Source organism: Bos indicus, chromosome 10 (genome assembly GCF_029378745.1).
Source record: "Bos indicus isolate NIAB-ARS_2022 breed Sahiwal x Tharparkar chromosome 10, NIAB-ARS_B.indTharparkar_mat_pri_1.0, whole genome shotgun sequence".
NCBI lineage: Eukaryota > Metazoa > Chordata > Mammalia > Artiodactyla > Bovidae > Bos > Bos indicus.
In genome coordinates, this window is record NC_091769.1 from 88,696,416 (window position 1) to 88,984,773 (window position 288,358).

Consider the following 288,358-nt stretch of genomic DNA (forward strand, 5'->3'; position numbering starts at 1 on the left):
AAAATGGAGGCGACATTCCCAAATGGGAACAACAATGTTAAATGAAAGGATTGACGGGTTAAATAAGGGAGTTGACGAGTTGAATAAAAGGGAGATCTTGGGGAGATCTGGGTTCGATCCCTGGGTTGGGAAGATCCCCTGGAGAAGGGAAAGGCTACCCACTGCAGTATTCTGGCCTGGAGAATTCCATGGACTGTATAGTCCATGGGGTCTATACAGTTTGTAGATAAATACAGTCCAGAGAATTCCATGGACAACTGTCTATGGGGTCGCAAAGAGTCAGACACGACTGAGCGATCAGAACACATAGACATGTTTCTTCACTTTGCTTTTTCCACTTGTTAATATATCTTGGAGATCACTCCTTTGCAGCGTATAGAGATTACATTGGAGGTTCCAAGCAGAGAATAAACTTGGTCTGACTTATGTTTTAAGACTTATGTTTTAATACATTATGGCTACTGTATTAAAAATGGATTCCAAGAAGCAAGGAAGGAAATGGGGAGACCAGTGGGTAACTTTTAAGATAATTTGGGGAGAGATGCTGATGGCTTAGGCAGGGAGTTAGCAGTGGATATGATAAGGCGAAGTTGGAATCTGGACCTATTTCAAAGGTATAAACAACAAATTTTGATGATGGAATCGATGTTAGGTATAAAAGAGAGTTCCAAATAGGAAAAGGAGTACGTCAAGGCTGTATATTGTCACCCTGCTTATTTAACTTCTATGCAGAGTACATCATGAGAAATGCTGGGCTGGAAGAAGCACAAGCTGGAATCAACGTTGCCAGGAGAAATATCAATAACCTCAGATATGCAGATGACATCACCCTTATAGAAGAAAGTGAAGAACTAAAAAGCCTCTTGATGAAAGTGAAAGAGGAGAGTGAAAAAGTTGGCTTAAAGCTCAACATTCAGAAAACTAAGATCATGGCATCCAGTCCCATCACTTCATGGGAAATAGATGGGTGGACAGTGGAAACAGTGTCAGACTTTATTTTTCTGGGATCCAAAATCACTGCAGATGGTGACTGCAGCCATGAAATAAAAAGACGCTTACTCCTTGGAAGGAAAGTTATGACCAACCTAGATAGCGTATTCAAAAGCAGAGATATTACTTTGCCAACAAAGGTCTGTCTAGTCAAGGCTATGATTTTTCCAGTGGTCATGTATGGATGTGAGAGTTGGACAGTGAAGAAAGCTGGGTGCCGAAGAATTGATGCTTTTGAACTGTGGTGTTGGAGAAGACTGTTGAGAGTCCCTTGGACTGCAAGGAGATCCAGCCAGTCCATTCTAAAGGTCCTGGGTGTTCATTGGAAGGACTGATGCTGAAGCTGAAACTCCAGTACTTTGGCCACCTCATGTGAAAAGTTGACTCATTGGAAAAGACCCTGATGCTGGGAGGGATTGGGGGCAGGAGGAGAAAGGGATGGCAGAGGATGAAATGGCTGGATAGCATCACTGACTCTATGGACATGAGTTTGGGTAAACTCTGGGAGTTGGTGATGGACAGGGAGGCCTGGCGTGGTGCGATTCATGGGATCGCAAAGAGTCGGACACGACTGAGCGACTGAACTGAACTGACTAATGAAAGAGAGTAATCAGGGATGACTCCAACTAGGACAGAGTTGCCATTTACTGAGATGGGAAAACTGAGAGAGGGCCACGTTTGTGGGGGAAGATCAGAATTGGGCTTTGAACGTGTTACATTTGAAATGTCTCGTTAGATATCCAAACAAAATAGGCAGTTGATATGCAAGTTTTTAGTGTGGAGGTAGTGATCAAGGCTGGAGACCTTTGGAGACAGATAGTATTTACATACATGATACCAGATGAGATTACTTAATAGAGTGAGTGTGGGTACAGAAGAGAAGTGGTCCAAGGACAGACTTCTGGAGTTTAGAAGTTGGGGATACGAGAGGAATCAATAAAGGAAACAGAAATGCTAGAGGTTTGATCAATGGAGTTAGGAGAGAAAGCATGTCTTTCATTTGGATCAGATGTTATACGGGTGTATGCCTGAGTTACCAGTATCTATCTTTCCTGAGGGCTTCCCAGGTAGCTCAGTGGTAAAGAAACCACCTGCCAATGCAGGAGACACAGGTTCCACCCCTGGAGAAGGACCTGGCAATCCACTCCAGTATTCTTGCCTAGGAAAGCCTATGGATAGGGAGGCCTGGCAGGCTGTAGCCCATGGGGTCGTAAAGAGTCGGACACAACTGAGCATGCATGCATGCACAGCATCTTTCCTGGCATAAGCGAGAGCCTATGTCAGGGAAGAATGAAGGTACCATGCAAAATGGAGAGACCAGAGGATAAAGAGAGGGAGAGGAAGAGGTTGATGGAGTTGAGACGTCTGACAACATCATGGCAGTTCTTGGATACAGCAGTGCCTGAAGACCACACCACCTTGAATTTTTTTTAACCAAGTGAGCCAATAAATTATTTTGTTGCTTTCAACTAGTTTAAGTTTATTATCATTTGCAACAAAAAGGAATTTATACAATGGTTGTTTTCTGTGCTCCCATAATTCTTGTTCTTCCCCTAGTCTTAACATTTACCACATTTCATAAATTTCAATGGGTTATGTGACTTCTATGCTATGCTAAGTCACTTCAGTCGTGTCCGACTCTGTGTGACCCCATAGACGGCAGCCACCAAGCTCCCCCATCCCTGGGATTCTCCAGGCAAGAACACTGGAGTGGGTTGCCATTTCCTTCTCCAATGCATGAAAGTGAAAAGTGAAAGCGAAGTCGCTCAGTCGTGTACTCTTAGCGACCCCATGGACTGCAGCCTACCAGGCTCCTCCGTCCATGGGATTTTCCAGGCAAAAGTACCGGGGTGGGGTGCCATTGCCTTCTCCGATGTGCCTTCTAGGGAGATTGAATCTCTCTCACTATTCACTTGTGCCCAAACAATTTTGGGCAAGTCCTCAACCCTCACTGGATTTCAGATTTCTTATCTGTAAAAGGGCAGCATGGGGCTAGGTAATATCAAACATCCCTTCTAGTGTCGACATCTGTTGATTCTCAGTACTTTTCTCTAGGTTTTAAACTTCTAGATAGATTTAAAAATATGCCATTTCAGAGACCTAGTGGTATATACAACAACTTAGACGAATCTCAAAGGCATCAGGATGAGTGAAAGAAGCCAGTCTCAAAAGATTACATATTATGTGATTTAATTTATGACATTCTTTTTTTAAAAAAACTTTTATTTATTAATTTATTATTTTTGGCTGCCCTGCGTGCAGGCTTTCTCCGGCTGCGGCAAGCAGCGCCTACTCTGCGTTGCTGTGTTCGGGCTGCTCACCGTGGTGGCTTCCCTTGCTGCAGAGTGCAGGCTCTGGACGCTTGGGCTTCAGTAGTTGTGGCCATGGGTTTAGTTGCCCCACAGCATGTGGGATGTTTTCAGTCCAGGGATCTAACCCATGTCCTTTGATTGGCAGGCGGACTGTCAACGAGCGGACCACCAGGGAAGTTCCTATTTGTGACATTCTTGAAAAGAGAAAATAATAGTGACAGAATACAGATCAATGGTTGCCAGGGATGAGGGGTAGGGGAAACACGTGACCACTGTAAAGCAACACTGGGGGTGATGAAATTGTTCTATATCCTAATTGTGATGGTGATTATACACAACTATGCGTGTGCTAAAATTCATAGAACTGCACACCAAAAAAAATCAGTTTTACTGTAAGACAATTAAAAAAATAAAAAAAATGCCTGGTCTAGTTCTTAGCGCTGTACTGTGAGAAGGGCCTCTTTAGCCTCATTCAGCATCAGTAACATTTACTTTGTACCTGCTGAGATTCAGAGCACATCTTGGGTTCCTAGGACCATAGAAGTGGTTTCATAAAATAAGTGTTTTTTAAGAAGAGTAAGGGCTCTGTGGTAAAGAACCCGCCTGCCAATGCAGGAGATGTGGGCTTGATCCCTGGGTTGGGAAGATTTCCCTGGAGGGGGAAACGGCAACCTACTCCAGTATTCTTGCCTAGGAAATCCTATGGACAGAGGAGCCTGGCGGCCTCCAGCCCATGGGGGTCACAAAAAAGTCAGACACAACTTAGCAGCTAAATAACAACAAAGGGAATATTAGATGTATTTATTTTCTATTGCCATATACACATTGTCACAAACTTAGTGGCTTGAAACAGCACTACGGTTGAAACAGCACTCTGAGCTCACATCTCTTAGGTCAGAAGGCTGGCAGAGCATGCATGGATTCTCTGCTCTGGGTCTCATAAACCTGAAATCACAATGTTGAGCTGGATCCTCATCAGGCTGAGGTTCTGAAGAAAAATCCATTTCCAAGCTCATTCTAGTTGTTGCAGTTGCTGGACTGAGGTCCCTGTTTCATTGTGTGCCATTGAGGAGGACCATCCTCACTTCCTACAGTCCACCCTCAAGTCCTTCCCATGTGACACCTTGGTCAGTTTATAGAAAGTGAAAGTGAAAGTGAAGTCCTGTCCGACTCTTTTCGACCCCATGGACTGTAGCCTATCAGGTTCCTCCGTCCATGGGATTTTCCATGCAAGAGTGCTGGAGTGGATTGCCACTTCCTTCTCCAGGGGATCTTCCCGACAGGAATCGAACCCAGGTCTCCCACATTGCAGACAGACACTTTACCGTCTGAGCCACCAGGGAAGAGTTGTTTTTATAGGGCTCATAGATTAGGTCAGGCCCACCCAGATAATCTTCTTATTTTAAAATCAACTTGTAACATAACAATCACAGGACTGATGTCTCATTGTATTCACAGCTCCAGGGTTATTGCAGGGTGTGTGCAAGGAGCAGGGCTGGGGAGAGGATCATGGGAGAGATCTTAGAATTTTGTCTGAGGATATAAGCCAAAAGGAAAAAAAAATTTTTGGTAAATTCTGGATCTTTGATCATACTGTATAATGTACCAAGCATGACCTGGAGTCTGAAAATATAAATTCAAGCGATAGCTTCACCAGTAAGCTGTGTTATCATGGTCAAGATACTTAAATTCTTTGGCCCCCAGTTTTACCGAATTTAAAATGCTGATCATGTTACCTGCTTTATGTATCTATCATAGAGTGATTGAGGTAATGTAAGTGAATATGTTTTACTCACATCTAAAGTACTATGTAAATATATTAGTTATTTCAGTTAATATTTTCACTGACAGTGATCTGCTTTAACCTCTGCTCCAGGAATGTATTATTTGTAAAAAGAGAATAAAAGGGGAGCAAATTAAAGTCCTGAAGACAAGATCAAGAACCTTAGATTTAACTCAGCAGATAATTTGGAGCAGAAGGAAGACTTTAGAAACTGTCACTCAAGATGACTCTTAAGGCAGAATGGGTTTCTATGGTGATGAAGGAGGCCACTGAGGAAAAGGTTAAAATAATTACCATGGGAAATCAGTAAGATATAGACCAAGATCTGGGATGTAGGATTGAAAGGAAAGGGTGGAGAAGACCTTTTACCATTATCTCATTTTTTTCACAGGCTTCCCTGGTGGCTCAGCGGTAAAGAATTTGCCTGCAACGCAGGAGACTTGGGTTAGATCCCTGGGCGAGGAAGATTCCCCTGGAGAAGGAAATGACAACCCACAGGAAGATCCCCTGGAAAAGGAAATGACGACCCACTCCAGTATACTTGCCTGGGAAATTCCATGGACAGAGGAGCCTGGCGGGCTACAGTCCATGGGTTCACAAAGAGATAGCCACAACTGACCATGCACTCACTCTCATTTTTCACAGAGGCTATCTTGTGAAGCATTTCTATCATTTGTGGTCTCTTGCTGTCCATGGGGTATAGAGGGAATAGCAACTGACTTTAACACCAATCTTAGTAAAACATAATGAAGAAGGCATATCTACTGCAAAAGTAGTACAATATTATACCCTAAGTGGCTTCCTTGGTAGCTCAGCTGCTGAAGAACTGGCCTGCAATACAGGAGACCCTGGTTTGATTCCTGGGTCGGGAAGATCCCCTGGAGAGGGAACAGTCTGCCCACTCCAGTATTCTTGGGCTTCCCTGGTGGCTCAGACGGTAAAGAATCTGCCCGCAATGCAGGAGACCTGGGTTCGATCCCTGGGTTGGGAAGATCCCATGGAAGAGGGCATGGTAACCCACTCCAGTATTCCTGCCTAGAGAATCCCCATGGACAGAGGAGCCTGGTAGGCTATAGTCCATGGGGTCACAAAAAGTTGGACATGACTGAACAACTAAGCACACACTCTAAAGCCAAGTAGGGGCTTGTGTTCAGCTCTGCTGGATCTTCCTGGTAGCATTCTACCCTCATTAACACGGGTAATTAGTAGCTGCCTGCTCATTAGAGACTGCCCAGTGCAAGCTAGAATTGGTGATGCTCCAGATTACGAGAAACAATCAACTCAGCCCACTCTTGGTATTCCAGATGGAGGGAGGAATTCATCCTCAGAGAACCTTGGGCCTAATTTGATTTCTAACCAGCTGCGGCCCTGTAGCCGCAAGTGACAACTTGGAGGTAGTAGGATGGAGCTGCTAAATGCACAGATTCCTGAGTCAGCTTTCCTGGGTTCCCATCCTAGCATCCTAATGTACCACCTGTAAATTAGGGCAGGTTATTTAAGTTCTAAGTTTCTTGCTGGACTCCCCCCCCCCACCAAAAAAAAAAGAGAAAAAGTTAAGTAAAACCTATTTTCATAAAGCTTTTGGGATAATTAAATAAACTCATCAGTTAATTTAATCATGTAAAGTGCTTAGAACAATGTCCAGCATAGAGTAAGCACTCAGAAAACAATTATTATTTTCTCGACTTAATTTAATTGGCCTTAACAGCACTTATTAAGCTTCTTGAGCTTCAGGCTTTGCATTTGTAAAGTGAGGCAATTAAACTCAATTTTATTTCTAGGGTACCTTCCAACTAACAGTCTATTGTCCTATATGATGAATGTTTTCATTTATTGCAGTACCAGTATTTTATGCTCTTGATGCCATTGTGCTTTAGATACTGCTGCTTTATTTACTGACATTCATTTCCTGGTGAAAAGTAGCAGTGTCCTACTTCACTGTTCTTCCTTATTAGAATCCTTTCATATACCTTCACAATTTTTAAACCAGTTTTTAAAATCAAAGTTCTGATTTGTACTGAACTATAGTTTAAAAGGCTAGAGTCACATATTACTTAGTAACTGCAAAAGAAAAAAATGTACCTTTCTAGAAATCTGGATGGAGGGACAATCTGATGCTAGTTTTTTCTGACAGGATGTTCTCAAATTACCTGATCAAGCCAGACTTAACTTCTGATTCACCAGAAATTCAGGCTCTAGAGGCACTAGTTAAGCAGCATGAGGAAGAAAGCAGAAAAATCCGGAATGTGGAGACATTTTATAGGACAATTGGCCTAGAATCTCCAAAATGTCAATGTCAAAGTTGCACACATTTCCTTCCAAACCCTTCGGCATGCATCAACCAAGAATAAGGAATTTTCTTTGTAACTACATTGTCATTAATAGTTCTAAGAAAATTAGCACAAGTTTTACAATATAGACTGCTGTCAGCCCATAGATATGAACAACAAGAGAAAATATAGATAAATTAGATTTCATGAAAATTAAAAACTTTTGTGCTTCAAAGGGCACCAACAGGAAAGTGAAAAACAACCTACAGAATGAGCGAAAATATTTGCAAATCATATATCTGATAAGGAACTTGTAGTCAGAAGAACTCTTACAAGTTAACAACAAAGAGACATAATCCATTTAAAAGAATGAGCGAAGCATTTAAGTAGATATTTCTTCAAAAAGAATATATGTGAATAGCCATTAATCACATGCAAATTTGTTCACCATCATTAGGGATCAGGGAAATGCCAATCAAAACTAGAGTGAGATACCAATTCATTCTCATTAGAACGAGTAAAATGAAAAAAGAAAGACAGTAACAGGTATTGATGAGGATATAGAGAAATTTGAACCCTCAGACACTGCTGGTAGTATTAGAAAATAGTGTAGGCACCTTGGAACACAGTTTGGCAGTCCCTCAAAAATTGAACATTGAGGTTACCATGTGACCTAGTAATTCTACTCCTAGGTTTATAACTAAGAATTGAAAACACATGTCCATACAAAAACCTGTGCACAAATGTTCATAGCAGCATCATTCATAACAACGAAAAAGTAGAAACAACCCAAATGTCCATCAGCTGATGAGAGGATAAACAAAACGTGATATATCCATAGAATAGCATATTATTTGGCAAAAAAGGACTGTAGTATTGATACATGCTAAAATACGAACAAATCTTGAGTGAGTTTAGCCAACTTCCAAAGTCAGAAGGAGCAGTTTGTAAGAGATTACCTTCACTTCTTAACACCAACAGCAAATTTGGGAGTTCCTAAAGGCACATTCAATTTTGACAATTCATTGTGTGTGTGTTAGTCACTCAGTCGTGTCCAACTATTTGTGACCCCGTGGTCTGTCCATGGAATTCTCTAGGTAAGAATACTGGAGTGGGTTGCCATTCCCTTCTCCAGGGGATCTTCCCAACCCAGGGACTGAACCCAGGTCTTCTGCATTGAGGGCAGATTTTTTTTTACCATCTGAGCCATCAGGGAAGTCCTGACAACAATTTATTAGAAGGACACATAGAACTTACTGAAAGGTGTTCATTTTCTGGTTTATTACAGAAAAAGGATCTAGATGAAAATTAGCCACAGGGGACTTCCCTGGTGGTCTAGTGGTTGGCAATCTGCCTGCCAAGGCAGGGGACACTGGTTCAATCAATCCTGGTCCAGGAATATTCCAGGTGCTGCTCTGCAACCATGCCATGCACCACAACTACTGAACCAGAGCTCTAGGGCCCATGAACAACAACTGCTGAAGTCTGCGCACTCTAGAGCCTGTGCTCTGTGACAAGAGAAGACTCTGCACTGCGAAGCCTGTGCACCACAACTAGAGAGTATGCAACTAGACACAAGCCTGGTTCCAGCAATGAAGACACAGTGCAGCCCAAAATAAATACATTAAAAAAAATCTGCCAAGGAGCACTGTTTACAATAGCTAGGACATGGAAGAAACCTAGATGTCCATCGGCAGATGAATGTATAAGAAAGCTGTGGTATATGTATATATACACACACACACAATGGAATATTACTCAGCTATTAAAAAGAATGCATTTGAATCAGTTCTAATGAGGTGGATGAAACTGGAGTCTATTATATAGAGTGAAGTCAGTCAGAAAGAAAAACACCAATACAGTATATGAACGCATATATGTGGAATTTAGAAAGATGGTAATGATGACTCTATATGCAAGACAGCAAAAGAGACACAGATGTAAAGAACAGACTTTTGGACTCTGGGAGAAGGTGAGGGTGGGATGATTTGAGAGAACAGCATTGAAACACATATATTACCATACGTGAAATAGATCGCCAGTCCAGGTTCGATGCATGAGACAGGGCACTCTGGGCTGGTGCACTGGGATGACCTTGAGGGATGGGGTGGGCAGGGAGGTGGAAAGGGGTTCAGGATGGGGAACACATGTACACCCATGGCTGATTCATGTCAATGTATGGCAAAAACCACTACAATATTGTAAAGTAATTAGCCTCCAATTAAATAAATTAATTTTAAAAAATTGCCAAGGGAAGTTGAATAGGGCAGAGTTCAGGAAGATTCCAAGCATGGGGAATCCAGTTGTCTCCTCCCTGTGTAGACCAAGAGCATTTCTCTCCTGGCATCACTGTGTGTCCATAAGCTGGGAGGCTCACCTGAACCTTGGTGTCCAGAGTTTTTACTGAGCCTCCCTCACATAGGCATGACTGACTGCTTGTGTGGCTGATCTCAGTCTCCAGCCCCTAAGATGTTTACTGATACTGTGACCTAAAGCCCCCATGCTAAATCACATTGTTAGTCTTTCTGGCCAGCCCCCACTATAAGACTATTTGATGTGGTTAGCTTCCACCTAAATCATATTGTTAGACCATCTGGTGACTCAAAAGCTGATCACATGGATCAAAGCCTTGTCTAACTCAATGAAAAACTATAAGCCATGTTGTGTAGGGCCACTCATGATGGACGGGTCTTGGTGGACCCGTTCTAACAAAATGTGGTCCACTGGAGAAGGGAATGGCAAACCACTTCAGTATTCTTGCCTTGAGAACCCCATGAACAGTATGAAAAGGCAAAAAGATATGACACTGAAGAGAGGGAAGCCCTGCATGCTACAGTCCATGGGGTCGCAAAGAGTCAGACATGACTGAGCGACTGAACTGAACTGAATTGATCTGGCCACTCAAAGCTACCAGGAAAACAGAGGCACTCCTATTAGGCATGACCTTTCAAGAGCTTAGAGATTGCTTCCCCAAAGCCAAGGACAAAGGCCAGATTTCTATCTGGGCAAGGTTAAATCCTTTACTGCAGAAACCTTGAAAACATTATGCTAAGTGAAACCAGTCACTAAAGGCCAGATATTGTATAATTCTATTTATATAAAATTTCCAGAACAGACAAATGCGTACAGACAAAAGGTGGATTAGTAGTTACTTGGGACTAACTTGTGTGGAAATGGGGAATGGGAAAGATGAGTGAGAGCTAATGGGTACATGGTTTTTTGGGTTTTTTTTTTAGTATTGAAAAATTATAGAGAATTCCCTGGTTGTCCAATGGTTAGGATTTCATGTTTTCACTGCTAAAGGACCAGACAAAAAAAAAAGAAAAATTACAGAGTGCTGGTGTTGACACAACTCTATGAATATACTAAAAACCACTGATCTGTACACTTTGGAAAGGTAAATTTAATGAAATGTGAAATATATCTCAATAAAGCTGTAAAATCAAAGTCAAGATGTACAATTAATAAAATGTATAAATAAGTGAATAAAAGTATGATATCCCACCATTAATTTTTTTCCAAGTGAAATTTAGAATTATTTTGTTGAGTTCTTTTAAAAACGTCTATAGGAATATTGATTGTCATTGAGTTGACCATAGGTTAACTTTGAGAGCTGGTATCTTTACAATTTTATGTCTCAGGAACACTGTTTTGATGTGTTAAAATCGTCTTTTATCTCTTCAGTAACATTTTGAAGTTTTCTTTGTATAGACTGTACACATCTCTCAGCATATTGATTCTTAGGTATTTCACTTCTTTGTTAGCATGAATACAGTCTCTGTGTTTATATGATTACTAAATATAATTTTTTTTGTTGTTGTTAAGGAAGTCAAAAGTCTTCTGAAATGCATCAATGTATAAATAGAAACAGTCTTTTGACAGTGGATGACTTAAAGCTAAGGTCAACTTGTTTGTGATTAGATAGGCTCCTATATCTTCTTCCTAGGACCGAGTGGTTCTTTGGGTTTTTGTATTGAGTTTTCCTGGATATGCAGGAAAGCAGCTTTGCTGACAGCCATTCCCTCCTCCAGCTCTGAGACTTCCTGTTTGAAAGCACTGTGAGACCTGCTGACCCCATTTCTTTCCAGATTTAATTATTCTTTTTGAAAGTTGGTTCTAACCTTAAAGGGATTTGAAACACAAGGCTCCAGTGGGATGAAGCTTTAGACCCAAGCTAACTATTCCTTTTTTTTATTGAACAGCCTGGCAGAGGAACAGATGGCCCCTTGCCCTGAGCACCGTCATTTATTTTGATCGTTTTCATTCCTATCAAGTGTGCAGGCAGCTCAGAAGGCAATCATTTGATACCTGAAGTGACTGCTTGCCTTACTTCCTGTCTTTTCTCTTGTCTTGTAACAAGATTTCCCACTAAAATATGCCTGCTTGTGTGCTAAGGAGCTGATGTGGGTGTGGATGGCTATGATTAGTAATCCTAAAGGGGGAAATACAGGGGCTATAAGAATAGTTACTGTGGGATCTCCCTGGTTGTTCAGTGGTTTAGAATCTGCCTGCCAATACAGGGGACATGGGTTCGATCCCTGGTCCAGGAAAACACCACATGCCACGGAGCAACTAAGCCCGTGCACCACAGCTACGAAGGCCTCATACCTAGAGCTTGTGCTCCGCAACAAGAGGAGCCCCTGCAATGAGAAGACCATGCAGCACAATGAAAGGAGCCCCCACTTGCAGCAGCTAGAGAGAGCCTGTGTTCAGCGACAAAAGCCCAGTGCAGCCAAGGAAAGAATACTTGCTGTGTGTTGACGAGCTCTTCTGCGTCTGTTTATTTCATTTAACTCTTGCAACAGCCCTATGAGTAGCTAACACTTATTATCCGCATTTTACAGATTGGAAAATGAAGGCTTAGAGATGTCATACAAGTTGCCAAGATGAAAAATGGAAAGTGACAAATTTGGAAAGTGACTTAAACTGCCAAATATGATTTTACCCACTCTTCTTTACTGGCTCCCAAGTGGAAGACTGCCTTTCTAAAAAATCTGGAGTCAGACAGACTTGAGTTTGAGTCCTGCCTCCCTTGCTTCCTAGTTCTATAACCTTTAGCAAGCCTTTGTTGTTTAGTCACTAAGCCATATCTGACCCTTTTGCCATCCCATGGACTGCAGCTTCCCAGGTTCCTCTGTCTTTGGCATTTCCTAGGTAAGAATACTGGAGTGGATAGCCATTTCCTTCTCCAGGGGATCTGTCTGACTCAGGGATTGAACATGTGTCTCCTGCAATGCAGGCAGATTCTGTACCATTGAGCTACCTGGGAAGACCTTAGCAAGCCTACCTACCTCATAAAGCTTTAAAGATGCTATAATATAAATGTAATGTGTAAATGCTTGGTCTGGTGAATAATAAATGAATATCAGGGGGTTTTCTTCAAAAATGTATTAAGTACTTTCTCTGTATGAGACCCTAAGCTAATCTGAAGGGACTTGGGGTTAAATGCTATACAGCCTGAATCCTAAAGGCCAGAGGGATGGTAGATCTGGGGCTGATGGGCTGAATCTGGCCTTGAGAAGTGTTCTGTTTGTCCACACATGCTTTAGCACTTTTGAATTAGTTCGAGACATTTAAAAATTGGGAGATTTTAATAAAAATCTGATTTCCAGCTCTTGAAAACTAGTCGAGGGGGCAATCCTAGGCCTACATTCTCACATGGCAGCAGCATCTAGAAGGGAGTGTGCCAATACGGGCCACAGTCCCCTCCACTCCTTATTATATCTGAGGAAGTCAGTGGCCATCCACTGCTGCAGTTGTGCACTCTTTTCTTTCTTTCTTTTTTTTGGCCACACCAGGCTGCATATGCTCCCCTGGTGGCTCAAGCGGGAAAGAATCTGCCTGCAATGCAGGAGACCAGGTTCAATCCCAGGGTCTGGAAGATCCCCTGGAGAAGGAACTGGCAACCCACTCCAGTATTCTTGCCTGGAGAATTTTATGGACAGAGAAGCCTGGTGGGCTACAGTCTATGGGGTCTCAAAGAGTTGGACATGACTGAGCAACTAACTTTCACTTTCACTTCTTTCATGCAGCATATAGGATCTTAGTTCCCCTATCAGGGATCAAACCCATGCCCCTGTAGTGGGAGTGCAGAGCCTTAATCATGGGACTACCAGGGAAGTTCCTCCACCATTTTCCTGAATAAAAGAAGTGACATGCTTCCTGTATCTATGATGCTCTTGAAAGAAAACAAAAGGTAGATCAAGGAAACTGTGTGATTTAAAATGGACGAATTTTTTGTTTTCCTTTAAAAGCCAGGACTATTAACATGTCTGACCTGCTCCACTTACTTTTGTTACCTTTCATTTATTTATTTGGCTGCACTGGCTCTTAGTCGTGGCATGTGGGATTTAGTTCCCTAACCAAGGGGAATGCAGAGCCCTAGCCACTGGACCACCAGGGAATCCTTATTTTTGTTATCTCTTTGGCCTCTGTAAGCAGTTGAGTTTGCAGCCCCTGGTGTAAAGAGGTAACCTCATCACAGTATGAAGTAAGCGCAAGTGCTGAAGGTGAGCCCAAGTAGCTTTGGAAGTATAGCCAAGCCTGGGAATTGAGAGGATGCTTCCTATAATGTCCAGTTGAGCTATTTCAAATCCTAAAAGATGATGCTGTGAAAGTGCTGCACTCAATATGCCAGCAAATTTGGAAAACTCAGCAGTTGCCACAGGATTGGAAAATGTCAGTTTTCATTCTAATCCCAAAGAAAGGCAATGCCAAAGACTGTTCAAACTACTGCACAATTGCACTCATCTTACATGCTGGCAAAGTAGTGCTTAAAATTCTCCAAGCCAAGCTTCAACAGTACGTGAACCAAGAACTTCCAGATGTTTAAGCTGGATTTAGGAAAGGCAGAGGAACCAGAGATTAAATTGTCAACATCCGTTGGATCATCGAAAAAGCAAGGGTTCCAGAAAGACATCTACTTCTGCTTTATTGACTATGCCAAAGCCTTTGACTGTGTGGATCACAATAAACTATGGAAAATTCTGAAAGAGATGGGAATACCAGACCACCTGACCTGCCTCCTGAGAAATTTGTATGCAGGTCAAGAAGCAACAGTTAGAACTGGACATAGAACAACAGACTGGTTCCAAATCAGGAAAGGAGTATGTCAAGGCTGTATGTTGTCATCCTGCTTATTTCACTTATATGCAGAGTACATCATGAGAAATGCTGGACTGGATGAAGCACAAAATTGGAATCAAGATTGGAATCCTGGAATCAAGATTGCCGGGAGAAATATCAATAACCTCAGATATGCAGATGACACCACACTTAATGACAGAAAGCAAAGAAGAACTAAAGAGCCTTTTGATGAAACTAAAAGAGGAGAGTGAAAAAGTTGGCTTAAAAGTCAACATGCAGAAAACTAAGATCATGGCATCTGGTCCCATCACTTCATGGCAAATAGATGGGGAAACAATGGAAACAGTGACAGACTTTATTTCCTTGGGCTCCAAAATCACTGCAGATGGTGACTGCAGCCATGAAATTAAAAGAATTTTAATCTTGCTCCTTGAAAGAAAAGCTATGACCAACCTAGACAGCATATTAAAAAGCAGAGACATTACTTAGCCAACAAAGGTCCGTCTAGTCAAAGTTATGGTTTTTCCAGTAATCATGTATGGATGTGAGAGTTGGACCATAAAGAAAACTGAGCACCAAAAAATGGATGCTTTTGAACTGTGGTGTTGAAGAAGACTCTTGAAAGTCCCTTGGACTGCAAGGAGATCCAACCAGTCCATCCGAAAGTAAATCAGTCCTGAATATTCATTGGAAGGACTGATGATGAAGCTGAAACTCCAATACTTTGGCCATCTGATGTGAAGGAGTGACTCCTTGGGAAAGACCCTAATGCTGGGAAAGATTGAAAGCAGGAGGAGAAGGGGATAACAGTGGATGAGATGGTTGGATGGCATCTCTGACTCAACGGACATGAGTTTGAGCAAGCTTCAGGAGTTGGTGATGGATGGGGAAGCCTGGAGTGCTGCAGGCCATGGGGTCACAAAGAGTCTGACATGACTGAGTGACTGAACTGAACTGAATTTCCGATAATGTCACCTGACCAAGATCATGTGCCATTAATAGGTGAGACCCTGAAGAACAATTTCAGAGGTTTGGGTGTTGGGTGGAGTGGACGAGCTGTTTAAGCAGGCAGAACAGCTTGGGAAAGGGCTAGGGGTAGCAGCAATAGCCTCTGTCTCTTCTTTGATCTATTGACCTGCCTTTAAGTGTTCCATCCAGACCCCATTCCAGGTGCAAGTGGAGTCTCTGGCTCTGTCATCACTGGCAGAGGAAAGATGACTGAACACAGCTGATGGCTGAGACTTCCTGGCTCCATAGACTAACTGCACGCATATCCCAACGTTCTCCTTGACTAACCAGACACACATGTACCCGTGGGGACCACCTGTGAGAATCCCAACACAGGCTTCTAACAGAAGGAGTCTTTACACCCCTCACTCAGCTATACACCAACAATAATGTAGGGCTCTTGTTTCGGATGAGAAGCTGAGAATATTTTAGTATTTAAAATAATAGATATCAGAGTTTGTTTGGGAGGTAGAATTTATGTCCTCCTACAAAATAACCACCCATAAATGCTTGTTCCTGACAAATGCCAATTAAATTCCTCCAGAGGCAATAAAGAAAAACCGCCAGAGGTGAGGAGAGAGTATTTCTGGAAGAATCCAGAAAAGTAGAGAGATTCTCTACTCTAGGAGAGAATTCTAGCTCCTTGCTAGATTCTAGATCCTTACAACATGAGAATGGAAGCCTGTCTAAATGGTCAGGATCAGTCTCAGCACATAGGAAAAAGAACATTCTTCAAAGTGGGTGAACTCTGAGAACTTTTTGAGGGTATCAGGAGACCATTCTTACCAGAGGTCTGGGAGACTTGGCTAATGCTGGGTGAATGCTGAGGATGGAAGAGACTCTTAAAGGTCAAGTTCAACCTACAGACAAGAAATTTGCTCCAGAGAGTTCCCTGGTTGCCTACGGGTTAGGATTCTGGGCCTTCACCTGGCCAGAGAACTGAAATCCTGCAAGTGATGCAGCATGGCCAAGAAACAAATATATATATATGTATATATATATATATATATAAAAGAAATTTGCTCCAAACCGCAATAAGATACCACTCCATACCCACTAGGATGATTATAATCAAAAAGGCAGACAACAAGAAGTATTAGGAAGTAGAGAAATTGAAACTCCTATATATTGTTGATGGGAAGAAAATGATATGGTTGCTTTGGAATACAGTCTGTCAGTTCCTCAAAATGCTAAACACAGAGTTACCATATGACACAGAAATTTCATTTCTAGGTGTAGACCCAAAAGAAATGAAAACATATATTTATTATGAAACCTGTACACAATATTCATAGCAGCATTATTCGTAATAGCCAAAATATGGAAACACACTAAATGTCCATCAACTGATGAAACAGTAAATGAAATGTTGTCTGTATCTTCACACCATAGAATATTCTTCGGCAATAAGAAGGAATGAAATACCCCTACGTGATAACGACTTATATGAACCTTGAAAACATTATGCTAAGTGAAAGAAGCCAGTCACAAAAGACTAGATATTGTGTGAGTCCATGTATATGAAATGTCTAGGATAGGCCTGTCTGTACAGAATGTAGATTAGCGGTTGCCCGGGGGCTAGGACAGGCTAGAAATAAAGGGAGACTGGAACCAAGAAGTGCCTGCTACTGAGTACACATTTCTTTTTGTAGTCTTAGAAAAAGTCCTAAAATTAGATAGGGCGAAAGTTATAACTCTGTGAATATAATAAAAATCACTGAATTGTACACTCTGAGAGGGTGAACTTTATGGTATGTGGAATTATATCTCAATAAAGCTGATACTAAAAAAAAAAAAAATCTCTGTTCCAACTTTCCGCAGACTCTCTCTGACATAAATGGAAGCCACAAGGGACTTCTGCCTCTTTCCCCTTATTTTGTAAAAAATTCCTGAGCCCCTCTTTGTGTATTAACTCTTTATCTGCCCATCTTTCTTAAGGTTCTGCTTTAGACCCTTTTTTAGTTTAGCTTCCATGAAGGCCGACTCCCAACTTTTCCACTAACTAGTTGTGTGATTGTGAGCAAGTTAGTTAACTTCTTGTCCTCAAGTTCCTCATTTGAAAAGTGAAGATAATAATTGCACTGTTATTGAATCAGGTCTGGCTGCTCTCCACTGGAAAAATCAATACTTAGAGAGAGGCGTATCTTGGTAGAAAGGAAAGGTGCTTTTAATCAGAATACTGGTAATCTGAGGAGATGGTGGACTCAGTGTCCCCCCAAACCACCTCCGAAAATTCTGCTCAGCCATGAAAGTTTTAAAGGAAAGAAGGGAAGTAATCTCAGTTACCCACTGAGAGAGGGGCTCAGAGCCATTGTCATACCCCGCTGTGCACAGACTCATGGACTGCTCGTGATCTTCCTCTAAAGGTTATCTTGTTCACACAGTTTGTTCTTGAGATTATGGAAGGGGAAGCTAGGGAAGAGATCTCGTCATCTGTTAATAACTTATTCTTCTTTTTGACATGCTTTATTTATGGAAAGAACCAACAAGGTAGTGGGTGGTTAAAAGATTTGAAAGATGTGCAAGGGCCAGAGAGGAGAAGAGCATGGGGGTGCCTGGTTTAAGGTTAGTGACAAGACAAACAGGGTTCCTCCTGCAGAGAGCTCTTTCCTGCAAAGAGCCTTGCCCTGCCAAAAGCTGCTTACAGGGTCTCCTTCATAGGTTAAGTATGAAGATAAAATGACTAAATATATGAAGGCTATTTAGAACAGTACCTGGCACATTGTAAATTCTGTATTAGAATTTCTAATGATTGAAAGTGTGTTAGTCAGTCGTGTCCGACTCTTTGTGACCTCGTGGACTATAACCTACCAGGCTCCTTGGTCCATGGGATTCTCCAGGCAAGAATACTGGAGTGGGTTGCCATTTCCTTCTCCAGGGGATCGTCCCAACCTAGGGATTGAACCCAGGTCTCCCACAGGACAGGCAGATTCTTTATCTTCTGAGCCACCAGGGATGCCCATATTAAAACATTAGAACAGTATTTAGCACATGGTGAGTGCCCAGTAAGATTAGCCATAATTTAGCCATACCTCATTAAAAAAAAAAAAAGATTATTGTTCTTGTTTAATTGCTAAGTCACGTCTGACTCTTTTGGGAAACCATGCTCCTCTGTCCATGGGATTTCCCAGGCAAGAATTCTGGAGTGGGTTGTCATTTCCTTCTCCAGAGGATCTTCCCGACCCAGGGATGGAACCCGTGTCTTCTGCATTGGCAGGTGGATTCTTTACCACTGAGCCACCAGAGAAGCCTGGTAAAAAAAGATTAGCTATTGTTAAATTGAAGTGAAGTTGCTTAGTCGTGTCTGACTCCTTGTGACCCCATGGACTGTAGCCTACTAGGCTCCTCGGTCCATGGGATTTTCCAGGCAAGAGTACTGGAGTGGGTTGCCATTTCCTTCTCCAGGGGATCTTCCAGACCCAGGGATCAAACCTGGGTCTCCCGCATTGTAGGCAGAGGCTTTATCATTTAAATTTTATTAGAGAGGGTTATGGCAGATGGCACCCCACTCCAGTACACTTGCCTGGAAAATCCCATGGATGGAGGAGCCTGATAGGCTGCAGTCCATGGGGTCGCTATGAGTCAGACAAGACTGAAGCGACTTAGCAGCAGCAGCAGCATGGAAGATTTAGGGCTTCCCAGAGGGCGCTAGTGGTAAAGAACCTGCTTGACAACACAGGAGACATGAGAGGCAGGTCGATCCCTAGGTCAGAAAGATCTCCTGGAGGAGGAAATGGCAACCCACTTCAGTATTCTTGCCTGGAGAATCCCATGGACAGAGGAGCCTGGCGGGCTATGGTTCATAGGGTTGCAAAGAGTTGGACATGACTGAAGTGACTTAGAACACACAATGGCAAACTTGTCTAAGACTTTGTTCTCCTGTTGATGAACATTTGAGCTGTTTCCAATTTGGTGTTATTAATGAATAATGCGACTTTGAATATTTGCACAGCAGTTACTCTAGGATACACACTTAGGAGTAGATGACTGAGTCATAGGATATGCAGATATTCCTATTTCCAGATAATACCAAACCATTTTTCAAAGCGAGTGATTCAGTTTATAGTCCCACCTCCAACACTTGATATACTCATGTAAAATTTTACATCTGGTATGTAATGACAGCATTGATTTTAATTTGCATTTCCATGATTACTGATGAGGGGAGCAGTTTTGATTTCCTCTTTTGTTAAGATCCTGTTTAAGTCTCTTGTCCATTTTCTTATGGGTTGATAAGTCTTTTTCTTGATTTGTGAGAAATTGTCATTCTGTTTGGAAACCAGTGCTTTGTCTATTGCAAGTACTTTTAAAAAAATTTATTTTATTGAAATATAGTTGATTTACAATGTTGTGTTAATTTCTGCTGTACAGCAAAGTGATTCAGTTATACATATATGCATTCCTTTTGTATTCTTTTCCATTATGGTTTATCACAGGATATTGAATGTAGTTCCCTGTGCTATACAGCCGGACCTTGCTGTTTATCCATTCTATATATAATAGTTTGCATCTGCTAATTCCACACTCCTGATCCACCCCCTACCCATGTTGCCTTGGCAACCACAAGACTGCTCTCTATGTCTGTGAGTCTGTTTCTGGTTTGTTGTATTGCAAGTATTTTCTATTGGTCTACTTTTCTTTGGCTCTAACTATGGTTTCTTTTGGAGAAGGCAATGGCACCCCATTCCAGTACTCTTGCCTGGAAAATCCCATGGATGGAGGAGCCTGGTAGGCTGCAGACCATGGTGTTGTGAAGAGTCAGACACGACTGAGCGACTTCACTTTCACTTTTCCCTTTCATGCATTGGAGAAGGAAATGGCAACCCACTCCAGTGTTCTTGCCTGGAGAATCCCAGGGATGGGGGAGCCTGGTGGGCCGCCATCTATGGGGTCGAACAGAGTCGGACACGACTGAAGAGACTTAACAGTAGCAGCAGCATGGTATCTTTGGATGAATAGAAAATTCTAACTCTTAAGTAAGCAAATTTATGAATCTTTTCTGTAATGGCGTGTTTTTCGTGTCTTGTTTAAGAAATTCTGCCCTGTCTCAGGGTCTTGAATGTGCTTTCCTGAACTATCTTGTAAAAGCTTTCTAGTTTTCCTTTGTATACTTAGGTCAATTCCAGTTGTATATGAGCTGAGATATGAGTGCAATTTCAGGTTTTTTTTTTTTTCCTACACAGATACTCAATTTTATTAGCATCATTTATTTAAAAATATGCTCTTTCCTCACTGCTCTGCAGGCCACCTCTGTCATGTGGCAAGTATCCGTATGTGCAGGTCTGCTTGGGGGCTCTTTATTCTGTTTCTGTTACAGCAAGCCCTCTCACTTTATTCTCCTGATTCAGTAGTGTGTTACAACTTGGCCCTTTACCTTGAGAATGTGCTTATCCAGTTACACACACACACACAAGCTAAAACTTAAATAAAACAAAAACAGTTTTCTTAATCAGTATACATCTCAAGATCTAACTGGGGTTAAAAAGAATGAAATAATGCCATTTGCAGCAACATGCTTGGACCCAGAGAGTGTCAAACTGAATGAAGTAAGTGAGACAGAGAAGGAGAAACATCGTATGACGTCCCTCATACATGGAATCTAAAAAGAAGGGATTACAAATGAACTCACCAAACAGAAAGAGACTCACAGACTTAGACAATGAACTTGTGGTTGCCAGGAGGAAGTGATAGTAAGGGAGTTTGGGATGGTCATGTACACACTGCTTTATTTAAAATGGGTAACCAACAAGGACCTACTGTATAGCACATGGAACTCTGTTCAATGTTATGCGGCAGCCTGGATGGGAGGAGAATTTGGGGGAGAATGGATACATGTATACGTATGGTTAAGCCCCTTTTTTGTTCTTCTGAAACTATCACAACATTGTTAATTGGCTATACCCTAATACAAAATAAAAAGTTAAAAAAAAAAAAAACTAACTGGAGGGTGGGGGCAGGGGCTTTTTCTTTTTCCAGATGGAGGGGAACAAAGAAGCCTGTAGATTTAGTTGTGTCTCTTTGATTTGACAAGCTGTCTTATTCTAGGAACATCATATCATTATGGGGTTGAAAACAACAGTCAGAAATAGGCAGACTGCTGAGGACAGAATCATTGAGGACAGTCAGAGCACATCTCCTGAATCCTTTGTCCTTCTTGATGCTGCAGCTCCATCAGCCTAACTTGGGCTTTTTTTTTTTTTTTGGAGGCAACCAAAAGCACCCTAACGTATCCATAAGCTGTCTTAAATTTGAGGTTTCCCAGGTGGATCAGTGGTAAAGAATTTGCCCGCAATGCAGGAGTTGCAAGTTCGATCCTTGGGTTGGGAAGTTCCCCTTTAGAAGGAAATGGCAACCCACTCCCATGTTCTTGCCTAGGAAATTCTATGGACAAAGGAACCTAGCGAGCTACAGTTCCATGGGGTCGCAAAAGAGTTGGACATGACTGAGTAACTAAACAACAACAGCACTTCTAAAATACAGACTTGAATGCAGGAACAAGTGAAAAAGCCTCTTCATGAAAAGGAAAACAGCAGTTATAAAACTATGAGTTTTACTCCATAGAAAGGTCAGTTCAGTTCAGTTGCTCAGTCGTGTCTGACTTTTTTCGACCTCATAAATTGCAGCACTCCAGGCCTCCCTGTCCATCACCAACTCCCGGAGTTCACCCAAACTCATGTCCATCGAGTCGGTGATGCCATCCAGCCATCTCATTCTCTGTTGTCCCCTTCTCCTCCTGCCCCCAATCCCTCCCAGTGTCAGAGTCTTTTCCAATGAGTCAACTCTTCGCATGAGGTGGCCAAAGTACTGGAGCTACAGCTTTAGCATCATTCCTTCCAAAGAACACCCAGGACTGATCTCCTTTAGAATATGTAATAAAAAAATAATAATAATGATAATGATGATAGTTACCGCTAACATCTGCCAAGCCAGGCACTGTGTTAGGAAATTAACAGAAAATATATCATTACATTTATGACTTTATTCAATGGTTATGACCTCCCAGTGCTAGTCTGTTCCCAGGACAGAGATGTTAACTAATTCTCCCAACATTACACAGCTAATAGTATTCAAAGGTAGGCTTGTCTGGCTCCAACACACTTATCAACTGCTCTTTTGACTTAGAATTTTTTATTAAGTAGGGAATATTAAATGCTTCCAGAAAAGTAAGGTTTCAGGAAAAGGGGAATTCTACTTCACTATAGGTAGAAACATAAGTGGATGACCTTTCTAAAGAGTGATTTGGTAGTTGTATTAAATACCTGAAAATGCTTAGTCTTTTAAGCACTAATTCTACTTTTTAAAAATGAGTGGTACCCCCAAATAAAGATTTTCAAGGATGTTCATAGCAGCAACATTTTTAGCAGTAAAAATGGAGTTTTGATTAAATAAATGTTAGAAACTAAAACACTATTATAGCCATTAAGAACAATGCTTTAGAGTTTTTAAGGACAAGAAAGAATATACTATCTTAAGTGAAAGAAGCAGTACAAAATGATATTCACAGCAGGGTTTCTTTAATATGTATTATTTAAAAGTCAAGAAGGATATACTGTAAAATGATAGTAGTGATTATCTCTGCAGGGTGGGATTATGGATAATTTTTCTTCTTTTACTTTTCTGAAATTTTCAAGTTTCAGCCATGAACTTCCAGAATATTTTATCAATGAAAATTTCAAAGGTCTTAAAAAATAGAACAGGGAAATGCACCTGATGAATTCACCAGTGACTTTAACAATTTTCAATACAGGCCAGTCTTGTACTATGATCCTCTTTCCCACGTCCTCTGTTGGATTATTTTGACGCAAATCTCAAGCATCATATTTCATTTGTAAAACTTTCATTATGTTTCTTTAAAAGACAGACTCCTATTTAAAAACCACAGCCACAGTATCATTGTCATGCCTAAATTAAAAAAAAAAATATCCTTGATATCATCAAATATCCAGTGCTTGAATTTCCCTGATTTTGTTAAAATTAGGTTTCACGTTAAAAAAACACAAAAGTGTTCTTGGGTTTTACTTTACACACACATGCATACTTGCATGCAATTTGTTTGTCTGAATTGAGATCCACTGTGTTAGGTTGATATATCTCATGGAACAGAACAGAATTCTGCAGAGCCCCTCCAAGCACAAAGGCCCCTCCATGTCTCCTGCCTCTTGTCTGTAGAAAAGCTGGTCTCCCAGGCTTCCCAGTGTCACAAAAGTGCTCAGTGTCAAGCAGTTAATGACAATAGAGTCACAGAATCCTTCAGCATGAGTTGTTTTCCAGATTCTGTAACTGTCATCACAGGGAAAAAGCTAACTGCACGATGACCAGACAGCAGCCGTGACATAAGCTGCTCTATCTTCGGCAGTACCGAATCTCTGGCTAGCACAGTCCCAAGAACTGGCCTTAAGAGAATGGGATTAATACTACTGCTCATAATTATCTGTATCTTTTGGGGCATCAAAATAATTATAGCTTGTTCAACCCATATATGTAAGCAGGCAGCTGAAAGTGTCAGCACAGAGAGGCTACAGACCCATGTCAACATCTTGTGCGCTGAGAATATGGTGCCCTATGTTACCCACTCCAGTATTCTTGCCTGGAGAATTCTATGGATAGAGGAGCCTGGCGGGATATGGTCCATGGGAGTGAAAAGAGTCAGACACAACTGAAGCGACTTAGCATGCACACATGCTAGCATGAAGCTGTTGTCGTTCACTCACTAAATCATGTCCGATTCTTTGTGGCCCGCCAGACTCCTCTGCCCATGGAATTTTCCAGGCAAGAATACTGGAGTGGGGTGCCATTGCTTCCTCCTGGTTATCTTTCTGCCCTAGGGATTGAACTTGAGTCTCTTTTGTCTCCTGCATTGCAGGAGGATTCTTATCTTTTTTTTCTTGGCTGTGCTGGGTCTTTGTTGCTGTGTGGGTTTTTCTCTAGTTGCAGACAGCAGGGGCTACGCTCTAGTTGCCGCGCTCAGGGGCTTATTGTAGTGGCTTCTCTTATTACGGAGCATGGGCTCTAGGGCACAAGGGCTTCAGTGGTTGGGGCACATGATCTCAGTAGTTGGGGCTCTGGGGCTCCAGAGCACAGGCTCAATAGTTGTGGCAAGTGGGCTTAGCTGTTCTGTGGCATATGGGCTCTTCCTGCCTCAGTGATCAAACCCATGTCTCCTGCGCTGGCAGGCGAATTCTTGACCACCATTAAGCCACCCTGGTGGCTCAGACAGTAAAGCATCGGCCTGCAATGTGGGAGACCTGGGTTCGATCCCTGGGTTGGGAAGATCCTCTAGAGAAAGAAATGGCAACCCACTCCAGTATTATTTCCTAGAAAATCCCATGGACGGAGGAGCCTGGTAGGCTACAGTCCATGGGGTTGCAAAGAATAGGACACGACTGAGTGACTTCACTTCACTAAGCCACCAGGGAAGCCCTGGCAGGCGGATTCTTTACCACCGGCACCACTGGGAAGCCCCCTCATCCATCATTCCATAGAAATGGAATGATGTTCTGACAAGTGGGATTTATAAGCAGCTTTTTGCAGAGAAGAGCTCTCTGCAGGAGGCCCCTTTTGTCTTGTCACTTTAGCAAAGCTATTGTAACTAACCTTAAACCAGGCATCTCCAGCCCAAGCCACTATTCAAATCTTTTGATCACAAAATATTTTGCCTAAACTGTTAGTTCTTTCCATTCATCAAAGTAAAACTTATTAACAGATATTGTTAACAGAAGTAGAAGTAATTAACAGATGAACAGATCTCTTCCCCAGCTTCCCCTTCAGTAATCTCATGAATAAACTGTGCGAACGAGACAGCATGTAAAGCAGGAGCAGGAGGAGTTGACAGGCCTGCACACAAGCCCACACACAATGGGAGATGGCCATGAGTCCGATCCCCTGTCTTAATGATTAACTGAAATCACTACACCATCTTCCTTTGGAAAACTTTCGTGGCCAAGCAGAATCTTCCGAGTTGGTTTTAGGACACAAGCCTGTCTTCTCCCCAGAGTGCTGGCTTTTTAATTAAAAGTAACATTTACCATTTCAACCAACACTCGCCTCTTGAATACTGATTTTCTGGTGGTGGGCAGTTGGACTTGAGTTCAGTAACATCATATCTCTTTTACTTAAAAGTTCCCCTTCCATCTCGTTTATTATTTTTTTTCCATGCAGTATTTTGTTTGCTTTGTAGAGGTTCCCATAACCCCTATTTTGTATCTTTGTAATGTTCCTCCTCTGTTTCCTATAAGTTCTTCATTAGGTCTAAAGGCCTGTTTAGATTCAGAGTTTTTTTTTTCTTTTCTTCATTTTTGTGGTGGGGTCAGGGGAGGGAATAAAGCAATTTCACAGATAGTACTGTTTACTTCTATTAGGCAGATCCAAAATTTGGTGGTCTTGCTCATGATGTTAGCTGCCGTTTATGATCATTGTTACACCCATAAATCATTAGTTATTGTGAATTCAATTCAGTTCAGTCGCTCAGTCGTGTCCGACTCTTTGCGACCCCATGAATCGCAGCATGCCAGGCCTCCCTGGCCATCACCAACTCCTGGAGTTCACTCAGACTCACGTCCATCGAGTCAGTGATGCCTTCCAGCCATCTCATCCTCTGTCATCCCCTTCTCCTCCTGCCCCCAATCCCTCCCAGCATCAGAGTCTTTTCCAATGAGTCAACTCTTCGCATGAGGTGGCCAAAGTACTGGAGTTTCAGCTTTAGCATCATTCCTTCCAGAGAAATCCCAGGGCTGATCTCCTTCAGAATGGACTGGTTGGATCTCCTTGCAGTCCAAGGGACTCTCAAGAGTCTTCTCCAACACCACAGTTCAAAAGCATCAATTCTTCGGTGCTCAGCCTTCTTCAGAGTCCAACTCTAACATCCATACATGACCACAGGAAAAACCATAGCCTTGACTAGACGAAACTTTGTTGGCAAAGTAATGTCTCTGCTTTTGAATATGCTATCTAGGTTGGTCATAACTTTCCTTCCAAGGAGTAAGCGTCTTTTAATTTCATGGCTGCAGTCACCATCTGCAGTGATTTTGGAGCCCAAAAAAAGAAAGTCTGACACTGTTTCCACTGTTTCCCCATCTATTTCCCATGAAGTGATGGGACCAGATGCCATGATCTTCGTTTTCTGAATGTTGAGCTTTAAGCCAACTTTTTCACTCTCCTCTTTCACCTTCATCAAGAGGCTTTTGAGTTCCTCTTCACTTTCTGCCATAAGGGTGGTATTATTTGCATATCTGAGGTTATTGATATTTCTCCCGGCAATCTTAATTCCAGCTTGTGTTTCTTCCAGTCCAGCGTTTCTCATGATGTACTCTGCACATAAGTTAAATAAGCAGGGTGACAATATACAGCCTTGACATACTCTTTTTCCTATTTGGAACCAGTCTGTTGTTCCATGTCCAGTTCTAACTGTTGCTTCCTGACCTGCATACAAATTTCTCAAGAGGCAGATCAGGTGGTCTGGTATTCCCATCTCTTTCAGAATTTCCCACAGTTTATTGTGATTCACACAGTCAAAGGCTTTGGCATAGTCAATAAAGCAGAAACAGATGTTTTTCTGGAACTCTCTTGCTTTTTCCATGATCCAGCAGATGGTGGCAATTTGATCTCTGGTTCCTCTGCCTTTTCTAAAACCAGCTTGAGCTTCAGGAAGTTCACGGTTCACGTATTGCTGAAGCCTGGCTTGGAGAATTTTGAGCATTACTTTACTAGCATGTGGGATGAGTGCAATTGTGTGGTAGTTTGAGCATTCTTTGGCATTGCCTTTCTTTGGGATTGGAATGAAAACTGACCTTTTCCAGTCCTGTGGCCACTGCTGAGTTTTCCAAATTTGCTGGAATATTGCGTGCAGCACTTTCACAGCATCATCTTTCAGGATTTGGAATAGCTCAACTGGAATTCCTTCACCTCCACTAGCTTTGTTCGTAGTGATGCTTTCTAAGGCCCACTTGGCTTCATATTCCAGGATGTCTGGCTCTAGGTGAGTGATCACACCATCGTGATTATCTGGGTCATGAAGATCTTTTTTGTACAGTTCTGTGTATTCTTGCCACCTCTTCTTAATATCTTCTGCTTCTGTTAGGTCCATACCATTTCTGTCCTTTATCGAGCCCATCTTTGCATGAAATGTTCCCTTGGGATCTCTAATTTTCTTGAAGAAATCTCTAGTCTTTCCCATTCTATTGTTTTCCTCTATTTCTTTGCATTGATCGCTAAGGAAGGCTTTCTTATCTCTTCTTGCTATTCTTTGGAACTCTGCATTCAGATGCTTATATCTTTCCTTTTCTCCTTTGCTTTTCATTTCTTTTCTTTTCACAGCTATTTGTAAGGCCTCTTCAGACAGCCATTTTGCTTTTTTGCATTTCTTTTCCATGGGGATGGTCTTGATCCCTGTCTCCTGTACACTGTCATGAACCTCATTCCATAGTTCATCAGGCACTCTATCAGATCTAGGCCCTTAAATCTATTTCTCACTTCCACTGTATAATCATAAGGGATTTGATTTAGGTCATACCTGAATGGTCTAGTGGTTTTCCCTACTTTCTTCAATTTAAGTCTGAATTTGGCAATAAGGAGTTCATGGTCTGAGCCACAGTCAGCTCCTGGTCTTGTTTTTGCTGACTGTATAGAGCTTCTCCATCTTTGGCTGCAAAGAATATAATCAATCTGATTTCGGTGTTGACCATCTGGTGATGTCCATGTGTAGAGTCTTCTCTTGTGCTGTTGGAAGAGGGTGTTTTTTATGACCAGTGCATTTTCTTGGCAAAACTCTATTAGTCTTTGTCCTGCTTCATTCCGTATTCCAAGGCCAAATTTGCCTGTTACTCCAGGTGTTTCTTGACTTCCTACTTTTGCATTCCAGTCCCCTATAATGAAAAGGACATCTCTTTTGGGTGTTAGTTCTAAAAGGTCTTGTAGGTCTTCATAGAACCGTTCAACTTCAGCTTCTTCAGCGTTACTGGTTGGGGCATAGACTTGGATTACTGTGATATTGAATGGTTTGCCTTGGAAACGAACAGAGATCATTCTGTCGTTTTTGAGATTTCATCCAAGTACTGCATTTCAGACTCTTCTGTTGACCATGATGGCTACTCCATTTCTTCTGAGGGATTCCTGCCCACAATAGTAGATATAATGGTCATCTGAGTTAAATTCACCCATTCCAGTCCATTTTAGTTCGCTCAATTCTTTCTCTTTAATGGCCATCTAATTTATAATAATTAGATGGTTTCCTACTATTCTTTACACGTGATTATTTTTTTGAGCATCATTGTAAACTTTATGGAGTTAAATGTATTTGATGTGTGTCAATCCATTAATCATTTTGGCAGATTGATGATCAACTTGCCCCACTTTTAGCAAATGGGAGACTCTTAATGTTGACTTCTGAATACTTTCAACCCAACTCCCATAGTTTTCGATAACGTTCATGCTCTCTGGAATGATGAGATATTCCAGGATCATCTTCTATATTTCCATCCCCAGATCTGAAATGAGACACAGAAACTACCCTTTGTAGAATGCTGCTAAACAGACAAGCTGATAGAGAAAGTCTGAGGAGGAGGGTATATACTGAGAATATTCCACGGTGGAGCTTACTTCTGAGAATTAAACCCTGATTTCAAAAGGACTTTATTCTCTATGGAAATTTTAAAAATAGAAAAGCGAACAGAAGAAAACAAAACCCACCTGCAATCCCATAATCCAGAGACAATTTCCATAAAGTTGGTATATATCCTTCCAGGCTTGCAAGGGGCATTTCAATTACTCTTTTGTGCCAGCAGACACCATCAGGGACTTGCTTGGGTTCTCTCAGCAAGTAAGCGAGAGAATCTACTCTGGAACTCAGCTGCTGAATCCTGAAGTTCACTGTGCTCCACAGGAAGAAGGAACGGAGGGGCTCTCCCCTCCCCCAGTATTACTTTACACATTGTCTATATAGACTATAAAAATCCCTTTATTGAATTTGTTACAATATTGTTTCTGCTTTATGTTTGATTTTTTGGCCATGAGGCATGTGGGGGTCTTACCAGGGATAGAATCCATAACCTCTGCACTGGAAGACAGCCTTGACCACTGGAAAACTGATTGTACAATTACAAAAAAAAATCTTTTGTCTACTACCAAACTGTGGATTTCTCAGCAGTGCTGGGGCATCATTTTATTTACATCAGTGTTCTCAAAACAAGGTCTGGTGTTTGGGAGTGTCTCAGTACCTGGATCACGGCAGATCTCCGGTAACTGTTCCTTCCAGGCAGGGAGGCGGAGACAACTCCATGGCCTCCCTCGGACCCGCATTGCAGGTGTCCTAGATTTTTCTAGACTGACCTGGTTTTCTCCCAAAGAAACAGTTTGTAGCACCCCAGCATTCGAGAAACAGGATATCTTCTTCAAAGCACGATGTAGGAATCAGAGAGGGTGTAACCTTTCAGACATTCCCTGGTGAGGCAGCCCCCTTCAGCGCATCAGTGTTCCAGAGAAGGGAGCTACTGTGAGCTGTTAGCAGCCAACACTCGTAACAATTGGGTGATGGGCATACTAGCTGGTCAAGGGAACCGGACACCAACAGTGTGTATCACACACCTAAAATAATCTACCACTGGAAGCACTTAGTTTAGAGTGCTGTAGTTTAGAAACTCTGGGTATACAGGATGGAATTTTGAATACAATGTCTTAGGTGGTGTTTTGTGGAATGTTTGGAGGAAGGGGGACTGGATGGAAGTCTAGTCATGGGATGTGTGTGGAGCTTGACAATGCTTGTGGTGATACGCATGGGGAGGAAGAGAAAGATGGGAAAGGTTATAGAAGGACATGTCAAAAGGGACTTCCCTGATGGTCCAGTGGCCAAGACACCACATTCCCAATGCAGGGGGCCCAGGTTTGATCCTTGGTCAAGGAACTAATCCCACATGCTGCAACTATGACCCAGCACAGCCAAATAAATAAGTATTTTTTAAAATAATAAAAAGAAGGAAGTATCAAGAGACTGAGTGAGTAATGAGGGGTTGAGAAGAATGAAGGGAAAAGGATGACTTGGGTTAGAACTTGGGGGCCTGGGAGAACAGAAGTGCCTGGGAAGGCATAGAGATTTTGGGTGAGGAAGCCAGCTTTGTTCTTCTGTCGAGACATAGAGAGCAATTCTCCAGTGTGAATGTTTGTGTAAATATCCTCTCCTTTGCTTTTGTCTGGAGTATCCATTGTTAAAAAGTAAGGATTTGCTGCCCCCCAGATTTTAGCAGGGCCTCCCAGGTCGCAGAACCCGCTTGCCAATGCATAAGATGTAAGAGACGCAGTTTTGATTTCTGGGTTGGGACGATCCCCTGGAGGAGGGCATGGCAACCCACTCCAGTATTTTTGCCTGGAGAGGCCCATGGACAGAAGAACCTGGTGGGGTACAGTCTATAGGTTGCAAAGTGTTGGACACTACTGAAGTGACTTAGCACGCAGCACAGATTTTAACAAAAGAAGCAGACTAGGTGATGGTCAAAACCCATCTGCCATGTCTTCCTACAGAAATGGCAACCCATCCACCTGCCCCCAAATCAGGGTAAGGCCAGGGTGTCAGGAACTCTCAGCAAAGCTGTAAGACTTTCTCCTCTTTCAGGATTGAATTAGTCCTATACAGTGAGTCACATTTCAGTGCCTTTCTGGCTAGAGGGTGCTCACTGCCTCCACTGCCCTCCCTTCCTGGCAAGAGAAGCGTGGTGTGAGATTTAATTTCTTAAGAAAACTAAAAAAGACACAAAGATCCCCAGTCTCCGTCTCACGTGAGCCAAGATCGTCTTCGGGTGAAGAGGGTCAGTGCAGACAAAGGCGTTCTCATCACTTGCGATGCTTCTCTCTCTAATTATAGAAAGTATTTAGCTATTGTTCCCTAATTGCTTGCTGAAGTTGGGTTTCAGCATTGTTTTTTTTTTTTTTTTGACAAAAGCCTAGTTTCTTTTTTTTTTTTTTCCCTGTCTTGGTCCACTGCTGTATCAGCCCCTGGCTATTCCGTTGGAGAACTGAAGGAGGTGGTATGGGATTTCTGGAGAAGCCACTTTAACCCATCTAATTGTTCTGATGGCTTCCTCCCTCTTCCTCCCAGTTGCCTAAGAGAGAAAGACAGTTAACATTTACTGAGCATCTCTTTAGAATGTGCCAGGAACTGCATAGATTGTCATATTCAGTCCTCGAAGCAAAGCTGAGAGGCAGATATTATTTTCCTCAATTTGCCGATGAGGACTCAGACACAGGAAGTTCTTACAGCCTGTAAGTGACTGGGTCAAGGTTCAAACCCAGTGAGTTTGAACTGGAATTCCAACCCAGGTCTGTCTGTCCTACCCATGTCGCCTCTCTCAAAAGAGCCCAAGAGTTTGTTTTTTTTAAAATAGAGTTTGGCTAATAGAATATTGATACTGATGTTGCCACCACTGGAGGAGAATCGGGGAATCTTGCCCACTCCCCTGAAAGTGCCTATTTCTAGGTCTCTGACTCCGTAAGGATGCCTGTGGGACTCTGAAAGGAGGTTTGGCATTCCTATGTCGGTTTATGACATGTGGAGAGACAGTGGCAATGATAAGGAGGAAAGCCATCCCACGCTCAGGGGCTGCAGTAGTCAGGGTCCTGTGGGAAACAGATGGCACATTGGAGGGTTTAAATCCAGAGTGCTGAACGAATGGACTGCTTTGAGGAGGCGTGGATGTTAAGGGGAAGCAGCTGGGTGCTAGTCGAGCAGGAAGCCATCGTCATTCCTAATCATCCCTAAATCTAAAGGGGTGTGGGATGGGAGTGGTGTTCCTGCAGCCCGGTGGGAACTGGGGCCAGGGCAGTAGTGCCCCATGGGAGATGTGTCAGGAGAGGAGCCCAGCTGCTGTCAGAATGGAGACAGGAAGGGCAGGTGCACACGTGGTGTGTCTGTGTGTGTGTCTGTGTGTGCAGACACAGGGTCTCTCTCTCCTTGGCCTCCCTGCCTCCTGCTCACACTTAATACTGGCTGCACTCAACTGGAAGACAGAGGGCAGGTGAGCCCTGGGGATGCAGCCTGTACTGGTCAGCCTCCTGGGCACAGCACAGGGCAGAGAAGGGTGGAGAGAGGACCTTGGGGAGGACACAGAGGCTGTGCAGCACAGGGGCTTACTCATGCCTGCCTTCCCTGTCAGTCTATAGGGATAGGACATTGCTTACAGACTCAAAGAATCACGGAATGTGAGTGTTGGAAGAGCCCTTAGAATTGTGCCCATAGAATCCCTTTACTTTACAAAAGGGGCTTCCCTAGCTGGCTTAGATGGTGAAGAATCTGCCTGCAGTGCAGGAAACCTGAGTTTGATCCCTGGGTCAGGAAGATCCCCTGGACAAGGGAATGGCAACCCATTCTAGTATTCTTGCCTGGAGAATTCCATGGATAAAGGAGCCTGATGGGGTACAGACCATGGGGTGGCAAAAAGTCGGACACAACTGAGGGACTGACACTTTGCTTTACAAAAGAGGATACTGAATCCCAGGGAGGGGGAAATGACAGGTCCAAGGTCAACTGCTAATTAGCATAGGCAAGACTGGAACCCAGCTCCCTAGCTCCCAGTCCACCATGCTTCTTATTGGAGACAGTTGGTAATAAAGGATTACTGCTGAGCCAGCTTGACTTGCTCCTGATAAAACTGCTCAAAGATCTCAGGGCGTATTTTACTTTGACCCCAGACATTTGCCTCAAATGATTCCCTTTCTAAATAGATCTGTGACCATCCTGGGTTGCCCATTCCAGAGAGTGGGCTCTGGAGTCAGACTCATGGGTTGGAAGTCCAGCTCTGCCCTTCCACATGACCTTGGTCAAGTTGCTTAACTTGCTGAATGTTAGTTTGCTCAACTATAAAATGCAGACAATAATGATATCTATGTCATGTATCATGATGATTATATGAGAAAATGTCTATACTTAAAGCACTCGGCAATAATAAGTGCTTTATAAATGATAGCATATGTGTGTGTTTATAGAATATCTATTAGAATATATAAATGTACATGGGAAATATATATATAGTCTAATAAATAGAATTGGAATTCTGCTTAAGAATTTATATGCATTTTCTTTACTGAGATATATCAGCTATTTTTTCACAAGGAATTTTTCTTCTCCCTTATGACAGATAAGAAAAGTGAAGAGTATGTCAATTAGATTTCAATAAAGCTAGAGGAAAAAAACCTGAAGAGCCTGGGTGACGTGCTTTATGTGGGATTTCTCAGCCAGTCAGAGGCAGATAAGAAATCCCTGTTCTCCATATCACTCCAGCCCCTGGGTTGGAAATTAATTCCAGATTACTTATCTTGACTTATTTCCTCCCAGGTATTAAAGAAAATCCCTTTCATCCTTCCAGCAGGTTCAGGCCAGTTTGACCACCTCATGGGGCAGGCCAAGCAGGTTTCTGCCCTTCCACTCTACTACATAAGTTTTTATGGATTGGCTTGCTGATCCTCTGGCAAATGCTAAACTGTCCTCTGGGGTAGCTGGATCCTGACCTTCTGGTTCTGGGTCTGAGTCAACTTCCTTTGTTCTACTGGAACATTCTGTCCTGGGCGGGTGCCAACACAAGCTTCAGGCCAATAGTCCATGCCTCCTTCTGCTGCTGCTTCTGTGGACAGACTCCTGCCGGCATTGCTCCCCTCTGAGATGCTGCTGGGAGCTAACGCAGCTTTTCTGCTTTCTTTACCATGGACCTTAAGCCCCCTTGTTCCTTCCTTTGCAGTGCTCTTTTCTTGTGGCCTTAAGGAAGAACCTTGCACTTTAGTTTCTCTTGCTTTTCCTCTGCTTGGCTATAGGATGCTTTCTCACAGATGGTCCATCTCTGGGATAAGCCACACAGCATCCTGAATGAAAACCTCTCTTGGACGGCATTCAATCAGTAAGTATGCAATGTGCCAACCCAGGTCGTGCTGCCCCAGAAATGCACCTGGGACTCTGGCAGGTTCTGGGAAGAGTTAGTTGCTTCTCTTAATGGTTTTGGTTGCTCAGTGCATTTTCCACTTAGTTTCTCTGTTCATACCTCATGTCAATTTAAAACCCTTCAATGTGGGAATTCCCTGGTGGTCCAGGGCTTAGGGCTCTGTGCTTCCACAGCAGGTGGCATGGGTTTGATCCTTGGTGGGGCATCTAAGATCCTGCATGCTGCATGGTGTGGCCAAAGGAAAAAAAAAAAAAAAAAACAAACCCAAACAAACAACAACCAAACTTTCTACAGCAGAAACCAACACAACATTGTAAAGCAATTATCCTCTAAGAAAAAAAAAAAAACACCCCAAACCCCACAAAGTGAAAAACAAGCAAAAAACAACCTTCAACGGCTTCCTATTGCACTTGGACTAAAACCCAAACTGTCAAGCCCTCCAAAGGCCCCCTGTGGCCCAGCCTCTGCCTGCCTCTCCTACTTCCTCCCACACCAATCTCTCTGTTGAGTTACTCTGGGTACCTTCCTGTTCCTCAAACATGCCAAGCTCTTTTCTACCCCTGGGCTTTTGTACTTATTGTTCCCTTCGCTTGGAACATGCGTCCTCATCTTCCTCATGGTTGACTTCCTCATCTGTTAGGTTGTGATTTCCTCAAAGAGACCTTGTGTGACTACTCTATCCAAAGACACAATACTGATTACATCCAGATACTCTTTACTACACCCCACCTCCCATTGCTTTCTTCCTTCACAGGGTTTATTACATCATGCAACTATCCCGTATGTTCTTTGCTAGTCTATTGTCTGTCTCCTTTTCCATCTCAGCCAAATGATGCTCTGGGATGGCAAGGACCTTGCCTGTTTTCTTCACTATTACATACCCAGCACCTGTTGTGCATCACCCAGTGCCTACTGTGTATCAAGCACTGTGGACCCAAATCCCTGCTCTTATGGAGCTTATATTCTAATGGAGGAGACAGAGAACAGCTGTCTTAAGCAAATAAATGATGTAATTTCAAGTACTGATGAGTACTTCAAAAAATAAAACAGTGTAAAGGGATAGAATGTGCCTGAGGGAATGCAGACGGGTGGTGGTAGTTAGATAAAAGTGATCAGGAGAGGAGGTGTTGAAAGAGGGAACAGATTTCTGTGATAGGGCAGACCTTTGAAATTCTGGGGGGACAGCAAGTGTAAGGGCCTTAAGGCAGCAGCCAGATTGAGGGGTTGAGGAACAAACAGGAAGCTGGTGTGGCTAGAGTGTGATATGAGCTGGGGGAGAAGGCTGGGAAACAGAGGCTGGAGACAGAGGGAGTGGTAAAATAGCCATGCGGAGAAGGAAGGGTTGGGTAAAGAGTTTGCATTTTCTTCTAAGTGTGATGGGCCACATCTGTACAGCAATAGTCAATTTCCAAAGCACTCACACTGTCTCACTTGATCCTCACAAGAACCTCTGAGGTTAAATAGAACAGATGATAGTTAATATCTTTTATTAAGAAGGAAACCACCATTTGATCATTTTATAAAGAAGAAAACAAAGTTCTACCAAATTAGAACACTTGAGTCACACAGTTCAAACAAGGTTCTTTATTTTTTTAAAACAATGTTTATTTATTTGGCTGTGCCAGGTCTTAGTTGTGACATGTGAACTCAACTCTTAAGCTAGTCTTAAGTTGTGGCATGTGAACTCCTAAGTTACAGCATATGGGATCCAGTTCCCTGACCAGGGATTAAACCTGTGCCTCCTGCATTGGGAGCACGGTGCCTTAGCCACTGGACCACCAGAGAGGTCCCTCACACAAGATTCTTTAAATCAGTGGTGTTTAACCTTGGCTGTGCATGGAAATCCTCTGGGGGAGCTCTCTGCAAAATACTTCTATCTGGGTTCTGTTTCCTGAAAATGGATTTAAGAGGTCCAGGAGGATTGTTAAGGCTCTACAGGTGACTCTATGGGGGCTGAAAGCACTGCTTTCAATATACCCACTTTTCACTACATAAACTGCCAGCTTGACAGAGCTTTTCCACTAAGCTGCCCATTTGCTGGGAGCCATCTCCCGGCATATTGCATATTGAGTGCAGCACTTTCACAGCATCATCTTTCAGGATCTGGAATAGCTCAACTGGAAGTCTATCACTGCCAGGAGCCAGTGTGAGGAACTCCGCCCGTGGCACAGGTCATGAGGAAGGAGGCTCGGCATACACAAAGGCGGGATCGGGCCTCAGGAGTCCCCCTGGAAATTCTCAAGCATTTACCCCCCAAACCAGAGTCTGCCTACTTTCTGCTTTGTGCTCTCACCTACACCTCTGACTTTATGGGGGGCTGTCCCCCCACTACCTCTTTTTGAAAAAAGAGTTAACTAACAGCTCCAGTTAATAAAGTTCCTGGGTGTGATAGTGTTTCAACCTACAAACTCCTTTGGAAGTCCTCTAGCCTGCCTGAATAGGTTTTTCCGGCCACATGTGATTGCTCAGAGCCTCCCATCTGTGAGAGGCATGAGATGTTCTAAACTGTCTAAATACAGAGTCCTTTGATAAATTAAAAGATTGATTAGAAATTGTATTGGTGAAGGGTTTTTCACTTGTTGGGCCAATGTTTGCTGCTAAGCCTCCAATCCCTTACCTGCTGTGTCCCTGGCAGTGTATTGATTAATGTAATTGGTGTAAGTAGTAGCTTTAATGTTTGTAACCTTGGACCCTTGAGTTAATTCTTTTTTGTTGTAGCCCACCACACCTTTGCCATATAGGAATGCAACTTTAATGCCTTTGGAGGGTGGCGCCTGCCTAATCACCTTTAGAGAAAAATAAGTTTTCTGAAGAAAGGGTCTTAAAATGTTAACAGGCCTCTGGGCCAGAAGATGATGCAAATCACCTAAACTTTTGCATATGATAAGTTTGCAGGAAGAAAGCCTGGCTTACTGCATGACTCTACCCCTTCCCCCATTATCCTCTATGCATAACTTAAGGTATAAAGACTACTTTGGAAAATAAAGTGCGGGCCTTGTTCACCGAAGCTTGGTCTCCCCATGTCGTTCTTTCTTTCACCTTCTGGCTGAATTATTCAGCCTCTTTTCTTCACTGAATTTCCTCACTGAGCTATCCTCATTCTATTACTCTTTATATCTTTGATGAATATTTAAATAAATAGGTCACCGAAGCCGTCTCTCCTTCGAATACCCTGGATCAGCCGGGGCTGGACCCCGGCACCCATTAAAATCACAGGGGAGTTTTCTAAGAATTACAGAGGCCCAGACCCCAGACTAGACTCTAAAAATCAGAATTTCTGGGGTTCTGGGGACTTCCCTCTAGGCCCAGTGGTTAGGACTCCAAATTTCCTTGCAGGGCTGGGGGGTTGGAGGCAAGGGGTGGGGGGTTGTCTGGGAACTGGGATCCAGCATGCCACCCTAAGAGGCCAAAAGAAAAAAAAAAAGAATTTCTGGGGTTGGGGCTCAAGCACTAGCTTGTTTAAAAGCACTTTATGTCCCTATCTGCTTTGGAGCTACCCACATTTATTTTTTAATTTTTCCTGTCTGTTCTTGTCTCCTTTATTGTTCCTTTTTGGGTTTATGCCTTTTCATTCCTTTCCTGTCATTTTCATGGGCCTTTAGGAAGACATGAATTTAAATGGGTATACCAAACATACCATGTTGAACTGGAAATTCGCTAAATTAAAATAAAATAAAATTTTTTTTTCTGGTCACACTGCACAGCTTGCAGGATCTTAGTTCCCTGACCAGGGAGGGAACTTGGGTCTTTGGCAGTGACAGCATGGAGTGCTAACCACTGGACCACCAGGAGATTCACAAACAACGAAATTTTAATTATAAAGCTTATATGCACACGCAAAACAAAAAATTATCAGCACATTCACTTTAAAAAAATCAAATACTACAAAAGGGTACAGACTACACTGAAAGTACTCCAGTCTCACCTTCCCCATTCCCATTCCTTAGGGTTAGCTGCTAGCCTGCTTGTAACAATTTCATAGTTAAAGTTCAGTTAAAGTAATTGTTTTTAGTACATTTTCTCTCTGTAGTTTAAAAATTTCCATTTTAATTTAAATGTCTTTATGCCTTTTACTGTGTTCTGCATCTTTATGCTTTTTTAAAAAACTATTTTTGTTATTGCTATTTTATTTTTTGACCATCCTGCTCGGCATATGGGATCTTAGTCCCCTTAGACCCCAGAGATCAAACCTGCGCCCTCTGCATTGGAAGTGTGGTCTTAACCACTGGCCCACCAGGTAAGTCCCCATGCTTTTTTCTATGACTTTTCCTGCGCCTCGGCTGCTCCCTAACACCCTTGTCCTGGGGGACCCCTGTTAGCCTATCAGGTCTTAGTTTGCAAAACATTTCAAAATCGCTTGGCCAAAATTAATGTTTTCTCCTTTGTGTTCTTATACTACTTTGTTCATGACTCTATCTTAATGCTTCTGATACCATTTGGAAATTATTCATTTTCTTTTCTTAGCATCTATATATTGGTACTTCCCAGGCAGTCCCGTGGTTAAGATTCTGAACTCCCAATGCAAGGGACAGAGGTTTGATCCCTGGTCAGGGAACTAGATTCCATATTCCAAAAGGTGTGGCCAAAATATTTAAAAAACAAACAAAACAACACCTATACATTGCAAACTTGAGGTGGTGGGGGCTGTATCATGCACCTCTGTGTTACTGCTAGTTCTGTACTGTGGCTTTGTACTGCAAGTGTCTTCTCCCAAGTGGTCTTGTCTTTTTCTTCATGCCTTTTGATGAGGGAGTTCTTAACTTTCATGTCATCCACATTTACCAAAGTTTTCTATACCATTTGTGCCAATGTTATTTAGTAAACCCTTCCCTGAGATAGTAAGTAGGAAATTTTCCTTTATTTTCCTTCAGAAGTTCTGATTTTACTTTTTCCTTTTAAATTCTTTAATCTATTTAGAGTTAGATTTTGTGTTGGGTGTCCAACAGATAAGCAGTTGGTTCAGCTCAGGTACTGACTAATCTATCTTTCCCTATTGTTCTATTAATATAATGCCAGATCTGTCATATATCAAGATTTCACATATGCCTGGATTGTTTCTGAGCTCTCCAGGCTGATTCATTTCCCCCCTCAGCCTATCCCTATACTAATATCCCATGGTCTTAATTTTTATCAGTTCAGTTCAGTTCAGTCGCTCAGTCGTGTCCGACTCTTTGTGACCCCATGAATTGCAGCACACCAGGCCTCCCTGTCCATCACCAACTCCTGGAGTTCACCCAAACTCATGTCCATCAAGTCAGTGATGCCATCCAGCCATCTCATCCTCTGTTGTCCCCTTCTCCTCCTGCCCCCAATCCCTCCCAGCATCAGAGTCTTTTCCAGTGAGTCAGTTCTTTGCATGAGGTGGCCAAAGTACTGGAGTTTCGGCTTTAGCATCATTCCTTCCAAAGAAATCCCAGGGCTGATCTCCTTCAGAAAGGACTGGTTGGATCTCCTTGCAGTCCAAGGGACTCTCAAGAGTCTTCTCCAAAAGCGTCAATTCTTCGGCGCTCAGCCTTCTTCACAGTCCAACTCTCACATCCATACATGACTACTGGAAAAACCATAGCCATGACTAGACAGACCTCTATAGTTTCATACTAAATGTTGATATATAGAAGGATAGGTCCTTGAAACAGGAGCTGAAATAGGTCTCTACTTTTCAAGAGTGTTTAGGTAATGCTTTGTCCTTTGTTTTTCCACATAAATTTTAGCTTAGCTTGTAAACATCCACGGAAAATCCTGTTGGAAATTTATTAGAATTGCTTTGAACTGGTGGCTCAGAGGGTAAAGCCTCTGCCTGCAATGTGGCAGACCCAAGTTCGATCACTGGGTCAGGAAGATCCCCTGGAGAAGGAAATGGCAACCCACTCCAGTATTCTTGCCTGGAGAATCCCATGGATGGAGGAGCCTGGTAGGCTACAGTCCACGGGTCACAAAGAGCTGGACACGACTGAGCAATTTCACTTTCTTTCTTTGAATTGACAGATGAATCTTCCACCCCATCTCTACCCGACATGAAGTATTAATAATAGCTCAAGAGATGTTTGGAGAAGGCAATGGCACCCCACTCCAGTACTCTTGCCTGGAAAATCCCATGGGCGGAGGAGCCTGGTGGGCTGCAGTCCATGGGGTCACGAAGAGTCAGACACAACTGAGCGACTTCACTTTCACTTTTCACTTTCATGCACTGAAGAAGGAAATGGCAACCCACGCCAGTGTTCTTGCCTGGAGAATCCCAGGGACGGGGAGCCTGGTGGGCTGCCGTCTATGGGGTCGCAGAGTTGGACACGACTGAAGCGACTTAGAAGCAGCAGCAGCAGCAAGAGATGTTTGTAGAATGAATGAAGGTCTGATGATCATCTCCAAAGTACACCTTATAAACAAACATTCCATAAATAGAGGTCAATGAATGAATGGATGAGAGACAAAGATGACTAAGATGAATCAGCAACTGTGTAAAAATTTTCCTTGCCTGTTCGAATACCTTATTTTAAATACACAAAGCCACAACTCCATCCTCTTACTGAACATAAATTTATGACCAGTTTGGAAAGACTCTTGGAGATAATTTTTTTCAGGAAGGCTCGTGTCCGCAGCGCAGGCAAAGAAACAGGCTACCTGCTACCCGCAGGTCAAGTGTCTGCGACGCCTCGGCCTCCGGAGGAGGAGCTGTCCAGAGGGAGCGCGGTCTTTCTCCCGCCCCCGTCTCCGCGGCTGAGGGCACCAAAGAACTACAACTCCCGGCAGGCCGCGCAGCGCCCCGGCTTAACCAAGCGCAATCTGGGGGGTGGCGGCAAAGTTGCCCGCGAATCCCCGCCGCCCTGGTTGCGGCTGGAAGCCTAGCGCCGCGTCTTCCTGCTTCCCTACTCGGGTGAGTAGGGGCAGCCCCACTTCGGAGGCCGAAGCCGAGCCCGGGCCGCCAGGGGCCGCGGGAGCGCGGGGAAGCCGCAGTGGACGCGCCTCCGCCGGGGCCGCCGGTCGCGAGGGGACCCCGCGCGAGTGTCCTTGGCACCCGCGGGCCCGGCGCGCGGCCACGTGACTCGGGCGACTAGCAGGGGCCCCGCCTCCTCCGCGGCCACTCCTGCCGGCTCTCCGGTGGGCGGAAACGGGGCGCGGTCCCGTGTGTCCGGTGGAGCCGGCTGGAGGAAGGCAGCCGGTGGCTCACTCAGACCTCCTCGGGCCCTGTGGTCTGTGGCCTCCGAGGCGCAGGCGTCCCGGGGCCTGAGCGCGGTCTGGATCAGAAGCAAGAGCGCGCGGTTATCTCTGCCCTCCGTTGGGGCCCGCGGCGCCCAGCAGCTCTCCTTATCTGTAGCACTGGCTGGGGCTTCCCTGGTGGCTCAGATGGTAAAGAATCTTGTTCAGTTCAGTCGCTCAGTTGTGTCTGAATCCTTGCGACCCCATGGACTGCAGCACCGCCAGGCTCCCGGTCCATCGCCAACTCCCGGAGCTTACTCAAACTTATGTCCACTGAGTCGGTGATGCCATCCAAGCATCTCATTTTCTGTTGTCCCCTTAAGAATCTTATCTGTCTGAAATGCAGGAGTGCCAGGTTCGATCCCTGGGTAAATAAGATGCCCTGGAGAAGGGGGCATGGCAACCCTCTCCAGTACTTTTGCCTGGAGAGTTCCCATGGACAGAGGAGCCTGGTGGGCTACCGTCCATGGGGTCACAAAGAGTCGCACATGACTGAGTGACTTTTTCACTTTGCTGGGCTCTGAGCTTCCAGATTGCAAGGTAAACTTGTGCTGATGACAGCCGGTGTGTGGAGAGCTTCCTCTAGAAGATACCTACTGAGTACAGCTCTCTCCCCAGGATAAGTGACATTTACTTTGTACTGACTAGGAAGTCATTCGATTCAACAGATACTTATTGATCACCTCCGTGATTCTTGGCACTTGGTGTTCAGGAAATATTTGCAGAGTTGAAAGTGAGTTAGACTTTGTCTGTGCCTTCCCACCGGGGAAGGCAATGGCACCCCACTCCAGTACTCTTGCCTGGAAAATCCCATGGACGGAGGAGCCTGGTGGGCTGCAATCCATGGGGTTGCTATGAGTCCGGCTGGACTGAGCGATTTCACTTTCACTTTTCACTTTCATGCACTGAAGAAGGAAATGGCAACCCACTCCAGTGTTCTTGCCTGGAGTATCCCAGGGATGGGGGAGCCTGGTGGGCTGCCGTCTCTGGGGTCGCACAGAGTCGGACACGACTGAAGTGACTCAGCAGCAGCAGCAGCAGTGCCTTCCCACGTTTACATTAAGCAGTAGTTCTCAAACTTCAGCGTGTATCAGAATCACCTGAAGGGCTTGGTACAACACAGAAACCTGGACCACATCCCCAGAGGTTCTGATTCAGTAGGTCTGGGGTTCCCAGATGAAAGCTCAGTGGTAGAAAAAGTCCTCCTGCCAATGCAGGAGATGCAGGTTCAATCCCTGAGACGGAAAGATTCCCTGGAGTGGGAAATGGCAATCCACTCCAGTATTCTTGCCTGGGAAATCCCATGGACAGAGGAGCCTGGAGAGCTACAGTCCATGGGGGTCACAAAGAGTCCGACATGAGTGAGCACTCACACACGCACAGTTCTACGGTGGGGAGCAAGTATTTGCATTTCTAACATTCTGTTCTGGGGATACACTTTTGTGTATCATTGTTCTGTAGGAAAAAAATCCTGTGAACTTAAAGCACCAGCTCTTCACTCCTGGACCTGGGCTTTTCTATGCTGGTGCCTGTTTCACTTTGGTAGTGATAGTGAGCATGTACGTATTACTTTGTTCGCTGTAACTTCCCCCACATTTTATACAGATTTTCATGTATAGGTCTACACGTGTCAGTTTTCCTGAGTTACATCGTATTTTATCTTGCTGTGTCTGCTTGGCCATTTCTCAGCAGCCCTCAGGATGTAAAATTTGACCTCTGCTGGTAGAGTTTACATTTTTTTTTCCTTTCTGATATACACATTTTCTTCTCATACAAGGGACCTGTAAGATAAGAATAGTGCTTGGTTCAGGCATCTACCCCTCCCCCCCACGACTCACTGAATAAACTATTTCAGTTTAGCTATATGCATCAGAGGCGCTCAGCAAGCCCTGTTCTCATCCACCTTGTGTGCTCTTGTTTGGATCAGATAGGCTTGTATTCGAAGTTCTGGCTGCATCACTTAGTAGCTTTCCATCCAGGTTTCTTACTTTTTCTAAAACTCATCTTCCTCTGTAGAATGAGGGTATAATAGGATGCACCCCAGAATGCAGTTGTGTGAGTTACATGAGATGTTTAAGCACACTGTTCTTCCTGAGTCCGCCTCTCTCTGGATGAAATAGTGGTAAATTCTACTCCTTGCCTGGGTGAGATTTATTTTTCCTGTCTGCTCCAGGACTTTGGCATCAGTTGGGGATTCATCAGCATTGATTTGAGACATCAAGTCAATGGATGGTACCATCCCCTTGGTCGCTTTTTGTCTACATCAGTAACTAAACTTCCCTGAAAACCTGATCACTCTTTCCAAAGGTATTGTTGGGTCTTTTCCAGTCCTGGGAGCAGACCAAAAAAAATACTGCTCATCTGTGTAACAGTCTTTCTAGGAAATGGGAGGGGGTGCTGTGGTCACTTTATGGGATTAATGGGATTAGAGCCTTAAATTATTTCCTCTGTGGTCATTCTCACCTGTGCAACCAAATAGGATGCAGTGATTCTAGGCTTATTGTCCTGGAATATGGCTTGGGAAAGAAGCAGCAGATGGATGGTAGTTGAAAAGACCCAGCCCAGTGAACACTAAGTGCTTGGTTCCCTATTTAGTTCGATACAGGGGATGGAATTGCATTTGACCATTAATTTATCAGACTCTGCTCTTGCCTCGTCTCATGACTTGCTGGTATGTTTCCTGTGGTCCAGCAAGATGGATACCATTCTCATCCTTGACTTGACAGTGACATAGCTCTCCTAAACATTTCATAGCCTGGAGTGGTGGCTTATAGTGATTTTTTTTTTTTTGATTGATCTTGTGACATGCTGTTGATTTCTGGGGTGCCAAGTAGCGACGTCCCTGTGCCTAGCTCTGTTTGGGGTTGGTAGAGGGTCAGAAGTCATAGTGACTGATGTAGTTACTTGAGAATGGAGGTGAGAATGATGGTGATTGGAGGTCTGCATCTGGTGATCGGAGTCCCCGATCAGGAAGGTCTGAGGTCACGTACCATAAAGAGAAAGCGCTGAAGGGATTTCCCTTGTGTGTATATGTGTTAGTTGCTCAGGGGTGTCGGGCTCTTGGCGATTCCATGGACTGTAGCCCACCAGGCTCCTCTGTTCTCTGTCTACTCTGCCGTTTACTAGCTGAGCCACCTGGGGGTAAATCCCTCATCCTTTCTGCTCCTTGATGTCCTCATTTATCCCTGGGGGTGGCAGTGGTATTTGTCTCACGTCACTGTGTGCTGAGGGGGATGTGTGGAACAGGTGTCCTCAGCCTCTGAGATCTAATGCCTGATGATCTGAGGTGGAGCTGCTGTAATAATAATAGAAATAAAGTGCACAATAAATGTAATGCATTAGAATCATCCCCAAACCATCCCCACCCCTCACCCTAGTCCATGGAAAAATCGTCTTCCATGAAACCCATCCCTGGTCCCCCAAAGGTTGGGGACTGCTGGTGTGGAATAACTAATGAGATAATGAGTGCAGAGGGCTGTGTGAAGGTCAGTTATTGCCAGTATTATTATCTGATTGTTAGGTTTTGGGGTCCAGTGTCCTCAGGCACTCCCCCTCTCACCCTCAACTGAAAGAAAAGAAGGACGTGATGGTATGAGAGACAACTCAGGTGAAAGTCAAAAAGGCAAGTAAATAGAACAGGGCAGGTGATTCATTAGCAAAAGGTTTAATAATGAAAGGTGTTTCTCATGACAGACATATTTCATGGCTGACAGAGTCTTTTAAAATACCCCGAGGGAAGCAACTCATTTACATGTTAAAGACTCACTGACACGTTTTGAAAAACTCCAGCTCCAGTCTATTTAGACACAGTTGGGCTCCTATATCATCTATTTTATATTTTTCAATTTCCACCTCTTTTATTACTGAGGACATTTGCATGAAAGCTGAGACTTGGGAATTGTGTCTACTTCAGTGCTGATGTCCCATTCAGAGGTGGTCTCAAGGCCAGGGGAGGCCTGTCGCCTGGAGGGCCAGGCCTGGAGGGTGGTGCAACCTCAGGAAGATGGGCTTGGGGAGGGTGGGCTGGGAGCTGGGGCCGGGGATAACTGGGGGAGCATGGCAGCCCTGAGGTTGTGATTCTTACCTGGGGACCTGTGTTGTTACTGACTCAGTACAGGTCTCACAGGGTGTAGTTTATCCATCTCAGAAGGGCTCCAAATATGGGGTGGTTAGTTTTTATGGGCTGCTGCTGCTGCTGCTAAGTCGCTTCAGTCATGTGCGACCCCATAGACGGCAGCCCACCAGGATCCCCCGTCCCGGGAATTCTCAAGGCAAAAACACTGGAGTGGGTTGCCATTTCCTTCTCCTTTTATGGGCTAGGTAATTTCATAGGCTAATAAGTGGGAGGATTCATTCTATTTTGGAGAAGGGGTGGGGACCTCCAGAAATTGGAAATTCCCGCTCCCAACAGTCAGCCTCAGAACTGTCATGGCCCCTGTGGGTGTGTCATTTAACATGTGCTAATATATCACAATGAGCGTATAATGAGGCTCAAGGTCTGCTGGAAGTCAAGTCTTCTGCCATCTTGGGCCTAATTGGTTCTAACTAGTTTATGTCATTTCTTTATGTCAGTTCTAACTAGCTATGCTGTTAGCATAGGGTGTGCCCTGCCCCCTTTGCTCCTGATTCACTTTGAGTGAGGTGGGCGCCACTGGAGAGTTAGAGCACAGGAATGCATAGTTGGACTTGAGTTTCCATGTTGAAGATAGACTGGAATATTTTCACTCTTTCATTCATTCAGTGTGCCGGGGTCCAGCCCTGGTGGATCCAGGGAATTCGAATCGGGGACGGCGTTGGCGAACTGGAAACAATAGTTTTAATTAAATATTAATTAGAGACATAAAGAGTAATAGAATAAGGATAGTTCAGTGAGAAAATTTAGTGGAGAAAAGAGGCTGAATAACTTGGTTTACGTGGAAAGCTAATAAAATTCCAAAATAAGGAATTTGCGTCACCTATGTAGGCCGCAGGCGTCCTCCCGTTCTCCCGAAGCAGAGGAGACACTAAGGCCTCCCTGGTCAGATCTTAGAAGCCCAGGCAAAATTAGTAGGCTTGACGAGCCTCCCACGCCCCAGATGGGAATTCAGCCAGAAGGTGAGAGAAAGAATGACATGGGGAGACCAAGTTTCAGTGAACAAGGCCCGCACTTTATTTTCCAAAGTAGTTTTTATACCTTAAGTTGTGCATAGAGGATAATGGGGGAAGGTCAGCAGTCCTTGATCCTTATCGAAGCCAGGCTTTCAAACTTATCATATGCAAAAGTTTAGGTGATTTACACCATCTTCTGGCCAGGAGGCCTGTCAACATTTTAAGATCCTTTTTTCAAAAAACTTATTTTTCTCTAAAGGTGATTATTCTAAAGTCAGGTGCCACCCTCCGAAAGCATTAGATAAAGTTGCATTCCTATAGGGCAAAGTTGTGGTGTGCTATAACAAGAAAAGAATTAACTCAAGGGTCCAAGGTTACAAACATTAAAGCTACTACTTACATTCCTATACACCAATTATATTAATCAATACACTGCCAGGGACACAGCAGGTAAGGGATATGGAAACTTAGCAGCAAACATTGGCCCAACAAGTGAAAAACCCTTCACCAATACAATTTCTAATCAATCTTTTAACTGCTCAAAGGAATCTGTATTTAGACAGTTTAGAACACCTCATGCCTCTCACAGTTGGGAGGCTCTGAACAATCACATGTGGCCAGAAGAACCTATTCAGGCAGGCTAGAGGACTTCCAAAGGAGTTTGTAGGTTGAAACACTCTTGTCACGCCCAGAAACTTTATTAACTGGAGCTGTAAGTTAACTCTTTTTCATAGAGAGGTGGTGGGGGACAGCCCCCCCTAAAGTCAGAGGTGTAGGTGAGAGCACAAAGCAGTAGAGGAGGCAGACTCTGGTTTGGGGGGTAGATGCTCGAGAATTTCCAGGGGGACTCCTGAGGCTTGATCCCGCCTTTTTGTATGGCCGAGCCTCCTTCCTCATGACCTTTGCCACGGGCAGAGTTCCTCACGCTGGCTCCCAGCACAGTGGGTATTCTTTTTTTTTTTTTTATTAGCAGGGTTACTTATTCATTTATTTATTTATTAGTGAATTCTGCCCTTTGCATCTAGTGGAAAAGGCAGACATTGGACCAGATTATTAGACGTAAAAGCATTGCGCAATAAACCAGAGAGGAAGGAACAAGGAAGGCTGGAAGGTTGACTGACAAAAGGCTTCATAGAAGGTTAGTAGGGGATTGACTGTGGGAGATGAAGCTGCACAGGTGGATGGGGATGAGAATGGGGTGGGTCTTGAATGCCTTACTAGAGAATTTGGACTTTTTGGTAGATAGTAGGGAGGTAAGATAGAATGTGGTCCACTGGAGAAGGGAATGGCAAACCACTTCAGTATTCTTGCCTTGAGAATCCCATGAACAGTATGAAAAGGCAAAATGATAGGGTAGTGAAAGAGGAACTCCCCAGGTCGGTAAGTGCCCAATATGCTACTGGAGATCAGTGGAGAAATAACTCCAGAAAGAATGAAGGGATGGAGCTAAAGCAAAAACAACACCCAGTTGTGGATGTGACTGGTGATAGAAGCAAGGTCCGATGCTGTAAAGAGCAATATTGCATCAGATCAGATCAGATCAGATCAGATTAGTTGCTCAGTCGTGTCTGACTCTTTGCGACCCCATGAATCACAGCACACCAGGCCTCCCTGTCCATCACCAACTCCCGGAGTTCACTCAGACTCACGTCCATCGAGTCAGTGATGCCATCCAGCCATCTCATCCTCTGTCGTCCCCTTCTCCTCTTGCCCCCAATCCCTCCCAGCATCAGAGTCTTTTCCAATGAGTCAACTCTTCAAATGAGGTGGCCAAAATACTGGAGTTTCAGCTTTAGCATCATTCCTTCCAAAGAAATCCCAGGGCTGATCTCCTTCAGAAAGGACTGGTTGGATCTCCTTGCAGTCCAAGGGACTCTCAAGAGTCTTCTCCAAAAGCATCAATTCTTCTGCGCTTAGCCTTCTTCACAGTCCAACTCTCACATCCATACATGACCACTGGAAAAACCATAGCCTTGACTAGATGAACCTTTGTTGGCAAAGTAATGTCTCTGTTTTTCAATATGCTATCTAGGTTGGTCATAACTTTCCTTCCAAGGAGTAAGCGTCTTTTAATTGCATGGCTGCAGTCACCAACTGCAGTGATTCTGGAGCCCAGAAAAATAAAGTCTGACGCTGTTTCCACTGTTTCCCCATCTATTTCCCATGAAGTGATTGGGACCGGATGCCATGATCTTCGTTTTCTGAATGTTGAGCTTTAAGCCAACTTTTTCACTCTCCTCTTTCACTTTCATCAAGAGGCTTTTGAGTTCCTCTTCACTTTCTGCCATAAGGGTGGTGTCATCTGCATATCTGAGGTTATTGATATTTCTCCCGGCAATCTTGATTCCAATTTGTGCTTCTTCCAGCCCAGTGTTTCTCATGATGTACTCTGCATATAAGTTAAATAAGCAGGGTGACAATATACAGCCTTGATGTACTCCTTTTCCTATTTGGAACCAGTCTGTTGTTCCATGTCCAGTTCTAACTGTTGCTTCCTGACCTGCATACAAATTTCTCAAGAGGCAGATCAGGTGGTCTGGTATTCCCATCTCTTTCAGAATTTTCCACAGTTTATTGTGATCCACACAGTCAAAGGCTTTGGCATAGTCAATAAAGCAGAAATAGATGTTTTTCTGGAACTCTTGCTTTTTCCATGATCCAGCGGATGTTGGCAATGTTATCTCTGGTTCCTCTGCCTTTTCTAAAACCAGCTTGAACATCAGGAAGTTCATTGTTCACATATTGCTGAAGCCTGGCTTGGAGAATTTTGAGCATTACTTTACTAGCGTGTGAGATGAGTGCAATTGTGTGGTAGTTTGAGCATTCTTTGGCATTGCCTTTCTTTGGGATTGGAATGACCACTGACCTTTTCCAGTCCTGTGGCCACTGCTGAGTTTTCCAAATTTGCTGGCATATTGAGTGCAGCACTTTCACAGCATCATCTTTCAGGATTTGGAATAGCTCAACTAGAATTCTATCACCTCCACTAGCTTTGTTCATAGTGATGCTTTCTAAGGCCCGCTTGACTTCACATTCCAGGATCTGGCTCTAGGTGAGTGATCACACCATCGTGATTATCTGGGTCATGAAGATCTTTTTTGTACAGTTCTTCTGTGTATTCTTGCCACCTCTTCTTAATATCTTCTGCTTTTGTTAGGTCCATACAATTTCTGTCCTTTATCAATAAAGGACATCTTTTCATGAAATGTTCCCTTGGTATATCTGATTTTCTTGAAGAGATCCCTAGTCTTTCCCATTCTGTTGTTTTCCTCTATTTCTTTGCATTGATCACTGAAGAAGGCTTTCTTATCTCTTCTTGCTATTCTTTGGAACTCTGCATTCAGATGTTTATATCTTTCCTTTTCTCCTTTGCTTTTCACTTCTCTTCTTTTCACAGCTATTTGTAAGGCCTCCCCAGATAGCCATTTTGCTTTTTTGCATTTCTTTTCCATGGGCATGGTCTTGATCCCTGTCTCCTGTACAATGTCATGAACCTCATTCCATAGTTCATCAGGAATTCTATCTATCAGATCTAGGCCCTTAAATCTATTTCTCACTTCCACTGTATAATCATAAGGGATTTGATTTAGTTCATACCTGGATGGTCTAGTGGTTTTCCCTACTTTCTTCAATTTAAGTCTGAATTTGGCAATAAGGAGTTCATGGTCTGAGCCACAGTCAGCTCCTGGTCTTGTTTTTGCTGACTGTATAGAGCTTCTCCATCTTTGGCTGCAAAGAATATAATCAATCTGATTTCGGTGTTGACCATCTGGTGATGTCCATGTATAGAGTCTTCTCTTGTGTTGTTGGAAGAGGGTGTTTGTTATGACCAGTGCATTTTCTTTGCAAAAGTCTATTAGTCTTTGCCCTGCTTCATTCTGTATTCCAAGGCCAAATTTTCCTGTTACTCCAGGTGTTTCTTGACTTCCTACTTTTGCATTCCAGTCCCCTATAATGAGAAGGACATCTTTTTTGGGTGTTAGTTCTAAACGGTCTTGTAGGTCTTCATAGAACCGTTCAACTTCAGCTTCTTCAGCGTTACTGATTGGGGCATAGACTTGGATTACTGTGATATTGAATGGTTTGCCTTGGAAACGAACAGAGATCATTCTGTTGTTTTTGAGATTGCATCCAAGTACTGCATTTTGGACTCTTTTGTTGACCACGATGGCTACTCCATTTCTTCTGAGGGATTCCTGCCCGCAGTAGTAGATATAATGATCATCTGAGTTAAATTCACCCATTCCAGTCCATTTCAGTTCGCTGATTCCTAGAATGTCAACATTCACTCTTGCCGTCTCTTGTTTGACCACTTCCAATTTGCCTTGATTCATGGACCTGACATTCCAGGTTCCTATGCAATATTGCTCTTCATAGCATCGGACCTTGCTTCTATCACCAGTCACATCCACAGCTGGGTATTGTTTTTGCTTTGGCTCCATCCCTTCATTCTTTCTGGAGTTATTTCTCCACTGATCTCCAGTAGCATATTGGGCACCTACTGACCTGGGGAGTTTCTCTTTCAGTATCCTATCATTTTGCCTTTTCATACTGTTTATGGGATTCTCAAGGCAAGAATACTGAAGTGGTTTGCCATTCCCTTCTCCAGTGGACCACATTCTGTCAGATCTCTCCACCATGACCCGCCCGTCTTGGGTTGCCCCATGGGCATGGCTTAGTTTCATTGAGTTAGACAAGGCTGTGGTCCTAGTGTGATTAGATTGAGTAGTTTTCTGTGAGTATGGTTTCAGTGTGTTTGCCCTCTGATGCCCTCTTGCAACACCTACTGTCTTACTTGGGTTTCTCTTTCCTTGGGCGTGGGGTATCTCTTCACGGCTGCTCCAGCAAAGCACAGCCATTGCTCCTTACCTTGGACGAGGGGTATCTCCTCATTGCCACCCTTCCTGACCTTCAACATGGGATAGCTCCTCTAGGCCCTCCTGCACCCGTGCAGCCACGGCTCCTTGGACGTGGGGTTGGTCCTCCCAGCCACCGCCCCTGGCCTCGGGCGTGGGTTGCTCTTTCCGCCTGCTGCCCCTGGCCTCGGGCTTAGGGGCATGGGGTAGCTCCTCCCGGCCACCGCCCCTAACTTCGGACGCGGTGTAACTCCTCTCATTGCTGCCCCTGACCTCGACGCTGGGTATCTCCTCTCAGCCGCCCTCCCTGACCTCGGACGCAGGGTAGCTCCTCTCCGCCGTTCCTGCGCCATCGCAGTCTGGTACTCTCTGCCACTGCCCCTGACCTGGGACGTGGGGTAACTCCTCTTGGCCACCTCCCTTAGGGCATGGGGTCCTCCTGACTTCTTCCCCTGACTTCAGACGTGGGGTGGCTCCTCTCGGCTGCGCTTAGCGCGCCGGTCGCAGCCGCCTGCGCTTAGCGCGCCGGTCGCAGCCGGCAACCTGCATAGGAACCTGGAATGTCAGGTCCATGAATCAAGGCAAATTGAAAGTAGTCAAACAGGAGATGGCGAGAGTGAACATTGACATTCTAGGAATCAGCAAACTAAAATGGACTGGAATGGGTGAATTTAACTCAGATGACCATTATATCTACTACTGTGGGCAGGAATCCCTCAGAAGAAATGGAGTAGCCATCATGGTCAACAAAAGAGTCCAAAATGCAGTACTTGGATGCAATCTCAAAAATGACAGAATGATCTCTGTTCATTTCCAAGGCAAACCATTCAATATCACGGTAATCCAAGCCTATGCCCCAACCAGTAACGCTGAAGAAGCTGAATTTGAATGGTTCTATGAAGACTTACAAGACCTTTTAGAACTAACACCCAAAAAAGATGTCCTTCTCATTATAGGGGACTGGAATGCAAAAGTAGGAAGTCAAGAAACACCTGGAGTAACAGGAAAATTTGGCCTTGAAATATGGAATGAAGCAGGGCAAAGACTAATAGAGTTTTGCCAAGAGAACACACTGGTCATAGCAAACACCCTCTTCCAAAAACACAAGAGAAGACTCTACACATGGACATCACCAGATGGTCAACACCAAAATCAGATTGATTATATTGTTTGCAGCCAAAGATGAAGAAGCTCTATACAGTCAGCAAAAGCAAGACCAGGAGCTGACTGTGGCTCTGATCATGAACTCCTTATTGCCAAATTCAGACTTAAATTGAAGAAAGTAGGGAAAACCACTAGACCATTCGGTATGACCTAAATCAAATCCCTTATAATTATACAGTGGAAGTGAGAAATGGATTTAAGGGCCTAGATCTGATAGATAGAGTGCCTGATGAACTATGGTCTGAGGTTCGTGACATTATACAGGAGACAGGGATCAAGACCATGCCCATGGAAAAGAAATGCAAAAAAGCAAAATGGCTGTTTGGGGAGGCCTTACAAATAGCTGTGAAAAGAAGAGAAGCAAAAAGCAAAGGAGAAAAGGAAAGATATAAACATCTGCATGCAGAGTTCCAAAGAATAGCAAGAAGAGATAAGAAAGCCTTCCTCAATGATCAATGCAAAGAAATAGAGGAAAACAACAGAATGGGAAAGACTAGGGATCTCTTCAAGAAAATCAGAGATACCAAGGGAACATTTCATGAAAAGATGTCCTTTATTGATAAAGGACAGAAATTGTATGGACCTAACAGAAGCAGAAGATATTAAGAAGAGATGGCAAGAATACACAGAAGAACTGTACAAAAAAGATCTTCACGACCAAGATAATCACGATGGTGTGATCACTCACCTAGAGCCAGACATCCTAGAATGTGAATTCAAGTCGGCCTTAGAAAACATCACTATGAACAAAGCTAGTGGAGGTGATGGAATTCCAGTTGAGCTATTCTAAATCCTGAAAGATGATGCTGTGAAAGTGCTGCACTCAATATGCCAGCAAATTGGAAAGCTCAGCAGTGGCCACAAGACTGGGACAGGTCAGTTTTCATTCCAATCCCAAAGAAAGGCAATGCCAAAGAATGTTCAAGCTACTGCACAATTGCACTCATTTCACATGCTAGCAAAGTAATGCTCAAAATTCTCCAAGCCAGGCTTCAACAGTATGTGAACCAAGAGCTTCCAGATGTTCAAGCTGGGTTTAGAAAAGGCAGAGGAACCAAAGATCAAATTGCCAACATCCGTTGGATCATAGAAAAAGCAAGAGAATTCAATAAAAATATCTACTTCTGTTGCATTGACTATGCTAAAGCCTTTGACTGTGGATCACAACAACTGTGAAAAATTCTTCAAGAGATAGGAACACCAGACCACCTTACCTGCCTCCTGAGAAATCTGTGTGCAGGTCAAGAAGCAACAGTTAGAACCAAACATGGAACAGCAGACTGGTTCCAAACTGAGAAAGGAGTACGTCAAGGCTGTATATTGTCACCCTGCTTATATAACTTATATACAGAGTACATCACACTAAATGCCAGGGTAGATGAAGCACAAGCTGGAATCAAGATTGCCAGGAGAAATATCAATAACCTCATATGCAGATGACACCACTATTTCGGCAGAAAGTGAAGAGGAACTAAAGAGACTCTTGATGAAAGTGAAAGAGGAGAGTGAAAAAGCTGACTTAAAACTCAGCATTCAAAAAATGAAATCAGGGCATCTGGTCTCATCACTTCTTGGCAAATAGGTGAGAAAACAATGGAAACAGTGAGAGACTATTTTCTTGGGCTCCAAAATCACTGCGGATGATGACTACAGCCATGAAATTAAAAGATGCTTGCTCCTTGGAAGAAAAGCTGTGACAAACCTAGACAGCATATTAAAAAGCAGAGATACTACTTTGCCCACAAAGGTCTATGTAGTCAAAGCTATTTCCAGCTGAAGTAGCTCAGCTGGAATTCCAATACCTCCACTAGCTTCGTAGTCATGTATAGATGTGATAGTTGGACCATAAAGAAGAACTTATACTTTTGAACTGTGGTGTTGGAGAAGACTCTTGGGAGTCCCTTGTACTGCAAGGAGATCAAACCAGTGAATCCTGAACGAAATCAACCCTGAATATTTATTAGAACGACTGATGCTGAAGCTGAAACTCCAATACTTTGGCCACCTGATTCAAAGAGCTGACTCATTAGAAAAGACCCTGACGGTGGGAAAGATTGAAGGAGGAAAAGGGGATGACAGGGAATGAGATGGTTGGGTGGCATCACTGACTCTATGGACATGAGTTTGAGCAAGCTCCAGGAGATGGTGATGGACAGGGAATTCTGGCTTGCTGCAGCCCATGGGGTCACAAAGAGTCGGACAGGACTGAACAACAACAACAGGGATGGGGTAAAGGGGACACTGCAAGATGGTTTAATTTATTCTTTTTATCTACAAAGCCCTTACTTGCAGAGTTATGAACTGACCCCAGGAGTTGGGCCAGAACATTTGTGTTTAGTGAAAGAAATGAGTTTCTTAAATTATCCCTTTAAAAATAATTGCTTGCAGTCATCCTCCTGGGGTGAATGCAGTCATCTGGGGTGTGAATGGGTAGGATAAACTTGGAAGGCTTGTTTTGGGGTCATGGTTTCACTGATGAATTTGAACACATGAAGCCTCTATTAAAAATGAAATATTAACAAGAATGGGTCTCAAACTTGGCAGAAAAATAGCCCATTATGTTTCCTATTAAAATGCAGATTCCCAAGTCCTACACCCAGTGTTGATTTAGCGGGCCAAAGAGTGGGCTTCAGAAATCTTCATTTTTTTTTTTTTTTTACTGTTACATCATTATCATTATTAATTTTTATTGAAATATAGTTGGTTTACAGTGTTTCAGGTGTATAGCTAAGTGATTTATTTTAAGCATATTTTTGTTTTTCAGATTCTTTTTCCATTATACATTATTATAAGATACTGAATATAGTCCCCTGTGCTATGCAGTAGGTCGTGTTGTTTACTTTATACACAGTAGTGTGTCTCTGTTAATCTCAAATTCCCAATTTAGCCCTTCCCAACCCGTTCCCCTTTTGGTAATCATAAGTTTGTTTTCTGGGTCTGCGAGTCTAGCAGAAATCTGCATTTTTGAAATGGCACCCAGATTGATATTTTTTGCAAGTGTTCTTCTAACCACACTTTAGAAATGTTGGCTAGGAAAAGAAGACTGCAGAGGGAAAAACAATGGGATTATAAAAAGAACTGGGTCCCAAAAAGTCAAGAAAGGAGAGAAAAAGACACAGAACAGGTAGGAAAATAGAAAGCACAGAAGATGGTAAAATTAAGTCAGAATACATAAGTGACTATATTAAATGCAAACAGACAAAACCCACTATATACTATTTAGAGAGATAGTATAGAGTGTAAGTTGAAAGTAAAAGAATGGAAAAAAGCTGTCCCTGTGGATACTTTAAAAAAAATCTGTGACTATATTATAAGGCATGAGTCAAAACTGACTTTAAAGAAAGCAGAGACAGGCTATTTACAGCAATTGTCTCCATATGGAGGGGAATCAGAGGCACAGATCAGGGAGGGGATGGTCATAGACAGTCCAGCGCAGAAACAAACAGGGTGATGACCTAAATTTTCCTGCTGCAAGGAAATTTCCCCCTCCAAGTCTGTGCCGGATTTGTACTTGTGGGTGGCTTGGTGGTGGCACTTCTCCTGGGTGGGTCTTCTTCACTGGCAGCTGCAGCTGTGGTCCAGGATGTTAGATGGAATATTTCTCGGAATTGAAGGGGAAGCTGCCCGTTGGGTGCAGTGGCCTCAAAGACTGTGCAGCCACTTGGTGGACTGAGCAGTACAAGTAGGGTGGGAAAGTATCAGAGAGCTGGTAGCCCACTTGGTTCAGCTGAGCGGAACTGTGAGTTTGGTTAATCGGAGCATATCTGCAAGAGGACCTTGAGCCGTAAAGCAGCCTATGGGATTGGGAGTGGATGAAGTAATAACAGCCATGGTGTTGTCTTTCAAGGAGCTTACAGTCTAGAAAAGGGGCTGTCTATATTCTATCCAAAAGAAATAGTTTGAAAATCGATCTGATGTGGAGGGCTTACCTGGCAGCTTCTGAGCACCTGTCGTTTTGGCTGTGGCCCCTTCCAACCTGGGCCGAGAGGGCTGACAATGCCTGTGCGAGCTTACTGGTATAATAATAGCTTTCAGGTAACAGAAGTTACCATGCTCTCGCTTCTCTTATCAAAAGCAGCATGCTTGACTACATATTCGTCATCCTTTCTCTTATCCACTTTGATTTTCTTTTCAGCACTGATTCCCTGCTGTTCTTCTAGTACATACCTTATGATCTGTCACCCCCTCTAGAGCGTTAAGAACTTTGTTTTCTTTGCTGTCTCCCTAGTGCCTAGTGCAGTGCCTGGTACTGTGAAAGGAAGAAGGGCTTTGAGCATTGACTTGTGCTGGATACTGTGCTCAGCATTTCATACACGTGATCTCATTTTATCCCAACTACTATTATTTTTGAAATTTATTTTTTAGTTTATATTATTTTGGCTGCACTAGGTCTTCGTCACAGCGCATGAGCTTTCTCTCGTTGCGGCGTGTGGGCTCAGTAGTTGGGGCTCTAGATCACAGGCTTGGTGGTTGTGGCACATGGGCTTTAGCTGCTCCTCAGAATGTGGCATCTTCCGGGACTGGGGATCGAACCCTTGTTCCCTGCATTGGCAGGCAGATTCTTAACCACTGGACAACCAGGGAAGTGCTTCCCCAGCAACATTTGAGGTAGGTATCATCACGTTTTGCAAATGAGGCAATGTGGATGCAGTGAGGTTGAGAAAATGACCCCAAAATCATACAGTCTATTAAGTGGCAGAGGCCTGATTTGAATTTGGCTCCGTATGAAACCCTTTAACTGCTCCCCTTGCTCTGCTTTCCCGCTGCAGGGTCTGGGGACATGGCCAGAAGGGCTCTCAAGCTCGCCTCGTGGACCAGCGTGGCTCTCGCTGCCTCTGGCATCTGCCTCTACAGCAACAAGTACTTGGACCCCAACGACTTTGGTGCTGTCAGGGTGGGCCGAGCAGTGGCCACGGTAGGTTCTTCTCCTTTCGGGAGGGGCAGAGGAGCCGCAGCACTGCTTGCAGATGTTCATGCATATAGCCGATGGACTCACCAGTCACACTCATCGGCGATACACGTGTTCCGTGACCTGTGTGAAGCTCCCACTACACAGTTGCACTGTCATGGAGGTGCACTGCCCCCCTCCACCGCCCTGTGCCCCTGTTCACACAACCTCTGCCATCCTGAAGTTAAACATACAGTGGGATTGCCTGGGGTCTCTGTTCTGGAAACGTTACCTTTGCAGAACCTTCCGTATCTTATTTTAGGGACCGACTCATCAGGCGGTCTCCTTAGCAAACACACAGGGAAAGAGGCGTTTGCAGCTTTGATTAAATCCTAGCCGAAAACTTGGTCTGCCTCCAGTGGGCTCCTGGGAACAGTTCATGACGGACGCTGGGCTCACACTCAGAGTATCGGGGCCTGAAAGAACTTTGGGGATGTGCCCCAAGCCCCAGACTAAGAGAAGCTGAGCTGAATATTTGACTGTTAGAGGTTTTCTCCAGTGGCTCAGCGACATGTTCTGGTGTGATGGTGCCCTCTGTACCTCTGTTGAAGGCGGCTCCTCCAGAGAGCGCTGTGTAATTGCTCCGTGGTGGGCAGGTGGCCACATGCTTCACGCCTTCTCTCCTTCTTGGTCTGCTGCAGGATGAGCTCATGCATTCCTCCCCTTGGTGTAGATATATACTCCGAAGCACAATCTGTCTGGTCGTTTCTTTTAATACTCAGCATTGTCCTGTCTTCTCCCCAGCCTGGTTCAGACATGGGGCCTGCTCCTCAAGGTAAACTGGAACTTACCATAGCTCACGATAAGCAAATAGATACATAGACCATGGAATATGCAACGATTCCCATGTGCTTGCTAGGGGCCCTTTCTGAGCCCAGCATTGTCTTATAGGCTTCAGGGGTAGAAACGAACTGTCTTGAAAGAGCTTTTGACTGAGGAGTGTCCACACCTGGATGGGTCAGAAAAACAGTCTAAAGCCCAGGATTGTGTCAAGCTGTGGAGAAGGCAATGGCACCCCACTCCAGTACTCTTGCCTGGAAAATCCGATGGACAGAGGAGCCTGGTAGGCTGCAGTCCATGGGATCGCTAAGAGTCGGACATGACTGAGCGAATTCCCTTTCACTTTTCACTTTCATGCATTGGAGAAGGAAATGGCAACCCACTCCAGTGGTCTTGCCTGGAGAATCCCAGGGACAGAGGAGCCTGGTAGGAGGCTGTCTGTGGGGTCGCACAGAGTTGGACACGACTGAAGCAACTTAGCAATAGCAGTAGCAGTGTCAACCTGCGTGACTCAGGTGACGGCTGCTGTGGGACCTCAGACACAGGAGTGAGTCCTGTGGGCTGGGAGTCAGGATGCGTGTCTTAGGGGCAGCGGGGTTGGATGGAACCTTAGGAATTTGCATAGTTAGAGAGGAGGGATGAAGGTATAAGTCAGTGCTATATAAACCAGCCACTGGGTTGTACATTCTTTTCTTCTTTAAATAAGTGCTTTATTTGGGGGTCATTTTAGGTTTATAGAAAAGTTGGAAAGATAGTACAGAGTGCCCATATGCCCTTCATCCAATTTCCCCTAATATTAAAATCTTACATGACCATGATACATTTATGAAAACTAAGAAAGTAACATTGGTACCTTGCTATTTGCTAAACTCCAGGTTCTATTCGGATTTGATCAGTTTTATTCTGTTTCTGTTTCTGGATCTACTCCAGGATATCACATTGCATTTAGGGCACTTGAGTTTTGTTTTTGTTTGGCTTAGTTTTTTTTTCTTTTGAAATTTTTATTGAGGTTATTGTAGATTCACTGGGCTGTATATTCTTTAAAGATCCAGGCTCTGGTCTTTTTTTTGGGGGGGAGGGGGAGTGATATTTTAAAAATCCTCTTATTGAAATATGGTTGCTGTATGATATTATATAAGTTACAGGTGCACAATATTGTGATTCACAGGTTTTAAAGGCTATGCTTCATTTATAGTTATTTAAAAATGTTGGCTATATTCCTCATGTTGTACAATATATCCTTGTAGCTTATTTTATACCTAATAGTTTGTACCTGTTAATCCCCTTCCCCAATTCTGCCCTTCCCTATTTCCCTCTCCCCACTGCTATTGTTTGGTCACCAAGTTGTGTCCCGCTCTTTGCAGTCCCGTGGACTGCAGGACACCAGGCTTCCCTTTCCTTCACTATCTCCCAGAGTTTGCTCAACCTCATGCCCGTTGAATTGGGGATGCCATCCAACCATCTCATCCTCTATCGTCCCCTTCTCCTCCTGCCCTCAATATTTCCTGCATCAGAGTTTTTTTTCCAATGAATTAGCTCTTTGCATCAGGTGGCCCAAGTGTTGGAGCTTCAGCATCAGTCCTTCCAATGAATATTCAGGACTTGTTTCCTTTAGGATGGACTGGTTGGATCTCCTTGTAGTCCAAGGGACTCTCAAGAGTGTTCTTCAACACTGGTGCTCAGCCTTCTTTGTGGTCCAGTTCTCACCCCTGTCCATGACTACTGGAAAAACCATAGCTTTGACTAGATGGACCTTTGTTGGCAAAGTAATGTATCTCTACCTTTTAATATGTCTAGGTTGGTCATAGCTTTTCTTCCAAGAAGGAAGCGTCTTTTAATTTCATGGCTGCAGTCACCATTTGCAGTGATTTTGGAGCCCCCCAAAAATAAAATCTAGGGCTCCAAAAAAATTGCTTCCATTTTTTCCCTTTCTATTTGCCATGAAGTGAGGGGACCAGATGTCATGATCTTCAATTTTTGAATGTTGAGTTTTAAGCCAACTTTTTCATTCTCCTCTTTGACCCTCATCAAGAGGCTCTTTAGTTCCTCTTCACTTTCTGCCATTAGAGTGGTATCATCTGCATAGCTGAGGTTGTTGATATTTCTCCTTTCAATCTTGTTTCCAGTTTGGGATTCATCTAGCCCAGCATTTCGCATGATGTACTCTGCATAGAAATTAAATTAACAGGGTGACAATATACAGCCTTGACATACTCCTTTCCCAATTTTGAACCGATCCATTGTTCCATGTCTGGTTCTAACTGTTGCTTCTTGACCTGCATAAGGGGTCTCAGGAGACAATAAAGTGGTCTGGTATTCCATCTCTTTAAGAATTTTCCACAGTTTGTTGTGACCCACACAGTCAAAGGCTTTAGCATAGTCAGTGAAACAGAAATAGATGTTTTTCTGAAATTACCTTGCTTTCTCTATGATCCAATGGATGTTGGCAATTTGACCTCTGGTTCTTCTACCTTTTCTAAATCCAGCTTGTATATCTGGAAGTTCTCTGTTCATGTACTGCTAAAGTCTAGCTTGTAGGGTTTTGAGCATTACTGTGAGATCATGTGAAATGAGCACAATTGTATGATAGTTTGAGCATTCTTTGGCATTGCTGTTCTTTGGGATTGAAATGAAAACTTAGCTTTTCCAGTCCTGTGGCCACTGCTGAGTTTTCCAAATTTTCTGGCATATTGAGTGCAGCACTTTGACATCATCTTTTAGTATTTGAAATAGCTCCGTCGGAATTCCATCATCTCCACTAGCTTTGTTCATAGTAATGCTTCTGAAGGCCCACTTGATTTCACACTCCAGTATGTCTGGCTCTAGGTGAGTGACCACACCATCAAGTTTGTTCTCTATATCTGTGAGTCTGCTTCTTTTTTTATATTCTCTAGCTTGTTGTATTTTTTGGATTCCACATTTAAGTGATATCATTCGATTCCACATTTAAGTGATATCATTGACTATTTGTCTTTCTCTGTCTGACTTATTTCACTGAGCATAACGCAGGGCTCTGGTCTTAATTATCCTTGTGGACCACTCAGGCCACGTCTTGCTAGTGGTTGGTATTCAGTAAGTATATATGGAATGGAATGACACTTTGGGAGTATAGACAAAGGAATGGATTTGGGAATATAGACAAAGGACTCTTCTTAATACCAGCCTTGTTAAGCCCCTTAATTTCTAAGGGCCTCAGTTGCTGAATTCTAAAAAGGAAGGTTTGGGCTCAGCAACCCTCAAGGCTCCTCTGTACCTGAGATCCCTGGGAGCCTGTAACTTTCTGATTCATCAAACATAAGGGAACCTCTTCTGGAGTTTTGACCAAGGGACCTAGATTTAAAATTTATGCTGTTAGAGCAAACATAAATATGAAATGGTGTTTATTTGTGATACAGAGAGATGGGATAAGTTTATCCAACAGCATTCATCTAACTAGTATTTGTTGAGCACTCACCTGTGCGCTTGGCACTGTGAAAGATGGCGGGGATACGATGAAGAATAGGAAGGATATGCCTTTGTGCTTATAGAGCTTAATTTCTAGTGAAGTGGAGACTGTCCATATACAAGGAAACCAATGAGCAAGGCAACCTTGGATGGCGGTTTGTCATGATAAATAATTGGGAGTTCCCAGTGGGTGGGGGTCTCTTTAGATTGAGAGTCTGTGCAGGGGTGGTATTTGTGCAGAGCCTTGACTGATAGGGAGAGACCAGCTAGACCAGAATCTGGGGGCAGGGCCTCTACAAGATAGGATTGCTTCTCTGGACATGCCACCTGTGTCAGGGGACTGTAGATGTGGGCCTTGGATAGTGGAGTAATATTTGATGTCTGGTGCTAAGCCTTCCTTTTTCTTGGTTCACAGACGGCTGTGATCAGTTATGACTATCTTACATCCCTGAGGAGTGTCCCCTATGGCTCAGAGGAATACCTGCAGCTTCGATCCAAGGTAAGGACCTGTGGGACCCATCTGAGCCGGGCCAGATAAGTCCAGAGATGACTGCAAAGCCAGCAAGCTTCTGGCGTGCAGCTGGAGGTGGGCAGGTGACGGGGTGGGGATTGAGGCAGGTGGCTTGGGAGGAAGGAGGGGAGCTGTTTTAACGCCCAGGGGGTGGGCTGCCAGGCTGCCATGAGGCTGGGCCCCCTGGTTCTAAGGTTGTAAATCTAAAAGGTGCTCTTGGGGAGGCCGGTGTGTGTTCCCGGGGAACACAAGTGTCTGCGATGACTCAGGAGGGCAGAAGGCAGGCTGTCCCTGATAACTCAGCTGGCTTTCAAACTGCCTCGTCAGGCAAAACTGAGGTTAATTGCTTTCCTGTCCTCTGAAGGCTACCCCTGCTCTAGGCCTCTGAGTGGCGCTGTTGACCACACACTCCGGTCTCATTTGGAAAACGGTAGTTGATTTTGGTGCTCTGCCTACATGTCCCAGAAAGTTAGGGGATTAAGCAAGAGGGCACTTGTGTGGGATGTAAGTTGAGTTTGGGGTCAAGTAGAGATATCTTTGGGCTTCCCAGGAGGCACAGTGGTAAAGAATCCTCCTACCAATGCAGGAGACACAAGAGATGCAGGTTGGATCCCTGGGTCGCAAAGATCCCCTGCAAGAGGAAATGGCAACCCACTCCAGTATTCTTGCCTGGAGAATCCCATGAACAGAGGAGCCTAGTGGATTAGAGTCTAGAGAGTTGCAGAGTCAGATATGACTGAGCGACTGAGCACGATAAATACCTTCGGTTCTTCCAGAGAGAGGTGTGTGATAGACAGAGGGAGGTGTGTGATAGATCTGTGTATCTTGGCTCAGCCTGGAAGGCCCTCTGCCCCTTAGAAAATTCCTCGTTATCCTTTGGGACTCAGCGCAGACACCTTGCCTCTGTGATGCTTTCCTCCTTAGTCATCCTAGCTGGCTGGAATAATTACTTTTAAAATTTTTATTTAAACTTTTCATTATGAAAATTTCAACCATCCACAAGGGTAGAGTAGTATGAACCCCTGTGGAACTGTTAATCCAGCTTCAGGAATTGTCAGCATTTTGCCAGTCTTGTTTTATCTGCTGTCCCCTTTATTAATTCCTTCACTTACTTCATTCGTTACTATTTTTTGCTGAAATACTTAAAAGCAAATCTCCAGCATCACATTATTTGTAAAAACTTCAGTGTCTATCTGTAATAGATAAGGACCTTAAAAAACACCTTAACTATAGGAACATGATGATTCAGTCACTCAGTTGTGTCTGACTCTTTGTGACCCCATGGACTGTAGCATGCCCGGCCTCCCTGTCCATCACCAACTTCTGGAGGCTACTAGAACTCATGTCCATTGAGTTGGTGATTCCATCTAACCATCTCATCCTCGGTCGTCCCCTTCTCCTTCTACCTTCAATCTTTCCCAGCACCAGAATCTTTTCCAGTGAGTCAGCTCTTCACATCAAGTGGCCAAAGTATTGGAGTTTCAGCTTCAGCATCAGTCCTTCCAGTGAATATTCAGGACTGATTTCCTTTAGGATGGACTGGTTGGATCTCCTTGCTGTCCAAGGGACTCTCAAGAGTTTTCTTCAACACCACAGTTCAAAAGCATTAATTCTTTGGTGCTCAGCTTTCATCATACCTAACAAAATTGATGATAATCTTTTAATACCTCTAATAGCTAGTCTATATTCAAATCTGCCTCGTTGTCCCCCCAAATTTTTTTTTTAAGTTGATTAAACCTGTATCCACCCAAAGTGAATATATTACGTTTGATTGATGTTTTCTATATGTTTTCAAGTCCATAATATGTTCCCTCCCTCCTTTTCTGAGAAACTATTTGCTTGTTGAAGAAGCCAGATCATTTATCCTGAGAAATTTCCCACATTCAGTATTTGGCTGATTGCATCCTCAAAGTGTCGTTAAATGGGAAGTAAATTCAGTGGTACACAATTCAAAATATATAATATTTGAACATACAAAATGATCCTCCTCTCCCCGTTTCTCAGGTACCCAGTTTTCCTGCCTGGAGGTGATCATTGCTTCCTGGATATCTTTCCAGAGATATCTTCCTATTTGGATTTAATCACTCTATCTTTGTTTCTGTATACACGATAGGTGGTTATGTGTCTTTCTCTCTCTTTAGACCATAAATTCCTTTAGATCAGGGACTGGGTCTTTCTTTTTTTTTGCAGCTTCTACCTCTATCCGTGAGGCCTGAAACTGAGTTAACATCTGTTTCAACGCCAGGCTGTAACCTGCTAGCTCCCTGCCTTGGGAGACACCCCAGAAAGAGTAAGGTTTGTAGACAGAAGACCTGAGCTTGTGCTTTAAGAAGGTCTTTCAACCTTTTGGAGTGCCATGTTCCTTGTCTGTGGGCTACAGGTGGCTATGCCACTTACGGAGGATTATATGGACAGTGCCTGAGCCAGTTTTTTATAAATATAACTATAAAACAGGTATCAAAAGTCAGTCAGATGTCTACTAGAAGGTACGTTCCATGAGGACAGAGAACATCTGCGGCACCTGTTACAGTACCCAGGACACAGCAGGTCCTAAATAAAGGTTTGTTGAATGGACGAACGAATGAATGAAATATTAGCTTTTATTGGAAGATCTCGAAGTCCTTGTCTCTGAGACTCAACACCACCTGCTTTCCCTTACCCCATTTTCTCCAACTCAGCAGTGCTATGTATGGGCTTTGGAGCCCACCAGAGCCACATTCTACAGAAAATCTAGGCCATGGAAACAGGGGTAAGTCCTTTGCCTTGGGGAATCTGCAGAATGGGCAGGGGAGCAGTTGTCCTGAAGACAGCTGGCCTCCGTGTGTCAGGCATCTGGAAAGCATTGAGGCTGCAGGTCAAGGAGAAGCTGGGGGGATGCAATAAGGGATGCTCAGCCTGGCAATTGACGAAAGATCAGCAGTGGGTGGTGGCTGGCACCGGATAACAGGGTGCAGGCTGGACCCCGGGAGGTGTACCCAGGAAGGGGGAGCTGGGTGGCATGAAAGAGCACAACTAAATACTGCAGGAGTGTTTCCTTCTATCGGAACACTTATCTGTTCTGGTCTGAGAGATGATAGAGAAGTGCGTGAAGGGGAAGACATAATTATCTCACCTGTCAAGCCAGCATCCCTGGGTCCCGGAGTGTGCGGGCGCCAGATGAGCTTGGCTGGCAGTGACTTCGGGAAGCACATACAAGGTTGGTGCTCAGCTGGCGGGCACCGTGGTGACTCAGCTCTGCGTCAGGAGCGGGTGGGAGCCAGGGTGGAGGAGTGTCTTCTAGGGCACAGGGGCACTTTGCTATGCAGTAAGGGCACAGGACGGGACCCAGATACCTTGGAGAACCAGGCTTCTGACGCCCAGAATGCTTATAAACAGAGATGGCGGGTGTGAACTTGCTTGTGCGTAAAGCACAAAGAGGGCTTCTCAGGTGGCTCAGTGGTAGAGAATCCGCCTGCCCATGCAAGTGACGTGGGGTTCAATGCCTGGGTCAGGAAGATCCCCTGGAGAAGGAAATGGCAGCCCACTCCAGGATTCTTACCTGGAAAATCCCATGGATAGAGGAGCCTGGCGGGCTACAGTCCATGGGGTCCCGAAGAGTGGGACAGGACTTAGTGACTAAAACAACAGCAGCAGCAAAGCACAAAGAAGTCACTGCTGGTCCAGACATCCAGACAGTGGGCTGGAGGAGGCAGCACGGACTTGATTCTGCCCGAGGGGTCGGGTGTAGTGGACAGATGTTAATTTTGCAGTGCAGGAGTCATCCTCGTTTTAGGGAGCAGCATCTAAATTTTCCTTTGGGGAACCACCCCTATCTCATATATACGTGCCATGAGGTTTGAGTGGGGTTCCCCCCACTCTCAGGGTGGACATGTGACTTGGGCTGTCGGTGTAGTCCATTCCTCTGATTCCAGGATGAGTATCTAAGCCAGTTCTGGTTAGTGAGCATCAGTCAGCTCTAGAACTTTTGAGGGTGTCCCTCAGGGGACACTGTCTTTTCTGCTGGATTAGTTGAGAGTATCAGATGTTGGCTTAGAGCTGCTGGCAGCCGTCTTGCCACCATGAAGTGAAAGCCCATCTGTGAATGGAATCAATATTGTAGAGAGATATGTCATTTGAATCTAGAGATCTAGCTGAGCCTGATGCTAGATGACCACTGGACTTTTCATTTGTTTATGCCAAGAAATTCTCTTTTTGTTTCAGATGGTTTGAGTTCAGTTTTCTGTTCCTTGTAGCCTAATGAGTCCTGATATATTCTTGGGGAAGCATACTGGATCTGTGTGTGTGTGTGTATTTGGAGTGGGAAGAGCAGGAGAGTGAGAGGGATAGGATATGCCTTTTCCTTCCTTGATCAGAGTCCTAATATCAGGAGGGGACCTTGATTGCTCTTGTGACTGAGAATCTTTTTAGCTGAATTCAATTTCTTGTTACGGAGCCGGTCACTGGGCTCCTGTGGTTTGCTTCCTGGGATACTTCAGGTCCTCGGTGTGTGTGTGTCATATTAATTACTATAGTTGTTAATAAGTATTTGAGCTTAGGAGGTAGTGATGTAAATATTCTTTTCCTCTTGGCCTGAGAAGCAGATCTAAGGAGATGCAGGGCTCTGCCAGGTGGAGAACAGGAATGTCAGCTTTATTACTGATTAATGCGGGGTTGGAGCAGGTGGGCTTCACCTCTGAATTTGATAGACTTACCTGCCCAGGTATAGATGAGGCAGGACAAGCCTCTCAAGTGGGGTCCTGCCTCTTAGGGCAGAGAGGGGCAGGTGGACACAGTTCCAGATCCCAAAAGGGAGGAGAGAGGAAGAGGTGAGCCCAACTCACCAATCCGGTTGATGATTGCTCCTTCCACAGGGAGGGCGAGAGAAGGGAGAGAGAGGAGCTTACACCTCTGGGGAGCTCCCTCCGGGTCCTGAAACTTGAGGACAGGAGCTTCACCTGCGCTCTTACCCTCAAAAGGGGAGGCAGCTGTACATTTGCTGTAAGACCCCTTGCTGCCCGTTGAGCCCTGTTAACCTTCACACCTGACTGTTTAGGGACACAGGCTGCTTCTGGCTGGAATATGGGATGGCAGTTTCCGCATTACTGAATTCTACATTTTAGGGGAAGGAGTCATACTTTGTCAACCTTTAGAACTACGGCGTACGGTGAGGTATTTGGGGGGGAAATGGACTCCACTTCTGACTAGTGGTTATTGGTCAGAGGAGCGGAATAAGTGTCTCAGGTAAGCCGATGGCTGTTTATACTCGATCCATTGAAAGACATCTTTGGCATCAGCCCACTCAAGGCTCCAATGTACAGATGTGGGACTGGAGACTCAGAGGCAGGCTGTGCTTTCTTCAGGACCATGCAGGTGTGTGGCAGATCCTGGACTTGCTCTTGGACATCCAGATCTTGCCGAGTCCCAGGTTCTTTGCCCTCTATACTTGGTTGTCTCCCTTTTTATCCACTTGCAACCTCAGGGAAAGCACCAAGTTGGATAAAAAGTAGAGCCAAAAATGTCTGTGTGGCTTCTCCCCTAGTGGGAGCCCCGAAGCTGTGGTTCTGCCTGGGGTGGGCTTGGGAAACAGAGGAGAGACAAGGGCAATAGAGCTTTCTCCCTGGGATCCCTTTACTTATTTAATCCACCAACCAAAGAGCTGTTAATTCAACAAATATTGGGAGGTTTGCATTCCCCAATGGAGGGGAGTGTAGACCCTCCAGAGGAATCAGTAGATGCTAGTTCTTTTGTTTTGGGAAAGTGTTTCAACTCTTGAGCTGCTGAACAACTGCTGGTTTTGAGGATAACCACATTCTCAGCTTTGGAGAAGGGAACAGCTACCCACTCCAGTATTCTGGCCTGGAGAATTCCATGAGTTGTGGAGTCCATGGGTTCGCAAAGAGCGACTGATTGAGTGACACGATTGAGCGACTTTGACTTCACTTCACATTCTCAGCTTGGTGAGGGTGTGATAATTCAATAAGCATTTTAAAGATCTTCTTGCTGTGCGAGGGGAACTGTGGCAGCATCTAGCTCTTTAGGAATATTCTCTGAAACTTGGGACTGTCCTGGTCAAACCAGTGCATGCCTTCACCATTCTTCCGTCCACCTGTTACTTTAACCGGCATTAACCGAGCCTGCTCTGTGCCAGGCGCTGTGTCAGGCTCAGGCTCAGAGGATCTAAAGGGAAATAAGGCTTAACCTCTGCCCTTCAGTTGCCCACAGCCTGGTTGGGGGAGCAGGCATGAAGTCTCCAGTTGCAGAAGATCAGTGTGTTTTCATTGTAGCTCTGGCCCCGTACAGCAGCTAACTCCTAGCCAAGAGGTTGGGGGCAGGAGCCCTGCCTGGGAGGGGCTGCTAACCCAGCTGGGGCTGGGGGTACCTGCCTGGATTGCCTCCTCCACGGTTGCCTTTTCTAATGGTGCCACTGTTCCATGGCACGTTTGGTATCTGTCAACCTGGCATGGATGCTTTTCAGTGAGTTTTCATGGACTCTGTCCTGCAGACTCCTTTTGCTGCTTTCGTTTGTCATCATGGAATATTTTGCCTCAGAGTGTGCTGCTCAGAGCGGGAGGGAAATTGAATCCTTGCTGCCTTGATGACTGGCTTTCTCAGAGTTTGTGATAATTTCTGCAGGAGCATGAGCTGCATTTAATTTGCTCTGGTTGGGTCATCTGAGGACCAGGTCTGTGGTGTAGGGAGACCAGAGTCTGCTATTGAATCTAGCACCTCCTTTTCAATATACGCAAACCTTTCTGAGTACTGCCTTGCAAACCTCCATGACTTTCTGCAGTGGCCCTGACCCTAGCGTCTTTCTGATTCAGAGAGAATTCCACAGCAGGAGGCTGTTGGGCCTTGGTGTGAGCTGCAGAAAGCCTTTTGGGGGTCCATTCCCATTAGTGGGAGCCCTGGGGGAGAATGTGGCGTGCTTTGTGCTTCCCCTGGAGATTGGGCCCACTGCGTGGCTTTTCTGTAGTTCCCAGGCAGCTCATGCAAATGCCAAGTTGTCTTCTTGGTTGCCCTAAACTTCTCAGTGACTTATGGACCATGGCCAGAAACAGTACCCATTTTGCCATGTCTGCATGCCTCTTATCTTTTTAAAACGAGTGAAATATAGGACCTAAAAGAGATATAAAATAATTTAGTGACCACCCTTACACTCTCTGCTTAATTTCAGAAGTGATACCTTACCCTACAATTGTAGACTCCTAAGTACTTCTTCCCTGATTCCAGCCTCCTTTCTGTATAACCAGCAGCAAGCACTGTCTTGAATTCACTGGTTATCATTCCCACTCACTTTATATCCCACTATTCATGTATTGGTATGACCTTTTGCATTTTATTGACTCTTTTTTCCTTTATTTGGTTTTGTTCTAAGCAAACATATCTGTGAAATCACAGATTTGATAGACTAGCGTTCTTTCTGTGGGTCTAATGCATATGCAAATAAGATTTGTTTTTCTGGTGTTCTGGGTACCACCCCAGATCGCCTCTTGTGCCACTTTTTTGCACACCATCCCTGGTAACCAGGTCACACTTGGGAAAACACAGGCTTCACCACCTGTAGCAGATGCTGGGCCAAACTCTGGCTTGCCCCACCATTGCCTTGGTCTTTCCCCTGCTGGGCTTGGCTGCTCTCTTTCTAGCTTTTCTCTCCCCTCAGCTCACCCGGTCTATCTGTTAGGGCTGCTTCGGGCTGTAAGCTGCCTGATGGGATGGTGTTTGTTCCTGCTGCTCAGAAGCAGTGATCTCTTTCCAAAGGCCACAGCTGAAATGAAACAAAATAAGCCCTTGGCTTTTGGTGACAGGAGGCCATTGCCTGCGCGAGGGCATCTCTCCGCTCTGATCAGCATGATCATCATCATTAGCCAATTCCTCGTGTACAGTGTCTGCAGCATCCTTGCCTACACGGGCTGCCTTGATCCTCGGGGATGCTGCCCCGAGCTGCTCTCCAACTGCCCCTGCCCCCTGGTTCTGTGGGGGAGCTGGTGGAGGGCAGAGGGCCCTGCTCCCCAGAGATGGTGTGCTGATGGGGCAGGAGCCAGAGAAACCCCAGCTTCAGCCCGTCTTTGCTCATATCAGAGTCCCTCTCAGATTAACCACAGCTGGGCTTCTCACTGCTGATGGCTTTTTCCTCAGAAAACCTCCCTGCAGTTTCCTTTTTCACCTTGGATGGGATGCTTTCCCATGACCACACTGAGAACTGGTGCTTTCAAACTGCGGTGCTGGTGAAGACTCTTGAGTCCCTTGGACAACAAGGAGATCAATCAATCCTAAAGGAAATTAACCCTGAATAATCATTGAAGGACTGATGCTGAAGCTGAAGCTCCAGTGCTTTGGCCACTAATACGAAGAGTTGGCTCATTGGAAAAGACCCTGATGCTGGAAAAGATTGAGGGCAGGAGGAGAAGCGGGTGACAGAGGATGAGATGGTGGGATGGCATCACCAACTCAACAATCATGAGTTTGAGCAAACTCCAGGAGATAGTGAAGGATGGGGAAGCCTGGTGTGCTGCAGTCCATGGGGTTGCGAAGAGTTGGACACGACTGAGCGACTGAACAGCAAATGGGGCGGAGCTGGAGAAGCCCCAACTTCAGCCTCTCTTTCTTCCTCTCAGAGTCCATCCCAGACTAACTGTGGCTGGGCTTCTCACTGCTGATTGCTTTTTCCACTGAAAGTCTCCCTGGAGTTTCCTTTCTCACCCTGGACTGGGTGCTTTCGGTCTGACCAAGCTGTTTCTACCTCAACAGGGAAATGGGGTGAAGCTACATGATGGGGAATTTGGCAAAAGCTGGACCTTCTTACTGTGAAGGTGGTTGAGTGCTGGAATGGGTAGTTTAGTACAGCTGTGAAATCAGCATGCAGGACAGCTTCCTGGAAACAGCAGAGACTCCGTTGTGGAGGGGGAATGTGACAGCTCACAGATGGTTCCTAACCTGGCAGATAATCAGAGGTACCCGGGGAGCCTTGAAAGTATAGCCTCTTAGACCCTATAGTCTAGAATTTGTTTTCAGTGATTTTGGAGTGAGGCCTGGAGAACCCATTTTTCAAAATGGGTTCCCCAGGTGGCTTCTGATGCTAAGAGCAAGTGTTCACGTTGACGGAACACCACGGGACAGGCATTGTGCCAAGAGCCCTCTTTGTGTTTTAACTTCACAAGGACCCCGAGGCGGATCCTGTTGTTCTCACCCTTCCTTTACAGATGGACAGACTGAAGCACAGATTGGGTGACTTGTCCCAGGCCCCACAGCTAGGAAGCAGGTGTACTAGTTTCCTGTGGTTGCCATGACAAATGGCCACCACGGAGGTGGCCAACAGAAGTCGTTCTTTGACGGTTCCGGAGGCCGGAACTGTGAGGACAAGGTGCCGTCAGGGCCAGGCCTCCCTGGGGGCCCCTTCCTGCTGCTGCTGCTGGCTCCAGGCCTTCCTGTGGCTGCATCGCTCCAGTCTCTGCCTCCGTCTTCTCTTTTCTTCTGAGGACGCTTGTCATTGGACTTAGGGCCTATCTGGGCAATCCAGGAAGATCTCATTTTAAGATTCTGAACTGAATCACACCTGCAAAGACCCTTTTGTCCACTGAACGTCACAGTCAGAGGTTCTGGGGGTTAGGACGTGGGCATATATTTTGGGTGCCATCATTCAACCCACTAAGAGGGTCTTTTTTTTTTTTTTTTGAAGTTTTTTATTTGTTTTGGCTGCCCCAGGTCTTCACTGTGGCATTCAGGATCTTTCATTGTGGCATGCACATTCCTTAGTTGTGGTGTGCGGGATCTAGCTCCTCAACCAGGAGTCAAACCCGGGCCCCCTGCGTGGGGAGCGCAGACTCTTAGCCCCTGGGCCACCAGGGAAGTCCCCAGGGTAGGGTCTTGAATTTAATCGCCGGCAGTGTGGCTCCCAAGCCTGTGCCTCTAACCACTCGACTCCCCGGCGCTCTCTCCTGTACCGGATGAGCTTCCAGGCTTCCTCTCAGCCAGCAGCCAAGGTGTGGGTGAACTTGCTGTTTCAGGGAGTTTGACAGTCCAGGGTTTTGCCTCTGCCTCGCTCCCATCCTCCAAGTCCTCCATCATTTCTCCTGAAACCCCCTGGGCTGTTCATCTCAGACTCTGAAATTCTCGCCCCTTGATGTGCTTGGGAGGCTTCAGGGGCCGAGGCCACACTCATCTTGGCTTGGGTGAGATGCATTTTTCTTGCCTCAGTGGCCACGTCTCTCCAAAATGGGGATCGCTGGAATGGCAGGGGTAGATGGAAGGCCATAATACAGCTAATAAAGTTGATGGAAGGCGTTCTGCAGCTGTACGGGTGATGGAGGCGCTTGTTAACAACACTAATAATCTAATAGCCTGTTCTTGATTTCCTGCTTCTCACTGTCTTGGCCCCAAGCAGCTATTTTCTACCAAATTAAAATCCACTCAACTCCCTTCCTGTTCCTGAATAAAACTACCCTCAAAGCTCTTGCCTGTTACAGCAAGACTTTTTAATAGACTTTTCCTTGTAGAACCGTGAGACATATGTCCAATTAGTGGAATAACTTCGCTTAAATATACAAATAAACTGTTGACAGATAATGGCGGGACATATGTGAGGCTGATTGAAGGCCACACGCTTCGGGAATGGGGCACTGTCCTTCTCCCACCCCCAGTCTGTCTCCAGGCCTCTCCTTCCCTCCAATTTCTTGCTCTTAGGATGTAACTTTATGCTCCACCCTCTATAGGATGAAGAAGGATGTCTCCATCCTGTGCCCAGTCACAGCCCAAAGTACCTGGGCCACTCATTACTCATACAGTCAGGTGTGCAACAAATGTGTGGGTTTTTTTTTTAGATTTTTAAAATTTGAGATGTGGAACATTTTTAAAAGTCTTTACTGACTTTGTTACAAAATTGCTTCTGCTTTATGTGTTGGTTTTTTGGCCACAAGGGATTTGGGATCTTAGTTTCCCAAGAAAAAGTATGAAAGTGAAAATCTCTTAGTCATGCCCAGCTCTTTGTGACCCCATGGACTGTAACCTGCCAGACTTTTCTGTCCATGGAGTTCTTCAGGCAACCATGCTGGAGTGGTTAGCCACTCCCTTCTCCAGGGGATCTTCCTGACCCAGGGATCGAACCTGGGTCTCCTGCATTGGCAGGCAGATTCTTTACCATCTGAGCCACCAGAGAAGCTCAGCCAGGGATCAAACCTGCAGCCCCTGCATTGGAAGGTGAGGTCTTAACCACTGGACCGCCAGGGACATCCCTGCACAAATGTTTTTGGGCACTTACTATGTGCCAGGCACTGTGTGAGGTGCCAGGTGTACAACAGTCTGCTCTTGAGGGGATAGCAGAGTGTTAGCAATTGATGACACTCACAAAAGTGCGTGGTCCAGGGGGGCAGACACTCAGTCTGTTTCTCTTGCCGCTGTACCCTCAGCACTTAACAACAGTGCCTGGCATAAAACAGGCTTGGTGAATACTTTTTAGTGACTCAAGGAGGTAAGTGAATATAATGTCAGCTCTTGCTGAGTGCCCTGAAAGAGATAAAACATGGTCATGGGATAAAGAGTGACTGAAGCTGGGCTTGGGAAATGCTGTCTGACATGGGGTTTTTTTTTCAGATGAAACTGAGAAGTGCTGAAAGAACCAGCACGTGAAAAGCTGAGAGAATATGGAAGAGACAGGGCGGGTTATGTAATTCACAGGGCCCAGCGCACAGCGACCATGCCGGCCTCTGGCTGGGCGGGGAGTCAGTCTCCCTTTCCCGTAGCCCTGCTGCCCCAGCCCACAGTGGATGGGAAACTCCCAAGAGCTCACAGCCTCTGTGCTGGGAGGTGCTCAGGCCGTGGACGGGGCATGAGTGAGAAGTTTCTGCTGAGTCACCTGCTGAGCTTGTCTTGGTGATGCTGGTCTAGGATGTGGAGGGATACTGCTTGACAGATGTATGACCTTGACCCTTCTTTTTTAAAAAATTTTAATTTGTGTATCTTTTTACACTTCATTCAAGGCATGGTTCTTAAATTCATTCCATAGCTCAAGTTCACTGTGAACATGCAGAAAAACTTATGGGGAGAAAGGGAAATAGATATTTAAATGTTATACTCTCATCTGTTAAACTAAAGGGTAACCAACATAAATCATAGTCCTTTGTAACCTTAAGTCATCCTATCACAAAAAACTCCCTCAAAAAAACAGCAGCTGTATTTTACACTCTGAAAATGACTACTTGAGCATACGTGCAGGAGTGAAGCAACTCATTCCAACTTGCCCCAGTCAGCCAAGCCAGACACCTCCCATTTCATTTTGTGTTTTCACTGATGGGATGAAGAGGAATGTAACTGGGCATGAAGTGACCCTGACCCTTCTTATGTCTATACCAAGGCCCCCAGTGGGCGCAAAGGGCAACGGAAGAAGGTATGCCTCCCCCACCAAAATGACCTGGTTGCCTTGCTGGGAGGAGAGCAGCTGTAACGGTGGGGAGGAGGCAGGGAGGCCAGATGGAGCCAGGGTACTGGGCTTGGGGTGGGGAAAGGGCAGCCAAGAACCCACTGTGGAGATGGGACTGTGTGTGAGCTGCGTGTGAACTTCCATCAACTTTATTAATTGCATTATGGCCTTCCACCTACCCTTGCGTGTGAGCTTGCTCCATCTTCCCATTTGGCTTTATCTGAAAAACCCACATCCAAAGATAAGATTAAGAATTTCAAGACAGCTACGCTGTATTAGTTTCCTAATTGCTGCTGTAACCAATTATTATAAACTTAATGGTAGCCTATCCCTTCTCCAGTGGATCAGGGTCTCCTGCATTGCAGGAGGTCATGCATTGCATGACCAGGGTCTCCTGCATTGCAGGCGGATTCTTTACCAACTGAGCTATCAGGGAAGCCCCTATAACACAGGTTTATTCTTTTACAGTTCTGGAGGTTGGAAATCTAAACTGGTTCTCACTGGACTAAAAGGAGTGTGTCAGCATCAGCAGGGCTATGTTCCTTTTGGGAGCTTGGGGGAGAGTCCACTGCCTTGTCTTTTCTAGCTTTTATCGGCCACCTGCATTCCTTGGCTCAAAGCACTCTTTCTCCATCTTCAAAGCGAGCAGTGTCTGGCTAGGTCCCCATGCTGCCATATCTCTGCTTCTCTTCTTGTGCCCCCCTCTTCCACTTAGAAGAACCGTTGTGATTACACTAGACCCACCTGGATAATCTAAGCTAATCTATCTCAAGGTCAGCTGATCAGGGACCTCAGTTTCTTCTGCAGCCTTAATCCTTCTTTGCTGCTAACATATTCACAGGTTCCAGGGACTAGGTCGTGGACATCTTTGTTGGGGGGTGTTATTCTGTCTTTCATGTTAAACCTCGGTGTGAAGCCCGTTTGAGTGTGGGGTGCAGTCTGACTGTAGCACTGGTCACATGCTCATGAAGTTGGCCCTAGGAAAAGGGGGCTGCAAGCCTAAGAGTCCTGAGATGGGAATGAGCATGGCTGTTCCAGGACCCAAAAGGAGTCTGACATGATGGACTAGGGTGAATGACAGGGCATTTGGCACACAATGAGACAAGAAAGGCTGGCCCAGGTCTAAAACACACAGCCTCCTGGGCTACAGTGAAATGTTAGGAACAGGTAGGGATCTGCCTTAAATCTTAAAACAAAAGCACAGACAAAAACTCTGTATGAAAAATTTCAGATGTATTTAAAAAAAGAATAATATGGTGAACCCTATGCACCTGGATCTAAAATAGTTTGCCATAATTCCTTCATTTATTTATTTTGCTGAAGACTTTTAAATTATAAAAATCAGGGCTTTTCACCCGTAATTTCAGTGGGCATCTCTAACAACTGACATTTTTGTATGTATTCATGTCATTATCACAATGAATGAAATTAGCAAGAATCCTTTAATTTCATTGAATTCATGTGTGTGTTTAGCTGTCCCTCAAATGCCCTGCTGATTGATCTTCACCTTGTACCTGAACTTTGCACCTTTTCCCCTTTCTGAGGTTAAAGTGAGACTTCCTTCCCTGTATCTCTCAGGATTTGGTTTTTTGTTCCTTCGCACTCCTGTTGCACACCCAGGTCCATGGCCTGAACAGGGTTGATGGGGAAGGGAAGCGAAGCAGGCTGGATGGATGTGTTATTCTGCTTGTTACATGACAGTTTTTTGTGTGTGCCTGTAATTGCCATTCCAGAAATGCCCTCACTATTCCAGCCACAGAGCAACTGTTGAGAACAAATTAATTATGCATCTTCTCAGTGTGTGTGATTAAGTGGCAGATGGAGGGAAGGGTTCTCTTCAGTTTTTCTGGCAACTAAGTTCCCAAATGGATGCTTTCCAGGCCAAAGAGTGCGTGTCCTGGGCTCCCATGAGCATCCGAGTTTGTCTCTGTAGTGGCAGGCTTGGTCACTGGCAGGCAGAGTCAGAAGTTGTCAGTAATAATATTATTAATCCCTTAAATTTGCAGCATATTTGCTATTTGCTGAGGGCTTGCACACTCACGTCAGCTCATTTGTTGGGATTTCAGGGGTGCTGGAACAACTTCCTTTGCTTATTCCCTCCCTAAATCATTGCTGATGCTCGTAATTCCACCATTAGAGATTAATTCTTTTGGCCCCAAACTGTTCCCTATTAAAATGCAAGTATCCTTGGCAGCTGTGTAGCATGTTTTATTCATTAAGCTTTCTCAGCCACTCTAGTGGCTCCCCTCCCCAAATGCCCCCTCCCACAACTTTCTTTTTAGGATGACCTTCTCTGAAACAGAACCTGTGTTTGGAATCTATCCCATCCCACAGAACTGGGCTCTCGACTAGTTGCTGAAGCTGGAAAAAGAGGCAGAAACTCACGCTAAGGTGTCAGTGACTGATAATAATTTCCCGTGTTACCGTCTCTAGGGAGTATTTGTATTTTAAGTGGAACTTTCTGGAAACACAATGCTTAGCACAAAGGAACCTGCACCCCTTCATCCTATTATGTCAGCGGCTTTGGCCTTAGATCTCCTTTTTATTGGGCTCCCTTAGAGAGACAGAGGAGAGAGAGGGCCAGCACGTCCAGTTCGTCCATTGCGGGTTGGGGAGACAGTGGAGCAGACCACGTGTAACATAATGTCCATCTTGCAGAAGGAAGATGGAAGTGAAAGGACAAAATCTATTTGGAATGGGGCTAAAGTTTTGTCTTTTCAACCCCAGTAACACAGTTGTAGATTTTTAGAGTCAGAAGACACCTTAGAAACAAGCTTAACTCTGGGAAAGCAAATGCATTTCATCTGTCAATTCCAGTTGATACATAGTAGTTGAGTACAGGGTAGAGAATGAGTGAGTCTTCACCTGGGCTCAGTGTGTTGTGGTTGATTAGTGAGGCTGATGGGTGCCATGGTGATAGAGGGGAGGCATGTATGCCACACGTGTGTTCTTGATTCTCTGCAACCTGTCTTTGTATGTATGGGCCAGCTGAAGTCCTGAAACTTCAGATGATTTGTTCAGGATTACATTAAGTAGGGGCAATAAATTAGGGGCAGAATTGGCCCAAGATCCAGGTACCATGAATCCAGGTTCAAAGCCTTTTCACTTGGAGTATCCAGGTATCCTGAGAAGCTTTTCACTGTGGTTAAAGAGCAGGCAGTCTTGCAACCACACTGCCTGGGCTCAGGTCTTAGCTGAGTGCTCTGGGCCAAGATATTTAACCTTTCTGAGCCATTGCCTCTTCATCTCTGAAACAGAAGATAATAATTGTGCCTACCTTCTAGGGTGGTTGTGGGATTAAATGAGATATAATGCCCATATAAAGCGTTTGGATTAGGGCCGAAACACAGTAAGTATTAATAAGCGTTGGTAATGGGATTAAAGTGTTCATTATATCGTCCTTCTAGATTATTGCTGGATACGGACACAAACCTCCCCATGGTCAGCTCGCTCTGCAGTCTCCCGTGGAGTTGCCCCTCAGACACCTGCTTTTCTTCCTTCCCTATTAAATGCTCTGGGATTTTCTGTGTTTGATGTGCTCCTGGAATTTGTCATTGGTGATGGAAAGTCCCACAGTACTAACAACTGAGTTGTGAGATGGTGCTGGGTCTATAAATGTCCATGTTTGGGGTGTCACACTTCACACTCCACAGGAGTTTGTTTTGGTTTGGAGCAATGACAAACCCCTGGAGGCCGGGTGGGGTTCACTAAGGACCACCTGCCAAAGGGGCCTCAGTGAGACCCAGTTTTGCTGGGTGTCTCCTCTGACCAGAACATCACGGCAGCATCTCCCCAGACCACCCCTGCTCCCCTGAGCCAGTATGTGCCCCCAAAGTGCCAACCTAGTTTGTAGACTGTACATCAGTGCCCAGCTGTGCCAGCCCCCTCCCCCTCAGGCCAGCCTGTCCTGTGGGCTTAGAAAGCAGGGCTCTGGCAGAGTCCAGACCCAGAAATTGCGCTGGGGTCCTCTTTATGTCTTTGTCCAGCCATACGGACCCTTGTCAGTGGTCCCTGTGGGTGACCTTGAGGGGACCCAGGGAGGCCTTGAGAGCCAGGCAGGGTCCGTGATCATCCCAGATGTCCGGCCTGGGGCGACATCCTCTAGGACAATTGTCTGCCCACTGCCTTGTTCAATTTCACCTCTTGGTAGCATGCTCAGTTCCTCGTGGAAGCAGCGCTTGGTGGCTCCTCTTGGAGTGGAAAGCGGGGGGCCGCAGCAGTGGGGTGTCTCTCTGGGTGTTGTGATGGGCACGTGGCTTCTGCTGAGCGAGTCATTGGTGAGTCCAGTCCTTGGCTGTGCAGGAAAAGCTGCTGCCCTGGATGCTCAAATGGAGTCCTTCTTAGGATCTGCCCGTCCGTTCCCTACAGAGGAATGAGGGGATGGGGGCTGTGGGAAGGGGGCCATCCCCACTGGAGGATGGTCACATCATCGTCCATGACATTCGGAAGCTCTGTTGCCCTGGGCCTTTCACCTTGGATCACAGCCAAGCGTGGCTGCAACCTGGCCGAGTCTGTGGCATCTTCCTGCTTTCTGTGGTCTGGCCCCAGAGCAGGTGGTCGTACCCAGAGCTGCAGCCCACTCAGGAGCTCAGTTTTGTTTTTTTTCCAAAGGAGGTTCAGAAAATCAGAGGATGGGGAGGCTCGCTGGAGATGAAGCCCTGGTTGCTGCTGTTGGTTCTGGGCTGGTGGGCAGCAGCTGCATCTGGGAGAGGAGACAGGGAGGACGGGAGCACGGGCTGGGCTGGAGCTAGGAAGACGCGAGGGGACTGAGGCCAGGATCCAGGCTGAAAAGGGTTTTGACAGGTGAGAGAGAGGGGTGGTGAGGTTGTGAAGCTGCCTGTGCAAAGGCTGGGGGCGGGGGCAGGGGGCAGGGGCTGGTGCAGAACTGACCCCTGTGGTTGGGGAGGGGGAGGGAGTGGGAAGGTAAGAGATGACCCGGGGGACACCTGGGTCGCATCGTGATGGGCCTGGTAGGAGTGTGGATTTCCTACCAAGGACAGTGGAGACTTTCGGAGGATTACCGTCTGGTGGCAGACAGTGAAGAATCTGCCTGCAACGTGGGAGACCCGGGTTTGATCCCTGGTTCGGGAAGCTCCCCCGAAGAAGGGAATGGCTACCCACTCCAGTATGCTTGCCTGGAGAATTCCACGAACAGAGGAGCCTGGCGGGCTATATAGTCCGTAGGGTCACAAAGAGTCGGACACGGCTGAGTGACTAGCGCTTTCACTTCTGTTGAAGGCTGTGTCCCTGTTTCCACCAGGGCCAGTGCCCTGCCCCTTTGTGGCCTGCCTCCCGGGGCTGCAAGTCCTGTGGTCTCGTCAAGTGTCTGCAGTGAGACCTGTTATGCCTCCGGGGCCTGCCTTGTGTCCTGCTTCCAGTGGCTCCCTGATTGCGGTTTGTGTGACTGGTGTTTTCCAGGCCCCTGTGTACTCATGGGTTTTTTCCTCATCTTGGTAATAGCTGGCTTACTGGGATGACTCCTGGGGCCCCAGACCTGCCGGGTGTGGGAAATCACTGAGGGTAGGAGTGGGGGTGTTATGAGCATACAGGAGGGCAGCTTTGAGGGCCCATAGCAGGCGCTGGACATCTGGACCTTTTCCTTCTCATTCGTGAAGAATGTTTAACAGTGTGTTTAGAGGGGCAGCAAAGTCGAGCAGAAAGCGATGGGTTTTGGAGTCAGAAGGCCATGACTCAAACCCTGGATCTCCCATTTACTGGCTGAGTAACCCTAGCAAGGCCCTTACCTTCCTTTGAGCAGTGGAAGTTCCCACACCTGTGCAATGTAGAGAATGATGATACCTACCTGAGGCTCTTACCTGGACCAGGTGAGATGATGTGAGTGCTGGAAAGGATTGTGCATTTACTGCCGAGGACCAGCCATTATTACAGAGTGTGTGATGAACAAGGTTTTGTTTCCCAGCAGCTTCTATCCTATGCTGATATAGTGAATCAACAATTGAAATGAAGCTAATGATTATAGAGTATGTGAAAATTATAAATCAGGGACCTATTTGTACTTTCATTGTGCTGACAAGTCGTTTGGCATCTTGTGTGATTCTCATTTTAATATGAAATTATTCATTGAACTTGAGTGTTAGTAAAACATAATAGGAAACTCATACATACTGGGCACTCACAACCTTTATCAGCTATTAATGGGTACTGACAAATTGAATGAAGACAGACTTTTATTTCAAAGACTCAAGATAGATATTTATATAAAGTGTGACTAAAATATAATAAGAGTTTTAAAAATAAAACAATTTATATGTTCTGGAATTAGTGATGATATTAATAGTTACACTACTTAAGTGAATATAGTAAAACCCACAGAACTGTATATTTTAAAATGGTGAAATTTATGCTGTGTGAATTATAGATCAATTAAAAATAGAAAAAATTATTAAAGAAGTGAAAGTGAAAGTGAAGTCGCTCAGTCGTGTCCGACTCTTTGCGACCCCGTGGACTGTAGCCCACCAGAAATGTACAGATTTAAGAAAAAAATGTAATTTCACCAACTCACACTTATTATGATTATGATATGCTTTCTGTCTCTTTCATGTCATTTGCCTGCTCTCTTTAGCATTTTCCATGTTGTTACAATAATCTTCATGATCTTCTGTTAAAATGGCTACTTAATACTGAACTGTGTGACTGTTCTATAATAAACCCTTTTTCTGCTTTTAGGATGCATCTATTTATTATTGTTGTTCAGTTGCCCAGTTGTGTCCAGCTCTTTGTGACCCCATGGATTGCAGCATGCCAGGCAACACCCCCCTCCATCCCTCACCATTTCCTAAAGTTTACCAAGTTCATGTCCATTGCATCGGTGATGCCATCCAGCCATCTCATCCTCTGATACCCTCTTCTCTTTCTGCCCTCAGTCATTCCCAGCATCAGGGACTTTTCCAGTGAGTCAGCTGTTTGCATTAGGTGACCAAAATACTGGAGTTTCAGCGTCAGCATCTATTTACATATATGTTTTTCTAGTATAATTGGCACTGTGCTGAATGTCTCTGTTCATAGGGTTTTTGCCTATGTCCTAGATTATTTACTTAGGAGGAATTCCTGAAATGATATATATGAATCTAAGCATTGCTGAGAGAAATTAGAGAGAAATAGAGAAATACATTGTGTTCATGATATAGGACAGAGAAGCCTGGCATGCTGCAAGTCCAAGGGGTTGCAAGGAGTCAGACACCACTTAGCGACGGAACAACAGCAATCATGTTCATGGGTTGGAAGACTCAGTATTGTTAAGATGTCTATTTTCCCCAAATATATTTCAGTTCAGTTCAGTCGCTCAGTTGTGTGTGACTCTTTGTGACCCCATGGACTGCAGCACACCAGGCTTCCCTGTCCATCACCAACTCCTGGAGCTTAGATTCATAACTATCCCAATCAAAATCCCAGCGGGCTTTTAAAATAGAAATTGACAGGCTGATTCTCAAGTTTATATAAGAATGCAGAGGGTTTTAGAGTCAATTCTAGAAAATAACACTGAAAAAGGAGAACAAAGTTGAGGACTAAAACTATCTGATTTCAACACTTACTATAAATGTATAGTAATCAGAATAGCATGGTATTGGTGTAAACATAGACAAAATAATCTATGGAACAGATTAAACGATCCAGAAATAGACCCACACATAATATGAACAGAGAATTTTTTTCAATGGTGAAAAGGCAATTCAGTGTAGAAAGGTTTGTCTTTTCAACAAACAGTGCTGGAACAGTTAGATATTCATGTGCAAAATTGAACTTTGATCCATATGTCACACCAAGTAGAAAAACGGCTTCCAACTAGATCACACAACCAAATGTAAAACGTGAAAACTGAACACTTTTAGAAGGAAACGGGAAAATAGTTGTAATTTGGGTTATACAAAGATTTCTTGCATAAGGTAAGGAGCAGCTGCTGCACTTTGCTGGAGCAGCCATGAAGAGATACCCCATGTCCAAGGTAAGAGAAACCCGAGTAAGACAGTAGGTGTTGCGAGAGGGCATCAGAGGGCAGACACACTGAAACCATAATCACAGAAAACTAGTCAGTCTAATCACACTAGAACCACAGCCTTGTCTAACTCAATGAAACTAAGCCATGCCCTGTGGGGCCACCCAAGACGGGTGGGTCATGGTGGAGAGATCTGACAGAATGTGGTCCACTGGAGAAGGGAATGGCAAACCGGTATTCTTGCCTTGAGAACCCCATGAACAGTATGAAAAGGCAAAATGATAGGATACTGAAAGAGGAACTCCCCAGGTCAGAGGGTGCCCAATATGCTACTGGAGATCAGTGTAGAAATAACTCCAGAAAGAATGAAGGGATGAAGCCAAAGCAAAGACAATACCCAGTTGTGGATGTGACTGGTGATAGAAACAAGGTCCGATGCTGTAAAGAGCAAAATTGCATAGGAACCTGGAATGTTAGGTCCATGAGTCAAGGCAAATTGGAAGTGGTCAAACAGGAGATGGCAAGAGTGAACGTCGACGTTCTTGGAATCAGCAAACTAAAATGGACTGGAATGGGTGAATTTAACTCAGATGACCATTATTTCGACTACTGTGGGCAGGAATCCCTCAGAAGAAATGGAGTAGCCATCACGGTCAACAAAAGAGTCCGAAATGCAGTACTTGGATGCAATCTCAAAAAGGACAGAATGGTCTTTGTTCGTTTCCAAGGCAAACCATTCAGTATCACAGTAATCCAAGTCTATGCCCCAACCAGTAACGCTGAAGAGGCTGAAGTTGAACGGTTCTATGAAGACCTACAAGACCTTTTAGAACTAACACCCAAAAGAGATGTCCTTCTCATTATAGGGGACTGGAATGCAAAAGTAGGAAGTCAAGAAACACCTGGAGTAACAGGCAAATTTGGCCTTAGAGTACGGAATGAAGCAGGGCAAAGACTAATTGAGTTTTGCCAAGAAAATGCACTGGTCATAACAAACACCCTCTTCCAACAACACAAGAGAAGACTCTATACATGGACATCACCAGATGGTCAACACTGAAATCAGATTGATTATATTCTTTGCAGCCAAAGATGGAGAAGCTCTATACAGTCAGCAAAAACAAGACCAGGAGCTGACTGTGGCTCAGACCATGAACTCCTTATTGCCAAATTCAGACTTAAATTGAAGAAAGTAGGGAAAACCACTAGACCATTCAGGTATGAACTAAATCAAATCCTTTATGATTATACACTGGAAGTGAGAAATAGATTTAAGGGCCTAGATCTGATAGATAGAGTGCCTGATGAACTATGGAATGAGGTTCATGACATTGTACAGGAGACAGGGATCAAGGCCATCCCCATGGAAAAGAAATGCAAAAAAGCAAAATGGCTGTCTGAGGAGGCCTTACAAATAGCTGTGAAAAGAAGAGAAGCGAAAAGCAAAGGAGAAAAGGAAAGATATAAGCATCTGAATGCAGAGTTCCAAAGAATAGCAAGAAGAAATAAGAAAGCCTTCCTTAGCGATCAATGCAAAGAAATAGAGGAAAACAACAGAATGGGAAAGACTAGAGATCTCTTCAAGAAAATTAGAGATCCCAAGGGAACATTTCATGCAAAGATGGGCTCGATAAAGGACAGAAGTTGTATGGACCTAACAGAAGCAGAAGATATTAAGAAGAGGTGGCAAGAATACACAGAAGAACTGTACAAAAAAGATCTTCATGACCCAGATAATCACGATGGTATGGTCACTCACCGAGAGCCAGACATCCTAGAATGTGAAGTCAAGTGGGCCTTAGAAAGCATCACTACGAACAAAGCTAGTGGAGGTGATGGAATTCCAGTTGAGCTATTTCAAATCCTGAAAGATGATGCTGTGAAAGTGCTGCACTCAATATGTCAGCAAATTTGGAAAACTCAGCAGCGGCCACAGGACTGGAAAAGGTCAGTTTTCATTCCAATCCCAAAGAAAGGCAATGCCAAAGAATGCTCAAAGTACCGCACAATTGCACTCATCTCACACGCTAGTAAAGTAATGCTCAAAATTCTCCAAACCAGGCTTCAGCAGTATGTGAACTGTGAACTTCCAGATGTTCAAGCTGGTTTTAGAAAAGGCAGAGGACCAGAGATCAAATTTCCAACATCTGCTGGATCATGGAAAAAGCAAGAGAGTTCCAGAAAAAACATCTATCTCTGCTTTATTGACTATGCCAAAGCCTTTGACTGTGTGGATCACAATCAACTGTGGAAAATTCTGAAAGAGATGGGAATACCAGACCACCTGACCTGCCTCTTGAGAAACCTATATGCAGGTCAGGAAGCAACAGTTAGAACTGGACATGGAACAACAGACTGGTTCCAAATAGGAAAAGGAGTACGTCAAGGCTGTATATTGTCACCCTGCTTATTTAACTTATATGCAGAGTACATCATGAGAAACGCTGGGCTGGAAGAAGCACAAGCTGGAATCAAGATTGCCGGGAGAAATATCAATAACCTCAGATATGCAGATGATGCCACCCTTATGGCAGAAAGTGAAGAGGAACTCAAAAGCCTCTGGATGAAAGTGAAAGAAGAGAGTGAAAAAGTTGGCTTAAAGCTCAACATTCAGAAAACAAAGATCATGGCATCTGGTCCCATCACTTCATGGCAAATAGATGGGGAAACAGTGGAAACAGTGTCAGATTTTATTTTTTTGGGGCTCCAAAATCACTGCAGATGGTGATTGCAGCCATGAAATTAAAAGATGCTTACTCCTTGGAAGGAAAGTTATGACCAACCTAGATAGCATATTCAAAAGCAGAGACATTCCTTTGCCAACAAAGGTCCGTCTAGTCAAGGCTATGGTTTTTCCTGTGGTCATGTATGGATGTGAGAGTTGGACTGTGAAGAAGGCTGAGTGCCGAAGAATTGATGCTTTTGAACTGTGATGCTGGAGAAGACTCTTGAGAGTCCCTTGGACTGCAAGGAGATCCAACCAGTCCATTCTGAAGGAGATCAGCCCTGGGATTTCTCTGGAAGGAATGATACTAAAGCTGAAACTCCAGTGCTTTGGCTACCTCATGCGAAGAGTTGACTCATTGGAAAAGACTCTGATGCTGGGAGGGATTGGGGGCAGGAGGAGAAGGGGACGACAGAGGATGAGATGGCTGGATGGCATCACTGACTCGATGGACGAGTCTGAGTGAACTCCGGGAGTTGATGATGGACAGGGATGCCTGGCGTGCTGCGATTCATGGGGTCGCAAAGAGTTGGACACGGCTGAGCGACTGAACTGAACTGAACTGAAAGATTTCTTAGATACAACACCAAAAGCATGATCCATGAAGGAAAAAGTGGTAAATTTTACTTCATTAAAATAAAAAAATTTCTTTTTGGAAAAATGTTAAAGGAAAGACAAGCCACAGACTGGGAGAAAATATATGCAAATCATTTATTTGATAAAGTACTTGTATATGGAATGTATACAGAATACCTATAACCGAATAATAAGAAAACAAACAATTCATTAAAAATGGACTAAAGATTCACATTTCACCAAAGAAGATACAGAGATGGCAAGTAAACACATGAAAAGATTTTCAACATCATTAGTCTTCAGATCAGATCAGATCAGTCGCTCAGTTGTGTCCGACTCCTTGTGACCCCATGAATCGCAGCATGTGAGGCCTCCCTGTCCATCACCAACTCCGGAGTTCACTCAAACTCACGTCCATCGAGTCAGTGATGCCATCCAGCCATCTCATCCTCTGTCGTCCCCTTCTCCTCCTGCCCCCAATCCCTCCAAGCATCAGTCTTTTCCAGTGAGTCAACTCTTCGCATGAAATGGCCAAAGTACTGGAGTTTCAGCTTTAGCATCATTCCTTCCAGAGAAATCCCAGGGCTGATCTCCTTCAGAATGGACTGGTTGGATCTCCTTGCAGTCCAAGGGACTCTCAAGAGTCTTCTCCAGCATCACAGTTCAAAAGCATCAATTCTTCGGCACTCAGCCTTCTTCACAGTCCAACTCTCACATCCATACATGACCACAGGAAAAACCATAGCCTTGACTAGACGAACCTTTGTTGGCAAAGGAATGTCTCTGCTTTTGAATATGCTATCTAGGTTGGTCATAACTTTCCTTCCAAGGAGTAAGCGTCTTTTAATTTCATGGTTGCAATCACCATCTGCAGTGATTTTGGAGCCCAGAAAAATAACGTCTGACACTGTTTCCACTGTTTCCCCATCTATTTTCATTAGTCTTAGTGAAATACAAATTTAAACCACAATTAAATACAATTGCACATAATGACTAAAATTCAAAGGACATTATGCTGAGCATGGGATAATGTAGAGGAACTCTGATACACTGTTGGTGGAAATGTAACATGGTACAACCACTTTAGAAAACAGTTTAATTTCTTAAAAAATTAAGCATATACTGCCATACAGTTTGAAAATTAAGCATATACTGACATGCAGTTTGAAAATTAAGCATATACTGCCATACAGTTTGAAAATTAAGCATATACTGACATGCAGTTTGAAAATTAAGTATATATTGCCATACAGTTTGAAAATTAAGCATATCCCTGCCATGCAGTTTGACCACTGCGTTCCTAAGTATTTGCCTGTAAGAAATGAAAGCATGTCTGCACAAAGACTTGAACAAGAAAGTTCAGAACAGCTTTATTTGTAGTTCAAAACTGGAAACAACTCAAATGTGTATCAGCTGATGAATAAATAAAGAAATTGTGATATTAATATATTTATGCAATGGAATACTACTCAGTAAGAAAAAAAGAGTAAACTGTTGATACATGTAAGAATATGATGGAGCTCAGAAAAATTGTGTTGAGGGAAAAAGACTAGGTAAAAAAAATGTGATTCCACTTATATAAAACTCTACAAAATTCTAGGCTATACTGATAGGAAGCAGATGAGTGGTTTTCTGGAGATGGGAGGTATGTGGAGGGATGGGACTGGAATTATCAAGGGAAATCAAAGCTTTTGGGGGTCATGGATATGTTTAACTAGCTTGATTGTAGTGATGGATTCATAAGTGTATGCATATGTCAAAATTATCAGGTTGTACATTTTAAATATGTATAGTTTATTGTGTCAAAATATCTCAGTAAGGCTGTGAAACAAACAATGAGAGTAATGGATTATGATCCACTGAAAAAATTTAGAAATCCATGAGCCCATACTGATACAAATAAACAAATGAATAAATTGAAATTTCAGTAAAAAACTGGCTATTTGTACAATTTGAAAGGACTTCCCCATACAATACTTAGTTGTAAAAAGAAAAGAAAAAGTGAGAATGTTAGGCGGATAACCATCAAAATTAATGTTGCCTGTAGGGAGACAAATCAAAATTGTGCACTATATGATAGGTTGTAATGAGAACAGAACCTATTTATAGACTGGGCTCAATTCGCTAACACTTTTTTTTTTTAAAAAAGAATTTTTGCATCTGTGTTCACTGTGAATATTGGTATATAGCCTCTTTCTTCCCTTGTATTTTCTGTCTGGCTTTGATATTGGCATTACATCGGTTTTATAGAATGGATTAGGAGGCATTCCATCTTCATTTTTCTGGAAGAGCAATATTTCTTCCTTAAGTGGTGTCCTTTAGCTGTGACACCATCTTGAGTCAGAGTTTCTTTGTCTGTTACATACATAGTCATTCCAGCTTTATTTTAATGGATATTGGCATGGTATATCCTTTTCCATTCTTTTCATTTAACCTGTTTGTGTCTTAATATTAAGAGGACAGTTTCTTATAGATAACATATACACGAATCTTTCTTTTTTATCCAATTTGACAATCTCTGACTTTTAATTTGGGTGTTTAGACCACTTATATTTGAGGAGATTATTGACATGGTTAGATTTTCATCTTTCACCTTGCTACTTGATTTCTACTTGTCCTATTTATGCTTTATTTTTTTTCTCTCATGCCTTCTTTTGGATTGAGTTTTTTTCATGGTTGCATTTTTGTCTCCTTTGTTGGCTTATGGACTATAATTCTTTTTATTATTTTAGTGATTGCATCAGTTTATGGCATACATCTTTAACTTGTAGTCTACATACAAGTGACATTGTACTGCTTCACAGAGTGATGTGAAGAATCTTACAATGATATACTTTAATTTCTTTCTTCCCAGCCTTTATGCTATTGTAATACATTTTGCTTTTACATATGCTATAAACTTCATGTTATACTATTTATGTACTAAAAAAGAAGTCTTGTGCCTTGACCTATGAAGTTTCTGTTTCTGGTCTCTTTGTTCCTTTGTATTTCTGGTATCATTTTCTTTGTGTCTGAAGGATATCTTTTAAAATTTCTCATTGTGTAGGGAGATGAATTCTATCAGCTTTTATATGTCTTAAAGAGCTTTTAGTTTACCTTTGGTGTTAAGAGATGTTTTTGCCGGGTATAGGAGTCTAGGTTTTCTTTCAGTCCTTTCAGAGATGTTCCTCCACTAACTTCTGCTTATGTTGTTCCCAGCGAGAGATCTGCTGTCATTCTTATCTTTGTTCCTTTCTCTATAATGTGTCTTTTTCCCTCTGGATACTTTCAGGATTTTCTCTTAATCACTGATTTTGAACAAGTTCATTATGCAGTTTTCTTTCTTTCTTATGCTTGGGGCTTACTGAGATTCTTGGATCTATTGGTTTATAATTTTTAAAAAATCAAATTTGAAAAATTTCAGGTATTATTTCTTTAAGTATTTTCCCCCCATTCTCTCCCTGACCTCTCTTTTGGAGATTCCAACATTCCAATGTTTATAAAATTGCTTGAAGTTGTCCCATAGATCACTGCTGCTCTTTTCATTAAAGTTTTTTATTTTTGTTTCATTTTGAATAGTTTCTATTACTAGGACCTTTCTTCTACAATGTCTAATCATCTATTTATCCTACCCAGTGTATTTTTTTGTGGGGGGGATGCGTTGCAAGGCATGTGGGATAGAACCTGCATCCCCCTGCAGTGGAAGTGCAGAGACTTAACCACTGAACCACCAGGGAAGTGTCATCCAGTGTATTTTTCATATCAAAAATTACCATCTCTAGAAGTTTCATTTGGATCTCATTCTTTTTTTAATATTGTCCATGCCTCTGCTTAACATTTTGAACATATGAAATACAGTTATAACAATTGTCCTCTTTTGCTAATATAGGTTTCAATTTTGAGTTGGTTTTGATTGATTGATTTTTTCTTTCTCATAATGTGTTGTATTTTTCTGTTTCTTTGAATACCTGGTAAATATTTTATTAGGTGCTAGACATTGCAATTTTGTCTTTTTGTCTAGATATATTTGTATTTTTATAAATATTATAGAGCTTTGTTCTGGGACAGTTAAGTTACTTGGAGACAGTGTGATTTTTTTCAAGTCTTTTAGTATTTATTGCTTGGGAATGGAATGGTGTTTAGTTTGGGATATTCCCCTCTTCTGGGTATTATAGCAAATGCCTCAAGAATTATGAAATTTTTCTAGTCCAGCTAGTAGAAATAGACCTCTATGAACACACAGGGTACTGTTAACCCTAGGCTTTTGCGGTTGTCATCTTTCTGGCTTATGTAGTTTTCTTGTGTGTACGTGCTGACTGTTACTCAACCAGGTACACGAGGCAGACCCTAGGCAGCTCTTCAGGGTTCCTTCTTCATATGGCTCTCTGCTCTCCAGTACTCTGTCCTGTGAACTCTAGCTGCTGTGGTCTTCCTGGACTCTCAGCTCTGTGTCTTCAGCTCAAAGTCTTCTGGGTGCTGCCTGGCTCCCCTTTCCCTGCACTGTGGCCTGGAAACCCTCAATGCTGTGAATTGGGGCAACCATAGGTTCACTGTGTTTGCTTCGCATCTCTCAGGAATCACTCTCCTTCCTTTCCTGATGTCCAGTTTTTATTACTTCAGACAAGGAAGGTACTTTTATACCCCATTTGGAAAGAGATGTTAAGGATGACATCAAGATTATGGCTTTAGCAATTTCACGTTTAGAGTTGCAGTTTAACCAGGATCTACCCAACAGGTAGTCAGTCAGAGGAGGGACAGAGGACGCTGTTAAGGGGTAGGATTAAATCTGTGGTCAAGCTTCTTCAAAACTTTTATAAACTGCAACTTGTTCCCCACCCCCCCCCCCCAATAAGACATGATGAGTTTTACTTTGCTCATTAAGTAAAAGCTTAAAGCAAAGGGTGACATCCAGAAAAGAGACTTTGGAGACTGTCCTGGCTTGATTTCTTGGGGATGAAGGGGGAGTTGCAATTCCATTTTCATGATGAAAAACACACATGTGGATCATAGCACCCTGCAAAATTGGGGAAACAGTGCTGGATTCTGCACCAAGCTGGTCCAGTCTGTGTGGTAGAGAATTTGGGGCTGGACTTCTATTTCCAGAAGATGTTGAAGAAGAGATTATTTAAAAAAAATTCTCCTCTATTATTGATATGATAAATATTAGTTTTAGGAAATTTTAGAAATACAGAGAGACCTATAAAGAAAAGTACTCTTGTAATCTCACTGACCAGAGATAACACTGGTTGCTTGTCAGTGCATTTCCTTTGGGTGTTGAGTCTTTGACTGGGAGAATCTGTCAAGGGGCTTGTGTGCTTTGGGGTCTGTCTGTGACCTTCTCTTGTACCATCTCTTCCTGTGATGTGTGGGGTTGTATGTGTGTCTGTCTCTTTCATCTGTGTCTCACACTCAAACCCCAAAACCCCATTGGAGATACTGCCCAACTGCCCAATTCTGATGGGGGAGCCCTACTGATTGAGGCTGGCTTTGGTACCTTTCTTCCCTACTCTTTGGGATTTAGGCACAAGTAAAGGATTTCCCTTCTTGGGCCTTTGCTCCATCCCTCCCAATCAATAATTAATCAGTACTGAGTTGATCTTATTAGCTGTTCACTGCCCACTCCCTCCTCCCCCCAAATCCCAACCCAAGCTGGCTAATGACAATGCTTTTAATTAATACGAGGCAGATTAAAGCTCATTACAACAAGGTTATTGGTAATGAGATCATCATAAGGCAAGTTATTGAGCTGGGAGTGAAAACGAAGTTGGAGGAGGGGCAGAGAGATGGTGCCAGCTGTTCCTGCCCTGTTTTGGCAGGAATGGAACCTGGAGTGGGAACTCTGCAATGAGGACATGCTGCAGCGACAAACACCCATCCAGCTCATGAAACCCGGTGCTGGCTCCACAGGCCTCGGGGCCAGTGAGCAAATGGGTGTGCAGTGTTTAGGGCAGTAGTGTGTGTTGAGAAGCCAGCGCTGGTGTATTCAATTAAGAATGTGCAGAGTATGACCTGCTGAGTCGGGGGCACAAGCCACCCACACGGGGTCCGCAGACAGCTCTCTCGGCATCCAAGCTCCCACTGGGGAAGTGAAACTCACTGGGGTGTTTTGATTGAAGGTGCAGTTTAAACACATCCACCCGGAGGAAATAGAATCACAAGATTTATTATTACAGATCCCAGAAGCAAAGATGCTCAGTGAGCAGGAGAAGGGCGGTCCTCCGTCCCAAGTCACCAGCAAGCAGGAGGTGAATGCTCAAAGAGGGACTTTGCACTAAGGCAGCAGTTTCTTGAATTTCTGAATGAGACCTGCCTTCTGATCCTAAGGGACAGTGGAACTGTAGGAGCTGGAGCTGGAAAGGGACCCTGGAGATCAGAATGCCTGCTCTGTTATTCAGCATTTGTGTCTTTTGACCTTCAAAGAGCATTTACATTTTTTTGGTGAGTGGAATATCCCTCATCCCCATATGACTGTGTGTGTTTAAGACGCTGGTTGAAATATGGGTGCCATTTGCAGTAGATGCCGATTCAGTTTCATGGATTATGGTTTTGTGTGTGTGACCCATGGTTGTCATCAATCTACACTTACGGCTCATCATGGCTTGCCCTAGGGTACACAGAGTCTACAGGGGACACACGTGGTCTCTGTTCCCAATGGCTGGTGTGCCAGGGAATGAGTGAGTCAGAGGTAGACCAGCCTTCCTGGGCTTGTGTGACCAGAGAGGGCTCCCTGCATTGCCCAGACAGTGTGAACGTGACCTTTACTTTGTGCCAGGAGACACCCTACCTGGGACTGGCTCAGGGCACAGGAGGGAGGCAACAGAGCCCTGGCTGTGCTCCCTGGTAGGAGGCCTTGTTGGTGTGAGGCTAATGCTTTCTGAGTTCTTCCAGTAGCCGAGAGAAATGCAGATGTGAATCTAGTCTAAAGAAAATGGTGGAGCAGGTCTTATACACACACACACACACACACACACACACACACACGCATGTTGTGTTGTTCTCTTGACCTGAAATGCTCTCCTTTTTAATCCTAATCTATTCACATTCAATTGCAGGGGTTGTATCAGCCAGGGACTAGTCATACCTGTAATTGATTTTATTAAAAAATGCCGGGGACCAGCCCCGGCTGATCCAGGGTATTCGAAGGAGAGACAGCGTAGGCGAAGATCAGGAAACAATTGCTTAATTAAATGTTAATTAAGGATATAAAGAGTAATAGAATGAGGATAGCTCAGTAAAATTCAGTGAAGAAAAGAGGCTGAAATAAGGATAGCTCAGTGAGGAAATTCAGTGGAGAAAAGAGGCTGAATAATTCAGCCAGAAGGTAAGAGAAAGAACGACATGGTGAGACCAAGTTTCGGTGAACAAGGCCCGCAATTTATTTTCCAAAGTAGTTTTTATACCTTAAGTTATGCATAGAGGATAATGGGGGAAGGGGTAGAGTCTTGCAGCAAACCAGGCTTTCTTCCTGCAAACTTATCATATGCAAAAGCTTAGGTGATTTGCATCATCTTCTGGCCCGGAGGCCTGTTAACATTTTAAGACCTTTTCTTCAGAAAACTTATTTTTCTCTAAAGGTGATTGGTCAGGAGCCACCCTCCAAAAGCATTAGATAAAGTTGCATTCCTACAGAGCAAAGGTGTGGTGGGCTATAACAAGAAAAAGAATTAACTCAAGGGTCCCAGGTTACAAACATTAAAGCTACTACTTACACCAATTATATTAATCAATACACTGCCAGGGACACAGCAGGTAAGGGATATGGAAACTTAGCAGCAAACATTGGCTCAACAAGTGAAAATCCCTTCACCAATACAATTTCTAATCAATCTTTTAACTACTCAAAAGAATCTGTGTTTACACAGTTTAGAACATCTCCTGCCTCTCTCAGTTGGGAGGCTCTGAACAATCACATGTGGCCGGAAAAACCTATTCAGGCAGGCTAGAGGATTTCCAAAGGAGTTTGTAGGTTAAACACTGTCACACCCAGGAATTATTAACTGGAGCTGTAAGCTAACTTTTTTCAGAGAGGTAGTGGGGGACAGCCCCCCGTAAAGTCAGAGGTGTAGGTGAAAGCACAAAGCAGAAAGTAGGCAGACTCTGGTTTTGGGGGTAGATTGCTCGAGAATTTCCAGGGAGACTCCTGAGGCTTGATCCCGCCTTTGCGTATGCCAAGCCTCCTTCCTCATGACCTTTGCCAGAGGCGGAGCTCGCTCCCCGCAAAAAAAAATATTTATTTATTTAAAATTTTTATTTAATTATTGGCTGCACCACGTAGCATGTGGGATCTAGACCCCTGACCAGGGACTGAACCTGTGTCCTCTGCATTGGAAGGCAGAATCCCAATCACTGGACCACCCAGGGAAGTCCCAATAATTATGTATTTGGCTGCGCTGGGTCTTAATAGCAGCACGTGAAATCTTTCAGTTGTGGTATATGGGATCTGGTTCCCCAATGAGGGATTGAACCCAGGCTCCTTGCATGGGGATCTTGGAGTCTCAGCCACTGGGCCACCAGAGACGTCCCCATATTTGTAATTTAAATGTAAAAACGTATTAATTAGGAAAAGGTAGTTAACTCCTAAAAGCAGTAGTAGAAGAATCTAAGGGGACAGAGGTAGTAAATGCATAAAGCACCTGCTCCCTCTAGGATCGGGGTGGTGAACAAGAACAGACCTGAAGACTTGGCTGGGGGCCTCCAAGGCTGGGATCCCAGGCTGCCCTGGAGACAAGGAGACATGGGCCATGGTCACAGCGTGCCCTGTGGCAGAGAGATTTGTAGGAGAAGACGACCTAGAACTAGTGTTTGGGAGCTGCCTGCTGGGCGGTCAGAGCACTTGCTGGAGCATATGGGCCTGAGTTGGTCCACAGAAGGGGCCCACTAGGTAGTGAGGGTGGGCTGGTCCATGAGGGCCACCGGCAGGTCCCTAAACCCCTGTCCTGCTGGCTGATGAGCTGGAAGCCGCCCAGTGGGGCCGGTAGGGAGCCTCCTTGTGCTGCTGTGGTCTTGCAATGTCCACCCCCGCCCCCCAAGCCCCGCTGTTGACCAAGCCTAATAGTGACCCATCTGACACAGGAGAAGTGGCACAGGGTCAGTGCAGTATCATAGCATGTGGCAAGGAAGGGTGGATTGGCAGGGCCTAAGGACAGCCTCCGAGTGCCTGGGGTCCGGGGCATCCCTTTGCTATAGACGGAGCGGGTAGGTGGGCTCCCTGGCTGCTGGGACCAGGGTATTTGGGGCTGCAGCATTCTCTTTTTAATTCTTACAGTAACAGTTTTCTGTGTGGTTCACTTGGCAACTAATCATGTAGAATCTTTGAACATTTCTTCCATCTTTGTTGCCTACCGTTATTTAACTCTTCACCTGGTTTCTTGCCTCCAACATGCTCTTAATTATGTGAGCATCCTTCGTAGCACTTGAGAGTGTAAGTCCATCATAAATATTCACTCTCCTGGTTGACTTACAGGAGGAAGAGGGTACCAGGTTCCCACAGAGCCCTGGGCCTCCCTTGTCTTCTGTTTGTGCCCATGGCTCCATCCTGTTCAGGAACTGTAGCTCCAGGAAGGCAGGACCCTCAAAATTCCAAGATCCTCAGCAGAGTTGGGGTGGTGACTGGGGATGTGCAGCCTGGGGGCGGGTGGGGGCCACATCCCACTCCAGAGGGATAGGTGGGCATCAGGAGGGGAGTTAAGGCTGGCCTGTCTTGCACCGCCTGGCCTGCTGCCCACCCTATGTGCCTAATGCCCTGCTGTGACGTTTTCTTCCAGTTAACAGGAGATCCCGGCTAAAGTCTGCTGAGTTAAAGAGCCCTGGGACTGAAGTGCTTTCTAGACCTTGCTTTGACATTTATTAGCTTTTTCTATAATCAAAACATCTGAGTTTCTTGTCCTTAAAGACACCTGTACTTGCTTCCCTAAATTGCTGGAAGAATTAAAAAAATAATGACTTTGGCATCTTTGAAAATTGTAGACCTCCAAACAGACAGTGTCATTAGTATGGCTGAGGGGTGGGTGGCAAATGCGTGAACTTAGCATATCCTTGAATGAATCATAAATGTCTCAGAACTAGTTGAAAACCTTACACATGCTTGTTTCCGTGGGAGTGGGACTCAGACCAGGTAAGTTTTAAAGGAAAGGCGATCAGGAGTGTCAGGCCACGTTGGGCCATGTCTGGAGGCTGGCTGCAGTTGGAGGTTGGAATTGACTGGTCTGGGTACCAGAAGACTGAAGGTGAATGATGGGGTGGTGTCTGTGTGTGTATGTGTACCAAGAGACTGAAGGTGAATGATGGGGTGTGTGTGTGTATGTGTGTGTGTACCAGGAGACTGAAGGTGAATGATGGGGTGTGTGTGTACCAGGAGACTGAAGGTGAATGATGGGGTGTGTGTGTACCAGGAGACTGAAGGTGAATGATGGGGTGTGTGTGTACCAGGAGACTGAAGGTGAATGATGGGGTGTGTGTGTACCAGGAGACTGAAGGTGAATGATGGGGTGTGTGTGTACCAGGAGACTGAAGGTGAATGATGGGGTGTGTGTGTACCAGGAGACTGAAGGTGAATGATGGGGTGTGTGTGTACCAGGAGACTGAAGGTGAATGATGGGGTGTGTGTGTACCAGGAGACTGAAGGTGAATGATGGGGTGTGTGTGTACCAGGAGACTGAAGGTGAATGATGGGGTGTGTGTGTACCAGGAGACTGAAGGTGAATGATGGGGTGTGTGTGTACCAGGAGACTGAAGGTGAATGATGGGGTGTGTGTGTACCAGGAGACTGAAGGTGAATGATGGGGTGTGTGTGTGTGTGTGTGTGTGTGTACCAGGAGACTGAAGGTGAATGATGGGGTGTGTGTGTACCAGGAGACTGAAGGTGAATGATGGGGTGTGTGTGTGTGTGTGTGTGTGTGTACCAGGAGACTGAAGGTGAATGATGGGGTATGTGAGTGTGTGTGTGTACCAGGAGACTGAAGGTGAATGATGGGGTATGTGTGTGTGTGTGTGTGTGTACCAGGAGACTGAAGGTGAATGATGGGGTGTGTGTATGTGTGTGTGTACCAGGAGACTGAAGGTGAATGATGGGGTGTGTGTGTACCAGGAGACTGAAGGTGAATGATGGGGTGTGTGTGTACCAGGAGACTGAAGGTGAATGATGGGGTGTGTGTGTACCAGGAGACTGAAGGTGAATGATGGGGTGTGTGTGTACCAGGAGACTGAAGGTGAATGATGGGGTGTGTGTGTACCAGGAGACTGAAGGTGAATGATGGGGTGTGTGTGTACCAGGAGACTGAAGGTGAATGATGGGGTGTGTGTGTACCAGGAGACTGAAGGTGAATGATGGGGTGTGTGTGTACCAGGAGACTGAAGGTGAATGATGGGGTGTGTGTGTACCAGGAGACTGAAGGTGAATGATGGGGTGTGTGTGTACCAGGAGACTGAAGGTGAATGATGGGGTGTGTGTGTGTGTGTGTGTGTGTACCAGGAGACTGAAGGTGAATGATGGGGTGTGTGTGTACCAGGAGACTGAAGGTGAATGATGGGGTGTGTGTGTGTGTGTGTGTGTGTGTACCAGGAGACTGAAGGTGAATGATGGGGTGTGTGTGTGTGTGTGTGTGTGTACCAGGAGACTGAAGGTGAATGATGGGGTGTGTGTGTGTGTGTGTACCAGGAGACTGAAGGTGAATGATGGGGTGTGTGTATGTGTGTGTGTACCAGGAGACTGAAGGTGAATTGATGGGGTGTGTGTGTGTGTACCAGGAGACTGAAGGTGAATGATGGGGGGTGTGTATGTGTGTATACCAGGAGACGGAAGGTGAATGATGGGGGGGTATGTGTACCAGGAGACTGAAGGTGAATGTTGGGGTGTGTGTGTACCAGGAGACTGAAGGTGAATGATGGGGTGTGTGTGTGTGTGTATGTGTACCAGGAGACTCAAAGTGAATGATGGGGTGTTTGTGTACCAGAAGGCTGAAGGTGAATGTTGGGGTGTGTGTATACCAAGAGACTGAAGGTGAATGATGGGATTGTGTGTGTGTGTGTACCAGGAGGCTGAAGGTGAATGATGGGGTGTGTGTGTGTGTGTGTGTGTACCAGGAGACTGAAGGTGAATGATGGTGTGTGTGTGTGTGTGTGTGTGTGTGTGTACCAGGAGGCTGAAGGTGAATGATGGGATGTGTGTGTGTGTGTGTGTGTGTGTGTGTGTACCAGGAGACTGAAGGTGAATGATGGTGTGTGTGTGTGTGTGTGTGTGTGTGTACCAGGAGACTGAAGGTGAATGATGGGGGGTGTGTGTGTGTGTGTGTGTGTACCAGGAGACTGAGGTGAATGATGGGGTGTGTGTGTGTGTGTGTGTGTACCAGGAGGCTGAAGGTGAATGATGGGATGTGTGTGTGTGTGTACCAGGAGACTGAAGGTGAATGATGGTGTGTGTGTGTGTGTGTGTGTGTGTGTGTGTACCAGGAGACTGAAGGTGAATGATGGGGGTGGTGTCTGTGTGTGTGTGTGTACCAGGAGACTGAAGGTGAATGATGGGGTGTGTGTGTGTACCAGGAGACTGAAGGTGAATGATGGTGTGTGTGTGTGTGTGTGTGTGTGTACCAGGAGACTGAAGGTGAATGATGGTGTGTGTGTGTGTGTGTGTGTGTGTACCAGGAGACTGAAGGTGAATGATGGGGGGTGTGTGTGTGTGTGTGTGTGTGTGTACCAGGAGACTGAAGGTGAATGATGGTGTGTGTGTGTGTGTGTGTGTGTACCAGGAGACTGATGGTGAATGATGGTGTGCGTGTGTGTGTGTGTACCAGGAGACTGAAAGTGAATGATGGGTGTGTGTGTGTGTACCAGGAGACTGAAGGTGAATGATGGTGTGTGTGTGTGTGTGTGTGTGTGTACCAGGAGACTGAAGGTGAATGATGGGGTGTGTGTGCATGTGCAAGTACATGTGCATGTGCACTGGGGGGTGAATCAGGGTATCCACGCAGAGCGGGCAGGAAAAGAGAAGTGCGCCCAGTGGGCAATGGGCACTCACGTCTCTCTGGCCCCGTCTGTCTCCCTGCAGGTGCACCTCCGCTCTGCCAGGCGCCTCTGTGAGCTCTGCTGTGCCAACCGGGGCACGTTCATCAAGGTGGGCCAGCACCTGGGGGCTCTGGACTACCTGCTGCCGGAGGAGTACACCAGCACGCTGAAGGTGCTACACAGCCAGGCCCCGCAGAGCAGCATGAAGGAAGTCCGCCAGGTCATCCGCGAGGACCTGGGCAAAGAGGTACCCGCCTCCGCCGGGAGGGGTGGGTCCCTTCCTGTACAGTGTGTTTCCAGAAAGACCCTGCAGAGTTCTTGGCTTGGCCCCAGGCCCTGGGGATCCAACAGAGGTGGGGAGCACGGAAACTTTCAGTGTGAAATCAGAGAGGTTAGAAGGAACCTGAGTGGCCCTCAGTAAATATATTACTTGGACCATATGAAATAGTTATATGTTTAGACTGTTTTCGACCTGTAACCTAGTACGATTCATACCCTTCAATCTAATAGTTGCTGTCAGTTGTTGAGAGTTTACTGTGTGCTCCAAGCTCTGTTGTTTCCCACACGTTATTTCACTTAGTCCTTATGGCAAACCTACAAGACACACACTATCAATAAGCCTGTTTGGTGGATGAGGGATGGAGGCTTAGAGTGATCAGGTAAAGTGTCCAAGGGGACTGTTAGTACACAGTTCCGGCGCCCTGCTCTATCAGTGAGCTGTCCTAATCATTCAGTGCAGTGGCTTCTGGGACATCGCTGGGCCTCTGCTTGATTGCCTCCAGTGACAGGAAGCTTATTCTCTTATGGGCTGCCTGATGTGGTCTGCTCTATTATCAGTCATCTCTAATTGTAATAAGTGCTTCCTCCTGAGGGCTGATGCCTGCTTCCTCAAACGTCTCTGATCTTCATTCTGACCCTGGAGCCACAGACAAAGGGGCTGAGGGCCATTCTGTATGTGGCCCTGGTCACGCTCCTTTGGACTCACGCCAGTGACCTGCGGGATGTGTGGAACCCAGACTGGGCCCAGTGGTGTGGATCCTTGTTGGCCTGATCCACTCATCGTGATTCTGGGGAGGGGGTGGTTGGAACAGCCATCTGCAAGGATCTACAGAGCAGGCCCAGGCTTACGGACTATGTGCTAGAATTTCATGGTACCTAAGAGAACTCTATTCAGTAAAGCTTTTCTCCCTTCACCTATTACATTTGAAATTCTCCTTTTTTTAAAAAATTATTTTTATTTCTTTTTTCCCTTTTTTAATTAATTTTTTTTTTTTTTGTCTATGAAGCAGAGCATATGGGATCTTAGTTCCCTAACCAGGGATCAAAGCCATACCCTCTGCATTAGAAGTATGGAGTTTTAGCCCCTGGTCCGCCAGGGAAGTCCCTGCAATTCTCCTCTTAGAGAGAGAATCCTTTGGATCTTCTAGGATTTTTCTGAGCAAAATAATCTTAAATGTCAAGCCTAGATCAGCTGACGCCTTTCCTGAAATTATTTTATTACCTCTGATACTTCCCAATTTCCCCAAATAAAATCTTTAGCTGGGCTTTCGAGATCCACCCCACCCACTTTCAGCTTGCCATGGTCTTCGTCTGCTTGGAGTCTCTTTACTCCACCCTCTCCCTGTCAGTCATTCCTTGTGTTCCTAGGCCACTGGCTCATCTGTCTGTCTGTCTACCAAATGCCAGGCACTGTGCTAGATGCTGGGGGTCCTGGCCAAATCCCAGCTCTCCCATGAAGTCTTCTCTGACCATCTGCACACCTTTGCTCCCTCCACTTGTTCTTCTCGTGGGTTGGTTAGTTGTGTCTAGGTAGTTTCACCACAAATTGTGAAGTCTGGGGATGAACACCATGGTGGTCCTTTTATTCCTGTCTGCAGTTCCAGAATAGTACGTGGTGTATCAGGGGTGCCGGTGTTTGTTTAATGAACCAATGATGGATAAGTGACAGTTTCCTTAGGCCACTGAGGGCCAGGCGGAGAGTTGGGGCAGAGGGTCATAAAGCTCAGTTGTTCCGTTTCTGCTGATTTGCGTGCAGCTGGCCCTGACTGTCGGTCCCTTAATGTAGAGCTGGCATCACATGCCTGGCATCCCTCCAGAGAAGTCCCACTCCTCACTGATGGCCTGGCCTGGCTTGGCCTCATTATTGGACTCTCTGGGAGAGGCATGGGCACTGGATCACCCAGGAGGGCTCCTTTCTCCTGGGCCCTGGTGCCCACAAGGTTTTGTTTGTGCCCTCCAAGAGCCTGTCTCCCCAGTCCTGTGTACATTTTGTAATCAAATCCCACTGGCCTCCGAAGTCAAATTCCCTGGGGGTTCTCAGTCCCTTTGGCCAGATCCCCAGGTTGGGAAATCTGCTGTAGGTCCTAGAACTTTCTCAGCAGCACTAGAATTTGTTTGGTATAATGGTTCTGAGCATAGACACCTCTGTGGACTTCCTTCCTATGGAGGAACATCTCCTCCAAGGGGATGGGGCGGGGGTGGAAGATTGAGTGAAGAGTAGACCTGATTTAGGGCTGAGTCAGGAGCAGGCCACAGGCTGGGCAGAGTGGGGTGAGGATGGAGGGGCCGCAGGCCGGGGGGACGGCAGCAGCGTGGCTCAGCCTTCGTGTGCCTGTTTCTTGCCAAGACGGTTGGCCTCCTGCTTCCTACAGCATTGAGATGCACCCCCAAATGAACACTAAATAAGTCACTGTAATAGCAGTGTGAAGTGCACCATTGCTGGGCACTGTGGCAGCTCAGCGGGGGTGGAGGCAGGAAGAGAAGGCAGCAGCTTAACCCTTGGAGCTGGAGGGGGAGGCGAGAGCAGGGCAGCGGCTTTCCTCCAGGCCAGGGTGGAGCGAGACGGGAAGTTCGGGGCATCAGCAGTCATCGTGTGCCTGCCCGCCCAGCTGGCTGCAGGGTGTCTGCAGTTGGGAGACGCTGCCTGCGTCTTCAGGGCCCCTTCTCTTGGCAACCCCCTCGCCCAGCCAAGCCATCCTGAGCCTGGTGGCCTGTGTCTCCTGCCCCACAGCTGGTCATGAGCCTGCTGAGAGAAGGAGACTAATGTCAAGGCCATGGCTTGGAGGGCATGTCCCTCCTGGCTGGGAAGCTCAGAAGCCTCAGGGTTCTTACCCCGGCCCCCACAGACGCACAGTCAAAGTCTTGCCTCACCCCTTCCTCCCCCTCCCTGCCGGGAAGATGGCATTTGTTCCCGGTTCCACACTTTCTTAGCCTGTGGGCGGAGGGAGGGGAAAGGGGGCCGCGTGGGAAGCAGGGTAGGCGGGTGTCGGGGAGTGAGGGCGGGGAAAGTCACTCACTCTACCCTTCCCTCCTCCCCCAGCTCCTCCCGTGACACTTCTTGGGGAGCAGCCTTCCCCGCACCCCCCATCCTCCCAGGAAGACGTTTAAGCTGGCTCCTCTAATCCTGAGCACCACGCCCACCCCGGGACCCTCCATTTCATCCCTGGTTCCAGGAGCGGTTAAAGGAAGCTGAGTCTGCCGTGCATCACTGTCTTCTTCCTAGGTCCGAGTCCTCGGGTGGACCCTGAGGTCACCTGGAGCTCAAAGACTGCACACGTGTTCAGTTGCTCAGTTGCTCTTTGTGGTCCCATAGACTGTAGCCTGCCAAGCTCTTCTGTCCATGGAATTTTCCAGGCAAGACTACTTAAGTGGGTTGCCATTTCCTTTTCCAGGGGGATCTTCCGGACCCAGGGATGGAACCCATGTCTCCTGCATTGGCAGGTGGATTCTTTACCACTGAGCCACCAGAGAAGCCCCAAAGATCGGTCACGTGGCTGCCCCTAAATCTCACACTGAGAGGAGAGGGGTGACCAAAGAGGAGTTAGAGGCTGGTGTGCCCCAGCCTGCCCTGACTGGCTCCGTGTCTGCCTTGTGAGCAGAGCCCTTAGCGCTCTCAGACTGATTCCTGTCCCTGGAGGATAGCACTGGCCCTGAGGGGATGTCCCCAGCCTGGGGCGTGAGGGTGAGGTTGCAGCTCTTCTGGACTCTGTGATGTACGTTTGGTGTTAGATCAGTTCACATCCCTGGACAGCAGGCAGTGCCGTCAGTGTCGAGGTGAGAGCAGGTGAAGTGATCCCATTCCCGGCGTAGGGACTGGCCTCTTTCGGGAGGTGGGGTGCTGCTAGTGGGGGGACCATGTAGCTAAGGGAGCGGCATGTGAGGGGTGGGATGAGACCTCAGATGTTTTGATCTTCTGGCCAGTGCTTTGTCTCCTATGTAGCAGAACTTCTGTTTGGCAGAAACCCTTTAGGAATCACTTTTTTATGTGTCTGTGCCTTAGGAGTTTCTATCCTTACCAAAAAGAAGCTTACTTTTTTCCTTTTATTTTGAATGTTAGGCTTACGTCTTGCACGACAGGTTGAGCAGTCAGCAGTAAGAGCTCTAGGAGGTGGGGTCATTGCTTCTGCCTGGAAGTGACTTGAATCTGGAGTGGGTTGGGGTTGGTCTCAGTCTTGTCTCCTGACCACCCTTGGGGCGGCGGGTCCAGGCGCAGTGCTGATCCTGACCAGCAGATGGCGCCTGAGCTTGAGTGTCCGGGAGGGCTGTTGAAGTCCTTTGCTCCTTACGAAGGGAGCCCTGACGGCTGGATGAGACTCTGGTTCTTTCTACTCCTGGGCATGGTCCCTGCTGTGGAGCGGGGCTGACAGCTCTGTACTCTGAATGGGGCAGACGCAAGCTTAAGTTATGAGACTGTTGACCACCCTGGGTTTCAGGAGCTCTTGGCGCTATGCTGGAGGACCTGGCCGGGTTCTTCGTGCTGACCACCAACCCATCCTTAGAGCTTCTTCATTTGGAGTAGGAGTTCTCTAAGGCCCCTGTAGGCTCTAACAACATTCAGTTCTGTGGTTCAACACCTTTTCCTTGACTATCCTCTCTCTCTCTCTCTCTATATATATATATATTTTTTTTTTTTTCATTCTGTCTGTTGTCTAAGCAGCTGGTATTTAGGGGGAAAGGTACAGAGCTGGAAGTTGTAGCTACAGTCAACATGGGTAAAACCTTCCTTCTGGCCCGTATAGTCTAGGGTCAACAGGAGGTACACCCATTGCTGTAATACCTGGTCCTGTGGGGAGGGGGAGGAGATGGCGAGGGAGAGAGATATTACATTTGGGTGGGTGGAAGCTTTCTGCAGCCCATTGTGTCTCATCTAGGTTCTCAAAGATGGGTGGGGTTGGGGGAGGTGGAGGTTGGAGGAGGGGGTCACCAGTTAATGAAATGGGCCGAAGATGCAGGCTGTGGAAAGCATAAAACACAGGGGAGTGCATGGTGAAGTCTTGCTGACTGGCAGAGGGAGTTCAGCCTGGTGACTCGCGGGGCCGAGGTGTAAAGCTGGGGCTGAGGTTACATTACTAAAGGTCTTTGGATGTTCTTTTCATAAGGTGAGCCTGAAATAGGAGGGCTTGGAGAGGTTCTCAACAAAGAGGAATGGAGTGGAGCTGAATTTCCTTAATAACATGGGAGATGAGGTGGGGGAGGTGAGGCTGGAGGTTTGAGGTGGGTGGAGAGCTTGGGGGCAGGAGTCACAGTGGGACTCAGGAAGAGATAAGAGAATTTTCAGCTGCACTGGTACAGTTATCTTTGGTTGTGCACACACACACACACACATCTCTCCCCCCTCCTGGAACACACATGGACAAGTCCAGTCTCCTTATGATACATTTCAGTGAGAGATCCAGTTTCGTCTGTTGTGCTGGAACATAGCTGTATCAGATGATGTTCTTCCCAACTCTGGAACTCGATGAAAAACGAAAGGAAATTAGGTCAGGGGCCAGAGTTCAGAAACACCTTTGTGAAGGGCTGTGTTTGTGCTGGTGCTGAAGGCTTGGGGTTTGGCTTCTGTCCTCCAAAACACATTTTATCAGTCTTTTCCCTCCTGAGCTTCCATGGGGTGGGGTTTCTAGACTTGACCTGGTTTTGTAACCCCCTTGTGGCACCCAGGGACAAGTGCTCAAATGTTTCTGAGGGACCATCCAACCTGAGTGGCTGTGAGGATGCAGACAAGAACCATTGCAATTCAGTTGGGGAAACGCACCTCTCATTGTTTCACACGCACCTACAGATAATAGGTGCAGGGTGAGTTTCAGGTGTCAGCAAAAGGTCAGAAAGGAGGGAAAGAAGCCCTGCTCCCAAGAACATCATTTGTTTATTGAGTGGTGGGGGTGGCAGAGAGAAGGCCCTGCTGACAAGAGGGGCAGCGGAGGCAAAAGCAGACGGGGGGAGGTGAGGGCAGGGTGCTCTTGGCCCATGTGAGAGGTTCCTGGTGAGTGGAGCCCCAGGTGGGCACAGCGCAGAGACTGGGGCAGAGGCTTGGGTGGGTGGTGGGGGAGGGGCCGGGGGAGGGGACTTGCAGAGGGAGTGGCCAACTTTGGGGTGACCCTTATCATTTCCGCACGTTTGCATTCAGGACCTCATGCTGGCGTGCAGAGAACTTTGTGAGAACGAGGACAAGGTGCCCCAGCTGGGTCTTGCTTTCACGTGGCCGTCAAGCTCCTATATTGAGCCTTTGAGGTGGGCAGGAGCCAGAAGCTGCCTGTTGGCTTTATTGGCCTCATAACCAGGACTTCCCTGGTGGCTCAGATGATAAAGCATCTGCCTACAATGTGGAAGACCTGGGTTCAATCCCTGGGTTGGGAAGATCTCCTGGAGAAGGCAATGGCAACCCATTCCAGCATTCTTGCCTGGAAAATCCCATGGACGGGGGAGCCTGGTAGGCTGCAGTCCATGGGGTCACAAAGAGTCGGACACGAGTGAGCAACTTCGAGACCTCGGACAAGCAACTTATCTTCTCTGTCCCTCAGGTTCCTCTTTAGTACAATGGAGTTAATGATGGTACCTTACCTCCTCAGCTTGCTGCAGGGATGAAATGAATCAATGAATGTGGAGCGTGGAGCCAACGTCTGGCACAGAGCAGGTGGCCAGCAAACATGAGCTACCACTTCTGTGTTGTGCTGGATGCCTTCGGTGTGTGAGGAACCAAGGTCCTGAGGGACTTGAAATGGTGGAGTTGGGTCTTTAACCATGTTTTCTGATATAAGACTATGGTTCTCTGTCCCCGATGCTATTTTTCTAGAAGAATGGGCCTTTCCCTCCCCATCCCCTCCCACTGGTACCCAGTGTTCCATCTAGTGGCCAGCCGCAGCCCTCACTGGTGGAAGCCTCCCTCAGGCTGCCTTGGAGCCTGTCCCCCGGGCTTCTTGAGAGCCTCCTTCCGCCCTGGGAGGCTGCCAGTGGCTCACTGGGCACTTTCCTGAGGCTACTCAGCAGCGCCTGCGGTGTGGTCTTGGACTGACTCCACAGATGGGATAGAGCCATGGGTGTCCAGGGTCAGGGAGCTGGTGGCTGTGTTGTGTCTAGTGACAGCTGACGGTGAACAATGTCGGATTTGCGATATCCAAAGAAGAAGATTTAGCTTCAGGACCAGGGACCAGGCTTGATCACTCCAGAGCTTTTGTGTAGCAGAGTTTTATTAATGAGAAAAAGGGGCAGAGAAAGCTTCTGACACAGACACTGGAAGGGGGGCGGAGCGTGCCCCCCTTGCTAGTGTGAGCAAGGGAGCTATATCCTTTTTTAATTGGTTATTACAATAAATCAAAAGAATTTTACCAGACCCACTCCCACACTTACATTTTAGGATAACAGGGTTAGAACTTAACAATAGAAAGATCCTACCAGACCCACTCCCATAATATACATTCTAAGATATCAGGCTGAGCGCCGAAGAATTGATGCGTTTGAACTGTGGTGTTGGAGAAGACTCTTGAGAGTCCCTTGGACTGCAAGGTGATCCAACCAGTCCATCCTAAAGGAGATCAGTCCTGAGTGTTCATTGGAAGGACTGATGTTGAAGCTGAAACTCCAGTACTTGGGCCACCTGATGTGCAGAGCTGACTCATTTGAAAAGACCCTGATGCTGGGAAAGATTGAGGGCAGGAGGAGAAGGGGACGACAGAGGATGAGATGGTTGGATGGCATCACGGACTCGATGGACATGGTTTTGAGTAAACAACGGGAGTTAGTGATGGACAGGGAGGCCTGGTGTGCTGCAGTCCATGCGGTCACAGAGTCAGACAGGACTGAGCGACTGAACTAAACTGACTGAACATATCAGGATTAGTCAGAAGGTTTTCAGGAAGGAGAAACTGTCCTCAAGCAGGATACATTATTGTTATATAATCCCTAGTACAGAGTTTAAACAGTTGTGTAATCATCAGTTCCAGGCTTAAAGAAGAAAAACTCTTTTATGTGACTCAGACTAAGGAATGTAGAGGAAAAGAAAAACTTTGTCGTTTCCTCGTCCTTGAGACCCCCAGACCTCTCTCTCCTCCTCTGGGACCCCAGACTTCTCATCAACCTGCCTAGGAATTGACTCTCTCACTAGGGCCCCTCGTGCCTGCCTCACCTGAGGGATGGCAGCTGGACTCAACTTCCCTTGTCCTGGAGGAGTTGGGTATGGGGTGGGTGACAAACATGCTCCGGGTTGAACTGGGGCTGGAGAAGAGTGTAGAGGACAGGCTGCAGGGGGATTGCGCCTACCCCGGGGCCTGTGGAAGCTTTCCTCCTCGATGACAGCCGCCTCTGTGGTCCAGTGTTCTCCGCTGCCTTCTTTCCAATGCCGATCCAACTCCTCCCTGTGCTTCTCTGACTTCCCTCATACTTTTGATGGAGCTCTCCTCTGTGTCAGCCCCGGGGTCCCCGCCCTCAGGGTGGGGTGGGGGGGGCTCCTGCCTGGTTTTTATACACCCCGGTAGGGGGCGGGCCAAGGTGGGCTCGGCCTTTATACCACCCCCAGGGCTGCTCTGCTGGCCTGGAGCTGGGCACGAGGGCTGCAGCTGTCTGTAGACCTGCTTCTTTTGGTCTTCAGAAGAGCCTTGGAGTTTATTCTGGGTCTCCCCAGACAGTGCCCCGCCTCCCCCAGGCTTCTGGGAGGGGAGCAGAAGGCGCTGGAGTGCGGGCAGGACCCGGTGTGCCGAGCGGGGAGACGACCCTCTCCGCCGACTTGGGCTCCTCCAGCCTTCCCAGCAGCTCTCAATAAAAAACGCATTTATATTAAAAACACATAATGAAAAATAGAAAAACATTTTTTCCCCCAATAATGCCGAACATCCAAAGGAGATTTTTATCAATTACGGGAGAGAGATTTGGGTTGGTAATTTAACGAGCGGGAGATGGATGGCAGGCAGTGTCCCTGTCAGCGGACGGACGGCGCGCCCTTAGTCCCGGGACTGAGGCGCCGCCTGCTCTCCCCGCCCGCCCCGGGCCCGCGCCCTTCCCCTGGGCGGGGGCGCCCGTCCCGCCTGGTGGACCCGCACAGCCGGGCCGCGGCCCCCTCCCTCCTGGGCACCGAGGCCCCGGGCAGCGGGGCGCCCCCTCGCGCCCCCGTCCTCCGCAGCCTCACACAAGCGCCCTGACCGCTCGGGTGTCTCCCGCCAGCCGGCCTCTGCTCCTCAGGCCCCCCTCTCGTCCCTCCTTGTTCCTCAGGCTTTCTCCTCCTCTAAGCTCCCCCTCTCACCACCACTGCCGCTGCTACTGCGACGACAGCAACACCACACACACACACACACACACATGGAGACACATACACATAGACACACGCACAGATGGACACACACACATAGACACAGATGGACACACACAGACACACACAGATGGACACATGCAAAAAACACACACATACTGACACATACACAGATGGACACATGCACAGACACATACTGACACAGACACACACACATAGACACACACACACGGACACACACAGACATACACACAGATGGACACATGCACAGACACACACACATACTGACACAGACACACACATAGACACAAACACATAGACACACACAGATGGACACACACAGACACACACAGATGGACACATGCAAAAAACACACACATACTGACACATACACAGATGGACACACACACACACACATACTGACACATACACATATGGACACATGCACAGACACATACTGACACAGACACACACACATAGACACACACACACGGACACACACAGACATACACACAGATGGACACATGCATAGACACACACACATACTGACACAGACACACACATAGACACAAACACATAGACACACATATAGATGGACACATACACAGACAGACAGACACACACATACAGACACAGACACACACACACACACACCGTGAATGCCTGTCAGGCGTCAGGCATTACTGTAGAGCTTTCACATGGATCAACTCACTTCTCACTAGAACTCTCTGAGATGGGTACTGGTATTCCTCGCTTTACAGCTGGGAAACTGAGGTGCAGTGTCTGGTGAAGTGGTCCCCCTGGGCCTCCCCAGGTACCCCCCCAGTCAGGATTAATGGCTCTTTTGTGTTTCCCTACTCCAGTGCCACTCTTAGGCAGTTGTCTGTTGTGTTAAGATTGGTTGCCTCCCCATCTTATCCCCAGTGGGGCCTAGTGTGGGCTCTGCACATAGTAGGTGTTGTGATGTGGTTGGGTTGACTTCTGAGCTATTTCAGATGCCCCTGTCCCCTTGAACAGGCTGGCCTTCTCTTTCGGCCTGGTGGTCTGGTTGTCTCAGAGGGCAGTTTATGTTCCTGGGATGGCAGGTCCCTTCCCCCTCGTCTTGGGGTTTCCTCAGGATGCTGTCCATGCCCAGCACACAGAAGGTGCTTAATAATGGGTTATAACATGCGCCAAGACACTCCATCAGAGGCAGGGCATCATGGCTCGGGGTTGCGGGGCCTGGGGTTCTCAGGGAGGCCAGCTCTGCCCTGCCTCGGTCTTGGTCCCACTGTTCCCTGGGATGTTCCTGTACAAGCCTGTAGAGTGCTGTATGAGGGTGTGTCTGGGGCTATTTAAATGATGGGCTGATGGGAGGCCAGGGTTTGGAAGGAGCAAAAGGATCATTTCTGAGGCAGCATGGCATAAAGGTTAATAAAACAGGCTCTGGATTCAGCAGGCTTTGCCCAGACCCTGAATCTATCATATTCTCACTATAGCGTTAGTTCTTTCTTTAAAAAAAAGCTCTATTTATTTCATTCATTTATTTGTCTGCACCTAGTCTTAGTTGCGGCGTGCGGGATCTAGTTCCCTGACCAGGGATGGGACCTGGGCCCCCTGCATTGGGAGCTCAGAGTCTTAGCCCCGGGCCCACCAGGGAAGTCCCTCATTGGTTTTTTTTTTTTTCCCCTGAACTTTAGTTTCCTCATCTGTAAACAGGAATGATAATAGAACCTTTGCATTAACAGGGCTGTGATGAGGATTGAAAGGCTAGACCATCTAAAATGCAGTGCCCAGCTTATCGTGAGTCCCAGCAGCTGTTAGCTGTGGTTGTTGTGTGTGGGGTTGTGAGGAAGAAACAAAGCAGTAAGACAGGATCCTCACTTTATATCCATCCCCTCACCTGGGTGCCCGGATCTTCCTGGGGTTTGACAAATGCTGTATCTTCTCATTGAGCCCTCGCTGACCGGAGGCAGCTGCTTTAGACAGCAGTTATCCCAGAGTGTCACTAACTCATGGGTTATATGGATTTTGAAATCATCTTGTCCAAGCCTGGTTTTGTTTTTTGTTTTTTTTTTTGCAGGTGAGGAAACTGAGGCTCAGAGAGGGGAAGTAACTTGCCCAGAGTGGCACAGTTGCTTGGTGGTAAAGGCAGGAGTGGAACCTGGGTCTCCCAACCCCTAACCCAGGGCTCGTCCTCCCAGACTCTTCTGTTCGGGGCTGGAAGCTTTGTGCCCGGAAGATGGGGGCTGGCACGGGAAACGAGGCCATTCTTGTTCTCAGCGAAACCCAGAGGGCCTCAGGTAGCTTCCACCCTGCTTGGGACCGTGGAGTCCCCTGTGGACTTCGAGGAGGCTGGATGACCCTAAGTTCACCCCCCAAGGGGATGGGATTCTGTTCTTTGTATCCTTCTGTCAGCCCCATCTGTGGTTTGAGGCGATTCTACCCATTTGCTCACCAGTTTGCCCTCAGCCCACAGTCCAGGCTTGGGGTGGTGCCCGTCCCTGGCATCTGGCATGCAGGGATGCCCACATCCTCTGCTGAGCTGCTGTGCCCAGGCTGTTCTGTGAAGAGAGAGCCTCAGCTCATGGTGGCCACATTCACAGACTGATACTTTGCTCGCCCAGAAAATACAGGTTTGTTGAGTGACTGATAGCTCTTACCTCTGTGTCAGGGCTGTGGAGGATACAGAAAGCGTCAAAGCCACGTCCCTCCTTTCCATACCCCCAAAACCAGGCAGACAGAACAGTCCACAGGGGGCATAATTAGAGAAGAATTAAGTGCTCAGCTGTGGGGCTGATGCAGGAGAAATGCAGGGCTCAGGTGGTAAAGAATCCGCCTGCAATGCAGCAGACCCTGGTTTGATTCCTGGGGTCCGGAAGATCTGCTGGAGAAGGGATAGGCTACACACTCCAATATTCTTAGGCTTCCCTTGTGGCTCAGCTGGTTAAGAATCCCCCTGCAATGTGTGAGACCTGGGTTGGGAAGATCTGCTGGAGAAGGGATAGGCTACACACTCCAATATTCTTAGGCTTCCCTTGTGGCTCAGCTGGTAAAGAATCCACCTGTAATGCAGAAGGACCTGGGTTCGGTCCCTGGGTTGGAAAGATCCCCTGGAGAAGGGAAAGGCTACTCACTCCAGTATTCTGGCCTGGAGAATTCCATGGACTGTACAGTCCATGGGGTAACAAAGAGTCGGACACGACAGAGCGACTTTCACTTTCACTTTTCACTTTGTGGGGCAAGTTCAGAAGGGGGTTCTTGGATGAGGTGGGCCATGAACTGGCCCTCACAGGATGAGGAAGATTTAAGGAGGGAGATATAAGAGCATGAGGAGCTGGGTGGTGTGGTGGCTGGGGCTGACCTCAGCTTGTTTCCCACTGAGAGCAGGCCAGGAGGGCTGGAATGACAGGGAACTTGGCTGAGGGTCTGTCAGTTTGCAAAAGCTGTTGTAATGAAGTACAGAGGTCAGGTGGCTTATGCAACAGAAATCTGTTGTTATATAGTTCTGGTGGCTGGAAGTCCAAGATCGCGGTGTCGGCAGGGATGGCTCACCTGTGGGCGTCGGGGAGGCCCTGTTGCGTGCCTCTTCTCTCGCTTCTGGAGGTTTGCAGACAGTCTGTGGATTTCCTTGGCTTATAGAAGCATCACCCTGATTTCTGCCTTCACCCTCACCTGGCGTTCTTCCTCTGTGTGTGTGTATCTGTGTCTGAATTTCCAGTTTTCATAAATGCAGTCCTGTTGGATCAGGGGGCCAGCCTATGCCACCATGATCTCATCTCAACTAATTACATCTGCAAGGACCCTGTTTGCAAGCAAGTTCATGTCCTAAGCGCTGGAGGCTAACACATGGATATTTGGACACAAATCAACTCATTATCGGTGGTGTGTTGGCTGTGAGGATCAGAATCCCAACTTGAACTAGCGGAGGCAAAAAGGCAGATGTCTTGGCCCATGGAACCACATCTTAGCAAGGGTTGGAGTGGAACTGTGCCTTCCGGGAGCTCTTCCCGGACTCTCCTCTCTGTCTCTCAACTTCTTCCTAAGTGACCTTCATGACCTTCGTGAATGAAGGTCAGCTTCACTCGTGGTTCCCTCCATGACCACTGGCCACCAGCCTCTCTTGGCCTCACCTCTTCCCAGCTGTGGCCCCAGGAGAGACTCTGTCCTCTTCTAGTTTCACTTTACAAAATAAAGTGTTCCCCATCGACCCCCACAACTCAGGTCTATCTGGAACCTCAGACTGTGAGATGAGGTTTTGCAGATGTAAGCAGGCAACCTGAGATGAGTTTATACTGGCTTAGGGTGGGCTGCAGTGACTGGTCTGTCCTTTTAAGAAGGCCATGAGACAGTGGGAGCAGAGATCTGAGTGATGTAATGATGATGAACTGAGAGACTCGGAAGATTGCGGGACGCCAGCAGAAGCCAAGAAGATGCAAGAAAGCATTCTCCCTTAGAACCTGCAGAGGGAATGCAGGCCTGCCATCACCTTGATTCCAGGCTTCTAGTTGCCAGAACCGTGAAACAATACATTTGTATTGTTCTAAGACACCCAGTCCAGAGAAGGCAATGGCACCCCACTCCTGTACTCTTGCCTGGAAAATCCCATGGATGGAGGAGCCTGGTAGGCTGCAGTCCATGGGGTCGCTAAGAGTCAGACACGACTGAGCGACTTCCCTTTCACTCTTCACTTTCATGCACTGGAGAAGGAAATGGCAACCCACTCCAGTGTTCTTGCCTGGAGAATCCCAGGGACAGGGGAGCCTGGTGGGCTTCTGTCTATGGGGTCGCACAGAGTCGGACATGACTGAAGCGACTTAGCAGCAGCAGCAGCAGCAGCAGTAAGACACCCAGTCAGTAGTGATTTGGTGTGGTAGCCCTAGGAAGCAAACACGGCATCCATTCCCTACAGACCAGTCACTGTGGTCAGAGGAGGTGGGTCTGTGAGATGTCACTCCCCCCGCCCCCATTCAAACCCCAATACAGTTGGGGTCGGGTGGAAGGGGCAAGGCATACAAAGGCATGAAGAAGAGGGGAAGGCCAACAGAACCAGAGATGTTCATGTCAGTGGATGATAACGGTAGTTTCTGGGTATTTGGTACTTGCGATGTAGTATATCTTGGACGGATGTTTTGTAGGTTTTATTTCTAACCCTTACAGTCATTCTGCAAGGTTTGTAGGTTTTACCATTCCAGTTTTGCATATGAGGCAGCAGAGGCCCTAGAAGGTTAAGAAACATCCAGATCACAAAGCTAAAGGAAGCAGAGGAAGGTTTGGTACTCTGTTGCCTAAGGCCCTGCCCCTCCTGCCTTCTAGCTGCTAGCCCTGAAGAGGAGCTGGTTCCTGGAGGACATTAGAATAGGTGTTAGAATGGGCTTGGGTATGTAAGCTTCAGGGAGTGGCCCCAGGTTCCGGCTCTTAGGAGTAATGTTATATCAAATCAGCTAAGTGTGTGTGTGTGTGTGTGTGTGCACGCGCATGTGTGCATGCAGGCATGTGTATGCACATGTGTTATGCAAGCTCCCATGACTAATGAAAAAAACATTTCAGGCAGAGTCAGTCAACAGTGCAAGATGGATGGAGTGGCCCAAGGCAGGAACCTTGGGATGGGGCAGGGACTCTGTCCGTCATTCATGCCTAACAGAGGTGAACTCTCCTTGATGTTTAATCACTCAGTCGTGTCTGACTCCTTGCGACCCCACGGACTGTAGCCTGCCAGGCTCCTCTGTTCATGGAATCCTCCAGGCAAGAATACTGGAGTGGGTTGCCATTCCCTTCTCCAGGGGATCTTCCTGACCCAGGGATCAAACCTGTGTCTCCTGCATTGGTAGGCGGATTCTTTACTGCTGAGCCACCAGCCTGTTTTAGCTGTCTCCTGGGGCTGAGGCAGGGCCACGTTCTTCCCTCACCATCCCATCCTCCTGCAGCTCCGAGCAAGTGCCCTCAGCTGAACAGTGAGTCAGATGGCTACAGGCCAGAGGATGAGTGCCATAGTCTCTGCCCTTGAAGGAGCTGCCTGGACAGCTGACACCTCATGTCCTCTGGGGCTGCTGGAGGGACTGCAGGGCCCTCATCTTCTCCTTGAATGCAACTGTGGCCTTTTGTCCCCTTCCTGTGGAAAGTGGGTCCCTACTTGCGTCTCTCAGGGCTGGGATTGGTGGCACGGGCAAGGTGGGTGTGATTGCAGTAGTTTCTGTCTCCATGTGAGCCCAACAACTGTCTTTACTGGTGATAGCCAGCGTAGAAGCGATGGTTTGGAGGAGTCCCAGGTTCTGCCCCATCCCATAGAGAATGTAAATGCCAACTTTGGCCCAGTGCTAAGGGAACGAGAGCTGCTCATCCTGGTTGGGGGCTCCCAGAAGATGACTCCAAGAAAAGGGTTCCAGGGCAAGTGGTTTTGTGGAAGCTTAGATGCTTGGGCTTCCCAGGTGGTTTAGTGGTAAAGAATCCACCTGTTAAGAAGGAGATGCAGGTTCAATCCCTGGGTCAGGAAGATCCCCTAGAGAAGGAAATGGCAACCTCACTCCAGTATTCCTGCCTGGAGAATTCCATGGAAAGGCGAGCCTGGTGGGCTATAGTCCATGGGGTCGCAGAAGGGTTGGACACAACTGAGTGACTGAGCAACAGGAACAAACAGCAGGTGCTTCCAAGTAGGGAAGTGGGAGTGTGGCCCAGGGCAGAGAAGGCAGCGGTGGCTGTGTGCTCTAAACCAGCTGCCACGGTGGGTGAATGAAGGTTAACTCTGTGGGGAGGCTGGGAAATGGTGCCAAACAGTCTCCTTAGAATTATCCCACCCAACAGCCAGGGAGAAGGTAGCGTGTTTATGCACCAGCTAACTTCCTGAGTGAGGGCTACTCCTGAGGGCTATTAATGCCCGTGGCTTTGGAGGCAGAGTCCTCAAGCACAGATGCAAATATGGAGAATGGCAGTCAGGCCAGAACCAGAGGAAAGACCAGAGGGAGTGTGTGGGACCCTTGCACAGTTTGCAGACATCACCTCTTACAACCCTCACAGCTGCCCTGGGAGGGGGAAGTGCGGTTATTCCCATTTCACAGAGGAGCAAACCAAGACCAGAGAGGCTGAGCCACATGCCTGGGGTCACACAGAGAGTATCAGGCAGAGTCAGGAGCAAAGCCGGCCTGACTGCAGAATCCAGGCTCCTAACCCCTGAGTTCCCTTGCTCTCTGTAAGGAGCCCCCTGCTTTTCACAAGGTTTCCTATTCCGGCGTTTGGTGGCCTCTCCTAGCACTGCTGAGTGGGAGCTGGGGCAGGCAGATGGGGAACCCTGGCAGGTCAAGGAACTGAGTATTGATGAAGGGCTTGTTTTCTCCTTCCTCGGCACGTGTTGGAGGTTTCCAGATGCCCAAGGTCTCATTTAGTCTTCACAGCAGCTCAGCGGGGCGGGTATCCCTTTCCATGTTTCCCAGGTGTGGACACTGAGGTTCAGAGATGCTCCGTAACTTAACTGAGGGTCACACAGCAGGACAGTGGCTCGACTGGTGACTGAACCTTAGCAGTGTCTGATTCCAGAGACCCACACGCTTCAGTTACACAGCCTGCTTCAAGGAGGAGAGGGGCTGGTTCAAGGCCCTGCTTTCTTTACATCTGTGTCTCTTTTGCTGTCTTGCATATAGGGTCATTGTTACTATCTTTCTAAATTCCATATATATGCATTAATATACTGTATTGGTATTTTTCTTTCTGACTTACTTCACTGCATATAATAGGCTCCAGTTTCATCCACCTCATTAGAACTGATTCAAATGCATTCTTTTTAATAGCTGAGTAATACTCCTTTGTGTATATGTACCACAGCTTTCTTATCCATTCGTCTGCCGACGGACATCTAGGTTGCTTCCATGTCCTAGCTATTGTAAACAGTGCTGCAGTGAACATTGAGGTACACGTGTCTCTTTCAATTCTGGTTTCCTTGGTTGGACTCTGTGGGAGAAGGTGAGGGTGGGATGATTTGAGAGAACAGCATTGAAACATGTATATTATCATGTATGAAATAGATCGCCAGTCCAGGTTTGATGCATGAGACAGGGCACTCAGGGCACTGGGATGACCTTGAGGGATGGGATGGGCAGGGAGGTGGGAGGGGGATTCAGGATGGGGGACACATGTACACCCATGGCTGATTCATGCCAATGTATGGCCAAAACCACTACAATATTGTAAAGTAATTAGCCTCCAAATAAAATAAATAAATAAAAAAGAAAATAAAAGGCTGTGCTGTTGGGCCTCTGAGATGCAGTCTGGTTCCTGGGGGCCAAGCTCCCTCCTGTGACATCATTCCAGTCCTCGCCTTTGCCTTCAGCCCCGGGCTAGCCCCATCAGGTGACGGCTCAGCGGGTGCTCTGAGGAGCCTGGGGACGGGGTTCAGGCACTGTTGGGCTCTCCTTTCCAGCTCCCCTGTGGACAAGGAGCCACCCTTCTGTGTGTGCAGGTGGGGGGCCCTCGTCTCCTTCCACTGGCCCTGCTTGCTGTCTACCTGACACCGCTCCTTGGCAGTAGAGGGGGGCAAGCCCTCCACGTCCACCTGATTTATGTTCCTCGTTGAAACAATAATGTTTAATCTGGAAAGGGCTAATCAATTTTTTATGCTGATTATGAATAGGTCAGCTGTGCCTGCTTCTTTATTCATGGAGCTTTAGGAACAAGCCTGTGTCCCAGACAAGGCACCCTTGGTGATATCTGCCCACAGGGGGCTCTGCTTCAGGGAGGACCCCTTAGGGGCCTTGCCTGTGCCATTTGGGAGTGACTCTGAGTGTGTGTGTGTGTGTGTGTGTGTGTGTGTGTGTGTGTGTGTGTGACCAGAGAGGGTAAGCTGACTCCCGGTGGAGAAGCGGACGTAGTGAGTACATGTGCAGGTGTGTGTGTGTGTAAGAGGCGGCTGGGGGCACAGTTAGGGGCGTGTTGGCTGGAAGGGAAGTGTTCCGGGATCACAGAATTGGGAAGGATATCAAGGATCATGTGCCCTGACACCCTGTTTTATAAGCGAGGAGGCGTTGAGATCCAGAGAAGGTGAAGCAGCTTCCTCAGGTCACACTGCTGGCTGGTGGCAGGGGTGGGATGAGAACCCCGGACTTGGAGGGCGCAACACTTTCCACAGCAGAACGGGCAGGGTGGAGTCAGAGGAGGGTGCCGTGTGGGCTGCTCTCCTCCAGTTATTGACATCACGCAACTGACATCTCAGAGGAGCCTGTGTTTTGGATACAGAGTGAGCTGTAGACGTAACTTAATAAGAGGTTGAGACAGGACGAGAGGAAGTTCTCTGAAGTTTTGGCAAGTTTTCCGGTGTTCTTGGAAGCCGCAAATAGGGATGCAGGGAGGGCTGAGTTAGGGCAGCGTCTGAAGGGGGACAGACGCGGGCAGGACGTCAGTGCTGTAAAAGGAGCGCGCGTGGACAGGCCCAGAGGGTGGGTGGAACAGCCTGAGCAGACGGGCAGAGGCAGGGCTGAGGACCCCGGGGAGACCTCTGAACCTGAGCCGCACCCGGGGGCCGGGGCCTCTGAGGCTGGGGCTGGGTGGCGTGGCTGGCCCACGGGCTGGGGCTCCCGTGTGGACCCTCTGCAGCCTTCCTGCCTCCCAGGACCTCACCCATCTTTGGCTTGTTCATTTATTGGCTCAGCAGATGTTTACCGAGCTCTGTCGTGTGGGCACCGGGGGTCATGTGCGCGAGCACACTGCCGTCACGGGCGCTCGCGATCCAGTTGTGGGGACCGCAGATGCTAAGCAAGCATTCGGGAAAATGAAAAGCCATTGGCACTTGTGATAAAGGCCGCAAGAGAAGAGTAGTGCTCTTCGTGTGGGGGCCTGGGTGGCCTTTCTGAGGAAGTGAGAATGAAGCCAAAGCCAGAGGGACCTTAGGGGAAGGAGAGGCGGGACAGAGAGAATGCAGAGGCGGCAGGCTGGGGCAGAGCGTGGATCTGTCTGGGGGGCAGAAAAGGGGTGTAGTGGCTGGACAGAGAGACACTCCAAAAGGTGAGGCTGGAGAGGCACTGGGCATGTTCAGGAGATCGGAGGTTGGCAGGGGCACTGGCTCCCAGCAGAGAACAGCACAGCCCAGCCTGCAGGCTCACAGGGGATCGGGGTGGAACCGGATGACCAGTTACCAGGCTCTCGAGGTCATCTAGGCAAGAGGTGATGGTGGCTCAGATGAAGGGTGAACAGATGTGCTTTGGAGGCTGAATCCACAGGACTCAGGATGAATCAAACAGGGAGGCGTCAGGGAGAGGGACGCCCAGGGTTCTGACCACAGCGCTGAATGGGGTGGTGGGGGAAGTGAGTTAGCAATTCAGCCTGCAAGCAGCTTGGAGAATGGTCTTCCTACAGGGCTGGGTTTGCACAATGGCCCCCTCTCTCCTTAAAGCTGATGGTCAGAGAAGGCTGGAGAGTCCATGGGAGACTCAGCAATTTGGGGTTCAGCCTGGAGAGGCTTGGATCCAGCACTGGGTTCCTGGTGTCCAGATATTTAAAAAAGTCGTCAGCGCCCCGATCTGATGAGAGCTGTAGGAGTGTGTGTGTGTGTGTGTGTGTGTGTGTAAAACGGGTTTTATAGAAGGAGGGGCTGTTACTTCAACAGCGGGGACAGCTCCTGTGTCATCAGCATGATGATGATGAGGGGTCTCTCAGGGCCCGCGCTGCTCTTCCTGTCTCTGGTGTGTGAGCTGATGACAGGTGCTTCTGTATGAGGTCTGAGGCTCTTTGAGAGGAAGGGGAGAGGCTGATCCAGGTATTAGGGTTTGACCTGAGGGCTGGGAGGGAACGTTGGAGGCAGCTGGGGGAGCAGAGAGCGCCCTGCCCTGGAACGTGGGTGAGGACAGGACTGGTTCTAGGTGTGCGCCCTGGCGCAGCAGAGCCGGAAGTCGTGACGTGCCCTTCCTGGTTTACGTCTCAGGGTTTGCACTTGACCTGGGTTCCCCACACTACCGGTGCATCTCTTTGTCACAGTCTCCAGTGTTCTAGCCCCACCTCTATCCTGGGAAATGCAGGAAAAAGAATAAAAACTGACATACACTGAGAGTGTTACACTAGCTCTATTTCAGGGCCTGTTTTAGATTCCTATTGCTGCTATAACAAATTACCTTGGATTTAGTAGCTTAAAGCAATATACATTTATTATATTACTGTCCTGTGCGTCATGCTAAGTCACTTCAGTCGTGTCCGACTCTGCAACCTTATGGACTATAGCCTGCCAGCTCCTCTGTCCATGGGATTCTCCAGGCAACAGTACTGGAGTGGGTTGCCATGCCCTCCTCCAGGGCATCTTCCCGACTAAGTCAGAAGCCCTAAAATGCAGGTGCTGGCATTCCTTCTGGAGGCTTGAGGGAAGACTCTCTTTCCTTGTCTTCTCCAGCTTATATAGCTGGTCATGTAGGGATGTGAGAGTTGGACTATAAAGAAAGCTGAGTGCCGAAGAATCGATGCTTTTGAACTGTGGTGTTGGAGGAGACTCTTGAGAGTCCCTTGGACTGCAAGGAGATCCAACCAGTCCATCCTAAAGGAGATCAGTCCTGGGTGTTCATTGGAAGGACTGATGTTAAAGCTGAAACTCCAATACTTTGGCCACCTGATGCGAAGAGCTAACTCATTTGAAAAGACCCTGTTGCTGGGGAAGATTGAAGGCAGGAGGAGAAGGGGACGACAGAGGATGAGATGGTTGAATGGCATCACTGACTCGATGGACATGGGTTTGGGTGGACTCCAGGAGGTGGTGATGGACAGGGAGGCCTGGCATGCTGAGGTTCATGGGGTCAGAAAGAGTTGGACACGACTGAGCGACTGAACTGAACTGAACTGAACATTCTTGGCTCGTGGCCCCTTCCTTCATCTTCAAAGCCAGCAGTGAAGCGTCTCTAAGTTTCACTCTCTGTCATGCTTTCACCTCATTCCTTTTCACATCTTTGCTCTAATACTGGCCCTTCTGCTTCCCTTTTATCGACATAAGGACCCTTATATCCATTGCACTGGGTCCACATGGGAATTCAGGACACTGTCCCATCTCAAGAGCCTTAATTTCATCACATCTTTGGAGACTGAGATATGGACATCTTTGTTGTTCAGTCGCCCAGTCGTATGCGACTCCTTGCGACCCCATGAACTGCAGCACGCCAGGCCTTCCTGTCCCTCCCTGTCCGTCTCCAGAAGTTTGCCCATGATCACGAACATTGCATCGGTGAGTCATCTGTCCTTAGAGAGGGGCATTTTTCTGCCTACCACAGGGCCAGATGGTAAACAGCTTAGGTTTTTCAGGCCACATACTTTCTGTGGCAGTGACTGACTCTTCTTCCATTCTAGGATGACAGCGCCTGTAGACAGTAAGGAATGAATGGGCATGCTGGGTCCCAATAAAACTTTATTCATGGGTGTGGAAATTGAGTTTCATGTAACTTGCACATGTCATGAAGTATTATTCTTTTGATCTTCCCCACTTGAAATGTGAAAGAGTATTCTTTGCTTGTGGGCTGCAATAGCAGGCAGTGGCTGGTGTTCCTAACCCCTGCTCCGGTAGCCGGGCTCAGCCAGGACTGTGTGTGGTTTCCCCCAAGTCTGGTTAGGGGCTGCAGATCCTCCTGTCTCTGGCTGTCTCCTGTTGCCATAACGTACTCCCTTTATTCATGGTTTACACAGGCTGCCCCTCTACCTAGAACGCTCCTGCTTCCTTTCTTCAGTTGATTAACTGGTTCCTCATCCTTCAGAGCTCAGCTCTTTGTCACCTCCTCTAAGAAGTTCTCCCAGCCCAGGTTTAACCCTCTGAGCACAGGCTCCTATTTCTTTGTGATTTCATAATTAATTCCTGTCTCCCTACTGGACCTGACATTCCAGTAGTGACTCCAGGGCGGGGTGGCCGTACCCAGTTAGGACTCATTCTCCCCATCGGGTCCCCAGTGACTAGTCCAGGGGCCCTGCACATGGCAGTCATTCAGTGAGCATTTGTTGGATAAACAAATGAGTGACCTTTAGGGGCTATGTTCTCCTGTGTGCAATGGGGGCAGTGATATCTTCTCTACCTAACCTCAAGAGAGGGTAGGGAATTACATAAGAGCAGCAAAGACTATGCAAATACAAGGAATTTCCCATGGTTAAACTTTCAGCCCCCGCGGAGCAAAGATATTGTGACATCCCTTATTCTGGCCAAGCTTGAGTTCCAGGAAGAAGTGGTGAGTCCTCACATGAGCAGGCTTGCAGCGGAGGGCGTAGAGCTCAGCCTGTCCGGGTCTTGGGTCTGAGTTCCTGGCACCCCCTGTGTCTGGGTGCTGTGATGGGATGTGAACACTTGGCACAGCCCTAAACCCCCACCCCCACTCCCCACCCCCGCCCAGACACTTCTCATCTCCACAGACAACTCATCATCTCTGCACTCTGATCATCTAGGGGATACCTGCCCTGGCTGTGGGTTGGTTGGGGGGGGGGTCCTCAACGTCACACTGCATTGCCTGGGACCTCTGGTCTTGCTACCCCAGAGATCTCTATCACAGGCAGAGACATAGACCTGTCACCCTGTGTGGCTGGACAAGTTATTAAGATGGGGAACGTTGAAAGATTAGATTTATGACAGCCCACGGCGGATTATGAAGAATAATTTATCAAATGTCAGCGCCTGCAGCCTACAATTTACAGAAGGTTTGCTTAAACTGAGGAGATCTGATTGGACTGCACCCTCCCCCCCACCGCTAATGAATGACAGATGTAATGGATGGCTTCCCGGGGCTGGCCAGCCACACTGGGTGTTTATCTGCTTTTTATTAATCATTATTATCACAACATTTCCATAGAGTCCCTCCACCCACAGCGCTCAAGGTGCCCAGCCACCTTGAGGGAACCGTAGCCACTTTAGCTGCCCCAGATCAGCTGGAAGGCCTGGAGACCCCTCGCCAGGAAGAGAATGGGGACATTAAAACCTCACCTCCATTCATTCTGCAGTTATGTGCCAGGTGCCTTGATGGCAATGCTGAGCAGGAGCAGAAGTCTCTCATCTGCATGGGAAGAGGGAGATGCAGCAAATATAAACTGAGGCAAAGTGCAACTGTGTGATGGCTACTGAGGAGGGCAGTGAGTTCTGAGATTGTACACGAGGTGACCGTCGAGCTGTGATTTGAAGGATGAGTAGAAATTCCCTCGAGGAGGAATTCCTATTCATTCCTTCTAGGCAGAGAGGATGGCACGTGCAAAGGCCCTGCAGTGGACAGGTGGGGAGTGTGCTGGTCATCAAAAGAGGCCTTCTGTTCAGGGCAGAGAGAGCTGGAGGGGGCCAGAAAGAGGAGAAGGGGCAGGAGAGGTAGGCAAGGTCAGCCCCTGTGGGTCATGCTGAGGATCTTGACCCTGGGAAGCTGCTGATGTGTTGGAAGCAGGGAGACATGGCATGATCAGCTCATGTTTGGAAAAACTCACCTGAGCTGTATGTGGAAGAGGGCTTGGCAGAGAAAGGAACATGAATGGGCAGACCAGTTAGGAGTCTTCAGGTGAAAGAGGATGGTGGCTTTCACTTGCTCGTAGAGCCTACCTGACAGCCTCCTTGTTCCAATGCCCTTTTCATTAGACCATGTGCTCTTTGTGGAGACCTCAGATGGAGTACCCACTACTCTTGCTACCATTACTGGGGGGTCTTCTTCGGCTCTATCCTAGACTCTTTATGTATGATGTTTCATATAATACTATGAGGTAGGTACCAAAATTCCCATTTTACAGATGAGAAAGCTGAGGCACTGAAGGGTTATGTCACTGCCCAAACTGATGCACCTTGGAGCCAGAATTTGAGTCAGGGCAGTTTGACCTTGAGCTTGCATTGAAATCACTATGCCTTGCTGCCTCTTGGATCTGACTGTCCTGGCCGGCAGGTGGGCATTCCTAGGGAACACACCATGGCTTTCCTAGGGTGTGGCTGCCCCTGGCTTCTTGCTTCTCTTTCTGTCAGCTACTTGTCACCATCCTGCAGGAAAAAAGAAGCTTAGTCTGACTTGTGATCCCCTTGGCAAAGCCCGATAGATGATTACCCTGTACCTGGAGGCTCTTCAGCAAATTGGTAAGAGTTGAGTGTTGTGCCAGCCTCCTTGCAAGAATTTCAACAGGAATGATGTTTTGTTATTTCTGGGGGTGACCCTTGTTGAGAAGGGCCTCAAGCTCTGCTGTTGGCCCAGCTTGGCAGTAGCAGTAAGTAACAGCTCTGCAGAACCGACGCTTTGATCTTTTAGAACCCCAGAGAGAACACAACTTCCATGAAAGGATCTAGGTGTCCTTGAGCTGTTATTGTTGATGTGATTTTTGTTATAATAAATTGTTCTGAGTTGGCAGCTGGAGATGGGGGTGCCCCCACCTTGAGGCAGGGCAGCTGTTGAGTGGGGAGACGGAGAGACAGTTGGATGCCCTGTCCTCTCCCCTGGCCCCCCAGGATCTGTATGGTGGTGTTGGAGGTCCCCTCTGCTTACCTTGCCAGAAGGTCCCTTGGGGTTGGGTGAAGCACACTGGGAAGGGGGCACCCTCTCCAGCAGGTCCTGCTAGAATGCAGCTGTGTTTTTCAGAGGCTGTTGCCTTCTTCCAGTAGGACATTCTGCTGGACCAAGGTCTCCTCATGGCTCGGGACTGCCTGTTTTGTTGGCCCATGTTCCTACCGGGGTTTCTGTCATGTACATATTTGTTGACTGATTGGCTTAGGCTTGTTGTTCAGTTGCTCAGTCGTGTCCAGGTCTTTGCGACCCCATGGACTGCTGCTCGCCAGGCTTCCTTGTCCTCTACCATCTCCCAGAGTTTGCTCCACTTCGTATGCATTGAGTCAATGATGCCATCCAACTGTCTCACCCTCTATCTTAGGCTAAGGAATGGCAGATGGTTTCATCTCATATGCTAACTCTGGTCAGTTGGTAGTGGCTGCCTGGAGCTCAGGGTTGAGAGAGATTTTGAGGCATCATCTGGACCCAGCAGGAGTGAAGCTGTGATTGATTAGTGATGTCTGGCAGGGTGTGCTTGGGGTCCATTAATCAGCTACTGCTGCATAACAAATTCCCCATAAACACAGTGCCTTAAAACAACAGGGTTCTGATGTTTTAGGGTCTCTGCGGGTCAGGAACTTGGGGATGACTCGCTGGATGGCTTTGGCTCAGTCTCTTCATGAGGTTCTAGTCAAGATGTTAGCTGGGGTGCAGGCATCGGAAGGCCTGAGTGGGGAGGGAGGAGCTGCCTTCAAGATGGCCCACGGTCAGCAGGAGGCCTCAGTTCCTTACCACGGGGGCCTCTCCACAGATTGCTGGAGGGGCCTCGTGACACGGCAGCTTGCTTTCCCCCACGCAAGCATTCCAGGAGAGAAAGCAAGGAGGACATCACAGTGACAGTTGGAAACTGGACATTGTCCTTTCCTCTACGTGCTCTTTGTTAGGAGTCATGGTCATTAAGTCCAGCCCCTACTCAAGGGGCAGGAATTGCAGCAACTGGGGTAGCAGTTGATGGGGCAACTGTGAGATGTAGGGATTCTGGGGGCAGGCTCCTGGGAAATGCTGCCCAGAGGGGGCAATGGATTTCCTCTCCAAGGCAGGCTTGGACAGTGTTTTGCAGTTCTAGCCAGCTAGGGCTCTGCTGTCTGCCTCAGGCTGGGGTGGGTACCGTTCACTCCTGCCACTTCATTAGCACAGGGACTTGTCCTTCTCCCCATCAGGCGGCAGCCAAAGGCTGCTGGCACCCAGCCAGGTGTGGGGTGGGCCATCTCAAGAGGGCGAGAGCCAGATGTCGTTTGCTGCTGATGCCATGGTAACCTGCTCAGGTGCCCTGGGCAGTCGTCCTGGCTCCTCACTAGGAACTGCCTGGCCCCGGCATCAAGGCCTGGATTTGCTTCTTTCTAGAGCTGGCCTGTTCAGGGTCTGTTCAACTTGTTAGCTTTATCATATGGGGATGTCGTTTCTGAATCCAGAAGGGGTCTGAGGTGAATGAGTGTGGGGGCAACAGGAGAGGGTATTTTCTATTGGACCATCCTCGATAATCTGGGACATTCCCCACCCTGTGACTGATGCACCAGTCCTCACGAGACTGGCAGGCTGTAGGCTTTGGTGGGGCTGGCTGAGAGACCCAAGTGGAACTCTCCCCAGGGATCATTGTCGAGGCTTCTCCAAAGATCCTGACTTCCTGCCTCCTTATTTTAGGCTGAATGAGGGCCTGGCCAGCACTTGGCTACTCGGTGTGGCATTTTGGAAACATTGCCCAGTAACCTGGCTTCGAGGGACTCCTCCTGGCTGATGTTCTTGGGAGTCACTCTGCCCTGGACTGGGGTATCATGTCATGTGGTCTCTCGACTCTTGGACCTCAGCTGAAGCCAGTCTGCTGACATCTTTTTCCTTCCAGTTTTATTGAGATGTAATTGATACTCCTCACTGTATAGTTTAAGGTGTACAGCGTGATGGTTTGACTTACATATATTGTGAAATGATTATGGCAGTAAATTTAGTTAACATCCATCATTTCATATCAGAGAAGGCAAAGGCACCCCACTCCAGTACTCTTGCCTGGAAAATCCCATGGATGGAGGAGCCAGCCTACCAGTAGGCTGCAGTCCATGGGGTTGCTAAGAGTTGGACACGACTGAGCGACTTCACTTTCACTTTTTCACTTTCATGCATTGGAGAAGGAAATGGCAACCCACTCCAGTGTTCTTGCCTGGAGAATCCCAGGGATGGAGAAGCCTGGTGGGCTGCCGTCTATGGGGTCGCACAGAGTCAGACACGACTGAAGCGACTTAGCAGCAGCAGCAGCATCTCATATATTCGTGTTACAAAGTCTTAACCTGAGCCTCTGGTCAGCTAACCCCCTAGGGGTGACATGTTTTTTCTGGCCTTTCTGATGTCCATAAACTCCCCAACACACACACACACACGGACACACACATCATACAAAACTAGAGCAACTTTCTTTCTGATTATTTTTCCTTTTCCAGACAGGGACATCGATGTATTTGAATCATGGGCCGACAGTAATTAAAAAGCACATAACTAGTCATTTTAAAATGTAGTTGTTTTACTTAATTGATTTTGTCGCCAGACCCAGAGGGGAAGAAATGAGAGCACAGGGGAAAGGAAGCCTTAGAAAGGGAGACAGGTTCCTGCGAGTGACTGGAGGCAGCTGAGGGCCCTGCTTGAATCTAATTGCTGCAAATGGTGCAGTTTGTTTCTGCTAATGGTTTTCTGCTGAAAGGGCTGGGGGGATGAGGCCTGATTGGAGGGGGGTGGCGTTTGTTTCAGCTGCATGGGGGGTATAATTCTGCTTTCGGGACAGGGTCTATTTTTCCTTATTCTCTATCAGCATAAAGTACTTTCAGTGAACACTTTGAATCAAGGTTCCATTTAGAGATACTTTATTCATATTTAATTACAGGCTGTAGTACCAATCTTTAATTACCTTTTTTTATAAGCCAGCTAGGAACATTCACTAGCAATCAATTAATGTGTGTGTGTGTGTGTGTGTGTTTAAGCACAGTGGGGTGTGGGTGTGTGATTTGCTTGCTGATAGAGGGGAGAAGGGTGGCTCCAGGGGCCCCAGGAGGCGGTGGGGGGCAGGGGTGGGTGGGGCGGGCCATCTGTCCAGCAGGTTCCCTGCGCCCCATGACTGGTGCACCCTCGCTTCCCTCGCCTCTGCTTCCACTGGTCAAATGGGGGATTTGGGCAAGTCCTCACAGTTCGGCCTCGTTCAGGGTGCCGAATTGGCACCTGGGCTTGGGTGGTCCTGGGATCGCCCCCCATTCCAGCCGGTGGCGGGAGCAGGGGATTGTAGAAGGCCCCCTCCCCATTCCCAGGGGCTGTGGGAGACCTGCCTTCCTCTCACCTGGAGGCTGGGCTCTGCTTGCCCTGGCCGGTTCCCCCCTCCTCCTGCCCCTCCCCGCTCTTGGCAGCTCTTCTGGACACACAGCCCTAGGGATGCCATGTCAGTCTTCAGTTGCAGTGACTCTGCAACGTCCCTGCAATGACACGGATTCGAAGACTGGTTGTCCTTCTCAGAGCATGAGCAAAATGTTCCCAGGGAGCCAGGCAGAGGCTTGGGGTGGGGGTAGGCTCGGATGACCCCCAAGACCTCCTTGTAGTGGGGAGATTGGCCCAGTCTAGCTGCCAGAGGTGAGGGTCTGAGTTCACAGCTTTTTTTTTTTTTTCCAGAAAAGCCTTCTCCTTGGTGCTCCTTCAGGAATTACCAGAGGGCTTCCTGGGAAGTGGTGTGGTTGCCATTATGTAATGGATGGGAGCATTTCTGAAACCCCACCTCCCTTCTGTTTCTGGATTTCAGTCCCAGCAAGAGGGTGGGGAGGGGATGGGACTCACACGTACAGAGCCTCTTGGGGGGCACCGGGCACCATGCCCAGGTTCCTTTCATCTATTCCAGCTGGGGCCTGAGTGCACACTGCGTCAGTCAGGGCCCCTTCAGTTGTGTGTGACAGAAAACAACTCACACTGCCTTCAGCAAAAAAAAAAAAAGATATTATGGGGTGGGCACCGAGGCGTGGCTAGGACCAGTGTGACCGGGACTCACTCTTTCCAGGCTTGGCTCTCCTCTTTGTTTCTACTGTGTGACCCCTGGTAGCTCCAGACTTCAAGTTCAGTTTTTAGCTTCGGGTTGAACAGCAAGAAGGAAAAGCCCTTCTACGGGTCAAACTGAACAGTTGAGTCTGATTGGACCAGCTGGGTCATGTGTCCGCCTCTGATCTAATCAGGATGGCCCGCGGTCCCCGGGGCTCTGACTCAGCAGGCCAGGGTCTCACACCCACCGTGGAGTAACAGGTGGGATGCCCGCAGGTAAATCCTACTCCCGACACATGCTTTTACACGTTTAGCACCGACTAGTTCCTGTCCTGTTCTAAGTGCAAGGAAGTCAGCAGCGAACAAAACAGAAAGAAAATCGCTGCCTGTTTGGAGCTGCTGTTCTAATGCGGAATGGAGGGCGGGTGGTCCCGTCGTTCTTAGTCTACGCCCAGGCCCAGGATAACGGGTTCTTGTGTGGAGAGACCCCAGGTGATTCAGGGTGACGATGTGGGGAGGAACTGGCCCTCAGGGAGCCCAGAACTCAAGAAGGAGGGAAAAAGACAGGTTGCATGGTTGGGGAAGGGGGCGCTAAGGAGAGGAACAAAGTGAGGAAGGAGGGGGACGGGAAGCCAGTCTGGACGCATTGCCCGTGACAGAAGAGGGGAGGCCCCTCCCGCGTTTGCCTGGACCTTTGGCCCCCGCAGGATATTGACAAATGGCATGGAGTCAGTGAAAGCTACAAAAATGATGACAGGACTGGAGGGAGTGATTTATGAGAGGAGATTAGCAGAGTGATGGTGCGGCCTAGCAAACAAAGGGATGGGGTGGGGGAGGCCGTGGGTCCTGTGAACCTCCGAAGTCCAAGGAGAGGCGAGGGGCTGGGGGGCAGCGTGGAGTGGCCACTGCAGAAGGGGGACAAAGCAAGGCAGTGGGGGCCGGGGGCTACATCAACCTTGGCACGAGACCCTGGCGTGAGGAGGAGGGGAGGTGTGTGAGACGTACACACAGGGGTGTGTGTGTGTGTGCGTGTGAATGTCTGGCTTTTCCAGAATTGTGAGGCTATCCAGGGGACTCAAGAAATGGAGGGGACAAAGATTTCTGCCCTGGGGAAATTCTGCAAGAGGCTTTTGGGGCCCTCCTTCCCATCTGGGAGAATATTCCTATCTAGACTGTTTAGCTGATAACCAACCACTCAAGTCAGAAAGACCTTTTCCTTCAGGAGAACTGGGATGGCATTTCTAAGAGGGAAGCAGGGGGAAGGAAGAAGGGAAAGTGAAGTTGCTTAGTCCTGTCTGACTCTTTGCAACCCCATGAACTGTAAGCCTACCAGGCTCCTCCATCCATGGGATCTTCCAGGCAAGAACATTGGAGTGGGTTGCCATTTCCTTCTCCAGGAGATCTTTATGACCTAGGGATTGACCCTGGGTCTCCCACATTGTAGGCAGACGCTTTACCGTCTGAGCCACCAGGGAAGTCCAGGAAGAAGGGAAGAGGAGATGCAAGAACATGGGGTATATGGTCTGATTCGTAGAGCAAGTGAGGCACAGAGGACGGGTATTGCCCAGGACTCCTGGCATGGCATCGCCGGTGAAGACCAAAAGCCCAGCTCTGGTCTGCAGCCTGGGAGCTCTGTCAGGGAGCCAGGTCAGGAGTGAACTTGGGGACCCACGTCGAGGCTCAGGCAGCAACAAGTGGTCATTGCTGGGTTTGGAGCCTGCAGCCCACGTGTCCTTGAGCTTTCCAAGTTGGCGGGGTTGAAACGTCTTCCATCTGATGCCCTGTCTTGAGCTGCCCTAGCCCAGGTTCTGTTAACGTTTGAGTGTATCCATATGTGAGAGCCTTGGAGGCACATGTGGTGCAAGTGTTCATTGCTTAGTCACGTCTGAGTCTTTGCAACCCCATGGACGATAGTCCACCAGGCTCCTCTGTCCATGGGATTCTCCAGGCAAGAATACTGGGATGGCTGGCCATTCCCTTCTCCAGGGGATCTTCCTGACCCAGGGATCGAACCTGGGTCTCATGCCTTTCAGGCAGATTCTTTACTGTTTGAGCCACCAGGGAAGCCCCTGGAGGTCCAATGGTAGGTGATTAAATGGATGGATGATGCATAATCTTGGACATTCTAGATGGCACTTTTTTGGCTTTAAGTGGAGATGCGCTGGGTTTCCAAGCACAGGTAAGTCACGTCCTCCACATGTGTTTTCTGTCTCACTTCCTGAGTAAGGACAGGTGTGTGTGAATATCCATGGCTGCAAAGGACCCAGGCAAAGCAGCTGAGAGAGGAGAAGTCTGTCATGGAGTCATTCGCCACTGCCGGCGGAGGCCCTGGGCCATCCTCCCCCCATCCCTCTAAGTGAGTTGAGTCCTCGTAACTGCCCTGTCCTCTCTTGTCCTCTCTTGACAGATTCATGATTTGTTCCTGAGCTTTGACGACACCCCTCTGGGAGCGGCCTCCCTGGCCCAGGTCCACAAGGCCGTGCTGCGTGATGGGCGGACAGTGGCCGTGAAGGTCCAGCACCCGAAGGTGCAGGCTCAGAGCTCAAAGGATATTCTTCTGATGGAGGTGAGAGCCTTCCTCCTCGCCTCCCTTCATCCTCGTTCTATGTTTCCCTGGGATCTGGGCAGTCCCAGTGAAACTGGTGGAAGGCCTATGGGCTGGAGTGTGGGCCTCTGAATCACAGAGCGGGAGAGGAGAGCTTGAGATCACAAAGATGTCATGACAGCGCTGCGACCCGGGGACCCATGGCTGGGTTGGCCGATTTTTGATTCATTCCTGGGAATTGTTTTGATTCATTCCTGGGAATTGTCTGTGGATGGTCTCAGAACACGTGGGCAACTGCTGGGGCCAAGGAGAACTTGTGGTGGGGGGTGGCATATTATAGAGATGAGGTGACCCAAATAGGTGATTTCCTTGGGGGTAGAAAAGGCTACATCCTAATCTGGTCCATTATAACGAACAGGAGCATGTGGTCAGCCAAGGAGTTTGAACATGACACGGAGATCACATAGAAATGTTTATGCAGAGCGCTCCTTTGCTTCCCTGATATTTGTTCTGCACGAGCAAACGCGCATGCCCTAAAGTGGCCCTGAGACAGCTCTAGTGGATCCTATGCTTCTGGACTTTTCTAGCTCCCTGCCTCGAGCAAGGGGAAAGGGAGAGTGGCCAAGGCTTGGGCCATAGCCAGCAGCCCCAGGGGAGGTCCGCAGTCTGCTAACCCTGCCAGCATGTTCCCCTGCTTCCTTTCCCTTTCCTTGGTTCCCTGTCCTCACTTTGGACACTTAGTTTATTCTTTCAGCTCTCTGACTAAACCTGATAGGTGCATAGGACACGCGAGTGAGCGACCTGCCTCTTCATCCTCGGACAGCCCGCCCCCCCGTTTAGTGGAGACCTGAACACAAACAGTCCTCGACTGTGAGTTCCATCTAAGGGGTGTTGGCAAGGTGCCGTGGAGCCTGGACTGATGGGGGGGCATCAGAGGGGCTTCATCGAGGCACCCACGAGACTGCTGGACAGCGGAAGGGTGACCCAGCTGAAGGTCTCGAGTCTTAGGGGAGCAGGGTGCACGTGGAGAGTGTCAGCTGGTTCAGATGGTTTGAGCTGGGTGTGAGTGCAGGCGAAGCTGGGAAGGTAGGCAGGATGGAACACAGAGGTCCTTGGGTTCCAGGCTCAGGTATAGGGTGGAGCACATAGTAAATATGTATTTACTGGGGAACCGAGCAGATCTGATTTTCTCCTGCAGTCAGTGGGGAACCATTTAAGAATTTTAATCAGGGAAACATCGTGATCAGACATGCCTTAGAAATAAAAGTGTGTTAACAGTCTGGAGGATGTTTGGGGGAGGCAGGAAGACTGCAGCCAGGGAGACCAACTGAGGGGCTGCTGCACCACTCTGAGAGAGCAGTGGTGTGAACCAAGGCAGCGTCATGGGGGCGGAGGAGAGGCGTGGATTCACGGGGTGGGAGCATCAGGACTTTGTGACCAGCTTGGTTTACATGGATTGAGGGAAGCTACCAGTGTGGATCAGAATGAAAACAAATTGTATGTTTCTGGCTTCTGTGATTAAACCTGGGGGCCTTTAACCATGTGTATCAGTCTGGGTTCAGTTGGGAAAAAATAACTTGTTCTAGGCATGTCAGAGGGAGTTTAAAACAGAACATGCGGTTCACCGGGGATGGAATGGTTGAGAAGCCAAATGGGATGGTGAGATGGTCACCCAAGGCAGGAAGCCACTGCCACCCTTATAGAGGAGGGACAAGAAGAGGTGGTTCCCTGGATCCCAGGTGCTGGGGCACCTGAGGGGAGTGGGTCATGGACATAGGGTCCGTCACGTGGTATTGGAGCCACAGATGCTGTTTGAGGTGGTGGGTGTTTCACTTCCTCCTGTCCCCCCGTATGCCACTAAACCTAGCTGGAAGCTGGTTTGCAAGGGAGCCTGGGGAATGTACTTTCTTGTGAGATAAGGGGGTGGCATGGATGTCAGAACAAACGGAGTAGGTGATGGAGCGACCATGTACTATAAGACATTGCTGTCCGGATCTCTCTTGTTGTTTAGTCACTAAAGTCATGTCGGACTGTTTGTGACCCCATGGACTATATAGCCCAAAAGGCTTCTCTGTCCGTGGGATTTCCCAGGCAAGAATCCTGTAGTAGGGGATCTTCCCAACCCAGGAAGTTATTCCCGAGAATCTTTCTGAGCCCGCCATCTCCTGCTTGGCAGGCGAATTCTTTAGCACTGAGCCACCTGGGAAGCCCGTCTATAATTCAGGCTGGGAATACAGGTTTCTGGATTTATCAGCAAGGAGACTCATGGGAGCTGGATCCGGGGGAGTAGTTGAGATTGCTTAGAAAATCTGCCGCTGCTCCTGCTGCTGCTACGTTGCTTCAGTCGTGTCCGACTCTGCGTGACCCCATAGATGGCAGCCCACCAGGCTCCACCGTCATTGGGACTCTCCAGGCAAGAACACTGGAGTGGGTTGCCATTTCCTTCTCCAATGCATGAAAGTGAAAAGTGAAAGTGAAGTCGCCCAGTCATGTCCAACTCTTAGCGACCCCATGGGCTGCAGCCTACCAGGCTCCTCCACCCATGGGATTTTCCAGGCAAGAGTACTGGAGTGGGTTGCCATTGCCTTCTCCATTAGAAAAGCTACATAGACTAAAACAAAAGGGAGAGGGCAGAGACAGAACCGTGAGGAACATCGTCATCTGGGGACTGTGCCCAGGAGGGTGAGTTCCCGAGGGAACTAAAGAGGCATGGTCAGAGGGATTAGAGGAGAACCAGGACTGAGCATCTGCATTCAGCAAAAACAGTGTCAGAAAAGACCTCTGTCCGCTATCTAGCATCCTAACTGATGCAACTGCTAGTTTGCACATTGAACCACCTCAAAAGGGAGTGGCTTAAGACCCCAGTCGAGTACTATGCTCCTGACTGCAGTCTGCGCAGGGCATGATAGACGCATCTCAGTTCTAAGTGGTTACAGGTGGGGAGCTGGAGGACCCACTCACATGGCTGGCAAGTGGGTTCTGGCTGTTGGCTGGGATCCCAGCTGGAGCTGTGGGTTCAGGGCCTCACGTCTTCTCCGTGGAGGCCTTTCCAAGGCCTGTGTGGGCTTCCTCGCAGCCTGGCGGCTGGGTTCTAAGAGTAAGTGTCCCAAGAACATAAGACTGAAAGTTCATCATGGTTTCATGACCTGGGTGTGGCAGTCATGTAGATTACTTCTTCCTTCCTTTATTGGTAAGAGCGAGAGTCACAGTGGTCCCCTAGGCTTTGTTCAGTTCAGTTCAGTCGCTTAGTCGTGTCTGACTCTTTGCAACCCCATGGACTGCAGCATGCCAGGCCTCCCTGTCCCTCACCAACTCCTGGAGTTTACTCAAACTCATGTCCATTGAGTCACTGATGCCATCCAGCCATCTCATCCTCTGTCCCCTTCTCCTCTTGCCCCCAATCTTTCCCAGCATCAGGGTCTTTTCAAACGAGTCAGCTGTTTGCATGAGGTGGCCAAAGTATTGGAGTTTCAGCTTCAGCATCAGTCCTTCCAATGAACACCCAGGACTGATCTCCTTTAGGATGGACTGGTTGGATCTCCTTGCAGTCCAAGGGACTCTCCAGAGTCTTCTCCAACACCACAACATCAACACCACAAAAGCATCAGTTCTTCGGTGCTCAGCTTTCTTTATAGTCCAACTCCCACATCCATACATGACTACTGGAAAAACCATAGCCTTGACTAGATTGACCTTAGGCTTGAGGGGGCAGTGGAATAGACTCTGCCTCATGATGGGGGGATGGCATGGTTCCAGACGAGCACTAGAGGGGGAGACATTGTTGCAGTCGTTTTGGAAAACAGAGTCTGTCAGAATTAATTGATATTGCCAAGTGGAATGTAAATTAGTAAAGCTCTGAAAAGAGTATGTTTGGTTTGGTGACTTAGAGTTTTTGGGGAAGAACAGGAATGATGGGGTGAATGGGGGTGAAAGAGAATTGAGGACTCAGGGAGCGGAGACGGTTAATGGAGACTACCCTTTCCATGTTTGGCCTTGGATGGTGGGGGACAGTGAGGGTAGTGGTTAGATCTAAGCACAGGATTAGGTGGGGGTCTTGCGGAGGCTGTCACTGATGAGGAAGGGGCAGCGGAGTTGGGGGCTTAGAGATTCAGGGGAGAGCAGTAACTGATAGAGCTGGTGCAGGAGATGCCTGGAGGGACTGGGCCCCAAGGACACAGGCGGAAGCGTGAGGCTTTGGCAGACTTTGTTCTGGGGCTAGAGCTTTGTTCTTGAGGCTGGGTCCAGATGAGTGAGTGGGGCAGAGGGGGAAGGCAGGGACAGTGGGCAGCTGAGTTGTACCAGCCTGATAGCGTCTATTTTTCCCTCTGAAGTGGGAGGTAAGACCATCTGCTGAGAAGGAGAGGGTAGGAGGTGGCATGGAGGCTTGAGGGGGATGAAGGTTTGGAATCCTGCCGGGTGCACTGGAGAAGGATGCTGACCGGGACCCAGGAGCGGGGCTGCTGAGTGGCACTGGGCATCCACCTGGAAACCTGGGTTTTCTGACGCATCAGTCTGTGGTATGGAGCAGCCACAGATGGAAGCACACTGCCAGTCTTGGAGGGTCCCTGGGTATTCCTGGAACCCCATGGCCACACCTGAGTTGGGCTGGAAACTGTCTCTGCCTGGTGGTACCAACAGGGCCCACGGGAGCTGGGAGGACAGCTGACATCTCTCCTCTGCCCAGAGCCTCTCCCCTCCCTAAGTAACGGTGGCCGTAAGGTCAACCGCAACAATAGCACTGGTAAAGATTTGGCATCTTCCTCCCTGAGATAAGCATCAGATGCTTTTCTTGAAATTACCAGCCGTGTGGCCGTGTGCTGAATACAGAGTAGCGGCTCCCTTGCAGTGGCTGGGGCTGGGATCTGAAGGCGGACTGGAGACCCGCACTCACCGCCTGCAGGAGAGAAGCTGGAAATGAGGCCTGAGGTCTTCCATGGACCGCCAGCAGCAGCAGCAGCAGCGCAGAGTGGTACTGCCTTCTCATTGCGCTTGGCCTCTGGTGGGAAAAGCCTTAACTTGGTCACCCTTCTCTGGTTTACAACCAAGAAGCGCCAACTGGAAAGCTCATTTTGTTTTATATCTAAAATGAGCATGACTTTTTTTTTTTCAGACCTAAATTAAGCCCAGACCTACATGGTGCCTTGATTTTAGTGATGATATATGTTTGGGTGTGCTTGGTGGGAAAGAATGATTTCTGAGAGGCGTTAGGACTGTCATACCTGCCAGAAACTTGGAGATAGAGGGGAGACAAAGCCGCTTTTCTGTAGAGCCTTCTGGTGCTTCTTTTCTTGCTAATTCCAGGTGTTGTGTGCCCTCGGACTTCTCTCCCACTGCCCACTATTGTCTCTATCTCCTCTTCAGCCCTGTGTTTGGTCCCGGCCTTGTCTTGAGAGGAAGAAAATTTGGGTAAAGTAGTCCCCTTAGTATTAAGGGGAGAGTGGCTCATAGGCTTAACTTCTGGATATTTGCAGTTTACGAAGTGGGCTTGTAAATCCAAACACATATCTGCTGTAAGGATGGAGGTTTACAAGAGTAAAACTTTTGAGAATAAGGAGGTGGGGACTACTGGCTATATCAGTTAGAATGCTTTTAGCTGCGTGTATCAGGAAATCCAACTGACAGTGGTCAATAGTAACCTATATTATCTCACATTTCAAGACATCTACAAGTAGGGTCAGCTGTTTCAGGGTTGACTAATCCAGCACTTCACTGAGGTTTTTAAGGACCTAAGTTCTTTATGTCTTCCACTCTGCCAGCTCAGCTTCCTGGCTTGTCCTTCTAAGGTAGTGCTCCTCGTGGCCCTCAAACAGCTGCAGGGTTCCTGCCATTACCAGTGTCTTTCCTCATATTAAAGAATAGCCATTCAGTAGAATTTCTTTCAGTACTCATTGGCCAGAAGCAGGCCTACTCGCCCAAGCCTGAAGCAGTCTTGGCAAGAGGTTTGGGACCACTGTGACTGCCTCAGACCGATTGTGATTCACCTTCTCAGGCTAAGGTCTGCCTTCCTTGAAGGACATGAAACATGCACAAAATAGAGGTTCTTTTGGCCAGGAAGATGGGGAAATGAATGGCGTGTGGGTTGGCACCCAGGAGCATGTGCCACCCTGGTGTTCTGTGTCTCCTGTGAACCTGGGCCTTCTCCTGGGGAAGGAGACAGTGCTGGGGAGAGCTGCTGACTGGTGCCAGAGAATCAGAGACCGACTCTCAGTAAATGGTGATGAAGCTGATGGTGTCGGTGACTTTGCACAAAAGAGAAAGGCACAGCCAAGGGTGTTTTCAGCTTTGTCATCATCACCTGATATTGTCCCTTTAATAGTTGGGGCAACTCTACTTCTCGATGCACGGCCAGTGACTCTTATTGATTTGAGTGGCTGTCCGGAGCCAGACTAATTGGGCCCAGAGATTGGAACAATGATTCAGCAGCACGGGGTGAACTGACAAGTCAGAGTCTATCTGTCTGCTGGCGGGCTGGCTTTGCAGCAGTCCTTGCTTGCCCACGAGAGCCGGGAGCTTACTTAGCAGGCTGGGAATCACTGCCACTCTCCTGTCTGAGAACAGGGTGGGACTCAGCTGACCTGTGAGGCAGTGTTGAGACCACCATTCCCAGGTTTCCAGAGCACTACCCTGTATCACACCCTGTTACCTCTCAAGCTTCTGAACTTGGTAATGAATGCCCTGTGCTCTATCCTGAAGAATCTAACTCCTGACCAGGCCCTTCGTGTATCACCTGTCCCCAAGGTCTGCAACATTAGGGCGGGATGCTCAGATCTGAGCACCAGAATCCCATCCACCATTGGAAGGCCTCCGGCTCATACCCAGGGTCTCTAAAAATAAAGACCTGTGACAGTTATGTTTTTGATTTTTTTTTGAACAACATTTTCAGTGCATGCTGTCTGTCATCTTGTTTCTTTTCTGAGTGTGTTGATTGAACAGTGGGTGGCTAGGTAATGTTTGTGTTGGCACAGAATCCAACAGCTGATTTTATTTTTTTAAATACATTTTTGAAAGCCCCAGAGATGTAGATCATCCCTTGGAAACTTCTCTTCACCCTGTAATTCTGTTTTCTAAACAGTCTGCACTTTAATAACTTATCTGAACAAAGATAAACCCCATGAACGGTAAGCTATTTACATCACTCTGAATTGATTTTCGATCCTTGTCGAACATCCATTTTTACCAGCTCGGATCCGTGCAGGCGTTCTGTTTAGTGTCCTGTTTTCCCGTGGACCATTATTTCTTTTATAATATATAATAAGTTGATAGCAGTAACTCGAATTTCAGTTGCATTTTACAGTTTACAAAGCCCCTTTTATGCTTTATCTCAGGCTCTCTATTGTATTGTCCTATATTGTATTGCCTGAGAAGGACTGCGTAAAGAAAGAAGTGAAAGGAAGGAAAAAAAAAGTGGGTTCAAGCCCTGCATTTGAAATTGCAAGCTGTGTGACCTTTAGAAATGCTTTAACCTCTTGGATCCAATTTCCTTCTCTGTGAAATGGGCAAGAAGAGGAAGAAATGAGAGCATGCATATCAAGTGCCTCATGGTGCGGTGCTTGTGTCTCAATAATGATAATTCCCATTTTTTTTGCTATCATATATAGCAATCACTAATTTTCAAACTTTTATGTGACTCTCAATTTTTCCATTATGTTTCTGTGTGGTCCATAATTTAGTTTTCTTCCTGGGAGCCAATAGTCCTGTAGGAAAATGATTTCATTATTCTCCCTTGAAGGAGAGAATAATCTATTCAACTATTAATTGTTGAATATACCCTGATTGATTAACAAGGCTTCAAGTGAAGTAGAATATTCTCAGACATTTCAAAACTGTGGTTCCCCCACATTCAGAGGTAATCCCTTCTTCCACCCAAATCTCTGAGGCGTACAGATGTAATCCATCTGCGTAATGCACATGTGAGCAGATAACTATTTCTGGGGAGAAGGCAGGCCTTTTGGAATGTTCATTTATTCACTCATTCATTCACATGAATATTCAGGAAACATCTGCTGAGTGTTGAATACATGCTAGGCACTGGTGAAAACACTGGCAGTTGGAAGAATTTTATGAGAAGATGAATTTGGGAGAAAAATCAAAAAGTCAAATTGTTAACAACACCTGTTTTATTTTAGTTGATTGCATCTGTTGTCAAGAAAGAAAAACATAAAAGAATCTACTTGGGGCAGGCTCTTCAGAAGGGAACTGAGTTAAAACAGAGGATGAAATGGAATTTCGTTTTCTTTTCTCAAGCTCAGAGAAGTCCAAAGTGGCAGCAGCCCAAACTGGTTTGGATTTGGATCAGATGACTCTTTTTTTTTTTTGGACCGGATGCCTCTTAACCTGACCTCAACCCTCCCTTTGAAGTTCAAGGGGTGATAAACCCCTGGATTATGTACAAAATTATGGGAGTATGTGTGTTTTCTGGGCTTCATTGCTGGCATCACATTTTCAAATCGGTGACTTCCTATAAAGGGGATGACGGCCTCTAAAACTACGAACCACTAACTTCCATGCAAACAGACCCTCTCATTTTAGAGTAACCAAGGGAGTGACTTGCCAACCACCACAGAATGGTTTGGAAACCAGTTTTATGAGTCCTGCAAAGTCCCAGGGGTTATGAATTAGTTTACTAACTTACTAGCAATTAATATCAACCAATAAAACCTTTGACTGCTTTTATGGTTAATGATATAAAGTATCAATAATAACCAATAGTATTAGTAAGGACTAATTACATAATTGATTGATAACAGAAAAATCTTTAAGGTGCCTTTCAGGGCTGTTTGGATATTAATGATAATTTAAAATTTCACAAATGACAGTGACCAGACAGTCAGCAATGAGGAGGTAGTGTGTGGCCACAGAAGCCTCATCGCCTGATGTAGACCCCACTTGGCTACATGTGGGTCTCTGTGTGTACCTACGGCTGGTCCAGGGTCATCATCTAGAAGGTAATCAGTAAATACATTTTGGCTGAAAAGATGAGTGAGACTCACTGTGGCTCCTTCCTCGTCCCTCCTGGATGCGAAGGTCTGGAACCTGTGCTGGAGCAAAACACACAAGGGCTTCCCAGACGGTGCTAGTGGTAAAGAACCCACCTGCCCATGCAGGAGACATAAGAGATGCGGGTTCAGTCCCTGGATTGGGAAGATGCCCTGGAGGAGGCCATGGCAACCCACTCCAGTATTCTTGCCTGGACAATCCCATGGACAGAGGAACGTGGCGGGCTACAGTCCATGGGGTTGCAAAGAGTCGGACATGACTGGAGCGACTTAGCATGCAGCATGCAAAGCACACAAGAGGCTTCTTGCTTGTAACTTGGAGCCTAGAGACTGGAGTTCAGGTGCCTCAGATGACAGCTGTGCCCTCGGCATGGGCCGGGCAGGTGCTTCTGTTTGCTGTGTACCAGCTCTGCTTCCCCTCGGGTGGCAGCCAAGGTGAGGGCACGGTGACGAGACGTGGTGCCCAGATCTGAAACAGTCAGGCCCTTGCCGTTGCCACCTCTCCGTTCTTGTTTCATGTGACACCAAAAGAAACAAAACATAAACTAAATCGATTATCATAAGGTCACAGGTCTAGCCCATGAAAGACTAGACAAGCCTTAAGAGAAATTAGACTGCAGCCAAATGTAATTAAAGAGGGTTTGAGAGAAATTGAGTATAATAACCCTGTGTGATGATTCTTACAGAATGGCGTCTGGTACATTGCCTCGGACATAGGATTTAAAAACAAAGCTGTAAATGCCTTGTAGTTAATGGCCCTGCTCTGGATTTATTTCACTGCGCCGTGTGTGCCTAATCCAGTGTTGGAATCATATCAGAGACCAGGGCAAACAAAAGCAGGAGATAAGGCTTGTGACTGGGACCCAGCAAGGCCTTCTGGGTGGAGTGGGTGGTGTTTTGGTCAGCTTTGGCTGCTGCCACAAAATACCATCGATTGGGAGGCTTAAATCACAGACACTTATTTCTCCCAGTTCTGGAGGCTGGGAAGTCCAGGCTCGAGGTGCTGGTTGATTCTGTTCCCAGGGGCAGCCTCTTCCTGGCTGTAGACAGATGGCTGCCTGCTCTCTGTGACCTTGCCTGGCAGGGAAGCGGGGAGCTTTGGTCTCTCTCTTCTTATAAGGACACTAACCTGTCATGTGGGCCTCACCTTCATGGTCTCTTCTAGGCCCAATTACTTTCCAAAGACTGCACCTCTGAACACCGTCTCCCTGAGGTTAGGGCTTGACATATGAATCTGGGGGGCTACATAAGCATTACGTTTCCTTAACAGTGGAGGAAGGTCTCTTGGTAGCAATAGGCCCACGGTTCTTGAGTTCTTGCTCCTTGTCCTTCTGCTCTGACCAGGGCCAGAGATGGGGATTCTCAGAGGACTTGGACCATAATCTATACCAAGAATCACAGATGAGAGTCTGTCAGTGGTTCTCCCCAGGCCTGACTTTGAATACCAACAGGAGGGTTTGTAGGAGAGCAGGAAAGTTGCCTTCTGCCCACCCCAGCCCAATGCTGGAACATTTCCCATGGCCCCAGCCTTACCCTTGCTTTGTCACTGTAGAGCCATTGTTTGTGAACTTGTGAGACTATCTCAGATCCAGAGCTCCGGTGGTGGGGTAGCCTCAGAGCTGAGTCCGTGCCCACAGAGGGGCTGTGCTGTGCCCTGCAGATATCTCTGGGCTCTGGTTCTGTGCCAGTCATGTTTCTTTCACATCATTAAATTGACAGCTGAAATGTCAGATAAGTCTTCTAAAACTCCCTCTTTCATCACATCCTGACTCAAGAATCCACAGTGGGCCCAGATCACTAGAAATCCAAGCTTTTCATCCGAGTGGACAAATCCCTTATCTCTTACTCCTCTTGTCATGTCCACCCTTGGTTTCGTATTCCGATATAATTTTTTATCATGAAATATTTTGGATGTACAAAAATCATAAAAGATATTATAAATGCTCAGGTACCAACCACTCAGCTGAAGAAATAGATAGAATGCAGTTACAGCCGGGCCCCCTCCCAAGGCCCTTTATTGACAGGACCACGAAGCACAAATCTAGGAGCTGCAAAGCCAGTAGTTCAGTGATGTGCTTAAGAGCAAGGGTTTTGGGGCTGAGTAGACCCAGGGGGAATTCTGAATCTGGGCTTCCTTGCTGGGCACATTTAGAAAAAAATCGTATAACCTCTGAGAGCCTCAACTTTTTTCATCTGTAATATGGGGCTGAAGAGTGTATACCTCCTAGAGTTGCTGTGAAGACTAAATGGAGGAATAAGGTGAGTAATAGCACTTACCCAGTGCTGGGCAAGTGGGGAACACCCAGCAAAGGATGGAAGTGGTTTCTGCTGGCGGTTGTTGGGCTTTTATATCTGGGATTTGGATTACAGAGATGGGCCCCAGGGGGCCACTTTCCCACCCATCCTTATTCCAGGGGAGGCCTGGGGACTTGTCAACGCCCTGACCAGGCAGGAGGACAGGGACTAGACTGCCCTTGGTGGGAGTCATGGACTGGCTGATGGGGTGCTTGTGGGTTTCAGGTGCTTGTCCTGGCTGTGAAGCAGCTGTTTCCAGAGTTTGAGTTCATGTGGTTGGTGGATGAAGCCAAGAAGAACCTGCCTTTGGAGTTGGATTTCCTCAATGAGGGAAGGAATGCTGAGAAAGTGGCCCAAATGCTGAAGCACTTTGACTTCTTAAAGGTAAGAAGGCAGGGCCGTGGGGGCCTGGTGGTTGGGCAGAAGAGTACAGGGGAGGACTGGTCCCAGCCCTGAACATCTCCCCTTGCAGGACCCACAGCGGGTGTCTCCTTCTTGGGTGAGGGAGGATGACTGATTTGTCCCTGGTGATGCATGTTCAAGCCCTTGAAGTCTAAGTTACAAATTACCAAAGGGGACTGTTGACCTGTCAAGCAAACTGATGTCTATGGAATGGTCTACAATTGCAAGACCCTGAGCCCTCCTGAGGGCCTGTAAGCCACAGTCTCAGCCTCCATGAATCATGGGTTGATGACACTGAGGATGATGGTAATGGTGATGATAGCTAACGTTACTGTGCTCTGACGTGTTTCCTAAAACTTTATTATATCAGCTCACTGAATACACAGGTCTGTAACACATGTCCTAGAAATCTCCACCGTTTGCAGAATGGCACAGCAGAAACAACAGGGTTTATGGGCAAAAAGGGGGTTAGGCTTACAACACTCAAAAATGTCACCAGTGATCCAGAAAATAAAAGCAGATGGGAACCTAATGAAATGCGAGCATACCTTGGCACACGTTAAATGGCTAAGAAATACAGAAGACCACAGCACACATGGCACTTTACTGGACACGGGCTTGCAGAAATGGGCGTCAGAAGATTTGCTGCTTGGGAGTTACTGTGAAGAGGTGGTAGCGGGGGTCATCTGAAATTGAACAGAAGTTGTGGGGGGCTGTGACCCATCACACACATGGCAATGTTTGTGTGCCTGCTTTGGGTGTTCCTGTTTGGATCAGCCGGATACAAGTTTTCTGCACTTCCGAGTATTTCTCATGGATAGTGCTGCACCATCAACAAATGTAAAATCTGTGTTATGATCAAATTGTTCCCTCATGTATCTATTACATTGGAACAGATTCGTGTTTTCAGGTATTTACTAGAACTGCTGACATGATAGGTGACACTTACCTTGGGAGACAACATCCGATGACGCATAGTCCCAGCTCAGTGAGAGATCCTGCTTTAAGGATTCAGAAGAAAGGGCTTCTGGGTGGAGCAGGGCAGGGAAGGCTCTGCTGAGGAGTCGGCCTTGGAGCTGGTCTTGGAGGACTGTCCTGATGTTCCCCACAGGTCCCATGGAGATTGGAACGAGACAGATCAAGCCCATGGCACTTGCTCTTCCAACACGTTTTGTGGTGGGGTTTGGACCCATTTACCAGGGGTACCCCTTTCGTCACAGCAATGCGGGGGTCAGAAGCCTCTGGTGTCTATGTGGAGAGCTTGGCTTTCAACTCTTGGAAGAGATCCACTCTCTGCTTTTCCGCTGGAGAGGCCTGGAGATTGTGGGAAGATGGGGCGCAGGGCTCCGGGTCCTAGTTCTGGAGCAAATGGTCAAGTGGGGCTCTTCCTGGGCAGGGTGTCTCAGCACGTGAACTGGAAGGTCTCCTGCTTGGGACTGAAGTGTCCAAGTGGCTTCTAAAGACATCCTGAGAAGCCGGAGGCAGTGATTTATACTTACGCTCTCCAGTTTGATTAACAGAGGTGGGGAGGGTGTGTCTACACTAGCTGCCTGAGAATCCTAAATCTTGGTCCATGGGATGAAGACCCACAACTCGGGTGATCGGTGTGGTGTCTTGAGACACTGATTTGGTGGATGGTGTAGCCACTGGCAAAGTTCAGCTCTTTAAGTGAGTCGGGTCTGGCAAGATGCTCCCGGCCTGCTTGACGGGCTGGTCCTTACACAGCCCTACAAGGGAAATGCCACTGTGTGTGCAGACCTTCTTGTGGGTACAAATCCAGATGATCTGGTACCAATTCAATGAAAACTTGGCTTTCTCACACAAGTGATAATATTAACTGATAAGCGTTGTTGTCGGGTCTAAATGACTCTTCCGCTTACCTATTCCTTTTGTTTCATTCCGTTATTCCACATTTATCGAGCACTTCCTGAGCCTGTGGTTGTGCTAGGATCTGGGGGTGTGTAGATTAAGCCAGAGATGGTTGGCTCCTGCCTGAGAAGACTTCGCATTTGGTGGGGGACACACACACAGTGGGTTCTGTAGTTCAGATTGTTGGCACTATGGCAGAGACTGATCTCTGTTTCTGTGGGTGCCCAAGAGGAAGTATCTAATTCTGCCCAGATAAGGAGCTCAGTGGGGGCTTCCAAGAAGTGTTGATTGTGCAAGGGGATAGGCAGAAGTTACTGAATGTTTCTTCTGTGGCTCTGAGTACTAGGCAGACACAGGGACACAAGGTCCTTCCAAAAACCATCATCCCATTTTACAGATGGCAGTCTTAGAGGAGAAGAGCTGGGGTACAAACAGCATTTTCTGACTTCAACTCTGGTGCTCGTCTAAGGACATTGTGTTGCCTCTTACCCAGCAGGGGTGGTCCTCGGCGCCAGTACTGTGAGCCAGACAAACAGAACCATCTCCTCCACTGTTCCCATGGAAACAGCAAAATTGTCCCCTGGCTGGGGCCAACTAGCATCTGTCAGACCAAGACATGTAATAATAACACAAATTTTTGAAACGAGGATGCCAAATGGGTGAATAATTAATGTAACGATTTGACCTGCTGCTTCTCAAGCCTGCACCCCGTTCCTAAGAGAATGGTGGAATTAAGGCTCCCGAGTAATTAATTTTGCCTAAACACATAACAAGTGGGAAGCAAATTTTGCGCCGCGCACCCAGTTCAGCTCTTCAAACAGGAGATAGATTGCTTTGCACACTGGCACCCCATCACAACATCTGTGCGTAATTAAGCCTCAGTGCAGAGTTTACCTCTTGGTGTGTGAGGCCTCTTCCAGTGGGTTTAATAACCTCAGCCCTGTGCTATAAATCGCCGCACCTCAGACGAGCACCGAATGCAAATGCACGTCAGGGAGACTGGGCCAAGGTGAGGGGGCAGCCAGGCCGAACGGTCAAGACCAGGGCGTTTGTGGATCTGGCATCAGAGTGTGTGGGAGGCGACAGGACAGGCAGTGAGGTCTGCGACTGACCTTGGGGACAGCTGGGCCAAGATAGAGGCAGACGCCTTAAAAACACAGGGTTTGGGACTGCAAGGGATGGGAGCGAGTCTGTATACGGGAAGGAGGGGCTTGGTGGGGGGTTGTCTCTGGAGCAGGGGCCCCTCCAGGGTTCTCTAGTGCTGGGTCAGGAACATCTCCTGGAGGAGGAGATGGCAGTCCGCTCCAGTATTCTTGCCTGGGAAGTCCATGGACAGAGGAGCCTGGTGGGTATTGCCAAGTGCATGGGGTTGCAAAGAGTTGAACACCACTGAGCAACTGAGCACACAAGGGGCCTGGGACTCTCTCGAAACTGGGGGCAAACCCTGCCAGGATGAGCATGCTTCTGGTGAAATAACTTTCTAAGGATCTCAAAGATTAAGAGGAACTGATATCTAGTTATTAATACTGTATCCGTTAATTTTTTTTTACATGGCTAGGCTGTGTTAGACATTTTTTAAAGTACTTTATGTCTGTTTACTCGTTGGTTCCCTCTTTTTCGGCCATGGGGTGCAGCACGTGGGATCCTAGTTCCCCAACCAGGGATCGAACCCCTGAGCCCTGCGTTGGAAGTGTGGCATCTTAAGCACTGGACCACCAGGGAAGTCCCTGTATATTTCCTCCTTAATCCTTACACAACCCCACAAGAGAAATGCCATTATTAACTCCATGTCAGCCTCGGGGAAGATGAGGCCCAGAGAGATGAAGTCACTCGTCCAAAGTCATACAGCTTCCTGGGAAAGGGCAGAGGCAGCCTGGCCCCAGGCTCACCTGTTAAACCACTGTGCTCTGGTCCCTCTAGAATAATTGATGGGCAGATCTGAGTTTGTGGCTCAGCTGGTAAAGAATCCACTGGCAAGGTGGGAGAACTGGGTTCAATCCCTGAGTTGGGAAGATTCCCCTGGAGAAGGGAAAGGCTACCCACTCCAGTATTCTGGCCTGGAGAATTGCAAAGGTTTCTGGGGTTGCGAAGAGTTGGAAGCGACTGAGCAACTTTCACAAAACAATCACAACAGTCTGAGTTATGCTGAGCTGTCTGTAGCATCAACTCTCAGCCTTGGTTCTGTATCAGAACCACCTGTGAAATTCTCTGTGGCTGTCGTATGGCGGTTGCTGTGCTGCTGAGCACCAGGACCTCATCCATGCCTGTAGGAAGCAGGGAACGTTGCTTTCATTGTAATTGTCATCAGCCTTTTACAGGCAAGGGAACCGCTGCTCAGAGAGATTATGCAACTTACCCAAGTCACACAGCTTGGCAGAGGCAGAGCTGGGGCTCCAGCCTGGCCATCTGACTGCAGGCCTGTGCCCTGCTCCACTGGCCTCAGGTTCGGGGAGCTCCGTGGCCCCAGATGATGCCCAGACATGCCAGGCCTTCCTTCCCAGGTATGCTTGCCAGGCACCAGAACAAAGAGGAAGTGCAGGTCAGGGCCCGTTAATGAGGCTGAGGTCAAGGTCTTGGGCTGGAACTTTCCCTCCTCTCTGTTCTCCTTCTTGGGGTCACGATTGGCTCTCGTATGGGGGGCAGACGGGGCCTACAGGGGTGGGCCCTCCTGCCGTGAGGAGGTAGACCCCCCTAGACCCAGAGGTCCTGAGGGCCAGGTGTGACTCTGCCTCTGGGGTCAGGAGGCACCTTGACTGCGAGCCTCCCAGGTTGATTTTTGTTTGGGCAGGGGACAGGGTGGTTCTTATTGCCTCTTTCAAAATTTTTCTCCTTCATTTTCCCTTCTTTGATGGAAAAAGCTGAGAAAGGAATGATGGTGAAACATGAGTGTTGGGGTGAAGTGAATTTCACCTGGTGCCCCTTAACCCTCCTGCTCACGTGCTGATTTAGGGGCAAGTCGCTTGATCTTGTATCCCGTCAGGCCAAGTGTCTCCTAACTGAGCAGGAAGCACTTTTGCATTTTGCAGTCATTTCTGTGTTACATCCATCGAGGGGCAACCGCAGCCCTCCCTGAGCTCCCACGACAAACCCCTCTGCCTTGCTTTTTTTCTGGCGGGGATGGGGGTGGGTGCTGTCTCTGCTGTTTCAGAGCTAAGCAGTGCCTCCGCAGACACACGTCTATTGTGAGGCTGGGTTGGCTGCATTTGGAGGGAGACCTGGGGGAAAGGTAGGGGATGGGGTCTCAGCACACTTAGAACCCTGACCAAAACCCAGGCAGTCTCCAGCCTTGGGGTTTTCTCTTTGCATCTCTGGCTCTTGCATGGCTGTTTTCCACGTTGCTCCAGGCAGGCACAGAGGGGTGTCTGACAGTGAGTCTTTAGAGCCCCAGGCACCCCACTGTCAAGCTTCGGCCCCAGGCATACCAGGGGAAAGACTTAACCCCCAAGTATGTCCCTTTTACTTGGAAGCCTCAAACAGCATCTTCCCTGGTGGCTCAGCTGGTAAAGAATCTGCCTGCAATGCGGGAGACCTGGGTTCGATCCCTGGGATGGGAAGATCCCCTGGAGAAGGGAATGGCTACCCACTCCAGTATTCTTGCCTGCAGCATTCCATGAACAGAGGAGCCTAGCAGGCTACAGTCCATGGGATTGCAAGGAACTGGACACGACTGAGCTGCTTTCACTTTCTTTCAAACAGCAGCAGCAAACTTGTACTCGTATTTTTAAAGAGACTTTTTTAAAAATGCCAAGCGAGACCGACTTTTAAGTTCAAAGTGACATAGGGTCCCAGATTTCTCCATTGGTCTAGATTTTTAAATGGCAAAAACCGCAGGAAAGGAGTAAACAAAATGATGCCTTGGTTTCAGTAGGAAATTTGTTCCAGAGGGTTCTCCTGTATATACGGCCCGCTTTGTCCCCAGTACTCCTTATTGAGATGGAGCAGGAAGAGTCTCCTTCCTTTTTTTTCTTTTATTTTGGCCATGCCCAGGGCATGCAGAATCTCAGTTCCCTGACCAAGGATCAAACCTGTCCCCCCTGCATTGGGAGCCCAGACTTTTAAACACTGGACCACCAGGGAAGTCCCACAGTCTCCTTTTTAATGAGAAAAACAGAGGCATGGAGGATTTAAGTGGCTAGATTCAAACACAACAGTTATTAGTAGAGCGGGGAGCAAAAAAAGTTTCTTGGCTCAAGCCTGCTGTCTTACTGCTATGTGAACTTTGAGAGCTGGGATGAGGGAAGAACTTATTCCCCCTAATCGCTTGAATTAGCTGCCCTTGCTTCTTTATCTGTAACTGGAATAAGCCCATGAAGTTGTTGGGGAATTGTGGCGTGCTGAAAGCCTGGTCCTTCCTCCTTCCTGACATCGGTGGGACTCATAGGTATCACTCACTCACATGGCACTCTGCAGTCCTTGGTACAGCCCAACATCTTGACTGCTTCTAGGGAAATCTAGTATCTTTTTGGTTATTGGGTGTCCTTAGAATCAGAGGGAATTAGAGAGTATATCAGTTAGGAATGCATTTGTTTGTACATAACTGACAGCTCCATCTAGAGTGTTTTAAACAAAAAGAATGTATTTTCCTCACATAACAGGAAGACTTGCCGCAGTTGCCTGTTGATATTGTCTCAGTGGTCTGACGGTGTCAGAACTGGGATCTCTGTGATTTTCTTAGAATTTTCCTCATGGTTATAAAACAGCTGCTGCAACTCCAGGTATCACTTCACTCTCAAGGTAGGAAGAGAAGGGTAAGAAGAGTTGCAATATTTATAAACATCCCTTTTTGTTAAGAAAGTAAAAGCCTTCCCACATCCCCTAGCAACCTCCACTTGTGACTCACAAGCCAGAACTGTGTCACATGGCCATAACTACTGCAAGGCAGGCAGGGAAAGTATTTCGTTTTTCCTGGGGAAGAGGAGGATTGGGAATAGGTGTTGGGTTAGGCTTCAGCACACTGTCTGCCACAGAAGGCTTGCAGGGAACGGTCATGAGAAAACTCAGGACTTCCTAACTGAAAAATTTATCACCCGGTTAAAATTTATTCATTCACGTATATAATAATCACACCCATTGTACAGGTGTTGAAACTGAGGCAGAGTGTTTATATTCACATGAGGAGCCTGAAATAAGCCTGGTGAGAGAGAAATAGCTTTTAACCCCAACTGTGGCTCAGATTTGAGAGGTTCCATGTACTTCCCCCTAAGCCCCACTTTTAGTGTGTGCCCTTCATTGTGTCTGGAAGGCACTGAGGAAGGCGGGGAACTTATTCTCTGGTCCCCAAGCAGCAAGGGCCTGGGGCCTTGCTGGGGGAGGCGGAGCAGCCTGCCCTTCCTTCTCGGCCTGCCTCCTGCCTTCCCTGCCCCTCTCTGCTGGGGTCTCTCTGGGCCTTCCCTCCTGTTCCCAGAAGGTGTGTGGGCTGATGTCTGGCCCACGTGCCTATCTGTAGCCCTTGCCCAGAGCCCCCAGCCTCCCAGCCCTTCCTGACCTGCGCTCTCCCACTCCAGGTCCCCCACATCTACTGGGAGCTGTCCACCAAGCGGGTGCTTCTGATGGAGTTTGTGGATGGCGGGCAGGTCAATGACAGGCACTACATGGAGCGGAACAAGATTGACGTCAACGAGGTGAGTCGAGCGCGCTCTGCTGCGGGTGGGGTCTGCCCGGTGAGGGCAGGTGTGTCCAGGGGAGGTCTCATGGCCTGGAAGCGGGGCCTGTCTTTTCTGAAGAGTTATTAAATCTCTGGAGCATGAAGCAGCCTTCCAGGTGCTCTAGGGCAGCCCTCCACCCATCTCCTGAGCCAGGCTTGGCAGCGGGCAGTGGGGTGCGGGCACGCGCTGGGCCCCTCCCACAGGCCCTGCCTGAACAGGGGATTATCACCATCTGTCTTGTGTCATCCGAGCCCCACAGCTTGCAGAAATGTGAGAACAGTGGTGCAGACTCTCAGGACTTAATCTTCCATCCTGCGGGGCCTGGACACACCTCCTGCCCTTCCTGGGTCTCCAGGTATCAGGCAGAGAGGACATAGCTGGAGCCGGTGAGTAGCCTAGAGCTGAATACAGAAGGGCTTCTGTCTCCTGCCTGCCACTCCCCGGCCTTCAGGGAGCGCTGGCTGGTGGGCTGGGGGGCCTGAACCCCATTTCCTTCTTCTTGGTGACCAGGGGGTCCCACAGATAGGGGTAGAGGGGGGGGACCTTTTCACCAGAGTTCATCATTGTTTAGCCCCTACTCTGTGCGAGGCGTGTGGGTTCAGAGGGGAACCAGACACAGTTCCTTTTGTCAAGGATTTCCCAGCCCAGCATTGGAGTCGGTCACACAACTGCATCCTTAGCACCATCCTTCAGGCAGCGAGGGGTGTGAGCCCGTCCCCAGGGCGCCACATGGAAAAAGTGCTCACCGCTTCCCCAGGTCGGCTTCCCTAGCTGTCTGAGTGGGGATTTTCCAGACATGTGTGTGCGTGTGTGTGTGCATGTGTGTGTGTGTGTGCGCGCGCACGTCTCAGGGTGGCAGAATTGTGGGAGCAGAGGGGTGTTGCAAGGAAGGGCAGAGGAGTGGCGAGGTTCTGCAGGGCTGCGGGCAGATGGAGCAGAACTCGGCCGTGACCCCAAGGTCCTGGGGAGTCCCTGAAGGGTGAGGGGTGCAGTGACATGCCCCACGTGGCTGGTGAGGGGAAGGAATGCAAGGGACAACCAGAGCTAGTAGAAGTAAATGCTCTTCCCTACTTTATCCAGGGCAACACACAAAGATGAGCCTAGGGTCCCCGTAGGGGGACAGCCCAGGACAAAGCCACTTCTTGGCTCCGCAGATGAGCCAGGAGACGTGGCCGGAGAGTGTGCAGCTTGGGAGCCCAGGCCTCAGTGCCAGTGTGGCCTCCGTCAGCGGGGACGATGAGAGCTCCATTTGTAATGACGGTCGTGATGACCACAGGTTTGTGCACCACCGCACTTAGAACAGTGCGTGGTGTGTGCTGAGCTCTCCAGCATGGTAGCGAGATTATTGTCCTCACTCTTTGGGCTTGTCCTTTTCTCCCTTATCCCGTATCTCCTCTTACTGTTCCTGTTTGCTGAATGCCTAACACCCTGTACCAGGCCCTTTCCTCCATAAACATCTCAGAAGGGAGGCCTGCATGCCTTCATCTTGCAGGTGAGGCATCAGAGATTCAGAGAAGGAGGGTGCGCTGCCTGAGGTCAGACAGCTCATAGAGCTAGAATTAAAACCCACGTCTCTCTGACTCCAGGACTCTTCTTGGTTCATAAAAAGTGAAAGTGAAATCGCTCAGTTGTGTCCGACTCTTTGAGACCCCATGGACTGTAGCCCACCAGGCTCCTCTGTCCATGGGATTCTCCAGGCAAGAATTCTGGAGTGGGTTGCCATTTCCTTCTCCAGGGAGTCTTCCCGACCCAGGGATCGAACCCAGGTCTCCCACATTGCAGGCAGATGCTTTACCCTCTGAGCTACCAGGGAAGTTCATAAAAGAAGAGGCTGCCAAGAGCATGGCTGGGAAAGGTGAGCCACAGCTGGCCTTGTCCTCCGGGGACCAGCCGTTGGCCCCTGACTTGGGAAACAGGGCTCCTGGAATGCTTCGGGGGGCCTCTTGGGCTGGCGAGGAGGCTGGAGGGGCCTCCCTACTCCCTACCCTGCTTCACCTGGGGGCAGCTCGGCCATCGTGAGTTGCCTGTTGGGCTTTCCTGGAGAATAGTCCTGTTCCAGTTCAGACCTCTGCTTTAGAGATAGGCGGAAGCCCAGAGACAAAGGGCTCTCCTGGGGTCACTCGGCAGGAGCAGAGCTCGGGGCTTCTGACGCCTGCTGCCCTCACCGTTGGCTGGAGGGTGTCTGGGCAGTGCTCCCTGCAGAGGAGGGTGCGGTGAGACCTGCTCGCCTTCCTCTCGCACCCTTGGTTGGGATGGGGGTACATTCCTGCCTCTAGCCAGGGCTGGTTTGTCCTTTGTCCACCAGTACCCTGAGTACAGAGTCTTTGGCGCCAGGGAGGAGGGGAGGGGAGGGGAGGGGAGGGGAGGTTACCTCTTGTTTATCCTAGTCGTAAAGGGGAGCAGGGTCTCTCTGCCTGCCGAGTAGGGCAGATCCCAAGGGCTTCAAGTTACTGGAATTTACTTCCTGCCAGCAGCAGTGGGCTTCTCGTGCCAGCTGCACCCCTGAATCCATTCATCTCTTGGGGTCCAGTGAGCCCAGAGCTGTGATGGTGTTTAATCAGAGGCAGCTCTGATTTTCAAAGTGCACACAGAGATTTGCTCTGAATTGCTTGCTCCTGGCTGAGTGAGGCTACCTGGGAGAAGGCTGGAGGTGGCTGGTGGGAGCTGGGGCTGGGTGATGTCCTCTGGGGGCCTGGGCTCGACAGCTCCGACTTCAACCCTCTTGAATCAGCTTTCCAGATAAAGCTGGTGTTCTGTGCAGAGCAGACTCTGGTGGACATCCTATGAATTAGCAGACAAATTAAGCCAGCCTCGTGCCCTGGGTTGACCTCTATGAGGCAAGGTTGGAGTAGAGTGTTGGTTTTTATTTTCTATGAACATGCAAAGTCCGGCAGGCTGATATCAATCTGGTCTGGGAAAAACAATAGCAATAATTATTATTAGCAGCTCAGTTCAGTTCCGTTGCTCAGTCGTGTCCAACTCTTTGCAACCCCATGGACTGCAGCACACCAGGCCTGTCCATCACCAACTCCCGGGGTTCACTTAAACTCCCATCCATCGAGTCCGTGATACCATCCAGCCATCTCATCCTCTGTCGTCCCCTTCTCCTCCTGCCCTCAATCTTTCCCAACATCAGGGTCTTTTCAAATGAGTCAGCTCTTCGCATCAGGTGGCTAAAGTATTGGAGTTTCAGCTTCAACATCAGTCCTTCCAATGAATACCCAGGACTGATCTCCTTTAGGATGGACTGGTTGGATCTCCTTGCAGTCCAAGGGACTCTCAAGAGTCTTATCCAACACTACAGTTCAAAAGCATCAATTCTTTGGTGCTCAGCTTTCTTTATGGTCCAACTCTCACATCCATACATGACTACTGGAACAACCATAGCCTTGACTAGAGGGACCTTTGTCGACAAAGTAATGTCTCTGCTTTTTATTAGCAGCTAATAGGAACCAAACATGTGACAACATATAATCTACTCCTTACAGATGCCCTGTCAAGGATATCTCATTAATCCCATATCTAGATGAGAAGCTGAAGCTCAGAGAGGTTAAACAGGTTGCCTAGCATCACAGAGCTAGCAGGGACAGTCAGGAGCGGAAGCCAGGTCGGCATGAGTTCCGAGTCCTTTCTCCTCCACCTTCTCCATCCTCCTCCCAGGCATCTCTGCCCGGGGCTGCAGGGGAACCTGAGTCTAGTAGGCTGACAGCCACGCCAGTAACTCCTCGAAGAAGGAGTTGGAATACTGACAGAACCTTTGCCAACTCCCAGGGCACCATCCGAATGCAGCCCTCCTCTCTCTAGCTCACGTCAAGTTCATACAAGCGTTGTTCCATTTTCTAGAGGACTAGGTTCACCCTCCTAGTGCATGGCTAAAGCTCCGAATTGGTAGCTAGTTGATGGTTGTTGCTGTTTTCATTATTATCATCATCCCTGGGGCTTGCCCTTTCTCTGTTACCTCCTTTGACCATTGATGTTTACTCACTGCCTGACTCTGGGTGCCATGCTCATTCTGTGTCACAATCTTAGGAGGGAGGGAGGTCTTGTCTCCATTCTAGGGATGAAGAATCAAGAGGACTCAGGGAAGGAAGATAACTTACATGAGGTCTCAGATCTTCATGGAACACCTCGTGTGTTGTCATATGGACATCCCATGTACTCACCAGCTGGGCAAAGACACAAGCCATTTCTAGCCCCATGGCAGGCCCCTCATGCCCCCTCAGAGTCCACACCCTTCTTACTGCCCCCAGAGCCACCGCTGTTCTGACCTCTGTCACCTCCCTGAACTGCGTGTTAATGGCATCATACCGCGTGGTAGTTTAGACCTGGCATCTTTGTCATCAGGCCGCTGCCGGTCTTTTCTGGAGGCTCTGTTCTCTTCCCTTGGTCTGTAGGTCTGTCCTTCTGATAATACCATACTGTCTTAATTCCTTCTCCTCTTAAGCCCCTGCCCCTGGCTTCTAGGGTTTACGTGACCTGGGAGGCTCTTTGGTAGTGTTCCGAGATGATGTCATTCAATCCTTGCACAGGAACGTTAGACTAGGCCGTGGGCGGTGGGCCATGTGCTCTGCTGACCATCAGTGATATTAGGAGTGGACGAGGAACAGGCCTTGCTGTGCAGAAATTAACCTGTTATTAGGTTAATTTCCCAATTCCCAGCCAACGTCAAAGCCACAGGCCTCATGGAAGATTAGTGGGGTGTGTATGTATATTTGTGTGTATATGTGTGTGTATATTTGTGAGTAGCGTGAAAGACTCCATGTGAATGGAAGTTTCTAACAAACTTTTGAGGTTCCGAAGCCTCCCTAGGACTGTGGGCCTGAGTGGGCCTGTCCCTGGCGTGACTGTCCCTGCTGAGGACTGCCTGGCTGAGTGTCGCTTGGCATGTCCTGCAGGGGACAGGGGGGAGTGACCAGAGGCAGATCTTGCCACGATCCTGGGGGGAAGGGTAGTTAGTGGCATCTTGGCTGCTACAAGCTGTTGGCTCAGCAGGAAGTGGCTCTGGAGGGGAGATGGGCAGGGCTGCAGATCCCTCCAGCACTTGTTAGTCGTCCCCACTTCCCTTGAAGAGGCCCCCCTCACCTCACAGCACCCCAGCCCAGTTGGGCCTCATATGTGAGGACCTGAAGACCAGTCTAAGTGGCCAGTTCCTGATAGACTCAGCTAAGAAAACACCATGTTAGCAGGCCAGAGACCTGGGTTCAGGCTCCATCTCTGCCAGTGGGCCGCTGTGTGACCTTGGACAAATTGCTTCCTTCTCTGGGCCTCAATATGCTTACTGGAGGTGTTGGGTTAGCTGGACTCTTAAGGGTCTGTTCTGCTCGGATACTTTACAGAAGAGCCTCTCTCGGCTTGCCAGGAGATAAGACCTGAATGCAGTTTCTTGGGCCCCATCCCAAACCGATTTATCAGAATCTGGGGTGGGAGGGCTTGCGAGAATCAGCATTTTAACAAACTCTCCAGGTGGTTCAGACACTCACTGGAGTTCAGGAGCCACCTGCCACAGGGCCAGGGGGCCCCTGGCTGCCCCAGGTGGGCCCTCAGGCCTCACCTCCGCTGTTTTGTGCATCCAGGCACGTGGCTGCCCTGCCTAGGTGGGCTCTCTGCCCAGTATGGGGCCTGCAGTGCCCACAGCCTGCAGGGGCTCTCATTCGTCTCTGCTCTGAGCCCAGAAGCGGCATATTACTGAGGGCCTGACCCAGTGATCATATTTGCCAGTCACTCTAAGAGCTGGTGACAGTGACTGTCATTGATTTCATTAAGAATAAAGGTCATGTGGGAGCGTGCTTGCCTGGGCTGGATGCAGCCTCCTCAAGCCACAGGATGACTATTGATTGCGGGACCTTTATCGAAGGTTAATTGGATTTTAGTGAGAGTGTGTTTAAGACCCTACCTGGGCCGAGGCCCTATTGAATTTGTGTGAAATTAGCCGAGAGAAAGGTGACAAAGTCAGGAGCTGGGGTTGGATGAGATGGGGACTAGAGGCCTGGTGGCCTACATGCACAGTCTGGTAAGGATGAGCTGGATGCAGAGATGAGGGGCTTGCAAGAGACACCAGCCTGTCCACTCCAGAGGCCCAGGAGCCTGCTGGGGAAAGAGGGCCGGGTGCTCTGCATGGTCATTATGTGGAATTGGGCCGGGTCCTCTGTCCTCAGGGTGGCGCTCTGGTCTGTGGTGCGTGTGGCAGAATCTGTCTTTTTACCACTCCAGAGAACAAATCATGTCTTCCATCGGGATCAGGAGGGGACCTGGAGGTTTAGGTCTTACTTTGCACCCCAGCCTGTGTCTCAGAGGTCCCAGGGCCCTGCTGGGCTGGCCTCTCTGGTCTGAGACAGCTGTCATCCAGTTCCCCACTGTCGCCTGCCGCGCCATTTCTCAGTGGCTGTCTGCTCCCCCTGCAAACATAGCCTTGCTAATCGCTTTGCCTGCTGTTGTTGGCCCTTCTACTCTCTACTGTTGCGGGGGGAGGCGGGGGGTCTCAGCCTTTTTTGCCTTCTTTCCAGTCATTTTAGCTGGGCTGGTGAGGAAGGGCAGTCAGGGCCTGGGTTCCATCACACGTGTTTCCAGCTCCCCTTGCCATGTTCCTTCTTTCTGGTAGTCTTTCCATCCCGCGTCACTGGAGAAGCAGTGAAGAGATCTCAAACGTGTTTTCCAGCAGATGTTTCTTGAGTACCTACTGTGTGCAGGCCTGGCATGTCAGAGCCATAGGAGAGCTGTGGACAGAGTGTGGGAGAAGTGGGCTGGCCAGGTGTCATTGAGCTTGGGCGTGTGGCAGGCAGGGCAGAGGGTTCGAAGTCGGGCCCCCTGGGGGTGTGCATGGCTCTGCCATTTATTGGCCAGGTGCCCCTGGGTTTCCTCATCTATACAATTGTAGGGATAACAGTACTTCCTTTGTGGGGTGGTTGTGCAGGCTTTGCAGGCTGTGAGGTTTTGTAAAAAAAAAAAAAAAAGTCATTTATAATTCATGACATTATTAGTCATAGCGGCACGTCTTCCTCCATAGAATCTCTGAGAATCTTCTTAATTCTCTCCTGTCCACCTACCTCTGCTGTCCATGAGTGTGTCCACTCAGGGGTGATCAGTGGTCATTGGTTGAGCATTCTGTTTCTAAAAGCCATACTGCCTGGGGGGTTCCCTCTTGTTGCCCGATCCCAGCTCGCGCTGTTCAGGACTCTGCCTTAGTGCTCAGTGTCATTTCCCATTTAGGAGCCTCTCTGACTGTGTGGTGGAAGGCACTCAGAAGACCAGGGAGGAGAAGCCAAAGAGGCACAAAGACTCCGGTTACTGAAATCACAGGGCTTCCCTGGTGGCTCCGTGGTAAAGAATCCACCTGCCAGTTCAGGAGATATGAGTTTGATCCCTGGGTCAGGAAGACCCCCCTGGAGAAGGAAATGGCAACCCACTCCACTATTCATGCCTAGGAAATTCCATGGACAGAGGAGCCTGACAGGCTACAGTCCTTGAGGTCACAGAAGAGTCGGACATTACTGAGCGACTAACAACAAGACTAACTGAAATCACTAGAGTAAAAACATCTCCTCCCATCGCCCCCTCTCTGTAAGCTCTCACATCAGGTCGTTAGAAGCTCGGGGATGTTGGAGGCATCTAGGTGCACAAGTGGGCTCCTGGAGACTCATTTCCCTAACAGCAGGGGTGTCACGAGTGGGGACAGCATCGCTTTGGAGTTGGCCTCCTTGGATTCTCGCGCTGGCTCTGCTGCTTAAGAACTGTGTCGCCTTGGGGGTGCACATCATCCTTGGGAAACCTCAGTTGCCTGCTGTAAAGTGGATGCAAGAGAGCATCAGGGACTTTTCTGGTCCAGTGGTTAAGACTTGTGCTTCCAGTGGCTAAGACTCCATGTTTCCATCGCAGGGGGCACAGGTTTGATCCCTGGTCAGGGAACTAAGATCCTATACGCCCTGTGGTGCAGCCAGAAAAAAAAAAACAAGTGTTGGATTGTTTGATGATTGAAACGTGAAGCAGGTGGGGCAGGACCCACAGTCCATACTCAGCACAGCCTATTTTATTGGAACTCTGGCAATAAAATATTTGCCAAAAGAAGGGGGAAATTTAGGGAAAAACTCTTTGGTCATTTTTTTTTAAATACTGACCTCGGTAGGGTGGATGGATGTGGACACATATTTCTTTAGAGTGAATTGCTGCCCATAGTGGGGATGTCAGAGGTTGATATCTGTGTCTTCCTGGAGCCGTGGCCCCTGGATCCACTCCCCGCCCCGCTGGTAGCCATGACCCTGTGAGTGTCACTAGCCAGGGGCCCTTATTGGCCTGTAGATACTCCATGCCCTCGTTCTCAAGCACTGTCCCGGTTCAAGCCGAGTCTAGAGAAGCTCTCACCGAGCTCCTGGAGGCTCCGAGATGAGAGAAACTTCCCCAGGTTCCTGTCAGTGAACCCAGTTCCTCTTTCTTCCTCACTACATCTCCCAGCCATGTGTGGCTGAAGTCCCCTCTGTCTTCACTCTCAGGGACTTCGCTGGCCGAGATTGACCACTCTGTGATTGGGAAGCAGTGAGGAACTGAGGCTTATATATCCCAGGGGTGGGATTGAGGCGGTGGGGAAAGTGGTCGGGGCAGTTGTCTGGCCCTGAAGGCTGTGGTTCTGCCTCTAGAAGCCTGGGTGGCCACCAGGGAAATGGCAAAGAGAGCTCAAATTACTAACCTTTTTATACTTAATATCGGGCTACTTGTGTGATTATTAATATCTTGGCCTTGCTTCCATGACACCCCCAAGAACATAGACTTTCCCGTGGGGGGTGGGAATACATTAATCCATGTAATTATAGAATAATTAAAGTGCTTTCAAACAACTCAAGTTTTGAGAAAAATAAAAAAATAACTCTGATTTAGATATTATTTACTAATTTAATTCTTTATTCAAACTTAAAAAAAAAATAGATTTCTGTTCTTTTTTCCCCTCCCTACTGTTAGAAACATAAAGGGGTTACGTGATTACTGAAATCACTTATGTGAGTGGCACATTCTTTTTACATGGAACTGTTAAAAACTTGTCACTGATTTTTTTTTTCCCCTAAAAAGAGCTATACTATGGCTTTAGTTAACAGTGTATTTTTGGTTAGACAAACAGCCTTGGATTTCCCACTGTGCCTCTTTTCTCCAAATGGAATGCTTTCTTGGTTGCTGTGGGGACCTGCAGAGGATTTCTGGTGCAGTTTCTGCCTCCAGTAAGGAGCTTTCCCGTGAGTGGAGAAGCAGAAGGGGTTGGTGATTGAAACTGTGCTCCCTGGAGCCAGGCCGCCTGGATTGGACCCTGGTTTCACTAACTGCTGGCCAGGTAACCAAGCTGCCTCCTCTTTTTGTATTTCGCTTCCCTCACCTGTCTCCTGCAGAGGTGGCTGTGCGTTCAGATAACTTGCCTGAAATGGTGGGTGGCACAGAGTGTCAGCTGTTACCATTGGGAAAAGGCGGGACTCCGGTCTTTATGTAGATAACTGCCCTTAACGGGGTAAGGGGCAGCCTTAGAGAAGCTGACATTTCTCCCAAGGAGATATACAGATGGCCAAGGGGCACACGAGAAGGTGTTCACCACCACTACTTGTCAGGGAAATACAAATAAAAACCACACAATGAGACATCCTCTCACACTTGCTGGAATGGCTGTCATCAAGAGGACAAGAGATAACGGCCTTGGTGAGGAGGTGGAGAAAAGGGCACCCTTGTGCACTGTTGGTGGGGATGCAAGTTGGTGCATCCACTATGGAAAACCATATGGAGGTTCCTCAAAACACTGAAAACAGATCTACCATATAGCCCAGCAGTTTCACTTCTGGGTATACATCCAAAGGAAATGAAACCCATATGAAAAGGATACCTGCTCGCCCACGTTCACTGCAGCCTCATTTAAAATTGTTTGTTCTTGAGGAGGAGATAGAACCAGGTATATGGAAGGGATGGAGAGAGGGTTTTGTACCCAGTAATGGCCTTAGGTTTCCTCTGCGACTCTCGGTGCTTCTGTGAGTAGGAGGGAGGGGACTGGCTGCCTTTCTCTCGGCAATTCACAATTTACTGCAACTCTGATAGATAAGAAAAATCACTGAGGTACTTCTCTGGTGATCCAGTGGTTAAGACTCTGTGCTCCCAATGTAGGAGGCCTGGGTTCAATCCCCGGTTAGGGAACTAAGATCCCACATGCTGTGTAGTGTGGCCAGGAAAAGGAAAAGCTACCCCAAATTTAGAGATGGGAGTGTGCAGTTTGTCCTTTCAAAGTCATCCTTGAGCATTTGTTTAAGCAGCCTACCTGAGGATTTTTTAGTATCTAAGGGAATGTACTTTTGTTTGACTTTGCTGTTGACAATTAAGGGCTTAGGCTGAAGTCATATGTCAACCTGTAGATCTTATCCAGTAGAGATGCCAATAACTCCTCCCCACTGGAAAAGATAACCCAAAGGTTATGATTTCGTTATTGCCCAGTCAGCCAATAACCAGTTTTGTATCTAATCCTGGAATCTTAGCCTCTTATTCCTGTTTAAATGCCCATAAATTCCCAGTCCCTGAAAATCTTCAATTTGAACTAGCTCTACCTTCTTGCAGAGAAGGCAATGACACCCCACTCCAGTACTCTTGCCTGGAAAACCCCATGGACGGAGGAGCCTGGTGGGCTGCAGTCTATGGGGTCGCAAAGAGTCAGACATGACTGAGCGACTTCACTTTCACTTTTCACTTTCATGCATTGGAGAAGGAAATGGCAACCCACTCCAGTGTTCTTGCCTGGAGAATCCCAGGGACGGTGGGGCCTGGTGGGCTTCCGTCTATGGGGTCGCACAGAGTTGGACACGACTGAAGTGACTTAGCAGTAGCTACCTTCTTGTGGGCTCCTGTATTGATGAGTTTCACAACCTCTGACACATGTTCAGTCTATATTTGTACCATATTCAAGTTTTTTAACTTTTTGAAAATTACTCTTTGATGGTGATAATGGGTATATTTTCTCCCAAGTTTAAAATAATAAGATACTTCATTATAGAAAGCAAGCATCTTTGTGTCATATAGTATACTGTGTAAAGTGCGTTCCCTTTTGTGCAGTCACATTTTGACCTTGAATCTCAAGGTTGCTCTGCGAGGAAGTAGAGTAGATGGGGCCAGTCCCACTTATCAGCTAAGGGAACTTAGATCCAGACTGAGAGGGGAGGTGACTTGGCCGCCAGGTTGCTTGTGCCCGCAGTGGCAGTGCTAGGGTGGCCCCAGGGTGAAGCCAGTGGCACAGGCTGGACCCCAGTCCTGTCTCTGCCTTCCCCGTCTGCCTGTCCAGGTGATATCTGGTTAAAATGAACATCAGAAACAGCCCCCAAAAGGAAAGATGCCAGGTAGGGGCAGCCAGATGGGGAAGGGCTTCCCTGGTGGCTCAGGTGGTAAAGAATCTGCCTGCAGGGCAGAAGACCCCGGTTCAATTCCTGGGTTGGGAAGATCCCCTGGAGGAGGGCATGGCAACCCACTCCAGAACTCCTGCCTGGAGAATCCCCATGGGCAGAGGAGCCTGGCGGGCTCCGGTCCACGGGATCGCAAAGAGTCGGACACGACTGAGAGACTAACGCTTTGCATTTGAGCCTCGGTCGGCAGCCTCTTGCTCTTCCTCCTCCCGTAGCAGCAGCTCAGTTCTCATGGGCCAAGGCTCCCCCAGCCTGAGTCCCCAGACCCCTCGGGGCCACCTCTCAATGTCGTAATATGGGGCCTATAGCGATCAGCAATATTTCAAAAAGCTTCGAGGAGATCATACATCTCCCCATGACAGGTTGGCTCAGACTAAATGAAATGTCATTTCTCTGCTTTGGGCTGAAATTCCGTCAGCTCCATCTGGCTGCCCTGCTTATCTTGGGCTGATCAGGAGCCCTGATTGGACCTCATATGCGTCCTTGACAAATAAAAATGAATTATGACTTAATAAATGCAATTGGTTTGGCAGATACGGCCCTTCAGGGTTCGGCTCCATAGAGCTCCCAAGAGTCTCCCTAAAAGGGGTTCTTGGGGGTGCCGAGGTAGGGACCTGCTGGCTCATCCAGGGACTGGCTCTGGCTTGGCTCCGTCTCCCAGGAAATACCCCCCATCTCAGCCAGAGTCTGAGACTTGACACGGGGCAAAGGCTGTTCCTGCTGCCAACAGACACTGAGGTACTGGGTTCCTTTCCCCCCAGGAGAAATGATGGGAGCTGGAGTGCGTGGTAGCAGGGCCCTGATGGCACAGTCGGAGCCTCAGGACTTCAGTTAGCCTCTTTAACCCTCATTCCATCATTCCTTTAAAAGGCACAAGTAGGGACTTCCCTGGTGATCCTGTGATTGAGATTCTGCCTTCCAACGCAGGGAGCTCAGGTTCAGTCCCTGGTCGGGGAACTGAGATTCCGTGTGCTGCAGAGCAACTAAGTCCACACGCCCCAGCTACTGAGCCCACACAGCTCAGAACCCGCGTGCCACAGCTCAGAACTGATGCAGCCAGAGATAAATAAGTAAATAAACTAACTTCTTAAAAAACAAACAGGTACATTGAAACCTAGTCTTCGGCCCCTCCAGGAGTATTATGAGGAATCAGGGGCACTAGCGGGCGTCATGCTGGGTTCTAAGCACCACGATGCTGTCATTTGCCCGACCGTCATCTGTGAGGGTGGCACTATTATTATTTCTGTGTTACTGAAGCTGACAGTTTGACTAACTTGTTCAAGGTCATGAAGTTCAATTGAGAAGTGCAGATGTCCTTGTGAGCCAGTATAGAATTATGGTTCCTAGAAGCCTAGGTTTCACTTGGTTTGAATCCTGGCTTTGCTTCTTTCCAGCCAGGTAGCTCTGGGTAAGTTAAACCTTTGACGAATCTTAGTTCCTAATCTGCAAAATGGGGATAACAGTTGTGCTTAGTTTTAGGGCCCTTTAATAAGGATGACAGCTGTGGTTACTAAAGTAGAATTATTCTTGATGGTTGAATTTGAGGTCAATTATCATGGATTGGGATTCAGAGGAGACTAATGGGGTTAGGATAAGCATCAGAGGCGAGAACCGTGGCATCTCAGAAAAATGTGGAGAGACCAGGGTCTCACTCATGTTGAAGGCAGAGTCCTGTATTCACATGTTTGGCCTGTTTACAGGCAAGGGGATGGATAACAGAGCCAGTCTATGATATGGAACTTAGACCTCAATGAAACTATGTAATGAAACAATCAGTTCCAGTCATCATAGGAGCTTACAACAGTGGGCTAGATGGTTGTTAATCAAATAAGAACACAAAGAGTGTGCTAGTGATTAAAAAAACAAACAAAAAAAACAAACTACAGGCCTTCCCTCGTGGCTTACTGGTAAGGAATCTGCTTGCCAGTGCAGGAGACACAGGTTTGATCTCTGGTCCAGGAAGATCCCACATGCTGCAGAGCAGCTAAGCCCGTGCACCACAACTGTTGAGCATGTGCTCTAGAGCCCAGGAGGGCCCCTCTGAGCCCGTGTGCCCCAAGTGCTGAAGCCTGCATGCCCTAGAGCCTGTGCCCCCAAGAAAGAGAGCCCAGGACAATGAGAGGCCTGCACACCACAGGTGAGGGCTACACTAGAGAGGAGCCCTTGCTTGCTGCAACTAGAGAAAAGCCTGCACAGCAATGAAGACCCAGCCCCATCAAAAATAAATAAATAAAACTGAAAACAAAACAAAAAGCAGCACCGTTTAAAAAAAAAAAGGAAAAGGAACAGTCTGCAGCATCCTATGAGAGTGTATGGCAGGAGAACCTCGTTTAATCTAGGAGGGCAGGGGAGGCATCCCCAGGGAAATGATGCTCAGCTGGGATGGGAAGGAAGAGAGGAGTGAACCAGGTGAAGGGGAAATGGAATGATGCTCCTGGAACAAACATCATGTGCAAAGGACCAGAGTAGGAAGGCACAGGGATTATTTGAGAAGAGAAAGAGATCAATTATGGCTGGAATGTCAGTGGTACAAGATTGAGACCAGGGATGGAGGCTGGGCCTGGTCAAAGCAGACTTTGTAGGCCAAGGAACCAATGCAGAGAATGCAGGAGGTATGGGTTCGATCCCTGGGTTGGGAAGATCTCCTGGAGGAGGAAATGGCAACCCACTCCAGCATCCTTGCGGGGAAGTCCCATGAACAGAGGAGCCTGGTGGGCTAAACAGTCCAGGGGTTGCAAAGAGTCGGACACGACTAAATGACTGAACACACACGCAGGCCAAGGAAAGGACTTGAATCTTTATCTTAAGGCCCTAGTTCCGTGTTCCTTTACCCCGGGGGCCCCTCCTCTCCTCTGGCTGAGGTATGTTTGTTAGTGCCCATGGGGTCCAGGCGAGGCTGAGGGATACTGAGGGCAGCGTGTGCCCTCAGGACATCAGCTTCCTGGGATGAGCATCCCTTTGTCCCCTGGAAACCTGTCAACAGACCATCTGTGGGGCCGGGTCTGCCTCTCTTCAGCAGCTGTTCCCTAGCTGGGAAAAGGCTTTTAGCTTTAATAAAAAGGGAGGATAAGGAGGCTGCCTGGGCAGGGAGAGCGGCCCTGACAGGATGATTTAAATGGCCTCTCCAGTGTCATTTCTTCTGTGCAGACATCATAAATCAGATTAGCATTGGGCTCTGCTGGGGAGGGGAGTAGGGAAAGGGGCCTGAAGGGAGAGGGGAGGCGGGCATGTGACTCCAGGTGCCCCTGGAGCTGACCTGGAGATGCTGGGGCCACCTGTCCCTGGTACTCAGCACCCCCGGCCTTGGAGGAGGGGCAGAGAGAATGATCCCTACCCCCAACCCAGCTTTCCAACCCGCATTCAGCTTTGGGGGGAAAAAGTGAAGAGGGAGTGATAAGAAAGAAGGGAAAAAGACTCACAAAAAAACAGGGAAGTGTGGAGAGGTGGGTGTTACAGCCTTTAGGAACCCTAGAAGCAGCGGTTCTCCCATCTCGCCATCCATTAAAATCACCCTGGACGCTTAAAAAACTACAGATACCTGGGGACCACCCCCAACATTTCTGAGTTCCAGCTGAATCGAACGTGGAGCTAAAGTTAGGAAAAGCTGGATTAGCGATCAGCTTCTCTCGTCAACTCAAGAACTACAGGGTCTCAAGCCATCGCTTCCACCATGATTGCTCAGGCCTTCCTCTTGAAGGTGGCCAGCCTGAGCAGCCAGTCTCTGAGGCAGGTGGTAGCACGGTGCAGCTCCCACCCGGCTCCCTTCTCTTTCAGATCTCACGCCACCTGGGCAGGATGTACAGCGAGATGATCTTTGTCAACGGCTTCGTGCACTGTGACCCCCACCCGGGCAACGTGCTGGTGCGGAAGCGGCCAGACACGGGAAAGGTGGAGATCGTCCTGTTGGACCACGGGCTGTACCAGGTAGGAGGGCCCTTTCCCACCGGCCGGCCCCAGGCTCTGCTCCTGCCTGGTTCAGAGCCCTCTGAACTCCCCTGTCCACCACAGAAACAGGATCAGATGGCAAGGTAGCTGGAGAGGGCGCTGCCCTACACCCTAGGGCCATCGTTTTGTGCAAGTCATGCTCACATGAGCTCTCCAAGCTCTCTGAGCCCCAGCTTCCTCCGCAGAAGGGGGTGACAGAGGACAAGTTGACTGGAGGCATCACTGACTCAATGGACATGAGTTTGAGCAAACTCCGGAAGATGGTGATGGACAGGGAAGCCTGGTGTGCTGCAGTCCATGGGGTCGCAAAGAGTCAGACACGACAGAGTGACTGAACACCAACAACAGAGTGAGAATGATAATCCCTCGTTTAGCAGCAGCCTTGAGGGGTCGATGAGATTGTACCTGGATGTGTGAATCGACTTTGTCAGCTGCCAAAAAAAAAAAAAAATCCCTTTTCCCCAGGGAAACCCAGGCCAGCCAGACCCTGGGAGGTGAGCTGCTCTCAGATGAGCTTAGATGGGGCAGGGGGCAGGGTCACTCAGCTCCAGTGAGGAGGTCGTGTTTAGTGGGGAAGCATGGAGGGGTGGGAAACTCACAGAGGTTGGATGACCCTGAGTCCATCCTCTGGAACTGGGGACAGAGAGCTGGTGCCAGTGAGCCGTGTGTTGCTGCCGGGGAGTTGACAAGTTCCCTGCCGATCCCAGGTCCTGGTTTGATTCCATGAAGCCAATGGTTCTGGCGAGGTTTCCCTGCTGGTCTCCCACTCCTCTGGTCAGAGCTCTGATTGCACACACATCCCCAAACCTGGGATTCCTTTGAAAGGCTCAGTGATGCTGGGCACGTTAGTTTTGGGTGGACACAGCCCCTAAATGAGTGATGGCCCAGACACGACAGACGTCTCATTGCCTGCTTACACACCAGTCCGGGGTGCGTGGAGGAGCCCGCAGGCAGAGGCTGACCGAGGCTGCACCTCCCGGGGTCTCTTTGAGGGTCTCGCCCACCAGCCCCCAGGAGTAGGGTGAGGGCTCAGAGGAATATGCCTGGGAACGTTTTTCACAGACCAGGTCTGGAAGTGGAGCTTCTGGCACATCCCATCGGTCAGCACTCAGGCAGAGGGCTACATCTAAAAAGGAGGAAGGCCTGGTGGTAGCCTGTATGGGGGAAGAAAAGGGGAGTGTAGATTTTGGTGGGCTGGTGGTAGCCTCTAACACTCTCCAGGACCAAGGCTGACCCAACAGTAGCTTTGTGCTTGGATCTTCAAGGATGGCTGACGATGGCGGGGAACGGACAGGTGTCATGGTCTCCCCCGCCCCTGCTCACGGTGGTCACACCAGGTGGAGACAAGGTCTTTGTCCCCTGACCTGCCATGCTGCCCCCGCTGTAGGCGCTCACGGAAGAGTTCCGCCTGGACTACTGTCGCCTCTGGCAGTCGCTGATCTGGACCGACATGCAGAGCGTGAGGAAGTACAGCCAGCGCCTGGGAGCCGGCGACCTCTACCCCCTGTTCGCCTGCATGCTGACGGCCCGGTCCTGGGACTCGGTCAACAAGGGCATCGGCCAGACTCCTGTCACCACCACAGAGGTGGGTGCCCCCCGCTCCCGGTCCTGTCCTGTCCCCGAGGAGGCAAGGGGGCAGGGCCAAGGGTGGAACTGTGCCAACCCAGGGTCTGAGAGCACGCTGGTGGGCGGTGGGGCTGGAGTTGGGTAGAGAGGGTAGAATTAGAGAGGTCCTGCCTGAGGAGCGGGGTGGGGTGGGAGAAACAGTGTCCCCGGGGGGGAGCTGGGGGACAGGGAGCGGCGTGCCTCTGTGTCCCCCTTCCGGCCTTGTCAACCTGGAGGATTAAGTAGGTCTCGTTGACTGTATAACCCGGGCCCCGTGATGTTCACTCCGACCTGCCCTCTCAAGACTTCAGCCTTCCGCCACATTCTCCTGCAGGACTTCTGGGCATCCCCCAGAGACTTGACTCATAAGTGAGCCTGGTACTGCCTGCTATCTCCTGCTGAGGACCGTCTCCCATCACGGGGTTCATCTAGGGTGCCCTGTGGGGAGGGGGCTTCAGTTCCTCATGCCGTGCTCAAAGGCTTGCTTCTGTCCTATTATGCTATGGAGTTTGTGGTGGAACAGGCTCTAGACGAGAGTCCCCAGGGCTCCAGAGTCCCCAGGGGTCAAGAGTCCCTGGGGCCAGGGTGAGGCCCGCCCTAGGAGCGCCCTTCTCTGTATGTGTCCTCATCGCTACCCCACAGCAGGGCCAGACGCGGGGCTTATTCTTCCTGGCTCAGGGTGAGCTCTTGCCCAGGCGTCTCAGTTCCTCGTGGAATCGCCTCCCATCTTCCTAGGCTGTCAGCTGGCAGGCCTGTGCAGACTTGGCTTGTGTCCTTGTGGGGAGGGGCTCACGCTTGCCGCGAGGGACTGGATTCTGCTTGTGTGGTAGAGGGCCCTGGGCTCTGATTCCAGCCCCTGTTTCTCCTGGTGGCCTGCCCTTGGAGGGTTCTCATCACCTCTCTCAGCCTCAGAGTCCTCCTCCATGAGCTGCCTTGGGGTGGGGGCTTTAGCAATGGCTGGGTCCAGAGTCTCCAACAACGTCCCCCTAGCAGGCCACGTCTTGCCATCTCTTGGCTCCGCTTTCCACTAAGTTGCCATCATTTCCCAGAAAACTTGGTGGCAAAGATGACCGCCGGTTGCCCCAGGCTCACGCAGCTTTTGGTGCATCGCCTCAGAAGAAGAGAGGCCCTCTCCCTCTTTTGCTGAACAGGGGTATGATTCTGCTTGATAACCCATGCAGAGGGCCTCCCCGTCGTCTCTGAAATTTGGTCATGGAACAAACGTTGTTTGGTTGCTGGACGCTGGACTGAGTGCCTGTGGACCCCAGTGGTGAACAGACAGGCCTTCCATTAGTTTGCAGTGTGACAGAGGGAGACAGGTAGGAGACAGATGGTACACAAACAGGTAGATGGCGTGATCACAGGTTAGAGGTGCCAGGGAGAGGCCAGCAGAGCGGCAGTGATGATGTGGGGTGGGGGGGTGCTCTAGAGGAGACGTCACGGGGAAGTCCACATGTAAGCTGAGGCCTGAAGGATGAGAAGGGCACCAGGGACTGCCTTGGTGGTCCAGTGGTCAAGACTCCGCACTCCCAATGCAGGGGGCCCGGGTTCCATCCCTGGTCAGGGAAGGAATCCCCCATACTGAAACCAAGAGCCCGTGTGCGGCCACTGAGACCTGGTGCAGCCAGATGGATAAAAGAAAGGAAGGCATCAGCCAGAGGAGGGACTTGGAGAAAGCAACCAGGCAAAGGGAGGCTTAAGGGGGCAGGTTGGGGAGTCTTGAGTCAGTGAGGGGCGTGCTGGGCTGAGACGCGAATGGCAGCTGGACTGGGAGAGCATCATGCAAGGAGAAGTTAAGATTCTTTCCCAGGACAAAACAAAGCCTTGGACAGCTTGTGAGCAGGAGAAGGATATGCTCAGACTCCCTCTGTTAAGTCTCTCTCTGGAGTGGGGCAAGATGAGCCATGGGGCTGAGGCAGGTAGAAAGACCTTGGGGCTGAGACTGTGCGGCGGTGGAGGTGGAGAGAAGCGGATGGAGCCAAGTTGCATTTTGTCTGTTTGCTTTTTATTTCTTTTCTTTTGGCTGTACCAGGTCTTACGGGATTCCCCGATGGCTCAGCCGTAAAGAATCTGCCTGCAGTGCAAGAGACGCAGGAGACCCGGGTTCGGTCCCTGGGTGGGGAATATCCCCTTGAGTAGGAAGTGGCAACCCACTCCAGTATTCTTATCTGGAAAATCCCATGGACAGAGGAGCCTGGAGAGCTACAGTCCATGGGTTCTCACGGAGATGGACATGACTGAAGCAACTTAGCGTGCACACAGCCTATAGTTGGGATTAAAAACACAAAGATGGAAAAGATCGCCTGGCACTCAGTAGGTGCTTGGTGAATGATACCTGTTGATATTAACTAAGTTAGAGTTTTATCTTTGCAATCAGGTAGGCATCCAGCAGGGGCCAAGCTTGAAGGCTGTGCTGCTCTGAGAAATAGCCCCTTAGGGTTGCCTGGGTGGACTCAGGGGCTTCCGTTTGGGTCCAGAGGGGCTGTGGCCAGGCCAGGCCCCCCTCGCTTAGAGGGGCCTCTGTGGTGAGAGGGGCGTTGATCTGGCCTTAGCCCCTGCCACCTCGCTTAGAGGGGCCTCTGTGGTGAGAGGGGCGTTGATCTGGCCTTAGCCCCTGCAAGCAGCAGGGAACGGGAGGTGGGGAGGCAGACGGGCTCCTGGCGCCTGGCTTCACGTTGAGATGCTCTAGTCTGATAGCTCCTGCCTGGGGACATCTCAGGTTCACAGCGAGGCGGTTGTTGGCGGTGCACCCGTGTGCCTGAAAGGGCCTGGAGTCCTGCTCCTGCTGCAGAGGCAGCTTCGGGGCAAAGTGCTGGGCAGCACCGCCGGGCCCTGGTGTGACTTCACCCCGTATGCCCCCAACACCTTGCCTCTGGGGGCCCTTGGGGTTCTGCTGGGAGGTGGGCACAGCATGCCCGGCTTTTAGGGGAGGACCCTGGGCTGCACGGCGCTCTGTGAGATGACAAGCAGTGTAGCCTGCTGGTGAGGGTGCAGGCTTGGGAGCTGAATGACCAGGGTTTGACTCCTGCCTCACTAGCTGTGGACCTTGGGGAGGTTATTTTACTTCTCAGTGCCTCAGCTTCCTCCTCTCGAATGGGGATATACGCTCACCTAATAGGGTTGTTGTGAAGATGAGATGAGCTAACGCACGCAAGCATGTCAGAGTGCCCGGGTTCCTTAGTGATGCTCAGTACACATGGACTCTTGTCATCACCATCGCCATCATTGCTTCCCTGGAGACTGAGACGGGATCAGAGCCTCGCTCTATACTCAGGACTCTGGCTGGAGGCAGTTATCTTCTCAGAACCATGACAGGGATGGGGAAGGCTGGGAAACTGACCCTGAAACTTACCCACCAGGATGGGCAAGGGCTAGCCCTGAATCCTGCCCCGAGGTCCTGAGGACCTTAGGCATGGGCGGGCTGATGCTGGGTCAAGCCTGGAGGACAGTGATGGGCTATGGCTGTGCAAACAGATCTGGTGGGGCTCGGGTCAGGCAGGGTGTGGGGTAGGACTTTGGATTTGGGTTTGGGGTCAGGATCTCAGAGGTCTCGACTGCACCAGCCTGGGTTTGGCTGGAGGGACGGGGGCCTCAGCCAGTACTGGTGACTCAGCCAGTACCGGCTCCCAAGAGTCATTCCTGACCTGGCCTGAAAATTGGTGGCCAGCACAGAGCCTTGGAGAATAACACAAAGGTGGACCCCTGGGCTGAGAGGCGGGACCCATCAGATAGTTGGTGAGGAGGGGAGGTAGACTCCCTGCCCCATCGGTACTGGCCTGGGGGCTTGGGGGATGGGTATTGGTGACCTCAGCTGCAAGGAGCTAGGACGGCAGAGGCAGTAGAAATGAGGCCCCGGTGTGGTGTCCGGTGCTGGGCTGGAAGTTGGGGGAGACGTCCTGACCAGGTTCGTCTGGCTACAACACCGCTTGGGCTGAGCTTCTCCCCCGGGAAGGTTCCTAGTGCTGCTGAGGCCGCTGTGCTAGACCCTCCCTCCCGGACCCTCCCCACAGCCCCTTCCGATCGCTGGCAGCCCGGATGCCTGCTGCCGCCCCAGGCCCCCCGCCCCACTCAGGCTGCCTCTTTCTGTTCAGGACTCAGAGATCCGCAACCACGCGGCCAACTACCTCCCCCAGATCAGCCAGCTCCTCAACCGTGTGCCACGCCAGATGCTGCTCATCTTCAAGACCAACGACCTGCTGCGGGGCATCGAGGCCGCCCTGGGCACCCGCGCCAGCGCCAGCTCTTTCCTCAACATGTCGCGATGCTGCATCAAAGCACTGGCCGCGTGAGTGTGGGCTCCGGCCTCCCCCTGCCACCCCACCCCAGCTCCCTGATCCACCCCAGGGGTCTGCACGCCTCCCCTTTCTCCTCCAGCCCCCAGGGCCCGGCCTGAGCTCCCCAGTCTCCAGCTCTCCCTGCAGGAAGTTAGGGGCAGAAACCAGCTCCAGGGAACTGGCTGACACTTGGGGGCTATGTTTAAGGTGGTCCAGGAGAGCCACCTCTGCTGGTTAAAATTGTGGGTTCTGGGACCTCACCTTCCTGGGCAAGCTTTCCTCGTGACACTTACGCTCAATAAAGTCTGCAGCATTTTCTGATAGTCTCAGTCCCACCCGAGAGTCCCCAGACTTGGGATCAGTATGCCCTGGCTCATATCTCATCTGTGCCTGGTCCTGTGACTGTGTCCCCAGCACCCACCAGGCAGTGAGGCCAGTGTTCTTTTCCCTGCGAGTGTGGCTGTGACTCAGGAAACGTGTCACTAGCCGGCTCTCTCAGGATCTCAGGTCTTTTCAGATGCCTCAGCATCCTGAAGGTGTTGATGAGGAAGGGAAGGGTGCTTCCCCAGGGAGGCAGTAGTAGAGGAATGGGGATCCCAGGCTCTTCTACTGGATGGTAGCATATACATGGGAAGGCCCATGCTCTGGCTGAGTGTTCGCACCCAAGAGGGGAGGCCTGGCCTGGTCAGCTTCAAGCCATCCTTCCATCCTAGGCAGCAAGTGGGTCATTCTGATAAACAGGTGACGGCAGTGTTGACCACATGCATCATGCACCCGCTATCAAATACTGAGTTACAGCAAAATACACTGCCTAGGGAAGGGCTGAACACGATTCATTCTTCCTCTGAGGTTCCGGAAACGAAGTCTTGGGAGTTCTCTGGCAGCTCAGTGGTTAGGACTCGGTGCTTTCACTGCTGGGGCCTAGATTCAGTCCCTGGTTGGGGAACTAAGGTCCTGCAAGCTGTGTGGTATGGCTAAAAAAAAAAAAGCAAACAAAAGTCTTGAGTAGGTGATCCTCATAAACACCAGTTTCCATCATGTCCTTTTGTTGGTGCAGAAGGCCTTGAGCTGGGTGGAATCCATCTTGGCCCCAGCCTCCCAGGACCACCTTGACTAGGTTTCCAGGTGATTCGTAGCCTCAGAAAATTAGGCAGAGCTCTTTCATTTGAGTCTGGGGGATTCTGACTTGATGAATATAAACTCTCCTTTTGGAAAAAGAGAAACTTTGGAACATGATACCCAGCGGGTCCTCCAGGCCTTTGATGAGGTGTGCAACATCTGCTTTTACTTACCCCACTTACCTGGAAAACGCCTGTAGACCAGCTGAGTTCCTCTGGTCCCGGATTGGGCAGTGGTCTGATCGCGTGACCAGGAGCCGTTGTCTCCTGGGGGAGGCGGAGTGGTGACTTGGCAGAACCACCACCTTCCGTTTTTCCAAGTGACGCTGCTCGTCTCAACTCTGCGTCTCTTCTCTCTTCCTTTGCGCCCCTCCTGTAGGCACAAGAAGCAGAAGACCCGTTCACTCTTCAGAAGGGCCCAGATCTCTCTGAGGGAGGCCGTCAGCTTATGGAAGATCAACCTTCAGGAGCTCGTTCTGCACCTGAAGGGGCTGAGGCTCACTGGCTGGGTCTGGGCTCTGCTCTGCTGGCTGCTGCCTGCTTCACACTGAGTGGACGCGCTGCCCCCTGCCCGGCGGTGGCCCCTGCCGCGGCTGAGGGGTCTCTTCACCCCTCATTCTTCCGTCGTGTCTCCACCCGCTTGCCCCGTTTCTGCCCCGTGGAGCCCCGCGATCCCTGTCATGCTCCGCCTCTGGAAGTCCTCTCCTGTGAAGCCTGTGTCTCAGGGCCTCAGGCCACGTCCTGGGAGGGTTTCCAGCCGTTCCCAGGGGGAAGGCACCACGGTCTGCTTTCCCGCTCTCCGTCTGTGCCTTTGGGTTGGATACCTGCCCCACCTGCTTCTGTTCACCTTTCTTGTGGTCAAGATGGACTACTTAGCCCACCGAGGGCACATCTAACTCGCCAGACGTTTGGTTTTGCTGCAGAGGGGCTTGGTCCCTGAACTGCTGGAGAAGAGTTTTCTTTCTTTGAGCCATCCCTCCCTGGAGGTGCCAACCTTCCTGGGGTGGCTTGGCCCCCGAGCCAGGTTCTGTTGCAGCTGTGAGTTCACAGCTGTCGTGGTGACCCCTTTGGTGACTTTATGTACTGTGATTCAATAAAAAGCACTTCGGGGCTTCAGGGCAAGAGCGTGGTCAGCAGGCCATTTATTCCAGGTGGGGAGTGAGTCCACTCAGGCCACGAGGTAGGAGTGGCCGCGGATGCCACGTGCCATTGTGATCTGCTTGACTTCTTGTCCCCGAAATCCTTCCAGCCTTCCACTGTGCGTCCACTTTCTGATTCTTGTATATTTCTCTTCCTTTCTAAGACAGATCTTGGTTGCCACTGTTAGGAAGCTGAAGGCCAAGAACTCAGAGGCTCAGCAGAAACCTCTGACGTTGCTTCCCCTGGATTCTCCCCTCATCCCCTATGACCCGGGACCTCCCTTGTTCTGTTGATTGGCTCCTGACTTAGCCCTCAGATTCATCATTCGATATCCCCATTCCTGAGACTGTTGTCTAAACCTCAGTCATGTGGCTGGGCTTGTGCTCTGAAACCTGCTGGTGACCTGCCAGATGCTGCTTCTACCTTGCTGCCAGCCTGCCCCCTGCCCATCCCCCCCACCCCCGATCATCCGCTCTGGTTTTGGGGATACCTGCAAACGTCTTCTCTAACTTCTGTGTCCGTAGTCTCCAGGTCCCTATGACCCCAGATGCAGCAGGTCCCAGCTCTCACTGAGCACCCTGGCTCACGGTAATTGTGTCTGAATCTCTCTGATCTTACTTCACCTCATTCATGAGGGTAGAGAAAAAAAAATCCTAAATTTGAATCTCATTTTCTGTTCTCTTTATTCATAATACAACAAGCAGATTTTTCACTGACCAGAGATGGTTTGCCATCCCTTTGAATTAATTGTTCTTAGTGACCAGTTGGATGCACCCAGGGACCTGAGAGAATAATCTGCAAGATCTGCTATGAATCATGAGGATGCATGCTGCATATTATATTTTATGGTGTCTTTTATAGCCACTGAAGTAAATATAAATGTCCTTTTTGTTCAAGGTAATGGTTACTTGCTTTTCACTTTTGGTTTAATGGTTGGCTTCCTGCTGCCTTGGGATCTAAAACATCAGCATGTTGCCAGAACAGTTATCCAGAGAGCTGAGAGGCCGAGACAGTTTGGGGTACAGGGCAGTTTGAAAATAGACGGCTTGATGTGTGAGTGCCTGCCACATGTGAGAGAATATGCTGGACCCTTTGTAAGTAAGTTGTGTCATTGATTTGTCTCATCAACTCTATGAGGGTGAAGGGTCATTAGCCTCATCTCACGGAGGTGGGAACTGAGGCTCAGAGAGATTTAGTCATTTGCTTGAAGTCGCACAGTTGCTGAATGAGGGTCCCTGCTTTGCTGTTTATTCCACAATGCTGGCCGTGTGAATTACGCCTGCTCCTTGGGCTGTCATATGCGCCTGAATAGTGACTCTAACACTGACTTCAGAGGAAGTTGGATTTTCAGTGGACTGGGCGCAGTGGGTGGGTAAAGGAGACCAAAAGCCCTGGAAAAGTCAGACTGAGTCCTGCATGTTCCTCAGGCCTAAGATAGGGTGGCCTTGCACCCCTGTGCTGCTGCAGTGCGATTCTGATGTAGACGACCTGGAGTGAGTGCAGCCTCTCTTCCCTTAAGGACGCAGTTTTCCCGTGAGCCTGCTCTCACTTCAGATACTCACTGCAGGCTTGGGGTCCCCAGCCCATGTGTACTTTTGACCAAGCTGACTACAAATTTGGGAGTTTCTACCACCTGCTACCCCCCAGACTTGATAATTTGCTAGAATGACTTACAGAGCTCAGGAAGGCACTACACTTGAGATCAGGCAAATGAGACACTCAGGGTGAGGTCTGGGGGGTCCTGTGTGTTGAGCTTCTGGGTTCTTGCCATGGAAGGACCCTCTTGGCACAGAGATGCATCACTGAGCTTCAGTGTCCACAGTTTTTATCAGGGTTTCGTTGTATTAGCACACTTTATTGAATCATTAGCCAGATGACTGAATAAAATCTCCAGACCCTCTTCCCTCCACCCCGCCCCCCCCCCCCCATTACTAAGAAAGTCCAAGGATTGGGACTTCCCTGGCGGTCCAGTGGCTAAGATTCCAGGCTCTGGGGGGCCTGGGTTCGTTTCCTGGTTAGGGAACTGGATCCACAACTAAAGATCCACATGTTGCAACTAAGACCCAGTGCAGCCAAATGAAGAGAGAAAGAAGGTCCAGGGATTGAGAGGTCATCTTCCAGGAGCAACCAAGGGACAAAGACCAGACAGGTTCTTCATCATATAAGTATACCTCTGGTGTCATCTCGTCCTGTGTACTTGGCCTGAGGTGCATCTTTATCAGCTGACTGCTGGCCTGTAACTTCTCCTCCGGGTGGAGCCGTGTCTGGAAGGAGAGCTCTAGGAGCTCCCATCATCTCTGTTCTGCAGTTCAGAGAGCACCCATGTGAGCTCTTATGCCAGATCTCTGCCCTGCTCCCTTCTCTGTCCTGTAGAACTTGCCATATGTTGACTGGGGTTTGGTGCTTCGAGTAAAATCCTGTGACTTTCTTCCTCCAGCAGTAGCAATGTGTCAGGAAGTCAACATCAGCTTACTTCGAAGGATGCTTTTTCTTTTAATCCTTGGATCCTAGGCCTATGTAGGTGTTGGCTTCTCTGATTTGGGCAAGATGGCTATAGTTCCGCTCCCCTCTTCTTGTCCCCGTGAGGAGAATTCCAACTCAGTGGCCCGTTTGGCCTCTCAAATATGTGCCCAACTCATAGGAAGTGCAGATGTCCTGGTTTGTAGTTCAGTTCAGTTGCTTAGTTGTGTTCGACTCTGTGCGACCCCATGGACTACAGCACGCCAGGCTTCCCTGTTCATCACCAGCTCCCAGAGCTTACTCAAACTCATGTCCATCAAGTCAGTGATGCCATCCAACCATCTCCTCCTCTGCTGTCCCCTTCTCCTCCCGCCTTCAACCTTTCCCAGCATCAGGGTCTTTTCTAGTGAGTCAGTTCTTAACATCAGGTGGCCAAAGTATTGGAGTTTCAGCTTCAGCATCAGTCCTTCCAATGAATATTCATGACTGATTTCCTTTAGGATGGACTGGTTGGATCTCCTTGCAGTCCAAGGGACTCTCAAGAGTCTTCTCCCACACCACAGTTCAAAAGCATCAATTCTTTGGCGCTCAGCTTTCTTTATAGTCCAACTCTCATATCCATATGTGACCACTGGAAAAATCATAGCCTTGACTAGACGGACCTTTGTTGGCAAAGTAACGTCTCTATTTGCAGTAGGTGCTCAATAAGCGTGCGAAAGTTAGACTCTCAGGTTACTTCGCTATTTTCAGGGATGTTGAAACCTGTGTATTTATAAAAAAAAGTCTCGCATGCCACTGTCCTTCCCCTGGGAAGGCTGCCTTGTTTGATTGTCAGGTTAATTTCTGCAGTGTTCCGAGCCCACTGCCAGGACTGGGGATGGTCACTCTCAGGATAATTGGCTTAGAGACCACCGCTCCCCCTGCCCCCCACAGCTGTAAGGCTATGAGGTTGCTGACTTCTAGTGACATCTCAGAAAATGAAGGTGGCTTCAGGAGACACAGATCCTCAGGGACAGCGATTGGGAGGTTTGGGACTACCCTCCGTGTAAACAGACCATAAATCAAGACAGTCATGAAGATCCACCTCTTAAATGCCAGAGGATGGATAAAGACTTAAGAAAAAGCACAAATTGCTTCAGTCCCTTAATTGGCAATATTACCTCCATCTCCCCACTAGACGTTTGTGATAGTGAGCTATCAGTTGTATGATTTCTAATATTTTAGCATTCAGTTACTTTAGTATTGAACCCTTTTGTTTTACACTAGCTGGCTTTCTTGGTGGCTCAGCTGGTAAAGAATCTGCCTGCAGTGCAGGAGACCTAGGTTCGATCCCTGGGTTGGGAAGATCCCCTGGAGATGGGAATGGCAATCCACTCCAGTATTCTTGCCTGGGGAATCCCATGGGCAGAGGTGCCTGGCAGCCTACAGTCCATGGGGTCACAAAGAGTCAGACACTACTGAGTGACTAACACACTCTGTGTAAGCAGAGGTGAGAAGGAGGGGATGGGGCCTTGCCCAGGGACACCTGGGGCTTCAGTGATCTTAGGATGTGGCCTGGTGGAGCTCAGGTCTGAGTCAGGAACTGGTGTCTGCTGAGATCTGAGTAGACAGGGTGAGCAAAGTCGCAGAGAGTTCCTGGAAGCCTGGCCTGCTGGTTTGCCAGGCTGAGTTGGGTGGGGGTGGACGGCGGGGGGCTGTATTTAATGAGAGACCTTGAATGCCAAGCGATCTGGTGCCACTGTGGTTTGCAACTGGCCAAGGGGGACTGGGGAGGCCCCATCTCCTAAGCCTGGGAGGTGAAAGTGTTCATCGCTCAGTCGTGTCTGACTCCTCTCGCCTTGGTGGACTGTAGTCCACCAGGCCCCTGTGTTCATGGGATTCTCCAGGCAGGAATACTGGAGTGGGTTGCCATTCCCTTCTCCAGGGGATTTTCCCAATCCAGGGATCCAACCCAGGTCTCCTGCATCACAGGCAGATTGTTTACATCTGAGCCACCAGGGAAGCCCCTCCTAAGCCTTATGAAAGCAAACTTTCATAAAAACTCATTTGTTCAGAAAGCCTCTGCACTCACCTCCTTCCCTCCCTGCCTGTATCCTTCCTTCCTGTTAAATGGAGCCTATTCCAAAGCTGCTCTCTGCTTTTCCAAAGGGAGGGCAAGGTCAGCTCTCAGAAGAGGAAATATTAACCCTTGGGCTGTGATGTCTGTTCTGCAGCCAGGGCCGCCCAGCCTGGTTTACTTGACTGCTCCAAGGGTGGCCTCAGCCAGTTCCCTTCTTGGCCAGGTCACTGTGCCCCTGGCCAGCCCTGCTGGGGACAGAAAACATTCTTTTCTACCCAGTTATGCTTTTGGCTTAATTGACTCTTTAGCAAAGAGCCTCCAATGTTTCTTCCTGATTTTTCTCATTCCCATGTATAAAGGGAAGGCCATGCTGGTGAAGTGGTGAGGTGATGGGTACCAATAACCCTGTGATCCCCAACATTTCAGCTCCCACTTCCTCATCCCTTCTCCCTGAGCAGTGCTTTTCAAACTTCTCTGTTTAAATAAATAACCGGGGCTCATGTTGAAACACAGATTCTGCTCCTGTGGGTCTGCGTGGCACCTGAGATTCTGCATTTCTAACCAGCTCCCAGGCTGTGCTGACGCTGTGCATCTGAGGACCATGCTTTGAGCCGCCAGGTTCTGATCAGCGGTTCTGAAGGTATGGTCCCGGGACTGGCAGCATCAGTGTAACCAGGGAGCTGTTTAGACAGGCAAATCTCAGACCCCACTCCAGATGTGCCAAAGCAGAGACTCTGGGGCGGGACCCAGCGGTCTGTTCTACTAAACCCTCCAGGGAGTTCTGACGCACACGCTCACGGCTGAAGTCTCTGGTCTGTGGTTCTTAGCTCAACCTGCACATCCGGATCAAGGGGAGAGTGCTGAATGCCCAAGATCCTGATTAAATTGCTTTGAATGAGGGTCGGGCATTTGAAACAGTTTTCTAAAAGCCTTTTTATTTGAAATAACTTTAGGTTTACAGTAGAGTTGTAAAGATAGTACTCAGAAGGTCCCCATGTAGCCTTCACCTAGCTCTTGCTAATGTTAATACGTTACATAACCACAGTACCTTTATTAACACTCCGCATTAACCTTAGCACAATACCATCAACTGAACTATTCTGATCTCGCTCAAGTCCTCTCCATGTCCCAGGATCCAGTCTAGGATGAAGTTTACATTCAGTAGTCACATCTCCTTAGTCCCTGCTCTGGGATACTTCCTTAAATGTCCCATGTTTTTCACAACCATGACACTTTGGAAGAGCAGTGGTTGGATAATTTTTTAAATTAATTAATTTATTTTAATTGGAGGCTAATTACTTTACAATATTGTATTGGTTCCCGCCATGCATTGACATGAATCACCCACAGGTGTACATGTGTCCCCCATCCTGAACCCCCCTCCAACCTCCCTCCCCATCCCATCCCTCAGGGTCATCCCAGTGCACCAGCCCTGAGCACCCTGTCTCATGCATCGAACCTGGACTGGTGATCTATTTCATACATGGTAATATGCATGATTCAATGCTATTCTCTCAAATCATCCCACCCTCTCCTTCTCCTGCAGAGTCCAAAAGTCTGTTCTTTATATCTGTGTCTCTTTGGCTGTCTCGCATATAGGGTCATCGTTACCATCTTTCTAAATTCCATATATACGCGTTAACATACTGTGTTGGTGTTTTTCTTTCTGACTTGTAGATTGTCAAGTTTAGCTGGACATTTTCTTGTGATGAGAATGGGGTTATGGGTTTGAGGAAGAAAATCACAGAGGAGGAGCGCCCCCTCATCATGCCACATCTGGAAAACATCACATCATCAGGGGAGATGTGCTGACTTTTTTCTTTAAACCTCTGCGGCCAGGGCAGGGAGACTGCATTAGGCTGTACCTTCCAGGTGTCTTCTGGAGAAAGAAAAAGATTGTAACTTATGAAAGTCTCCACAGGTGGGTGTTAGCCAGAGCCTCTTTAAGACTAAGGAGGGGGAGTCCTGACTGTTTCCAAATTAAAAGGCTCCCAGGAACCCGCCCCCCCCCCCCCGCCAAATATGCAGATACACCAACACAAGGTAAGAGAAATGGCTGGGTACTTTGAATTTTACCACATGGTAGCTCTGTAAGCGGACACACAAATGTAGTGACAAATGGATGTAACATCAGAAACAGGACACCGAGCCCCTCCCTGGAAAGACAGGCCTGGCCCTAGTGATTTCGTTTCAAGTGCGTTTGCAGTTCTAGAAATGGAAGTCACTATGGTAGGTTGGCAAGAAGCCCTCTGGTCAGTCACCACTGAGTGGTGTCCTCTGCATCAGCCTGGCCTGGCAGCCACCTCCCAGTGCCCTGTGGGGAAGACAAGAGTCTCTCGAAGGGTAGTGGCCGACTGTGTCAAGTCCGCAACTGACTGCCCGAGCCACAAACGATGGAAGCGATGGTGACCTTCTCTTGGTGAGTAATGACAGACAGGGAAGGCTGGAGAGTGGCGTGCCAGCAGCGTGGCTTGCCTCCTTCCAAGGTAACACTGGGTGGGACATGAAGTCCTTCCGGGCTGATGAATTGGGTCAGGGGCTCCGGCTATGCCCTGCCTCTTGGGGTTTCCAGGTCTGTGTGTAGGTGGTGGATCTCCCTGGTCCCTGGGTGCTTGCTCCCTTTCATGCCAAATATAAGTATATTCACATCAGAGTATCTACAAACATCTGTTGACAGTGGCTGCTGCCATCACAGAGGTTATGCCCTCCAGCTCAAGAGCCTGGACTCTGCAGCTGGCCTGAGTTCAGATTCTGTTCTGTGGGGTCTTGGACAAGTAACACAACTTTTCTGGGCTTCAGTTCCTAGATTTGAATAGTGTGGATAATAATACATACCTCCTAGGGGTCATTGAGAGGATGAAGTTAGGTAATATATTCAGTGTACTGGCAGAAGTGCTTAGGGAAGAGAAGCCATATTAAGTGCTCAATAAATGTCATTTGTTTTTATGATCAGCCCCAGTGGCAGACCCTGTTCTCTACCCCTTTTCTCAACCTTGCCCTCTACTTGAGAGGCTGAAAGAGCGAGGTCTTGGTTTCCCAGCTTCTGCAGCACGTGACATGGCCAGTGAAGAGGAATCTTTTGGAGGGATTTTGGGAAATTTTTTTCTTTAGATATCGATAAGGGTATAGTTTGTTAGTATTGCCCCTTTCTTTTCATTCCAGCAGGGGAGACTGGTGTGTGGTTTTGATGTCTGGAACTTTAGCAGCAATTCTGTGGTCTTGAGATGGTAAGCAGAACGTGATGTTTTATTTGGGCATGTAGTCTCCTCTGCTGGATGCTGGGTAGTGCCCCTTTCAGGCACATGGCGATCTTATGAAGGCTAGGGACCACTCTTATCCCCTTTATACAGGTAAGTAAACGGAGGCACAGAAGGTTTAGGTTGCTTGCTGGAGGCACACAAGCAGTGACCGATATAACCAGGCTTTGAGCTGAGGTAATCTGTAGCCAGAGCTTGGGTTCTCAGCTCCTGCCTTTCCATTCTTCTCTGCTGAAGTGGCTGCATCCATCGAGCCTGCTAGAGGTTGGGCCCATCCTGCCTTCCTGCAGCCTCCTCAGTCTGGAGCTAGTGAGCTTCTGCATAGGTGGGCTTCCGTGCTTCCTGCAATGGGTGCAGCTGGGCAGTGGCACCCCAGGAGGAGTCATTTCTTTGCAGAGGATGGGCCTGTGTGGCCCAGAGCTCACTCAGCCAGTGAGGTGTCGCAGCAGGCCTCTTAGGCAACTCTGGGTTCTGGGATGAACCCCTTTCTAGGGAAATCCCTTGAAGGGCAGTTGACATTGATGGAGTTCAATTTTGCCCTGGAGTAAGTAGAAATATGGGCTTCCCAGGTCGCTCAGTGGTAAAGAACCTGCATGCCCATGCAGGAGATGTGGGTTCAATCCCTAGGTTGGGAAGGTCCCCTGGAGGAAGGCATGGCAACTCACTCCAGTATTCTTGCCCAGAGAATCTCATGGACAGAGGAGCCTGGTGGGCTTCAGTCCATGGAGTCGCAAAGAGTAGGATACAACTTAGCAACTAAGCACACTCACACAAACAAGTAGGAACATTGAGGAAGTTCTGCCTTTGTCACTTCTTCCTCTCCCCCTCCCTCACCCCCAGGTGTGCAGGGAAGAGTGATAAGACTGCCAGGGAATTGAGGAAAGAACCCGTAAACATTCTGGATGTTATGAGTTTGTTATAAAGGAATTCTGACTTATAACAGTTTATGTTCATAATAATCAGATGGCACGATGTATCCAGAGTAGGATCTGGTCTCTTTCATACCTTTGTCCTGGACCATATTCTCCGGACAGGGGCAAGTGTTGCCTCCACTGGGCCGGGCAGCTGGAGGTCAGGCCCATCATCCTAATTCTGTTATCACTGGGCAGGTTGCTTCGGTCTCTGAGCCTCTGCTTCCCCTGCTGTGAAATGGGGTGGTTTTCCACAGGTTACCCTTCTTGGAGAGCTGCGATGGATGTGAATAGAGAGTGCCAGTGAAAGTGATGGGAAAAGCAACACTAAGAAACGAACAAATAACACAGAGTGTAAGTGAACAGTTAACAGTTTATCCAGCATTCCTTGCAGCTTTAACAGAACTCCCTTCTCCTACAGTGACACCCATTTCTGCAAGCATGCAATCTAGAATCTCCCATAAGCCTTGGGAGTAGACAGATGGCCATCTCTCTGGCCACAGACATTAGTTCCAGTATGGATTCATGACTCCAAGAGCATTCCTGTGACTTTCAGCTAATACTATGAAGTATGACTATCTCTCTACAGGTTGCTAAGCTCCAGTGACTATCTTGTGTGTCTCTCTTTTGAACTTCAGGCTTCCCTGACAGCTCAGTTGGTAAAGAATCCACCTGCAATGCAGTAGATGCTGGTTTGATTCCTGGGTCAGGAAGATCCGCTGGAGAAGGGATAGGCTACCCACTACAGTATTCTTGGGCTTCTCTGGTGGCTCAGCTGGTAAAGGATCTGCCTACAATGTTGTAGACCTGGGTTCGATCCCTGGGGTTGGGAAGATCCCCTGGAGAAGGGAAAGGCTACATACTCCAGTATTCTGGCCTGGAGAATTCCATGGACTGTCCATGGGGTCACAGAGAGTCAGACACAACTGAGTGACTTACACTTTTGAACTCCTGGATCTTGCTATTCCTACAGGCCAGGTCCACCCTTGGCTTTTCATGACATGAGACAATACATCTGCCTCTCCCTTTTTTGTATGTTACTTGAAGTTGAGTATCTTGAAATTGAGTAACCAAAAGCACCCTCATCATTGCAGCTATTATCTTTAAGGGCCCTGGACCCATGATTGGAAGGTGTGGAGAGCCCAGAGGAAGTCTGGAGGAGAACAATAGAGATGTCTATAGGGATAGAAAATAAAGAGATGATTATAGACTGGACACTGTCCAGAGAGCTGAGTAAGAGAAAACAGTTAAATTACAGTAAGGTCTTCTTGTTCCTGCTGTTGTTGAGACAGTGAGAGTAAGGGCTTCTGATTGGTTGCTTTATATGTCATTTTCTGGTCAAAACCAACACAAAGGCCATGCCATTCTGGCTGGATGGATACACTTTCTGTAATTGTCATGGCTATTTTCTGATGATCCATAGGGTATTTAGAAACTGGCTATTTGGCTGAAATAGGCTTAATTTCCCTTATCGATTCTGCTAGTTGCTGCCCACACAGGTTACCCCCCCAGAGAGCTGGCAGGAGCTCTCTCTTTAATCACAGTATTAGCTTGAAAGAGACATCCTGGGAGCATTTAAGATAAGGACAGTCTCGTGGAGGTGTTTCCCATTGGCCTGAGAGCTGAGCTGGCCAGTTCACAGAGCCCGTGTCTAACCAGGGACACATCTGGGGACTGGGACTGTGTGTGTAGAGGCTTTTCTGCTTTTCTCTCTTCTGCTATTCCTGTATCACACCCTGGTTGAGTGAGGTGAACACGCACGTGAGGGTTGTCACCTCTCTCTGCCTGTCTGGGTGGTGAGATTCCTGAACAGGCTGAGCTTGACATTTTATAGAATAACCAAGTTCACCTCATCTCTATGGTCTTGCTCTGGGTGTTCTCTGCCTCTCTCAACTCTTCCTTATATTCAAAGCAAAGTCCTTTGCTTTCTATCTTCATGACATCTCTCAAGTCCTGCCTTCTGCAGGGAGCTTCCTGAGACGGCTGCCCTAGTTGAGTTGCCTTCTCCTCCTCCCAGTTCTCCTGAGGCTGCTCCCGCCATCTGCATTCAACTGTCCACCTGCCCTGTGCAGCCCTTGGAGGGCAAGGAGCGCTTCTTTGTCTCTTGCATGCTCTTTGACATCAGGACACATGGTTGGCCTTTCATTGGTCACCATGTGGCCACTTACACATGCCTCAATTCGTGTATGTCACATGCATTCCTTCGACACCCTTTTATTGGGAAGAGGAGTGGAGAGATAAAATGAATCAGACATGCTGCCTGCCTTTAAGGAACTAGGATGTCTTTCACAAGAGCACCTGACTTTAAGGAGGATGTACTTGCTGGTGGGGGCAGGGGTGAGCCCAAAGTCTATGGTCTGGAAGGAGAGAAAAAGATTTCAGCAATTCTTGGGGCAGCTCCGCCTGGAAGCAAAATTTGATGAGACCATATCTGTGTTTCTCTTTGGGGCCAGTATGTCCCCAAATTTCGTGTTTACCGAAGGGTCTGCACTCACTGCCTTAGTGGATAATGCCACTGGCAGTCACCCAGGCCTAAGAGCCAGGAGTCAGTCTTTGAAGTCAGGCTCTTGACCTTCTTAGAAATGCCCCATAAACTCTACCTTCCTGTATGTCTTTTATCCACCAGCTCTTCTCTCGCTTGCTACCACCAGCATCCTGGTTCAGATCTTATCTCCTCGTTAGTCTCCTTTACTCCCTTCATGTCCCACTAAACTGGCTACTGCTCAATATACCTAAAACCAACTGGCCCATAGTCACATGACCAAAAACCTGTTTGCCCGAAGATCAGTTCTCCCAAAGACAAGTTTACCTCAAATTAAGTATTTTTGAATGTTTTCAGAGTCACTTAACCTTCCTATTATTTCTTGCTTCCCCCCTCACTTTAAATATTTAAAAAACCAATTCATGCACAGGTATTTGACTTAATTTTATATTTCTCATGAGTATTTTTTTAACAGGCAGTTTTAAATAATTGTTTTGTATTCCTAAAGCTATCTTTTCCTAGAATACCTACTTTCATTAACTTTTAAAATAACCAATATTTAGCCATTTTTTCCCTAAAGACATTTTGCTTCAAATATAGCTGTCCTAGGGAAAAAAAATATTCAAGACATTAATTACAATCAATCGCTATGCACTGTGTTACCTTGATCTCATAACTAAAGTGAAAGTGAAAGTTGCTCAGTCATGTCCGACCTCTTTGCTAATTCTCCAGCCCGAAATACTGGAGTGGGTAGCCTTTCCCTTCTCCAGGGGATCTTCCCAACCCAGGGATCAAACCCAAGTCTCCTGCATTGCAGGCGGATTCTTTACCAGCTGAGCCACCAGGTAAGCCTAAGAATACTGGAGTGGGTAGCCTATCCCTTCTCCAGCAGATCTTCTTGACCCAGGAATTGAACCGGGGTCTCCTGCATTGCAGGTGGATTCTTTGCCAGCTGAGCTCCTACGGAAACCCAATGAGGTTCCATCAATTTCAGAGGGAAATGTTGAATATTAATGTTGAGTTTTGTGTGGTGTATACTATTTTATGAATTAGAGACTTTGGAAAAGGATGATTCTTTTCTAAAAATAATTTTATTTATTGTTTATTGGCTGTGCTGAGTCTGTGCTGCTGCACGGGCTTTCCTCCAGTTGTGGTGCACAGTCTTCTTACTGCAGTGGCTTCTCTTACTGTGGAGCATGGGCTCTTGGGCTCGCAGGCTTCAGTAATTGTGGCACGTGGGTCAGTCGCCGTGGTTCCCAGGCTCTAAAGCACAGGCTCAACAGTTGTGGCCCACGGGCTTAGTTGCTTCACAGCACGTGGGATCTTCCCGGACCAGGGATCGAACCATGTCTCCCACACTGGCAGGTGGATTCTTTACCACTGAGCCACAAGGGAAGTCCAAGGGTGATTCTTACCTGCAGTGTGGCAGGTTTGCTACATCTCCCTATTGTCAGTGACTAGTGCATAGAGTATGCTCAGCTCACAGGTCCTGAGGGAATGAGTGAGGTTCTGAGACGCGAGTCTAGTACTACCGCTTGTGGCAAAGCCATTTATCTCACGATCGAGCTGTGTCAACCATCAGGAAGAAGACATTTGCCTCAGATTTGAGACAGAGAAACCAGTGGTATGAACTAGGCTGTCGCTGGCAAAACCCGGGAGCTTTTGACCTAAGAAATAGATTGGGTTTGTCTAGGGTTCTAAGACAGACATAACAAACACCTGGACCCTACCGCGGCCAATGCAAACTCCACAAATGGATCCTTGTGTCCGCTCAGGTTGAACTGGGATATGGCTCCAGAACCTTTCTTAACACCATCAATGGCTCCTGACTGAGCAGCGTTGGTATGTAATGCCCAGTTGCTATTTTGGGCCTAGAAGTAGGATCCTTTCTTTCCCTGGCATAGTTTCAGGGCTTCATAAATGAAGACAGGAGGACCATCAGGTTAACTTCAGAATGACAGGATGGTCCTAGCTTTCTGGGGTGGGGAGGAGACATCCTGGGCTCATTTGGGCAGATTAATTTCAAGGTGTTTATATGTCCCTAGCTTGGAGGACTTTATTCAACACTGAATGGTTATTTTCTTTTGCAGGGACTTTGATCTCCTGGGGGGCGTGGGGAGAGATTCTAAATCTGTGCATGGGAACCAAAGGTGTTCCAGCCAAGAGCCTGACCTCCTTCCACAGTGTTCAGCCTGGAAGCTGCAGTGTGGAGCTAGCAGGGATCCCAGCTTCCTGGGAGACTGAATGACCAATGGATGCTGACCAGCTAGTCACTTAGGGAAAATCTCCCCAACTCTTTTGTTTTCTTACTTGCAAGTTAAGGAGACTGAGTGGCTCTCCAGGGACATGCTACTATCCCTAGGCACTTTCTGGAAATGTGTAGGGACATTTTTGGTTATAATGACTAGGAAAAAGCAGAGACATTACTTTGCCAACAAAGGTCCATCTAGTCAAGCCTATGGTTTTTCCAGTGGTCATGTATGGACGTGAAAGTTGAACTATAAGGAAAGCTGAGCACAGAAGAATTGATGCTTTTGAACTGTGGTGTTGGAAAAGACTCTTGAGAGTCCCTTGGACTGCAAGGAGATCCAACCAGTCCATCCTAAAGAAAATCAGTCCTGAATGTTGATTGGACTGATGTTGAAGCTGAAACTCCAATACTTTGACCACCTGATGTGAAGAGCTGACTCATTTGAAAAGACCCTGTTGCTGAGAAAGGTTGAAGGTGGGAGGAGAAGGGGACAACAGAGGATGAGATGGTTGGATGGCATCACCGACTCAATGGACATGAGTTTGAGTAAACTCTGGGAGTTGGTGATGGACAAGGAGGCCTGGCATGCTGCAATTCATGGGGTCGCAAAGAGTCAAACACGACTGAGTGACTGAACTGAACTGAATTGAAGGGGATTGCTACGGCACCAATTGGGTGGGGTCAAGGACGCTAGACATCTTCCTGTGGGTAGGGCAGCTTTACCTACCAAAGAATTGTCCTGTGACCAGAGTTCCACAGGAACTCTGTGTCCTAATATGTCCCAATATTCCACAGGCTATTCATGCAGACTGAACCGAATCTACAGCCTAACTGTTTTACATATAAAGGCAACCCCCCCTTTTTTTTTCATGGTATTGGTGGTGGTGGTTTAGTCTCTAAATCATGTCTGACTCTTGCGACCCCATGGACTGTAGTCCCCCAGGCTCCTCTGTCCATGGGATTCTCCAGGCAAGAATACTGGAGTGGGTTGCTGTTTCCTTCTCCAGGGGACATCCGCAACCCAGGGATTGAACCTCCTGCATTACAGGTGGATTCTTTACCACTGAGCCACCGGGGAAGGCTTTTCAAACCCTGTTGAGTTTTCCAGGAGTGCCATTACCATGAGAATTGAGGGATGGTTGTTTTTCTTGAGGTCTCTGTTTTGGGAAAGCACATAACTGATGGCAATGCAGAGCCTGCATTTGAGTATATCTGCATCAATCAGACTTTTGAAAAGTATGGAAGTGGATTAATTTTATATCTACGTAGATAGATCATCATTTCTATGGATTTTGTTTCAGAATGGTCAGCGGCATTACAAAATATTTGTTGTAAAAAAGGGTGCATTAGGTCTGACTGGGCTAAAATAAGCATTGGTCTAAAGGTCCCCCAAAGAGGCCTTTTAGCTGTAGCATCCTCTGAGCACGATGGTTGAGAGGAGCCTCACTTGAAATGAATAATGGGAAACATGCAGCGGAAGGGATGACTCAAGGCAAGGATTAACGCCCTCAAATTCAGTGGACTCTGCTGCCGGGAGTGCCCGCTGCTGCGTGGCCCCGGCACTGGGGTGAAGTCCTTGCTTTTGGACTCTGTGTTCAGATGGAATTCAGGATCAGAATGTCCTAGTTAGGCAGACAGGTGGATCTTTTTATTTTTCATAAGGGACCCAGGTTCATGGGCACCTATTGTACCTGTGTGGAAGCTTACCTGCTCGCCTTCCATCCATAGCCCTTCCTCATGCCCCATTCCCATGATGTAATTTTAGGAGAATTAAACTTGAACAGCCCCAAATTATATAATTAATTACATTCAGCTTCAATTACAGTCACTAATTGATCCAAGCCTGCTAGCACAACACTTTCATTATTCAGCACACAATTATTGAGCGCCTACTTTGTGCTAGGAATAAAGTAGGAAATGGTCAATTTCTCCTGAGAAGCAGGGGTCTAGAAGGGAGGTTAGGACTTAAAACAAGCCTCCTGGGGATACTGAGTAGTGGCTAAGGCTTTGCTGGGAAAGTGGCAAGTGGGTACGTTCCACTGGCCTTCTAGTTCACTTTTGAATGTTTGTATGCTAAAATCTCACTCGGGCTGCTCTGGGATCAGGCAGGCTGGTTTTGGCACCGGATGTCACATGTCGTACTCTCGGTCTCTGCGGTTTTCTTTTGACTGTTGAATCATAGTTAGTTGCATCACTTCACTGGTCTCCCCAGTCCTAACTCTGTCTCTCTCTGTAACAGAAGGCCTTGCGACTCAAAGTTGAATCTGTATTCTTGTGAAATGCAGACTCTGATTCAGCGGGTCTGGTGGGGCCTGAGACCCTGCAGGTGCAACAAGCCCCCCTGGTGATGCTGATACCTCCAGTCTAGGGCCCATACATGGAGTCACCAGGTGCTGGGATCACCAGATCACCCTCCTTTCAGGTGCTGTCATTTTTGAAAGAAGCCAAAGCAAAGTTCTGAAACCCCTCACTGCAGTCAGGAGCCTCCAGAGCAGGACAATTACTGTCAAATTGCACCCAGGTTGCTTCCTCCTTTTCCACTGTGTGTGTTTTTTAATATTATTAAGGATTATAATTGTACAGTATCAAGAAGTATAGAACAAAATACAGTTATTGGAGGACAGTTGCTCTACAGTATTGTGTTGGCCTCTGCCACACATCCACACGCATCAGCCACAGGTATACATGTGGCCCTTCCCTTCTGAACCCCCGTCCCATCTCCCACCCCATCCCACCTTTCTAGATTGTCACAGAGAACTGGGTTGAGCTCCCTGTTTTACACAGCACGTTCTCATTTCTGCTGTTTTTTTTTTTTTTCTTTGTGGGGCAGGGCATGTGCTTATTGTTCCTGGTAGTGGTTGTATTAAGTAGCTCACCAGGTGAGTTCAGAGGTGGTAACAGAGGTGACATGTCCCAGAAGTTGTTTAGGCATTTGTGAAGTGACTTATTCACTAAATACTTCCTGTCCACATTGGAGGAGCTGGATTTTCTAGAAAAAGGAGAGACAGAGGAAAAATAAAGATATCCCTTGGAGTGGAAGAGGCAGGCATACAAACAAGCACATGGTCTTATGATGTGATCAGTACCCCACGTGGAACAACTTGTATGGGGCTCTGTTCCAGGGGACCCTGGGGACCAGCTGTGCCCTGGCCTCAGGGTGATTGTATGTCTGCTTCACCCTGGATGTGGGCAGCCTTGTCCACTTGGGAACCTGAGTTGGAGGGCCCTCTGGGAACCAGCAGGGTGAATGGAAAGCGCCCCACTCCCCGAGTGCTTCACGTCCATCTCCTTCTACTCACCTCTGCGTTTCTCTGTGTCCTCCACCCCTCCTTGGCTTCCAGCAGTGCCCAGTCTAACTCCTGGGCAATCAGAGGAGAAAGGGGTGTTGGCTGTTGGCTGTTTCCCAGAAAGGAAGAGCTGTAGTGGTGTCTATTGTCACCGCAGCAGGTCTGATGTTGTCTCATCAGCCTGAGAACCCTGAGCCCTGGGACCCCCTTCTCCTCCTGGCTCAGCCTCTGCCAGCACCACCCCCCGCCTACTTGGGCTCCCCAAACAGCGCTCTAGATCCACGTTCTGTGCCTCTCACAAGGAGGCTGCAGTCAGGAAGGCCACGGGATTTCCCCACTTCAGGCTCGAACCCATTAAGCCAGGAGGGAAAGGTTTTATTGTAGTCATTTCTTTCCTTCCTGAGGGTTTCCACAGGGCCACCAAAGCATCCAGAGGGGCCTACTTGCCCGCTGATGCTGTCTGGCTATGCAGCATCCACTGGGCTGGACCAAGGGGCTGGACCGATGCTCCTCAGCCAGTTTAAGTCACTGCTTACCTTTCTTTGGCCTTCCCTGGTGGCTCAGCTGGTAAAGAATCCACCTGCAATGCGGGAGACCTGGGTTTGATCCCTGGGTTGGGAAGATCTCCTAGAGAAGAGAATGGCTACCCACTCCAGTATTCTGGCCTGGAGATTTCCATGGACTATTCCATGGGGTTGCAAAGAGTCGGACACAACCGAGCGACTTTCACTTTACCCTTCCTGGAGACATTTATCTTTTGAACCTCAAACACCATGTTTGGCAGAATGATGACCCTCATCCCTCTCTGCTCCACCCGGCTCTGGGCAACTTTGTCAGGACTTCTGGGTGTAGCAATCCCCAGACCGCTGTGCTGGATCACAGGGAAGCCCTGAGACCATAAAACTAGAGACACCATGTGACCGCTTCTTTTCCGCCTCTTTTCTGGGGTCTTGCCTCCAGTTCAGAGGCAGCTCTACCTAGAAAATGCTCACAGGTGTCCTCTGACCAACCTCCACCACCCATCTCCTCTGGAATCCTGAGGCCTAAATCAGGAGCAAGGAACAGGACGTAGGGTCCTTCTCTGGGACCCAGTGCGGTCTCAGCTCTCATCAGTTTCCCCTGTCTCCCTTCTCACCAGCTCAGGAAAAACAAATTGTTGTCCTTGGGGTTGGATTGGGGGAGGTGGTGGAGGGTGCAGGGAGAGGAGAGAATCTTTCTTCTTTGTCTTATTGTATTCTCCCAAATCCTTTGCTGTGGTCTACTCCATTCCCTAAAGGAAAATCCAAATAGCTGGCTTTTTGACTCAAAAGCCCCCTAAAGGCTCCCGTCCCCTTGCCATTTTGCAGCCTTGAATCTTCCCTGGCAGAAAACAGAGAATCCCGGTCGCTGTCTGACCGTGGGGGTGGGGAAAAGGGAGGTGAACGGGGTCGGGGGAACCCCATCACTGAAGAGTGCAGAGTCTTAATCTGCCTCCGTACACTGAGTCTTCCCTTTGGTGAAGAATGCGTCGGGAGATCCTTCTGATCTCTGAGTCCTCTTCTGGCTTGCAGGCCTGCCCTGCTGCCCAAGGATGCCTCTCCCCTCCCTTTGGCCCTTTTTCTCCCTGAGAAGTTCTGCCTGCAGCCTTTTCTGAGCTCAGTGGAGCTCACAGCAGAGCCTGGTGGTGGTAAAGCAGAAATATGAAAGATCACTCACTGGGAACTTTGTTTTCCTTTTTTTTAACTTTCAGTGATTTTGAAGTTAAGGCATCCTCTGTCTTCTAGCTATGCCGAGGGTGTGTTTACTGGGTAGCTAAGTTTTCTTCTTGTTCTCTACTGTCTCTAGAGGAAACCTAGGGAGACACACATGAGGGTCTACCAGTGTCTCAGTAAAACAGAGGGGAGAGGAGTCCTTTGGAAGGTGGGTGGCGACGGAGGTAAGAAGCAAAGAGGACCACTGATGATCCCACAGGGTAGTTGTGGGTCAACAAGAGTTTGTTCGGCGTGGATTTGTCAGACAGAACTGGTTAATTCTGGTGCTGTTTTCTACCAGCTGTGTGAGTCCTTGGGCCAGTCATTTACCTTTTTATTCCTCTGTATATTCCTCTATAACATTAACATAATAAAGATACCAACTTCTTACCTCTTAGTGTTATGAGGATTGGAATGGAAGAGGCTTGGGGCATCGTGTGAAAGTGAAAGTCACTCAGCCATGTCCGACTCTTTGCAACCCCATGGATAGTCCATGGGGTTCTCCAGGCCAGAATACTGGGGTGGCTTGGGGCATACTAGGCACTTAATAACATTACCTATTATTATTACTGGGCTTCCCTGGTGGCTCAGATGGTAAAAAATCTGCCTGCAATTCAGGAGACCTGGGTTTGATCCTTGGGTTGGGAAGATCCCCTGGAGAAGGGCATGGCAACCCACTCCACTGTTCTTGCCTGGTGAATCTCTATGGACAGAGGAGCCTGGTGGACTACAGTCCATGGGGGTTGCAAAGAGTTTGACACGACTGAACGACTAAGCACTCATTATTATTACTACTACTGCTACTAATTTTATTGTTCATTCACTGTCTCAAAGAAACTCATCCTTGTCAAGCATAAGCTCTGATAAGAGTGGTTTAAGGAGACTTACATTTCAACATGAAGCATTTCCCCTTTAATTCTCTTAGGAAGCAGCAGTAACAAATTTCCTGTTTTGGTTTCTGATCCTGATTAAGTTCTTGGTCCATTGCCTTGCATAAGTAAGTAGATACTCAGTAAATACTTGTAGATTGAATGATACTCCATACCAACAATTATAACACAAAAATAATGGGACCATGTTTTAAATCACTCTATCTTTTTCTTTCTCTCTCTCTCTCAAATGCACTCAGGCACACCCCATTTTAAAACAGAATTCAACAAGGCTTTAAGCAGACATAGACTGAATGTTAGTTTTCTGTTGGTGTATAACAATATCACAGACTTAGTCGCTTCCAGCAGCACACAGCGTTCTCTCATTTCTGTAGGTTAGAAGTCCCACAGCTTAGCTGGGTCCTCTGCAAGGTTGTGATCAAGGCTGAACACTGAGTCAGCCTGGCTGTGTTCTTTCCTAAGGCTTGAGTCTCTCTTCCAGGTTCCTTGAGGTTGTTGGCAAAAGTCAAGTCCTTGTGGTTGTAGGATCGAGGCCCTCACTTCTTGCAGACTGCCCTCTCCACAGGCAGTTCACAAGAAGGCTTTACTTCTTCAGGGCCAGCAAGAGAGTGTCTCTCTAGCCTCAGGAAGAACCTAGTCCTGCTTTTAAGGGCTCATCTGATTAAGCCAGGCCCACCCAGGATAAGCTCCATTTTGGTTTCCTCCAACTCAAGGATGCTGTGAAATCCTTCCACCTTTTCCAAGTAATATGCCCCCAAACCACATAGTGGCATCTCATCGTAATCAGTCTCACCCACATTTAAAGGGAGGGGTTTATACACAGTGTATGGGGTGGTGTGTGGGCATTGGAGGGGTAGGAATATTGGGGGCCCTCTTAGAATTCAGTCTCACAGGATGTCTCTTTCAGCCCAGAAGATATCATGATAAGTAGAAACTCCAAAATGTGTTTCTACATTCCAGTTGATATAAACTCAAAGAAGGTGGGGACCTTGCTGACGGCCAATCCTGCCTAAGGCACCATAAAGTCAATGATGATGATGGTCTCTATACGCCGGGTGCTCTCCGTGACTTTAACATCCCTTCTTCTCATTGTCACGACTAGTGCATTTTACAGAGGAGGCTGGGATATGAACTGGGGCATTCCGACTCTGGGGCCTGCTCTGACTCCCGTCCTAAACTGAATTTAGAAAAATATGCCCTGGCAAACAAGCGCATGATAAATGATTTACAATGGCGAGCGCGATGGCGAATTTGATGCCGGTGCTTGTGTTCCTTCTCTCTGTCTCTGTCTCCCGCTCTCTCCCGGCTTCCCTCCCTCCCACTCCCTGACATTAAATGCTTGGTTACTCAAGGCCACGGTTACAGGATGTTAAGTAAACAATCCCCCCTCCCCACGCTTTGTTTATTTTTCTAGACAAGAAAATGGAACAGAACATTAGGGAAGGAGGCTTTGCGGCATTTCAGAGCGGCTGACTGCTCTGGGCAGAGGCTGTGGGGCTGCCTGGCTGGGCCCCCTCTGCCAATCGTGGCTGGGGGACCAACCCTCTGTGCTGCTCTAACCACAGGCAGCTCCAAGGGCTCCAGGAGGCCCCCGCTCGGGCACGCATGTCTAGAATATTTACTCGCAGAAGGGTCTGTGAGGACTAGGAGGTCAGCCATGTGGGCTCAGTAAGGGAGTAAGGTGCTCAGTAAGGGAGGAAGGTGCCTCCCTCCCCCTTCCATGCCACTGTCTCCCTGCAAACCAAAGCTCAGCTTTTGACCTCCCCCGGCCTCTCCTGATCCCACTCGAGAGGGCTTTCCTGCTTTCTGCTTTTGGGGAAGGATAACCATAGCACTGTGTCTGCTCCCCAAATGTTGTAAAGTCCCAGCTCCCTCACCTTAGCCTTGAGAGTACCAGTTCTGAGTCCAGGGACCAAGGAATTTACACACTTCCACGTGGTATTTGCATATTAATCCAGTAGAAATCTATTTTTTTGCTTCCATCAAGAAATACTAGCTCTCCTATTTTTTTTCTAGAAATGTGCAGCTGCATCTTTTTTTCCTTCCTGAGTATATAGAAGAAATAGGCAGTACTTTTCCACTCAGAAAGTCATCCCACAAGGTTTAGATAGAACTGAACATCCTCCCTGCCTCCTGTCCCCATAAACTTAGGAGTGGGAACACAACTCGGGCCTCCCTAATCAGATCATCTCATTACTCTGGCTGCAGCCACTGGATGAGAAATGGTTGGATGGGCTGTGCTGGACCAGAGTGCTCCCTGAGACTTTTCTATTCCTAATTTCTGGGGTGAGAGCTCTTCTTGTGAGGCTCAGCTGGACTCCAGCTGCTGGCAGCTCTTCTTACCCTGGAAAAGCACTAGAGAAGGCTTGCATGAGAAATGGAACTACAGATAGAGCACAGTGACATTGATTGAGCTCCTGGATCCCACTATACCTGAAGCCTACCTACTGCTGCACTTTGCGGTTAAATATACACATCAGAAAATCTGCTCCCCACACATTTCTTTTTTTCTTAAGTTCGGATCATCTGGGATTCTGTCCCTTGTGACTAGGGAATCCTTATATAAGAACCAACATCCTGGAAATTTCTACCATGTGCCAGGGACTGTGCAATGCATTGTAAGTATTTACATTATCTGTTTTAATCTTCTGTTTAAGGACCTGGCATAGCAGGCCTGATTACCCCAGTCATGCAACCAGAAGAGGGAGGCTCAGAATAGGTTAAGTACATTGCTCATGAGCAAGGGATAGAGCAGAAATCTGTGCTTTCTTTCCAGAACTTTTCTAATGCTTACCATCCTTGCTGTTCCTTGGGCTCGTGTCAGCTGATAGCATTGTTTCACTACTCCCTGGCCTTACGTCTGGCCCAAACCATCTAAATCTAAGATCCCTGGTGGCAGGGACTGCATCCTGTTTGCTGGCCCCACTCTCATCACCACTACACAGGCCCATGGCCTCGGGTGAGGCAGTTCATAAATCTTAAACAAACCCTTGCTGAACTCATGACATGCCCATGGCACTTCGCAAAAGGCTTGTCATAACCCGATTCATGGGCAAGGAGCCATGGGCAGAGAGTACAAGCATATCTGATGAACTAAGCATGCTTTTCACAAGCACTGCCACCAGTTCTCCCCAGGAGCTGACCCTGATGAGTCTCCATCTTTCATTCATTATCCATCCATTCTTATATTCGACACATATTTTCTGAACACTTATTTTATACCAAACATGTTGTAAGACTCAGGATACTAAGTGAATAAGACATGGCTCCTGCCCTCAAGGATCTTATTTATAATCGCCTTTTAATTACCCAGCAGCAAATTTCCCCAATCATTGGCAATTTGCTGTTTGAATTGTTGAGCTCCTCTCTGTGCATCACTGGGGCTCAAGCCTTGCCCAGCCCCGCCATCCTGCTCTTTGTCAACTACCATGGCCCCACTTCCACCAACAGGGCTGTCACAGTGTACAACTACAGGGGACACCATTCACGCAGACACACGGCATTCTCGGAAACAGAGCAACGCACAGCCTGTACCGCTGTACACGGCAGCTTTGATGACTCAAATTGGACCCATTAATGATAGCCCTTCCCATTCACAATCACATTTCTGGAGCACTTTATAGTTTACAGGAAATTTCACCTCCATGGTGTCAGTTGAACCAAGAAATTCTGTTTTGGTTTCCATGAAACATCCTCTCTCCTCTGCCCTTCACCCGTGGGGTTCTCTGTTGGTTGTGTGAGCTCCCCCCGTAGCCCCCTCTCAGATGGTGACAGTCTTGCTGAACTGTGACAATTACCGAGCACCGAGTTACATTATCAGCCCCAGGCTTTCTTCCACCCCACAGCACCTACCTGGAATTAGCAGTGGCCGTGGCTTGGCCGAGGTGAATGTGCTGGTGATTACGAGCGTACTTCTTGTTTGTCTTTTCAGCCCTGAAATCCTGTCAGTGAGGAGAAGCGATAATAACATGTTATTAAGTTCTTTCTGGGTAATGTAATTCAGGAGTCAGGAGGCAGTTTGGTCATTTATGTCTTTGGAAAGCTTAGAGAATTTTCAGCATCATTATCCCCCATTTTAAAGAGCCAGGCCCTAATATATAAATATAGATCTGGCCACTCCTGGGGGTATATATAGATACACATATACCCTTAGATGTTCACATGTGAATGTGTATATGGACATGTACACTTAAGCACAGGAAGTGGACAGGTATGTGGCGAAGTCAACACAAACTTCCAGTTACTTACAGATCTGTGTATGATCCTCCTTTTTAGGATCATGGCTTCTATTGTCCAGGTTTTCAGGAATTAAGTTTTATTCCTAGCCTCTGCCTTGACACGTTGTGGACTTTCTGTTTTTGCTCCTCATTATGATAATGAAAGGAAGAAGAACTCTGTAAACACACACCTCTCGGGTGTGCAGTCCCAACGTAGAGAGACTGTTTCAGTTGTCCGGTCCTTTTCTTCATGCCCCTTTCCAAGCTGCAGGCCCTAGTTACCTTCTTAGAGCTTTTGGTTCCATCAGAAGAAGTCTGTCTCAGCTCAGTTCAGTCGCTCAGTCATGTCGGACTCTTTGCAACCCCATGGACTGCAGCATGCCAGGCCTCCCTGTCCATCACCCACTCCTGGAGTTTACTCAAACCCATGTCCATTGAGTTGGTGATGCCATCCAATTATCTCATCCTCTGTCATCCCCTTCTCCTCCTGCCTTCAATCTTTCCCAGCATCAGGGTCTTTTCAAATGAGTCAGTTCTTCACATCAGGTGGCCAAAGTATTGGAGTTTCAGCTTCAACATCAGTCCTTTCAATGAATATTCAGGACCGATTTCCTTTAGGATGGACTAGTTGGGTCTCTTTGCAGTCCAAGGGACTCTCAAGAGTCTTCTCCAAAACCAGAGTTCAAAGCATCAATTCTTTGGTGCTCAGCTCTCTTTATAGTTCAACTCTCACATCCATACATGACTTCTGGAAAAACCATAGCTTTGACTAAACCGACCTTTTTTGGTAAAGTAATGTCTCTGCTTTTGAATATGCTGTCTAGGTTGGTCACAACTTTTCTTCCAAGGAGCAAGTGTCTTTTAATTTCCTGGCTGCATTCACCATCTGCAGTGATTTTGGAGCCCCCCCAAAATAAAGTCTGCCACTGTTTCCACTGTTTCTCCATCTATTTGCCATGAAGTGATGGGACCAGATACCATGATCTTAGTTTTCTGAATGTTGAGCTTTAAGCCAACTTTTTCACTTCCTTTTTCACTTTCATCAAGAGGCTCTTTAGTTCTTCACTTTCTGACATAAGGGTGGTGTCATCTGCATATCTGAAGTTATTGATATTTCTCCTGGCAGTCTTGATTCCAGCTTGTGCTTCCTCCAGCTTGTGCTTCATCAGCGTATCTGATGCACTCTGCATACATGTTAAGAAAGGTGTGTCTACAGTATGTGGTAATCACCTTTGCTGCTTGTTTATAGACTGGAATTTCCCAACTGGAAGGGATTTTTGAGATTATATGAGTTGGCTCCTCTTCCCACAAGGAGGCAGGGAGTGGTCAGAGAGGGCAATAACAAGTCCCTGGTTCCTGAGAGTTAGTGGCAAAGCCTGGATAAGAACCCATGCTTCCTGGCCCTTCCTCTACCCAGAGCGCTCTCTGCTAATGGGTTTCAGCCCCCACAGACCACTTTGCCTTCCTCTAAGTGTGCCCTTCCCGTATTTCTTGGTGAGCACAGAGTTGGAGACTGGAGATGGATCGTCCACAACCCTGATGCAGTCCTAGTCAGCCCTTGTCAAGGCAGTCACGGTGCAGTGGGAAAAACATGAAGACTAAAGCCCAGCTTCTCACTGCGGCATTGTCAAATGGCCATGGCCAAGTCTCAAACCCTCTGTGCTCATTTAGTTACCTGAAAATTGGGAATGGTAATAGTATTGAACTCTTAGGGTTGGTGTAAATTAATACACAAAAAGGGCCTGACACATTTTATGTGTTAGCTTTTACTCTTAACCCTCACCTGCCCTATAGCATTTTCATCTTGTTTTCACTAAACTCATCTCCAATTTAGACACTTAACTCTTTTTAGCTGAAATATAGTTAACTAGACACTTAACTCTTTTGTTTGTTTAAATGTGTGCTTTCAAAAATATTTATGTTTTAATTAGAGTATAATTGCTTTATACTCTATATTATAATCAATAACCTCAGATATGCAGATGACACCACCCTTATGGCAGAAAGTGAAGAAGAACTAAAGAGCCTCTTGATGAAAGTGAAAGAGGAGAGTGAAAAAGTTGGCTTAAAGTTCAACAGACTTCAGCAATACGTGAACCATGAACTTCCGGATGTTCAAGCTGGTTTTAGAAAAGGCAGAGGAACCAGAGATCAAATTGCCAACATCCGCTGGATCATGGAAAAAGGAAGAGAGTTCCAGAAAAACATCGATTTCTGTTTTATTGACTATGCCAAAGCCTTTGACTGTGTGGATCACAATAAACTGTGGAAGATTCTGAAAGAGATGGGAATACCAGACCACCTGATCTGCCTCTTGAGAAACCTGTATGCAGGTCAGGAAGCAACAGTTAGAACTGAACATGGAACAACAGACTGGTTCCAAATAGGAAAAGGAGTACGTCAAGGCTGTATATTGTCACCCTGCTTATTTAACTTATATGCAGAGTACATCATGAGAAACGCTAGGCTGGAGGAAGCACAAGCTGGAATCAAGATTGCCGGGAGAAATATCAATAACCTCAGATATGCAGATGACACCACCCTTATGGCAGAAAGTGAAGAGGAACTCAAAAGCCTCTTGATGGAAGTGAAAGAGGAGAGTGAAAAAGTTGGCTTAAAGCTCAACATTCAGAAAACGAAGATCATGGCCTTTGGTCCCATCACTTCATGGCAAATAGATGGGGAAACAGTGGAAACAGGGGCTGACTTTATTTTTCTGGGCTCCAAAATCACTGCAGATGGTGATTGCAGCCAGGAAATTAAAAGACACTTGCTCCTTGGAAGAAAAGTTATGACCAACCTAGATAGCATATTCAAAAGCAGAGACATTACTTTGCCAAAAAAGGTCTGTCTAGTCAAGGCTATGGTTTTTCCAGAAGTCATGTATGGATATGAGAGTTGAACTATAAAGAAAGCTGAGCACCAAAGAATTGATGCTTTGAACTGTGGTGTTGGAGAAGACTCTTGAGAGTCCCTTGGACTGCAAAGAGATCCAACTAGTCCATCCTAAAGGAAATCAGTCTTGAATATTCATTGGAAGGACTGATGCTGAAACTCCAATACTTGGGCCACCTGATGTGAAGAGCTGACTCATTTGAAAAGACCCTGATTCTGGGGAAGATTGAGGGCAGGAGGAGAAGGGGACAACAGAGGATGAAATGGTTGGATGGCATTACCGACTCAATGCACATGGGTTTGAGTAAACTCCAGGAGAGGGTGATGGACAGGGAGGCCTGGCGTGCTGCAGTCCATGGCGTTGCAAAGAGTCGGACATGACTGAACGACTGAACTGAACTGAACTGGTCATTGCTTTACAATCTTGTGTCAGTTTCTGGAGTGCACAACGTGATTCAGCTGTATGCGTACATATACCCCTTGCTGCTCAGGCTCCCTCCCCGCCCTCTAGGCCATCGCAGAGGCCAAGGTGAGCTCCTGGTGCTATGCACGGCCTCCCACTGGCTGTTTTACACTTGGTGGTGTGCGTGTGTCAGTGCCACTGTCTCAATCATCCCACGCTCTCCTTCCCTCAATGTGTCCCCAAGTCTGTTCTCTGTGTCTGCATCTCTATTCCTGCCCTGCCAATAAGTTCGTCAGGACCATTTTTCTAGATTCCCTATATATATATGTATGTGCATTAGATACTTAACTCTTAACAAGGCTTGTGACCCAGTTTCCCATCTATAGCTTTACCTCCTTTAAGTAACTTCATCCACTTTCATTGCTCCCCAGATTTATATCTCCCAGTCCCGTTTACATAAAAATCTCATAGGTCTTATGTTAGCTTCATTCATTCATTTATTCATATAGATATTTACTTAGTGCCTGTTATGTGCCAAGAGCTGTTCTACGTGCTAGGGATTTAGCAATAAATAAAACAGTTGGGCTTCCCTGGTGGCTCAGATGGTAAAGAAGCTGCCTGCAATGCGGAAGACCCTGGTTCAGTCCCCGAGTTGGGAAGATCCCCTGGAGAATGGAATGGCACCCCACTCCAGTACTCTTACCTGGAGAATTCCATGGACAGAGGAGCCTGGTGGGCTATAGTCCATGGTATCACAACGAGTCAGACATGACTGAGTGACTAACACTTTCACACTTTTTTCAAAATAACTCCAACTCCTTTATCCTCACAGAGCTTGGAATCCTAGTGGTGGTGGTGAACAGTATCTCAAATCATGATACATGCTATGCCAAGAAAGCATGAAAAGGAGATAGGGAATTCTGAAGAGAGGGTAGAAGCTACTATTTAAATAGGAAAGGCCTGCTTGATGAGATGGCCTTTAAACACCAGGAAGACATGGGACCAGCAGCTTGGCTACCTAGGAGATTACTCCAGGCTGAGGGAGCAGCAAGTGCAAAATCCCAAAGGCTGGAATGTGCTTGGTGTGTGTAAAGTACAAGGAGACCTGTATGGCCAAGTAGGATGTATGAAAGGGAAGTAGACATAAGACTGGAGAAGGACTGGCAGAGATGGCAGGTCGAAAGGGCTTTGTAGACTGTTGTCAGCTGGTTGTTACTTAGAGTAATATGGGGATCCAATGGAGAGTTTTGATTGGAGTGACTTGATATGAGGTATGTTTTCATGGAATCATTCTGGCAGGCATGCTGCCAGCAGCTGGTAGGGAGCAAGGAAGTCATTTGGAGGACACTCCGATAAGCCAGGGACTGTGAACATGGTGTTCTAGATGAATTTTTAAAGTAGCGCTGGTAATTGGGATTGACACCTATACACTATTGATGCTATGTATAACATAGATAACTAATGGAAACATACTGTAGACACAGGGAACTCTAGTGAATGCACCGTGGTGACCTGAATGGGAAGGAGGTCTAAAAAGGGAGGGGAGATACGTATACATACAGCTGGTTCATTTTGCGGTGTAGCGGAAACTAACACAACATTGTAAACAGTTATATTCCAACAAAAATTAAAGCAAACAAACAAGCAAAGCAACAACAACAAATACAATAGAGCTGACAGTTTGCCAAGGATTAGAGGAGGGGCTGCTGAGACAGAGGAGTCAAGAACATTTGCTAGGCTTTTGGCCCCAGGAAACTGGCACAAAGGTGTGGTGTTATTAACTGAGATAGAGAAGACTATGGCAGGAGATTTTATTCATTTATTTTTTGAGGGAGGAAGGGATTGAGTTTGATTTGGACATGGTTAGTTTGAGATGATGTTTAAACATCCAGGTGGAGATTTTGAATCAGGGAGGGCGTGGAGCTGGAGACACGAATTTGGGACCTTCAGTGTAGAAATGATTGAAAGCCCTGAGCTTAGGGGAGATCACACATGAGTAGGCATCGGTGGAGGTGGCCCAAGGACTGAGGCAATCCAGTGCTGCAGAGATGGGGAGATGAGATGGAACACACAAAAGGAAAACTAGGAGACTATGGGCCCTGGAAGTCAAGCACAACAAGCATCTCAAAGAAGAGCCCTGGCCATCTTTGTTAAATGCTGCTGTAATACAAATAAAACGATCAAAGATTATTTACTGGATTTGGCAATGTGGAAGTCTTTGGTGACCTGACATCACCTGGGATCCAAGCCTTCTGGTTGCAGCTAGGTGACATAGCAAGCTAGTGCACGATGCACAGAAAGAGATTCACACCACTTCTAAACATGTGGAAAGACGTTCACCCTCACTTATAGTAAATGAAATGCAAGCTAAAACTATATTAAGATACCTTTTTTTTTGAGCTGTCAGATTAGCCCAAAGACCAATAATAATAAAAAGTTTAATAATTCACTGTGTTACTTAGGGTCCAGGGTAAACAGACATTCTTCAACTTTGCTGATAAGAATGCAAATTGGTTCAAACTCTGGAAGAGTGTATCAGAAGTCAGAAGCCATCTTAGGTATTTCAAGCAGAAAGGGATTTAGTACAGGGACTTAGATGATGGTAGTAACCACTGGAGGGATTTAAGTAGCAAACGTTAGGATTATAGGATTGTGCCTCTATTTTTTTTTTCTTTTTCCTTTTGATCACATTGCCCAAAGCTGTGATCAAGAGGTCTGAAAAGCTGTTGCTGCCACTTGGAGACTAAGGCAAAGCTGCCTTGCAGTCTGGTCACTGATGTACTGGCTACTACAAAAACTCACAGTGGCCAAAGCTCGTGTGAATGGCTTCTACCCTCCTTCAGTCTTTCGCACCTCGCATGGCAAAAACTAACTGTATTCATAGCCCAGTTGGGAAAGAAGTCTGGGAAATGTAGTTCCTGAGTTTCTAGTCCCTGTGAGCTATATCATATTTCCCATGGGAAGAGGATGGTGGTGGTGGGGGGCGGATAGAAAGAGGTGCTGAGTCCCAGTTGACAGCATCTAATGTGGTCCAGCTCTCTGGCTTCTCAGCATCCATTTACACCATTTGTCCATATTTAAATTCCCAACAGCATTAATAAGGACAACATGCTTCCATCTAAAAGAAAGCAGAGTTACATAAAATAATGCAAATGAGAAGATAGCCACACTCTCCCCCGAGAGGAAAGACCCAAAGACTCATCAGTCATTGTGTCCCTGTCTGGCTGATGTTTTTCTCCCTTCCAGTTCTGTCACCAGAATAGTGAATAATCTTGTTTATAGTCTTTAGAATATCAAATGGGATATTCTAAAGATGATAAGATTTGCTATTCTAAGGACTATAAGATTAGCTACCACTATCATTCCTTGTATAAAATAATAGGGGAAAGAAAGAAGAAGAAAATACCTAACAAAGCAAGGAAGAATAAATGCATATTTGCTACATTTTTTGCAACCAGCCTCTGTTGATTGCAGCTTCCTTCTTCTGCTACCTGTCCCTTCTTCCTTTTGTTGTCAGCCAGCATTTAGCTGTTCAGAATTCTCTCTCTGGTAGAATGACCCAAGCCTTCCTTCCTGAGCAATGTGCTCTCTTGATGGTTCTTCTTGTATTATTGTAGTTTTCCGTTAACTTTTACTAATGGCTGTAGAAGTACAAAAAGTTATAGGAACCCAATGTTCAAAATTAGTATCATTAACTGTGGGACAACTAGATACCATTTGCCTGCAGATGTGATATAAAGTTCAATAGCAAGTTCAAAACATCCATTTATTTTGACCAATCATGTTAAATCTGAATCAAACCAAGCTTTTAGATTACATTACTGCTGGCATTTGTCAAAACACATAGAACTGTAAATTAAAAAATACGATGCTTACCGTATATAAATTATACCTCAATAATATGGCTTAAAAAAACCCAAGCCTTTAGATCTATCTTATTTCATGGGAAATTCTAGGGATAATTAAATGAAAGCATAAGAAAATAGACATATTGAGAATTGGGACAGTCTACAGGACAGCTGGCCTCTTTATAGAGTCAATGTCATGAGGGACAATTGTCCTAGATAAGATAAAACTTAAGAGCCATAATAAACAATTTTTTTTGCACGAAACATTATTAGATCCTGGTTTCAAAGAAACAGGTACAAAATTTTTTTAGGATAATTATACATATTTGAATATGAAGTGAGTTTTAGGTGATGTTAGGGGATTATTGCTGTTTTTGTTACATATAATAGTGGTACTGTTAATTGGAGAATTATCCCTGCTCCCTGGAGATACATGTTGAACTATTCAGGGGTGAAGTATCATGATGTTTTCAATTTACTAACAAATGACACAGTTGGGCCAAAAAAAAAAAAAGGCAAAATAAGAATGATGATTGAAACTGGGTGGATGGTACATGGATGTTTGTTATATTCTTTTCCTTTCTGCGTGTTTGAAATGAGAATTGAAATTACATTGAAACAAGCAAGGAAGAAACTGGAGAAAGCTGCTGCTGGATCCACACAGCTGCCTGGCACAGCCTTGTCTACACAGTGACAAATCATAGAATATAGAGCCTAATGGCCATCACAAAAATTTCTGTCACTGAAACTGGTGCTTCAGCAACTGCCACTGGCAAAGGAAGAAGGGCCTCAGCCTCTCTTCCATCTTCCAAATCACGGGTGTGTGATTAACCCTGTTGGCTAGGGATCTCTTACCATGCAGGTAATGGAACTTAAGCCTCAGAGCCCTTCATTTGCACAGGCATCTTCCAAGGTGCTTTTAACGGTCTTTGCAGAAATCAGTTATTTCAACTGTAAACAGCTGAGACTGCTAACTCAACTCTGACTTTCCATGTGTCACACTTCCCCTTGTGTTGGATGGTGTTGGAATGGCCAAGGGAAGTCTGGGGATCCAGCTAAGAGGAAGTTGAACTCGGGATACATTTGTGTGGGTGTTTAGTCACTAATCCGTGTCTTTTGCCACACTATAGACTGTCACTCACCAGGCTCCTCTGTCCATGGGATTTCCTAGGGAAGAAGACTGGAGTGGGTTGCCATTTCCTTCTCCAGGGGATCTTCCCGACCCAGAGACTGAACTTGGGATTGAATAGCATTGTAGGCAATTCTTTACCACTGAGTCACCAAGGAAAACATTTAGTTGGTGTTTAATGAGATCCACTTTGGTGCTTTGCGTTTATTTGCAAGTTGTTCTGTTGTAGGAATGGCTTCCTTGAAGACCCCTTCTGCTCACTGTGACAACTCCCTGGCTTTATGATTCCAAGATGCAGGGCCAGAGGTGACATCACAATGTGAATTCAGAAGCATCCCACGGTGGAGGAGAAAAAAAGGCTGAAATGTACAAAGACAGAAGCTAGTCTGTGTAATTTTCTTCCACTTACCAGATGTATAAAATCCTAAGTGGAGAATTTGGTACTCACTGATGCCTAGTAAAATGGAGGCTTTCTCCTATCAAGAACATGCTCAATAACTGAGCTGACACATTTATGAACATACCAGATATTTTCTGATGGACATTACAAATCATAGAGTTTATCAGTGTTCCATTTGGAGGGCAAAACCCTCAGTAGGCCTACAAACAATGTATCTCATATGTTTATGCCTATTAACTATCAGCAATAGAAATAAAATTTTAATGAACCATGCTGAAAGAAAAATTCAATTATCTTTTTATTTTCCATATTACAAAATCTTATCTTATGGAAAAGTGATCAAAGATTGTATAGCACAAAAAAGTTGGAAAAAACTTACAAAAGTATCTTGGGAAGTTGAATAATTATATTTTTCCTGGATATAGTGATGTTTGTGTTATTTTAGCTTTTAAAAAGCTATGATGCATTATGATTCCCCCCCCCTTCATTCTAAATAACTGTTTGCAATTTTGTGTTTTGTCACTTAAAGAAGGCCCCCACAATCATATAAGCTTTAGGCAGGAAGCTGGCAGAGCAAAATGATAGAATCCTGGTCTCTATGACACTTAGAAGCCCATGACAGCTTTGGATAGCCCATCTCCAGACTCTCTTTATTTAAGGGAGAAATAAATATCTGTCTTGTTTAAGTGACTGTTGTTTTGGCTTTTCTGTTATGAGCAACCAAACAGAATCTTAACCGATATGCCCTTTGACTCAGCAGTTTCACTTCCAGGAATTTGTCCTACAGATATACTGGCTCATTTGCAAAAGGATATATGGTCAAGGTCATTAATTACAGCAATAGATGAGAAACAATCTATATGCTCCTCAGTGGAGACTGGTTGAATAAATTATGTACATCCATACAGTGAAATAATAAGCATTGTATATTAGGAGGAATTCCTTAGGAGGAATTCATACTGACATAAATTCTCTCTGACATATATATATTTTAAAATTAATTAATTTATTTTAATTGGAGGCTAATTACTTTACAATATTGTAGTGGGTTTTGCCATATATTGACATGAATCAGCCATGGGTCTGACGTATATTGTTAAGAGAAAAAGTAAGTGCAGGAAAATGTGAATACCATGCTATTATTTGTGTTAAAAAAGTATGCCATAGGTTGTCTCTGGGGGCAACTGAGTGGCTGAGGAGAGAGAGAGACCTTTTCCTGTTTCTTTTGAATAATTGTGAACTTTTAATTTATTAAAAAATAAAATTAAAATAAGAACTGGAAAACATTCTTGTAATTGATACCTGTATAACAAAATGTTTGTTTAAAAAACTCAGGTTAAAAAATAAATAAAAATTCCATAAGTCACCAAAAAATAGAAATGCGATATGCCTGGCTTGCCCAGGACAGCCCCAGTTTATGTCTCTAGTTCTGGAGTAATTACAAATATCATCTCATTTCCCTCTGTGCTTTTTTGGGTGCTAAATTGTCTGCTCAACCCATCCATGAAATACATCAGAGTCCTTAAGTACCTCAACCTGGCCAGTGATGAAACTGATCCCACCTCTCTGGCTGATGACCCAGATGAAGTAGTTGGCTTCAGTTTAGGGAACCTGAATGATGAAAAATGTTTTTAGTGAGAAATGTATGTCAGTGAGGTGGGCAATGATCATACCGAGAAAGGCAAGAGAGAATGGAACGAACTGAAGGTCTGATTGCTTTTCTTTATCCTCTTGTGCTGGTGCTGGGGCATTGCTTAGTGGGAGGAATGGTGGGTGGGTGAACCGTTGTGTTATTTCACTGATAATTTTCTCTCTTCTTACTGTGTTATTGCATGGACAAATGTTATATGCCCATGTCATGGTTCAACTCTGTAGAACTTACTACATTATACTTACTATACGATATTTGCAACCTGTAGTCTTTCTGGACTGTGAGGAGATATATGTATATACGTATATTCTTTTCCATACTCTTTTCCGCTGTGATTTATCTCAGGATACTGACTATAGTTCCCTGTGTAGGAAGGCTCCCTTTTCTCCATCCTCCCTCCAGGAGTAGAGCTGATTCACAATGTTCCGTTAGTTTCAGGTATACAGCAAAGTGATTCAGTTATACAAATACATGTTATCTATTCTCTTTCAAATTCTTTTCCCATTTATGTTATTGCAGAGTATTAAGCAGAGTTCTCTGTGCTATACAGTAGGTCCTTGCTGGTTGTCTCTTTTAAATAGAGCAGTGTGTACATTTCAATCCCAAACTCCCAATCTGTCTCTTCCCCTCACCCTTCCCCCTGATAACCATAAGTTTGTTCTCTAACTCAATGAATTTGTTTCTATTTTGTAAATAATTTCATTTGTATCATTATTCTTTTTTTTAGATTCTGCATATAAGCAATATCATATGATATTTGTCTTTCTCTGTCTGACTTACATCACTTAGTCCGATAACCTCCAGATCCATTCATGTTGCAGCAAATAGCATTATTTCATTCTTTTTAAAGGCTGGGTAATATTCCATTTGTATATATGTGCCACGTCTTCTTTATCTGTTCATCTGCAGATGGACATTCAGGTTGCTTCCATGCCTTGGCTATTGTAAACAGTGTTGCAATGAACACTGGAGTGTGTGTATCCTTTCAAACCAGGTTTTCCTGTGGATACATGCCCAGGAGTGGGGTTACTGGATCATAGTAGTATAACTTTATTTTTAGTTTCTCAAGTAACCTTCATACTATTCTCCAAATGCTTGTACCAATTTACATTCCCACCAACAGTATAAGAGGGTTCCCTTTTCTCCATAACCTCTCCAGCATTTATGGTTTGCAGACTTTTTGATGACAGCCATTCTGATTGGTGTAAGGTGATATTTCACTGTAGTTTGGATTTGCATTTCTCCAATAAATAATAATGTTGAGTTTCTTTTCATGTGCCTCTTAGCCATCTGTATGTCTTTAGAGAAATGTCTATTTAAATCTTCTGCCCATTTTCCAATTGGACTGTTTGTGTTTTTGTTATTGATTTGTGTGAACTGTTCGTATATTTTGCAAATTAAGCTCTTGTTGGTTGTATCATTAGCAAATATTTTCTCCCAGTCTTCAGGCTGTCTTTTAGTTTTGTTTATGGTTTTCTTTGCTGTGCAAAAGCTTATAAGTTTGATTAGGTCCCATTTGTTTGTTTTTGTTTTTATTTCTATTGCCTTAGGAGACTGACCTAAGAAAACATTGGAACAATTTATGTCAGAAAATGTTTTGCTTATGTTCTCTTCTAGAAATTTTATGGTGTCATGTCTTATATTGAAGTCTTTAAGCCTCAATGATTCAGCTTTTACATCAGTCATCTGAGGACCAATCTCTTTTGCTGATCATTCTCATCACTCAATGGTTGTATCCCCCTCAAATTCACATGTTGAAGCCCCTAGCCCACAATGGGATGGTATTTGAAGACAGAGCACTGGGGGATAGTTAGGGCTAGTTTAGATCGTGAGGGCAGGGCCCTCATGATGGGATTAGTAGTAGCAGTGTTAGTTGCTCAGTCATGTCTCTTTGCGACCCCACGAACTATAGCCTGCCAGGGTCCTCTGTCCATGGGATTCTCCAGGCAAGAGTACTGGAGGGTATTGCCATTTCCTTCTCTAGAGGATCTTCCCGACCCAGGGATCGAACCCACGTCTCCTGCATTGCAGGTAGATTCTGTACCATCTGAGCTACAGGGAAGATCCCATGATGGGCCTGGTGGCCTGTTTGAAGAAGCTTGCACACACTGAGGAAAGACCATATGAGGACCTAGCAAGAAGGTGGCTGGTTTCGAGCCAGGAAGTGAGCTCTCCCCAGGAAGTCAACCTGCTGGCCCCTTGACCTTGGACTTCTCAGCCTCTATGATGGTGAGAGATAAATTCCTGTTGTGTAAGCCACACTGTCTATGGCGTTTCGTATGGCAGCCGTGAAGATTTAGACAGGTGGCTTATCTGGCCCTGCTGTAGGACAGGAGAGCTCCCTTACACTGGTGGAGGAAGACTGCATGGAGGAGGCAGGGTTTTGGGGCTTCCTGAATGAAGACAGGGTGTGCTTTCCAAGCTGCTGGGGCCTCCCCTGGATCTCGGGGCTCTCCCTCCTCTGCCTGTAGTTTCTTTACAGCATCTCTTCCCACATCAGGGGAATATACTCTCCTGGCCACTCAGGTTTTGATAAAGTCTTAAAAAGATTGGATGGGAGAAAGTAAAGTGCGATAATAATTTCTAAATGCTGCAAGTACAAAGAATGCACAGGTCCTAATTATTCACTTGGATTGTGCCTTGGTCAAAATGGATTGTGAGTTACGCAGTTACTAGTGAACTATCTACCATGCCATCTTCTCTCTTCTCCTCGAGGATGCATATCGAATTCAAGGGACTGTGATGTTGTTTTAGGGAAGGTAATTTTCCAAGAAGTAGCTCAGTCACAAATTTTAGTAGACTCACTGTTATTAGTAAGACATTGCCTTACAACTGATTGAGACACTGTAAGCTAGAGAATGGACTATTCCTTTGTTTCAGTACTGCCTTTTTCTTTTTTTTAAAAAAAATTTGTTTGTTGTGCTGGGTCTTAGTTGCAGCATGTTGGATCTAGTTCCCTGACCCGGGATTGAACTGGGCCCACTGCATTGGGAGCATGGAATCTTAGCCATTGGACCACCAGGGAAGTCCTTACTACTGCCTCTTCCTAAATCTGCTTTAAAACTGCAAATATTCTCCAAAGGATAACATATCGCTGACTTGCAATCTACATCTCTATGTAATGATGGAGTCTGACAAGGTGTGCTGTGGAGTTGTGTCTGTATGTGTGTCTGTGTGTGTGGTGTGTTAGGGGGACGTGGGGTAGGGCTGTTAGAAGGGGTGTGGGGTAGAGAAGGGGGCTGAGTGCTCCAAAGCCTCAGAGTTTTGCTTTGGGCCCTAGAACAAGGCTCAGAGGCAAGCACGGGGCCCTCTGAGGGTGCTGATTCTGAGTCCTTGTGGCAATAGTCACCATCTCTCCTGACCTGTGTGTCATCAGCCCTTATTGTCCTTGGCTCTGGGATGCTGTTTTCCGAAGGGGTGGCGCCTGGCTCACGCTGGCCTCCCTTTTGGTGTTTAGGACCACCTGGATCTCCGGGAAAGAGTGAGTGCTTTGGTGGAGGAGGGACGTGGAGGGTTTGGGATCGGATGCACTGGGCTTGAACTCCAGTTCTATCACTTATTAGCTGTGTGGCCTTGGGTAAGTTACTTGACCTTACTGAGCCTCAGTTTCTTCATAAGTAATTGCATTGATAATAAAAGCTTCTACCTTATAAAGTGAAAGTGGAAGAGAAAGTCGCTTAATAGTGGTTGACTCTTTTGCAACCCCATGGACTACACGGTCCATGGAATTCTCCAGGCCATAATCTGGAATGGGTAGCCTTTCCCTTCTCCAGGGGACCTTCCCAGCCCAGGGATTGAACCCAGGTCTCCCGCATTGCAGGCAGATTCTTTACCAGCTGAGCCACAAGGGATAGATGTGCTGAATCAGAACTAATATCATTCTTGACATAGCTCTTGGCACATAATAAGCCTCCAGTAAATGTGAGCTATTATTTTTTCTGTACATGTGCTCATTCTTTTGACCGACTAAAGAAGGTATAAAAAGAGTTTGCTTGGGACACATCCTAGACATCATTCATAGTCTACCATTCAGCTTGTCACTAGGACAACAACCAGAATGAGCTAGCAGGGTCTAGTGTGTGCTATCAATCAGGGGGGGCTTGCCTTTACTTGCCTTTCCCATCTGAGTAGCATCGAGATGCCCAGAGTATCCTGTGGATGATGAGCTTCTTGGAGTTCTGAATATGCAGGAATAAAGTGAGAGGTCAACCCTGCAAGAGGTAATTGAAATCCAAAGTCCGTGTTCTAGAAAGTGGGATTTGGGGGCGGGGCGGTCTCCCCAGAGCAGTCCTTTGGTGGGAGACAGGAAGGTGGGAGTGCCAGGCCAGAGGAGAGGGGTCTGACCACCCTACAAGTCCCTGCTCGCTGATACCCGGAAGCTGTCTTTCACGGGACAATGAGCTGCTCACTGTTGACGGCAGCGATGCCGGAAGCTGGGCCTACAGCCTGGGATGGGCCCTGCTGAGCCTCAGATTTTAACAAGCAAGAGCAACGCGCTCTTCCTTTGGAGGCTTGTCACTAACTGTGGATCTTTCCCTAGGCCAAGGGCACCTCTCTGAGTCTTGGTTTTCTTACCTATAAAATGAGAGCATCAGTGGTTTCTGAGACACCTTCCATTGTTGACATTCTGTGGCTAGGAGATCGTGAAAGAGGAAGAAATGGTCTCTTGTGTTGGCCTGGCCTTTCTGCATCTCACTGTTTCTCCCCCTTGTTGCTGTCTCTGGGTCCCAGGAACTTTCTTGCTGTCACCCAGTGGTCTGCTGCTGCTGCTAAGTCTGCTAAATCGCTTCAGTCGTGTCTGACTCTGCAACCCCATAGATGCCAGCCCACCAGGCTCCCCCGTCCCTGGGATTCTCCAGGCAAGAACACTGGAGTGGGTTGCCATTTCCTCCTCCAATGCATGAAAGTGAAAAGTGAAAGTGAAGTCGCTCAGTCATGCCTGACTCTTCGCGACCCCATGGACTGCAGTTTACCAGGCTCCTCTGTCCATGGGATTTTCCAGGCAAGAGTACTGGAACGGGGTGCCATTGCCTTCTCCACCCAGTGGTCTAGGACACCAAAATTTGTGGTCATCTCAGTCACCAGTATGGGCGACATTTTTCTCCTTATCTGCTTCTCCTTGTCCATCCATAAGGATGAATGTCTCACGTCTCCTCCTGCCCGGCACTCGCAAGAATGAAGCCACTAGTTCATTCATTTGTTCATCCATTCATTCTCTAGGTGCCAGGCCCAGTGCGAAGGGCCTCGGCTACTGTGAGAGTGAAGCAGGCATGGTCTGGTGCTCGTGGGTGTGATGGTGGAGGAGACGGGTCTGATGACAGGAGTAAGGGGAATCGAACAGATCCGGGAGGGCAGTTCTCAGGAGGGAATTAGACTGGGAAGGGCACAGGCAGGTCAGATCTCAGGGACCTTTGAGCTGAGACCTCAGTGGTAAGTAGGAGTGAGGCAGGAGAAGCAGCACCTGTACTGGGGAGGAGGAGGGACTGGGGCAGGTGAGGGCCGGATGCCAGGTGCAGGAGGGAAGGGTTTCCGGCTTTGGTTTGCTGTATATCCTAATGTGTGAAGCAGTAGGCACTCAACCAAGAGCCGTTGAGTGAAAGAGTAGACCAGTTGTGCAGCAAAGTCCCTGTGGCCTGGAGGAAACTGCAAGGCTGGTTCTCTGCAGCACTGCCTTTAGAAGCTCGAAGCAGCTTCTGAAGCGGAGGTCCAGGAGCCAGGTAGGAGGCTCATTAGTTTGGATTCCTCCCCAAAGCAGGTGCTGAGAACGAGATCTAGGTGCTGCTAGTTTCTAGCTGGGAAGCACAAGTGAAGGGACAGGGGAACTGAGATGAAAAGAGAGAAAAATAAAGGGCGGGAGAGTGAAAGGGGGGCAGTGCAGGATTTCAGTGCAGGACCTCTGAGAACCTCGTGGAATATGCCTCAGCATGGTCCTCCCTGGGGAGGGGAACGGGTGGTCATCCGTGCCACTTACGGAGTGTCCCTGGGGGCCATCAAGTCTGTAACAGTGTGGGCTGCCCTGCTCTGGGCAGCTGAGCTCAGAGGAGGCTAGGGGATCCGGGGTGGGCTTTGCAGCATCTCTAAACAGGAGAGAGTGGTGGCTTTAATTACAGCAGTGGCATTGGGCAGGGAGAGAAGTAGGCAGGTTTGAGGTACTTTGGGGAAGTGACAGTGATAACAGTAAAGAGTCGAACTCTCTCTTTCATTCCACACACATGTGCTGGACTGCTCTGGCTTCCTGGGAAGTGGTCTCTGAGGCTGAGTTTATCGAGCATGAATATTAAGGAGCATTCTTGCACGAACACCTGGGGAAAGGAGGGAACAGCTGCAGGAGAGGGTAGAGGAAAACCACACAGCTTCAGCCAACCCCACAGGGGGCTCGGGAGCAGGACCGAAGATCCTTCACAGGGGTGTGCTGGAGCTTCAGAGGGGTCTGGGCTCAGGCCTCAATGCTGGGCCTCCCTCAGTCCAGGGATGTGGGCCAACCTGGGAAGGGCCTGTGTGACTTTGGCCCAGGCAGCTGTCTTCAGCGGAGGCCATTGCTTACACAATGCCATTAACACAACGGCAATAATCCATTGCCATTATTGAGTCTTTTGCAGGCCAGGGATGGTTGTAGGTGTTGCATATATAGCAAGCAGTGCTTGGGGCCCAGGTGAGGGAGAGACAGCAAACATATAACATATAACACTTGGCAGTGAGAAGTGCAGAGCAGAAAGCCACACAGCGTGAGCTGAATGATGGCTGGACAGGGAGGTGAAGGTCAGCATGGAGGTGATGGAACCTGGAGAGTAAAGTTAACCTGATCCTGACAGTCTGGGTGCTGGGCAGCCTCTCCCTGCACTGCAAAGCCCCAAACCTCCACCAGAGCTGCCAGCCACCCCATCTCTGGGCTGCAACTCCCAGCCTTTGTGTAGGAGGTAGGGGCAGCCCCACAACCATGAGAAGTTTGCCATGGGACCCACTGTTTTCTTGTTGGCTGGCAGCCTGGGGTTTTCTGAGCTGGGGATCGGTGAAACGGGCAGTGATGGCTGGAGGTTGGCGAGTCTTGGCTGCTTCCATGTCCTTCCACCCAGAACAGCTGGCGCAGCCTGGGGCCCGATGGTTCATGTGGGGAGCAGGGTGGGTTGGCAGAATGGTGGCTGGGCCCGAGGCACGGCCAAGACTCTGTATGTGCGTGTCCCCTCCCGCACGCGACCCTGCTGCCCCCTTCCTCAGCCGCCTCACCTAGGAATGGGCCTGTGGGGGACATCACGCCAGCTGCTGCTGGGGGCCATGGATAGGGGAGGCTCCCAGACAGGCCTGCTCAAACTGCTGCCTTCCCCCTCTCTCCCAGGCCCTTGTGTTTGCAAAGGAAGGTCGAGTGTCCCCGGGAGTCTGGCTGCAGTCACGGATCATTAGGGCCAGGAGAGCGGGCACAGCCTCCTCTGCCAGGGGCGCGGCGCCTGGTGGACTGGCAGGCGGGCGAAGGCTCGAGGAGCCAGCCCAGATCACCCCGCTGTCCTAGGACACCCCGAGGCCCCTGGAGAGTGGAGATCTCTCTGCCCTGGCTCCGGCCAGTGGGGCATGTAGCATCCAGCCTGGAAACAAAACAAACCCAACACTGAGTTAGTCGGGGACCAGTCCCTCTGTTTCTGACAGCTCAGGTTGGCTTCCTGGTTATTGCCAGAAAGGAAAACCTGAATTTAGGTTGTGGCTCTGCTAGTCTTTGCCTGAGCGCTCCTGCACAAGTTACTCAGTCACGCGGAGCCTCAGTGTTCTCATCTGTAAAATGGAGGGATTCAACATGTGCTCGGAATGTTATTTCTGTCTCTAAAGCAGGATCTGTTCTGTGGTCCTCTTCCCGAGCTCCCATGTGGTTTGCTCTGCCTGCCTCCCTTGGGAAACTGTCAATCCTCAATAGCTGTGTTTCAGGTGAGGCTGTTCACTGCCTGTTCCTGCCCAGCAGTGGGAATCTGACCTAAGCTGGGACTTATGAGTCATATTCAGGGGTCTCTTTGGATAGTGAGAGAGACAGCCGCAGGCTCCTTTCTCTGGCTTCGCTAGCTGTGTGGATGAGGTAAGTCTGGAACTGTTGGGAACATCTTTGATGCCACATGGAGTGAACCTGCCTGAAAACGGAGCACACTCCAGGGAAAGCAAAAATAGAAACAGAAGGTCCTAGTGACATAATCTGAACTCCTGCCTAAATATCCAAGCCTAAAGCCAGCCCCACTCTCAAATTTTCCCATTTATTTGTACCAATAAATTCCTCCTTCTGATTATTCCAATTTGAGCTGGATTTCTACTGATTGTGGTTGACAGAGTTCTGGCAAATACATCATCCAATAAATAGAACAACACTTCAGGGTGATAAGCTAGATTTTTTTCTAGTCATAGTGGTCCAAAGACCAGCATGGACATCCCCTGGGAGCTTGTTAGAAAGGCAGAATCTCGGGTCTAGCCAAGACCTATTGAATGAAAACATGCATTTTAACAGGAGCCCAGGCTATTCATATATACACTGAAGTCTGAGAAGCGTTACTCTTTACCAGTAGCCCTCAGCTCTGAATGTACACTTAAAGTCCCAACACCCAAACCACACCCCAGACCAATTAAATCAACATTTCTGAGGGTGGATCCTGATATCCTCATTTTTAAAAGTTCCCTGGGAGAGAACAATGTACAGGCTTGGCAATGTACAGCCAAGGTCGATGATCACTGCTTTGTTCTGATTTGCTTGTTGTTGTTCAGTCATTAAGTTGTGTCCGACTCTTTGTGATCCATGAACAGTAGCAGGTCAGGCTTCCCCGTCCTTCACCGTCTCCTGGAGTTTGCTCAGACTCATGTCCATTGCGTCAATGACACCATCCAACCATCTCATCCTCTGTCACGCTCTTCTTTTGCGTTCAATCTTTCCCAGCATCAGGGTCTTTTCCAATGAGTCAGCTCCTCGCATCAGATGGCCAAAGTATTGGAGCTTCAACTTCAGCATCAGTCCTTCCAATGAATATTCAGGGTTGATTTGCTTAACAGGAGCTGAAAGTGCTCATGTTTTGTAGGTTTAGCCTACAGTCAAAGCCTGCTTCTCTTGTGGACACAACAAAGGGACCTTGATGGTGGTGAGGTCCCTTCGAAATGAAGTGGGAGGTGCCCACTTCAGTGCCAGGTGCCTGGCAGAGGGGCCAGGCTGGGCTTTATCCAACAGACAGGATGCACAGGTACCCCCACGGGGATTTCACCAAATCCTGGAATACTTTCTTTTCTTGCCACTGCAAAATATCTTCTCTTCCTTTGAATTCATAACCCAGGACTACATAAACACCTCATAAGCTTTAAAAATTCAAGTCCCTCCAACACAGGGACTTGACCATGAGCACAACCTGAATCCCAAGCTGAACCCAAAGATTATGTTTTTATTGAACCATGAACTACCCCCCAAATATGTTCTGAGTTTTTATTTTCCTTCTAAAAAAACCATCATTGTGATGAATCAATTCACTCTGAAACTAATCCGGATGCTTTCTAAAATCAGTCAACTAGAAGAAGATGGGGATATCAGAAAACTCTCTGAATTGAACATGAGCAAAAATCTTTTCATTGGAGACTTGACTCTGACTGGTCGCGGTGGGAATTTGGCCTGTGGCCTCATGTTTCCAGTGGTTGGTCAGATGCTGTATTCTCCTGCATTTCTATTTCTTTCTGAGTGAGGCCCTTGCCAGGCCCCAGGGGGCACCTGTGACCGATTATGTATGGTCCAGGTGGCATCGCTAGGATGTTAGTAGGTGGCAGAGATCAGGGTGCATGGAAGAAATGAATAGGAGGGAGGTAGCCTCCTGGGTGAGGGAGAAGAGGGATGGATGGGGGTCTGGGGCTGCTTTGTGCTTGTTCTTTATGGTTTTAACTGCTGGCAAAGAACCCTTTCCTGCCTGGAGCTCTGCTTGGGAGCAAGGAGAGGTATGGGGGCAGCTGGGGGAAAAGAGCTGGAATCTGGCCTTTCTCTGCTCACCGCCGTCAGCAGCTCATTCGGGATTCTAATCAGGGAGATATATTTTCCTGTCCGCTCATTACAGACTCTAACAAGGTCCCCGCTCCAGGTCGTGGCTGCTTTTCTCCTGCTGGGGATAGCGACGAGCAGCTTGTCGGAGCCTTTGGTAACTCATTTGTGATAACATGCGATTCCCAGCAGTGAGAGGGCCCTGGGATGCAGGAGGCAGAGCAGACAGCAGGGGAAAAGATGGAGGAACAGTCCCCTTGGTAGAGAACAGGAAGGCAAAAACACCCAAGGCTTTGGGGAAACCAAGCCAGACCCTGATGGGCACCTTGAAACTTCTGGGAATCTGGGCCCAGCTCTGTGTGAGGTGCAGACCAGCTCCAGTTGTGTGTGGAAGCAGGTAGCATCATGACCATTGTTGGCTGGGGAATAAAGGGTTAGTTTTTAACCCTGTGGAGACAGTCTTCAGGACCTCTGCTTTGCTTGCTTGCATGGCCCTAGATGTCAATCCTTGAACTGACTCACTGATTTGAAAAATATTTGCATGCCATAATTTCCAGCTCAGAACCTGTCACTGGTTCCCTTATTCTCGTCTTACATCAAAACTTTATTACTTGCCTATCAAGGTTCTCCATAAAATCTGGCCTTGTTGTTTAGTCACTAAGTCCTGTCTGACTCTTTTGCAACTCCATGGACTGTAGCCCACTAGGCTCCTCTGTCCATGGGATTTCCCAGGCCAGAATACTGGAGTGAGTTGCTATTTCCTTCTCCAGGGGATCTTCCCAACACAGGGATCAAACCCACATCTCCTGCATTGGTGGCAGATTCTTTACCCTGAGCCACCAGCTAAAGCCCTTTCCATAAAATACTCCTACTCAAACTAGCTGTATTTCAAGTATTTCTCCCATACCAAATCCTCTATTTCAAACTCTTGAAGACTTGCTCTCTGCAACATCCCATAAAAATTGTTTATTTTACTTCTGAGTTGTCCTTCGTTCCTATTGAAGTTCTATCCATTCACCAAAGCTTAACCAAAGAATTATTGTATCGTCTATAAATTCTTTCATGATTATGCAAGTGGATGGCTACAACATGGCTTAAAATGGGAGATCTGACAGGTTTGGCCCACCTCTTTCTATAAAGTTTCATTGGAACCCAGCCATGCTCACACACTTACTTAGCTGTTTTATACTATATCAAAAGAGCTGAATAGTTCTAACAGGGACCATATGACCCACAAAGCCTAAAAGATTTACTATTTTTCCCTTTTCAGAAAAACTTGAACTACAAAGTTTATAACTTGAATTTATGTTCCCTTAAATTCTTTCAAAAAGCCTTTCCAGATGATTCTATGTTCTTCCTCTCCCTATCTGTACTCTTCCCATCTTCTCTTGCTCTGAACCTCCATCACATTTTATGTCTTTGTTTCTTGTGATGTGTTTCTCTTTTTTTAAAACTGAAACAGTCATGTGTTTAAATGTTTGTTCTGGTATTTCTCTGGTGTCCAGTGGTTAAGTCTATGCTTCCACTGCAGAGGGCATGGATTTGATCGCTGGTTGGGGAACTAAGATCCGGTATGTCACGTGGCGTGGCTAATACATAAATAAATACCTGTTCTGTATAATCTATAGTCTGTAGTTCCTTTGCAGGCAGAATCTCTTCAGATCCATCTCTGCAACCCCTCAACTCTTTTTTAAACATCTGTTTATTTTTAATTGAAGGATTATTGCTTTACAATACTATGTTGGTTTCTGCCATACATCAACATGCGTCAGCCACAAGTATACAGAAGTCCCCTCCCTCTTGAACCTCACTCCCACCTTCCACCCCATCCCACCGCTCTAGGTTGTCACAGAGCCTGGTCTGAGTTCCCTGAGTCGTACAGCTAATTCCCACTGGCTATCTATTTTGCATATGGTAGTGTGCATGTTTCCCTGCTACTCTCTCCATTCGTTCCACCCTTTCCGTCTCCCCTGCAACCCCTCAGCTCTTAGCACAGAGTTCAATGAATGGGGAAAAACCTTGTTGGTTGCATAGTCTGCCGTGGCTCCTGAATGGCCTTGAAATTGCCACAAGGGGCATCAACAGTTTCAGACAGTTCTGTGTGGGGTTACAGCATCATGAGGATCTGTGTTCCTTGTGGGCTAAGGTATCTAATGCTGCCTTCGAACTAGGAGCCAGATCCTGCTTCCTCAGCAGTAAGACCACTGTTTCATGGAGGGAGGGATGCCCTGCAACTCTGGGGACAACTTACAGAGCGTTGTGGATCCTGGTTCATTTCAATCCCTCCTTTCTTTTCTAACAGGCAGTTCTATGGAGAAAAACAAAAAGTTCCTATCTTTCAATCTTTGTTATACAAAGTTACAGTGGAATCGTGATAGGCAGAATAAGATGTCCATGTCCTAATCTCTGGAAACTGTAGCTATGTTACTTTATAATGGGAGTTGGAAGATATGATTGGTGGTTGGTGGTTTAGTCCCTAAGTTTTGTCTGACTCTTGCATTTTGGGATGGTTATTATCTTGGATTATGTGCCTGGTCTACACACTTTGTATAAATGGAATCATACAATATATGATTCCATTCTGATTGGGTCCAATTTAATAAACCAAGTCCTTAAAAGTAAAATAGGCAGGGAGGAGAGTGGGTCAGAGAGCTGTGACATGAGAAGGACTCTATCCATCGTTGCTGACTTTGAAGATGGAGGAAGAGGCCATGAGCCAAGGAGTAAGGGCAACTGCTAGAATCTGGGAAAATAAGGAACAGATTTTCCCCTAGAACTTCTGGAAAGGAAGGTGGCCCTGACACCACACCACACCACACCACATTGTGGCTTCCTGAGGCCCATGTCAGACTTCTGACCTTTAGAGCAGTCAGATAACATGTTTGTATTGTTGAAGACATTACATTTCTGATCATTTATTTATAGGAACAATAGAAATACAAGTACCCCCATTTTTTTTAGCCAATCATGACCCTTGCCATTTACACAAAATAGTTCAATGACTCAGGCAGACTGCGGAGGTTGAGGCAAGATGGTATTTGTCTGTCCATTCTAGAAAAAAAAGCAGTGTTGTCTAGAATCCTGGAGCTAAAACTGGCCTGGTTGTCTTGGAGATTGTTACCTTTAACCCTAGGACTTAAGTTACATTGGGAAATGTGAATGGCCTTTTGATGGCAGTCTCTTTGAGAAAGGCGTGGACTGGCCGTGTGGAGTTTTTGTTGCAGGGGTAGAGTGTACATACTTCAGGTTTTTAGCACCAACTGGTAGAACTCTGGTCCGCAGAGGGTCAGGAGCCCCAAAGTTCAGGGACTAGGGTGATTTCCCTGGGCGTTACTTTGGTTGGTTACTAAAACCATTGGATGAACTCTTATCAGTTACCTATTGACATAGTAATGCTACATAAAAAACCATCCCACCCCCCAGACCTTGCTGAGTTAAAACAATAACTGTTTATCATCGCTTATAAACCATTTAGTTTTATGGATCGTCTGCACAGCTCCTCTGGTCTGGGCTGGGCTCAGCTGGGCTCAGCATCTGTGGTCAGGTTGACTGGAGGCTGATTGGTCCAGAATGACCTTAGCTGGGGAGACTTGGCTCTCTCCCCCCACCTCCAGAAGACTGGCTGATCTTCTCCTGAGGGGTAGGGGAGAAGGAAGGGGGAGGAGAGAGGCCTCTTGAGGCCTAGCCTGAGCTAAGATGTTGTGGCCCACATTCTATTGATCAGAGTAAGTTACAAGGCAGCCTAGATTCAAAGAACAGGGAAATGGATTTAACTTTTTCTTTTTTTAAAGAAACTTTTCATTTTGTATTCGGATATAGCTGATTAGCAACTGAACAAAAAAGAGGGAATCAAACCAGTCAATCCTACAGGCAGTCAACTCTGAATATTCATTGGAAGGACTGTTGCTGAAGCTCCAATACTTTGGCCACCTGATTTTACGAAGAGCTGACTTCGCATCATTGGAAGAGACCCTGATGTTGGGAAAGATTGAAGGAGAAAGGGGAAGGGGCAGCAGAGGCTGAGACAGTTGGATAGCATCACTGACTCAATGCACATGAATCTGAGCAAACTCTGGGAGACAGTGGAGGACAGAGGAGCCTGGTGTGCTATATTCCATAAGGTTGCAAAGAGTTGGACACAACTTATCGACTGAACAGCAACAACAACAACAGCTGATAAATAGCCGATGAACAGTGTTGTAACAGTTTCAGGTGGACAGTGAAGGGACTCAGCCGTGCATATACATGTGATCCATTCCCCTTCTAACTCCCCTCCCATCCAGGCTGCCACATAACCTTAAACAGAGTCCCATGTAGGTCCTTGTTGGAGATTTAACTTCTTGATGAGGGAAAGTACCAAGTCACATTGCAAGGGATGTGGGAAAGATGGAAAATTAGGGCCATCTTTGCAGTCAGTCTGCCCCAGACTCTCTGGGAAGGAAAACGTGCCCTTTGTCCCAACTAGCTCCAGTCCTCTCCTGGCTGGGGGAGTCATGGGAGCCTCTGGATCCTGTCTGCTGTTCACTCCACACCCCCCTCTCGAGGAAAGCCACAGTTTTCCCATGAACTGCCAGCCGTCAGCCCTTCCCTTCCCTGTCTCTCTGCTGCAAGCCTGAGGGATGTCGTGGGTGAGACCAGCGGCTTGATGAATGCCAGACTCTGTAAACCCTCCCCTGGCCTCTGTCACAGCATCAGCGTGAAATGAACTTGCTAATACTCTGAGAGCCACAGACCTTTTCCTCTTCCCCAGCACAACGCATCGAATCGATCTGGCTGGGTGAGCCGCGACAAACCCCACAGAAAAAGGCATCAGCAAATTTAAAGCCTCGTTCGAGGTCTTGATTCACCATAAACTAAGTTGCCGGCAGCAGGCATTGACATGTCTTCTACTGCGGTTGATACTGGGATTTATCGACTTGCCGTAAGATGTTGATATTGACCAGGACTGAGTTCCAAATGAAAAGGCCTATGGCAGTATATCTTTATTGCTCAGATAATCCTCGGATTTGCTAATCCTTCCTTGTCCCACTCAATACTGTAGCAGAAATTGTTTGGGAATGGAGAGACCACCACTTAGATACAACAAGATGCTCTTTGCCTACAAGGCCTCCTGAAACGGGGCTGGAGGTACAAGCAGCATGTTGGGAACATAACCGGTGTGGGCAGATCTATTTATGCTGGCACCCAAAACCATAATACCTTTAACTTTTTAGAGACCCAGCTCTCTCCTCTTGGAAGACAGCCCAGGACAAAACACAACAGGACTTGGCATGGGATCTGTTCACGAAGAGTGTCCACTTTCTTTTCCCAACTGGTCCACTTCAGGGCCTGAGGCTGGCCTACCTCTCACCCAGGCTAGTGGATTCCAGTCCCAGGGGACACTATGATGTCACCCTTAGTGCTGGCTCCTGACAGTGAAATTAATGTGACATTTGGTTCTTGCTAATTTCAAGGCCCACTAGGAACACAGAGAAAGGAGGGACAATTTATTACTTGCTAATTTATTTTCTCATTGAAATACAGTTTGCAGCCCTCACTTTAAGGGAGGGTACACTTGCAATAGAGTCACATATGGTGACTTTGGAGTTATTTTGGATATCAGGGACCCTGGGGAAACCAGCAGGGAGCAGAATGAACAGGGCTAAGGGAGCAACCCAGAGTGGCTGGGTCAGGGGGCAAGGCAGAGAGGCAGACTTTTACAGCTCCCTTACCCAGCTCTGTTTCCCTTTAGAGTCTCTAAGGGCCTGTTCAAAGACGAAGATGGAGGCCAGTGGGGAGAGGCCAAGGGAGACAGAGTCACAGGAAGATGGAGATTTCACAGACATGCTTTCCCCTGCGTCAGGTAAGCAGGTTCAGGATGACCCGGACGCTGGTTCACCGTGAGCATCCTGCTCTGCTCTCTCTTCTAAGGCTTGCGTCGTCATTAGCAGTGCAATCTCCACTAGCCCTCCTGGCATGCTGCCTTAGAGAGGGAGCTGATCACAACATCACCTGCATCCCAAAGAGCAATGGACAGAGACTGAGAGCACTGGCTTGGCTGCCAGACAGTTTTGGGTTTGAGATCTGGCTTCTGCACTTATCAGCTGGGTGACCTTGGGCAGAACCATGACAGTTTATCCCCTCCTTTTCTCCTTTGCCAGTAGGATCTTCAGTTTGTTCAGGTTTCAGTTCCTGTGATCTCTGGGGAGGTGGGCCCAGGTCCTGATCTTAGAGTGAACAAGTGATCAGTTCTGCCCAATGAGATGAAAAGGGAACATGTTGGGGATAGTTCTGGCATTTTCACTCCCTGATATGAGAAGGCAGACAAAAAGTATCTCTCTATTCTGTCTGACACCTGCTTTCTTCTTGATGTGAAGCTGGTGGGTGGGTGGGATCTTCCTGTTCATCCTGCCCTCCTGCTTCCTACAGTGGAAATTCATTGATTAATGATGTGGCTTTGGCAGACATTTTACTACCAAGAGGCCAAGAAAATGTGGAGACACCTATTCGGGGTCCTTCCACCAAAGAACAGGCTTCCCAGATGGTGCTAGTGGTAAAGAATCTGCCTGTGGTAAAGAATGCAGGAGATGCAATTGAAATAGGTTTGATCCCTGGGTTGGGAAGATCCCCTGGAGAAGGGCACGGCAACCCACTCTAGTATTTGCGCTTGGAGAATCCCATGGATAGAGGAGCCTGGCAGGCTACAGTCCATAGAGCTGCAAAGGGTTGGACGTGACTGAAGTGACTTAGCATGCATGCATGCAGGCACACAATGGCTAATAATGCTAAATATTTGTTTGACATCCACATATCCTCTTTAATGAAGTGTTTATTTCAGTCCTTTGCCCATTTTTAGATTGTGTTATTTGTTTTCCTCTTGTTGAGTTTTGAACATTCTTTGCTTATTCTGGATACAAGTCCTTTGTTGGATATATGATTTGAAAATAGTTTGTCTTTTCATTCTCTTGATAGTGTCTTTTGCAGATCAGAGTTTCTAGTTTGGAAGAAATCTGATTTTCAATTTTTTTCCTTTATGCATTTATACTTTGGTGTCATATCTAAGAATGTTTTGCCTAACTTCATATCTCAAAGATTTTACCTATGCCTTTGGTGAAGTTTGGTAGTTTTATTTTTTTTGTCTTTTAAAATATAGATATATTTTGTATATATATTGTAGTTATATATATTGTAGTTAGCTTACAATGTTTCAGGTGCACAGCAATGTGATTCAGTTATACAAATACACATATATTATTTTTGAAATTATTTTCCATCACACGTTATTACCAGATATCAACTATAGTTCCCGGTGCTCTACAGTAACCCTTTGGTGCTTGTTGCATATCTATTTTTTAATTAGAAATCTAGTATTCTATTCATACTAAGTCAAGCATGCTAATCTTCTCTATATTGTTCTAATTTTAGTCCTGCCAAAGTGAGCTCTGTAGTTTTATATTTAGATATATGATCCAGTTATTTTTTTTATATGGTGTGAAGTTTTTTTTTAGTGTGGTTGGGTTTTACATGATTGTTGCAGTACCATTTGCTGAAAACACTGTCTTTTCCCCACTGAATGGCTTTTGCACCTTTGTTTTAAAAAAATGAGTTTGCCATGTTTCTGTGGGGCTGTTTCTGGACTCTATTCTAATTCATCTGATATGTATATGTCTATTTCTTTGCTAATTCCATGTCTTGACTGCTATAACTTTAACAAAATTTGGGTAGTATGACTTCTCCAATCTTACTCTTCATTTTCCAAAATTGATTTATTTATTTGTCTTCCTTAGTCTGGGCTGCTATAACAGAATACCATAGAGTGAATGGCTTAAACAACAAACATTTAGTTTTCAGTTCTGGAGGTTGGAAGTTTGAGATTAGGGAATCAACATGGCTGGGTCCTGGTGAGAGCCCCCGTCTTGGTTCATAGTTGATTGCCTTCTTGATATATTCTTCACATGGAAGAAAGAAAGAGAGGAAGCAAGCTCTCTCTTGTCTCTTCATGTAAGGGCAGTAATTCCATTATCAGGACTCCACTCTCATGACCTAATTACCTCCCTAAATCTCCGTCTCCAAATACCATCGCACTGACAATTAGGGTTTCAGCATACGAATTTTAGGAGTACACAGTCAGTCCATAGGACTATTTTAGTTTCTTTGCTTTTCCATATAAATTTTAAAGTTAGCTTGCCCAAATCTATAGAAAAAATCCTGGTGGAACTTTGAAATTATATGAATCTATAGATCTAGCTGGAAAAATGAATATCTTTACTACATTGAATTTTCCAGTCCATGAGCATGGTATATCTTGCCATTTCAGTCAGTTCAGTCTCTCAGTGGTGTCCGACTCTTTGTGACCCCATGCTTGCCATTTATTTAGGCCAAATTTGAATTCTTTCATTAGCATTTTGTACTCTTTTCAGCACATATATCCTTTGTATATTCTTTAGATTTATGCTTAAGTATTTAATGTTTCTTGAAATATGAAAATGGTATGTATTTTTCAGTTCAGTTCAGTCGCTCAGTTGTGTCCGACTGTTTGAAACCCCATGGACTGCAGGACACCAGGCCTCCCTGACCATCACCGACTCCCGGAGCTTGCTCAAACTCATGTCCATTGAGTCGGTGATGCCATCCAACCACCTCATCCACTGTCTTCCCCTTCTCCTCCTGCCTTCAGTGTTTAAAACTATGATTGATTTTTGTGTGTTGACCTGGTGACCTGTGACCTTGTTAAACTTACTTATTGTTTCTAGGAATTTTGCTGTTATTGTTATTGATTTCTCAGGATTGTATATTTAGAAAATTATGTTGTTTGTGAAGAAAGACATTTTTTTCCTTTTCAATCCGTATTTTATTTCTTTTTCTTGCCTAGTTACACTAACTACAATTTCCAGTATGATGTTGATGGGTCTGGTGAGAGTATATCTTCTTCTTTAAAGGAGAAGAATTCAGTCTTTCTCCACTAAGTGTGACGTTAGCTGTAGGCTGTAGGTTTTTTGTAGATGTCGTTTGTTAGGTTGAGAAAGTTCCCTTATATTCCTAGTTTGCTGGGATTAAAAAAAATGATTATATATTGAATTTTGTCCAATGCTTTTCTGCATCAATTGGTATTATCATGAGGTTTTTCTTCTTAGAATGTTGATTTAGGGGATTGCATGGATTGACTTTCAAATATCAATCCATCTTTGAATTTCCAGGATAAACCTCACTTGTTTATAGTGTATTATTCTTTCTGTATTCTCATGAACTTAATTTGCTAATATATTTTGAAAATTTTGTGTCTGTGTTCATGAGAGATATTGTTTCCACTTTTATTTTTTCTTCTCTTTTCTCTTCTTTCTTTCTTTTCTCTTTTTTGAGGCAGGGAGTACTGTGTTTGACTTTTGGTGTCAGGGTAATGCTAACTTCATAAATTGAAACATAGTGTTCTCTCCTATTTTCAGGAAGAGATTGTCTAGATTATTTCTTCTTTAAAAGGTAGAATTTGCCAGTGAAATAATCTAGTCCTGTGGGTTATTTTGGGGGAAAGATTTTAAATATAAATTCTTTAATAGTTATAGTTCTATTTGGATTATATATTTCATCTTGGGAGAGTTTTGAGTAGTTTGTGGTTTTTGAAAAATTGGTTATTTTATCTAAGTTGTCAAATTTATATGTGGATAATTGTTTATAGTGTTCCCTTACTATCATTGTAATATCTGTGGGGTTTATAGTGATAGCCCCTTTTAAAATTTATATATTGATAATTTGTATTCTCTTTTTTTTTTCTAAAAAATTTTCAATTTTATTCATCTTTTCATATAACCAGCTTTTCTTTGTATTGATTTCCTTTATATTTTTCCTGTTTTCAATTTCATTTATTTCTTCAATCTTTATTACTGATTTCTTCAATTTTTATTGTTTCTTTTCTTTTGCTTTGCTCTCTGTTTATTTCATTCTTCTAATTTCTTAGAGTAGAAACTTAAGTGATTGACTTGAAACCTTGATTGTTTTCTAATATAATCACTTAATGCTATAAATTTCCCCAGAACTATGGCCTTAAGCTATGTCTCACAAATTTTGATGTGTTGTGTTTTCACTTTTGTTTAGTTAAAAATATTTTCTAATTTCCCTTGAGACTCTTGTTTGGCCTATGGATTATTTAGAAGTTTATTGTTCAATTTCCAAGTATTTGGAGATTTTCCTGTTTTTTTCTGTTCCTAATCAATTTAATTCTTTATGGTCAGAGAACATCATTTAAATAGTTTCAGTTCTTTTAGATTTGCTGGTTTATTTCATCACCCATGATTTGGTCTATCTTTGTGAATGTTCCAAGAATGTATATTCTGCTATTCTTGAGTGGAGTGCTGTATTGAGAAGGATGAATATTCTCCTATTGTGGGGTGAAGTGCTGTGTAAATGTCAATTATTGTAGATCTAGTCTGATGATGTTGTTTAGTTCTTCTATGTTCTTGTTGGTTTTCTGTTTACTGGTTTTAATTATTAAGAGTGTTGAAGTCTCCAGCTATAATTATAGAGTTGCTTACTTCTCCTTTCAGTTCTTATTAGTTTTGGCTTCACGTGTTTTGAAGCTCTCTTGTTAGATACACACTTAGAATTGCTATTTCTTCTGGTGGATGACTCTCAGTAATTTTCACATCTCTGAAATATTTTTTGTCTGATGTTGATATAATACTATGACCTTTTTATAGTGTTTGCATTGTGTGTCTTTCCTCTTCTTTTCATTTTTAATAAGTTTCTTATAGATAGCACATAGTTGTGTTATGGGTTTAAAAATGTATTCTGATAATATTTCTTTTAATTTGTGTGTTTAGATAATTTTTACTTAATGTAATTATTGGTAAGTTTTTCTTTAGGTATACAATTTTATTATTTGTTTTCTAGATTGTACTGCCTTTTTGTTCCTCTGATTCCCTTTTCTATTTTATTTTATTTTGGACTTTTAATTTGTATTTAGTTTACAGCAATTTGATTATGATGCATTTGGACATGGATTTCTCTGGGTTTATCCTTTTTTGGATTTACTGAGCTTCTTGAATTTGTATGTTTATTTCTTTTTTCTATTTAGACAATTTAATTTTTAGTGTTTCATTTACATTTCTTTATTTTTGAGTTTATCTCTTTGTACTTTACTTTTAGTGGTTGCTTTAGGGATTACAATATACAGTCTTACCTTTTCACAAACTACTAAGTCAATATTTTCCCACTTCAGGTGGAATGGAGGAATCTTGCCACATCAGTCCCTCTATTCTCTTGATTTTAGGTTGTGATTCTCTTACGTAATGTATCTGCATACACTAAAAGCTTCACCAGATGGTGTTATAATTCTGCTTTTAGTCATCAAATATATTTTAAAGAACTTAAGAGATGAAGAATAGCTTATTATACCTAACCAGATATTTACCCTTTCTGAGGCTCTTCCTTCATTCTGATGTTCCAAATTTTTCTTCTGGTATTGCTTCCCTCTGTCTGAGAAATATCCTTTAACAATTCTTCTAGAGTGTATCAGCTGGCATCTTAGTTTCTCTTCATCTGAGGAGGTCTTTATCTTAAATTCTGAAGGATAATTTTTGATGAGTATGAAATCCCAGTTGAGAGTGCTTTATTTTCAGCACCTTAAAAATGGTATGCCACTTCCTTCTGGTTTCCATGGTTTCTCAAGACAAATCCACAGCCATTGAATCACTCTTTTCCTATAGCTGCTGTGTTGTTTTTCTCTGATTGCCTTCAAGACTTTTATTTTGTATTACAGCAATTTGATTCTGATGCACTTGGGCATAGATTTCTTTGGGTTTATCCCTTTTTGAATTTTCTGAGCTTCTTGAGTTTGTATGTTTATTTCTTTTTTCCAGGTTGAGGGGTTTTCAGCCATTATTTCTTCAAAAAATTTTCAGCAGCATACTATTTTTTCTCTCTGGGATTCTATTAACACAAAAGGCTCTGTTCATTTTTTTTTCATTTTATTTATCTTGGTTCTTCATTTTGAATAAATTTATTCATCTGCCAGTTGGTTGATGCTTTCCTATGTATTATCTATTCTGCCATTGAACTAATCGATGGCCTCCCTTTCAAGGAAAAATGTTGTTTCTTGGGCTCCTTGAGTTGATTTAAGTTACTTTTTTTTTTCCTGTTCTTTTTGAAATATATTTTCTTGTTTTAATTTAAATTTAAGGGAACCCTCTTACACTGTTGGTGGGAATGCAAACTAGTACAGCCACTATGGAGAACAGTGTGGAGATTCCTTAAAAAGCTGAAAATAGAACTGCCTTATGATCCAGCAATCCCACTGCTGGGCATACACACTGAGGAAACCAGAATTGAAAGAGACACATGTACCCCAATGTTCATCGCAGCACTGTTTATAATAGCCAGGACATGGAAGCAACCTAGATGTCCATCAGCAGATGAATGGACAAGAAAGCTGTGGTACATATACACAATGGAGTATTACTCAGCCATTAAAAAGAATACATTTGAATCAGTTCTAATGAGGTGGATGAAACTGGAGCCTATTATACAGAGTGAAGTAAGCCAGAAAGAAAAACACCAATACAGTATACTAATGCATATATATGGAATTTAGAAAGATGGTAATGATAACCCTGTAAGCAAGACAGCAAAAGAGACACAGATGTATAGAACAGTCTTTTGGACTCTGTGGGAGAGGGCGAGGGTGGGATGATTTGGGAGAATGGCATTGAAACATGTATAACATCATATAAGAAATGAACCTCCAGTCCAGGTTTGATGCAGGATACAGGATGCTTGGGGCTGGTGCACTGGGATAACCCAGAGGGATGGTATGGGGAGGGAGGTGGGAGCAGGGTTCAGGATGGGGAACACGTGTACACCCGTGGCGGATTCATGTTGATGTATGGCAAAACCAATACAATATTGTAAAGTAATTAGCCTCCAATTAAAATAAATAAATTTAGATTTAAGTTACTTTTATCATTTTGTTCTATAAATATGTGTTGAAGACAACTAGGTCTCAGATTCTTATGCTTACAATGTTCAAACAACTATAAAACAAAATGAAATTTATAAATTAAATGCAAACAAAAGTACAACCCCAAACAATGTAAACCAGCATCATTTATTTAATGTGACAGATGATGCTGTTTGCTGAGACTAGCCCTTCATACTGTGAACTGTGGTGGATGACTGTGGTGCAGGTTCTTTGGTCACATCACTGCTCCCTCGTGCTCGGTCATGACTCAGTTCTCTCACTAATTTCTCTGTTTAACCACTGCACCACTCTGAAGCTTCCTTTTGTACAGTGTGATGTGACATTACTTGGCCCATCTTCAACTCAAAGCAGCATTTACATATTAAGCATCTCTGTCTCTGTTGGTCTGTATCCCTCTTCTTTCTTACCAGCCCAAGAGGTCACTGGTGACAACATTTGTGCAAATGGCATCAAAATGTTTGATACTGAACTTTCCCAGCAGGATTTAGTTATAAGGTAATCAACCAGATGATCTAGAATATATTAATATTATATTTTTACTCTTACTACCCAATTGAGAACTTGTACATTAAAAATATAGTTTTAGAAAATTCTTTAGATTCAGAAAATGTATTTGTGGATCACTGGAATATTATTTAGTCGAATCATTATAGTGGTAAAAAACCTGCCTGCCAACGCAGAAGACTTAAGAGATGTGGGTTTGACCCCTGGATCAGGAAGATCCCCTGGAGGAGGGCATGGCAACCCACTCTAGTATTCTTGCCTGGAGGATCCCCATGGATAGAGGAGCATGGTGGGTACAGTCCACAGGGTTGCAAAGAGTCAGACACAACTGCACCAACTTAACATGCGTGCACTGCTTCACACTGAGGAAAATGAGGCTTGGTGAGAGAGGTTAAGCAACTTGGCCAGGGTCTCATAGCTGATAAAGGGCGGGTTCTGGATAAGCTGGGAGCAGTTAAGTCTGTCTGTCTCCAGAGCCTCCACTCATAGCTGTGACTCAGTCAAGCCTACTGTTTTTCCATAAAAGCTCATGCCTTGATCCGTTTTTTTCAAAGTGGGCAGAGGCTACCATCTGTGAGGCAGAGGAACCATCCAGATTGCCTCACAGTCTCCCTTCACTCCTTTGATCTAAGTCCCGATGTTCCCCTAACTGGAAGAAAGACTTGTTTTATTATGCCCTCAAGACAAGGAAGAGTACAAGGAACCTAGAAACGCATTCATTTTATTCCTTTGAATTCTTTTTATGTCCTGTTACTGAACAGAAATGCATTTTCCTATAGGTGTCATCAGGCCCATGTTGATGACCCCTCTGAGAAGCCTCTCTGTCTTCTGAGACATGGTTAATCATTCCCTTTTCTCTTCAACATATAACTCTCTGCTCACAGGCCAAATGTAGCACATTATACATTGGATCATCTTGATTTTCTTCCCCTAAACTGTGAGCACCTTGGGGACAAGGAACTCATCTTCCTCATCTTTGCAGTGCTGAAAGAGCCCCAACACAGTTCAATACATGTTTGCGGAGTTCAATTATGTCATGAGCTATTAACTGGCCATATGTTCAAATAAAACTCATCTATGGATTTTCTCCCTGATCATTTTCCTCCCTTCACCTCTTCTCAATCACAGAAAGGGATATTGCCTCCCCCTTACTGTAAACTAGGGCTTCCTTTATTAGGAAGGTAAAGAATCTGTCTGCCAATGCAGGAGATGTAAGAGCTGTTGGTTCAGTCCCTGGGTTGGGAAGATCCCCTGGAGGAGGGCATGACAACCCACTCCAGTATTCTTGCCTAGAGAATGCCATGGACAGAGGAGCCTGGCAGGCTATGGTCTATAAGGTTGCAAAGAGTCAGACATGACTGAAGCAATTTAGCATGCACTGTAAACCACCTTCATCTCTTGCCTGAACAACAGCAATCGCCTCTGGTGAGTTTCCCCACATCCATTCCAATCTGTGGGGATCTCTGACTACCAAGTTTCCCTCTGTCATTTCTCCTTCTCTATATTTATCTGCTTCTTTCTCTTCTTTCTTCAGCGTGGCTCTCCTTTCTCCTCCTTTTCAGACCATGTATTAGTTATCTGTTGCTGTGTAACCAATTACCCCAAAACTTAATGCCTTAAAACATCATTTATGGTATCAACAGTTTTCAGGTTAGGCATCCTGGTGTAGCTTAGCTGGGTCTTCTTCTTCTTGTAGGCTGTAATCAAAGATGGCTAGCCAGAGTTGTGGTCACCTCAAGGCTCAACTAGGGAAGGATCTAAACTCAGCACATGGCTGTTGGTAAGATTCAGTTCCTAGACAGTTGTTGGACCTTAGGTCCTTGCTAGCTGGTGGCAGAAAGCAGTCCTTGACTCCTGGCCACGTGTGCTGCTTGGGGCAGCTCATAATATGTGGCGTTTACTATCAGAGCAGGCAAATGTGAAGAGCTGGAGAGAAAGGGAGCAATATGGAAGAAAATTGTAGCTTTTTATAACTTAATCTCAAGAAGTGACATCATTTTCCCCACAGTCTGTCTGTAAGAAGCAAGTCATTAGGTCCAGCCCACAATCAAGGGGAGGGGATTATATATGGACATGAATGTCAGGATGTGTAGACCATCTGGGACTCTTTCATCAGTAGCTGACCACAGAACAGATCACAGGCTGTGAAACATGGCTGTCCCTCCATTCTCACATTTATACATGTACCCAGAGCATTATGGAGAGACGCAGTTCTCATGCTCATAGCGCTAGATTTCTTAAGGAGAGGTCTCTGATTGGCTAGCTTAAGTCATGTGCTCACTCTTGGTTCAATCTACTGTGGCCAGGGTAGCTGAGTTAGGTTGAATAAAGTTTGCCTATGGGAGTCTACTAGGTCATGTGGACTGAGGGTAGGAGAGGAAAGAGGGGCTCGGTGGTTCAACTGTGGACCACCAGCAAGTATCCACTATAGATGTCTAGGTCCCTAGGCTCTGTAATCATCCTTCTTGCTTTCCCCAACTCCCTAGCTTAAACAGCATCTAAACAGGAGAGGACATTGGTGTACATTGGACTCTTGGGGATGCAGTGTTACAGATGCCCCAAGTAGGTCCCAGACAAGAGTGCTTCTGCCTGGCATCACTCAGGCCAATAGAGTGAGACTGAGCTTGGTTTAGAAGCAAAGGTAAACTTGATTCTTCCTCGGTGGTCCAGTAGTTAAGACTCTGTGCTTCCATTGCAAGGGGTATGACGTGGTATGGCCAAAAAAATATAAAATAGAGCACTTGCTCCCCGCTTTCCCTAGGGACCAGGCCAGGAGTGGTGCATGCTTTATAGGGATCTCGGCAGCAGAGAGGGAGGTGGAGTTCTCCCGAGCAGCTGTGCCTGCTCGCGGCTCCTGGTGGTCCCAGGTGTCGTCACACGGCCTGGACTGCCATCCTGAATTGCAGCGTTGTGAGCAGTGCTTCTGCACACGGCCCGCTGAGCTGAGGTGTCTGGCCCTGGGAACTCTGGTTTGAGAAGTGGGGATGGAGGCCCCTGCACAGGGGCCTAAGCACCTGTGAGCAAATGGAACTAAGACTAAGCACCAAGGGGAAAAAAGGTTAGACTTTTTTATTACCAGATTCTATTTTTATTTCCGGGGAATTGTCAGTGGGCTTTGCCAGTGACAACAGAACATTCTGGAAGGTCCTCAGAAAGAGAAATGGAGACCATTGTCTTTACATTGCAAATAAACTCCTGGCTTTGGAGAAGTTGGCATGTTCCCACTGGGCTGGGGTCTCTCGGGTCAGAGGAGTGAAGAAAGGAAGGCAGGACAGTCAGAGAAGTGCATCCTTTTGAAATGTCTTGGGTGGAATCCCTTCTCCTTTCCGGTGTGTTGGGCCCTTAGGAATGTGACTTGTGGCGGGGGCATGATCCTTCACAGGGTAGGTGACACCTGCTTGATTTTAGGACTTGAGCAAAGTCTGCATTAAGCTGGGGCAATTAGAATGCTTTGTCCCTGGCCCTGTTCTTCCCCCACCTACTGTTTCCAATTGGCTGTGGTGATCCTCAGGCTTCCCAGGTGGCTTGGTGGTAAAGAATCCGCCTGCCAGTGCAGGAGATGCAAGAGACCCAGATTCAATCCCTGGGTGGGGAGGATCCCCTGGAGAAGGAAATAGCAACCCCCTCCAGTATTCTTGCCTAGAAAATCCCATGGACAGAGGAACCTGGTGGGCTACAGTCCACGGGGTCACAAAGAGTCAGATACGACTGGGCACACACAGTTTCCAGTTGATGGTGATCATATCCAGAAGGGAGCCCTTGAAAACGCCCTCCCAAGGGTCCCTGGACCTGTCTCCTGGACACTGTTGGATTGTGGGCCAGTGAACAGCAGACTTTGCCCTGTCTCTCTGGCCCCAGCGCTGTGCTCTTTGTCTCTTGCCCCAGACCCTGCGGCTGGGATGAGACATTGGATGGGCTCTCTGTCCTCAACAGCTCACAGTAGAATGGGCAACTCCTCAGGGTGGGTCTGCTGCTGCTGCTGTTGCTAAGTTGCTTCAGTTGTGTCCGACTCTGTGTGACCCCATAGACGGCAGCCTACCAGGCTCCCTGGTCCCTGGGATTCTCCAGGCAAGAACACTGGAGTGAGTTGCCATTTCCTTCTCCAATGCATGAAAGTGAAAAGTGAAAGTGAAGTCGCTCAATTGTGTCGGACTCTTAGCGACCCCATGGACTGCAGCCTACTAGGCTCCTCCATCCATGGGATTTTCCAGGCAAGAGTACTGGAGTGGGGTGCCATTGCCTTCTCCCAGGGTGGGTCTAGGGAGCCTTTATGTCTTTTGTTTTTAAAAAGTTGCGGTGAAATTCATATAACGAGTATGTGCGTGCTCAGTCATGTCCGACTCTATGCGACCCCGTGGGCTGTAGCGCACCAGGCTCCTCTATCTGTGGGATTTCCCAGGCAAGAATACTGGAATGGCTTGCCGTTTCCTACTCCTGGGGATCTTCCTGACCCAGGGATCAAACCTGTTTCTCTGGCATTTCCTGCATTGGCAGGTGGATTCTTTACCACTGTGCCACCTGGGAAGCCCTCATATATCATATAATTAAGCATTTTTATTTTAAAAAGTAATTAACTTTTATTGTTGGCTGTGCTGGGTCTTCATTGCTGTGCTCAGGCTTCCTGTGGTTGGGGTGGGTAGGGATCACCCTCCATTTGTGGTGCATGGGCTTCTCGTGACAGTGGGATAGGAGTGTGGTATGCGTACCCATGTGACTGTGAAAGCACAGGTTGCTGGTGTATTCTAACAGACGGAGTGGTGTGGCCATGAAGAGCTGGATTTTGAAGTCAGGTGACCTGAATTTGAATCCCGATTCCATTGCTTAATAGCTGTTTGAATTAGGGCAGACTATTTAGCATCATGGTGCTTTGGTTTGTCATCTATAAAATAGGAGGCATAATAGTTTTAAGATTGTTATGAGGATTACATGAGTTAATACAGTGTATGTCTAGCATCTGGACAGTGCCTGGCACAGATCAGTGCTATTGTTAATGCAAGCTCTCGGTAAGGCTCAGCTTTTATTGTTCCTCTGGACTGATCACAAAAACCACTCATTAGGGTCAAGAGCCATAATGGCTACTACAAAAGGCCCTGGGTGATTTATATGTCGTATCATTTACCACTCTTGGTGAGGGAGGCTAAAAAGAGAGGCTTGACAGATGAGTAATCAGGCTTGGAGAAGTTTCTCCCAAGTATGCATGCATGCTCAGTTGCTCAGTTGTGTCCGATTCTCTGTGACCTATGGACTGTAGCCTGCCAGGCTCCTCTGTCCATGGGATTTCTAGGCAAGTACACTCGAGTGGGTTGCCATCTCCTTCTGCAGGGGATCTTCCAGACCCAGGGATCAAACTTGTATCTCCTGCATTGGCAGACAGATTCTTTACCACTGTGCCATGTGTAAAGCCCTTCTCCCAAACCACTTAGCTAACAAGGGATGGAGTCAGCATTTGGACCTGGGTTTGCCTGATTCCAGAGCTTCCCTAGTGGCTCGGCGGTAAAGAATCCACCTGCGATGTGGGAGACCTGGGTTTGATCTCTGGGTAGGGAAGATCCCCTGGAGAAGGGAAAGGCTACCCACTCCAGTATTCTGGCCTGGAGAATTCCATAGACTGTATAGCCCATGGGGTCACAAAGAGTTGGACACAACTGAGCCCCACTAACATGGTCCCTGCTCTCTATGTATCAGATTAATTTTGTGTTTGTCCCATAAACCCAAAGGCAGGGGAATGTCTTTCCTGGGACAAAATCTAGCTGGGCACAGGGGCCATGCTTTGGTTCTGGGGAGGGAGACTGGGCATGCCAAGTAGATTCAAACACCGCTCTGTTGTTGTTGTTCAGTCGCTCAGTCAAGTCTGACTCTTTGTGACCCCATGGACTGCAGCACGCCAGGCCTCCCTGTCCATCACCAGCTCCCAGAGCTTACCCAAACTCATGTCCATCGAGTAAGTGATGCCATCCAACTATCTCATCCTCTGTCGTCCTCTTCACCTCCCACCTTCAATCTTTCCCAGCATCAGGGTCTTTTCCTATGAGTCAGTTCTTCACATCAGGTGGCCAAAGTATTGGAGCTTCAGCTTCAGCATCAGTCCTTCTAATGAATATTCAGGACTGATTTCCTTTAGGATTGACTGGTTTGATCTTGCTGTCCAAGGGATTTTCAAGAGTCTTCTCCAACACCACAGTTCAAAGATAAAAAACATCGATTCTTCAACATTCAGCCTTCTTTATGGTCCAACTCTCACATCCATACATGACTACTGAAAAAACCATAGTTTTGACTATACAGACCTTTGTCAGCAAAGTAATGTCTCTGCTTTTAAGTACACTCTCAAGGTTTGTCATAGCTTTAGGTCCTAATTATACTGTAAGTGAAAACTGATTCTCAACCTGTGGTCATGGAGTTGACCCGAGGAGGAGTGGCTTTAGAAGGTATGCCAGAGGTGGTAAGCTAACTGAAGGGGCACAGCTGTCCTGTGAGGGCTGTGGGAGCATCCTCTGGGGGAGGGATACCAGCACCTTTCGGGACCCAGGGCATTTCTAGCTATTAGAGTTCTGGGTCAGGGTCTGTGGGCTCCCAAGGGTTAACTCTGCAGCCTTGTGCTGCAGAAGTTGGCATTCATTTGTGGCTGCTGCTTCTGTCTTCATCGTGATGGAGAAGTAATTTTTGCTGAGAGCTGTTAGAGTGCCTGAGCCAGTAATGGGCTGGAGAGAGTGGCTGTAACTGTGTTTGCTGCTTCTATCAGGACCTTAGGTCCTGCAAGACACCAAAGCATCCTGCTGGAGGCCTTCCCAAGTGGGAACTATCAGGAGGGGCCAGAAGAAAACATGGCTATGCCCATCCTCCTTGTGGTCTACCGGGTATGGGCTGAGAAGGCCAAGGTCTTCAGAAGTCTGGAGATTGAATTCCGTCTATTTTGACGTTGTTGATTTTAGAATTAGAGGAGGCAGATAAGTAGGGGATCTACGAAGGAGGTTTACATCTGCCTAGAGACTTGTCTGCTTTGATGGGACATAAGCTGGGTAGGCAGTAGGTTCTTTGAGATGTTTGATGTGGGCAGTGAGGGATAAAATGCTCCTGGGCTCTCTGGGGACACACATCGTCTTGGGATTCTCTCTGCAATTAGAAGCGAGAGAATAAATCATCGTTCCCTTCCCCTACCCACCCATCCCTGCCTCCCTCCTTTGCTCCTTCCCTTCCTTTCTCATTTTTCCTTCAAGAGTTTATTGAGTACCTACTGTGTGCTAAGTTGGGTAATACACTTGTGGAGAAAACACAGCAGGGAGTTCTCCATTTAGCGGTGGAGACAGCTGACAATTACAACCTAGAGTGATGATGAAGTCTGTGCAAGGAACCAGGGGAGCAGAGGCGAGAGCAACAGACCGCTTAGAAAGGGAGGTGGGGGCAAAGGGCAGGGGGTCCACTGAGGGCCAGGAAGGGTTCAGAGGGAGCCTAGCATTGGAGAGGAACACTGGAGGAGTCTGCCAGGTAGTGAAGTGGGGAAGGGCCCCCCAGAAAGACCAAACAATATAAGAAAAGGTTTGGGAGGATTAAAGAGAATTGGAAAGCTGTTCAGGAAAATGGGAGTCTGTAGTGTTCCAATAACCTTTGCAACTCAAAATAAATGCCTCTCGTAGACCATTACTAGCAATACACTCAGGTTGGTTATGGACATTTTGGCTATTTGTGACTTTAAGGATACCAAGATCAGTATTAGTTAAGATCTTGATAAAATATGTTAATAAGCTGTGAGTGTATTTTATTAGATAACCAAGGGTTTTGGTGTATCTGGAACAGAATATGTCATGAGGGTGAGAGAAAGAAGAAAGAAATGAAGATACGTAAGGCCAGCTTAATGCTTAACTTGCTACACATTTTAAGGTTTTTTCTTTTTTTGCTTTTTATGATGGAAACGTCCCACACATAAAAGTAGGGATAAGTATAAGGGAAGTCTTTCATACCTATAACCCAGCTTTAATAACCAATGACTTTTTCTACTGATTACTTCCAGTTTCTTTTTTAATTGCTGGAATATCTGAAGCAGATCCAGTACCCATACATACTTCAGTATTATTTCCTTGTTGCTGTTGTTCAGTCACGTTGCAAACATCTTTGCGACTCCATGGACTGCAGCACGTCAGGCTCCTCTGTCCTCTACTATCTCCTATATTTGGCTGAAATTCATGTCCACTGAGTTGGTGATGTTATCTAACTCTCTCATGCTCTGCTGGCCCCTTCTCCTTTTGCCTTCAAAATAATTTCTTTAGAAGAATATATAACCACAAGAGCACAACAGACAGCTTCTTTAAAAAAAAAACACTAAAATATAATTTGCACACTCAACAAAATAAAAAATTGTTAATATAATTTAAAATCTGGTCCCTTTTCAGTTTTCCCTTATTTTTCTCAAAAAATGTTTTTTTCAGTTGGTTTGTTTGAGTTAGAATCCAAACAGAGTCCTCATGTAGCATATAAATGACTTGTCTCTTAATTCTCTCTTACTCTGTATTTGTTCTCCAGCCATCCACCTCTTGACTTAAAAAATCTTTTTGTAATTAAAAACATTGTTAGGGAACTGTGTTTTCTCCTGCGGTGCCCCTAATGTTTGGATTTGGCTGATTGTTCAATCCTTTGCGGTGCCCTTTAGCAAGCTCCTAGAAACCCCAGCTTTGCCTGTAAACTGGTAGCTGGAGCTAGAGGCTTGATCAGATTCAGGTTCGCTTTCTTTTGGCAAGAAGGCTTCATGGGTGGTGGTGTGTGTTTCCCAGTGAATCATTAGTTAGTGAGGTTAACTTTGGTTACTGGATTCAGTTATGCCAGACTAATCCATGTGTTACATAGTTTGTATTAGGGTTTTAAAGGAGTGGCAAAACCAGATTTGTTTGACAAAGATCCCCCTGGTGACTCTCTGAAGAATGACCTAATGCAGTGATCTTAGAGGTGTCGAGGCCAGTTGGAAGCAGTTGCAGAGGTCTAGGTAAAGAAGCAGACTTTTGACGAAGAGAGTGGACGGGAGGGTCCACATTTGAGAGGTAATGAAATATGAAGTGGGAGTCTACTGAATGTGGAGGTAAAGGAGGAGAATACAGTCAATCAGTTACCCTGTTGTCTTCCTATGTATACGTCATACCCTGGGAAATCAGCCATTTCCATGGCTTTAATATCCCTATATCAGTTGCATCTCTGGCCTTAAACTTTTATCCTGAGCTTCACATTCTTATATCCAATTGGCTGCTGAGCATCTCCACCGGGATCTTACGCCTCCACATCCAAACCCCTACTGTTGTCTTGTCCCCAGCAGCCTGCTTCTGCCCACGTTTTCCCCGTCCCTATAATGGTACTCCTACTCATTCAGACAAAACCTCTGGGAGTCTCCTTGCCTTTTTCCTGTCTTTACACACTCTCATCAAGTTCTGTGAGCTTACCTTCAAAACATATCTGAGTCTGAACAATTCTCAGCAACTTTGGCCCAAGCCAAAATATAGTCCTTCCCAGGGCCTTCAGGTGCTATAAGAACCCTACTTGGTCTGTCTCTCCAACCTCTTCTTTTACTGTCTTTCTCTTTACTCATTTTGCTCTGGTGTCCTTGGCCTTGTCTGGACTCAAATTCCCAAGTTTGGATGTGCCCCAGGGCCTTTGTATTTGGCATTCCCTCTGCCTGAAATGCTTTCTCTCCAGATATAGACATATCTAAGCTCTTGCTTCAATCTGATCCGGCCTCTAACGTCAGTTCCTCAGAGAGTCCTGTCCTGATCATTCTATCTGAAACAGACCTGTCCACCTCATCACTCATCATGAACCACCTCCTGTCCTGCTTAACTTTCTTATTAGTGCTCATCAGTATGTCAGGTTTCATCACATATGTGTCCTTCATCTATATCTGCCTTTCATCTATTTGTTCACTGCAGAATCCCCAGATCCTGGGGATTGATGATGCTAGTCAATGTTGTTCAGTGCATTTTGTTCAGAACTCTACAAATGTTCACCCTCAGTTCAGTTCAGTTCAGTCGCTCAGTCGTGTCCGACTCTTTACGACCCCATGGACTGCAGCCCCCCAGGCTTCCCTGTCCATCACCCACTCCCGGAGCTTGCTCAAACTCATGTCCATTGAGTTGGTGATGCCATCCAACCATCTCATCCTCTGTCGTCCCCTTCTCCTCCTGCCTTCAATCTTTCCCAGCCTCAGGGTCTTTTCCAGTGAGTCAGCTCTTCACATCAGGTGGCCAAAGTGTTGGAGTTTCAGCTTCAGCATCAGTCCTTCCATGAATATTCAGGACTGATTTCCTTTAGGATGGACTGGTTTGATCTTGCAGTTCAAGGGACTCTCAAGAGTCCCCTCTGTATGCCAGACTGTGTGGGACTCACTGAGTCCCTACTGTGTGCCAAATACTAGATTTGATTTTGGTATCTACATGGAAGATTTTTTTTTAATACACAGAAGATTTTATTAATACTATTTAGTGACACAAGGGTTGAGATGGAGAGAATGGGGGACAGGTGGGTTAAAACTTGGGAGTAGCAGGTAGAGGTAGAGAAAGGCAATTGTAGTCCTGGGAAGGAATTCAAGGTTTTGGAGAGATTGGCAGGAATGCATAACAGAACACATAGAATTCTGTCCCAGGACTCCGTACCAGTCCAGCCAATCTGGCATTCCATCTCTGATGGTGAAAAAGGGGACACTGAGGGAAGAACAGCTGTGGCAGTCCATAATATTAACAGTAAGTTCCAGGGCCTTAAATGATATGGCTTCAGGAGCTATGAATATGTGTCTGCTTCCAGAACCATAGGCTTCTCCAGCTCCCTGTTGGGAATTCCCTTAGAGGGAAGTTGCTCACTTGGCCACTAATTGTTGTTCAGTCGCTAAGTTGTGTCCGACTCTTTGCGATCTCACGGACTGCAGTACACCAAGATCCTCTGTTCTCCACTATCTCCCAGAGCCTGCTCAGGTTCATGTCCACTGATTCAGTGATGTTCTCTAACTCTCTCATTCTCTGCCACCCCTTCTCCTTTTGCCTTTCGTCTTTCCCAGCATCAGGGTCTTTTCCAGTGAGTTGTCTCGTCACATCAGGTGGCCAAAGTATTAGGGCTTCAGCTTCAGCAACAGTCCTTCCAATGAATATTCAGGGTTGAGTTCCTTTAGGATTAACTGGTTGGATCTCCTTGCAGTCCAAGGGACTCTCAAGAGTCTTCTCTAGCACCACAGTTTGAAAGCATCAGTTCTTCGGTGCTCAGCCTTCTTTATGGTTCAACTCTCACATCCGTACATGACTACTGGAAAAGCCATGCTTGTGCTCAGTTGCTTCATTCGCGTCCAACTCTTTGTGACCCTGTGGACTGTAGCCCACCAGGCTCCCCTGTCCATGGGATTCTCCAGGCAAGATACTGGAGTGGGTTGCCATGCCCTCTTCCAGGGAATCTTCCTGACCCAGGGATCAAACCTGCATCTCCTACATTCCAGGCAGATTCTTTACCACTCAGTCACCAGGGAAGCCCACTGGAAAAACCACAGCTTTGACTATATCGGACCTTCGTCAGCAAAGTGATGTTTCTGCGTTTTGATAAGACGTCTAGGTTTGTCATAGAGGAGGCCCCTCCACTGCAAGTCTGTCCTCAGAGACGGGTAGAACACTTACACGGAAACCTTCCAGAAGCCAGGTTTTGGAAATAGAGAATGTGAGGTCTGGGGCAAAGAGCAAGAGGGAGCATGAAGACAAATATATACTGAATATTCCCCACTTCTCGCTTTAAAGTCACTGTCCACAAATTTCTTAAAGAAATTTACTCTAGTGCTCGACAAATATAATCTGCTCTTATATTTGTCTAGCACTTCATAGTTTATAAAATACTGCGTTGAAAAGTCAGGTGCTCCTAAATTTGAATTCTGTCTACCACTGATAACCTATGAGATCTTTGGAGAATTTAGGTAACCTCTACAAATGTTCTAATTTGTAAACTGCAGGTAATAATAACATGGTTACATGAAGCAAGGTATGTAAGGTACTTATCCCACTGCAGCGCATACACGTTAAACGTTAGTTTCTGTCTCTATTTTTTTTTTAACCTTTATCTCATTTGAGCTTTACATCATCTCTGAGAGGTAGGTTTGACAGAAATTGTTATCCCACTTAACAAATGGAAAACGGAGACAGGGAGGTATATTCCGACTTCCCTAAAGCCACAGAGCTTTCAGGTAAGAGAGCTAGGATTTGAATTCGGGTCTTTGGTCCCCATAATTGTCTCTGCACACCATGTTACCAGTAGCTCCTTTCTGATCTTGGGGTATTGATGTTGTCACACGGTGCTGACATGGGGGAAAACAGGGTCTAAACAGTTCCCGCATGCTCTGTTCCATGAGCCAGGAGGATGCCACGGCTTTCCTTTTGTTATAATATACTCTTGGACACATATAGAAGCAGAATGTCTGAAAGCCAGAATAGACTTAAACGTTATCAAAGATATTCTGATCAAACTATACCATCTCTAATGTCATCTTGTTTTTTAGATGTAATCTTTGCTGCTCTGTTTTAAGTCCCTTGGAATGCCTTTCATTTCAATTTTTCCCTCATGATTGAACACAGAGTTGGGTGGCCAGTCAAGGCCTTTGATTCACCTTTTCTCTATTGCCCTAAGTTTATGAGAATTTTACCTTCTTAGTAGTATCTGCTCTTTCTTCAAATCCTTTCCCAGTTATTAAAAAAATATAACAGCAAGTTCAAGACATTATTTAGATAGTTTCCAGCTAAACCTGACCGTACAAAGGGTGGTGATCTTGCTGACCCTAATTGTGGAAGAGGCAGCAACCTTACGCTGTGGTTCAGCAGAGGCTGCTAGTTTCCAAAGCCTCGAAGGGGCCGTGGATGACCGTCAAGTAAGGCCCTGAAGACTGTGCTCCTGCCCTTCAGGAGGTGTGACTTCCTTGTCAACTACCTGTATTGGCCCTGAACTTGTCTCTGGCCAGGAGGTGGCGCCCTTTCTCTGCCCAGTTGGTAGCAGTTGGTCCTTACTGTGGGGAAGGAAAAAGAAGAGCTTTGCTTGGGCTGTCGTTTCAGAGGCGCTGAGACGCAGAGGCCCTTGTTTCCCTCTTCTGAACAGACAATAGTTCCCCGGACGCGGGATTCTGGTTGGGGCTTCTTTTCTGCAGGGTCAGAGCCACTTCTCTGTCCAGGGTATGGCCTGCACCTCTTTCCCTTTAGAGGTGCCACTAACACCTCTTTTCTTTGGGGTTCTCTCCCGTTAGAATGAGCAGTCGGTTCTGAGAGAAGGATCAGAATAGAAGACTGTGTTGAGGGTAGAACGGAAATGGAAAAGAGGGCAGGGTGGTGAGGGGCTGCCTTTTGCAGTGGTTTCTTCTCTCTCTCCGTGTTACAAGCAGCCCTCTGCTCTTATTCCAAGAGTAGCAAACTTGTCCTGCGTTTCTGCACACAGAACCCAATCTCCAGTGAGGCTTGTCCCTTGGGCTGCTGTTTGTCCCAAGTCCTTTCTTTTGTTTTAGATGGATTGTGGAGAAACTAAGATCTGGACTGGGAAGGAAGAAGAAAGGGATTGGAAAAATGAAAATCAGAGGAGAAAAAAGGGAAAAGAGACAGTCAAACGGACATCAGAGAGAAAAAACAAAGATTGAGACAATGAGGGATAGTGACATATACACATGGGCGGGGCCATTGATTTGCAGGCAAAAGAATGGATTTGCATCCGAGCTTTGGGCTTCCCTGGGGGCTCAGATGGTAAAATTATCCACTTGCAATGCAGAAGACCCAGGTTCGATCCCTGGGTCAGGAAGATACCCTGGAGAAGGGAATGGCTACCTGCACCAGTATTCTTGCCTGGAGAATTCCATGGACCAGAAGAGCCTGGTAGGCTACAGTCCATAGCGTTGCAAAGAGTTAGACACCTAACATTTTTACTTTCACTTATCTATTTCAAGCTCTGTGAAGTTTGGAAAGTCACTTGACTGCTCTGAACCTCAGTTTTCACATCTGAAAATGGGAATAATTGCACTTTATCTACACCCCTGGGATGAGGACCATCTGGAATGGGTGGAGGAAGTCCATTTGTAAGTGATAAAACTTTGTTTTGGGGGGCTCCTAAATCACTGCAGATGGTGACTGCAGCCATGAAATTAAAAGACGCTTGCTCCTTGTAAGAAAAACTATGACTTTGCCAGCAAAGGTCTGTCTAGTCAAAGCTATGGTTTTTCCAGTGGTCATGTATGGATGTGAGAGTTGGACCATAAAGAAAGCTGAGCACTGAAGAATTGATGCTTTTGAACTGTGGTGTTGGAGAAGACTCTTGAGAGTCCCTTGGACTGCAAGGAGATCAAACCAGTCCATCCTAAAGGAAATCAGTCCCGAATATTCACTGGAAGGATTGATGCTGAAGCTGAAACTCTAATACTTTGGCTACCTGATGTGAAGAACTGACTCATTTGAAAAGACCCTGATGCTGGGAAAGATTGAAGGTGGGAGAAGGGGATGACAGAGGATGAGATGGTTGGATGGTATCATCGACTCAACGGGTATGAGATTGAGTAAGTTCTGGTGGTTGGTGATGGACAGGGAAGCCTGGTGTGCTGTACTCCATGGGGTCCCAAAGAGTTGGACATGACTGAGCTACTGAACTGAACTGAAAGCTCTAGTTAAAATGGATGATACCTGATGTCAACCAGACCTTAAGAGAGAGGATGCAGTCCTGACTCACACTGAACCAGGTAGGGGGCATAGGTGGTCTCAGACACTCAGGGAGGAAACCCTAGCTCCCTGCACCTGAATTTTATTTTCTCAGAGGACTTCTTAAGAGGGGAAGTTTGCTTTCTTCCAGCTCCTGGGCAGAGATACCTCCTTGCCCTGGATGGCATTGGTCTGTGTGTGTGTGTGTGTGTGTGTGTGTGTGTGTGTGTGTATAAACACTTCAAGATTACTTTTGCCCAGAATTGCTTGTTGTTGTTCAGTCGCTCAGTCGTGTCCGATTCTTTGCAATCCCACGGACTGCGGCACGCCAGGCTTCCCTGTCCTTCACCATCTCCCATAGTTTGCTCAAACTCATGTCCATTGAGTCCGTGATGCCATCCCACCATCTCGTCTTCTCATTCCCTTCTCCTGCCTTCAATCTTGCCCAGCCTCAGGATCTTTTCTAATGAGTAGGCTATTAGCATCAGGTGGCCAAAGTATTGGAGCTGCTGCTACTGCTAAGTCGCTTCAGTCGTGTCCAACTCTGTATGACCCCATAGACGGCAGCCCACCAGGCTCCCCCGTCCCTGGGATTCTCTAGGCAAGAACACTGGAGTGGGTTGCCATTTCCTTCTCCAAAGCATGAGAGTGAAAAGTGAAAGTGAAGTCGCTCAGTCATGTCTGACTCTTCAAGACCTCATGGACTATAGCCTACCAGGCTCCTCTGCCCGTGGGATTTTCCAGGCAAGAGTACTGGAGTGGGGTGCCATTGCCTTCTCCGAAAGTATTGGAGCTACTCATAGCTAATCCTGAGCTAACAATACGCTGGGTGCTTTTCTAAGTACACTCCATGGATTAACATTTAATCCTCATAACTGCCTTATAAAATAGGGACTACATTTTAAGTCTCATTTTACAGATGGGGAAACTGAGGCACAGACGAAATTGCCAGAAATTATGCAGGAAGTTGCAGAGGGGATTAAAATCCAGGCCCTCTGGTACCAAGTCCTCATCCTGACCCCCCTGCTACACTGCCTTTGCGGGTCCCCGTCCCCCACTCTCTCATCTGACAGGGAGCAGGAGATTGCCTCAGAGGAGAACTGAGCTGCCATGTGCATGCCGTGTCATCCTAGGAGCACACTCTGGGGGCTGTCCCCACACTCAGGGTACTGAGGGGGTGTCAGCTTGCAGTGCCTATCTTTTGGGCCAGACGTGCTGTAATTCTTTTTTATCTTGCAGTGAGGTGGCAATTTTAGCTCTTTAAGAGACAGATGGAGAAAAGAACTTCACATGCCCTTTGTTCCTGATCAAACGCAGCACCCAGACAGTGTCTAGACACTGCCAGCCACCCTGCTTCCAGCCTTGTTTCTAGAGCTGTCTGAAAGGTCCCAGACTCCAGAGCTGGGCTTGGTCACACAGTGGCTGGGAGCAGACAGCAGGGTTTGCAGTGACGCTGTCCCCATCAAAGGAAGGGTCATCCACGATTTTAATCACTTTCTTTAGGGCAGAAATTGTGGGCCCCGAGTGAAACCCAACGACAGCTTCATTTTGCCTTGTTTTGTGTTGGAAAGTGATATGACAGTGACCAGATGAGCCAGATTCCAAACAGAGAGACACCAATTACAGGCTTTGCAGATACTCTCATTTTGCTGCCATGTGGATACACCTGAAGCCCAGGCCTGCAAACAAGGCTCAGGTTCATCAGTCTCAGTTTCCTCCAGGGAAGGGGAAACCTATACATGGGCCCCTGGGCCAGAGATCGAAGGCTCCTTTTAGGGTATTTTCCTGAGGGTTTCTTCTGACACACTCACTGCCCCGGCTTTCTGACTTCATTGAGCAGTTTTTAAAAGAAGGTGTTGGAATGCTTGACTCTTTGTTTTACCATGTTTGGGAACAGCTGACTATAACCTTAGTTTGTACAACGATCTGTGTAGTTTGTGATTATGTCAAGTTTGCTTTCCTTTAGAATTCTGTGGGCTTCCCAGGGCCAGCGGTAGAGAATCTGCTTACCAATGCAGGAGGTGCAGGAGACGCGAGTTTGATCCCAGGGTAGGGGAAAATCCCCTGGAGGAGGAAATGGCAACCCACTCTAGTATTCTTGCTTAGAAAATTCCATGGACAGAGGAGTCTGATGGGCCACAGTCTATGTGGTCCAAAGAGTCGGACGTGACTGAGCTCGCGTGCATGAGTAGACATTTGTGGACATCTTACTGTCTTCTGGCTTCGAGTGTGGCTGTGAGAAGTCTGAAACCAGTCTGATGTTTTCCCCTCTTTTTTAAATTGAAAATAGATTAAAAAAATTTTTAATGCCGTATCAAGTTTATTTGAATAATAATTGTATGCATATGATGTTTTCCTTCTTGCTTATTCTGTTTATTTTTATCTCTGAGGTCCAATAATTCAACTAGGATGTGTCTTCTTGATGTCTATCGTGATTTATTTATTTTGATTATTATTTTCTTGGATGTTCAATAGTATAAATAGGCTACATCTTGATGTCTATTATTCTGAAATAATTATTCTTGATATTTTATGATATATGTATCATTTTGAATGGCTGATTCTTCCTTCATTTCAATGAAATTTTCCTGTATTATATTTCAGGATATTTCTTGATTCCTATTTTTTAAAATGTAGGGGCACCAATTATTCTTACACTTGTCAATCTTTGTCCTCTACACCTGTAATTCCCTAATTTATTTAATCTCTGTTTTGTTTTCTCCTCATTCACTGTGATTACATCAGGTCTTCCCCCAAACATATAGTTCTGTGTGTCAGCTGAGTCTGTTTCATTTCATGAAGCTCTTTCTAATTTATCTATTAGATTTGTAGAAAGTTTATTTTGGCTCACAATTTGTCTCCTCAGCTTTGTGAAATTCCTTGTAATTTCATTTTATTATTCTATCATGCACTATTTGTTGATTTTATATTTTTATTGAGTTTTATAGACTAAAACTCTCATGGGGAGCTCAGTTCTATTCCTTAGGTTACTTTTCTCCCTTGACTGTTAGATTGGATTTATAATCTTTCTTTTTCCTGTTGTCTCTCTCCCAGTGGCCATTCCTGCCTCTGCAGAGGCCTCATGGATGGAAGGGCTTCTGTTCACTGGAATTATCCCACAGCTGTTCCTAGATCTGTCTACTTACTCTCTCAGGTCACATCTACTCAAATTATAGAGTATATGTGAGAATTCTCAGGAATCTTCGGACTCAATACGTTCCTATATTTTACTCTTGTAAAAAGTGATGTAAGCAGTCATTCTGATCACACCAGAATATCATGTTTCTTTTCTTGGCTATCATTTTGGAATTCTATGGTATAAGGTTCAACTCCTCTTCAGTGGTTGCTGCTCATGACTTTTTTCTGGCTTGTTTCACTTTTTTGCTTTATTTCATTGAGTATTTGAAGAGAGAGATTCTGTGTTCTCGCTCAGGTGATTCCACCCAGAAGTCCGGACTGTTTTTACAATCAGAAAAAATACTTTGACTTCTTTTTTTTTAATATAAATTTATATTTTTTAATTGGCAGCTAATTACTTTATATACTTTGACTTCTAAGGCAAAGAGATCTGTTGTTTCCAGTGTCTTGACCAACTGTTCATGTATGCTTTTGAGTTTATTAATATCTGCCTGTATGAATAAGTTTAATAAGAGCACCCCTTTTAGTTTGACTGCTTATTTGTACACAGCTTCAGACAAAAATATAGACAGCAAGTTTGAACCACATTTTCTGTCATTACACGAGCTTTGCTTTCACAGACAATTCTGAGCTTGACCTCAGAGAGGACTTCAATGCTTAGATTTGTTAATTTGCTTTTGCTTTTCATTATATTGATCCTAGTTAGCATTCCTCTTCTTTTGTGCAGAAACTTAGATTTTCTTTCAGAGCTTGCTTCTTGTTTTTGAATGCTGCCACAAGAGAGAAGGTTACGTGCAATCATTGCACAGGGGTTTCTCACACAAGGAACATCGAAGTTTAGATTTATTTATGTCATAATTGTGTTTTGACAACGACAACAAAACCATACGATGAGCCTATATACAGAATCCATATAATGAACCTAAGTAAATTTTACACTGTTAAGACTGATTATTGGTTATAACTCACTGTCACCGTCAAGGTCCTCAGTGGCAGCCTAAAGGACAATACCAAGTCAGTTACCACCTTGGATGGTTTTTGGGATGTTCTGAATCTCTGATTATCAAGTTAATGTTTCAAACTTTGTTTTTTTTTTCTGTCTATTCCAGTTCCAAGTTTCAACTCAAATTTCAAAATATTACACTTGGAAAAGATACATGCAAAATTCCAGAATTTTTGGAACTTTGTGTTATTGAGGAATTTACTCCAACAGTACGTGGGGGTTAGCTTTGGCTTGCTCTGGCAAATGAAAATAGTTGGCGTGGCTCAACTGGCTTATTTGATGGTAGGCAAGTCCAAAATTTACAAACTAATGCTGAGCAGGCTGGGAGTCTGGAAAACTCTTGGATGGGAATCGCTGCTGCAGTCTACAGGCTGAGTTTCTTTTTCCTCCAGAAAACTTCAGGTTTGCTCTCAAGGTCTCACAACTGGTTGGATGAGATCCAGGTAATATTATAAAGGATAATCTTTCCTTAAAGGCATCTGACTGTAGATATTAACTAGATGTACATCTCGGACATCACACCTAGATTGGGGTTTGATTGGATAACTGGGTGCTATGGCCAAGCCATGCTGACATCCAAAACTAACCATGACGAATAGGAAGTGGGGGTGGAAAGGGAAATGACACAATAGCAGAGGGGTTGGTTTGGCACATTGCTCTCTCCAGAATTTAATAGGCTAAAATCACCTTCCCACTCCTTGGCTTTGGCAGATGTAACCAACAATGAGAGTCACACCACATAGCTCAGCAAGTGAGTTCTTGGAGACACGCCCCACAGTGAACTGTCCGTGTGAAGGTGCTCTGTGTGTGCCTCTGCCTGCTTATCCCCCTGCTGGAGATTCATTATGTGAGTCACCAGGCTGAAAACCACGAGAAATCCCATAGCAATCATCTTTTTGTTTTAATCTGGCTTTTCCCAAACTCATTTGACCATGAAACCTTTGCTTTCTTTTCCCCATGTAATATCCAGCAACATGCCGAGGGAGAGGCTGGTGTAAGCTTCTCTCCCTAAAGTAATACCCCATTCTACTTGGATACCACCGATGACACAAAGAACAGCTTTTTCAATCACTCGCTGCACGCACACATTACCTGCTTTCCTAGTATTCATGAAAAGTACAAGATTGGCTGACACAGGAAAGTGGAGTTTTGCTGCTTCTGTCTTAGGCACATGAAAAAACCTTTTAAGTGATAAACAATTCAAAACCCCTTTCAGCAAATCTTTGAGCAAAATGGTCTCTAGGAAAGTGCTGCTTGTATATCACTCAGCAGACCGCCAGGTACCCTCAGGGGCATCAGAGCCCGGGGGAAAGCGTGCTCTTGCACTCTTTTGAGATTTTACCCCCTGGCAGCAGGGGGCCAGTGATGAACAGTTGGTCTTGTTGTTCAGTGGCTAAGTCATGTCTGACTCTTTGTCACCCCGTGGACTGTAGCCCGCCAGGCTCCTCTGTCCATGGGATTTCCCAGGCAAGAATACTGGAGTGGGTTGCCATTTCCTTCTTCAGGGGATCTTCCCTACCCAGGGATCAAATCCATGTTTTCTGCATTGGCAGGCAGATTCTTTACCACCAAGCTACCAGGGAAGCCCACAGTTGATCTTATTGAACAACAAATTCCTCAACTAATTCTTAAGTATCTACTGGGGGCTGGACCTCAGTGTATATGTGTGTGCACAGAAGTCAAGAACTAATAGTTTAAGTTAATGGACTTTTGGGTAGGGTTTGATTTAGTTACAGAGACCCTTCAAATAGTACTTCCTTAAACAAGGCTAAGCTTTATTTGCCAGGGTTAGCTAAAACGGGGTTCCAGGGTACAAGGGACCTCGGTTCTGGCATTTGTAAGGCATTTCATTCATCACCTAAAATGGCTCATGCTACAACATCCTCATTCCAGCTAAGAAGGAGGCAGAAATGCCGCTAAGAAGGGCATGTCCTCTCCTTTTCAGGATATAACTCAGAAGTTTCATACACCACCTACTGTACATCCCATTGTCACTTAGCCACATATAGCTTCAAGGATGGGGAGGCATAGAAACATAATCCTCATTCCAAGTGACTATTAACCTGGAAATATCACAGATCATATTATTCTGGAGAACAGGAGAGTGGATTTTGGGGAACAAATAACGTCTACTTCCACAGGGCTATATAAAATACGAAAAGGCATTTATGAAGCCCTTGACTTTTCTAAGCAAGGGTGTACAATAGGCCTTCAATTACAAGGCTTGGACTAAGAGATTTGGATTCTAAGAGTTGAGAACCAGGAGGTGTGTATCATTTATACCAATGAGAAAACAGGAACCATTCTAGAATATGAAACATTTAAGGCTGACATCCCTGTTTCCAAAGTCTCCCAGAGTACTTTTATTTTTAATAGCAACTTAACTTTGCATTATAATTACTTCTGAGTGCAGATGTGTCTCTCTCCCCAATTATGCTGTGCTCCTCTGGGGGGGGGATGCTGTTCCGTGTCTGACTCATGGTAGGTCCTTAGTAAACATCGTCTGATCCGTTGTGGGGAGCTGACACACGTTCCCATTCCCACTTCTGCCTTCTTGCTTACCTGAACTCTGACCCTCTCTTTTGAGAATTCGTTAGCAGTGCTGAGGGGGAATCCAAGTGATAGCTGAGGACCTGGATTCATGGCATCAACTCTATTCTTGGGCTTCCTGACTGCTTCCTTAACTGAAGCTAACTTCATCTGGGGACTATCTGCTCTAGCTTCCGGACACCCTCTGTTCTGACTATCCATTGTCATGCAACAAACTACCCCAAAACTTAGTGGTGTAAAATAACGGCTCACAGACTGTCAGGAATTTGAACAGGGCACAAGTAGAGAGGGTTTCTTTCTGTTCCACAATGTTGGGGTCTCAGCCAGAAGACTCAGAGGCTGGGGGTGACTCAACATCTGGGTTTAGAACTATCTGAAGGTTTCCTCACTCTGGTATCTGACAGTTGATGCCAGCTGTTCGGCTGGTACCTTCACTGGGACTGTTGCTAGGCCTCCCAGGGGGCTCAATGGCAAAGAATCCTCCTGCCAATGCAGGAGGCAATAGGAGATGTGGGTTCCACCCCCGGGTGGGGAAGATCCCCTGGAGAAGGAAATGACAGCCCACTCCAGTATTCTTTTTCTGGGAAATTCCATGGACGGAGGAGCTGGTGGGCTACAGTCCATGGGGTCGCAGAGTCAGACAGGACTAAGCAAGAACACATGCGTCCTCAGTACCCAACCCTTGCCCACAGCTGCCTGAACCTCCTCCCCTGAGCGAGGTGCTCTTAATCCTTTCCCTCCTCTGATCTCCTATCCGCTTTGCCCACCTCTCTCCCTCGCCTCCTCCCTGCCCCCCTTCTCAGCGCACTCCCACCCCCACTTTTTCTCTTCCACATTTTCTGCACCCTATCTTGGTCTCTTTATCCCATTCTCTCTTAAAAAAAAAAAAATCAATCCTCAGAGCGATTAGATTTGCAAATGAGCGGGCAGGAAACGGGGGAACAAAGGGAACCAGAGCCGAAGAGAGAGCAGGTATAATTACTGTAATTAACTCAAGCAGCGGGGACACATCCCCTCTCCCCGCAGCGGCGGCTGCTGAGTGAGGCTGCGAGGCACCACAGGGGAGGCTGAGAGGAGACCCCCCCAGTGACACTCAGACCGCTCCCCCTCCCCACGGCCAGGGTGCTTGGAGGGGCCCGGCTGGGAAGCCCCTCCTGGAATAGTGCCTGTGCGAGCATCCATCTCATCTCCTGTCCTGGGCTTAGCCAGAGCAGGGAGCGGGGATCTGGGCCCCGACAGAGTGGGGCCAGGGAACAAAATCACCGCTTTCCTCTCTTACCTGGACACCTAGCTCTTTAGCTGCTCTATGACATCCTGAGAGTCTCTCTGGTTTCCCTGGGATCCACACATTTCTAGAGACCTTGGAGGAAGAAACTTGTCTCCCATCCCATGAAACTGTCATATCTATGCCTCAGTTTAGTTCAATTCAGCCGTTCAGTGTGTCCGACTCTTTGCGACCCCATAGACTGCAGCCTGCCAGGCCTCCCTGTCCATCACCAACTCCCGGAGTTCACTCAAACCCATGTCCACTGAGTCGGTGATGCCACCCAACCATCTCACCCTCTGTCGTCCCCCTTCTCCTCCTGCCCCCAATCCCTCCCAGCATCAGGCTCTTTTCCAATCAGTCAGTTTCAGTACTTCACATCAGGTGGCCAAAGTATTAGAGTTTCAGCTTCAGCATCAGTCCTTCAAACGAACACCCAGGACTGATTTCCTTTAGGATGGACTGATTGGATCTCCTTGCAGTCCAAGGGACTCTCTCAAGAGTCTTCTCCAACACCACAGTTCAAAAGCATCAATTCTTCGGCGATCAGCTTTCTTTATGGTCCAACTCTCACATCCATACATGACTACTGGAAAAACCATAGCCTTGACTAGATGGATCTTTGTTGCCAAAGTAATATCTCTGCTTTTTAATATGCTGTCTATGTCCCTAGGCACCTCACAAAACACACCTCTGGGCACTTGGGGTTTTCAACTGCACCTTTGCGACCTGACCTCTTGGAGTGCTCCTCATGTCTTCATCCTGTAGCCAAATCTGACCTTTTGATACATCCTAAACATGCGCTGCAGTCTTCTCTTTCTCTGCCTTCTCCTGTGAGATCGTCCCTTTCCTTCTGTGCTGCTGCTGCTGCTGCTAAGTCGCTTCAGTCATGTCCGACTCTGTGCGACCCCATAGACGGCAGCCCACCAGGCTCCCCTGTCCCTGGGATTCTCCAGGCAAGAACACTGGAGTGGGTTGCCATTTCCTTCTCCAGTGCATGAAAGTGAAAAGTGAAAGTGAAGTCGCTCAGCCATGTCTGACTCTTCGCGACCCCATGGACTGCAGCCTACCAGGCTCCTCCGTCCATGTGATTTTCCAGGCAAGAGTACTGGAGTGGGGTGCCATTGCCTTCTCCATCCTTCTGTGCTGCATTCCCCCAAATGCCAGGTGGTGAAACGTTATCCACCTTTTGAGACACATTTGAAACTAAAGCCATTTCTGTGATGTCTATAGCGATCTCACCCCTCTACAGAGGCCCATGGCCTTGTCTCTTTTATGGACTTAACTTACTATACTTCCTGTCCAACTCCTGTTCTTCAGAGAAGGTAGACAGACCCCGACTTTGGATTCCTGGAGTTTGTCACCTCCGGAGGTCTGTGTCAGTCAGACCTGTTTCACCTTCCAGGGACAGAAACCCCAGGGCAAACTGGCATAAACAACAAGGGGAATTTACTAGTTTGCACTCAGGCATGGCTGGATCCAGGAGCCCAGATCTTATCGTCAGATCTTTCTCTCTCCTGTCCCCCTTTCTCAGTGTGTGTCTAGGCAGACCTCTATAGAACGTGGCCCCCCAGCATCCCCAAGCTAATATCATTCCTAGAGCCAGCTGTCTTAGGAAGAGAGTTTCTTCCTCTCAAAGTTCCAGCACATACCTGATATCGTCAGGCTGGATGGGGTTCAGACTGCTGAGTTGGGAGAAATGAAGCCCAGTGATTGACTAGACTGCCATCAAAACCTCGCCCCTGGAGTCTGAGGGGGTGGTGTGGTCAGGCCTATTCAAACCACATGGATTCCCAGAGGGGAGGAAACTTCAAAGGACAATGGAAGAACAGAGCAGGGATGTTGCCCAGGTGGAAACAACAGATGCCTGTCGCTCCCTGAGAATGCCCAGGTGAGGGCCCCATCCCTGGAAATGCCCCATATCCTCCCATGATTATACTCAGCCTGTCCTTCAATACTCAACCCATGTCCATCAGCTCTCTGATGCCTCCTCACCTGCTCTAGGTGCCCAGTGAAAGTCACTCAGTCGTGTCCCACTCCTTGCGATCCCATGGACCATATGGTCAATGGAATTCTCTAGGCCAGAATACTGGAGTGTGTAGCCTTTCCCTTCTCCAGGCGATCTTCCCAACCCAGGAATTGAACCCAGGTCTCCCGAATTGCAGGCAGATTCTGTACCAGCTGAGCCACCAGGGAAGCCCTAGCTGCCCAGAGTCTGTCATTTAGCCAGGTACACACCTCTATGCTGCCTTCTCATGATATTTCTGTTTTCGTTTGTTATAGCCTCATCTGAGCAACAAGATTACAGACCCACTGGGAGCAGAGATGTGACCATGCTTGCGTGCTCCCCTCCCACCGTGATACAGCCCTGGGCACCTGGACAGCAGTCTGGTGGACCCAGCCTAGCGTGCAGATGATGGCCAGGTCTGAGCAATGGCTGGGTCCCTTACCAGCTGAGTGACCTTGTGGAGTCCCCTGACAGCTCCAAGCCTCAGTTTCCACATCTAGAAATTGGTGATATGAAAACACCTGTTTTACAGAACTGTGAAAGTCTCTTCTTGGTTAAGCCCAGACTGTCGTCCTCCAATTGCGTGATGGGTATTTAATTACCACAGAAGTAAAAAAACAGGCATTCACCTCCTCCTTTCTGTGACAATGAGCTCTCCAGGCTTCCCTCTGTCTCCTAGTTATTTTTATTTTCTTGGCCAGCTCCTCTTACTTTTCCCCTAAATAGTAAACAATGTGCATTTGCATGGTCAATGGCACAGGTGTGGGTCCTACATTGCCCATATTGGGGCTGCAGTTATACCACTTGCGAGAGTGTAACCTTAGGTGTTATTTTACTTCTCAGGGACCCAGTTCCTCCGTTTAGGGATCACTCCTCACAAAGTCTTTCTGGATGTCTAACCCCTCCTCCCAGGATGGTCTAGATGCTCACCCACAGCACCCTGGGAATATCTCTATCCTAGAAATTTGTCCTTTTTCTTGTCTGTGTCCTCTACTAGGCCATAACATTAAAGACAAGGTTCTCATGTTCAAATGCCTAAAATGTTCAAATGAGAAATAGCAGTATTGAGTGAGTTAATTTGTGTAAAGCACCTAGAACAGGACTTGGTGGGGAGTGTTATAAAATTGTTAACTATTATTTCTATTTTAATGATCCAAAGTGAAATACATTATCCTTCAGCATCAAGTCCAGTCAATTCTTTCTCTGTAAAACTTCTCAAATTCATTCTTTTGCTCCTCTCCATCCCTCTTCCTAATTGCTTTTTCTAATTAATTAATTTTTTAAATTGAAGGACAATAGCTTTACAGAATTTTGTTGTTTTCTTAACTCAGGCCCTCAGCATATCCAGCATGGATTACTCCCTCATTCTTTTAATTGATTTTCCTTATCTGTCTTGCCTTCTAATCTATTTTCCACACAAAAATCTGATCATATATCTCCCCTGTATTAAGTTTTCAAATGGCATACCACAGTGATGAAGACACAAAATCCAAACTCATAGAGTGTGATGTACAATGTGCTTCATGATTTTTTTTCTTGCTTATTTCTTTAGTCTCATCTATCTCCGCTGATCCCTCATGTCTGGACACATCTGCTCTCACTTCCCTCTTGGTCTAGAATGCTCTTACTCCCCTTCTTCTTCTGACCACTTCTTTGGCATCCACTGAGGCTTCGTTTAGGGATCACTCCTCACAAAGTCTTTCTGGATGTCTAACCCCTCCTCCCAGGATGGTCTAGATGCTCATCCACAGCACCCTGGGAATATCTCTATCCTAGCAATTTGCCAATTTGCATGTCTGTCTCCTCCACTAGATCCTAAACTTATTAAAGACAAGGATCTCATGTTCAAATGCTTAGCTCTTGGCACAGTTTCTGGCACCTCATCTGGGCTCAGTGCATGTGGAATTAATTGAATAATGATCCCTACTGAATTTGTCAGGCGCCTTCTGATTGCAAGTGACAGAAATTGGCATTAGGCATCACTGGATCCTTGTGCTCAAATGACACCACCAGGACAGTATCTCTCTCCAGCTCTTGGCTTTGTTTTCTTCTGTCTTGGTTTCATTCTCAAGCTAGTGCCCTGAAAATAACCATCAGGAGCTTTGCAACCTGAAAAATCCTGAAATTAATGGCATCTCTTTCCCAACATTTTCAGTGAAAGTCTGGACACTACTGTTATTAGACTAATTTGATTTAGTTGCTATCCCAGGGGCATGAAATGTGGTGATTGGTCAGAAATAACAGAAATTTATTTCTTATAGTCCTGGAGGCTGAAAGTTCAAGATCAGTATACTGGTAGATTCTGTGTCTATACTTCCTAGATGCTCATCTTTTGCTATAATCATACATGGCAGAAGGGACTCTCCAGTGTCTCTCTCTTTCTCTTTTAATCATCAGATAATTTGTATTTGGTTTAAGTAAATCCAGTCATAATAATATATATGACCTGTTGCTTTACAGAAATAAAAAAACTACGATTAGTAATAATTCAGCTAAAGGTAGATTTAAACTACTTAGATTTCATTAACAAATCAAATTTGTTTAACAAACTAGCTTTACTTTTTTAACTTTTTATTTTACACTGAAACAGTTTATTAACAATGTTGTGTTAGTTTCATACAGCAAAGCCTCATACAGCAAAGTGATTCAGTTATTCATATACATGTATCTCTTCTTTTTCAATTTTTTATTCAAATCCAGGGGCTCTTATGTGAGGGCACTAACTGCAATCCTGAGGGCTCCACCCTCATGATCTAATCACCCCAGAGACCCCAGCACCTAAGATCATAGTAATATGCCCTTCTCTGGAACTGAGGGATGGTCATGTCCACCTGAAACAAAAGGACAAAATTCAATTCATCCACGAGAAACCCGAGGCTTGGAGTGTTTCAGTGATTTGCCTGAGTTTAATCAGCTTACAAGTGATAGAGCCTGATTCTCAAACAGTCTGACACTAGAGCCTTCCCTCTTAAAAAACAGCTTTTTAAAAGGAATGTATATACACAGTAAAAATTCCAAACAGTGAAAAAAGCGTACAGTGAACAGGAAGCTATACGTCAAGCCCTGACCCTGGTCCTCAACTCCCCTTTTCTTCCCTGCAATCATTCATCCAGAAGGTTTCATCACTTCTATGCTTTATTATGCTGGTCCAGAATAGTCTGTCGTCTAGATCTAATATGTCCCCACTTCCAAGGATTGTACCCCACGCCCAGTTTATTATGAGGTCTTTCCATTTGGGCTGGCAGGAACACAAACTAGTTCCAGCCAGGTGTGAAGTTGAGAAGCTGTTGGACTTACTGCTTTGCAGTTATTCTTTCTCAACCTCTAGTAGCTTCTCACACGTGTACTGACCAGTTCTCGGGCAGTAACTAGAGGGAATCCCTCTGCAAGTTGCAGGAGCTCTCTCTTCTCTGACACCCTGCCTTGTCAATCTAGCTGATGTGGACACCCCGATACAATCTCTGCCTCCTTAGCTCAGGGAGGCCATAGTCCTTTCCACCTGGAAAGGACCGCCTAGCAGTAAGCTGGGGCAACTGTACGGCCCCTTCCTTCCTTTTCCTTCTCTTGTTGTTCAGTCGCTCAGTTGCGTCCGACTCTTTGCGACCCCATGGACTGCAGCATGCCAGGCTTCCCTTCTCTTAGCCAGCAGCAACTCTTCCAGCACTGTCTGCTGCACAATGTCTTAAACTGTTATTTCCTTTTGTCATGAAAAAAAAAAAAAAACCTGAATAAGGAAAGAGGGTAAACCTGGTTCCTATTACTGCCCCATGGCCAGAAGGACTGCTGCTTTCAGCAGGATTTATGAATCCTTCCAGAGATGCTCAGTGCATAAACAAGCATATATATCCTCTCCTCTTTTTGCTGCAGTTTTCCACCTTACTTCATTTTCTTATTATCCTGCAGATTGTTCCCTATAGATTGACCTTAATCTTTAAAGAGAGAGCCTGCACTCCTAACCCTTACTCTAGTCTGCTTCAGTGAATGACAGCTGAGTTATAGTTGGCTGTAATTGATGCTCAGTAAATAGTGGACAAGTTGAATAAATTATGTTGAAACTGCATCCAGGTGGCTGGACTCTCATGTTCTGATGACTGGAGGAAACAGGATATACCATATTCAGTTTGGGATCCTTTGTATTCCAGATTGCTCTGTCCTCTCCTTTTATTTCTCTGAAGTTTCTTCTTGCTTTCTGGCCCATTGAGGCTGAGATGCAGTAATATCTAAACCTCAGCTCTTGTCTTCTATTGGTAGTCTAATTTATAGGACAAAGCCACATCCTCTGTATAAAAAGAGGCACACGTGCCCTTTTGGGGCAGCACTGTTAGTATTGGAAGATATGGAAGTGTGCCTGGACAGTGCTTGGCCTCTAGAAGCTCAGCAAATACTGTTTAGATGAACTTGGGGCTTGTGTCTTGTGCACAAGCCTAATTACTCTTTTGGCTTCTGACATCTATTTAGGATCTATTAAGTGAGGCTGTCAAAGATGAGTATATAGAGATAATTCATTCTTACAAATAGAAATGGAAAATACCCTAAATAATCATAGCAACAGAATTTAGTTGTTAAATTTGTGAGATAAAGTTATTAAATAATGGTGAAAGATTAGCATATAGCAAGGCCCTGATGCTGGAAAAGATTGAAGGCAAGAGGAGAAGGGGAAGACAGAGGATTAGATGTTTGGATGGCATCACTGACTCGATGGACATGAGTTTGAGCAAGCTCTGGGAGTTGGTGGTGGACAGGGAAGCCTGGCGTGCTGCAGTCCATGGGGTCGCAAAGAGTTGGAAATGACTGAGCGACTGAACTGATTAGTATTATCTTAGTCTGTTTGGACTATGACAAAAATACCATAGACTAGGTGCTTTGTACATAAAAACTTATTTCTTACAGTTCTGGAGGATGGGAAGGCCAAGATCAAGGTTCTGGAAGATTTGGTGTCTGATGAGAACCTGCTTCCTGATTCATAGGGGATCATCTTCCTATTGCATTCTCACATGGCAGCTGGGATATGGAGCTCTCTGGAGCCTCTTTAGTAAGGGCACTAACCCAGTTCATGAGGGCTCCACCTTCATGACTCATCACCTTCTAACAGCCTTGAAGCAGGAGATCGATGGGCCCCAGGCTGAGCAGCTGGGGTTGGTCCCCTATGCACAGATACTCCAAGATGAAGATAATAGCAGGAGTGAAGAGGAGATGAGCACTGCCCAGATGAGAGATGAATAGACCACGTATTTATCATTCTTGAGATCAAGGAGACCTTCCCAACTTCACATGCACGGAAAGGCTCCTTGGGGGTCAAAAAGGGAGGGAGCACCACCCTGTTAGGTGACGTCTACTACTACAGGCCTCTTCGTTAGAATCCCTTTTGGCTGAGAGATGCATGTGCACACAGGGGAGGACCTTGGGATTAATTAAATATGGACTCAGAGCCCACAAGGCAAGATGATTGGCCAGAGGAAGCCCAGAGGAAACGCCCCATGTAAGTGATTCAAACTACCATGAGACCATGACTCTTTTTTCTCGTAATAGACACTTGATTATTGTCACTACTTTCCATCTCTTTGTGGAAATTTATTTCTACAAAGTCAATGGGTAAGGCCTTGTTGCTGGCCACTGGCCTAGTGGATAGGATTCATTGCTCACACTGCAGTGGCCTGACTTCAACCTCTGGCTCAGAACTGAAGCCCTGATTCAAGCCGTTGCAGGCCATGGCCACCCACAACCAGCCACATCTCTTAAGAGCATCACACTTGGGCATAGGATTTAATATATAAGTGGGGAGGGGGACAAGCATTCTGTTTATAGCAAGTATTGACTCAATATACAGCTCTTATAAATGTGTGTTAGTGTGTGTCTGTGTGTGTGACAAAGCTTAACATGGCCCCCAAATGCAAGTCAGTCACTTTGTCTGGGTTTTAGTTTTTTCTTACCATGAATTTGGAATCTAACACTCAACCTTAGGTACAAGTTTACTATTTAACATCTCTTCTAGTTCTCACAGCACCCCAAAAAAGTGGCATTATTTGCCTCATTCCTGCGGAACTAGTCAGGGACATATAGCTAACATATGGAGGAACTAGAATTTGAGTTCAGGTCCTTCTGACCCTAAAGCCTGAGCTCCAGCTGCTCGTGGGGGTTAAAACATTGTTCCCAAAATGTGCTCTGCAGAAATCTGCTCCTATGGATGGTTATACGCAAAAATGTGTCCTATTCTTAGGGATATTTGCATTTGTTTTTGAGGAATTTGCATTTTGGTTGTGATTTAAAGCTCACACAGTGATACACAGCTCACACAGTGTAGGCACATGCCATTTTTACTGGTATTTATTTGCAGGTAAAGTGTTTTATTTGTTTACAAATTGAAGGTTTATGGCAACCCTGAATCAGGCAAGTCTATTGGTGCCATTTTTTGCTCGCTTCCTGACTCTAGGCACATTTTGGCAATTCTCACAATATTTCAAACTTCTTCATTATTGCTGTATTTCTTATTGTGCTCTGTGATCAGTGATCTTTGCTGTTACTATTGCAAAAAAGATTAGAACTTGCTGAAGGCTCAGATCATGTTTAGCATTCTTTAGCAAGACAGTATTTTTTAATTAAGGTATGTACATAGCTTTTTTAGACATAATGCTATTGCACACTTCATAGACTACGCTATAGCGTAAACATAACTTTCATATGCACTGGGAAATTAAAAAAAAATTGTGTGACTCGCTTTGTTGTGATATTAGCTATGCTATGGTGTTCTGGAGCCAAACCTGCTCTATTTCCAAGGTGTGCCTGTATTTCCCATCCTCTGCCTGTGGTTCAGAGAGGAGTTTTAAACAGATAGTGGCTGGGCTGACACCTTGGTAAATATGGGAGCCATTTCTACAAGCTGTCCAGATTGTAGAAATCAGAATATCAGGATGAGGAAGGTTCCAGAAATAATTACTCAGGCCTACCTCTTCATTTTAATAATGAGGAAATTGAGGCAAATGGAGACTACCTTATTCAAGGACACCACTTGCTTTGGCTGAGAGTATCTAGAACTCCCTGACTCCAAGTCCAGTGCTCTTTACTCTGGTGAATAAGAGTGTGTATGTGCTACGTCGCTTCAGTTGTGTCCGACTCTTTGTGACCCTATGGACTGTAACCCGCCAGGCTCCTCTGTCCATGGGATTCTTCAGGCAAGACTACTGGAGTGGGTTGCCACGCCTTTCTCCAGGGGATCTTCCCGACCCAGGGATCGAACCCACGTCTCCTGTGGCTCCTGCACTGCAGGTGGATTCTTTACTGCTGAGCCACTGGAGAAGCCTGGGAATAAGGGAGTTCTTTCTAAACTTCCTGGCAATCGATGAGTGGTTTTATGTATATTTTCCCTCTGATTCCATTTCTCTGTGTTTTGGCTTATGTTCTTACACTTTCTGTCTCAGGCCTCCTCTTGTTCACAGTGAGAGGACAGGTTGATCTAAGGAAAAGGTGGCTAGAGAGTTGAGTAGAGGGGGCCTCAGGATGTCGGACTACAGTCTTGCATCAACTCTGATAGGGAGAATTGTGCATCATTACACCCTGGATTTATGACTGAAAAGCTATGTGTACAGGTAAGATTTTATAGGTGAATCATATTAGGGACGCTTCCTATATAAGACTATCACGCACCCTTTGCTTTATCCATTCCATCTCTAGAGATTTAACTTACAAAGATACGTGAAAAAGGATGTTTTGAAAAACACCATTTACAATAGCAAGAGACTATAAACAACCTGAGATACCACTGATGGGGGCATGGTTATAAAAACTGTGGCACATCCAAAACAGCAGAGTATATATGAGATGCAACATGGCAGATAAAAACAGTGTATATATGTCTTGGTTTGGATTTCTTTGAAAGAAAGCCTCAGACAAGGACTTGGGTGCTGAGTCATATACCATTGTGAGTATGTGTTTATCTTGCATTTTCTTCATCCATTCCTCTGTTGATGGACGCATAGGGTGCTTCCTTATCTTGGCAATCATAAATAATGCTGCTGTGAACATTGAGGGGCATATATCTTTTCAAATTACTGGGTTTTTGGATATATTAATATACCCAGGAGTGGGCTTGCTGGATCATATGGTAGTTCTGTTTCAAGTTTTTTAAGAAGCCTCCATATTGTTTTCACCAGTGGCCGCACAAACTTACTTCTCCACCAATGGTGTACAAGGATTCCCTTTTCTCCACATTCTCACCAACATTTGTTATTTGTGTTCCTTTTGATGACAACCGTTCTGACAGGTGTGAGGCGATATCTCATTATGGTTTTGCTTTGCATTTCCCTGGTGATTAGCGAGGCTGAGCATCTTTTCTTGGCTGTCTGCATTTCCTCTTTGGAAAAATGTCTATTCAGTTTTTCTGCCCATTGGTTTTTTTTTTTTTTTTTTTTTTTGAGTTGTATGAGTTGTTTGTATATATTGCACATTAATCCCTTATTGGTCATATCATTTGCAAATATTTTCTCCCACTTAGTAGGTCATCTTTTTATCGATGGTTTTCAACAGATTTTAAGTTTAGTTAGATCCCATTTGTTTATTTTTGCTTTTTTTTCTTCTTACTTTAGGAGGCAGATCCAAGAAATATTCCTGCAATTTATGTCAAAGAGTACTCTGCCTATATTTTCCTCCAGGAATTTTTTATTATGGTACCTGGTCTTACACTTAGGTCTTTAATCCATTTTGAGTTTATTTTTGTATGTACTGTTAGAGAATGTTGTATTTTCATTCCTTTACATGTAACTGTCCAGTTTTTCCAGCATCACTTACTGAAGAGACTATCTTTCTTCATAGTATATTCTTTCTTTATTTTTTTTTTAGTATATTCTTTAATCATCAATGAAGTTTTGATCAATGATCATTTTAAGTTAATTTCTGTTTATACTGTAAGGCAATGTTCAAAGTATACTTATTCCTGGGATATTCAATTGTCCTAGCAACAATTGTTTAAAATCCTTTCCCATTGGATTGCTTTGGCAGTTTTGTCAAAAATTAATTGGCCGTATATGATTTGGTCTGCTTCTGGACCTTTTATTCTATTCCACCCATCTATTCGTCGATCCTATGTTAATGATAAATCCAAAAGCAGTAAGAGCCAAATGTGGTTCTTATGTTGTTTTTGGATGTAGTGTAGGAGGTAGGGTAAGTCCCCCAACTTTGTTCTTCTTTTTCAAAGTTGTTTTGGCTATTTTAAATTCTTAACATTTACATACAAATTTTATTAACAGTTCATCAATTTCTATTTAAAAAAACCCCCGAGATTACATTGAATCCCAATACACTGGAAAATATTAAACATCTTAATAATATTGTATCTGTATCCAACAATCTGTAAACGTTGTATATACTTCCTTCATTTAGGTCTTAACTTTTTCTGTATTTTGTCATTTTCAGTGTGGAGGTTTAGCATATATTTTGTTAAATTTATGCACAAGTGTTTTATATTTTTTGATGCTGTCACAAGAAGTGTTTGTGGCAGCCAGCGCCCAGGCTGGCCCTCTGCTCCTTCTCTGCCAGTATTCATGCCCTTGTACAGTACCCCCTGCACACACATGCAGTGTACCAGGTCTGTGTGACCAACAGGATACGGCAAAGTGATGGAACGCCACTTCTGAGAGTAGGCAGTAAAAAAGCAACACGGCTTCTTCCTTGCTCTCTCTTGGATTGCTTGCTCTGGAAAATATGAGAACAGCTCTACCTGATGGTCCAATGGGGTGAAGGGCAGATGCCATCATAAACAAGGAATTGAGGCCTCCACTAACAAGCCATGAATGAATGATTTTGAAGGTGGATCCTCCAGACCCAGTCGAGCCTTCAGATGACTGCAGCCCTGGCCAACATCTCGACTGCAACCTCCTGAGAGATCCTGAGCCAGGCGACCTGTTAAATCTTCTCCCAGGTTCCAGACTTGTAGAAACTGTGAGATAATAGATGTTTGTTGTTTCAAGCTGATAACTTGATAATTCATTATGTAGCAATTGAGAACTACTACAGGAGTTAAAAAAAATGGTATCTATTTTGTTTTGATTTCTAACACTCTGTTTTTACCATTTAGAAATTCCAATATATATACACACACACACACACACAAACACATAGATATGTATATATACACATACACAAATATACACATATGTAAAGAGAGACCTTGTTTTCCATGTCCTTTCTAAAAATTAGCTTTTTGGCAGATATTTTAGAATTTTCTACATATGCAACCTGTAATCTGTGGCAAAGACAGTTTTTCTCCTTTTCCAATCTGGATACTTTTTGTGTATTCTACTACCTTATTGGTAGGACTTTTAGTATAACATTGAATAAAATGGTGAGAACAGATATTCTTGCCTTGTTTTGATCTTAAGAGGAAAGTCATTCAGTCACTCACCATAAGTATAATGTTAGCTGTGGGTTTTTCTGAGATGTCATTTATCAGGCTGAGGAAGTTTTCTTCTGTTCTTAATTTACCGAGAAGTTTAAAATTTTTTCTCTCTCTCTCTCTCTCTTTTTTTTTTTGTTATCAATACTAGATTTATAGCTTTATTATGGTAGGCTTCCTGGTTTTCACTTGGGAAATGTATTCTTACAGTCTTATAGTCATATATTCTTATAAGTTGCTCTGGCCGCACTTCATATTGGGGTGCCCAAAGCTCTGAATGTTTTGAAGACTTGATCAGCTTCTGAATTCACATGGAAAAGTGGCTTCTTTGTTGTTAACTCTATATGGTGTCTGTACTCCAAATGTCACCTGGAGTTGAGCAGTGAGCTGACTTCAGTAGTGCTGGAGATCTATACCAGAGTGTTACTACCTCATGTATATAGTGAAGTTGCTCAGTCATGTCTGCCTCTTTGCGACCCCATGAACTGTAGCCTACCAGGATCCTCTGTCCATGGGATTCTCCAGGCCAGAATACTGGATGGGTTGCCATTTCCTTCTCCAGGGGATCTTCCCAACCCAAGGATCGAACCTGGGTCTCCCGCATTGTAGACAGACGCTTTACTGTCTGAGCCACCAGGGAAGTCACTACCTCATGTATATATATTCTAGTAGACATTTCAGAAGCTCTGGGAAAAAACAGAATAAACTAGTTTAAACGTTCCTTTGTTATCGATAGGGTTGAGGTTTTAAATCTCTGTGAAGAATTCTCCTAGGCTGACAAAACACAGTCCATTGTAGGATTTGGTGCAGATAACTGTTAACAAGTGGAGAACCCATGAAGAGACCTGGAGGGATAGAGTTAAAATTCAGAGATGAGATGTAACCTGGATTCCTACGTAACCACATTCGAAGGTGGACTATATTGGGTGACTGTTCTAAAAGAGAAATTTCCTGAATTGTAACACGGGGACACTTCCTCTTTACGTTTTAGTCTGATTTTCTTCATAGTTACCACTTGATCTGTAGTTTACCCTTACACATAACTCCACAGATACCTTCTCCAGCTTTCTCTATTTTGGAAAATTCATCTATGATTGCTCAATCAGAATGGTAGATCTGGATGATTATTCTGTGGTGGTGGACACTAGGGATGGGGTGTCAGAGGAGTGGTGGAGGCAGTGACACAGTTACCATGTCTGTGTCGCCTTTCCTCAGCTCCAAGAGCCCTGAGAGCTTTTATTATGAATAATTTTCTACTAATCTTTCTGGGTCTATTGAGATAATTATATTCTTTCTTTTTTGTTTTGTTAACATGTTGAATTGCATTGATTGATATTTGAATGTTAAACCAACCTTGCATTCCTGAGATAAAATCTGCTTGATCATCATGTATGAATTGTTTCTGAAAATATTTGATGAATCATTGTTGTTCAGTCACCCAGTTGTGTCTGACTCTTTGTGACCCCATGAACTGTAGCACACCAGGCCTCTCTGTCCTTCGCCATCTCCTGAAGTTTGCCCAAGTTTATTTCCATTGCATCGGTGATGCCATCCAGCCATCTCATCCTCAGATGCCCTCTTCTTCTGCCCTCAATCTTTCCCGGCATCAGGGACTTTGCTGATGAGTCAGCTGTTTGCATCAGATGACCAAAATATTGGAGTTTCAACTTCAGCATCAGTCCTTCCAATGAGTATTCAGGGTTTGATTTCCCTGAAGATTGACTGGTTTGATCTCCTTCCTGTCCAAGGGGCTCTCAGGAGTCTTCTCTAGCAATTGGAAGGCATCAATTCTTCAGTGCTTCTTTATAGTCCAGCTCTCACAATACATGACTACTGGGAAGGCCTTAGCCTTGACTATATGGACCTTTGTTGGCAGAGTGATGTCTGCTTTTCAGCACACTATCGAGGTTTGTCATAGCTTTCCTGCCAAGAAGCAAACGTCTTCTGATTTCATGGCTGCAGTCACCATCTGCAGTGATTTTAGAGCTGAAGAAGAGGAAATCTGTCACTACTTCCACCTTTCCCCCCTCTATTTGCCATGAAGTAATGGGACTGGATGCTATGATCTTAGTTTTTTTAATATTCAGTTTTAAGCCAGTTTTTCTATTATTTGAGGCACATTTGCATTTCATCTGAGAGAAACCAGGAGGCTCTGCTCCCATTGGCTGCTTTTGGGACCACAGTGCTTCCTTGGTGCTTGAAACTTGGATAAATGGGTTTTCATAACCGTTGGAGATCCTTGAGGGAAGTGTCCAGACTGAGACATATCGGAATTTTGGTTGATAATTCCCTGCCCCCTTGAATCAATATATTTGTTCAATCAAAATGTTTGTTCAACTTTAATTTGGAAGAGGAGTTGAAAACTGGGATAGTGAAAAAAAGAATGGAGAAGAAGGGCTGCTGGTAGAAACCTCAAAATAGGGAGAATATTAAGATATTAGCTACTGTAAATGACAAATATTTACTATTGAAATCATGGCCTTCAGGGATCTTAGCCACAATTTCAGGATCATTTTACATTATTTCTTTAAACACACCTTTTATTTTCCCGAGAAGAGTTTTGAAATTGCAGTTTTCCTCCTCCTCCTTAATTTCCAGCGACATACCAGCATCCGGTGATGTTTTGGCATACCTTTCCTTCTGCGCTGGTGCCTGGCAGAGCCACTCCTTATTCTGACTCTGGCCTATGTCCCTTCAGTGCTTTGAGATCAGTAAGAGTTTGAGCAGTATTTGTTGAGAGCTCAGTGTCCCCTTCTTCAAGACTCCAGGGAGAAGGGTATGAGATATTATGATAATTTATTTTCACTCAAGGGCATTAAGACCAGTAAAAGCCTCTGTTGGCCTACTTCAGAGGCTGGGGTTAGTGTCCGTATGTTATGAGTAGGGAGACTGAGGCATGGGATTCTGAAAAGGATACTTTCAGTGGATAAAATGATAGAAAAGAGTCGGGATGGCTCCATCAAGTCCCAAACAGCTATCAACTTCTTAAGGTTAACATGCGGAGAAAGGCTAGAACCTCTCCGCTTTCTCCTGCATCCAGGCAGCTATGGGTCTTGAAGACTGTGAAAATGACTGCTGAGCGGAGCATAGCAATGCAGTCTCTCTCTGTCCTCAGTCTCATTTTTCATTCTCTCTCCTTGATCCCCTTCTAATCTAGACTGGGACAATCAGATGACAAAAGAGTTCAACTTTAAAACAAGTGCACTCAGGTATTTATAGTAAGGAAATGGACCGAATGAGCCAGCTGCTAAAAAATAGAAGGTCTGATTTTATCCATTAGGGAAGATTGTGGCCCAATGCAGTTAGGGATACAATAAATCAATTCAGATCTAATATTTAGAAAACTTATCCCGGATTGGAATGGTTGGCCTCTCATGAGAAATGCTATAGGTTTTTCCAAATCGGCAGCACTGGTGGGGATGGACTTTGCAGGGAAAAGGCTTGACATTGCCTGGACATCAGAAGACATTCTCTAGTCTGCTTTAGTTCCCCTCCAGAAAAGTGGTCCACGTCATCTAAGCTCTGCACTACATAACCGTGAGTAAAAGTTGCTGAGTCCTTAAGGGAGGTTTCGGGGCTCTGACTTATGTTTGGGGAATTCTAATTCTACGCCAATCCTGTGGTAGATACTCATTCGATTTTCACACATGGGTAAGTTTGGTGAATGAATAAACATATGCATAGCATTTACTGGGCTTTCCTGCTGGCTCAGATGGTAAAGAATCTGCCTGCAATGCAGAAGACCTGGGTTTGATTGCTGGGTTGGGAAGATCCCCTGGAGAAAGGCATGGCTACCCATTCCAATATTCTTGCCTGGAGAATCCCATGGACAGAGGAGCCTGGGGCCTGCAGTCCACAGGGTTGCAAAGAGTTGGACACGACAGAGCAACTAAGACTTTCACTTTCACTATTGAGCACTTGCTGAGTGCCATGCACCATGCTAGGCCCTTCTCATTCTATTTTATTTAGGTCTCAGCATAACCTTGGCATATGCCCTCCATTTTGCCGATACACAAACTGAGTCTCAGCTAGGATTTTTCAAAGCCATGTTGGTTGAGAAGAGCAGATTGAGATTTATCTAGCATGCAGGATAGATGTGGAGTCTTGATTTATGCAATCCTCTTGGCATTTTATTCTGGGCTGTGCACTTAGAGGCCCTCCATCAGCATTTATAATGAAGGCTTTCTTAACTACATCTCTCATTATCTCTTCCTCCTTGGAGTTCAATAACCTACTTGTACTGAGATGGTTGGATGGCATCACTGACTCGATGGACATGAGTTTGAGTAAACTCTGGGAGTTGGTGATGGACAGGGAGGCCTGGCATGCTGCAGTCCATGGGGTTGTAAAGAGTCAGATACGACTGAGCGACTGAACTGAACTGTTCAACTTTGCATCCATGTTGTTTTCTTTTCCACTGTATCAGTTTAGAAATGCTTTAAGGCACAAGGAAAAAACCTCAACCAATGTGATGTTTAAAAAAAAAAATAGGTTTTAAGTTCTTTGATAGACCTCCAACTGAGATCTAGCATCTCTGTCCCCTTTCCTTGAATTTGATAACTGCTTTGACCAATTGAATAATGAAGAAATGATACTGATTCCTACATGAGGCTGAATCATAAAAATCCATGAAACTTCTACATAGGCCTCTTGGAATGCTTGCTCTTAGAACACAGTAATAGTTCTAACACTGTGAAAAGCCTAAAGCTTAGGGAGAGGCCACGTGTGCTGGCACTTGGTCAAGAGTCCCACGTGAGCCTAGTCTTTGGTCCTTCCAGCTTGAGTACCAGACATGTGAGTCAAGAAGCACTCTTGGAATTGGATTCTGCAGGTCCAGTTATTCTAGTTCCTGAGTATTTGAGTCACTTACCTGGTTGAACCTTCTCAAGAGAGGCCCCAGATACCGTGGAGTAGAGACAAACCATTGCAGATGGACTCTGTCTGAATTCTTGACCTGCTGCCTGTGAGCTTGATAAAATGACTTATTTTAATGTCACTAAGTTTTAGAGTAGCTTGTTATATGGTACAAGTAACTGGGCTATCCAGCTAGCACTGGTTTATAGCAGTTGAAATACGTGTATACCTGTATTTAATGAAGTGAGATCTAGAGGTAGGCTCTTGTTGGCGTTAGTTCATTGCTCAGCTGTGCCATTAGGGACCCAGAATCTTTCCGTACGTTCATATTGCCATCCTTAATGTTACCTTTTTTCCTCATGCTTGTTGCCTCATAGTTTTGGCATAAATGCTGTAGCTCCAGGCATTGCATCAGCATTCAAGTTAGGAAGAAGAAAGGCCAGGCAGAGTTTGCCTCATCTATATGGTTTTATTAGGAAAGCTAAACTTTTCCCAGAAGCCTCAGGTCCTTACTTATGTCTCACCAATTATAATTTTGTCACATGGCCACTCTTATGGGAAGAGAGGCTGGAAAAAAATGAGCATTTATCTGACAGAATGCTGTTCTAAACACAGTCTGGATTTGCTTAGCAAGGACACCAGAGACCACGAGAACCACGTGGGCAAGGCCAGTGTCTGCCACATACCTTAATTGCTTTGCATTATTTTTTCTGGTTGGTTCAACTAGGTAGTGAGTTACTGAAAACAGAGATAATGATGATTACTTCTCTGGAATGCTTCTTAGCATCCAACATAGCACTGAGAATGTCATTTCTATTTAATGCGTTCACCTGTTGAAGAAAGAGGAACATAATGAAGAGGTGATTTTCCAGAGCAGAAGTCTTCACATTTTTTTCTCTGCATAGCCCCTGAAAACATTTTGAGAGGCAATGTGCCTCCTTGTACATTTTTAACCTGGTATTTGCAGTTTTTGTTATAAATTTATATAACAAATTACAAAGAATATAATTTTTGGTAAGTAGTTAATATTGAAATTTTAAAATAAACATTTATATTGCTTTTTAAAATTTCCAGTCTAAATACCATACTGATTTGATACTACTGTCTTCTGTTTTAAAATTTGCAAATGAGTTTTCCTTTAGTAGTTAGAAAATTTTACATCTTTTCTTTTTTTCTTTGTACTCACATTTTCATTCCAGTTTCCTCACAGAATTTTATTCTAATGTAATATGTTTTTAGGCTTGAAAGTTTGCTTTGTTGATTTCTTGCTTCTTATATCATGCTTCTTTGCAACAAAAACATACGTAGAGGTTGAAACAGCAATTTAAAACATTTCATGTGACTAAAAGGCTTTAAGTACTAAAACATTTCTTCTGTATTGAATTATCATTGAAATTATTATACTGTATAATTGAGAAAAGCAACATAAATATATTATACATTTTGATATAGAATTATTAAACACAGAAGTAAAATTCATTGCAAATGTATCTGCCATGAGATGGATGGGATTTTAAAAACTTGTATCATCTGGAGAAGGAAATGGCAATCCACTCCAGCACTCTTGCCTGGAAAACCCCATGGACGGAGGAGCATGATAGGCTACAGTCCATGGGGTCACAAAGAGTCGGACATGACTGAGCGACTTCACTTTCATTAAAATAAATAAATAAATAAATAATAAATAAAAACTTGTATCATGTATCTGTGTATGAATATTACTTATTGCTTGAATGAAACAGTTTGGCATCAATTGCAAGCCTATTTTTGTTTATTAAGACATAAGTGTGGACGAATGTTAAGTAGACTTATTGTGGTCGTCATTTTGCAATATTTACAAGTATTGAATCCTTACATTATACACCTGAAACTAGTGTAATGTTATATTTCGATTAAATAAAGATGAAAGTGCTGAACACGTTCACGTAAGTAAATGGGAATGTAAGGAATATTATTACCTTTGAATTATTTGAACTACTTCCAAGTTGTATATCAAAAATCACATAGTGGCCTGTCATCAGAAATTATTTTTAATCATCTATCAGCTGACAGCTCAATTAGGTCCTCCTTCGATTATGTGGAAAACACCTGACTTGGAAAATAACTTGCAACCAGTCATTTGAGCTGTTCTCTTGCAAATGGATTTTCTCTGCTTATTAGAGACATTCACAACCTCAGTATTTCTATTTTCTACCTCCTGGCTGTAAGTTTGTGCTCCAGGATACATCATAGTAAGATTTGGGATGAGGAAGCCATTTGTCTTGCTGGGAGAAGGGCGGCTGTGAAAGAGAACTAGGGAAAATAGGGAGGAGAACTTGCCTAATGCCCCAGTTGCAGGCAGATCAAGTTTAGGAGAGTGCCGGGGTCCAGCCCCGGTGGATCCAGGGAATTTGAAGTGGGGACGGCGTCCGCTAGGATCAGGAAACAATTGCTTGCTGCTGCTAAGTCACTTCAGTCGTGTCCGACTCTGTGCGACCCCGTAGATGGCAGCCCACTAGGCTCCTCTGTCCCTGGGATTCTCCAGGCAAGAACACTGGAGCGGGTTGCCATTTCCTTCTCCAATGCATGAAAGTGAAAAGTGAAAGTAAAGTTGCTCAGTCATGCCCGACTCTTAGCGACCCCATGGACTGTAGCCTACCAGGCTCCTCCGTCCATGGGATTTTCCAGGCAAGAGTACTGGAGTGGGTTGCCATTGTCTTCTCCAACAATTGCTTAATTAAACATTAATTAAGGATATAAAGAGTGGTTAAATAAGGATAGCTCAGTGAGGAAATTCAGTGGAGAAAGGAGGCTGAAATAAGGATAGCTCAGTGAGGAAATTCAGTGGAGAAAAGAGGCTGAATAATTCAGCCAGAAGGTGAGAGAGAACGACATGGGGAGACCAAGCTTCGGTGAACAAGGCCCGCACTTTATTTTCCAAAGTAGTTTTTATACCTTAAGTTATGCATAGAGGATAATGGGGGAAGGGGTAGAGTCATGCAGTAAGCTAGGCTTTCTTCCTGCAAACTTATCATATGCAAAAGTTTAGGTGATTTGCATCATCTTCTGGCCCGGAGGCCTGTTAACATTTTAAGACCCTTTCTTCAGAAAACTTATTCTTCTCTAAAGGTGATAAGTCAAAAAATAAAATAAATAAAGGTGATAAGTTAGGCGCCACCCTCCAAAAGCATTAGATAAAGTTGCATTCCTACAGGGCAAAGGTGTGGTGGGCTATAACAAGAAAAAGAATTAACTCAAGGGTCCAAGATTACAAACATTAAAGCTACTACTTACACCAATTATATTAATCAATACACTGCCAGGGACACAGCAGGTAAGGGATATGGAGACTTAGCAGCAAACATTGGCCCAACAAGTGAAAAACCCTTCACCAATACAATTTCTAATCAATCTTCTAACTGCTCAAAGGAATCTGTATTCAGACAGTTTAGAACATCTCATGCCTCTCACGGTTGTGAACTAAAACACTCTTGTCACGCCCAGGAACTTTATTAACTGGAGCTGTAATTTAACTCTTTTTCAGAGAGAGGTGGTGGGGAACAGCCCCCCGTAAAGTCAGAGGTGTAGGTGAGAGCACAAAGCAGTAAAGTAGGCAGACTCTGGTTTTGGGGGTAGATGCTCGAGAATTTCCAGGGGGACTCCTGAGGCTCGATCCTGCCTTTGTGTATGCTGAGCCTCCTTCCTCACGACCTTTGCCATGGGCAGAGTTCCTCACGCTGGCTCCCGGCAGGAGAGACTGTAGGAAAACTGAGGATTTGAAAATGGATCCTCATAAGTCTATCCGTGTTCCCAAACCAAGAGCCTGTGTACCCCAACTTGAGACTGCTGTTCCAAAAGCTGTCAGAGCTCATAGAGATGCTGTCACTCTTGCAGAGGCTGAGTGTGCTTGAGTTCCCTTTAGGCAAACTGCCTGTCACTCAATGAGCTGCTCTATGCAGCGCCTTATAAGTCTTACAGAGTCTGAGAACAGTCTTCTGAGGCAGGAATCATTATCTCTATTTTGCAAATGAGGATGCAGTGGTGAAGGGAAGTAGCAGTCATCAGGCACCAAAACTGGGGTTCAGACCCAGGCAATGGGTGTACAGAGCTTGAGCTGTTTAGCCACTGTGTTCAGTTGAGCCTGGTTCTGGGAACAGGGATCCCAGCTCTTCACAGGAGCTGTTGCCTGGACGGCTGTTGCTTTTATCTGTGTTTCATTCTTGGCAAATTTCTCTAAAGCAGTGGTTCTCAAACCCAGGTGGCTGGGCCCCACCTCTTGAATTTCTAATTCTGTAGGTGTGGGTGAGGCTGAGAATCTGCATTCCTAACAAGTTCCCAGGTATAGGGGGAGAGGGCCCACTTCTCTAAAGCCTGTCCAGTCTCTGGGAGAGAATTCCATTTCTAATGTATGTAGGGACAGGACAGATGCTTTCCCCCTTAAGTTTCTTTTAGGACTGAGGTTGTCACTTGCTTGCTAAGTCGCTTCAGTCGTGTCCGACTCTTTGCGACTCCGTGGACTGTAGCCTGCCAGGCTTTTCTGTCCATGGGATTTCCCAGGCAAGAATACTGGAGTGGGTTGCCATTCACTTGCCTAGAAGTGAGTATATATGAAATCCACATTGCATATATATTTCAGCGCCTGAAACAACTTTGGAAAATCTTGTGCTGCAGGAATTTTTGTTGGAATTTTCTTTGGTGATATTTGTACGTGGGTATACCTGCATCATTTTCACTTTTCACTTTCATGCATTGGAGAAGGAAATGGCAGCCCACTCCAATGTTCTTGCCTGGAGAATCCCAGGGATGGGGGAGCCTGGTGGGCTGCTGTCTGTGGGGTCGCACAGAGTCGGACACAACTGAAGCAACTTAGCAGCAGCAGCAGCAGCATACATGCATGAGGGGAAATTGTGCTTACACGTTTTTATTTATGTGTATATACTTTGCACACAAAGGTCCTCTGTGTTTCTGCTAAGTTGTTGACTCTGTCTGGATGGCATATTCTTTCCTGCATTCTTCACCTATTCGTTCAATCCTCAAGATTCATCTCAAAATAATGCTTTCTCTCTGAAATTTGCTGGTTAACTTAAGTGCCTCTTCCCTGAACTCCTCTAGCCTGGCATAGAATTGAATAGGCATGATCTTGCTTACATGTTTTTTCTCGCTTTGGTTGAAAAACTTGATACTAGTAAGTGCTAAATAAATAACAGCAAACATTTAATTAGCACTTACTAAATACTAAATACTTTCTTTTTTTTTTACTAGAAGGCAATGGCAGCCCACTCCATTACTCTTGCCTGGAAAATCCCATGGACGGAGGAGCCTGGTGGGCTGCAGCCCACAGCGTCATGAAAAGTTGGACACGACTGAGTGACTTCACTTTCACTTTTCACTTTTATGCATTGGAGAAGGAAATGGCAACCCACTCCAGTGTTCTTGCCTGGAGAATCCCAGGGACGGGAGAGCCTGGTGGGCTGCCGTCTATGGGGTCGCACAGAGTCGGACACGACTGAAGTGACTTAGCAGCAGCAGGCGTTTGCTAAACACCTTACATTTACTATTTCATTAAATCCCTACGACAATTTTATGAGATACTGTTATCATCCATATTGCATAGTTGTGGAAACCAAGGCACAGACAGGTAACTTGGCCAAGGGCACACAGCTATTCAAGGGGCATTTCCTAGTTGAAGTCTCTGTGGCTTACACTGATTCTCAAACTTGCAGCCCCAGATACTGACCTGTCAGCCTGTGAAGCTCATTGACATGAATGTACACAATTGAGAGAATGACAGTCCATTGATTTGTGTGACAAGAAATACCAAGGGGAGTGGATACTCTGGACAGTGTGTTCTGTCTCTTATGGCAGACTTCTCATGAAGCCAAAGTATAAGCCTCCATTTGACTAGCCAGCAAAACAGTTCAGACCAGGGGAGTTAGTGACACAAATCCAATCTGTTGTGGCCTCAAGTTAATACAATTCATTGCTGCAACAAAGATATTGGGAATGATAGGGCAAGTCCTTGGACACTATTGTTTGGTGGATAAGAGCAGATATTCTGCAGCCAGACTGGATGGTTCAAATTCCATCGCGACCAGATGCTTTGTGACATTGAGCAAGTTACTTCTCTGACCAAGATATTCATGACAATGGAACCTAGCTCACAGGCTTGTTTCCCAGGCTAATATATTTGTGTATGTAAGGAACTTAGAGGTGTACCAGAACTGTGCTATTGTGACTATTAAATGCATTGTATTCTCAGTGCCTAGCAGAGGCAGGGCCCGTAGCAAGTGCTCTATGCATATTTTTGAATGAATGAATAAATGCATGAATGATTAGTTTGAAACTTTGTTGCTGCTGCTGCTGCTGCTAAGTCGCTTCAGTCGTGTCCAACTCTGTGCGACCCCATAGACGGCAGCCCACCAGGCTCCCCCGTCCCTGGGATTCTCCAGGCAAGAACACTGGAGTGGGTTGTCATTTCCTTCTCCAATGCATGAAAGTGAAAAGTGAGAGTGAAGTCGCTCAGGCATGTCCGACTCTTCCCAACCCCATGGACTACAGCCTACCAGGCTCCTCTGTCCATGGGATTTTCCAGTCGAGAGTACTGGAGTGGGGTGCCATTGCCTTCTCCAGGAACTCTGTTAGACTCTACCAATGTTTAGGGCTTCCCAGGTAGTTCAGTTCAGTTCAGTCGCTCAGTCGTGTCTGACTCTTTGTGACCCCATGAACCGCAGCACACCAGACCTCCCTGTCCTTCACCAACTCGCGGAGTCCACCCAAACCCATGTCCATTGAGTCAGTGATGCCATCCAACCATCTCATCCTCTGTTGACCCCTTCTCCTCCTGCCTTCAATCTTTTCAGCATCAGAGGCTTTTCAAATGAGTCAGCTCTTCACATCAGGTGGCCAAAGTATTGGAGTTTCAGCTTCAGCATCAGTCCTTCCAATGAATATTCAGGACTGATTTCCTTTAGGATGAACTGGTTGGATCTCCTTGCAGTCCAAGGGACTCAAGAGTATTCTCCAACACCATAGTTCAAAAGCATCAATTCTTTGGCGCTAAGCTTTCTTCATGGTCCAACTCTTACATCCATACATGACTACTGGAAAAACCATAGCCTTGACTAGATGGAACTCTGTTGGCAAAGTAATGTCTCTGCTTTTTAATATGCTGTCTAGGTTGGTCATAACTTTCCTTCCAAGGAGTAAGTGTCTTTTAATTTCATGGCTGCAGTCACCATCTGCAGTGATTTTGGAGCCCCCAAAAATAAAGTCAGCCACTGTTTCCCCATCTATTTGCCATGAAGTAATGGGACTGGATTCTGTGATCTTAGTTTTCTGAATGTTGAGCTTTAAGCCAACTTTTTCACTCTCCTCTTTCACTTTCATCAAGAGGCTTTTTAGTTCTTCACTTTCTGCCATAAGGGTGGTGTCATCTGCATATCTGAGGTTATTGATATTTCTCTTGGCAATCTTGATTCCAGCTTGTGTTTCTTCCAGTCCAGCGTTTCTCATGATGTACTCTGCATATAAGTTAAATAAGCAGGTGACAATATACAGCCTTGACATACTCCTTTTCTTATTTGGAACCAGTCTGTTGTTCCATGTCCAGTTTTAACTGTTGCTTCCTGACCTGCATACAGATTTCTCATGAGGCGGGTCATGTGGTCTGGTATTCCCATCTCTTAAAGAATTTCCCACAGTTTATTGTGATCCACACAGTCAAAGGCTTTGGCATAGTTAATAAAGCGGAAATAGATGTTTTTCTGGAACTCTCTTGATTTTTTGATGATCCAGCGGATGCTGGCAATTTGATCTCTGGTTCCTCTGCCTTTTCTAAAACCAGTTTGAACATCTGGAAGTTCATGGTTCACGTATTGCTGAAGCCTGGCTTGGAGAATTTTGAGCATTACTTTACTAACGTGTGAGATGAGTGCAATTGTGGGGTAGTTTGAGCATTCTTTGGCATTGCCTTTCTTTGGGATTGGAATGAAAACTGACCTTTTCCAGTCCTGTGGCCACTGCTGAGTTTTCCAAAGAATCCCCCTGCCAAGACAGGAGACATAACAGACATGGGTTTGATCACTGGGTTGGGAAGATTCTCTGGAGGAGGGCATGGGAACCCATTCTAGTATTTGTAGTTGGAGAATCTCATGGACAAGGAGCCTGGTGGGCTACAGTCCATAAGGTTCCAAAAAGTTGGACACAACTGAAGTGGCTTAGTTTGCACACACGCACCAATGTTTACTTGAAAGCAAGTTTTTTTTTGACAGTGACTAATAGTAAAGCAAGAAAGTTCCAGAAAACCATCTATTTCTGCTTTATTGACAATGCCAAAGCCTTTGACTGTGTGCATCACAATAAACTGTGGGAAATTCTGAAAGAGATGGGAATACCAGACCACATGACCTGCCTCTTGAGAAATCTGTATGCAGGTCAGGAAGCAACAGTTAGAACTGGACATGGAACAACAGACTGGTTCCAAATAGGAAAGGGAGAACGTCAAGGCTGTATATTGTCACCTGCTTATTTAACTTATATGCAGAGTACATCATGAGAAACACTGGACTGGAAGAAGCACAAGCTGGAATCAAGATTGCTGGGAGAAATATCAATAACCTCAAATATGCAGATGACACCACCCTTATGGCAGAAAGTGAAGAAGAACTCAAAAGCCTCTTGATGAAAGTGAAAGTGGAGAGTGAAAAAGTTGGCTTAAAGCTCAACATTCAGAAAACAAAGATCATGGCATCCGGTCCCATCACTTCATGGGAAATAGATGGGGAAACAGTGCAAACAGGGTTGGACTTTATTTTTTGGGGCTCGAAAATCACTGCAGATGGTGACTGCAGCCATGAAATTAAAAGACGCCTACTCCTTGGAAGGAAAGTTATGACCAACCTAGGTAGCATATTCAAAAGCAGAGACATTACTTTGCCAACAAAGGTCCATCTAGTCAAGGCTATGGTTTTTCCTGTGGTCATGTATGGATGTGAGAGTTGGACTGTGAAGAAGGCTGAGCGCCGAAGAATTGATCCTTTTGAACTGTGGTGTTGGAGAAGACTCTTGAGAGTCCCATGGACTGCAAGGAGATCCAACCAGTTCATTCTGAAGGAGATCAGCCCTGGGATTTCTTTGGAAGGAATGATGCTAAAGCTGAAACTCCAGTACTTTGGCCACCTCATGCAAAGAGTTGACTCATTGGAAAAGATCCTGATGCTGGGAGGGATTGGGGGCAGGAGGAGAAGGGGACAACAGAGGATGAGATGGCTGGATGGCATCACTGACTGGATGGACATGAGTCTGAGTGAACTCCGGGAGTTGGTGATGGACAGGGAGGCCTGGCGTGCTGCGATTCATGGGGTCACAAAGAGTCGGACACAACTAAGCGACTGAACTGAACTGAACTAAATAGTAAAGAGATCCATTCCTGCCCTGCCCCCCACCCCATAATCAGGTAGATTTGTTTAAATCAGTTTGGTACATGAAACAGATTAGTTTTGCATTTTTTTAATGAACTGATATAAAAATTTCTAAATGTAGCAGTCTACCTGTGCAACAAATATCTGTAAGGTAAAATAAGGGATTTTTAATAGAACTACAATCTGCATGAACAAATCAGATGAAAAGTGTGGAAAGGTTTCTATATATTTTCTGGATTAAAAAAAAAAAAACAACAAAACCCCAAATTATTAATGGCTCAGGATGGGGTGGGATGAGCTACAGTATGCTGAAAGGAGAGATGGGTGGAAGGTGTCCTGATGTGGGTTTAGAACTATGTAGGATCTAGACAGCCCTTCTGAAATGTGTGGGCCTGAGCATCACTTGCTACCCTGGTCCATGCTCCACTGTCTCTGGTCACTTTCTGTTTTCTCAGGTTAACAGTAAGGACAGAATCCTTGGGAAACTTTTCTAGGCATCATCTTAGTTCTTTTCAAGGCTTCTGTATAAATGCCACAGATGGTACTGCTGCTGCTGCTGCTGCTAAGTCGCTTCAGTCGTGTCCGACTCTGTGCGACCCCAGAGATGGCAGCCCACCAGGCTCCTCCATCCCTGGGATTCTCCAGGCAAGAACACTGGAGTGGCTTGCCATTTCCTTCTCCATGTGCTACTAGTTCAAATCAAAGGAGAGGAAAGAGACAGGCTGCATGGTTAGGGGGACCTCAATGTGTCAGTAATAGTACTAACAACTGCTGGGACTATTTACTGAGCATTTCTGAGTGTTGATACAGTGAGTTCTATCTCTTGATTCAAACTGGTAGCTGCATCTCTGCTCATCTTGCGGTTCAGGTTGATTCATCTTGCAGTTCAGGTTGATTCATCTTGATTCATCTTTATTGTTTTAACATGTTAAACTCTCTTCCATTGTTTCTCTGAAATGCTGAACTGCAAGGAGATCAAACCGATCAATCTGAAAGGAAATCAGTCCTGAATATTCATTGGAAGGACTGATGCTGAAGCTAAAGCTCCAATACTTTGGCCACCTGATGCAAAGAACTGACTTATTGGAAAAGACCCTGATGCTGGGAAAGACTGAGGGCAGGAGGAGAAGGGGATGACAGAGGATGAGATGGTTGGATGGCATCACTGACTCGATGGACAAGAGTTTGAATAAACTCTGGGAGTTGGTGATAGACAGGGAAGCCTGGCATGCCATGCAGGCCATGGGGTCGCAAAGAGTTGGACATGCCTGTGTGACTGAACTGAAAGCTAGCTCTCTTAAATCATGGACATTTGGGGCTCTTGTTTATTTCTGGCTTAGGAGGGTGAAAATCTCCACCTGTCTCCTCACACTCTTTCTGTTGCTCTGTTTCTCATTACTTTTCAAAAATATGAGAGCCTTAGTATATTCCCACCCAAAGACTCAGTAATGCAGACGCAAGATCTACTGCCTTTGTACGTGTTCATATTTCCCAAGTATCCCCTAGCCTATTTGTCGTTGATAGTTATTTTTACAAAGTCTTCATCACTTCCTGTTTAAATGTGTTTCTTGCCCCTACTCCTTTCCTTTCCTGTACTTTCACTCTTCAAACAGTGGGTTATGGATTTTTGGATTTCATGGAGTGAAAGTTAAAAAAAGAGAGGCAGGGTAACTTACGTCAGGTTGTTATCTTTTAATTTTTCCAAATAAAGACGAATACCCTTTACTTTTACCATCACTTCATAAAAGAAGCTGCCCAGTGGAGTCCTAGCAGCATGGCAGTGGCCTTTGTGGAGACAGAGTCTCCCAGGAGCTCTTCTTCTTTGCTGATTCAAGTTCAGTGCAATCTCTTGGGCATCCACTGTGTGCTCAGCTTTGTGCTGGACATAAAAGAAAGACTGGACTTTTGCCGTCACGCTCAGGGATCCCATAGGAGAGATGAGACAAACAGCTCAGTAGGACTGTAAATCTGGGTCTGCCTTTTGCATGAGACTGTGTTCTTTTTAAAGGTAAAGATCATGCCCTTATGTCTCTTACATCCCACTGCACCAGCACGTGTCTGACATACCATACACGTTCTATCAATGTTTGGACACTCATATAGAATTATGGGGTGGTGCAAGGTGACATATGCATAGATCTTCAATTGAAGTCAGTCATGTACCACTACTGCATGGTACTGTATCATGAGTGGTAGGATAGCGCAGGAAGGGGGTGGGTCACAGCTGACTCAAGTTGGCAGGAAGACTTCATGGCAGGAGATGGTGAGGTTTGAGATGGGACCTCAGGAGTGATTACAAGTCAAACGACCTGACACTAAGCAGTGAAGCTCTGTTGGAAAGCAGCTTGAAGCCCAAGCATTAATACCCAGAGAGGTGATGTCTTCGTTTTGCAGGGTAATGGCTTACTTGGGGTTTATGGTAGCATGGGATGATGATTGACACCAAAGAACATTTAGGGCAATGATTCACAATTGGGGGTGATTTTACCTGCTATGGGACATTTGGCAACATCTCGAGACATTTTTGTTTCTTAAAACTGGGGAAGGGTGCTATTGGCAAGTGGTTCTGGCATATAGTAGAGGCCAGGGAGGCTGCTAAATACACATGGTGGTCGTCTTCCCCCACTGAAGACTTGACTGGTCACAAATGTCAACAGTGCTATAGTTTAGAAACTCTAGGGAATTCCCTGGTGGTCCAGTCATTAGGAATCCATGCTTTCATTGTCGAGGGCCCAAGTTTAATCCTTGCTTGGGGAACAAAGATCCCCCAAGCCACACAGTGTGGCCAACAACAAAACTCTCTGATTTAGTGGGATTAAGAAGAAAAAGGAAATAAATATGGTGTTATCAATAGCATTTCATGATCATGAGCAGTGCCTGGAATGCAAAGCTGCTCTTACAGGGCAACAGTTTCTCCTCTCCCTCTCTCTTAGGAGCTTCCTTTTCCCTCCCTTCACCCGTCTCTCTCCTGACTTGTGTTGTAGGCGTCCTTCTCTTATCTCATTACCTCTCCTTTGGTTTCAGACCTTCAGAACTTCTGCTGGCCTCCTGCAAATGAAGACCTCAGAGCTACCTGGGGAACTCTGGGAGGCTGATTGGGCCTGTCCACTGGGTCTGAGTTTCTTTGTCTTAAAAGAGAAGGTTTGGGACTGGAACATGTTTACCGGTCTCTTTGGCTTTGATAAAGCAAAACTCTGAGACATTTGAGAGCTGTGTTGAAGACAGTCTAGACTCCAGACTTTTCTATGGGTTTCAGAGACCTCAGACCAATAGTATGGGGAAAGAAGAGGCCAGTTGGGTGCTCAGTGAGAAAAAGTCATTCCAGGGAGAGGGAGAATGTGGACCATCCCTATTGCCAGAAATGCTACCAGAAACACTTACCTGGGCTCTTCTAGAGATGACCATTAAGACCCTTGCTGTCAATGAAGAAAACAAGCTTTATTTTAGAGTAATGTTAGGTGTACAGAAAACTGTGAAGATAATACAGAGTATCCTCATATGCCCTCTATCTGGTTTGCTTTGGTATTAACATTTTATGTTTGTATGACACATTTATTACAGCTGATGAATCAACACTGATATGTCCTTATTCACTAGAGTCTGTGCTTTTTTCAGATTTCCTTAGCTTTTGCCTAATGCTCTTTTTCTGTTCCAGGATCTCACCTAGGATATCACACTACCTTTAGGTTCCCCTTGGTTGTGACGATTTCTCAGACTTTCCTTGCTTTTGATGACCTTGACAGTTCAGAGGTGCACCGGTCAGGTGTTCTGTAGACTGTCCCTCAGTTCGGCTTAGCTTGATGTGTTTCTTACAATCAGATTGAGGGTTGTGGGTGTTGGAGAGGAAGACCACAGAGATGAAGTGCCTTCTTATCACATAGTATCAATGTGACTTTCCACTGATGATGCTGACTTTGGCCACCTGGCTAAGATAGCGTTTATCAGGTTCCTCCAATGTAAAGTTATTATTAGTGTTTTTGTCCCTTTTACACTGTACCCTTTAGAAAGTAGTCACGCTGTGTACAGCCCACACTTATGGAGTAGGAAGTTAGGCTCCCCTTCCTTGGGAGGAATCTTAAAAGTTTTAAAAGAAAAAAATTATTTCGACCCTTGTTTTCCTCCCAGGGGCAGTGAGTGAGCCCATTTTCATTTCTTCCTCCATGTTGGACAGTTAATTGAGGCGTGGGGATTTACTTAAGCTAACAAATGATTATTCTTCCCTGTAGAAGGGTTACCAGAATGCTGAATTTGCTAATTACTCTTCTCTCTGCTTCTCCCAAGCAGTGATCTTGAGAGAGATGGGACAAATCTATCTTTAGTGAGAGCTGCAACTCAGGAAACTGGGAGGCGGAGGATGAGGGAGGGGTGGCCACTTACCAAAAGTGAAGCAGGAGGAAGTGGATGAAGAATTGAGTGGCCTAAAGGGAAATGACATGACTAAGAAGGAATTAACGGGGAGTCTGGTCACTGGGCCTAACTGAACTCTCTCAGTCTGTGCTGTCCCTCAGCATTGCTTCTGGATTTCTGTTTGTGCCTCTGCTGATGGGAGGTGAGCAGAAATGTTCATTTTGGGACATTGGCTAGAAGAAAAGGCTGCTTGGAGTCTCTCTGGCTTTCCCCCCTAACTTGTGGAGTCCACGTCCTCTACATCAGGGCTTTGTTGCTTGACGCATCAGTTTGAATCCAAAAGGGTAAGTATAGGCACAAGTGATGCTTGATCACCATTCATACTTTTGGAAGATACTGCTAACTGATCACTTCTCTCTCTGCTGCCAAGACAGACATGTCCTCAGACTCTTTCTCAGCACACTGCTGTGGGTATTAATTACGTATCAGTTGGCATGGGCAACGAGTAAATGATTTGCCATTCCTGGTCTAGACAGATGCTTTTTTAAGATATTAAGATTCGGGTTACACAGTTCATTCATTATTTAATTAACAAATATTTCTGAGTACCTACATGTGCTAGGCATTGAGCCAGAGGCTGGGTATATATTGGTGAATAAAATAGACAAGATCCTTGCCTCTGTGGAGTGTACAGATTGTAAATTCTTTGATAAATGTCATGTGTAGTGTCTCAGTAGCTCTTTGTGTGGTGTGAAGTGTTAGTCGCTCAGTCATGTCTGACTCTTTGTGATCCCATGGACTGTAGCCCACCAGGCTCTTCTGTCCATGGAATTCTCCAGGCAAGAATACTGGAATGGGTTGCCATTCCCTTCTCCAGGGACTCTTCCCAATCCAGGAATTGAACCCAGGTCTCCTATATTGCAGGTGGATTCTTTGCCAATTAAGCCACCAAGGAAGCTCTTTGTATAGGGAAATAAAAATCAGCTATGGTGGGAGGGGTAGTTAGTAGATTTCATTAAGCATCTTGGGCAAAGTTCAAATATATGAACTCATTTAATCCTCACAGCCACCTTATAAGTTAGGAAGCAGTAGTCACAATCTACAAACAAGAAAAACAAGGCATGCAGAAGTTGCCCAAGAACCAAGAGCAGAGATTGAATCTTTTTCAGTCTGATGCCAACAGTATTGGTTCTTACACCATGCCTCACTCATCCAAGCTTTCTGTTCTTTAATAAAGAGGGGATGTTTTCAGAAAAGGAGGGTAGATTAGAGTCTATCTAGGGAGAAGGGAAGCTGGGTCTGTGTAGATGCTGACCTATGGTTGCTGGAGGCCCTGGCTGAGGTCGCTGGGTGGGGCTGAGGCAGCCAGTGGAACAGGGCTCTGGCTAGAATGATGCTGTAAATGATGCCAGCCCCAAGAAAATGCCTCATCACATCACACCAGCCTGATTTCCTCCTAGGCCTACATTGGACTTGCAGTGTAACCAGTCCTCTCCCAGTTTCTACCAGCTGCTGAAAGCATGAGGATTTCTCCCCATGCTCTTGGGTTGCCTGGAGATAAATTGTGCTCTGAAAAGATGTGCTGCGGGAAGAGGAGGAAAGTGCAAATATTGGGCACAGCTGGGCTGAACTTGTCCTCCTGCCGGTGGCTCCGCTCCAAGCCTAGACCTCTATCCGGGCCTGAACACCCGGCCAGGCCTTGCTCTGTTCTCACATTTAGCCCAGAGCTTTCCACCAGGCCTTGGCAATGTAGCTCCTGAATGCTCAGAAGTTCATTCACAGAGATTGATGTTGTTTGGAGTCCTGGAAAGTCCTCTTTGAATAGTAGGTCCAGTGTGGGTGAAATAAAGGACTTTCCTGGAAAAGAACTAGGAAAGAAAATCTCTGAGGCTTCACTTAGTTATTTCCAGAGACTGGAAAGACCCCATGTCTCATAGAGAAGCACGCCTTTTCTCTTCCTAAATACCAGTTTAGTGGGCTGTGGGAATCTCTCCTCCCTTAAGAGTGAACTAAACCTCCAGGTTGGTCCGCATTGTTTTCGTGTCAGTTTCCCTGAGAGCAGAGTTTGAAGCCAGGACTTGAAGACAGGTAGTGTATCTGGAAGGGGTGGTGGACGCTGGACGCACCATCAGATCTCCCCTTAGGAACAAAGGGCTGATTCCCTATCTGCTGGGAGCACAGTGGCCGAGAGCCTTTGGCTGTCAGGGATGCCCCTCCTGCCCCAACACAGGCTGACCTCAGTTACCAAGGCCCACCAAGTTCAAGATTACACTCATTTCTGGGGGTGCTTACATCCAATGACAGATGGAAGCCAGGGTACAAAGACCTTCCCACTTCTCAGGATGAGTTTGAAGCTGGAGGCATCATCTCAGCTTCAAAACTTCTCTGAGGGTCAGTGGAGGGTCACCTGGTGTTTCCTCCCTCTTTCTCCCCCTCCACGGGTGTGGTTGATTCCTAGAGCCCTCCATAATGAACCTGACCCATGTCTGTAGCCACTTGGCATGGTCTGGGGTAGGGGATTCTAGGATGGGATTTAGGAGCTGAATTATCGCTGCCTGGCTGGCCGCAAGGGTTGTGTTACTCATGATAGGTGGGGCAGTACAAGCTTTAACTTGAGATTTGGGAGGTATACCCAGTGGAAACGATGGGTTAGCTGGTGCAGTGTATCAGCATTTGAGAAATAAGGGATAAATAGTAGCCATGAGGCCAGTGAAATTGGATAGATGTTGCTAAGCTCAAATAATGCTTTGGAAGAAGATATTGAAGAGTTGAGAGTGATTGATTACAACTATAAAGCTAAGTGTGAAGACCAGAGGACTTCCCTGTGGCTATGTAAAGAGGTTCTTATCACCAGCAGAAGGAGAACAGGGAAATCTGAGGCCCAGGCTCAGGACTTAAGCATTAGAAAGGAGCAGTGACTTCAAAGAAAATTAAATAACCAACATACACAAGTGATTGAAAGTGAAAGTTGCTCAGTCGTGTCCAACTCTTGGTGACCCTATGCACTATGCAGTTCATGGAATTCTCCAGGCCAGAATACTGGAGTGGGTAGCCTTTCCCTTCTCCAGGGGATCTTCCCAATGCAGGGGTCAAATTCAGGTCTCCTGCACTGCAGGAGGATTCTTTACCAGCTGACCACAAGGGAAGCCCACACGAGTGCTTAGGTCGAGTCTAATAAAGGTCAGGGCCTTGGTTAGGAAAGAATGGGACCATGACACATGGAACGGGGACTTCTGGTTGATGCATAATACGTGAAAATCTTAAATCACAGATTACCCCATACCCCCCGAGTCTGCAGGAATGACCTTTTCCCCCCTATTAAGGGCTAGCACTCCCCTTACCTTGAAGACAACACAAAGATCTCTGCAAGATGGTGTGTTTCTGCCCAATAATGCCCAAACTCTTATCCTGGTCACTGGATATGGTATGTGATTAGGGTATGATCACAATACCTGGTTAGGAACAAATTGAGCTTGATAGGAAAGAAGGGGCCATCAAGAAGCCACAGGACCCAAATAATATATTCCAATGAGAGCCAAGAGAGCATACCTGGGGCTGTTTTGAGATGCTTGATCAGGTGGGGCAGAAGGTAGAGTTGGTTGATAGAGATTTTATCACTTTGGGAGGATGCCCTCTGCCTGGGGTACACTGCTAAGATAGGTCCAGAAGGTTTGGAAAAGTGTTGGCCCACATTAAGAGATGCCTGGATTTCTCTGATGCTTGGTGGGAGGGAAGAAGGGTCCAAAGGTTGAGAGAAATGAGCATGGTAGAGTGGATATCGGAGAAGGCAATGGCACCCCACTCCAGTGCTCTTGCCTGGAAAATGCCATGGACGGAGGAGCCTGGTAGGCTGCAGTCCGTGGGGTTGCTAAGAGTTGGACACAACTGAATGACTTCACTTTCACTTTTCACTTTCATGCATTGGAGAAAGAAATGGCAACCCACTCCAGTGTTCTTGCCTGGAGAATCCCAGGGACAGGCGAGCCTGGTGGGCTGCTGTCTATGGGGTCGCACAGAGTCGGACATGACTAAAGTGACTTAGCAGCAGCAGAGTGGATATACTATTAAAGCCAGGAAACCCATGAAGGATGGTGATCCATGGAAGACCCTGAGGATTTATGGAAGCTGTATAGAAATTTGTTAAGAGACAAACCCTCATCATTGAGGCGGCTCTTCTCCAGAGACCAAGGACGGGTGGCAGGAGATATTTCACAGAATAGGGATCAATGAGAGCAATGGGGCAGAGGAACCTGATGCAATAGAACCCA

At 46.5% G+C, this 288,358-nt stretch overlaps 1 protein-coding gene and 1 long non-coding RNA gene across 5 annotated transcripts; one reads left to right on the forward strand and one right to left on the reverse strand.

Annotated features, from left to right (window-relative positions):
* The first annotated feature begins 34,047 nt into the window (after positions 1 to 34,047).
* ADCK1 (aarF domain containing kinase 1) lies at positions 34,048 to 173,902 on the forward strand. Of its 4 annotated transcripts, none has more exons than XM_070797925.1 (12): positions 34,048 to 34,318; positions 38,526 to 38,597; positions 57,432 to 57,577; positions 62,250 to 62,333; positions 99,013 to 99,216; positions 130,357 to 130,515; positions 142,011 to 142,169; positions 149,561 to 149,677; positions 164,878 to 165,027; positions 166,436 to 166,633; positions 170,745 to 170,938; positions 172,425 to 173,902. In XM_070797925.1, exons 1-12 carry the CDS (start codon positions 34,288 to 34,290, stop codon positions 172,594 to 172,596), a joined length of 1,686 nt encoding a protein of 561 aa, XP_070654026.1. In that variant the 5' UTR covers positions 34,048 to 34,287; the 3' UTR covers positions 172,597 to 173,902. The 4 variants fall into 4 exon arrangements, with proteins under 4 accessions (XP_070654026.1, XP_070654027.1, XP_070654028.1 ...); XM_070797927.1 differs by lacking the exon at positions 34,048 to 34,318 and adding an exon at positions 40,346 to 41,231 and having other exon boundaries at positions 38,192 to 38,597; XM_070797926.1 differs by lacking the exon at positions 38,526 to 38,597.
* Positions 173,903 to 189,362: 15,460 nt separating this feature from the next.
* On the reverse strand, positions 189,363 to 190,679 carry LOC139185401 (uncharacterized). Its single transcript, XR_011569033.1, has 3 exons — positions 190,429 to 190,679; positions 189,905 to 189,964; positions 189,363 to 189,594 (listed from the first exon to the last, which is right to left on the reverse strand). It is a non-coding gene; the product is annotated as an uncharacterized lncRNA (long non-coding RNA).
* Positions 190,680 to 288,358: the final 97,679 nt, after the last annotated feature.

Excerpts from the sequence above, each read along its gene's own strand:
- ADCK1 (XM_070797925.1), top strand. The coding sequence starts at position 34,288 with ATGAAAACCTCTCTTGGACGGCATTCAATCA. Across the intron at positions 149,678-164,877 it reads ACAAGATTGACGTCAACGAG|ATCTCACGCCACCTGGGCAG; the intron begins GTGAGTCGAGCG and ends CTTCTCTTTCAG. Across the intron at positions 165,028-166,435 it reads TGGACCACGGGCTGTACCAG|GCGCTCACGGAAGAGTTCCG; the intron begins GTAGGAGGGCCC and ends CCCCCGCTGTAG.